The sequence below is a fragment of the Culex quinquefasciatus genome, chromosome 3 (assembly GCF_015732765.1).
Source record: "Culex quinquefasciatus strain JHB chromosome 3, VPISU_Cqui_1.0_pri_paternal, whole genome shotgun sequence".
In the NCBI taxonomy this organism is placed as follows: Eukaryota; Metazoa; Arthropoda; class Insecta; order Diptera; family Culicidae; genus Culex; species Culex quinquefasciatus.
In genome coordinates this window covers 68,577,274-68,811,682 of record NC_051863.1, presented here as the reverse complement: position 1 = coordinate 68,811,682, position 234,409 = coordinate 68,577,274, and the positions used below count along the sequence as shown (strand labels likewise).

Genomic DNA, 234,409 nt, shown 5'->3' with positions numbered 1-234,409 from the left:
GAATATGGGCACTCGCAAGGAACCAGAGCTATACTGTCCTGATCAAGATAATTCGGATAATCTAACAGAACTACGGATGTAGTTAGTTACGCTCCTTCCAGGATGTTCCTTACGTGGACGTCAACCGAAGAGCACGCAACAAGGTCAGTGCCGTTGCATGCTCTTAGGTATCAATCCTTGGCCTGCATGGTAAACGAAAACTGGTTCTAGATAAAATCTTAAAACACAATACTAGATTTCGCCCTGGACGAAAATTGGATCGCATGTTTTTTCATGACCCCAGAAATCGCGCACTTTATTTTATTGAAATAACCTTTGGTAAACGTTTAAAACAGGTAAATCACTAGATTTTCATGAAATTCAGACATACAGTGAACTAATGAATTATTCATTTACATTATTTTTTGCAAAATGAGTTGTTTTCCTTCATAAACATTATTACCCGGTGTAGGCTAAATTGACAAAAAATATGGCGGCTGCAGTAAGGCATTTTTTGAAAAGCTTATAAAAACTAAATAAACAATAGAAATTCATCAGGAAAGTTTCAATAAGTACTAGAAATGAATGAATATGTGAACCTGCATAATAAATTCAACCAAAAAATGGTATAAGTTTGCTAAATACAGATTGAATCCAGTAGGTGGGCGAAAACTGGAGCTGGGCGAAAACTGGGTCCTCTACCCTATAGCGAAAAACTATGTGATGAGTCTGCAACTTCAACTATCGGACTAACATTCCTCCCTTTCGTTGAACTACAGGCTTCTTGGGAGGGCGCCGGTATTGACTAATAAAGTAGAAATCTTCAGAGGTTAAACAGTGAACGGATGGTTGGCTCCCACTGATCATTTTTGATTCATTGTTTAACTTCAGCTGATCTTTCAATAACGGAGTAGCAGCTCATTGGCAGTCAACCATGCTCATGCTCATGCTCATGCTCATGCTCATGCTCAAATATGTTGAGGTCCAAAAAACTAGCTGAATATTTGAAAAGGTCCTATGAAAATTTCATTTGCCGATTTCAAGGTCTCGGGACTAAAGAGCCTATGTCTGAAAATATTTTTCCCTGATTCCTTGTAATATTTTACATAACATATCAAAAAATTGCGAATATCCATTAACACGTTTCGGAGATATGATTTTTTGAACATAAAAACTGGGTTTTTCGACGCGCCGCGCGCAAAAACTGAAAAATGACGAAAACGGGTAAAAAACAACTTTTTTCACTAAAACTGTGATAACTCAAAAAATTCAGCGATGACCTATACAAGTTTAGGTACCAAAATTTTCATAATTGAAAGACGCAACTATTTTCATAAAAATTGTTTTGGTAAGTGACTATTTTCCAGTCTTCCCCGAACATGGTACAGTTCTGCACCCGAGCACAAACGCGCACCCGGTGTAAACTTGATGTACAAAACCTCAGGTTTAAACGGCGTTCAAACGTAGATGATCGGATAGTTTGAATGTAGTAGTGTTAGATGTTTCATACATACAGCAGTCGCTGCTGTCTCGCTGTTGCTAGAGTAATCTTTAGATAGGGTCTACATTCTGATATGGATAAGTGTATTTATATTCACTTAATATTTTAAAAGAATACTTGAAGGAAAATTTTCAGGCACTCCATATTTTTCCAACCATTGTCAAATGTTTTGATAAAAAAAATCAGGGACTGGCACTAAATACCGTAGTATCGTTATGTCCTGCTATTTCCATATATACATGTTTATATATATTTAATGACACACTGTCGATTTTCGGCAGGGGGGAATATGGGCCATCTCAGTTAACATAAAATTGTATGGCCAAATCTCACCCCTCAGGCCCAATTTCTGCAGGGGTGACGGTATTCGTATATAATTTAATATGAAATATTGCCCACACGTAATTTGAATCCGACCCCTATTCTCAGCAGCCCGGGAACAAGTGGACATCTCCAATACAAACAGAGCGTACCTGTTTTCAGGGTGTGCGGGTCTAAGTTGGCGGCCTATAGGCCACCGACACCGACAGACGGCAATGAGGGCCTCGTCGGAGCTCGACCATTCAATACGTAACTCAAAATTCGTATGGAGAACTATTTTATCGTGACGGCTTTCGCGGTACGCTCCCTCAAACTGTTCTGGGATAATATTTGAACATGGCGTATCTCTAAACAAGTTTTTCAAGAAAATGATTCTATAATGCTTATTTTTGTCGTTTTAAGCCGAAACAAGCCAAAAACTATATAAATTTAAACAATTTGCCATTTTCAAATATTTGGCTAGATGATATCGTATACGCGTATATAATATCATCTGGCCAAATATTTGAAAATGGCAAATTGTTCAAATTAATATAGTTTTTGGCTTGTTTCGGCTTAAAACGACAAAATAAGCATTACAGAATCATTTTCTTGAAAAACTTGTTTGGGCATACGCCATGTTCAAATATTATCCCAGAACAGTTTGAGGGAGCGTACCGCGAAAGCCGTCACGAAAAAAAAGTTCCCCATACGAATTTTGAGTTACGTATTGAATGGTCGAGCTCCGACGAGGTCCTCATTGCCGTCTGTCGGTGTATACGTGCAACTTAGAGAAGGGCTGTGTATTGGTAACACAAATATTTGAATTCTCGAAGTTTACACCCGGGGTTTAAACTCGAAGTGCATGCACGGCGTGTAAACCTGAGGTGCTGTTCAGACGTGTTCGTGTACATGGAGGCATGTTCGCGTGCGAGTTCATAGGTTCGAGTTTACACACGACGATGGTGTTCGTTTGTGTACAAAAACCGGGCGCACGCAGACTGAACGCGGTGCAGGGAACACTGCAAAGCATAAGCCTACTACACTGAATTCATAAATTTGTACGTTTTTCTATGGTTTTTGGCGCATTTTACTTAGGCGGGCCATTCTGCAAACTTTTTCTAACACTCCAACTTTTCAGAAAGCTTATTTAAGAACCTCGAAATAAACAACATTTGCGTGGTTTTGTGAATAAATTTACAATTTTGCTCATAATTTTAAAAATACAATGAATTCAAACGTCGTTTTCGGTGTGGTGATATTATTTGACGTCCTTTATAAGACCCTTGCCTTACAGTTGATCTAAATCCATTCTAAAGCCCAAAACCAAGGGTGGCCCATTCCCTGGTCCATTCTGCCCCTCTGCTCCTATTTATAGAGTTTTAACTTCATTTAAGCAAAAATACAAAGTTATTTGCTATAACTATATGGATTTTACAAGAATTAAATACTGTTTAGTATAACTTTTGTTAATTAAAGTTTCATGTGGGCAAAATTGCTATAAAATGTTCAAGTCAAGTCACCTGCAATGGAACAATACAAAAACATGACGTTTTACTAGAAAAGTATTGATTTTCGTAGTATCTCATTGTTCCCAGGCTGTCTCATTGTTCCTGCCAAGTGCGTCTACAATGAGACAGTTGAATAACTCTGGCGGAGCGATCTCATATTTTGGTCAATGTTAGAAGACATTAAATGAAAAAACCTTACTTAATCCACCCTTAGGTGGTTGGCGCCTTCCTCACATTTAAAGGGTGCTATCCAAAATGCAAAAAGTGCGTTAATATCACTTAAGTGCTTATAACTTTTGATAGGGTTGTCAGATATTCAATGTTTTGGACGCGTTGGAAAGCTCTTTTGAATATTTATCCAACGATAGGTCGCATGAGATATCCGGTCAACGTTTTCATCAACATATTTGAGATCCGGCCTAAAAAAGGCGTATAAATAACACATAAGTGCTTATAACTTTTGATAGATTTGTCAGATCTTCAATGTCTTGGACGCGTTGGAATGTTTTTTAAAATACCTTTCTGAAAATGTATAGCATGACGGGTTTTCTTACAAAAACCACCCTTTTTACAATCTTCCGGACTTTTGTTAAAATCGTTTTTTAAGCATAACTTTTGAGGTACTTAACTAAACTGCATAATTTTTAATAGCGACTTATGGGACCCCAAGACGGATCGAATGACGCCAAAACGGGCAAAATCGGTTCAGCCAATGTCGAGATAATCGAGTGACAATTTTTTGATCAACATCCCACCACACACACAGACATTTGCTCAGAATTTGATTCTGAATCGATAGGTATACATGAAGGTGGGTCTAGGAGGTTTAATTGAGAAGTTCATTTTTCGAGTGATTTTATAGCCTGTCCTCAGTAACGTGAGGAAGGCAAAAAATGCAACAAAAAGCTCATTAAAACTATTACAAAGTAACAAAGGAAAGGTTTGATCGAAACCCAGGCTGAAACAGCGGAGGGGGCGTAACGTGCAAGGTGGTTGAACCAAGTGGAGGCAGATCTGGAAGGTGTGGGAGTCGGAATTGAAGAGAAGCAATCCACAGCAGAGTTGGATGGCAACGCATCTGGAGACAGCTTATGACCCGGGGATTGTCTGAACAGTAAAAGCACAGAGTATGGTAAAAGTAAAGAAAGTAAGTAAGGAACAGGAACCGTATAACCTGGAAAGAAGCTTGCATCAGACGACTTAAGGTTGAGTTTTGAGTAGACAACAGACCATCATTAAAGGGATTTCGGATCACACAAACGAAGAAAGGAAACCAGTATCAAATTTGCATAGGCTTTTCATTAATCCTTACTGTTTATAGGTATGCTTACGTGTGTGTGTATGTTGTGTTGCTGTTGTTTTTTTTTTTGTTACCGCGCTAAGTAAATTATTCCTTGCATTTGTCGGTCAGAGTCTTTCGGTGTTTTTTTTTGTAATTTTATTAATTTTTATTTCCTCATTCTTTGTTATCAACTTAAACTTATCATCAGGAAAAGAGGCTTATCCTGACTGAACTGGCGGAAGCGGGAAAAAACAATAGTTTGTGTTCGGGGAGCTGCACTCATTTCGCGTTTGGTTGCATTTTTCTGTAGGATAGTAGCAAGAAAGAGAAAGGGGGAAGGGGGGAAGATGTTACTAATTCAGTTTGGTTTGGTTACACGCGTTTCTTGCCTGGCTGCGGAAACTGCACTATTTACATTTGTCTGTCTGTGTGTGTGTGTCCTTTGTTTGCTTGCTTGCATTTATGAATCTGGTTTTGTTATGGTTTTATAGCAGTTTAGGAAACAGAAGTATCACACAAAAGTTTCAGATTTCAACGTAATTTAAAAAAGCAATTTTTGTTTCTGTTTTCTCTTTTCAAAGATTCAGAACGAAGCACTGATAAGTCCTTACGAGAAATTAGTTTAACTTATAATTAGTATCAATCTCATTTCAGCTTTGCAATGTTCGCGTGTTGTTGGCTTCGTTATCATTCTGTAACAGAGCTGAATTCAAATGAGCAGATTTTTTTATTTTGTTTTCTTAGTTTTGGCAGATGGCTCCGTCTTATCTGTGTGTTATTTTTTTTTCACTCTTTCCATTGTCATTCGTGGGCACTTCTTCATTTCTCACAAATTTGCAGATATTTCCTTGTTTTTATAACGCGATTGTTTGTTGTGTGAGTGTGATTAAGTTCCTGAGTGTGGTGTTGCGTTCATCTTCAAATGTTATCCCCCAGAACAGTTTCATTCCAAGCTTTCTTCATTCCCACAACGGCACAAATTGTTAAAAAAGGAGAGATGATGAACCACCTGTTGAAGCTGGATGCGCGCGCAATGCCAAACATCTGTTTTTGCTGGCTTCTGGAACCGTTCTTAATCAATTTTGCTCAGTCAGCCGTTGTTGATGGAAAACAAACATTCGGATTTGGGACTTAGATTAATCAGTTTGACTTTATTTTCAGCAAACTTTAAACTAAACAGCTACAAGTCTGAATTGTAGGTTAAAAAATCGGGAAAACTGGTTTGACAGTCACTTTGAAGAAATGCGCGCGCATGTTCGTGGTCTGGGATTGTGTTGCAAAAAAAAAGAAGGAGTCTTTTGGATGTCGAATGATTTATAATGTCCGATGAAATATTGCAATTACAACGTCCTCAGGAGAGAGAAAAAAAGACCAATCAAAAGCCTAGCCGTCATCGTGTGTGTCCTCTTTTCTGCTGCTGCTTCTCGCGGGTTTTCATGTCACTTCTGAGGAGGGAGAACCAATCAGAGCTCAATCATCATCGCATCGCGCGCGCGCGCGTTCTGCCTTATCTCATCATTATCATCACCATATCATCATTATTATAGTAATAATTAATTAATTAATAAATATAAGACATTTAAAAAAAATCCTACTAACACTCCTCCTGACTCTTCCGAACACACCGGGCCACTTTCCGCTTGAACTCCGGGTACGCCTCCCGCCACTCCTTGGCCGCGTCCACGTTCGCGGGCGACTCGTCGTTCGGGTCGGCCAGCATCGAGATCACCGAGATCAGGATCGTCTCGACGGTGTGGACCGGCAGCCAGCGCTCGGAAGCCTTCTCGTAGCCCCACTTGTCATCGCCGGGCTCGTGCAGGATGCTGATGCACACGTCTCCGTTGCGGTCAATGTTCGGGTGCCAGATCTCTGTGACGAACTTCATGCGCGGCGGCCGCAGCGGGTACTCCTTCGGGAAGTGCAGATGTGCCTTGAAGAAGCCACCCTCGCTGCAAATGGGGAGGGGAAAGGAAAACATTGTTAGGAAATCTGACGAAAGGTTCAAGTCGCGAAATGCGCCAACTGCAATGGTAACCAGACTGCGAGTAAACGCGGTTGTGTCGAAACCATCAACCAGCACGCCGAACGCCCGAAGAACACCGGAACCGACGACAATGTATGCCATATCAACGCTTCCCAATCACAGACGTGAAAGTCAAGTACCTAACGAACGATTCCGACTGTTAGTTTGTCACAACTTCCCTAGTCACAGGCAGTTCCGTGGTTTTCCTCCATGTTCGGTCTGCTCTGCTAAGTTCGTGCTTGTTTTTCTTGTTTCGTGGTCTCAGCTGGATCCTTGACCACGGAGTTGATATTTATAGCGTTCTTCGTTAGTAAAATTCCGACAGTTATTTTGTCACAACTTCACCGGTCACTGGCAATTTCGTGGCATTCCTTCATGCTCGATCTACACTGGTGAGTTCGTGCTTGTTTTTCTTGTTTCGTGGTCTCAGCTGTATCCTTGACCACGGAGTTGGTAAGTATAGCGTTCTTCGTTTGTGGTTTGTTCGTTTGTAATGACTTGAGTGTACGCAGGCAATTCTATAGGTTTCTCCATGCTCAGATCATGCTTGTATTTCTTGTTTGTAGTCAACTAAAACCATATTTCCTGTTCCGCTGGATCCTTGATCAGTTATTTAGTTTTTTTAGTTTCTTTATAGTCTTCTCTTGCCTGCTGTTTACGAGAAATCGACAACCTACTCTTTAAAATTGAATTATTGGATTTTTTTTGAATATTTGATACGATTTAAACGCAAGCGTTTAATAGCAAGAATTTATTTATGAAAATATTATCTCCTGGATCCTAACCCTTTGGTTTCAACTTGTTCTGACTAACGCTTATTGCTACTGCTATCGAAGTTTGTTACTTCATTAAATCTTCCTAACAAAGTTACATCGTTACGACAGTCCTCATCGAAAGTCAATTCAAAATCACTTAACTCGCCAAAAACACCAAACAAATCACTACTAATCAACAAAGCCACCAATTGGAAAACTAATAGACACATGTTACGAGACAACGCGCGTCGATCGGTCATTACGGCGCGTAACACGGCACAACTCTTCGCCTACAACACAGCATTGCATTACCAACCAGCGCCAAGGTTTCGCGAAACCAGACAGACAAAAAACCGCGACAATCGCTGCTCACTCAGTTGGTGCTGTATTGCCGACCTTGTCGGCGAGCGGATTATCTAACCCCCGAAGAGTTGGCCGCAATACTTACTAGAGGGTGTCTGGTGGTCCGATGATAAGTACTTCCCATCTGAAGATGTCATTGTCGTCAATAAGGCCCGCCGAAAAGCCTTCAACGGGGTTTTTGCTCAATTCTAAAATGGAGAAGAAAATGAGAAAACATTAATTAGAGTGTATCCAAAATTCCAGCACGATCGCACCGCGATCCATCGCGCAGTTCACGACCATGATATCGGACGCACCACTTGACGGTGGTGCGCGTTTCATTGAACCCTTGTTCTCGGTTGCCCTCTCTCTCTCTCGCGCAGAAGTTCCTCTTTTCGATTTCATTTTCTCCGGCCATTATTGCCGTGCTTTTCTCATTCATCGCACTCACCGAACGATCATCATCAACGAGAGATGCAAGAAGAGATGTGCGTTTCGTGTTTTTTTCCGTTCCACCACCAACATCATCATGACGAAGAGGTGAAACACACCAGCGGCAGGGGTGAAAAAAAAAGTTTGATATTTATATGTGTATCTGCTCTTCTTCTTCCTCTTCCAGTGCTCATTATGCCGGACGGTGTCTGGCTCTCTCTGTGCCGGGTCATGATGATTATATGAACAAAAATGTTACCGAATCCATACGCCTTTATCAACTCCAGCCAAAGAAAATAGTAACTTCTTGGAAAAGTTGTTCAACTGTTACGCACTTGTTTAAAATTTCTAGAAACCAGCAGCAAGAAATCAACGCCGCCTTGACGCAGCACAAGTTGAAGGACGCACGTTGTCTGGGGGCGCCAATGACCGCAGCAGTCGCAGAACAGGCAAGCAGCTGCCTGCGCCCGCCGTGGAGAACAGCGAAATTCGCAGACTTGTGGGGGGTGTGACGTCGTCCTTTTTGTTGACATTGCTGCTTATTTTCGGCTTCACCTCGTGATAAACGGGATGCAGTGCAAAAAAGACAGAATGAGCAGAAATCTTGGAATAAAAAGGGTCCATCCGAGTATTGATTTCCATTTTGTAGACTTTCTTGGGGTGTACCCATTTTCCTGCCCCAACATATTTATTTATTTATTTTAACAGAAAATTTCTTCCTAGCTGCCAAAATTGTATGGAGACTTTTGTGGGTGAACCAAAGACACTAAATGCAGGGTGGCCACCAGATTTCGATTTTCAATTTCCCGGTTTTTTCCCGGTTTTCTCCCGGGACCAGAAGGAATTTTCCGGAATGTTTTTAAACCAAATTACAATGTTTTTTAGGCTAACGTTTATATCATCATACTTTTTGAACGCATACATTTGGTTCAAAGTTTGAATTCCTCAAGAAAGCTTTCAAATCTTGAGTAAAAAGTAATTAAGTTTTAAACGAAGCCGTTTTTATCTGTTATCAATCAAACCTCTAATTTTCACATAATTGGGTTTTTTCATCAAGTCTTTTTTTTTTTTTTTAAAATAAGATATATTATTAATAGAATTTATTAATTTTGTAAAATAGATTTACAAAAATACATTGTTATCAACATTGATGTAAATGCGCGTTAATTTTCTTTGAATAAAGGTTTTGTGAAATCAAAAAGAACAATTCTTCCAAGAATTATCAATTTCTGTGATTTTTTTTTTTTTTTTTTTTTTTTTTTTTTTTTTTTTTTTTTTTGCTAAAATTATGTGAGTACTTTCTTGCAGGCCAAGGGTGCATGATACTGATGATACTCGTCGGTTGACACCCAGGCGAGGAACATCCCTTGCAAGTGTCCTATTTTCTTACCTCCACGTTGGCTTGGTTTAGTCATCATGATGACAAGGTGTAACCTAGCTGGTGGCCTGTGGAAACGACTCGTAAACCTTTGACCAGCGAGGGTCAGAGTCGAGACGGCTAGAAGAAAGGGGCGCGTCAATGTGGGAAAGGGAAGTAATTTGTGATTGTAGACGGTATTGTTTTGATTCGCAGTATGTTGACCTATTTCTCAACGCTTTTTTACTCTATTTTACCAATTGATGCTGCTGTAACAAACTGTCTTCTTTCCCTTAATTTGGCAGCGATGTCAATTTTGTGCCTTTCTTTATTTATCTATTTGAATAATTTCTTATCTTCCCTGTAAGTTGCCCTCAATACAATCTAAGCTTGTTTGTTACCTCTATTTATTAACTACTGTTAATTTCTTTATCTACTTCATAAATTACTATCTTTCTTTTACTATTGATTCTTTACATAGTATATTTCCTTCGCTGTCCATTGTTTTGAAACTTCACCCTTTTCTTAAGCAAGTGAGGTTCGAGCCCTTACTCAATTTATGGAATGATTAAAGGATTAACACAAATATTACTATTGTACTTTTGAAAAACTTTTCTAAAATGCTTAGGGTCAAAATATTGTAACAAAACACCGCGACAAAAGAAATAGCAACAAATAAACACAACTCAACAACAGGGAAGATTTCAGGAGAAAACAATACACAGTAAAATAACAACTAGTTTTTGAATTCAAACTAAAAATAAAACAGTTTTTGCTTTAATGAAAGTTGATAGGCACACTTTAAATGGTTAGGCGCTTATACTTACATCAAACCCTACGTAATGTACCACCCCCGGCCGAGTTAAAATGCGTAACCGGAAAAGAAGGTGTGCATGCCTGGCACGAACACTCAAAGCGTGTTCTAGCGTGCTGCTCGTACTGACTCAGAGCAAGGGTGAGATGTAGGTGTAAGGGCAGTGCGTGTTCGTCGGGAACCTAGTGCATAAGATCGGTCAAGGCCCGTTCTTACACTGAAAATTGCGAATTGCGAATTGCGAATTATGTGAGTACTTTCTTTTTAATCAAAAAAGGTCTTTTTGCATCATTAGTCTAAACAAAAATGTAAACACTTTGGCAGCAGCGCAGGAAAAGTGCCATACAAATGTTAAAAAGTCGATACCTTGAAACTTTCTTTTTAGAATAATTTTAATAAAAAATACTTTCTTAAAAAAACCAAAACAAATAATGGTAAAAACAATTAAAAAATTATCGTGCTGTGATTGTTTCAACAACACATAAGGCGGGTACACATTTTATTTAAAGTTTTTGTTGCCCCGAGAAATCAGGGGACAAAAAATTATTATTTATTTTATTCATAAAACATCAAAATTTTAATGGAAATTTAAGTGCAATCAGCTGAAATTTATTTAAAATGTATTCTCTTGCGTCTAGAATCATTTTTTTTAAGCATGTTTCGGTTGATTTAATAATCTCATGAATTTTTGAAAATTTTCGATCTGTATTTTTTTTCGTTCTTTTTTTTTGTTTTCGTCAAATCTTACATTTTTTGAAGACTAATGATTGCAAAACAACTGAACTAGCGTAAAATGCATTTTTAACACTTTTTGCATTCAAATGTTGAGACTATGGCTTGTTCTTTGAATTTTTATATTTTTTTCAGATTTAAACATACTGCACATACTTTTTTGAAGATAGCTACAACTTTTTTAAAAATTAAATTAAAAAATAATTCTATTTTGTCTCTAAAAAATCAAATGGTTGTGAAAATTCTTTACTGCATTCTTTTTTGAACATTTTTGATCCATTCTTTTGTTGTTGAGATACAGGCCACAGATATATTTACTGTACCATGATATCCGTATTTTCCACTTACAAAAAATCCTAATTTTTATTTTATGCAAAACTAATATTTTAGCAAAGATGGGGTAAATATCCGCCATTACGAGGTTTTTCTTCCGGACCCCCTGAAACCGCCCGTGGTACCCCCAGGGGTACATGTACCCCAGGTTGAGAACCGTTGGTAGAGCAAACATTTTGCTTTATTAAAAAAACAAATTCGCCTGGTAAAAGTATCATAGGATACAACAGAAAAAAAATCCCTAGCCAAGAAGCATGAGTCTATCACACAAATTCAAACATAGATTTCGCGAATTCTTCATTTAGAATAACAGGAATAATATTCTTATTGAGAAAAGAACATATTGAATACATTAAAGAGGCTTTTGTCAAATTTTAACGAAACTTAAAATATTTGCCCGGTTTGTCGGTCAAATTCCCGAGTTTTTCCCGGTTTTCTCCCGGTGGATAAAAATCCCGGTTTTTTCCCGGTTTTCCCGGTTTTTTCCCGAGGTGGCCACCCTGCTAAATGGCTTCTTTGGTAATAAAGGCTCTCACAGAACAACAAAACAAACTTGACCGACCCACAGGTCCACAGTGGTTCAAAAGGCTGTTTTGACGAACTTAATTGATTATAGCAAAAAGTAAACATTTTCGTGCTTTGACATGTTCTACAACTTTGTTCAGCGTTGTCATGGCCTACTTTTGATGAAATTTGTTTTTCAAAATACTCATCACAGTAGGCTATGGAATTTCTAACTTTTGACTGTTAAGAGATAGAGCTTCGGTGTCTTCGGTAAAGTTGTAGGGCTAAAAATTTCTACAAACTTTGTCCAAGACGTCAAAGCTCTATCTTTGCGTTGAATACCAGTTTTAGAACCTTTTCCATAAATCCCTGCCAAAAACCAGTTTTTTGACTAAAACTATGTTGAACATTGGTTTTAGACGATTACAATGTTCAGAAGAGTTGTCAGTAATGTCAAAACAAACAACTTTGTCCAAGACGCCAAATTGATAGGAGCTATGTGTGATGAGTTATAGCAAGATTTGGTGATAATTTAGCTAGTTTTCGAGCTCGGTATACAAAGCCTCGGGCAAATTTGGGCAAAAACCCATACAATGGGCTTCAAATATGACTATTCCACTACAAAATGTCGGGTGAATCATTCGTCCGAAGGTTTACGGTCATAGATTTCCGAGCATTTTAATTTATTTTATTTTTGATGACTATTTAAATGCATTTAGGACACTTTTAAGGCACATAAGCCATTTTTGCGATTTATTCGGACACACGAGGCGTGTAGGCCAGACTCTTGTGAAAATTTTGATGTATTGGAAGTCTATTTTTGAGGCTATCCAGTGTATTTTTGTGAATATCTTTGAAAAAAAAAATCCTTCCAAAAGAGTTAATCGGCGAATCTAGACATCTAGACAACGTCATAACGTTGGTGATGCAAAGACAGTAAATTATTCCAAACATTCATATTATTTATTAGCCAATAGGTACCAAAGATAGACTTCCAATACGTCAAAATTTTCACAAGAGTCTGGCCTACACGCCTCATGTGTCCGAATAAAAATGGCTTATGTGCCTTAAAAGTGTCCTAAATGCATTTAAATAGTCATCAAAAATAAAATAAATTAAAATGCTCGGAAATCTATGACCGTAAACCTTCGGACGAATGATTCACCCGACATTGTGTAGTGGAATAGGGACGTGGCGTTACATCGTGCTGCCACCTGGTTTTTTAAAGCGCAAGAGTGTAAAAGTGCTGAGTCATCGTCTAAAAATAGACGGCATCCTATCTCACCCAGCAAAATGAAGTCGATAAAGTAGTCGGTTTCGATGAGAAAAAGTGGAAAATGTGGTCTAAAAATAGCGACGCCATCCCCCTATAGGCTTCAAGCCCATTGTATAGGGACGTGGCGTTACATCGTGCTGCCACCTGGTTTTTTTAAGCGCAAGAGTGGAAAAGTGCTGAGTCATCGTCTAAAAATAGACGGCGTCCTATCTCGCCCAGCAAAATGAAGTCGATAAAGTAGTCGGTTTCGATGAGAAAAAGTGGAAAACGTGGTCTAAAAATAGCGACGCCCTCCCCCTATGGGTTTTTGCCCAAATTTGCCCGAGGCTTTGTATACCGAGCACGAAAACAAGCTAAATTATCACCAAATCTTGCTATAACTCATCACACATAGCTCCTATCAATTTGGCGTCTTCGACAAAGTTATTTGTTTTGATATTACTGACAACTCTTCTGAACATTGTGATCGTCTAAAATCCAATGTTCAACATAGTTTTAGTCAAAAAACTAGTTTTTGTCAGGGATTTATGAAAAAGATTCCAAAACTGGTATTCAACGCAAAGATAGAGCTTTGGCGTCTTCGACAAAGTCAAGCATCTGAAGGAAACTCGATCTATATTTAGACTTCCAATCCCCTCAGGCAAATCAGGGATCAGCGCGTATTTAATATGAGAAGATAACATGTTTCAACACTACGGATCAATTCACTACTAGAGTGTAAACCTTCTGATGGCCGACTGCTTAGCGTCCCAGACCACCAATCCAGAGGTGTGAGCTTGAATCCCACCTGATTCATTTTCGTTTTTGATCATATTCAAAGTTCAAATTCCTGATTCCAAATTTCAAAGGTACCGGCTGGGATTTGATCCCTGAACCTTCTGCTTGTGAGGCAGAAGCCGTAACCATTAAGCCACGGAGCCGGCTAACATCCCACCACACAGACATTTTCTCAAAATTTGATTCTGAGTCGATATATATACATGAACGTAGGTCTAGGAGGTGGTCAAATGAAATATTTCGTTTTTCGAGTGATTTGATAGCCTTTCCTCGGTAAGGTGAGGAGGGCAAAAAGAAGCTTGACTGATGGTACTTCACTGCTCATTTGATAAAAACCATCGTTATACTCAACTCTGCTTTTATGCTTCTTAATTTAGGTTGATTTTCGCAATAAAATTCATAATTTGAATGAAAACTCGGTTTTAGGCCCATTTATTTTTTTAACTATGGAGCACTTCAATTCGAGCAATCTGATTCCGAAATCCATGAATTACCTAACTTTTGACCTATGAAAATATGGGTTTTGGAGGTTGTTGCAAAAAGATATTGGGATTTAAACAACATACATTTTTAACAGTCATTTGCAAAAGCTATGACAAAAGTCAAATCATTTCGGATGTTTATGGAACATTTTGAAGGGCATGAAATACCTTTCGAATGCAAAGAAGAGGATGGGAATTGATCAAGTTTTATGAAAATGCGAGCAATTTTAAGATTTTTATTTTGTTTTTTTTTTGGACTTTAAACTTCAGTGTCCGTTTTGTCCCACTTCTCTTTGTCGTAGAGGGCTCATATTTTATGAGTTTATCTATACACAGACCAACAAACGCTGTGGGAGCGGCTGTGGCTGACTGGTTACGGTGTTCGCTTTGTAACCTAATGGTTCTGGGGTCGATTCCCATCTGCTCCCAACGAGAAAGTTAAGAACAAAGAAAACTGAAATGAACGAAAAATCAAAGTCGCTCGAGGCGGGGTTCCATCCCCCGTCCTTTGGATTGGTAAGCAAAAATGCTAACCACTAGGCCATGACGACTTGGATTTCATAATTCTAAATCGTTTTAAAATAGTTTAGGCTGGTACGAATTTTATTTAAAGTTTTTGTCTCCACCCTTCAAAATTGGCCCGAAAAATCAGGGGGCAAAACATTATTTTCAATAAACTTCAAAATTATAATAAAAATTTAAGTGGAATCAACTGAAATCAATTTTAGATCCATTCACCTGCGTTCAGAATCATTATTAGCATGTTTGGGTTGATTTAAAAATCATTTGAATTTTCGAAAATTTTCGATTTTCATTATTTTTTTCGTTAAAATTTTTGTTTTCGTCAAATTTTACATTATTTGAAAACTAATGATTTCAAAACAACTGAACTAGAGTAAAATGCATTTTAAAACACAATCTCCATGCAAATGTTGAAACTGTGGCTTTTTATTTCAATATTTATATTTTTTTTCCCAGGAAAATCGGGTCTGAACTGTATTCTTATTTTTAACGGCGCACACAAGCTAAGCTTTTTGCACCACGATTTTCGGTACGCAAATTTTAATATCTTCGAAATTATGGGAACTATTGGTTATTTATTCCCTGAAGTTACTGTCTACAAAAAAAAACAAAAAAAGGATTTTGACTCTTTTTACAATCATATTGTTGAAGGGTTAAATCCGTAAGAATGACACTTTTGGAATAAAAAGACAACAACTTCCTTGGCTGCTGTGCACCCTCAAGTTGATATTGAAATACATAATAAAATAAAAATAAATTGTTTATTGTGCTTATGAAATTCAATACTTATTGAAATAAGACTTCAAAAATCATAGCGCCGCGTAAATTTTCTATTGAACCGCGAACTTGATCGGAAAAATTGCAGCTTATCAAACATTTGTTTTTAAACCTGGTCCGGTGGTTGGTAATCGTAGTTGCTTCTCCCCTCTCGTAAAAGAAATATACAATGGAATACTCAATTCAATGAAAGCTAATTAAAAGCGTTTTCAACTGAACTCGAGTGATAAATAGCTCAATAAGATGTGAGCAAGCAAGTTTCTACCAAAAGTTTTGCAAAATTAGTTGTTTAAATAGTGAAAATCAGCAAATTGGATGGAGTTAGGAGCGAGTGCTTAACCTGCCAAACATACGAGAATTTCCCCTAGCTTGAGTCTATTACACAAATTCAAATATATATATATATATATATATTTTTTTTTTTTTTTTTTTTTTTTTTTTGGGAGGGTGATCTAGCCGCACATCGTTGATGTTGAAACCTCTAAACTGGGCCCTCGTCCTGTCACGTCCGTCAGTAGTCTTGTCGTACATTACAACTAGAACCAGATCTGCCAATGAATTAGTACACTTCGAATAAACACTGACGCTGTATGGATCTGACTCTAGAATAAGTCCAAAATGTTCAATTATTCATGTAAGTCCAAATATTCATTTGCGGATAACTACCTAACTTGAATTGAATACAAGATTTAAAGCAACCTATCCGAAAGCTACTCTTATCTCAAATCCCCGACATTTTAATTATTAACCAAAAAAAAACGTTTCTTTTAAAACCTGTCTGGCTTCTTTTAAAAAAAATAAAATAAAATAACAGTTGATATTTTACAAGTCGTGAATTGAAAAAGAGACGACCATTTGTTCGTCAGAATTCCAGTAGATCCTCGATTCGCAACAATGGTCGATACAATCATAATCCGACAACCGTTAGTTCAACAGATCAACGAATTTAGTCCGATATCATTTCACTATTGATTGATCGAGACTCTATGGAAATTTTGACAAATCAGAATGGTTTTTATGCTACTTGAATGAAAATCACCGATTCTGATAGAATTACTAAATTCACTGTTACTAATTTTGTCCCTAAATAACTAAAGGCAAAGTATAAAAAGTTGATATTTATAGTTAAAATCCTAAATTCTACAAACACTATTTTTTTAAACCCGCATCCTAACCTGACACCCACATTAAGATAGGGAAAAATCACATATGTAGCGGTTCATAGGGACGTGGCGTTACATCGTGCTGCCATCTGGTTTTTTTAAGTGCAAGAGTGGAAAAGTGCTGAGTCATCGTCTAAAAATAGACGGCGTCCTATCTCGCCCAGCAAAATGAAGTCGATAAAGTAGTCGGTTTCGATGAGAAAAAGTGGAAAATGTGTGCTAAAAATAGCGACGCCATCCCCCTATTGTACAAATGTGATATTTCCACTATCAGAGAACCTCCTTGTCTCGATGACAGCTTACCGGCCATCGATTAAGCCCTGAGACTACGCCAAAGTGGGTTCTCGCAGCATGAAGTGGTGTCCATGTGTAAAAATGGAAGCTTCAGCAATATACTGAACACTTCGATTTTAATTCCACATCGAATCAAATCATACTCTTTGCCAAACAAGCATCAAACCTATGACACTCATTATGACAAAGCCCAGGGTATTACACAAATTCAAATATTATGTTCCCGAATTCTTCATTTAATAATATTCTAATAGAGAAAAATATACGTTGAAGTCATTTAAGAGGAATTTGTCGAATTTTAACTAAACTTAAAATATTTTCCCGGTTTGTTAGTCGAATTCGGTGTCGGTCGGTCGGTGGAATAAATTCCCGGGGTTTTCCCGGTTTTCCCGGTTTTTTCCCGAGGTGGCCACCCTGGATTAGACACAGACCAACAAACACTTCAGCTTCAGGTTTCATTAAAATTGGAGCACCTCGATACGACCTTTAGAACAATCCGAGCAAAATACACAAAAAAAAAACTGCCTCTTAAGTTGAACTAACAAAACTCTGAAGACCTGATTGGTGGATTGATGCACTCATTACGTTGACCATGTTGACAAGGTAAAGAAAAATCAGATGATCAGCTGAGTGAGAAAAGCAAGTTTCTAAAAAGTCATCGTACCCAATAAATCAACAAATTACAAGGCCAATTACGCTGAACCCGAATAGATGCTGCTGAACCTCCAGGATCAGGCAACCCGGCGTTCGCTTCCGGTTGTTCGAGGAGATGTTTTGCACCTTTCTCTCCTACGGGAACGACATGAAACCACATTCCGTCAACAGAATGTTGACTTCGTGCGGGGGACGACAGAGGCCGGGACGGGGGATGGCTATTTTTAGCCGAACCGACGAACGCGGATCCCGAAGAAAAAGGTCATTATGCGCGCACACATAGACCAGAACAAGAACAACGGCAAGAAGCCGGGCGTAAGAGTGTCCAGAAAGAAGCAGACAAGAAAGCACCTTCTCCAGACGGGCCAAATTCTTGTTGTTCTTTGTCGTGTTTTTTTTTTCTCTACCTGACCCCGAGAGCAAAAAAAAAACCTTAAAAATTTAGGGACTTTCTTACCTGCCAACTGTTTCTTCAGCAGCAACGATGACTGAGGTTCTGACATTAGAGCTGGTCCGGGTTTTCCGGTGACGGTCGGTTTCGGGAAAGTGTGTGTGTGAAATTAAAAGGGAATAAAAACGTAACGCACACTGGAAGCCACTTGGGAAGCAGGAAAATATAAAATGTCGAACTGGGCGACGACTTTTTATTCCTTTTCCCGATGTCCTTCTGGCTTTTTTCCTTTTTCTCTCCGGTTTTCCTCCTCGAAAGTCGAAAATCGATCCGGAATGCTGCAGCAGCAGGCGGCGCCGGCAGATCCACACACAGAAAAAAAAAACCCGAAGGAGGCCGCGGCAGGTAAACGAACTGACGGACGGACGAACGGAAAAACTGGTACAACTTTTTCAAAAAGTCAGTCACAAAAAACGCTGACTCACGGGGGACACAATTTCCGGCGGCTTTTCCTGCGTGAAAAACCCGTCAGTGCGGACTTTTTTCCCCTGGTTTTCTTTTTTCTTCGATGGCGGCCACCGGCGACGGCGACGACGGCGATGCGATTTTGAACGGAAAAGAGCTACGAACTTGTCTTCTCCACGGTTGCTCTGGCTGTGCTGCTGCTGCTGCTGCGGTTGACGGACGGACGAGCAAGAGACTTTCGGGCGAAAAGGTTGGCTACGCCGGTTTCCGGGCAACTGTCAAATCTTTTCGTTGAGTTTGCGAAGGGGTGCACGCTGAAAAGGATCGGGTCCATATTGAACTGCACGCTTACTAAAAATAGCATTTTGTAATGTTAGTTTTCAACACTTTTTGCCTTCCCCCCATAGAGTAATCTACGTGCGCATGTATTGCGTGTACGTACACGAAAAAGATTGAGGTTAAATTTTGTCCGGACAGCAAAATCAAATGGTGCGCTAGTGTGTGTACGCGAAACGTCATAAAGCTCTATAGGTCGTCTTCCCTAAGGTGTCGTCACGGTATTTATATATATGCATATATAAGGCTTTCTAGCCCCAGTGAAAAAATATAGTTTAACCCAAAAATGAGGAACTCCTCGTCACAGTGTCCTGATGCAAACAATGATCGAGCTGGAGCTGTCACAGCCCTGCGAAATATGTTTGCTGACATATCGGGCGGTGAGTAAAAAAAACCCAGCTAGAAGTCGCCTGACAAAAAACTTTTGCTAGAAAGAGATAGGAAATCTGATGCAAACAAACGTCCAGCTGTAATGTAAACATACTTTGAATGTGTTGGTAAATTTCTGACTAGAAAGCCTTATATGCTAAGGGCAAATCACTTCTGATACTGAGGTGTGTATGGAGTGTGTATGTAGTCAGTATCATACTCGATATCGTGCGTATGGTATGGACCTCAGTATTAATCATTATTAAGAAGATTTATTTCAGTGTGGAAAAATTCGGAACACGTTCGTGCGCAATCCGGCGATGTCGCATCTGCTGCTGGTCAACTTCTTCAAGAACGACATCGTGGAGAACCAGCAGTCGAGGCGTGAGGTCGTTAGCCGGGCGTCCCAGTGTCTTCTTCGATGGCTATCGCTCGGAGCGACTGTCCGCGGGACTACCTTGGGGCGCACACGTACGAGCTGCTTGCCAAAGAGGTCAAGTTTGTGCACACCAACTGGACCGGCAAGGGCTTCAACGTTTCCGCTGGTACTGTGTGACGAGCACGATGCCGCTGGTTAATTCCTCTACATTCCATTAAACAGAGGACACCGTCTCCATCAGTCGTTATTTCTTGTAACCCATTCGGCTAGATTTCGAAATTGTTTTCTTCTTTTTTGTAATCAAAGTGAATGTTTAGGATTTTGTCTACATTTTGTCAAGTACCTACTGATTAAATTCCTGAATATTATTTTGGCTGGGGAACGGCAATGCTATCGGCGAGTTGCAAAATGCTGTTGCACAGTTCGTCGAAGCATCCAAATACGCAGAACTGTAGCCAGATTCTTGACCTGAAAGACGGTTCATTTGAGTTGGTTCCCAAGACGGAGTTGTCGTGGCGCGGACTGCGTCGCGAGACAATTCGTCGTAACGGAAGGCCACTTTGAGAAGGTGTCTGAGTTGCTTAAACTTAAAAGAAGATCGTTGAGCTGAATCAAGAACGGGATCAGGCTTTGGAGATCCTCGCCAAACACGATGAAAAGTTTGAAGCGCTCCAGCCCTTGCTCGAACAAAAAGAGCAATTCCAAACCAAACTTTTTGACCTGAAAAAAGTCGTTGACAACTCCTAATCCGCACTCATGTTTGTCGAATGTTTGTCGCTCACAACTTGCCAACTAAGGACAAGCGCAAACTCGACTTCCCCCAACTCCAGTAAGTCCTCACCGCCAGCCACAACAAACTCAATGAAAATATCGCCGAACAAAAGAACCTCCGCAACCATAGAGCAAGATCCTGAACGCCCTGATACGAAGGAAAAACGAAGGTAGAATCCTCCTTTATCATGGTCGAGACGGTGATCGATGCGCAGGAAATTTTCCCGGATCTTTGCGCTTGGATTAGGATTCCTTCCATTTATCCGTTTGAATCAATAAAAATATTATCATTTGGCCGATAGAAGTCAAATAATCACTGCTCGGTTGCGTCCCGAAATGCGGATGAACTGCCAACAGAATTAGCAACAAATCCTTTTTTTTTCCTTTTTCAGAATTAGCAACAAATCCTTTTTTTCTTTCTTTAATTTTTCATATTGCCGAATGAACTTGTCTTGTGTCTAGCCTTGTTTACTATTTTGATCGATTTTGACAACTACACTGATATAAATCGTGTCCAAAAGTTGCGCATAATATGCCAGTATCAGGCCAGTATTATGCGCGTATGGTACGCGCGCCATACGCGGTATGTGGTACACTCAACCCCCGGTGGTTGGTCACTTTTTCGTTTGACACTTTTTTAGTTTGTACCCCGTTAGTTGGTCAAAGTCAAACTAAAAAGTGACGAACTGTCACTTTTTACACGGCGCTCACTCACACTATCAAAACAAACGTTTGTTTTGATAGTGTGTGTGAATTCCGTGTAAAAGGGGTGTCAAACTAAAAAGTGAACCCGTTCGTTTGACAACAGTTGGTGTCAAACCATCGGGGTTTGAGTGTATACTCGAAGTGCTTAACCCTTAGATCGACGGGCTTCTAGATCCTCTCGGACATCTCTTCAGTCTGTCCCTCTCCACCGGCTCCTTCCCAAAACTCTGGAAGCACGCATATATGTTTCCGGTGCACAAGAAAGGGGACAAACGGAACGCAGACAACTATCGCGGGATTTCAGCACTGTGCGCCACTTCGAAACTCTTCGAGCTGGCGGTCATGGATCCGGTGTTTTTCTTCTGCAAAAACCTTATCAGCGACGACCAGCACGGTTTTATGCCTTCGCGGTCAACCACGATGAATCTGCTCACTTTTACGACATTCGTGACCGATAGTTTCACCGCCAAATCGCAGACCGACGCGGTGTATACCGACCTGTCGGCCGCATTTGACAAGCTGAACCATTCTATTGCAATCGCAAAACTGGAAAGAATGGGAATCGGTGGGGTTCTCCTGCGTTGGTTTCAATCCTATCTAACCGGCCGGAAAATTAGCGTCAAGATCGGTGATTGCCTGTCCGCTGTCTTTGAAGCCTTTTCGGGAATTGCACAAGGCAGTCACTTGGGACCACTTGTATTCCTGCTGTACTACAACGACTGTAACCATTCTATCTCGGTTCCACGCCTGTCGTACGCGGACGACATGAAAATCTACTGCCGGATTGACAATGCATCTGATGCTCAAGTTCTCCAACAACAGCTGATCAACTTCGCGGAATGGTGCAAAATTAACCGAATGGTCATTAATCCAACCAAATGCTCCGTTATCTCTTTTTCCAGAAAACGTAACCCGATTAAGTTCGAGTACCAGATTTGCGGCGCTTCAATTCCTCGTGAGAACTGCGTTAAGGACCTGGGTGTGCTCCTAGACACGGAGCTGACATATAAGCAGCACATCTCCTACATCGTCTCCTAAGCATCGCGGCAACTTGGTTTTGTCTTCCGTACAGCCAAAAACTTTACTGACATCTACTGTTTGAAGCTAAGGGTTAATCACTTCGAGTATACCGCATACTGTGTATGGCAGCATATCATACGCGCGTACCATACGCGCATAATACTGGCGTGGTATTGTCGACTTTTTGAAACGATTTATATCAGTGTAGTTGTCAAAATCGGTCAAAATAATAAACAGACTAGATTGTATACACAACACATGTTCATTGGCAACATAAAAACAATTTTTTTGGAAATTTTGAGTTCTGGAAAAGAATCTGTTGGCAATTCATCCACATTTGGGAATCGAGCTAATAGATTCTTTGACTTGCAGCGGCCAAATGGTTATTATTAATTAAAGTGAATAAGCAAAAGAAATCCTGATCCGGACGCAAACAACTGCAATAAAACAATCGTTCATCGTTTTGACCTCGGAGATGTAACAGCCGGACAATAAATATGGGGATTCTGCCTTCGTTTTCCCGAGGCATCAGAGTAACGGTTGTTTCGAGGGCGGTAATGTTTGAATTCCTTTCGGACGAGATTTTATTTTTCGATGTGTTCCTTTTTGAGAACTTCAAAGTCTTTGCCGTGTTTGGCAAGGATCGCCGCAGCCTGATCCAGCAACCTTATTTTTCTGCTCGTTGATTCAGTTGGATTTGTTAGTTCCGAGCGCGTGTCAGGGAATTTTCCAGCTCCAGCAAGTTCTTTCATCACGTGATCTGCCAATTTACACCAGTTCTGCTTTTCTGTTTCTTCGTGGGCGACTCCTTTGTCCACCGGCTTCGGCGAGGTCTGTCCGCCCTATTCCGGAAGGGGTCTCCCAGCATGTGGCCCGTCCTCTATCAAATCCTCCAGGGGTTCGGGAGTGCCGAAACCAGCCCAGGGCTGACGGTGCCCGTGCCCTGGCTTCCCCCAGGATCAACGAAGAAACATCCCCCGCCATCTCGTTCCTCGTTCAGCGCTTTGAGGCATTCTTTGATCTTCACCTACTGTTGCTTGTTTCTCATCGTTCCAACAATATCCTACAGGTACTCCAACGTGAGCGCTTTTGATTTTATTATCAGAATCGACTCAACCTCGCCCTGTAGAATCAGGAACCGATTGTAGTCAAAATCAATACCGTGCTGTTTAAAAAACTAGACACCTCCTCGAAGTTGACCTTCCGGTTGTCGACCGAACAGTACAACGAAACACGCCGTGTTGGGAACCACCTCAAGAATCAAACATCTTACAGTTCGCCAATGAATTCCCGCAGCCAAAAGTGGGAGTAAGCTTTTCTCGTTTCGATGAATTTTAATCAACCGAGAGAAAATTCGTTCCTCTACCTTGTTGAACCGCTACATTAAGCCTTGTTGGAAATCTGGAATAACATAAATAATTCCTTGAGTTACTCGTATTTTCTCCAGTTATATTCATTTATCTCCATTTCCACTTCAAGCCAACTAAATCCAGCCATCAGCAAAAACATCACAAAAGTACGTTGAGAAACGTCAAAAGTTTCTACACTGAAATAAATCTTCATAGATAATGGTCAATACTGGGTCGCGTATCATACGCACGATATCGAGTACGATACTCGCTACATACACACTCCATACACACCTCAGTATCAGAAGTGATCTGCCCTTAGGTTTGAAGGCACTTTATTGTGCGTTGGTCCGTTCCACACTAGAATACTGCTGTTCTGTGTGGAGTCCGTACTACGAGAACAGCGTAGCGCGAATCGAGAGTGTGCAGCAAAGGTTCATCCGATATGCCCTTCGATCTCTACCCTGGCGGGATCCCTTCCAACTGCCCAGCTACGAAAGTCGCTGTGAGCTGATCAACCTGGACACGCTAGCAGTACGACGAAATGTGTGCCGATCACTCCTAATTGCCGACGTTTTGACCTCGAGAGTGCAGTGTCCGGCCATTCTCCGTGGATTGAACATTTTCGCCCCCATTCGGACTTTTCGGAACTCCCCATTCCTACGTGTCCCTATCCGTCAAACAAATTATGCGATGTACAGTGCACTGACAGGGCTACACCGGGCGTTTAATTTTGTCGCTTCTTTGTTCGATTTTAACTTGTCTCGTGATGTTATCAAAAGGAAATTCTTGTTGTTCTTTAGACGTTAATTTATGTATTAGTTGGTAAGGTAAAACACCATTGGGGCCCGAGCCTGAGCCTGCCTAAATAATAAAATAAATAACATAAAATTAATGAGTACTTTCCATGCTATTTTCTTTTATTTTTGGTGAAAACCAGTCAAATCTGACAGATGCCCCATTTACTCAGTTGTAAGAAAGTTCGGGCTTTGACAAAAACTGAGTGATTTTAATCGTGCGTGCAAGTGTGTAACAGTGAACTGAACAGTGTGTAATGCTGATTATCAATGTTGAGTGCAGGCTTGCCACAAATACAGATTTTTCAGCACAGGCCCGAAACACAAACGAATTTTTTTTACAGTTAAAATAAATTTGAGCAGTTTTTGTGAAATTGGCCAAAAAGATAAAAAGATAAACATTGAGTAGTGCGGTGCCTGTGTGGACGCTCAGTCCTGTTTTTTCGTGTTATTTTCCGTCTCTTTTATGTCGCTGTTCGAGTGCATGGGGTGATTGGTCATTATAATTAAATAATGGCATCAGTAGTGCGGTGCCTGTGTGGACGCGCAGTCCTGTTTTTTTCGTGTTATTTTCCATCTCTTTTGTGTCGCTATTTGTGTACATGGGGTGATTGGATTTCTTCTGATTCGTGTTGTTTTCATCTCTTTTGTGTCGCTGTTTGTGTGCATGGGGTGATTGGTCTTCTTCTTCTTCTTTTTTTCTTTATTTTTAGTTCGCGCGTTCGTTGGCCAATGAGTTTATTTTTGTTCTCTTTACATAGTTTTCGATAGAAACGATCCGAATTCTTTTCTTTTCGAGACAAGCAAGTCGTATTGCTGGATTAAGTCCTTTCTATATCATCGATGATCGGAAGGCACGCCGACGAATATGTTTTAAGGCTTATGATATAAAATCATTTTAATGAATAAAGCCCTTCTTACATCACCGTTGATCGGAAGGCACGCCGACGAAGAATTTCTGGAGGATCGCGGTCGAATTAATACTATATTTAAAATTCTAGATAGCTATCTTTCGGATTCGATTGTGAGTAGCGGGACTTCGCGGTTACTATGCAACGTATTTTTGGAGTCTTTTTATATTTTAAATTTATAAGTCCTTCTTTATCATCGTTGATAGGAAGGCACGCCGCCGGTTAAGTTCGTTTAAGTTATTGTTTTAATTTCATTACAATCGGTTACGTGGTGTCCTGTTTTCTTTTCGTTTATATTCGTTGATCGTAATAATTTATTCCAACTGGCAACTTTAGTATTAACTCATCTACTATTTTTGACATTTGCTCGCGTTATCTTCATTGTACCAACAATAAAAATATACTGATAAGTCCAGCCCATAGCACTACCGCTCGGTTGGCACGCGTTCGATTAAAACAAACTTTTTAAATAATCAATTATTTATCTTTCCGCAGCCGGCTGCCTAAGATTTAAAATTTCAACCGATAAACAAAATGCTCATGGTCACATCACTGCCACTCGTGAATCCTGACCTCATACCCATCTACTAACCCCTCAAAACTCATGTGATACTTTGTCGGAGAAGCAGTCGATTGGGCGGTCTCTATCACTCAAGTATCGGACTAACATTCCCATCCACTTCCCCGTGACCCTACCACTGGTCGTGGCCGGCGCCGGTATTGATCAGCATGATAGGGGCCTTTGAGAAGTTGCGAAGCGAGGAAAGATAGCACCCACTTATCTTCCACGGCTCGTGGATGTAACTTCTGGAGGTCCTGGTCAATAACGGAGTAGCAACTGCGGGTGGGCACCTATGCTTATGCTTATGCTTATGCTTAATTGGCCAAAAAGATAAACATTGTTAGCATCTTTTGGCATGTTCAGTTTTTGGTAAGAATATTATTCTTTAAAGTTATACTCGATTGAGTGTTTGGTATGTGCCAAAAAAATCTGTATTTGTGGCAAGCCTGGTTGAGTGCCTTGCGTTTAGCGTGTACTTTCGTTGAAAACTAACTTGACGAAACTTTTTTTTGCTGTCAGCAGCGCAAGGGTTTGTTTTTGTTTACATATTTCAAAAAGCGCCCATCAGTCACATTCTGCGGTTCGGAATTTCGTTACAACCGGTGTAAATTGCAAAATAAAATTCAAACTACAGAAAAATTGTGTTCAAAAGTGCTGATTTGTGCTATAAAATTGTGATCATTGCAGTGTGTAAATGTCTTCCGACTTTTTCGTCTTTTACGACGCCATCGATTCATTGCTCGAGCGCATTCAACATTCGGCGGGAAGTTCAAACTCCGGGACCAGAGAACGTGAGTAGTACCTACCTTTTTCGATTCACGCTTCCAAGTTGAAGTAGTTTAATTAACTTAGTTGGCTTAGTTGCATTATTTTTGTACCTGATTATTTATAAAAAAACATTGAAAATTATTCATCAAATGTTTAATTTTTAACTTTCAGTTATATTTGATTTAGATTAAATAAAAACTATTTGAAAAAGGTTTTTTAGTATTTTACAATAAATACCAACATCCAAAAAAGTGAGAAAAATAAACAGCTACTTAACGGTCACATTTGGTTCTTAGGCCATCATTAAATCAGTACATATTTGAACTTGTTAAATAATATTAAATGAAATCATATTTAAACATTTTTGTTTATGACATAAATATTTTTTTTGTCTGTTCAAAATAAACAATTGGTTTAACTAAAATAAAATTCAAATGACAATCCCAGCAAAGCATAGGACAAAAAGGGATCAAAATGTAAAATGAGGATTAAATAAAAAATGATTTATTTAAATATATTTTATTCCATGATGTAACTTTATTGAATTATTGCAAATAACCAAGGTAATAAATATACAACTCTTAAGTACAAACATAGACAGTACGGTTCCAATATTTACAAGATACTACAACAGCTTACAAAATAGTGCAAAAATAGCCTATAAAACATAAAGAGAAAAAATACTGATTCTTCTGCTCTGCTCTCCGGCCCCGCCTACACGACACCAAAGTGGACCACCTTGATGTTCGGGATCTTCTTGCTCTCCCCGTTGTCGTTGTTCTCTGGCTCGTTGTTACCGATGACATCTGAAATGGTCAGAAAAACCTCGGTCAATCGTTTAATTTCCCCCCGCGAGGTCGCAATGTTACCCTGCATGGGCGTAAAGTCCTTCAGGTAGTCATCGTTGGGATGGCACAGCGGCAGGCTTTCCGCCAGTTCCCGCTTGGGGTCCGCGATCAGCGAGTTGTACTGCGGGGGTGGCTTGCGGGACTTTTCGCCGAGTTTGTCCTTGCGGGGGATTTCCTAGGAAGAATATGGGGTTTGAATGGGGCGTTTTGATGTTTGAAGTTGGTGGTTTCTTACCGGAACTACGGCAACGGTGACGGTGTCGGAGAACTTGACCTTGTTCTTTTCGCCGCTCTCTTTTTTCGTGGAGGACGACGAGGAAGAACTGCCCGGCTGTTGGAAGGACGGTCCGGCCGCCGAAGAGGAGGAATTTGTACTGTTCGATAGGATTGAGGCCGTTACAGGGGGTGGTTCCTTGCGGCGTTGCTGGTAGCGTGCCCGGTCTACGGCGTCGAGCGCGGGTTGGAACTGCTGCTTGGACTGCTGGAACTTGGACGGAATGTTGCCGGATATCAGCGGGTACTGATGGATGACGGTGCGAGGAGCGTTGTTGGCGTTGGCCGTGTTGGGGATGCTGCGGAACTGGGACGGCTGCTGCGTGAACCAGGGCTTCCGGGGTTGGGGCGCTGTAGGTGGACGCCGCACGTAGTCCGGTTCGTCTTGTACTATTGGGATGCCGATCGTCTGATCGAGAATGTTGGTTGGCGGAAACTTGTGAGCGCTCGGGCTCGACTGCGGCTTGGGAACGACGTCGATCACCACGTGCTGACCGTTTGGAGGAGGTCGCCCACCCGCAGGACTGTCCACAAAGTCAACGTAGAAAGGCTGCCTCGAATTCCTGTTCGCTATGTCCAACTGCTCCATGGACAAACTGCTCGCCCCGGACGAGTACAACCTCGCAGCTTTCTCGCGAGGATTCAACCGTGCCCGCACGTTCCCACTCTGTGTTGAACCAAAGTACGGCGAGCTGTTGTCCGCCACCGACAGCAGATTGCTCGAACTCAGCGACTTGCCCTTCAGTTTGATCTGCGCCACACGCGACTGTTGCTGCTTGCTCAGCTTCAGCGCAGTCGCCGTTTGACTCCGCTGCATCGTCGTCGGCGGCGGCTTCTTCACCACGTACGGCAACGGTGGCCTGTCGCTGAACTCCGCCTTTGATCGTATCTTCGCCGTAGCCGCCATCCGACCTGTCGCTGACCCGGCAGCGGTCGTCGTCTTGGGCAGCGGAGGATGCTTGATGCTGCCGTTGCGTCGAATCTGCGAAGACTTGGACGAGCTGGACGAGGTCGAGTACGACTTGAAGCTGGCGGCGTCCGCGTGGACGGTTTTGGCGGTGCGAACCGAGGCTGGAAGCTGTGGGGGAGCGGCCTCGTGTTCCGATTCGTCTTCGTCCTCCTCGCCCGCGTCGATGTCGTCGTCGTCTTCGTCCTCGTCGAAGCTGTCCGCGCACAAGGAACAGGACGAATGCGAGCAGAGAGAGTCTGAAATAGAAAAATGTTGGGGTTCACGAAGTTTCGTCAATTTGTTACATTCCAACTACTCACGCTCACTGTCGCTCCGATCCGTGCATATCCGGTTGATGTCGTCCACCTTCTTCAGCGCCTCCTTGGCCAGCTCCTGGTCGCCGTCGCTCTTGGCCTTGTCGTGCAGCTTGAGGAACAAATCCGCATCGTTGATGTCGATCGCCAGGCTGAACGCCTTGTTGTACGATTTGTTCCGCAGCAGGTAGTGAAAAAATCGCAACGTAATGTCGTTCACCTGATCACCAAACTCCGTTTCCGTCTCGTAACACAGCGGTTTCACAGGTACTAGAAAGCTCCCGAGCGCTTTCTGGAGCTGCAGCTCACGTTCCGTGCCCAGCGGCTGCTTGAACACGTGGTTTGCTATTCGATGCAGCGACAGCAAGCACATGGCTCCGTACGTGTCCCAGTTCAGACTCAACAGGATATTAATCGCCTTCTCGACCTGATTCAGCGAGATGTACTTGTGGATCAACACGTCAGCCGTTAACCCAGACGTGTGAACGTCCCCCTTCAACCCAGTTCCCCCAACCAGTCGCAAACATCCCAGCGGACCGTTCTCGAACGCCAGCAGCAGAAACGAATCCGTGACGGCGAACTTCTCCAAATGCTCCGTCATTTCCGGCTTCTTGCTCCAGCACAGCTTGGCCAGGTTGCAGGGGTGCGCAAAGTAGTTCGACAGGTCCAGCACGCTCGACGGAACGACGTCCTCACTCACGAGTTGCGTCCGCACGCAGGACAGCGCAATGTCGAAGCACTGCAGTTGGCACTTTTCGTTCGCGATCATCACCACCGACGAGTCGCTGTGCCACGACACGAACGTGGGAATCTACAGGAAGGACACACTCCGTCAAAATATAAGTCCAAACATGAAAATCAACAGAAATCTTACGAAGGCAGCCTTCACCAGGTGTGTGATGCCCCGGCCCTCGTCGAACAGGATCATCGAGCCGTCGATGCAGCCCAGCATCAGCTTTTCATGGTCCGGGCTAAACGCGTTGCAGCAGACCTGGGTCTGCAGCGGGATTGAGGTGACCGCGACGCGGCGCATCTTCGTCCGGTTGATCTGGTAGATGCAGCTGTCGATGGTGACGTCGCCCTGAATGGAGGGAACGGTAATTCATTGGTTAGTACAGGGATGAAAAGAATTGCCAGGACTAGCATTTCCCTAACGCCGACTTCACCGGAACCGGAAAATTTCTGTCAAAATAAAAATTCTTAAACTATGCGAAAAATTAACCGAAATAATAAAAAAAAACACGCGTTGAAATAAGGTTTTTTAATTGTGCATAAAGTCTAAGTTCAACAAGTGTTTAAAGAAAACAGCATCAGCAGAATTTATTTTACAAAAAAAAACCCAAACATTCTATACATAATTTTAAACGCAGGGGATTGCATTTTAAATTGATTTAAGCTGATTGCAGTTGAATTTTCATTGAAATTTTGAAGTTTTTTGAAGAAAAAAAATTGTACGAGCCTAACATTATTAGAAAAAAAAAACATCAAAAAAATCAAACCATCCACATTATCGACCTGACCTGACAACAGCTAAGGCCGGGACCGACGTTTTACTTCACCATCAGATGGAAGGTTGGAGCAGATGGGAATCGAACCTATGAAAATTATGCTATTTTTTTCACTAAAATGCCAATAACTCCCTCTAGATTTAACCAAATGGGATGCTTCTCCCTGCATTTTGTTGTATTTTTTAATCCCTTTCAGATGCTTTTTAAATTTTGAAATTAAATTGAATTTTGACTAAGTTTTAGCCTTTTCAAAAATTTTGACGTTTTTGAACCTTCATCATTTGTGTCCTGATTTGTCCCGCTTCCCGTTGACTTAGAGTGCTCATATTTAGGCCAGATGCTAGTTTTATATGTACAAACAACCCCTGAAAATTTCAGGCAGATTGGTGAGGTCCAAACGACGTCCCATCCCATACAAAGAGGTATGCCTTGTTCGTGGATTCGCTCTTAAACTCTTTGTGGTCGTACAAAGGGTCTTTGTACTCTGAAAAATAAGCTTTATAGTTGTAAACAATAATATCAGAAATCCAAGCTTGCTTTTCAGTCCCAATTGCCGGTCACGTGTTTACACAATTATAGGTTTTACGCCGACACAATTTTTAGGTTAGAAATTTGACAGCTTGGCTGCACTGTTTACATTTTTTGCACGTGTGTCTCAGTAAAAATGTGTGTGCGTGTGCGCTCGTGACGTCACGCTGTAAAACCTAATAGAGTAATCGTGCGTATGCATTAGGTTTTACAGCGTGACGTCACGATCGCACACGCACACACATTTTTACTGAGACAAACGTGCAAAAATGTAAACAATGTAGCCAAGCTGTCAAACCTCTAACTTAAAAACCGAGTTGGCGTAAAACTTGATTGCGTGTACATTATGGTGACAATAAAAAAAATCGACATCAGAGATACCCTCTGACTCGATTCCTAATGCAAAAATAAGTATCTGTGCCAATTTTGAGCCAAATCGGTTAAGGCTAAGGGGTCGCTTTTCATCGTTGAAGTTTATATGGGGAAAATCACGAAAATGTATGGGGAAAAACATCGTTTCAGTAATTTCCGGCTAGGTGGCGCAGGTCTCGCCCAAAATTGTCCAAATGTGAGATTCTTGTAAGAAATTTTATTCCCTACAACTTTGTCGAAGGGTGCAAAACGATACGAGTTGATCCTGATTTTTGGTGATTTTTCTGGAAAAAAATATTTTCTCATATACTTCCTATACACCCCTTGTATACTTTCAAGTATATAAGCCGATTTCTTTTCATCGCATTGCTAATAACTCATCAGGATCAACTCGGATCGTCTTGCACCCTTCGACAAAGTTGTAGGGAATTAAATTTCCTACAAGAATCTCACACTTGGACAATTTTGGGTGAGACCTGCGCCACCTAGCAGAAAATTACTGAAACGATGTTTTTCTCCATACATTTTTGCGATTTTCCCCATATAAACTTCAACGATGAAAAGCGACCCCTTAGCCTTAACCGATTTGGCTCAAAATTGGCACAGTTACTTGGTTTTGCCTAAAGAATCGATCCAGGGGGTATCTCTTGCGATTTTCCGAAATTTTCAATTTTTCTTGTCACCCTAGTGTACATACACGAAAATAAAGTGAGGTTAAAATTTGTCACCCAGTAACATCAAATGATGCGCTAGTGTGCGTACGCGAAACGTCATAAAGCTCTATTCCTTATGACATTTTTTTCCCTCTCATTCCCACATTCACAATCATCCCCCTTTAACAGAACGCAGCCACAAATACCGCCACAAAACAAAATTTGCCAGTTCAACAGAGAAAACAAAATAATCTTCGACGAGCGTTCGTGAATAGAGATATCCACGCGCGAGAGTGCGTTAGTGTTTAACAAAATTACACTCAGACATAGAGATATCCAAGCGCGAGAGTGTGTTAGTTTGTAACAAAATTTACACGCAGACATAGGCAAATCGAGTAGAATAATTCGTCTGTCAAAATCAGCTGTGTCCTTTGTTATACCACGAGCACGTGGTAAACAGCTGGTTTTTACAGACGATTGATCTACTCGATTTGCCTATGTCTGCGTAAAAAAAGTGTAAACAAAATCAGCTGCTTGGAATTCAGCCAATCACAATCGTTCAAAACCAAAACAATACTTCAAATACAAATACTAACACAGAATGATGGTGTGCGTGAGAGAAACCGTGGAGATCTCTATAGGCAAATCGAGTAGAATAATTCGTCTGTCAAAATCAGCTGTGTCCTTTGTTATACCACGAGCACGCGGTAAACAGCTGGTTTTTATAGGCCTGTTCGGCTACTCGATTTGCCTATGTCTGCGTAAAAATAGTGTAAACAAAATCAGCTGCTTGGAATTCAGCCAATCACAATCGATCAAAACCAAAACAATACTTTTAATACAAATACAAACACAGAATTATGGTGTGCGTGAGAGAAACCGTGGAGATCTCTATTTGCGGAAATGAGATTGAGTGATAGAAAGAGAATGCCCAAGCACGAGGAGAAAGAAGACTAGCAAAACAATGCCAAAGGGCCGTAGTGGGTTTGTAAACATAGAGTGTATCTTGCTCACGCTAGAGAATGTTTACATTTGACAAGAAAGGGATACACTCTTTGTTTACAAACCCACTACGGCCGTTTTGCATTGTTTTGCTAGAAGAGAACTCACAAGCTATAGTAAGGGGTGCTATCTTGTCACTCCATGAAAATTGATGTAAGTGTGACAACTGGCCAAAGGGATTTCAGGTCAGAACGCGTTTGATACAGATACAAGCTTTACTACCGTAAACATTTGTAGTTATAACTTGGGACTCCAGCAACCAACTTCAACCAAACTTCGGGACAATGCACAGAATGGTCAGCCAAACAAAACGTGTTTGTTATTGTTTACATTGCGTGCTCTCGTTTTTGTTTTTTCAAGGTCAAACATTAAAACGCGTTTTTCTCGGAACGTCAAAATGGCGGGTGCGACAAGATAGCACGACGACGTCGATATGCCGAATGCTGATACAGCTTATTATCTCAGTCCAGGGTATTACGTGTCGACAGCCCTCGCGCTACTGCCAACGACCCATTTCAGAAAGACAGAGCTCCTTGCGGTCCAATTCCGAGATCGGTGGGCATTTTTCGGCCCCGCTAAACATAGAAGGAAGCATCTGAAGGATCCTCGATCTATATTTAGACTTCCAATCCCCTCTGGCAAATCAGGGATCAGCGCGTATATAATATGAGAAGATAACATGTTTCATCAACACTACGGATCAATTCACTACTAGTGTGTTATCCTTTTGAAGGCCGACTGCTTAGCGTCCAAGACCTCCAATCCAAAGGCGTGAGTTCGAATCCCACCTGATTCGTTTTTCGTTTTTGTTCATATTCAAGTTCAAATTCCTGATTCCAAATTTCAGGTATCGACCGAGATTTGATCCCTGAACCTCCTGCTTGTAAGACATAAGCCGTAGCCACGGAGCCGGTAATGGCTTCGTAACAGTCACGATACATTGAAATTTAAGTAAAACTATAAATAAATAGATGTATTCATCAAAAAAATCAAACCATCCACATTGACGACCCCCGGGTCTTTTGTGGTCTCTATTGCAAGTTTCTGCTCGAACCTAGGAGTCCGAAGGCTTGAATGAGGAGAGCACCCAAACCTCTTTCTACTCCAAGGAACCTTCCACCCCAGTGTTTGAACTGACGACCTTTGGATTGCGAGTCCAACCGCCGCCAGCGATTCCACCGGAGTAGGCTTGGTTTGGTGTGTTGTTTGTACTTATGGCATGGAGACGACTCCTACACCTGGAATGACTTAACGGCCTAACAACCAAGGCCGGGACCGACATTTTACTTCCTCATCCGATGGAAGGTTGGAGCAGATGGGAATCGAACCCAGCGGACAGCGTAACCATTCGGCCACGCACTGCTCCACATTAATTCATAAATCCTGTTTAAAAAAAAAAATATCCATATTAAACACTCTGTCATTGCCAGTTTTTCACCTCATTTTTACTATGCAACAAAACAAAAACGTTCACCTGCATAATAAGTCGTACTCCCCACTATCTGCGACCATAAATCGCCAAACGATCGCAGACCGCTCTAAAGATCGCACTAATTTGTAACATTCTAATAAAACGACGCCCGCCCCTCATAACCATAATGCGTCCTTGCGAACTGTCTCCATTCAATGTTCGTGGGAATCGCTACTCACCTTCTTGGACACCTTCTGCTCGACCGAGTGGATCTGGAAGCCGTTGAGCAGGGAAAAGTCCACCGAAATCGGGTCGTACTCGGTCCAGTAGTAGCAGAGCAGCTCGAGCTTCGGTCCGTTCAGTTTGTACACGTGCAGGTTGGCCCGGTCGGCGTCCTTGACGGTGGGTCGCCACGGGTAGACCTCGTTCTGGGACGATTTGGTCCACACTATGACGAGATCCTGGGCGTGGCTGCAGACGAGGTGTTTGGGGATCTTGCGGGTGGTTGGGCCGCCGATGATCACGTTGTAGATACGGGGGTCCATGAGGGCGATCTTCTCCAGGTTGTTCCGCTTGGGCGTTGGTTTCTGCAGGTGCACGAAGGTGATTTGGTTCTCGTTGTACGAGACGAGGACGTGGGTTTGGGTGATGATCACGTCGGTGATCTGCTCGGAGATGAGCTTGCCGATGAAGTACTTGTCGAAGTAGATCCGGTTGATGTCGCCGGTGAACGGGTTGATGGCAACGTGGATGAGCAGCCCGTTGGACAGCATGATCTGCACGATGAGGTTGTTCTTCCACTTGCAGAACACGATTCGCCGCTGGCGAAGTTCTTCTTCCAGCAGCTTGAGCGCATTGCGCAGTTTGTTGGGCTTTTTGTTGTCCACGTTCCACTTGAAGCCGCGCGCCTCAAAGTAGTGCTTCTTGCCCTCCGAGTATATTGATTTTGCATTTTCGGACTTTTTCTCGTAGTACCTACAAAAAAAAAAAGCAGAACACGGCAAGATGTCCAAGATGAGAGTGACATAACTTAAATAAATACAAGCCCCCCGAAAAAAAAATCACTTTTCATCGGTGGTTTATCATTGTTTGCAGAAGAGCAGAAGCCTCGCGGTGAGAAAAGATCGCGCAAAGTGCTAGTTTGGGCTGGCTCTTCTGCAAATAAGGGGCCTGACACAAAGACAATAGCTTGCGCGACGACCTGCCCCCGATGTGGGAAGCACAGCGACTTGGCGTAATCGATTAAGAAATCTGCAAGCCAAGTTGGGTTCTGCCGTAATTATCACGTGCCCCCCCTGAAGAAGCGATACTCACTTGGTCGCTCCCAGATCGGTGTCCTTGACGGTGATGTCCTCCTTGGTGGACCAAAAGTGCAACTCGCTCAGCAGTGTTAACATTTTCCGAGGCGTAAACACAATCCACTTAAGCTTGCTAATGTCCACTTGGAACGCAACATTTGTGACGCGATCGCAACGCCACGATCAAGAGCAACCGAATATCCGCCGTACAAAACCGATTCCAACCGACGGTGCGGTCACTACATTTTTTACAGGTTCGACTTTGAATTCCGCGGAACGAACGAAAACAATCGCGCTGGCACCTCTCGGACGGTTCGCTCGAACTACCTGTTGATCAGGGGGCCATCTTTGCTCTCTGGCGGGGTTGTAGTCGTCGATCGTCTTGTGTTGCGTGCAGCAGCTCAACTAGTTTAAGTTGCGCAGTGTCTCTCGCTTCGTGCGCTGCGCTGTCAAAAGCGCTTCAAGCGTGTACAGACGGAGGGAAAGAGAAGAGGTGATTGGGCGCAGGTGGATTATTCACGGCGTGAAATAAGCTTGTTTTAAGTTTTAAGCTTGAGCTGATGAAGTGATGGTATGATCGCGATAATCACTTGGAGACATTGGGGATGATCAGACTGGTCTAGCCTGGACTTCTCATTGATGACCATAAGTCATCATACTAAGTACTAAGTATTATGATCAGTGAAGATCATCATTTCATTGATCGTCATATCTGAGCCAACATTTATTTATCAAAACAATTGGAAAAAGTCTGTCCTCAACAATTCAATCATTTTCGCAATCATTTTTTATCGATTTAAATTACTTAATGACTTTAATTACTTAAATTACTTTTAATACGACTTAAGATTGTGGATTTAGCTCGTAGCTGGATTTTCTGGCATCTTCTCACGGTCATTGGAAACGGTCGTGGATAGACCTAGGGGTTCCCAGTTGGAGTGAAAAAAATCAATTTATAGAAAAATTATGGATTAAAATTTTGCCTTTTTTGTCACTTCTCCGACATCAGGAACAATTGTTTGAACATACTCGCAATTTTTTTATTCGGTCGGAAAAATATTATTTTTCTTGAAAAAACTTTCATTTTTAATCACATGATCATCCCTAATTCTGGCTCGATGCCGCCATCATGCGACCGAGTGCTCCGTTTGTTTGTCAACAAAGCTGCAGCTGGATGGTGAGACGAAGTGAGGGGGGAAGAGATTTTGACATTTTTATGCCCGCATCTGGCCCGCCGCCTATTTCGTCGGTCGTTGAGACGCCGGTCGTTTCCAGCGACCGAGTCCAGCTAGGAACTTATCGTACAATATCAAAAAATAGGGGGATGGCGTCGCTATTTTTAGACCACGTTTTCCACTTTTTCTCATCGAAACCGACTACTTTATCGACTTCATTTTGCTGGGCGAGATAGGACGCCGTCTATTTTTAGACGATGACTCAGCACTTTTCCACTCTTGCACTTAAAAAAACCAGATGGCAGCACGATGTAACGCCACGTCCCTATTGAAAAAAGTCTGTCCTCATCAATTCAATCATTTTCGCAATCATTTTTTTATCGATTTAAATTACTTATTGACTTTAATTACTCAAATTACTTTTAATACGTCTTAATAATTCTGTCTAAAACAAAAAACACAACGAAAAATACCCGTTTTGCGAAATGTACCTTAAAATTCATTAAAATCATTCCACACCAAAAAATACTGATTATACACAAACTTGCCTTGTACATGCTTGACGTATCGTTGAAGTCTTGTCAAATTCACGGAAATAGTGAAACCGTGCCAAACGACAATGTATGGGCATGATCAGGTAATCGAGCAGAATGGCGGAGAAGATGAAGATGGAAAAAGACTTGAGGTAAAGACAAGGATGGAAGAAGAGTGTCGAAGTCGAGCACCTGAGATCCCGAGGAGAATGAGTTTGTCTGAGCTTTGGTGTGTCAGACAGGTGTGTTTTTGTTTTTGGCACGAGCTGGTAGATGTTCTATTTTGCTTAGACGGTATTCATCAGTGTTAAACCATGTGTCTGTACTGTACTAGTCAAAACAGTTAGTAAAAGTTAGTTAGTTGCACAATTTAAATTTTTCATTATTTTGTCAGTAAATAATTAATTTACAATTCCGTATTTCTTATAACCTAATAGAGTTTTGGAGTTCCTTTCAACTATGGTTTACACTATAATTCATTTTGATGTAATTGGATATTCTAACAATGGATTTGGCAAGAGAAGGAAAAATTAAAAAAAAACCTTCTAGATTTGCTAAGGAAAAGGATAGAAATAGAAAAGCTTAAAACTAAATCACAGTATGTTTTGTCTATTGACGTCGAAAACTTCGCTGCACAAGGCAGCTTATCCGTTGTAGATGTACTTCATCATCAGCTCACTGAGAGCTTGGAATTGTTCTGCCTTGTTTCGGCAGGCACGAAAGCGCGTGAGCATCTCTCCAGCAAGGGCGAAAACTCAGGAAGCGTGAAGAGATCATCACCGGTAACATCAGCTTGTCCCGGGGAGAACCGCCCCCAGAAGCGGCTACTCTAGCGTACGAACCTCCCCAACCGGGAGGGAACGCTGGGTTGGTCGATGGAGCCGCTCCGCCGCCAGCTGCTGCAGCGGCCCAGCTCGAAGTCTTCGGAGGTTGGCGGGACGCTGGCGCTTTCTTCTTCTTGTCCTGCTCCTCGATGTACTTTTTCCGCGCGGCACAGCCACGGAAATTCGCCGTGTGGTTTCCACCACAATTGGCGCACTTGACACGTGATTTGTGCTGCTGGGCGTTTTCCCCCAGTTGGTCTTTCCGCGGAAGACTGCACCTTTCGGTGAAGTGGGTCTCACCGCACTTTACACACCGGGGTGGGAGATTGCAGTTTCTTGAGCCGTGTCCGAATTTCTGACAGCGGTGGAATTGGGCTGCGTCGGCCGGATTCTTCGTGTAGAATCGCCACGTCACAAAGAAGCCGTCCAGTGCTTTGATCCGCCGTAGGTCCTGGATTTTGACGGACCCGCGATCGAAGTACAGGAGGTACAAGGTGTACGTACCTGTCACCGTAGTCGATTTTGAGAGCACCTTTATCTCTCGAGGCTTAACCTTGACGCCCGTCAGGTGTTCTTCCAGGTCGGAGATCGGGCGGTCCGGATATCCCTGAAGGACGATCTTCACTGGGACCTTCTCTGCAGGATCAAATGTGAAGAATTTGAAGTTTCGCAACTTCAACTTCTTCACCACCAAGTCGAAATGCAGCTTTTTGTGGGTAATCACATCAACTCGTCAACATCGTCAGCCAACGTATCCAAAACAAAAATTGGAGGTGGTCGTCGTTCCTTCGGAGAGTTACCATTCAATTTAAATTTTACAAATCAAAAAACTCGGTTTCAAGACATCAGAAAGGTAAAATTCTTGATAATAATAAATTTTAAACTGATTTTTGATCTTCAAAAATAGTTGAAAAGAAGAATTCCTATTTTTTAGAATATGATGCGCTCGGTAATTTGTCTTGTTGCACTTTTCCAATGTTTCGAAAACAGCCATTTTGAAGGGATCAAGTTTGATTTGATTTGGTAAATATACGACTGAGCATTTCAGCCCAAAACAGGAAAATTTCAGGTACTTTTTTAGTCAACCCTCTCCAATTCCAGTGAAACATTGTAGGCATGTAATACAGGATAACTTATCCTAGGTTTATATAAGCCATAATGGAGCCAGCTGCACTCAAGAATGACGTTTGAGAAGCATGCTGTCAATGGCAAACTTTTGCGAAATTTGACGAGCTTTCCGGTAAAAATATTTTCGTTTTCGAGATAGAAAAATCAAGTCTTACATAGAGCAAGCAAGTTTCTATTTAATTAATATTTAACCCTGCCAAACATACGAGAATTTCCTCTATTTTTTTGTCATATAAAAATGGCAAAAACCGCACAAAATTTCAAAACCCCTGTTTTTTTTACCAACATTTTTTAAAACCGCTAATTTTCACAAGGATCTAAATCTAGCGTGACAAAATTGATTTTGGTGTGGTGGACATTAGGGTGATCAAAATTTTAGGGTTGCTCTAAATTTTTTATTTTGGCGGGATGACGAGTTAGCGCTTCGGTGTCTTGAGAATAGTTGTAGGGAGCACCATTTTGAGCAACTTTGCTGAAGAGCACAAAGCTCTATCTTCAAACGGGGGAAACGGGTTTTAAAAGCCATTTTTGTGATGTAGGTTAAGGTGTCACACAGCAGTTGCCACGACCCCTCTTCAATTTGCGTGAAATTTTGTCCTAAGGGTAACTTAAAAAAAGTTTTAATGTACTTTTCGAAAAAAAACTCAGTCTGTAATCTTCGCGTTAATCTTAATTTACCAAATCATTTTCTTCTATTTCTAAACTTAATCAGTTTGAAGATGTCTCTGTAAAGAGCACTCACTTAAAAGCTCTCACTTGTATCAACTTCCTTTGAATTTCTGTTATTTTCTTTTATAAAAAAAAAAATCAAGAATCGCTTCAATATTACAGACAAAAAATTACAACACTTAAAAATATTTATAAATCAATATGTAAATGGTTTACAGGTTAAAATACAAAACCATTTAGATTTCAACAGAAATAGTTTAGGATAGTTGCAATGAAAAAAAATAAATCTTATTAAGTGCACTCTGAAGCCGGCTGAATGAGTTTAAATCTAGGTTTAAAAACAACAGTCTAACAAAAATGCTAATTTTGCAGAAAACCCCTAACAATTAAACAAACTTACGTATCACCCACAATACCTTTCGAGGTATATTCTAGGGTCTTACCTGTCTACTAACATTGAGTCCAAAACCTCCCTACAAACATCTGTACCACTAAGGTGGGATAAGCGTTGTGGAGCCATCCGTGGATAGGGCGTCCTAAAATGCTAATGCTAATTTAATGTACTTTTCGAACCTAATTTCGTGTTTTTTCTAACTTTGCAGGGTTATTTTTGAGAGTGTAACAATGTTTTACAAAAAGCAAAAAGTAACTGTTTCAAAACTTTTTTTTTCATAAAATCACGATAACTCCTGATGTTTATAAGCAAACCCCTTATGTTTATATATATCATTTTTTTGTAATTGTCTGCTCTACAACTTTGTAGAACATTATTACACTCTAAAAAAATAACTCTGCAAAGTAAGAAAAAACACGAAATTTTAAAATAAAAAAAATGTTCTGAATGAAAAAATGTCCTTCTGGGTCAATGTAGATTCAAAGTAGGGGAGAGTGGGGAGACTTGATCCCCGGGGACACTTGATCCCAAGCCTGTATCTCGTCAGCATTTGGGTAAAATAATTAGCTTTGTTCTAGAAAGTTGTGCGAAATTGACTAAAACTCATTGTAGAAAACAAAGAAAAAAATTTAAAAATGTTTAGATTGAGTTACACACATTTTTCTAAAAAGTGCTGCAAAAAACTTCCAAGAGATCTTTTTTCTTTGTTTTGATAAAAATAGAAAACACTCAAAAATTGTTCAAAAAAATATTTTTTATACATCAATTGTTTGATAAACATATCAACTCCAAAAACCTTACGCATTTGACGTTAAATTTATCGTCATACTATTTTTACAATCAATTGTTTAAAAAAGTGCGTTTAGGAAGACTTGATCCCTGCATTTGTAGAGTCACTGGAATCAGCCTCAAGATTAAGTAATTGGGCTGGGTTTTCGTACATTGTTTCTTTTAGTATAGTTGTACATAACTTACTGCAGTTTGAACCATTTTTCAAAAGTTTTGTTAACAAAAAAATACCAGCTTTTGTAAACATGCTCAATTTTGGTCTAAAAAAGAAAATTTTAAGTTTTTTAATATTTTGCATGCTAAACTTGTTATATTTTGAACACAAACGTACAGGTTTAATGTGAAATTCACTAGCGTGCCCAGGTCCTCAAGGAAGGTGGGGCAAAAATATTAGAGTTTTGAAAATTTCGTCGTTTATGGACACCCCCTGCCCAATTTTAGAACAAATTTCCGAGGATGGTGGGGCAACTGCCCCATGTTGCCCCACCCTGGGCACGCTAGTGGTGAAATTGCTGTAACTTATAGAAAATTAAAAGTTTGGATGAATAAAAAACATTTTGCTTAAGATTTCTTCAAAATGTTGAAAGAGGGATCAAATTACCCCCAACATTTTAAAAATGCCGGTTTAATTAAGTAACGGAATTTTCAGAGTTTTAAAAACTTTTTAGTATTTTTTCGATGAAAATTTTTTTTTAGGAATTCTGGAACGCCATCAAATTGGGTGTCTAATTTTACATAAAAGTCCCTTTGGCACCAAGTTTCTATCTCATTACCGTTTCAGGCTGTAAATTATTGAAAAACACCTCTTTTTCGCATGATCAAAAATGAAATGGGTCGTACCACCCCTCTGTCACGATATATCAAAAAACGGACCTCGGATTCGTGTACCCTGGAAAATAGTTTTTTTTAAATTGCATCAAAAATAGTTTTAGGCTGTTTTAGGAACATTTCAAAGCATAAGCTTACTACATTGAATTCATAAATTTGAATTTTGGTTTACCAAAACACTTACAATAGTTGAAATTAAGCCATAAAAGTTACAAAAAATACAATACACGATTGCCAAAACCACTCTGGCTTGTTCCGTGTTACCGTGTGACATATGTTTGAAAGACTTATTTGTTGTATCAGAAGAATGATGAATGAATGATCATAATATTTCAAAACCTAAGTAAAATTTATAGATCATTTCGAGCCAAACATTTCATTAGGGCACAAAACCAAAAACCGCGGTTCGAGAAAATCGCTTACATAAAGTGAACAACTTGTTTCAATTCCTATTTAAAAAAGAAGCTTGACTGTTAGTATTTTTACTTATGATACGATAAAACACATCATTATCCTTAACTCTGCTTGAATGCTTCTTAATTTATGTTGATTTTCGCAATAAAACTCATAATTAAAAAAAAAATCTCGTTATTGGGCCCTTTTAACTTTCCACCTGTTGTTCATAATGGGCCCTTTCTAAATGCAATTTCGAAAAGAACTAAAGCGCTGTCACCCGATTGTTGTTTTGAATTATGTTTATGGGCCCTTTTGTTTAGTTAGAAATAATAAAGAATCCAGCGGAAATTTTGATTATTGGTGAAGTTTTGTGATCGAATGGTGTAGATAAGGTATGTGAAACATAAAAATTCTTCAAAAATGTACTGAACAGCAGCCGCGGGACCGTATTAAATATTGTATTTCGACGAAGTTTTTTTTTTACAGAAAACGTAAATCAAACTTTGTTTTGAAGTGAATTAGTGTTAAGACTGTATGAAAAGTTCACTTTATAACATAGAACAACAACTACTACGAACAACTACGAAAAACTAACGAAAAAGAAAAGGGCACAATTGAACATTTTGTCTAGTTTGGAGTGAACAATGTTATGTGCCTTTTTGTGTTTGTGATTTTTTCTATAGGAAATTGTTTGCTATCAATCTGAATCTTGGCGGGCATGTAGAGAGTGTACTAATGAATGAAATAGTGGAATAATCCCAAACGTTTACGTTTGGGTTTTGTGCCCTAATGAAATGTTTGGCTCGATTTCTTCGTAACAGTTATCATTACCTCCGACACTTAATTGAGTTTTCATTGGTTTAGCATTGAAAGGATGTGCGGATGACCAATTTGAAGTCAGTTCGTAAATTGAACGAGAATTTATTGAAAAATGGTCTTATTACCAAATGGAGCTTAGGACCTTTTGAAAACCAACCTGAGATTTCGAGGTCGCAAAATTGAAATTGGGAGTAAAGAACTGCCTGAGCATTCTAGCAGAAATGTTCCACCGTTCTAGCAGGATTCTGACAGAACCAGCTTTGCTAGAATATTTCGTGACTGGGAACCCTATTCAAATTATTGATACCTTTACATGTTGATCATCTCACAGCACTTTATCTAAAGTTTTGAGTAAATACTTTTTTTTTTATTTATTCATTTCTTGTCAACACTTTTACCATGACATTATGTGCTTGTTTGATTTCCTTTAATCTAAAATTACCTAATCAAACCCGGGTCCACGTGTAACCATTTCTTGTATCTTTCAAAACTTCGTTCCGTTCCACCAGTTTGAAAATGTCGTCTACTGCCAAGGAAGAAACCAATAACAATCCGCAACCTCCCAAAAATAACAACAATGGCAAACAAAACAACAACAGCAATGGAAATGGCAACGCCAAAAAGCAGGCCCGCCTCTGCCCGGGCCGGGACTCGTACGAGCGGATGAACTTCCTGTACCAGGCGTCCGTGCTGATGGCCGAGAGCGCGCCCGCCCTGTCCGGGTGCTACGGCAAGCTGATGAAGGCGGTGGGCAAGAAGGCGGTGCTGCGCGTGTGAGTGTCGTTGACCGATTATGGCTCTTTTCGGGGGTTTAAAGGAAATTAAAACAATTTTCTCTTCGTAGGGAACCGGCCATCAAGCGGACACTTTGCGCCCGATGTGGCGTAGCGTTGAGTTCAAGTTCGACGGCAAGCTACAGTGACTTTCGGCATAAGAAGCTGAGTTACGTAGAGGTTCGGTGCAAGTTGTGCGCGTTTAGTAAACGGTACTATGAAAATAAGAAGCACCGGATTCGGTTGGACGATCCGGCAGCCGTTGTGGAGACGATGGAGTTCAATTGAGGAATAAAGAAAGAAGTTATCTTTTTATAAAAATATAGTCGTTTTTATTTCTCAATCTCAATAATTTACACTACGAATACAGAGTGTCACGTTTTACATTCAAATGTATCCTTTGAAGGGGAAGGATATTCTTCTATGGCACTTTTCTTCTTGCTACTATACATATAACTTGTTTTTTTGTTCACTTTCAACGCAAATATTTTCAACTGTGTGAATATATAACAATCACTGTGCTAAACCTAATCCATAAATAATTAATTATACATAGCAGATAAGGGCACACTCTATCTAGCCATTATCATGTGAGTGTGTGTGTGATTTAGCAATTGCTTATCGTGTGTATTTAGAAGCTTCTAAAACAGCCTTTCAGCCACCATTCGACTCCGCGGGGCCAGGTCACCAATGTTCGGAGAAACGACCGCTCTGTTTGCAAGGAATGTGTGTAGTAAATGAGATTGGTTGGATTCCCTGATTGTGGGGGTCGTTTCTCCGAAGGTGAGCTTAGCTCCACACGAGGGTACAGTTTGTGTAACGTTCAAATCTCGCGCGAGATCTGATTTGGTTGATGTTTCACCTCCTCCTCTTTCCTACAACTCTCTTGTTTTGATTTCGTGTGTGTTTAGTAACTTCAGTCTTTCGCTTCCATAGAACATAAATTCAGTTTAACACAATTCGTTTGTTCATGCTTAGAGTTAGTAAAAACTACTATATCATACTGCCGTAAGTCTAGAGTGATGTGTGTAAGAACAAAACACAGGGTTGACACAGGATACGGTTTAACACTGTAAAATAGACAGGGTAGCTCTTTGAGCAGCCTTCTCTAACTAATAGGAGCAACAAGGTTATACGTTTCATCTTCGAATTACTAAACTAACATCGGGCAAGATCTAACTAGGTTCAGATTAACAATCATAGGTAAGGAATAATATAATAAAAAGTCGTTAAAAATCCATGATAGCAGCGCTATCATTCGTCGATCAACGTAAGAAAAAAAGAAGAGTGAAATCGTTTTCCACTGAAATTGTAAAAGTCGTTTGAATTCATTCATTTTTGTTTTCGTTTGGCTCATCGCGTCGTCGTTGTCGTCACCTCCTCCTCCTCCTCCTCCTACTGGGACAGCCCAAACAGTTTCAGCCCGTTGAAGGCCGTCGCCAGCCCCACGTCCTCGGGCTTTTTATTCATGAACGCCGCAATCATCTCGACGATCGCCGGCAGACTGCACGGTTCGTTCCGCTGGAAGGTGCAGTAGCGATGCAGGTACAGCAGCGAGCGCTCCGTCAGCCCGGTCTTGACGTGCTGCGGCAGCTTGGAGGCGCGCGTGTTCGGGTACATGAAGGGCGAATCGGTCTCCACCAGCAGGCGCTCGAGCGGGAGGCGGCCGTCCTCGAGCAGCTTGCGCACGCCGGTGTCGGATTTGTCCTGCGAAGGTTTGGAATTTAGGTTTGCGCGTTGTAACTTAAACACGTGTTGTGATCTCACCTTGCACAGATATCCCGTGAGGGAGAGGTAGTAGTCTCGCTGCAGGTACTTGAGAGCCTCTTCCGTCGTGCCCATAAATCCTCGGATGATGATCTGCGGGGTAGGTTGAAATCTGGAAGAGAAAATAGTTTGAGTTTTCTTCTTTGAGTAGATTTACTTGAAAACATCTCATTTTAAGAGTTACACTGTTAAATCCTTCATCATTTATATGAGCAGTTCTCTACGGAATCGGTCTTTTCCTTTAATTTTAATTTTTGTATTTTTTAATCCGGCTGAAACTTTTTTGGTGCCTTCGGTATGCCCAAAGAAACCATTTTGCATCATTAGTTTGTTCATATAATTTGCCATACAAATTTGGCAGCTGTGCATACAAAAATGATATGTGAAAATTCAAAAATCTGTATCTCTTGAAGAAATTTTTTGATCGATTTGGTGTCTTCGGCAAAGTTGTAGGTATGGATATGGACTACACTGAAAAAAATGATGCATTGTAAAAAAATGGTGATTTTTAATTTAACTTTTTGTCACTAAAACTTGATTTGCAAAAAAAAAACACTATTTTTATTTATTTATTTTTTTATATGTTTTAGAGGACATAAAATGCCAACTTTTCAGAAATTTCCAGAATGGGCAAAAAATCTTTGACCGAGTTATGATTTTTTGAATCAATACAGATTTTTTCAAAAAAAAAATGGAATATTGGTCGCAAAAATTTTTCAACTTCATTTTTCGATGTAAAATCGAATTTGCAATCAAAAAGTACTTTAGTGAATTTTTGATAAAGTGCACCGTTTTCAAGTTATAACCATTTTTAGGTAACTTTTTTGAAAATAGTCGCAGTTTTTCATTTTTTTTAAATTAGTGCCCATGTTTGCCCACCTTTGGAAAAAATAATTTTGAAAAGCTGAGAAAATTCTCTATATTTTGCTTTATTGAACTTTGTTGATACGACCCATAGTTGCTGAGATATTGCCATGCAAAGGTTAAAAAGCAGGAAAATTAATGTTTTCTAAGTCTCACCCAAACAACCCACCATTTTCGAATGTCGATATCTCAGCAACTAGAGGTCCGATTTACAATGTCAAAACATGAAACATTCGGGAAATTTTCTGATATTTTCGAAAAAAATATTTTCAAAAATTTTAAATCAAGGCTAACATTTCAAACGGGCCAAACATTCAATATTACGCCCATTTTAAATGTTAGTCTTGATTTAATTTTTTTGAAAATATTTTATTCGAAAAGAACGGAAAATTTTACGAATGTTATGATTTTTTACAAACTGGCCATGTCAGATGTAGATGGGTGGTCTCTCATGCTCGTGCTCATGCTCTTCTTTGAGTAGATTTAATTGATTCTTGAAGAAAGTGGCTTGTTAGACTTTCTAGCATCTGGGCCAAATATGAGCACTTTAGGTCAACGGGAAGTGTTGCAAATCGGGACACCAAATTTGAAAGTTTGAAAACGTCAAAAATTTTATAAAGGCTGTAATTTAGGCTAAAAATTAATTAAATTTCAAAACTAGGGAGTAATATGGTTAATGGTAAAAAAATAAAATTGTCCAAATTTGGTGAGCAAAGAAACATTTCCCATTAGGGTCCTAAACAACTTCCCAATGTTTGGAAACGAGTGGTTTAGTCCTCACTTTGCCTAAAGCAATTCAATTTTCTAAGAAAATTTGGAAAACCCAGTTTTTTTGGATTTTGATATTTATAAAACTCGCTTTTCACTTTATTTAAAACCGGATTCTTATTCGGTTGCTCTAGAAGTTACTATACAACTTTCCCGAAGAGTAAAAAAAAAAGATATAGCGTCCTCAAAACTGGTCTAAAACGTGTTTTTTGCTCGAAAATTATGTTTTAGACCATTTTTGAGGACGCTGTATCTTTTTTAAGGGCAAGCTAGCACCATACTCATTTGGGGAAAGTTGCAGAGCACTTTCTAGAGCAAACGAATACGAGTTCTGTTTGAAAATAGCGTGAAACGTAAATTTTATAAATATAAAAATCCATATCCCTGCATTTGAATGTTTTATATGACCTTTTCAAAGGCAACATTATTAGAACCAGATTTTTTTGTTGAAATCCCAACTAATCAACTTTCTTTTTTGGACCACCTCAGCAAGACGCAGGTCAGCCTAATATAAATTTCACTAACGTTTCACTCTTTTACATCATTTTTATTTTTCACTAAATTGTTCAACCCAACACCGAAGCGCCGAAGCGTTAAAATTGAGAAAATTCTTTCTTTTTCAAAATTTGGATGAAAAGCGTTTTTTCAAGAATCGTGTGATTTTATAAGTTATTTCACATTGGGCTTTTATAAATTAGGCCGTACCAAATATTTTTAGAAGTTTATGTCCCTCAACTCTGGCCAAAGTCGCAAAAAAAAATAACAAGCCATGATTCGCAATTCGCAATTTTCAGTGTAAGAGTCGCAAAAAAAAAATAACAAGCCATGATTCGCAATTCGCAATTTTCAGTGTAAGAACGGGCCTTGACCGATCTTATGCACTAGGTTCCCGACGAACACACACTGCCCTTACACCTACATCTCACCCTTGCTCTGAGTCAGTACGAGCAGCACGCTAGAACACGCTTTGAGTGTTCGTGCCAGGCACCTTCTTTTCCGGTTACGCATTTTAACTCGGCCGGGGGTGGTACATTACGTTGGGTTTGATGTAAGTATAAGCGCCTAACCATTTATAGTGTGCCTATCAACTTTCTGTTTATCTGTTGCTATTTCTTTTGTCGCGGTGTTTTGTTACAATTTTTGGTCTTAAGCATGTTATAAAAGTTTACCAAAAATACAATAGTAATATTTGTGTTAATCCTTTAACCATTCCATAAATTGAGTAAGGTCTCAAACCTCACTTGTTTGAAAAAAAGGGTGAAGATTGAAAACAATTGACAGTAAAAGAGAATTTATTTTATAAAAAATCAAGTATCAATAGTAAGAGAATGATGAGCGTATTTTGAAGAATAAAAATGAGAAGCTAGATGTATTAGATGTAAAATTAGACAATAGTTAATAAATAGAGATACAAAACAAGCTTAGATTATAGTAATGATAATTTATAGGACAGATAAAGAATTATTCAAATAAATAAATTCGCAATAAAATCAAAAAAGATTAGGCGAATGATAAATAGACTTGATATTACTAGTACATTAAGGAAAAGTATATTTTTAAGAAAATAAAACAAAACAAAGTTTGTTACAGCAGTATCAATTGATAGAAAAGAGTGGAAAAGCTTTGATAGATAAGAGAATCAAAAGTTAGTAAAATTAAAATCAAATGTTGGATATTAAATAGAAGCATCAGTGAAGAATTGTGAATCAGAAGAGCAAAATAAAAATAGGAGATAGGTAATAGCTGAGAATGAAGAGAAGAGAAACCCCGTTGTGCGATGTTTCAGGTACATCCACAGCAGTTGACTCAACATACTGCGAATCAAAACAATACCGTCTACAATCACAAATTACTTCCCTTTCCCACATTGTCGCACCCCTTTCTTTTAGCCGTCTCGACTCTGACCCGCGGTGGTCAAAGGTTTACGATCCGTTTCCACAGGCCACCAGCTAGGTCATCATTAAAACCAAGCCAACGTGGAGGTAAGAAAATAGGACACTCGCAAGGAACCAGAGCTATACTGTTCTGATCAAGATAATTCGGATGATCTAACAGAACTACGGATGTAGTTAGTTACGCTCCTTCCAGGATGTTCCTTACGTGGACGTCAACCGAAGAGCACGCAACAAGGTCAGTGCCATTGCATGCTCTTAGGTATCAATCCTTGGCCTGCAAATAACAAGCCATGATATAAACATTTTAATGAAAAAAGCGTTTTAAAATGCATTTTACACATCCCCAGTTGTATTGCAATCATTAGTTTTCAAAATACCGAAGTATTGATAAACTTTTTTTCTAAGCCGAAAAAAAAAACTTTTTGCATTAGAGAAAATTCTCGTGTGTTTGGCAGTTTAAGTACTCGCTCCTAATTACGTCCAATTTGCTCATTTTCACTAATTAACCAACTAATTTGGCAAAACTTTTGATAGAAACTTGCTTGCTAACTTCTTATTGAGCTATTTATCACTCGATTTCAGTTGAAAACGCTTTTAATGAGCTGTCTTTGAATGCCAAAGCGCTGATATGGCAACATTAGAGGAACGATGGAATTTGATGCTGTTCCTCTACGGTGCAACGGAAGTCTAGCAAAACAATGCCAAAGGGCCGTTGTGGGTTTGTAAACAAAGAGTGTATCCCTTTCATGCCAGATGTAAACATCCTCTAGCGTGGACAGGACACACTCTTTGTTTACAAACCCACAACGGCCCTTTGGCATTGTTTTGCTTGAAGTTTACAAAAAATCAAAATATTTTTGATCGATCCCAAAATGCTTTTTAATTTGTTTTCAGTTGATAAGACTTCTATTTCCATTAAAATTTGAAAGTTTTTAGAAAAAAAAAAAATGTTTTGTCTTTTGATTTTTCGGACCGATTTTGAAGGGGAGGGGTGCTTTGAAAACTATTTGTAACGGCCATATTTGATAAAATAAAATTGAAAACGAGAAGATGCCCTTGAAAACCATAGGAGCAGTTCTCTCAGATTTCGGTCATTCGATTTTTTTTTGTATTTTTTAATCCGACTGAAACTTTTTTCCGGGATCGTGGTGTAGGGGTAAGCGTGGTTGCCTCTCACCCAGTCGGCCTGGGTTCGATCCCCCCGGTGGCAAATTTTGAGACGAGATTTGTCTGATCACGCCTTCCGTCGGACAGGGAAGTAAATGTTGGCCCAGGTCTAACCTAGAGGTTAGGTCGATAGCTCAGTCCAGGTGTAGGAGTTGTCTCCCTGGATCCTGCCTCGGTGGAGTCGCGGATAAGCAGTTGGACTCACAATCCAAAAGTCGTCAGTTTGAATCTCGGGTTGGATGGAAGCTAAGGTTAAAAAGAGGTTTGCAATAGCCTCAACAATCAAGCCTTCGAACACCTAGTTTCGAGTAGGAATCTCGTAATCGAGAACGCCAAGGCAATACTGTAGAGCGAATAATTTGATTTTTGAAAAGAAGCCATTTTGCATCATTAGTTTGTTCATATAATTTTGGGCATGAGCATGAGCATGAGCATGGTTGACTGCCAATGAGCTGCTACTCCGTTATTGACAGATCAGCTGAAGTTAAACAATGAATCAAAAATGATCAGTGGGAGCCAACCATCCGTTCACTGTTAAACCCCTGAAGACCCAGACTTTATTAGTCAATACCGGCGCCCTCCCAAGAAGCCTGCAGTTCAACAAAAGGGAGGAATGTTAGTCCGATAGTTGAAGTTGCAGACTCATCAAGCACACAGTTTTTCGCTATATACTTGTTGATACCGCTTGAGACCGTTGAATCCACAGCATCTCCTTCAAGCATCACGTGATTATTTTTTTTTGGGTTAGTAGGATAAGGTATTGGCTTTTCGATGCCTCCCGAGCTACGATGCTATGGGGAGGACTTTCATAACAAACCCGTCGGCGAGCCTTCCGAGCAACGATGCTATGGGAAGGTCTTTCTAATTAGCACACCAAAACACTCGCGCACAGGTATTTAAATACTGAATAACTGTAATTTTTCATCACGATTACCCAGACGACATTGATGATATAGGAAGGACTTTTTTACAGTCATTTACAGTAACACTTAAACTTATTTTAATGCAACAATTCACACGACGTCGTGCCTCCCGATCAACGATGATGTAGGAAGGACTTGAGCAAGCCAATCAGGATGAAACACGAAATAAAATTCTTTTCTTTTCACACACAATGCCACATAATTGACCGCGCGTCACCACCCAACAAATTGAACTCATTAGTTTGTTCATATAATTTTCCATACAAATTCGGCAGCTGTCCATACAAAAATGATGCATGCAAATTCAAAAATCTGTATCTTTTGAAGGAATTTTTTGATCGATTTGGTGTCTTCGGCAAAGTTGTAGGTATGGATACGGACTACACTGGAAAAAAAAATGTTACACGGTTAAAATTTTTTTGGTGATTTTTTATTTAACTTTTTGTCACTTAAACTTGATTTGCAAAAAAACACTATTTTTATTTTTTTTTATTTTTTGGTATGTTTTAGAGGAAATCAAATGCCAACTTTTCAGAAATTTCCTGGTTGTGCAAAAACTCTTTGGCCGAGTTATGAATTTTTGAATCAATACTGATTTTTTCAAAAAATCGAAATATTGGTCGCAAAAAATTTTCAACTTCATTTTTCGATGTAAAATCAAATTTGCAATCAAAAAGTACTTTAGTGAAATTTTGATAAAGTGCACCGTTTTCAAGTAAAGGCCATTTTTAGGTGACTTGTTTGAAAATAGCTGCAGTATTTCATTTTTTTAAAAATTACTGCACATGTTACAACTTTGCCGAAGACAATAAATCGATCAAAAAAAATCCTTTGAAAGATACAGATTTTTGAATTTTCATACATCATTTTTGTATGGACAGCTGCTTAATTTGTATGGAAAATTATACGGACAAACTAATGATGCAAAATGGCTTCTTTGGGCATACCGAAGGCACCAAAAAAGTTTCAACCGGATTAAAAAATACAAAAATTAAAATTGATGAAAAAAGAGTAGAGAATAGAGAATTGCTCATAGGTCTTGGTGGTCTCTATGTCATGATTTCTACTCAAAATTAAACATTCGAGTAATTGAATGGCATCCAAACTTAAATCTAGAATGCGGGAAAAATTGCTATTTATTTTACAATTTCGTTTATTTCTGCAAGAATCGAACTAATGAGAAAATATTGTGTGAACTCTTTTCTACATTTTGATAGATTAAGTCTAAAATCTCTCAAATTTTCAGTAGATTTTTGGTAATATTTTTACAAATTATGCTATTTGAAATGGTCAAATTTGTATTCCGGTATTACTTTAACGTACAATCAGTTGTACACTGAAAAGTTTATTTCATTTTGTTCAGAAAATCATTTACTTTTGGAATTAATTTTAACAAGCATTGAAATTTTCAAAATCGCATTTTAAATTCTCAAAAACAAATTTAATACTACTTTTTTTGGAAATTTAATAAATTATATTTATAACAAAAATCATGCCAAATTGAAACGGTTCTATCAAAAGACCGGAGTTTAATAAGAACCGCGGTTCTTTTGGCGTCTAACGGTTAATCAATTAAAAAAACAGAAATACCTTAGGTTCAAGGTCTTCAACATTAGTTCTTCCCCTGGATCACATTCAAAATCCTGCCATCGAGATTCAATTGGGTCCTAAAATGAAGCTTAGATTGCTGATATTATTGTTTCCAGCGATATAGCTTATTTTTCTGAGTACAATGACCCTTTGTACGACCACAAAGAGTTTAAAATGGATTTTTAAATCAATATTGAAAAATTAACCTCGCGATCCTTCTTGACAGGATAGCTCCTACTTGACAGTTCGTTCCAAGGGGACCATAGTTAATCCATCGAAAAAATGTTGTCTTGTCAAAAAAAAAATTTTGCTTTAAAATGAAAAAAAGTGATCAGAAATGGTTTTTAATCGTGTTTTTACCGTTGTACATAAAAATTGACTTAGGGCTTTAGTACCCAATTAGCGTAAAAAGGTTTGCAGAGCAAATCAACCGTACGTTGCAAGCTAAACATTGATGACCTCATTGCATAACCTATTTCAGCAAACCATATCTTAAAAATTTGGCCAAGGTCTATCAGCTTCCATAGCAAGTAAATTACACCAGTCCAGTGGAGGTAATTACAAGTGGTTATCAGCTTATCACGTGTAGCCCATGCTAGGGTAGAAAACCATGTTATCGCTAATGAAGCAAAGAACAAACACACTCCACACAGAGCGAGTGCTTCCTCGTTGTTCGTGATGATTCATACACCTAGAGGAGGTAGTTTCTTTATATAGGCCAACTCTCTCTCTCTCCGCACTCGGCGTTGATAACAGCCCGTATATAGTTAGAACTCACTTCGAAAGTATTTCCAACACGTCCTCCTGGGCAGACCGCTCGTGGATGAGGATGGGCTTCTGCAGTTGGCAGGCCAGCTTGAGTTGCCGCTCGAAGATGTCCTTCTGGGTGCAGGGTTCGCTAAAGTCCCGCTGGTAGTCGAGCCCGCACGGCCCGATGGCCACACACTCGGGTGCACTCGCAATCACCTCGAACTCGTGCCACGTGCTGGGCTCCTCGATGATGGACTTGGAGTCGTGCGGGTGGATGCCGGCCGTCGAGTAGATGATTCCGGGGTAGATTCGCGTCAACCGCAGGGCCTCCTTGCTCGACTTGACCGACGTGCCCGGGACCATGATCTTTTGGACGCCTGTGAGGGGGGTAGAAGAAGAAAAACAGAAGCAGTGAGAACATTGTTTGGCATTGAAAAAGTTTTGGGGGGTTTTATTTTTAGGCAGCGAGCGTCAAAACACCGGCGGCCGTGTTTGTAACCGACCCAGCTGGTACGTTCGTCGTACACCCACACTTTATGTGGGGGGATGATCTGTGAGTTTGCTTGTTGAGTCAATGCGGCTATTACCAGCTGGGTGTTGATAACAGGGCTTTTGGCTTGTTCTGGCATGCCTTGTCATGATTTATGGATTTTCCCGTTCGAACAAGTGGTTGTCGTTTCAGTTTCTTCCTTACTTTGTTTGATGAATAGTTCAAGCGTTCGTCGGTTCAAGTGTGCTCATATTTTGGGTTTAAACGAAAATTTTACATGGAAACCCAAGATATTACCAAAAATCGATTTTGTGACAATTTGGGTCAATTCTGAGGGCAGATTCAGATTCAACGGGCAAAATAACATGGAAAAACATATACCTATTTGGAAAAAAAATCGAATTTCGTTAGGGTGGTCCCATATGGTTTTCCCTTGAAAATTTGACTTTTTCAAATGAAGTAAGTAATTTGGACATGCGTTCGGCGTTCCAGTGTTAAAGAAAAACACCCCTGATATTTTTTCAGCGTTTATAGTGGTGGATCTCCCCTTTCAAATTCAACCTGCTGCTTAAAATTTGGCTTGCGCCTTTTCGAGAAATTGAAGTTTCAAATTTGCATCTTTTTTACCTTAAAATACCTGTAACTTTTGACGCTTAGGTCCAAATTGAGCTGTCAAAAAATATATCACTTTTCTTTAAAACTTAACCCTGAATTACCACGTTCAAATAACTGATTTTGAAGGTTTGCTCAGATGCTTTCTGTAAATTTGGTCGTAGAAGGCGTATATTACGAGATAAAATTTTGGTGTCTTCGACAAAGTTGCTTGGATTGGCAAGCCCAACATCTTTTTAGAAGACAAAAAAATTCCCAAAAATATTCCTAAAAAGTTAGATTTTCAAAATTACCCTAATAGTGAACCACCCTAATTTTCAACGAAACCAAAAGTTGCCCCTTTCTATTTGCAACAACCCTTCTGAAGACACCTAAGCTCCAAAACATCACCATTTTTTGGAAAATCCGTTTTCCACTTAATTTTGCGAGTGTGTATTGCGATATCCGTTTAAAGCATCTTTTAGTGTTTGTTAAGCATTGGCATTCATAAGCTAAACAACATGCGACATCTAGTGTTGAGTAGCAGAACAGAGCGAAGGATGTCGATTGAAATTTTTGCCCTTTGAGGTTATGTATGCGAATTGAGAGATTCGACAGAAACGTGCACGCATCCTGGTGGCGAGTAGAAGCACTACGCAACGATGTTCGGAATGACAGCGTGCTTGGAAATATAATTTTTTTTACAGTTTTTGATTTTTATTTCCTTCAAATATTTTTTAACGTCGATGAAAGTCATTGTAAAGTGTGGCAATCGCATAAACGAATCGAATGATGTAAAAATCATACGGGCTGAGTTAATTTTTCATGTTTTTTCCTCAAATTTACCAAAAAGATCTTTTGAAAAATTGATTTAAATATGATTTATTTGATTGATAATGCTCCTTATGTGTGTATTATTGATAGAACAAACTATTAGAGTCATATTACAGCATAATAACAATAATTTTCTCAAAAAATTGCCAGTTATTCGAATTTTTCCAAAAAATTCAAAAAAATCACCAAAATGCATTTTTGAGGTCAATATTTTGGTCAAACGAGAAAAAAAGTAAAGTTTAAACACTTTTACATAATATTTCATCATTACTTTTAACTTTTGCAACATTTAACTCAAGTTATCCAAAATATCGATCATCTTTTTAGAAAAATCGTTTAAATAAAATACCAGTCACAATTAATCACTACAAATCACCATAATGATCGTTAGCGAAATTGCCACACTTTGCAATATCTCACTTTTCTGAAAATGCTTGATTTTTCATTATAAACGCGATTTTTCTCAAAAAACTGCTCAAACTGTATGGGGGCTGTCATTCCGAACACCGCTGGAACAACAGCGAACCTAGCGGAAAAAACGTCGTCGAATTCTTCAATTCTGTTTTGTTAAATTCCAGCGTTCAAAACAACTTTGTGTGTGTGCGTGTGTGCAACCAACCAAACGGGACCACGCGGTCGCTTCTTACAAATTGAGTTGTTTCCATGTATTTTTAGATCTACATTCTATACATGCAAATAACTCGCATAGGCATTTTTAAGGTGTTAGCTCTGCCGAGCTTCGGTGACCCATTTCTACGCTGGCTAGCCGAGCGCGAGGTACTTCAGCTTTTATCGACAAGCCCCGCCCTGAAGAACGTTTGCACCAATCGGATTCAAACGTTATTTAGAACTTCCGAACACTTGTCAAATGGACAAGAACCCAGCGCGTATATAGTTGATGGTGGTAACAGTATTCTTAATTCCAGTCATAGCTCACCAAGTCGCGATGGCCTAGTGGTTAGCATTTTTGCTTACCAATCCAAAGGACGGGGGATCGAACCCCGACTCGAGCGACTTTGATTTTTCGTTCATGTTCAGAGTTTCAAGATTTATATTTCCTATACTTTCTCGTTGGGAGCAGATGGGAATCGAACCCAGGACCATTCGCTTACAAAGCGAACACCGTAACCATTCAGCCACGGCCGCTCCCTCCAGCGTTCAAAACAACTTTTGAGCAAAAATACGAGCTGATACTTTGTTAACTTTTGGTGCTCTATCATTTTAAACAATATTTTTTTTCAAAATTATTTTTTTTCGAAATCTATTAAATAATATTATTAATAGGTGGGTCTCGTGGCGCAGGGGTAGCGGCTTCGGCTGCCTATCCCGATGATGCTATGAGACGCGGGTTCGATTCCCGCCTTATCCACTGAGCTTCTATCGGATGGTGAAGTAAAACGTCGGTCCCGGTTTCTCCTGTCTCGTCAGAGGCGCTGGAGCAGAAATCCCACGTTAGAGGAAGGCCATGCCCCGGGGGGCGTAGTGCCAATAGTTTCGTTTTTTTTTATTAATTTTATTGCGTTAATTTATAGAGGGCAAAAAGTTTACACTCGTACTGCCTGATTTTTTTCTCAAAGGTTGTTCTAACAGCTGTAAATTCAATTTTAAGTTTGCATTCCTAGGTATATAACCGAACAGCGAAAATTTGAATCGTCATTCTTCGATGCTTTGCGCCACCTGTCGGATTTCTGGAGCTTTTTAATCGCGAATAGCAAAATGTCATCATTAACTCATTTTCGACCAAAATGTTCTATGTCACAAGATAGCACACAGCTGACGATTTGTGCAGGTTTTGATTCTGAGAATTCACAGTGAGATTATCAAACTGATTTGGATCAACCGCGGTAGATAAACAAATGTAAAAATTGAATGTATCCCCGTCACACCATATCGACGCCGTCGTGCTAACTTGACGCACGTCGCTTTTTGACGTTCCGATAAAAACGCGTTTTAATGTTTGACCTTGAATTTACAAAAACGAGAGACCGCAATGTAAACAATAACCAACAAATTGTTTTTGTTTAACCATTTTGTGCATTGTCCTGAAGTTTGGTTGAATTTGGTTGCTGTTACTCGTTCCAGTGTCAAACGCGTTCTGTCCTGAAATCCCTTTGACAAATTGTCGCATTAACATTAATGTTCAGGCTGTGTCAAGATAGCACGACAAGATTGAAACTTCTTTCATATGAAAAGTGGCAAAAATGCACAAAGTTTTTTCGGTTTTTATTGAATATCTCATGATTGAAATCGAATTTTGGGGATCTGTGAAGGTCAAAAGATGAGGCATTGTGAGTCCATTGGAGTAAGCAGGATACACTCAGTTCTGATCAGTCCGTTTCATTTGAAACGGACAGATGAGCTTCCGACTTATCACAACATTGTTTGCGAGTTAATTTATGCAGTAATAAATATTAAACTCAGGATCTGCCTGAACAAAAAAAAACACCTTCTCAACGACTAGAATGTCTAGTTACTGTTACACACGTAGTTCCCCACACAAAAGGTGCATTCCTCCATAAAAATATAAATTAATCGAAAGCACGTCCCAGCAACTGGTTATAGAGTACTGTCAGCCCCCTTCTTCGTTACAGCAGGGCACACTGTTAACGGAGGACTAATAAATAAAATAATCTTCCATAAATCAACTTTCCACCGCAAAACGAGTAATGCTCCTCAATAAAAACAGCTGCCACGATTGTGGTGCAATGTCTTGTACTGCGGGCCTCAATTACGCACTTTGAACAACCTAATGCGATCTGCTCTGCTGCCAGACTAGAACGTGTTCTTACGCTATTGGGGAGTTTCTCGGAAAATCATCCACGCAGCAACTTCTTCCTCCTACGCCCCGTCCCCCTTCCTCTTCCGACACACGTTTAACATTTCATTCAAGTACACGCACCACGCCTCAAGTTTCAAAGGTGTAATCCAATACACCTTGCTTCCCTCGGATACTCTCATTGAGTTGAGTTCGAGCAGGGCTGGTTAGCAGCGCAAGCAGATTTTAATAAACTCATCAACCACTGATCCAAGACCAAGACCATCATCGAGCAGCTTCTCCTTCAGCTGATGCTTCTTGAGGGGAGCTGGATGCGTTACCCACAGCCAGCAGTCTGGTAAGCTGATCAGGCGAAGAAAAGGTGGTGTCTGGCGCATGAAATCTTAAACGGTTTGAGTTTGAGCAGCAACCGATCATACCTGGCACGAGCCACTTTGCGCACTCCCCATTTACCCCATATGGTCTTGCATATGGAGGAAAGAACATCAGACAAGCAAACGCTGATGATGTTTGATGCTCGCGCAATAGTTTTGTGCAGGTGTTGAGTACAGGAAGTGGGATATGTGAACATGGTCTCCGTTTGGTTGGTTGGTTGTGGTTGTGCCCTGAAGGTTGTCTACAACTCGAAGTCCTCTGATAACTTTAACAGAACCCGTGCAGATAAATGTCAGAAGACGACGCCGGACATACAATGTGACTTTGTTCCGTGTCACTTCAATTTCTTCAATTTGATAATCTCGTTGATAATGAATCCTCAAAAAAAAAAAATGGATGGCCCGTGTAAACTATCACGGCCGCTTAAATTGACCAGAGTTGTGAACAATTTCGATTCAAAACTAGCCAATACACGGCTCTCTATTGATTAAATTATGCTCTCTACCCTACAAATACTTTACATAACATGGGAATTTAATACAGTCCAGACTCGATTATCCGAATTTTCAATTATTCGTATAATCGAATAATGACAAAAAAAAAATTTCGTGTTATTTTATTTTTTTATTTTTAACATCAAATTCGAGTTCTGCGATCCCATTTTAGTCAGATTTCCTTTTAAATAACAAGATAGATTTTTGCAATATTTGATCACCGCCATTTTGGCCTGTGCATCATATTGATGGAGGTGTCGACAAATAAATGAATATTTTCAGCTAAATCACTTTGGCATGGTTCAGGGGTCATATTTAATCTCATCAGTCAAAAATAAGACATTAGAATTTTTTTCGAGGCCTTCAGATAATCGAGTCTAGACTGTACCATGGAAATAATGATTGGTCCTACACTCAACCACCAGTGGTTGGTCACTTTTTCGTTTGACACTTTTTTACTTTGTGCCCCGTTGGTTGGTCAAAGTCAAACTAAAAAGTGACGAATTGTCACTTTAACACGGCGCCCACGCACACTATTAAAACAACCGTTTGGTAGTGTGTGTGAACTCCGTGTAAAAGGGACGTCAAACTAAAAAGTGACCCGTTCGTTTGACAACAGTTGGTGTCAAACCATCGGGGTTTGCGTGCATAAAAAATGTAAACATTGAGTTTATCTCCCTCACACCTTATGTAAATGTCCATCGGAGTAAGCAGGATGCACTCAACGTTTACATTTGTTTATCGGATCATACCAAAGAAGGTGCAGAATTCTGCTAAAGTGGATAGGACTTTCGGGCTCGTTCGGTTTTCGAAATGTTTTTGCCTCAGGTGTTTCTGTTTTCACACTTTTTGCATAGTTTTTATTACAGCACTTGGCATTCAAAATCAATAATTTTCATTGATTTGACTTTGTGACGTAAGCGCCATTAAGAAGAAAAGCTCACATCACAACAGTACTGCCCATAATTGAAAATTCGGCTATTATGCCAAATCAAGTATTCCGAGAAAAATGCGTTTTAGTGATTGTCACAAAATCTCCGTTAAGGTAATTTCCCATAAGAGTGGCATGTTAGCCGTTTGGTTTTTCGCATCGGCAGCCAAATCTAAACAATATTTCAGTGAAATTCAAGTTCCAGAAGATGCGTTGGAACCTGGTGCTAATATCTCGTTTTTGCCAAAAGTGGATATTAGCCGTTTTTTCAATGGTGGGCAGAGTAGTAATCCAGCTACGCGAAAAGGCTTGGGCTTAACATAATTTTTGCATAATTTTATGAAATGTTATGTAATATTACACCTTGAAATATGTAGCCTGTCAGTATGGGAAACCTACTTGACCGAAATGTCAAGCTGATGTATGCGTTTATCCTTTGCATTCTTCATCGGTCTGATGGCCGAGCGGGATAAGGCGTCAGTCCTTATTGTTGTAGGTATGAGTCCCGTCGGTTGTAATTTTTGTTTTGTGCACATTCAGTGCGTAATATTTAGTGTCTTTTTTACGAAGGTGATGTACATGCTTTTGCATGCGATTTTACCATCGGATTTTTTTCTGTGCAAAAATCTATCGTAATCAGGTTGTGCTCAAAGGTTTCCACAACATCGCGTTTTTATTGTGACCTCATCAACATAAATATATAACAGAATTAATCCACATATTTGGAACAGTTTAGAGATGTATATTTTGTCTACACAGTAATAAAACTCAAGGTAATATTAATTAAGATCTGTAAATGAGTACATCTTTTATGCCAGAAAAAAATAATTTAACCGCTAAAAATGTGGAAATGAATCGCTATTGGTGTTTTTTTGCAGTTTTCAGACTAAATTGAGGTAACATTTCACATAAGAGCAGTTCTCTACGAAATCGGTCTTTTTTTCTTAAATTTAAATTTTTGTATTTTTTTAATCCGACTGAAACTGTTTTGGTGCCTTCGGTATGCCCAAAGAAGCCATTTTGCATCATTAGTTTGTCCATATAATTTTCCATGCAAATTTGGCAGCTGGCCATCAGTGATGTCAACCATCGCGGCGCTCATTTTTGGTTCGCGGCACATTTTTCGTTTCTGGTGCTTTTCAGTTACGGAATTCGACAAAATGGTGTTCGAAGCATTTGTAGAACTCATCAACAGCAACATTTCTTCAGAACATTGCACAGAAAAAAAAAATCATGGTAATATTACATCTGGGAAGGGGTACATCTTTTATGTCAGAAAAAAGGTGTATTTTTACCTCTGGAAATATGTAATTTTACCACTTTTCTGGAGTAATGTCACTTTTTCAGTCTAAATTGAGGTCTAAATTGACATCATAAAAGAGGTAATATTCAACCTTCAAAAATTACAGCTTCCAAAATTACATTATTTTTTTCTGTGTGTATAGCTGTAAAATTCATACGCAAAAAGTTACAAGAAGATTTCAGACCTCAGGATCAATGGTTCGCGATGGTTTTGTTTGCCTAATTGTTGGTTGTAACTTTTTTTGTATTCATCAAAAATTAACACTATGTTCAGCAAAGTTGTACGATTTGGTATGTTCTACAAGTCCTTCATACACAACTTTGTCAAATTCCGTAACTGAAAAGCACTACAAACAAAAAATGTGCCGCGAACCAAAAATGAGCGTCGCGATGGTTGACATCACTGCTGGCCATACAAAAATGATATGTGAAAATTCAAAAATCTGTATCTTTTGAAGGAATTTTTGATCGATTTGGTGTCTTCGGCAATGTTGTAGGTATGGAATTGGACTACACTGGAAAAAAAATGATACACGGTTATAAAAAAATGGTGATTTTTTATTTAACTTTTTGTCACTAAAACTTAATTTGCAAAAAAAAAACACTATTTTTTATATGTTTTAGAGGACATTAAATGCCAACTTTTCAGAAATTTCCAGGTTGTGCAAAAAATCTTTGAGCGAGTTATGAATTTTTGAATCAATACTGATTTTTTCAAAAAATCGAAAAATTGGTCGCATAAATTTATCAACTTTTTCGATGTAAAATCAAATTTGCAATCAAAAAGTACTTTAGTGAAATTTTGATAAAGTGCACCAAATTTTTAAACCAAGACTAACATTTTAAAAGGGCGTAATATTGAATGTTCGACCCTTTTAAAATGTTAGTCTTGGTTTAAAAAAATTGAAAATATTTTTTTTCGAAAGGATCGGAAAATTTCACGAATGTTTCATATTTTAACATTGAAAATCGGACCATTAGTTGCTGAGATATCGACATTAGAAAATGGTGTGTTATTTGGGTGGGACCCCAGAAAACATCAATTTTCCTGTTTTTAAACCTTTGCATGGCAATATCTCAGCAACTAAGGGTCGTATCAACAAAGTTCAAAAGTGCAAAATATAGAGAATTTTCTCAGCTTTTCAAAAATATTTTTTTCAAAAGTGGGCAAACATGTGCAATAATCTAAAAAAAAAATAAAAAATTCGACTATTTTGAAAAAGTCACCTAAAATGGATTTAACTTGAAGACGGTACACTTTATCAAAATTCCACTAGAGTACTTTTTGATTGCAAATTTGATTTTACATCGAAAAATGAAGTTGAAAATTTTTGCGACCAATTTTTCGATTTTTTGAAAAAAAAATCAGTATTGATTCAAAAATTCATAACTCGCTCAAAGATTTTTTGCACAGCCTGGAAATTTCTGAAAAGTTGGCAGTTGATGTCCTCTAAAACATATCAAAAAATAAAAAAAAGAAATAGTGTTTTTTGCAAATCAAGTTTTAGTGACAAAAAGTTAATTAAAAAATCATCAATTTCTTTTTTTACCTTATATCATTTTTTCCAGTGTAGTCCATATCCAAACCTACAACTTTGCCGAAGACATCAAATCGATCAAAAAAATCCTTCAAAAGATACAGATTTTTGAATTTTCACATATCATTTTTTTATGGCCAGCTACCAAATTTGTATGGAAAATTATATGGACAAACTAATGATGCAAAATGGCTTCTTTGGGCATACCGAAGGCACCAAAACAGTTTCAGTCGGATTAAAAAATACAAAAAAATCGAATGACCTGATTCTGAGAGAACTGCTCATAAAAGAGTTAATTTTACGCCTTCAAAATTGAAACAATTTATTACTGTGTGTTTAACCTTTGTTGTCTTCAATGTTCTTATCAATCATATCTGATTTTGTATTTGGAAACCATTTGCAATATTCAGCATACATATTTTACGAAACAACATAATATTCATGTGAGAACTCAATTCAAAAGCCGGTAATGTTCCGTAAAGGTTTGTTTTCCGATTTTTCCACTGCACGCAAAACTCCATGCAGCTCTGCGGCTGTTTCTCTTCGATATATGTGGCGCAAGGGGGCTACTCTTCAAACACTTTCGATTTTGTTTTTATTTAAAGTCTCAATGTAGGGCGAACCCCGGCAGTTGTATTAATCAATTTGTGCTCGGTCGGCGTATGAAGCACATCTGCCTTTTATGAGGTGTTACTTTATCTCATGTAGATTGGCTTTTATTGGATTTCGATTTCGATATGCAGCATTAAAATATTTTTAATTGCGAGCACGTCGTATCAAAAAACTATTTATAGGAAAGTGGAAAAGAACACTTATCTTGAATTTAAGATGAAAAATAAGCTAAATAGATCTGATTCTTTTGTCAAAAATGTTACGCTTATTCAAACTGAAAAAATGGAGTTGTAAATCTCTTTGAATAATCAACTGTTTACGTTTCAATTGATTTCTATAGCGTGAAACCGTGTTGAGGGGCTCATCATCACCACTGGTGGTGTCCATTTCCCTAGATTGAAATTTTATACAAGGCTGCTAACTGGCTGAATGACTAGCAATCAATGGACTGTGAATGAACTATATTACTGAAAGGCAGTGCAGTCCAAAAGCACACGCGTTCCGATTTCCGTTCCTGCGCGCCGTGGACCATGAAAACCGCACCACCACCACCACCTTATTGCAAATCGGGATATCAATCAACCGATCAAAGTGATTTGGAAAATGCTAATTATGAGAGGGGGCGTTTTACGGCACTGTGCGGCCCCATTAAAGGTGATGCTTTTTACTATTGAAAAGTAATAAACATGTTCAAGGACGTTGAAACATTTCTGGTAAAGAATGGGTGATTAGTTCGTTGGCTTTTGTGTACACCCAAACTAAAATCTTGTGCCATGTAATGTCATTTCCAGAGCGCAACACTTGTTGACAACAATTCTCTCACTCAGTGCGCACTACTCTCATCGTTTTAATGTCACCAATACATCTTCATCTAGCGATGAGATTAAAATGAAATGGAAAGCTCACGTCAACAACAATCTTTGCGATCTAAAAGAGAGACATTAAAAGTGGTAAATTCCCTCTCAAATGGTGACAAATTAGTTTCCATTGTATCTCATTACAAAACTGGATGGTTTTCCTTTCCTCACAATACCACGATCCCCGAAGCGCCCGATGCGCTTCAAATTTAATTGCAATTACTTGGCACTGCGCTGTCCGATGCCATCACGTAACTCTTCTGCCACGGATCAAACTAACGACCTCTCGTACCGGCCTTTTGGAAACACAACCCCTCACTCTCCTTAACAAAACAAAAACTCAACCAAATTGAATCAACCATTTGAAATTTGAACCGAATTGCTGCTGCTGCTGCTGCTGCGCGATCGTAACGCTCAATTATGTTCCATTTTTTTTTTTTTTTTTCATCTGCTACACTTCTTCACTTTTGAGTTAACTCAGGAGTGAAATATAAGCATTATTGCCAAAAAAAAACTTTCGCTGGCCGGCTGTGCGGAGCCAATCACTGGTGAAAGTACCCACGCGGAAGAGTATGAAGTTGTGTGTGTGTGTCATTATCAAAAATCCACCGCAGGCCAGCACAGTGCGGCGGAGGTGGCGGTTTTTCGCGGTCATCTGCATCTGGATCGTGGCCCGGCCACGAACGATATCGGCAAAGCGGTGACTTGCTTCTTTTGGTTAACCTCAAAGTCCGTGGTTGAAATTTTACATTATTACATTGTTATCGAAAAAAAATATGCTAAAAGCAAAGCAATCCACTTTAACGACCCCCGGGTCTTTTCTGGGCTCTGTTGCAAGTTTATGCTCATTTCTAGGCGTCCGAAGGTTATGTGTAGGCTTAGTGATTTTTCACGCTCGAAAATTGAAAATTTCACGGGGACCTCAATTTCAAAACACCAAATTTCACGCAAATTTCGCGGAACGTGAAAAATGTTAAAATAACTCCGAAAATCTTATGTTTAAATCACAGAAACTGCTTTTTATGCTTCATTATATATTATTTGAATAAACTAAAAACAATTTTAATAATTTTGAACCTGACAAAAAAAAACATCTCCTAATTTTCCAAAAAGATTCCACCTGGTTCATGGGTGGGCTCTATATAAAATATATATTTTAAAACAAAGTGTAGGGCGTGCGTATTCTCACTTATTGAACTGTTTTTTTTTTAATATTCGACTAGTATAATACCTTAAAAGTTTTCGCTGAATTGCTTCATTTTATTGAATTTTATATCATAGCAAGATTTTACAATCTTTTCCAGCCGCAATGGATTGAATAATTTGTATTATAAAAAAATCAAAGGTTTTCATCACCCTATTGAAAAATTTAAATTTTAAAAAATTAAGCAAAATTAATATATTTGTAACGAAATCGAAATTTTTATTCAAAATGAAAACAAAAACAAAAAAAGTAGTATTGTTTGACTTTCACTGGAATCATCCACCCAAATAATGAAATATCGTAAAAATAAACAGGATCTGATTTTTTAAAATTGATTTCAAATAAGCATAAGCATAAGCATAAGCATAGGTGCCCACCCGCAGTTGCTACTCCAAATATAAAAAATACCCTTCATTTTAATTTGAATAAAACAAAGCCTGATTCTTTTAATTTCTTATGAAACTATACCTTTAAAATAAAACAGCAGGTAAATTTTTATTACAGCAAACGAAAATATTACTAAACTAAGTTAGTTTCTAAAACAAACTGAAAAATTTGAGCAATTCATCAAATGGTTCATATCAAGCTTTTCAATTGTAAACAAAAAATAATAATTAAATAGTCTGTATGGATGAAATATTTATTATGTCGTTATTTTGAAAAAAAATATATATATTTGCAAAAATTGATAAATGTCACGAATTCACGCAGTCCACGAAATCATCTAAAATCACTAACCCTATGTTTGTAATTAAACAAAGGTAATTCTACAGCTTTTCATAAGATTAATTTTACTTTTATTTGAGTTTGATAAATCATTTTGAGAAAAATCGTTACAGTTTCACCCAAACATAAAATTTCACGGGATTTCACAGAAAAAAAGCCAAACTTCACGAATTTCACGCTGTCCGTGAAATCGTGAAATTTCACTATCCCTAGTTATGTGTGGTGAGTCACCCAAAATCTCTTTTACGCAAATGGACCGACGTTTTACTTCCCCATCCGATAGAAGGCCAGGAGGATAAGGCGGGAATCGAACCCACCGCCCCATAGAAACTTAGGGATCGGCAGCCGAAGCCGCTGACCACCGCGCCACGAAGCCCAAAAAAAAAGTTATATTTTGCAATGTTTTTTTTTTTAATTCGATCTTTTGTCATTTCGACGTTTTGTCCATTCGACCTTTTGTCCACTTTCGACCTTTTGTACATTCGACCTTTTGGCATTCGACGAGGGGAATGTCACTCCGCGATAACACACTAAAACGCACAAAAACGAGCTCGAAAATCCTTAACGCTACTCATCGTGCCGAGTTTTCACATAACGCCACCCTAAAGCAAGTTATCGCAAGTTATCGCGCGTTAAAGCGAGTTAAAGCGGTCAGCGTCTGCTCGATTTTTGAACTGAAAGAATCGAACTTGCAACCTTGCCGTCTCAAATCGAGTAGTTTTTGGCAACTCTTTTTTTTGTTTTGATTCTGTTCCTGCAGTTTTCGTGAAAAAATAAACAGAGCAATCTGTGAAATTTATTTTTGCTTATACGCTCGAAAAAGTGTACGTACTCCTGAGCGAACGGTTCCAGCCCACTCGGTGGCGAAATCGTTGGAATTTTTTGTCGCTCTGCTGTTGGTCCCCACGGTGCAGGTGGCGCGTACGACGTGAGGAACTTGTATCGAGGCCGAAGCGGGTTGATATCGAGGAGATGATGGGAAAAGAAGCTGCGCCGAAATCGCGTGACTAAGGATAAGCCGATCGAGGAGAAGAACGTAAGAATCGGTTGATCATCATGGTCCGTTTCTGCATCCGCTGCACGATGTCGGGAACAAAAGTGGTGCCCCCGACCGGTGCTTCCTGCCGAAGGCTCACATCCACCTGGACCGGCCACACCAAGGACAATTCCGACATCCGGTGGTTCCCCAAATTAGCCCTTCTTCTACTGTCCTGCAGCCCGGATCAATATCTGCTTGTGAAACTCAAGCCACCAGCCGGCCATGCGGAACGTAAGAATTAAAAATTGCGGCGAAAAGTTCGTGTCGGCCGAGTACGATCGCTACCTCAAGCTCTCGGACACCGAAAAGGGCGACGTCGCGTCACGCTTTAGCTCACGGAAGATTCAGTTTTGCGTCGTTTTCTGTTACAACAAGCAGCACGGGAGGAAGCGTGGCGGGAACGTCCGTCTTGAAGATCATTTGCATGAGTAGATTGAACTAACCTCAAATTTTGTTCTCTTACAGTGGGACACCCGCAGTGGTGAAATCGTTCAGAATTACGACCAACATCTGGGTACCGCCATGATCACCTTCGTCGATGAAAACAGACGCTTCGTGACGACCTCCGACGACAAAAGCTTGTGCGTCTAGGAGTGGGACATTCCGGAGGACATGAAGAACATCGCCGATCCAACGATACACCCGCAGTCAACCTATTCTCGAAGAGGCATGCGGTTATGCGTGTAATTGGACTTTTCCCGTGGCATGAGCAACCTCCTGGACCTCCTGTCTAGCGATTGTGCGAAACAGGCAACATCTGTTAAACGGCATGTACGAGCAGCTGAGTGTCTTCGTAAGTCGGTCGGTGGTCGCCCGCCTGAAAGGGAATGTCTTCGAAGGCACCGCCAGCTGCAGGCCATCAAGAAATGGTGGAAGAGGCGCATTAGGCCAAGAACATCAACATTCCGGTTGAGCTGAAGGTTGGCGGTGGACAAGGCTGGACGTGGTACCGGAGGTGTTCAACAAGAGCAGTAACTCCAAGTTTGAGGTTCCCTGGTCACTGGCCACGTAGTCACCCATCAAAGAGACCATTCGGGGCAGCAAAATTACCGATTAAGACCGGCGCAAGCAAGACAAATCATCGACTTCCCGGGACGAGTTCACCTGATTCCTCCGCACCTGAACCACCGCGGCCATTTACTGGCTCGTTGCATTTTTGTTGTAAAGGGAATTGAAATATACAAACGCATTTTTTAAAAGTGTGTTTAGTTTTCTTCAGCGGAGGATTTATTTATTAGAACAAAACGCATCACTTTACAATTTCACAGTCGCTGCTGCAATAGAATAACTTTTCGCAATAGTTTTGCATCTCAATGAAAATTTACCTACGTTGCACTCGCACTAGTCCGGATGGTCGCACACTACCGATGCTACTTCTTCTACTTGCGCTGCGGCGTGTTGTCCGCGGCTTTCTTCTGCGCAAACTGTCGTTTCCGCAACAGCCTATGGAATTACGGGCGCTTCTTTGATGCACCAGATGTTGCCGTTGCGGTTTTCCGAGCTGGCCTGGTTGCCCAAATCCATTGTCGTTCGTTTTTTGTCTACGGCCAGCCGCTCCGTCGTTTTGTTCATCTACATTGCGGGTTCGATCACTTTGCCTCCCTGGACGACATGAAGGAATTGTCGTCATCCGGCTGTAACAGCTGGCGAAACGATTTTGCTCGCTCGCTGTCCATCGTGCAAGGCTCCAAAATCACCGAAGTAAGTTCCGCAAGTTGGAACGTACTTTCCGCCGGTGGCCTCTTCTGTTGGCAAATGACCAGGTTCTGCAGATGAATGGTCGTCAAGAATTCGGTCACACGCAAATGATCTCAGACGGGTGTACGGCAAGAAGGGTTTCTGAGCTGGAACCCGTGGCAAGCGCTGGAAACGGTTCCGGCGGGTGATCTCTGCTTCACACTTTGTTTTTAGAGAAAAACAAACTGCTCGAATGATTTGACAACGAGAATTGTCATTTGCTCTTGACAGTTCTCGCTGTCAAAAAAATCGAGCAGTCTGATGCGTGAACGCAAGAAAAGGTAAACCAAAAAGCGAGTTATCGCGGTTAACGCGAGTTAAAGCAAGTTAAAGCGGAGCAGCAAAAGTTAGCGCTGCAAAGGTTTGAAAGGGGAGCTTTATCGCACGGTGAACGCAGGAGTGACGTCCCCCTCGGCATTCGACCTTTTGGCATTCGACCTTATGTCTTTCGACCTTAAATTAGTCATTCTCCGCCAACTCCGCACAAAAGACGTGCTTTTCTATAATTTGAAGACTGAAATGGTGATGATATTGTTTCAAATTAACTTGATTTGATGACGCATCAAAATATCGAAAAAAAAAATCTTTTATGCAATACAAAAATATTTCCAAAAACTCCACAATTTTTCGTTGTTTAACTGTAAAAATGTACTTTTAGAATCGGCAGTCAAGGGTCCTGATTTTCGGTTCAAAGATCACTGTTCGCCGGACGAATCTTTGTCGACTGCACAGAAAAAAAATGATGGTAATATTCATCAGGAAATGGTGACAGATTTTGTGACAAAATAAATGATAAATTTTACCCCAGAAAATGATGAATTTTCATCAGGTTCACATTTTTACACATTTTTTATGTAATATTACACAAATAAAGAGGTAATATTCAACCTACCAAATTTTCAACATTCCAAAATTCAACTTTTTTTTCTGTGTGGAATGCGCAACCATCCGTGAGCGAACACGACTCGCTAGCTGCCAGCGGCTTAGTCAAGCGCTTCACCCAGCGATACAAATACTTCGTAAATTTCTTTGCCATCGCGACGACGCGTCGACCCGAGTCACAAGCGAATATGCTCAGAGAGGAGAGAATCTAACGAAGTACCAGCGAGGCGCTCATTTGGCCTACACTACCTTAGTCTGCTGTCAATTTGAATTGAGCATGGTGAAAATTGCTGTCAAATGTATGTTTAATGTAGTGTTATCAACAAAAATACATTTTTTTTATGGCATTGATTTAAGCAGTTTAATAAATAATCAATATCAAGCCGATCGCAGACTATTTTGAGTCAGCTTTGAGCGACGAAGCGCAATCAGTCTCTTTGAGCCGTTCGCTGCACGAGTCGCTTTGAGCGAGAACCGAGAAAGAAAGCAAAATAGAGCGTATTCTGTTCGCGAGTAAATGAGTCTATTTTGAGCAAAAGCGTCCTGAGCCCTTTGTAAATTTTTATGTACAACGGTAGAAAACATGATTTAAAACCATTTTTGATCACTTTTTTTTTATTTTAATGCAAAAGGATAAATTGACAAGACAACATTTATTAGATGAATCAACTATGGTGCGCTTGGAACGAGCTGTCAAGTAAGACCTTTTTTGTCAAGCAGGGCCGCGAAGTTATGTTTGTAAAATTGGTTCACACAGAAAAAAATAATGTAAATTTGGAAGCTGTAATTTTTGAATGTTGAATGTTACCTCTTTTATGATGTAATTTTTTCTCAATTTAGAATGAAAAAGTGACATTACACCAGAAAAGTGGTAAAATTACACATTTTCGGAGGTAAAATTACACCTTTTTTCTGACATAAAAGATGTACCCCTTCCCAGATATAATATTACCATGATTTTTTTTTCTGTGCAGCAATCCATTTTTAATCCTTTGCGCAGGGTCATTGTACTCAAAAAAATAAACTTTATCGATGTGAACAATAATATCACAAATCTAAGCTTAATTTTAGGACTCAACCCTTTTCTTCAATTAAAGTAAATCTTTCCCAGTTCCTGAGGGAAACACCCTTGAAGAGTATCGGGGCTGGCATTTACAAAGCGGATTCAGTGGCAGTTTCTTATTCAACTTAATGTTAACATGTTAAGGTTAATGTTAATGTCGAGTTTGTGACGATACACTACCTTCCGTTTACTAAGCAATCGATTCCAGAAGGGAAAAGATCACCAGTTGTGTTGGTCCGAGCCGGGATTTTAACCCCGATCTACCGCTTACGAGGCGGAAGCGTTACCACTGGGCTACGTGGCTCGGTCACAATTAGCTAAGAGGATATAATTTCATTTAGATTTATTTTTTTTTTTCATTTTAAAATTTCGTATTTTTGTAACATTGCTGAATTACAAATTACAATTACAGAAAAATGGATGTTCATACACATAAGGGGTTTGCTTATAACCATCACAAATTATTGTTCGTTTCTCTCAAAGGTACAAAGGTACTCGAAGGTTCGAGGCTGATTTCCCAAGAACAATTTTTAAACCAACTAGCCACCACCTAGTTTTATTGAGGTTTTATGGCGGCACCTTGATTGCTTTATAGCAAGAGCTAATTAATGGGTTCAAACAAGGTTTTATGCGTCGGACATAAAACCTGGTGAAAATAATAGAGGATTTGCAGCAAAGCTAAAAGATAGTAATTTGAACTATTTGGCAAGAAAGTCTGTCAAAAATCAATAAAAATTGTTGAATATACGTTAACACATCTGTTATCAACTATATAACTGTTTATTTCCTTGATATATACGGGGAAACTATTTTTTTCGTGTTCCAAAACATGTTTTTTGAAGAAAAAGGTCACAAATTTTTGCGCGCCCAAAAATTGATGTTCATTATTTTAAAGCAAAAAAATTTTCTCGTCTTTTGCAACCAGTTTCATTTTGATTGATGCAGGGAATCATGAGAAATAAGCGATTTTGTTCTTCAATCCAGCAGAAAGGAATACGATTTTTGGCAAGTAACCTCATTTTGGCGCCACCTACATTTGAAACACAGTCGCGCTGCAAAACCTCAATAGCCGTTTTAATAAAGGATTGCATGCTTCATTAAAACCAAGGGTGTTGTAGCTGTCAAGTGCCATTAGGCATGCAGAAAGCCCACTTAAAACCAAAAGCTCCTAAAAGAGTATTTAACGCAGCCAAATAGCAATGCTTAAATATGGCGCAAAACGCGTAGTCTGATTGAATATGATTGACCGTCATCTTGACATTTGATTAAAATTCTATGAAAACATTTTTTGCGAAAAAAACGCGAATAAAAAAATTTAATTAAAAACTGTTATTCCGGAACAAATATTTTTGATCAAGCGAGTTGATTTTTTGGTTCTAGCTCCCCCACATTTGTAGATAAAATTTCAACCGCAGCTGAATTTGAGCCAACCAATACAAGGAATAAGCTTTGAAATTATTTTAATAACCTCAATATCTATCATATCATCATCGCGATTTTTAACAACCCTCTCCATTATTTCGTTTGATAAGACGAAGACTTTTTTTGCCATAATAAAATCTGATTGTCATAAGACGCATGAAGACGTATGAAATGCCTTTTTCCGCTAACTCTTATCAAGGTTTTAACAAAGGTTTAATCAAGGTTTTAAGTAGGTTGTTAGGATTTAGTTGTAAAGCCTTGAACTCCTATGTGGGTTTTATAAATAGGCCGTAACAATCTTTTGAGGAGGTCCTTTTGGGTTTTAATGTTGGTTTTGGCTGATAGGTTCGAATCCCGCGGCGGGCGCTCTAAAATTCTTTGTGTAAATATGGGTATTCGGCGCCGTCGCTCCGTGCCATACTTTCATACACTTATGAGCCCAGGGCGGCGAAGTCCTTGTAGATAAAAGGAAGACACTAGTGGTTGGTACTAGCAATGGTGGCCGACAGCTATAAAGTCAACTTCGTTTTTTGGCTGATAGGTTTTATAGCGATTGTGACAGCTTTGATAAAGCCTAAAATGTTACTTGGGTTGCCACGTGTACTTTGAGCAGTCCGGCCAATGGGTAATTCTCTACCAACTCACACAAAATCGGGAAAAGTTGCCCTGACCCCTCTTCGATTTGCGTGAAACTTTGTTCCAAGGGGTAACTTTTGTCCCTGGTCACGAATCCGAGGTCCGTTTTTTGATATCTCGTGACGGAAAAGCGGTACGACCCCTACTATTTTTGAATATGCGAAAAAAGAGGGGCTTTTCAATAATTTGCAGCCTGAAACGGTGGTTAGATAGAGATTTGGTGCCAAAGGGACTTTTAAGTAAATTTGGACGCCCGATTTGATGGCGTACTCAGAATTCCAAAAAAACGTATTTTTCGTCGAAAAAAAACACTATGAAAGTTTTTTTTTAAACTCTGCCATTTTCCGTAACTCAACTGTTAAAATTTTTGGAACATGTCATTTTAGGGAAAATTTTATGTTCTTTCGAAACTACATTGACCCAGAAGGGTAATTATTTCATTTAGAACAAAATTTTTCATTTTAAAATTTCGTGTTTTTTCTAACTTTGCAGGGTTATTTTTAAGAGTGTAACAATGTTGTAGAGCAGACAATTACAAAAAAATGAGATATAAACATAAGGAGTTTGCTTATAACCATCATGATTAATCGCGATTTTACAAAAAAAAGTTGCTTTTTGCGTTTCTCTTTATTTCGTCATCCGTGTCTGTCGCGGGTGACCATGAACGGCCATGATCAACGAAGACCTCAGAATCGTGATCAGGGACAAAAGTTACCCCTTAGGACAATGTTTCAAGCAAATCGAAGAGGGGTTAGGGCAACTGCTGTGTGAGTTGGCGGAGAATTACCGTAATATAATTTTAAAAAAAAAGCAAAGATTTTTGTCGTTTTTGTAAATATTTTTTTAATTGAAAAGAATTGTTTTTCTTTGATTACATTTTCAAAATAGTAGTTTATGCAACAAGTTGTAAAAAGAGGATTTTTCAGCATGAGTCGTACATTTATCTAACGAGGTTCACCGAGTTGGATAAATACGACGAGTGCTGAAAAAATCAAGTTTTGCAACAAGTTCCATACAACATTTTTTGCAATTCCGAAAAACATTTATTGAGTGAAATTGTAAGTCAAATTTTCATGTATTTTGTCAATAAATCTTTTAAATCAAAAAAATGTTGAAAAGTGTTACTTTTCGAAACTAGTGCTAAAAAGTTCAACTTTTCAGCACCCATTTCAGTGCTGAAAAGTAGATCTTTTCAGCATTTATTTTGAAAAGTGTTGCTATTCGATTCTGTTATTCTTGGTACAGAAAAGTAGGCTATTTCGTCGTTCAAGAATGACAGGAAAAGTAAGTAGTTTCACGACGGAATTGCAAAAAGATCATTTCAAATCTAAACAGCTCGAAAATCCAAACTAACTTATTTTACTATCACTTCAAATCAGCAAAAGAAACAAAACTTTTCCGTGAAAGTGGCCACTACTCCTGCGCTGCTGACCAGATCGATCGTGGCGAGCACAATTTTCTCCGCCGATAGTCTAGTGCAGATAACAGCACCCGCCAGGCCATTATGGTGTTTTCGTTTTCGCTTTTTGGGATTAATTTGTTTGCCATAAAGTTTGAGAGTTTGTTGTTGTTGTTTTTCGCACCGTTTTTCCAAACCAACTTTTTTTTTCTTTGGCCAACGCGCGCGCAATATGATCGCATTTCTAAAATTAAACTCCCTCCACAAACACACACGTGAAAATCATCGAATCGACGCGTTAAAGTTATATGCGCCTGGCGGAATATGGCCGTTCCGTGGCCACATGTTGCACCACCATCAGCCAAACCAGCCAGCTAGCCAAATGCGGAAGGTTACCGTCCGTCCATCCATCCGGCCATAATTATAGTCTTCATCAATGGTGCTGCTGCTGATTGCGCGGACAATTTTGCACAGCCAGGCCGAAAATTGCATCACAACTGCAGTGCAACGAATCGCAAAACTTTAAAAAAAAAATATTATGATGGTACATTGAGGGTTAATTTGCTAACGCAAAGTTCAGTGGCAAAGTGTGTGCTGTATTGTGTACAAAATGCGCGAATCGAAACATGGCCCCATCCCAAAAAATGTTGGTTCTAATTTTAGAGACCCCGCCGAGCGCGTAGATAAATTCCCATAAATTAGTGTAAAACCTAGTTTGCGAGATGCCTGCAAGAAGACTGCAGCAAGATCGCTTCTTTCTCTGCATACAACAAAAGTAGAACGTTAAAATGGAGCAAAACGAAATGCAAGTAAAAAAGAAGAAAAAAAAGGCGGCTAAATTAAACGCAATCAAGATCGTGACATTCGACCAAAGGAATGCATAACCGAGAGTCCATCTGATCGTGGCAGCCAGCATCAGCGACAACAACGACGACGATGAGGAGAGAGAGAATTAGAGCCAGTGAGATCAACAATACTTAATCATGGAGGGAAATTCAAGACGAAGTACTCTTTGGAGGATTGAAAAAGTTGGAACAGATTTAAAAATGTTTAAAAAATAATCCTAGGACAAATTGGTCCAAACAACAATTAAATACACAATTTTTATTGCTAGATTCTCTTTACATTTTTTAATGTTCAAAAACCACAATTAAAAGAATAAGCTTATTATACATGTTTAAAAAATATTCAAGTGCACATAACTTTTGAAAGGATGGCCAGATTTTTAATCTTATTGGCTTATCGGAAGGTTATGGGTAAAATTATGGGACCCCAAGATGGATGTAATGACCCGAGCATGGGTAAATAACAAGGGAAATGAAAAATAATACCATTCCATGGTATCAAACCCAAGTTTTGGTATTCATGAGCCCTTGGAAAAATGTCTCAAGTGCAAGTTAATACCAATCTGTGGTATCATACCAAATTATGGTATTGTTTTGTTATTGATTTTTGGAATTATTAATTTGAGGAAAATTACAAAATGTTGACCCAAGAGCATGTCATTTAACAATATGAAAGGGAAATCTACTGCAAATTAAGGCCTTCTACTTTATACTAGTCATAAAATGTTATTAAACCCAGAGTTTTTTTTTTTTTTTGCAAAAAGGTCCTATAAACATATTTTATAGGACCCTTAAAAAACTCTAGAAATGTTGTATTCAACTCGCTCCAAAACAAAATTTTTTAGCACGCGTAGTATTTATCCAACTCGGTAAACCTCATTGAAAAAATGCACAACTCACGTTGAAAGATTCTTCTTGCTGCATAATCTACCAGTTTGTAACTCTGTTGGAAAACTTATAACCTTTCCGTCATTCTCGAATGAGGATACGGAATACTTCTCTTAACCAAAAATAACAAAATCAAAGAGTTCTGTCAAACCGAACTTTTCAGCACATGTTTCATTAAGTGATGCTTATTAAGATTGTTTTGATGTTTGACACGGCAAATCGGGGGGATGGCAACCCTATTCCAACCAAAGCAAACTGACAACAGTCGATATTAGTACGGTTGTCAAATGAGAGCCCACAACAAAAGCAATAGCTGTCAAATGGTAGCCCATAACAAATCATTGTTTGGGTTGTTGATTTTCAAATTTCCCGCAATTCAAATGATAAATACCTGAAAAAACACGTGAATTGTGTTGCTGATGGCCAGTATTGGGCTGAAAATTCATATCGAAAAAAGTGATTTTTCTGTTTACCTTTTTTTGCTTTTTTTCTTTTGGTCGATCAAACAGTGCGCCCGTACACTGTGAATCGGCATTACATTTTTTTTAGTTTGGTTTTACACATTTCCATGGGACTTTTGACTTTAACCAAGATAACACACTTCGTGTTACCAAAGTAATATGAATAATACTGATTCACAGTATTTGTAATCTGAACTTCCAAGATGGCGGCTTCTTCGCTACCCCCTGCGGCAAATAGTGGATTGCCGATACACATTTGTTTATAATTCGAAGATGTAAACAAAAAAATGTGAAGGAAAAATAATCAACAAATCAAGCTGCTTATTTATAATCTATTTTAAACATTTTTGTTTCAGTCATTTGGATGAAAAAAAAAAGTTTCACAATAGTTTTTTTTACAGCGGACATGGACAGTTAAGTCAGTTTTTGTTTGAAAAGTATTACTTTTACTGGTGAAATAGCAAGAGAATGTCCAAATAAAGGCCTTAAAAATAGCAGGGTCGGCAGAAAAGTTGCATTTTGCATTCTATTGACAAATTATCACAAAAGTGTTCCGAATTTGTGGGTGTTCCGAATATGTGGGATGACTGTAATTTCATTTTCTATTTTTCAAGAAAGATTTTTTTAAATAACAAATTTAATTTATATCTGGATTTTTTAAAAGGTCAGCAACAATTGTCCACGAGGGGGGGGGGGGGGTTTAAGATTCCCAAAAAAGTGTCCACGTGGTTTGTGGATGGTCCCATACCCCTGACTCAAGGTTTTTAAGAACACCTTAAAAGCAAACATTGAAAAAAAATATGTTTTGAAGTTTTCACGCAAACAAAACCATTATAATATGGGAAAATGTAAAAGTCTCCCTACATTTTCAAAGTTGTACAGTATAGCCCAGGGGTGCTCAAAGTTTATGGAGGCCGGGTCAAATTTGAAGCTCAAATGAGCTTGCGGGGCAATTTTACAAAAAAAAGTTATTAAAAAATAAATAACGTGATTTTAATTTAAAAGATTTCATTTCTGTTATTCAAAAAAACGTCAATTCAAAATAATAGAAACCACAAAATAACGGTTTTTTGTTGGTTTGTTGATTTTATTGTTTCAGGTATTTGAAAAAAAAAAAAGTTTTAAGCTGAATGTACTTGTGCTTAAAAAAATTAAAGTTTTGTTATATTTCGATAATGGTGACATAACATGTTTAACAATTATTATAGGCGTTATTTTATCTATAAGTTAAGTGTGGCTAATGGCAGGCCAAGGGTGCACATGATACTGATGATACTCGTCGGTTGACACACCTAGGCGAGGAACATCCCGGAAAGAGCCCAACTACATCCGTAGTGCTGTTTGGACAAAACAGCATGGCTCTGGTTCCTTGCAAGTGTCCTATTTTCTTACCTCCACGTTGGCTTGGTTTAGTCATCATGATGACAAGGTGTAACCTAGCTGGTGGCCTGTGGAAACGACTCGTAAACCTTTGACCAGCGAGGGTCAGAGTAGAGACGGCTAGAAGAAAGGGGCGCGTCAATGTGGGAAAGGGAAGTAATTTGTGATTGTAGACGGTATTGTTTTGATTCGCAGTATGTTGAGTCAACTGCTGTGGATGTACCTGAGCATCGCAGAACGGGGTTTCTCTTTTTTTCCATTTCAGCTAACAGCTATCTTCTGTTTATTTTGTTTCACTGTTTTTCTAAAACGGCTTCTGTTTACTATCCTCCATTTGATTTCGATTTTACGTATTTGATTCTCTTATTTCCCAACGCTTTTCCACTCTATTTTACCAATTGATGCTGCTGTAACAAACTATCTGCTTTCCCTTAATTTAGCAGCGATGTCAATTTTGTTTATCATGTGCCTTTTCTTTATGTATCTATTTGAATAATTTCTCATCTTCCCTGTAAATGTTCCATCATAACAATAATCTAAGCTTGTTTGTTACCTCTTTTTATTAACTATTGTTAATTTCTATATCTACTTCATAAATTACTATATTCCTTTTACTATTGATTCTTTACAAAGTATGTTTCCTTCACTCCTTCATTGTTTTGAAACTTCACCTTTTTCTTAAGCAAGTGAGGTTCGAGCCCTCACTCAATTTATGGAATGATTAAAGGATTAACACAAATATTACTATTGTACTTATGAAAAACATTTCTAAAATGCTTAGGACCAAAATATTGTAACACAGCACCGCGACAAAAGAAATAGCAACAGATAAACACGACTCAACAATAGGGAAGATTTCAGCAGAAAACAATACACAGTAAATAACAATTAGTTTTTGAATTCATACTGAAAATGAAACAGTTTTTGCTTTAATGAAAGTTGATAGGCACACTATACATGGTTAGGCGCTTATACTTACATCAAACCCTACGTAATGTACCACCCCCGGCCGAGTTAAAATGCGTAACCGGAAAAGAAGGTGTGCATGCCTGGCACGAACACTCAAAGCGTGTTCTAGCGTGCTGCTCGTACTGACTCAGAGCAAGGGTGAGATGTAGGTGTAAGGGCAGTGCGTGTTCGTCGGGAACCTAGTGCATAAGATCGGTCAAGGCCCGTTCTTACACTGAAAATTGCGAATTGCGAATTGCGAAGTTAAGTGTGGCTAATGAAAAATCGTTGAGAGCCAGAATTTCAACATTTATTGCATCGAAAATTCACTAAATTTCAAATTATTTTTGATAAAACTCAAACATGCTCGAATGATTCTAAATGCAAAGGAATGCACATTTAATTAATTTCAGCACTTAAATTTCATTTTTTTAGTTTTGAAGTTTTTTGAAAATATATTTTTGCTCCTGAGTTCAAATCCCGTAGGAATTGCAATGTAAGTTTGAGAGTCAGTTCATAAAATGGTCATTATGACTTGCTAATTAATAAAGAAAACTTATTTTTATGCAACTATTGCAGGATTCTACCTAAGTCAAACTTGAACGTTTTTTAAATATTTCCAAAAATGTTTGATGAAAGTTTTGACGATATTTTCTAGTTTCACTCATATTGAAACGTGTGAAATTGTTTTAATTATAAAATTTTTTGAACTAATTATTTGTATCCTAGGGTGGGGATCAAAATATTGATAAAACATCAAAAATAAAAAAGATTAGCATATAAAAGTTAAAATAAAACCTTAATTTTAAAAAAGGATAAAATCACTTTACAAGTAGTCAACGGGCCATTTATCATGATCATTCAAAATGGGTCCGCGGGCCACAAAATATCACCTCGCGGGCCACGTGTGGCCCGCGGGCCATACTTTGGTCACCCCTAATATAGCCCATGAAAAAATGCGACATGTGCATTTTTTTTACAGAAAAGTGGTTCTATCCGATTTTTTTTTACAGACTGATTTTTTATGTATCTATCATGCATGGTGTTAGTTTAGTATGTTGTGAAGTTATTCTCATAACAGTTTTTTGCAGTTCGCCAAAATTGGCTACAATAATTGATGTATTTTTGATACAAAATTTACCTTAATTTCATCTCTTCAATTTCAAAAACGGAACAGTTAAAAATATCCAAACCTATGCCAAAGGCATCGTTAGAAGTCCCTCTTAAATACGCCCAATCGAAATATATATTAAAATATATATAATTTTGATAGAATTAGTAATTTTAAAGAAAAATGCCATTACCATCTTCAGTGATTCGGTCTAAATAAATTAATTGCTTAAAACCTATATCAATAGCTCTAAAGGGTCTATACTGTTAAAAGTCATATCAGGGCATCTGTTAGAGTCAATTACCATCATTTGTTGCATTATTTTTTTCCCTTGAATCATTCCAGGCTCCTAAAACTCTTAAAAATTAAAGCATTTTCAGAATCGGGATATTTTCAAAAAGTTCACTGTTTTAGTATAACTGGGTAATAAAATGCGAAAAAATTCGGTCCAAATAATTGTTACACGTCTCAAAAACAGTAACCTTGAAGGCTGTTTACTTTTTAATCTGTGGGACCATCCATAAACCACGTGGACACTTTTTTAGGAATCTGTTACTAGTTCAAATATTTATGGATAAACTTAAACATGCTAAAATGATTCTAAAAAAATATTTTTTTGCCTCTTGATTTTTCTGGCCGAAAAAAAACATTTAAAAATATTTGTGCTCACACCAATTTTTTTACTGAAATTCAGTAAAGTTTTACTGAATTTTCATCTAATTTAGATTTTACTTTTTTACTTATTTTCATCTAATTTAGATTTTACTGAATTCTCAGTTAACTGATATTTGTCACTTTGACAGATGATTTACTGAAATTTCAGTAAAATGGTTGTCAAAACAACTGAAATTTCAGCAAAAGAAACGTCAAATTATTTTGCTGAAAATTCAGTAATTTTCTTGTGGCAGTAATCATCTATAAATTTATTAAAATATTCTTGTTTCTATATTCTAACGTCTCTTTCCGATCTTAAAATTTGTTAAAAAGATTAATTGCGTTTCTTAAAACAATTTACATTACTCAACCCTATGTTGTCCGAGGGGTTTAGTCTTGACTATCACTCTATGACTCTCTGCCGCTCAACGGGCCAGCTGATTTTCTTTCTTTGTAAGACGCCTGGGACCAATCAAGTTGGGTGAAAAATACGAAGCAAAAAAACGTGAGCATTCTACAAAAGAAAACGAAAGCAACTTCGAACGATGCTTCGGCTGCATTGGGAGAGTAGCATTTCCTGCTTGATTAATTCGTGGAAATCATCTGTGGTGGCAAATAATTGTCCGTTCACTGAGTTTATACTGATTATCTCTAATCCAAATCTAATCAGTTTTATTTTATTACCAGCGATTGACAATTGTTGAGATAATTGTAGTTTGGAAGCAATCAGTAGTCTTGATTAAGGCCAAATTTGAAGAATTTCGATTCAGATAAAGTAAATGAATGTACTAAAATCAAGCTGATCCAACTGCAAGGACAACTTTCCAATATTCAAAACAAATCGTCGCCGTCGTGCTAACTTATCGTACGTGCATTTTGGGTCAAATTGAGTAAAGAACGCCATTTTGTGCAGCTCACAATGCTTCACCTTTTGACCTTCACAGATCCCCAAAATTCGATTTCAATCCTGAGATATTCAACGAATTCCGAAAAAACTCCGTGCATTTTTGTCACTTTACATATGACAGTAGTTTCAATCTTGTCGTGCTATCTTGTTACTCCCTGAAAATTGATGTACGTGCGACAATTGGCCAAAGGGATTTAAGGTCAGAACGCGTTTGCACGGAGAAAAAAGAGTTCTCAAAATCGTGAACAAGCGTTCGTGAAATTGGGAACCACGAACGAAGTGTTCAAATTTCATGGTACGTTTTTCAAAATCGTACCATGGAATTTGAACACTTTGTTCGTGGTTCTGAATTTCATGAACGCTTGTTCACGATTTTGGGAACTCTTTTTTCTCCGTGTGACGCACGTACAAATAGACTACCGTAAACATTTGTAATTATAACTCAGGACTCCAGCAACCAACTTCGACCAAACTTCGGGATAATGCACATAATGGTCAACCAAACAAAACGTGTTTGTTATTGTTTACATTGCGTGCTTTCGTTTTTGTTTATTCAAGGTCAAACATTAAAACGCGTTTTTCTCGGAACGTCGAAATGCCGGATGCACGACGACGTCGAAATGTAGACCTGTGATTCCTCACAGAGTACAATTTTCTCTCACCTAATTGCGAAAATTATTGGGCGGCATTCTTTGCAACCATCTTCCCCAAATTTGTTATGCAAGGTAAGGCATCACTTTTGCTTTTCAAAGTCATGGGTGGACGGACAGTCTAGACACAGAGCACGTGAGAAATTAAAATAAAAACTTTACCTCATTTGAGTGCAGTCGAAAGTTTCTTTCTTCGCGGTTCTAGACTTCTAGGACCAGCGCGCTCCCTCCTTCATTCGGAACAACAACACGTTGTTGACGCATAGAAGAACATTCGAAAGGGGGTTTCAAGAGGGGGTGGGTGTAATGGAATCTATTTTTTGCAATATACCGAAACGGCAAACAACCGACGACGACGACGACGAAGCTCCACCAGGGCAAAAATCAATGGCCTCGGCTGTTTTTCACTCTTTTTTGCAGAGCAACGTCGTGTATAGCCGTGATCGTGCTATCTTGTCACAAATCTGCTATTGACGCTTCGAGAAAAAAAAAATGCGTTAAGCCTGTACAAAATGTATGGAGTGTGGCAAAATGGCACCTTTTTTTATTTTTGTTTTATATCTTTGGTTTGAAATCAAATTTTGTAAATTTGTAAAAGTCAAAAGTTAAGCCCAAAAAGCACCTGCGGCAACCTAGCACGATCACGACAATATGCAAATCGGAACATATGCCGTTTTGAGTGCCACAGAAAGAAAGAGAACAGTGCAATAAACGCGGCGTACACCTTGTTTCTGTGTATGAAGAAGGGCTTTGCGTGTTTACGAAATTGTTTTCCAAAGGCACGGATTGCCGTTTTTGAAGTCGGCTCGGGGCCTCCCTTGGCCGGAAGTTGAATACAACTTGCCCAGACAGGACCGGCTTCCGTGCGGCTATAAATTTCCCTTTCACTTTCCGGACGGAGGAAAAGGTTCTTTCGATCAGGCTTGTGTTCTTAAATGTGAAAATGCAGTTTGTTATGAGAACCTGTGCAAACTGAGTGACAAAAATGCGCGAATCTGCGTGAAAATCGCATTTTATTATGCCTATAATTTCCAGTGACATGAGGTGTGCCGTGTGGGGCCACACTTTGGTAAGCTCTTAATCACCAGTATTTTATGGCTTAATCCATTATCACTTCCTCTGTTTACCTCCGTTTGCTTTTGTGTAGCTCTCACCTTTTACATCATATTGGAAGCAGCTTTATGTTTCCGGAATATTGATATGAACTCGAGAACTGTATTGGAACATTTTGAATAATTTTTTGATCTCCTTATTTTATATAACATCAGAACTTATGACTTTTTTTTAAACTAGTTATTCATTGTAAAGCGTAAACAATCTTTAGAAAAAAAATCCAAAAATCTGAGATCCGGCATCAAATAAATGTATCCAGGTTTTTAAGCGAAGATGGCTTTCGAATGTTGAACGTCCCAAATGTCAAAATCGCGCAGTAGCACCAACATTAGAAAAAAAATGTGGTTGTCATGTCATTGCACACTTTTACCGTAATGTTGGTACCACTGCGTGATTTTGACATTTCGGGCGTTCACCATTCGATCGCCATTTTCGCTTAAAAAGCTGGATAGCATTTGTCTTTATAACTTTTTATAGGGTGGTCATATCTTCAATCTTTTGGACTCGTTGGAAAGGTTTTTTAAACACCTTAAAAAAATAAAGTGACTTATTGGACCCCAAGACGTATCGAACGAGACCAATACAGGAAGACAAAGAAAATTATGGATTATAATTTTATGTAGATTTGCTTCTAAGTCGTTGAAGATTGGTTCAATGGTTACTAAGGTTTAGCCTCTGATAAAAAAAAAAAAACAGAAAAAATGTGCTCAATGTCAACAAAACAGCAGTCTGTTAAATAAACAATTAAGAAATTTTGTAATCATTCCGATAAACATTTTTCCAAATTAAAAAAAAATCCTTTTTAGAGCGAAACTTTTTTTAAGTGAAATCTTGAGTAGGGGAAATCTACCCTTTCCAATCAAGCACCTATCTTCGTCATATGGAGAGTTTGATGCTCGATTAAAGCTCCAAAAATACTATTTGGGCTATAAACTTACCAGCAACAACACCGCCTCGAGTAAGCACTCAAATGTATGCCACTTACTGGCCAAAAAGATCACATTTAATGCACTTTTGATCATAATTTGTATTTTGCGAGACCACTTCTCATCATTTTGTTGGCACACACAGTGACACACTCAAGAATCCCTCAAACGCTTAATGAATATCGCCAAAATTAACTTTTCACTTTCGCTTACTTTTTCACGGCGCTTAAGATATGAAATTGCTTCCAACTACCGGCAACATGTTCTTTTGATCATTAGTAAGGCACTCACTTGAAGAATAATCCCGAAAAATGTAATAAATTAGCAAGCGCCATCAAAAAAAACAAACGCGCCAAGTCGTTTGACGTTTCAATTTTCACTTTGCATTCCAATCGAAGGCTGAAGAAAACCGAGCGAGAGACGAAGGCAAAAAAGAACAAAGGCGGCCGTCAACACCACCAGCAGCACAGCCAGCGATGCCAGGAAACTTTCCCTAGAAATGCCACTTTTCGTGAGTGTTCGTTTGAACTGTCAGCGCAAATGGCAACACTCGACAGAGTGTTGGAAGAAAAAAGAACTAAGCCGATATTAGGAAAATGAGCGTGGCCCAATGCATTCGCCTCGATTAGAATACCCTTGGGATTTTTTTTTGTTAAATGCTTGGTAAAGAAATAGAATAACTTTTAGTGAAAGTGAAAATAAACAGAAATGTTCACAAAAACTTGCTCTACTCGTTGGTGTACTTGGTTTTAGTAAAATTATTAGGATTAAAATGGGTAGATTTCCCCTAATACCTGCAACTTGGTCCAAGACAACGAAGCGCTCAGAAAATTCGTTCCCAAAATACCTATTTTTAAATATTCACAGATTCACAAAAAAGTGTCCACGTGGTTTATGGATGGTCCCTTTTTTGAATTCTTGAATATGAAGAAAAATCATAAGGCGATTGCCACATCTGACTTTTTGATCCGATTCGAGAATAGAGTAGGGGAGAGTGGGAAGACTTGATCCCCGGGGACACTTGATACCAAGCCTGCATCTCGTCAGCATGTGGGTAAAACAATTAGCTTAGTTCTAGAAAGTGCGTTTAGGGAGACTTGATCCCTACATTTTTACAGTCACTGGAATCAGCCTCAAGATTAAATAATTGGGCTGGGTTTTCGTACATAGTTTCCTTTAGTATAGTTGTACATAACTTACTGCAGTTTGAACCATTTTTCAAAAGTTTTGTAAACAAAAATTACCAGCTTTTGTAAACACGCCCAATTTTTGTCTAAAAAAGAAAATTTTAAGTTTTTAAATATTTTGCTTGCTGAACTTGTTATATTTTGAACACAAACGTACATGTTTAATGTGAAATTGCTGTAACTTACAGAAAATAAAGTTTGGATGAATAAGAAACATTTTGCTTAAGATTTCTTCAAAATGTTGAAAGAGGGATCAAATTACCCCCAACATTTTAAAAATGCCGGATTAAAATATTTGTTTTAAACGCTTGGCATGATTCGAAGAGTTATTCTGATGAAATACCCTTATCAGCCAAACATAGTTGAATGTAGAAGTTTTGTGAGAAATTGACAGAGTTATGTGCGATACAAAAAAAGGGGATCAAGTCTCCCCACTCTCCCCTACAGTAATTCCACTTATGACTTTTATTTAGAAACATGCAAATTTCGATCTTTCGAGCAAGTAGGAGCAAAATTTGCTATACACAGTCTAAAAGTACATTGATTTTCATGACAGAAATTGCGTGCGAGACTTTGGTCACACCCGTTCAAATTAGTTCCTGAAGGATTAAAATTCGAAAAATTCTTGAAAATAGTTAATGCTTACTTTCACTTGTATAGCAAAAAAGGGGGGAAAGGTCAATCAAAATTTCAAGAACAGTAAAATTATCAACTTTTAAGGTGAAGCCGTTGATCATTTTTGAAGAAAATTGATCATCACTCTAAAATTCTCTGTATTGAATTCAATTTAACGAGTTTCTTCACCAAAATGAATCAGCATGTGCCGGTTGTTGCCTTCTTGAAACCACTGAAAGAATTTTTGGTCTAAATCAAATGTGTTTCAAAATTTATATAATTTTGTGGTACAATCATTGACGTCCTAGTTGGCAATCATTGATAAATCAGCATGTGTAGGGCACTATTATAAACAACTTGTTTAAGGAATTTTGTCAAAATATTGAAAGCGACGCAAAAATGATATCTTTGAACGAAAAATCATAACAATGATGGAAGTCTTCACGTTAAATACCTTTCGAATGCAGCCAGAAGAACCGAATTCGGTTTAAAACTGGCTGAGCTATGCAAGTTTTAAGAAAAAATAATATTTGCGAATTTTGAAGTATCAGCTACAAGAAATAACAAAAATGTTTGCACTCTCAAAGCCGCCAAAAATAAGCCGACTCGGTCCTAACCAGGTCCCAGTATGTACCGAAAAGGGCCTAATAAAAATAATTTTAAGAAAAAAAAAACCGCCAAAAATTCAAATTCCATCCAATCTTGCTCAAAATTTGGGAAAGTGTTTTTGAAGGTATGAAAAAAATAGAAAAATACTAACACTTCTGAAATTCAACCTTCATTTTTTTTTATTTCTGTCACACCTGGATCCACTGTGCTACGTAACAGAGTTTTGGAGTTCCTTCCAGCTGTGTATTGCATCATAATCCATTAAGATGTTTTGATGAAAATATAATAAAAAATAACCCAATGAGTAATTGAGTTTAAAAATCTAGCAACCCGATGAAATGTTTATACCTACTTACAAATTTAGCGAATTCTATATTTTTACTTTTTTAAGAGAAAACAAACATCTTCAAAGATTTAGCAACCAATTTTTGCATCTCCAAACACCCTTACTTCCACGCTCAAACTCACCCGAATCTTTGGCGCGTTGAATCACCGAGTCCAGGTCGCGGATGTACTTTTTGTTGGTCAAATTGGCGCCGACGTCGACCACGATCAGGTTCTCGTAGCAGTGCTTCATTTCATCGTTCAAATCCGAAGACATCATCTTGCACTGTTCTTCTCCTCTGTGTGCGCTCCCAAAAAGCTTCAATCTGCTCGATCTACCCTTTCGCTAGTAGCTTGTACTAGTGGCCCCTCGCCGCGTAATGACCGGCGCGCTAAAATATTGGCCAAATTGCGCGTCTCACACACACACACCGATGCAAGCTGTTTACTTCGCGAATATTCAACTCTTCTTCAATGCCCGCGTCCGGAACTTCGTTATTTTTTCGATATTTTTGCTTTCTTTCGGTTCACAGTCGTCAGTGTGTGCTTATACTTATACACGCGTAGTGCGGCTGGAGATTGTAGCGGAGGACGTCGTCGCGAAGTTCTGAACTGCAACGTGCACGTGCGTAATCCGTGGATTCGTAAATTTCGAAGGTGGTGTCTGTTCTTTTCGGCCGTTCAAGGGCACACCTGCAAGTGGATCTGCGCGGAGGCGGGTCGCACGACCACCTGAAGCTCGAAGCCGTAATAGCTGGGTTACGGCGGCCGACTCGCGGGGATTAGCTGCTGGACCACATCGGGTAATTGCTAATTAAACCTTGCGATTTTCTAGCCAATTCAAGACCAAGAAGGTCTGCGATGACGGAGCGATTGTGTGTGAGTGTACCAATACCAGTGCAGGTATCGATGCGCGGTGGTAGAACTTGAGCAGTGGTGAATCCGATCCAAGGAAAGAAGCTGCAGATCTACAGCACAGAAGAACTTCTCGCAGATGTTGCACAAAATTCGAATTTGGATCGGTGCCAAGTGCTGGATTCGATCGTGGCAGGTCCAGCAAGATCGGGAAGCGCTGTAGAGAACCGTCCTGGAAGAAATCGCTTATCTACGGGCTCGATCTAGCACACAGATATCGGAGACGGGACTCCCGAATTCCAGTGTAACACTCGCACTCGCGTCGACCAGAGTGGCCACTCGTAACGTCCGCGAACCGAGACTCGGATGGTGTGTTCTCTAATATGATTTATTAGTACACTCGGCACAGAAAACTAGACGAGGACTACTAACAACACTACACAGCTATAAACCTACTAGTCAACGGGAGGGTCGTCGCGCGGTCGGGTGTCGTCTCGGAGTGTCTGTGAGTCGTGTGTGAGTGTCAGTCTTCAAGCGGGTGGCGTGGTGTGGTCTGGTGTGTCGAAATTCAACTGACGGACTGCCGTCCCAAGTGGAAGTGAGCTTGGCTCTAGGCCCCTCCGACGACGACGATCGGGACAACTACTCACACACAGCAGCGGCTCGTGTAAGCATAACTTAGAGAGAAAAAGAGCTCAGCGTGAGAGAATCCGAGCAGGCCTTGTTGCAAACGTGTGCAATATTTACCTGAATCTCACTCTCAAAAGTGGAAAGAGGAACGTCAAAAAGTGTGTGGTTGTTCTCTGTTTTGGTGTCTACCCCACCGACTAGACCGGGTAGACATCAGCAACATCGACTATGTATGAGTGTAAGCATAAAATATGCTTGACCGCGCGAAGCGCCTACAGTTATGTGACCGCACGTGTGAGAGGTGGTCTCAAAATGGTCGTTGACGTTGGCGCGCTCTGAAATATGTGCTAGATATGATAGTAGCTATAGCGTATCAACTAGAACAACATCTAGCTAGTAGATGATGGTTATGGGGTCACGCGCGTAGTAAAAGTGAACGACTTGGAGCCATACTAGAATGTTCTTTTCTGCGATCGAAGAAAAGGGGTGTGGCGCGATTTGAAGTGACAGGAATGGTATGAATGAAAAATCTTTAATAGGGTGAGGAACAGTCTAATTTTGGATAGTGCACTTCAATCCATACTCGATAAAACATACTATGCCATATTCCTTATCATGGTGTCGATTTCTGGAAAAGTCAGGGAAAACCTGGAATTGTCAGGGAATTTTATTTGACCTGGAAAAGTCAGGGAAAGTCAGGGAATTTTAAGCTGGGTCAGGGAATTTCGATGATCTCAAAAATATTAGTTCAAAATTTCATTTCTTTTTGAAAATTCGCCCTTGATGATGTATTTGAATGTCTTCCAGGCCAAACTTTGTAACATTGATAATATTTATTTTTTTATATTGATCAGTCCGGAAGGAACGCAGAACTCCATATAAAAAATGCTTAAGAAAAGGGTCACGATGAAAAAAGCGTTGCTTGTTTGCAATATGTTTAGGTTTAAAAATCAAATCATTTGGATTTGATTTGAATTTCCGTTCAACTGAATATAACAAATTATACTAGCGCACAGGGTGGGACAATATGAGGCAGTTCTGCCCACCATTGAAAAAACGGCTAATATCCACTTTAGGCAAAAACGAGATATTAGCACCAGGGGGTAGAGGATGTTCCAACGCTTCTTCTGGAACTTGAATTTCACTGAAATAGTGTTTAGACTTGGCTGCCGATGCGAAAAACCAAACGGCTAATATGCCACTCTTATGGGAAATTGCCTTGACAGAGATTTTGTGACAAACACTAAAACGCGTTTTTCTCGGAATACTTGATTTGGCATAATAGCCGAATTTTCAATTATGGGCAGAGTTGCCGCACCATCCTCAGAGATTTGTTCAAAAATTGGTCGTTTGCTTAGCATATAGGCACCATAGAAAAAATCATACATTTTGTCAGAAAAATTGAATGATTTAAAAAAACCAAAGGTGAAAAATTCGAACATTTGAAAATTTAAAAAATCTAAAACTTTAAAGCATCAAGATTTTAAATTTTTAAAATTTTGAAATTCTGATATTTTAGAATTGTTGATTTCTTAATTTTTTAAATTCTTATTCTAAAAAAAATGTAAGGCTAGAAAATTTTCCAAAATTTCACTTTAGTATTCGTTATCTAAATTTTTATTTTTCTCAAAATTAAACTGAACTATGATTTAAAAATGATCAGAAGCAGTCTAATTTTGTGTAATCTAAAATGTAAGCAAAATAGTGATGGTGAAATGAAATTAAAAATTAAAGAATTAAATTCAAGAATTAAAGAAATAAAACAAAAATTTATGGAAAAAACAGGGTTTTTACGGACTACACTCAACTCATTTTTAAACATACTTACTCTGAATATTTAATTTCTTTAAAGTTTTGAGCAATGTTTTTTATCCTTATTTGTTGTTCTTTTATACTGGATACATTCAATTTTAATCTTGTGAATCTTAATCATATTAGAAAACTTTTTATGAAGATACAGACATTTGGATGTAACAAAAAATATTATTGGATATGTTCCAGTGGCTGTACTGTGCTTCTATCCCAAATATGAGCTTGATTGGACGTAACAGAAGCTCCGCCTATGAATTTTAAATTCTTAAATTCCTAAATTCTTAAATTCTTATATTCTTAAATTCTTAAATTCTTAAATTCTTAAATTCTTAAATTCTTAAATTCTTAAATTCTTAAATTCTTAAATTCTTAAATTCTTAAATTCTTAAATTCTTAAATTCTTAAATTCTTAAATTCTTAAATTCTTAAATTCTTAAATTCTTAAATTCTTAAATTCTTAAATTCTTAAATTCTTAAATTCTTAAATTCTTAAATTCTTAAATTCTTAAATTCTTAAATTCTTAAATTCTTAAATTCTTAAATTCTTAAATTCTTAAATTCTTAAATTCTTAAATTCTTAAATTCTTAAATTCTTAAATTCTTAAATTCTTAAATTCTTAAATTCCTAAATTCTTAAATTCTTAAATTCTTAAATTCTTAAATTCTTAAATTCTTAAATTCTTAAATTCTTAAATTCTTAAATTCTTAAATTCTTAAATTCTTAAGTTCTTAAATTCTTAAATTCTTAAATTCTTAAATTCTTAAATTCTTAAATTCTTAAATTCTTAAATTCTTAAATTCTTAAATTCTTAAATTCTTAAATTCTTAAATTCTTAAATTCTTAAATTCTTAAATTCTTAAATTCTTAAATTCTTAAATTCTTAAATTCTTAAATTCTTAAATTCTTAAATTCTTAAATTCTTAAATTCTTAAATTCTTAAATTCTTAAATTCTTAAATTCTTAAATTCTTAAATTCTAAAATTTTTAAATTCTTAAATTCTAAAATTAATAAATTCTTAAATTCTTAAAATTTCAAAATTAAATTAAAATTTAAGATTTTAAAAATTTCATAATTCAATCTTAAATTTTTTAAATCCTCAATTCTTAAATTCTAAAATTCCTAGGTTCTTGAATGCTGCTGCTTTTTGTTACCATCTTATATTGCAGAAAACCTGATAAAATTTGAAGTGTTTTTGGAGTTTTTTTGGCTAGAGAAATTTTGAGAAGAAGTTGTAGGAAAATTTGCTTCGATTTTTCAAAGTGACGCTTTGGTAAGATCATCGAGTATGAACTGTATCTTAAATTTAAAACCTCAAGGTCGAAAATTTATTACATTTTTTAAATTTTATTATTTTTTTTATTAAGATTTCATTGAGTTTTTAGATCTAAATTTCTAAATGTTGAAATTTTTTATTTTTTTTTGCCAGATTGTTTGTTTTGGCTTTTTCCTCTAGTTTACCTAATCGTAGCAAAAATACATTTTCAGCGTTTCAAGATTCTGCGTTCTGAGATTTAAAAATTGTATGTTTGTCGCAAAATTATTTTTCTTAAAATGACGCGGATTTCTCCGTAACAATTCTGAATAAAAAAATTTGAGAGTTCAAGAATTTATAAAATATGGTCTCTTCGAAAAAGTTGTTTCCAGCATCCGAGATTGCATAGGGATTGTGCAACTACATTTCACATATTTTCCCCAAACAACATTCAAGGGGTTACAAGGAGGAGTTCCCGTGGTCAGATCGAGCTTAAATTTGGAATCTATTCCAAAACACCCAAATATCTAAGTTTGATAAACAATGACTTTTTGAAAAGCTCGAGCAGGTTGTATTTTCTTTATAAAATGTATTGATCGTGTTAATGATCGTCTGTAGGCTCTGGTCAAGGTAGAAACCATTTTTTTAAATTTTATAGCAAAAAAATTTTTTTTGTAAAATTATTTAAGAAAACCTTTAAATGCAATCATTGTTGAAAAAGACCTGGATCTTTTTTAAAACCGTTAACATGTACTTGAAAAATTTACATTTAATTGTATATTTTTCTTAGTTTTTCAGTTTTGTTTTAATCTTTCTTAAGGTCTTTGTCTCCAAAACCTTTAGTTTTTTTTTATAAAAACACAATCAAAAATGGCATCGGCCTAATTCGTTTGAAAATTCCGCAAAAGGCAACAATTTTAAAATTAAACATGACTTCTTACTTTAATTCGAATTTTAATTTTTTTTTTTTTTTGAAAACTTTTAACATTAAATATTTTTTAGGAAATGAAGTGAAACTAACTAATCGCAATTTGAAATTTGCAACAATTGTAATTATTAATTATTTCTAGAATTTTTTAAGGTCCTGTAAGCTATTGTGTTTCATATGTTTATAGGATCCATTAAAAAAAAAAACTCTAGATTTTTTGGTAAAGGGCAAAATTTAAAATGGCATAACCAGATATAAAACATAGGACAATTTTATGGTTGCTCATTTTGGATGTTCGATTAGAAAAAAATGATTGACAAAATAAAAAAAAGTGTTTAAGTTTTTGCAGAATGCATCGTTAAATAAATAAAATAAAAAAGTCATTGATTTTTTTTCAATATCTTAAATTTGCAATATTCAAAAAGGAAAATGCATGAAACCATAAAAACGCTTCAATTAATATGTTAGTAAAAAATAGAAAATAAAAAAAAGGTGGTCTGGAGAGGTTAGGGAAAAGTCAGGGAATTTTATTTTAGGATTTGGATCGACACCATGCTTATGTAAGCCGACCAAGCGACCCGACCCGACTAGCGCATTAAAATTTAAATTTTAAATAAAAATTTCGGCCCAAAATCAATAGGTACTTTTTTTAAAAACGAGACATTTGTAGGGGAAATATACCCCTTCTAATCAAACACCTATCTTCGTCATAAGGAGAGTTTGATGATCGATTAAAGCTCCAAAAATACTTTTCAGGCTTTAAACTTACCAGCAACAGCACCGCCTCGAGTAAGCACGCAAATTTATGCCACTTACTGGCCAAAAAGATCAAATTGAATGCACTTTTGATCATAATTTCTATTTTGCGAGACCATTTCTCATCATTTTGGTGGCACACACATCCACACGCAAGATCAGAGGTTAACTGCTTAACGAAAGTCGCCATCAATATCTTTTCACTTGCGCTGACGATTTCAAAGCGCTTAAGATATCAAATTGCTTCCAACTTCCGGCAACATGCTCTTTTGCACAATAGTTAGTCACTCACTTGAAAAATAATCCAGAAACATGTAAATAATTAGCAAGCACCAACATAAAAACAAACGCCCTAAGTCTTTTGACGTTTCAATTTTGAATACCGATTCTAATCGAAGGCTGAAGAAAACCGAGCGAGAAGCGAAGGCAAATAAAGTTCAAACCCTGAACCCTGAACCCTGAGAGTGACATTTCGCCTCTCCATATAGGCTCTCTAGGTGGCCACCAACACCACCAACATGCTGGTGCAGCGCCTGTTGGAGTGAGCAAGTGCTGCCAGGAAACTTTCGCTATAAATGCTACTTTTCGTGAGTGTTCGCTTAAAATTTCATCAATTTTGGCAGCACTAAGCAGACCCAAAAGAGCGCTGGAAGTAAAAAAGAACTAAGCTGAAAATAGAAAAATGGGCGTGGCCCAATGCACTCGACAGATAAGAATGCATTTTTGAAATATATTTTTTTAAATGCTTGTAAAAGGAATAGCATAACTTTTAATAAAAGTGAAAATAAACAGAAATGTTCACAAAAAGTTGCTCTACTCGTTGGTGTACTTGGTTTTAGTGAATTTCATGGAACAATCCAGATTATCCAGCATAATTTAAACACAACCGCTTATTTAGGCTTAAAATGGGCATATTTCCCCTTCTTACTTTTCCTGTCCGGCTTGTGTAATGAAACGGCTTTTTTATCATATATAATAATAGCGCTAAAATATTATTTTTTTTACTTTAGAGGATAATAAATTGGAAATGGTATTTTAGTGAAAAACATTGATTTTTTGCCGATTTTGTCATTTTCGTGTTTTTGCGCGCGGCGCGTCGAAAAACACGGATTTTAATTTCAAAAAATCATATCTCAGAATCCTGTTAATGAACTCCTCCTATTTTTTAGTATGTTATGTAAAAATGTCCGGGGAATCTGATAAAAATATTTCCAGACATGGGCTCTTTGGTCCAGACACCGTTAAAACGGCATTTTAAAGTTTCATTCGACCTTTTCATATGTTAGGCTACATTTTTGAAACTTTTTACTATTTTTCTTTGAAAGGCCAACTTATCACCTTTCATTTGCGTATAAGACAATTGAAATCGGTTAAAATGGCAAGGAGTTATGATTTTTTGAAAAAAGTGGTTTTTGCGAAAATCGACGAAAATGGCCATTTTTCAGACCACCCTAAGACGGCGTAGGTCACCCTAATGGCCAAACAAAAAAATACGTGTCTAATTATTTCGGCCAGGGAACCCCCAGAAAAATTTTGAGCCCGATCCGAGCACTTTTGTTTTTTTTTCGATGCTGTTTTCGTGGGGATAAACATAAAGTAAATAATACCGTAAACTGGGGTCAATCGGGACACATGGGGCGAATTGGGACAGCAGTTTTAACCATGTTGGAGCACAATATTTTGATTTTTCTGGTTGGTTTCGGTTAGAGCAGACTCAGGCCAACAAAATGTGTACATCCATTTCCAAATTTATAAGCTTTAAGTCCTCTAAAAACTGCTGTCCCTATTCAGACTGTAGTCCCGATTCACCCCAGATTACGGTACTAAACAAATTTGGTGGACAACAGTCTAGAGATTCTTCCGGATCGAATATAGCATCCAAAAAGGATAATATTTGACTGAGATACACTGCCGTTTTACGCATAACAGTTTTTTACGAATTCTAAAGTTTTTTCGAACACAGGCCGACTGGGTGAGAGGCAATCACGCTTATCCCGTACAGTACGAGTTCCGGTAAAACTTAGGGGCAGGGGGGGCAGAATGGCCCATGGGGGCAGAATGGGCCACCCTTGGTTTTGGGCTTTAGAATGGATTTAAACCAACTGTAAGGCAAGGGTCTTAAAAAGGACGTCAAATAACATCACCACACTGAAAACCACGTTTGAATTCATAGTATTTTTCGAATTATGAGCAAAAATGTAAATTTATTGACAAAACCACGCAAATGTTGTTTGTTTCGAGTTTCTTAAATAGGCTTTCTCGAAAGTTAGATTGTTTGAAAAAGTTTGTTCAATATTTATAATGTTACCAGGAGCTGTTACGAAGGTAAACAAACAACAACGGAACCTCAAATCAATTTAGAGGCTTGGTGGTGAAAGTGTCAAATTAAAATCTACTTGGGGGCAGAATGGACCACCCTTTTCCTGCCTTATAAAAACAAACAAAAGTTTTGAAATTTTGGTTATATGGATTATGTCGCTCCTAATAGGTTCACAAATCACGTTTAATGCAACATTTGTTGATTTTTTAGTTGTTTTGATGCTTATTTGTAAAAATAGTGTCTTATTTCAACATATTAAACCTATTTTCAAAAATGTTTGTTGTGGTAAGTGACTATTTTCATAAAAGTGGTCTAATTCATGGAAACTATGTTAGAAAGGTCCCTTTAATCATTTACTATCTCACTTTAAAAACTTCATCATCCCGGTACGAGAATCGAACTCACGACCTCTGGATTGGAAACCCAGCACGCCGCTAGGCGAAACCCATCCCCTACCGGTCAGTATTCCCAGCGAGTAGAATTACTCTTTGAAGGGATCTGACTTTGCCGAGCCACACAGGAATCGAACCCATCACCTTCCGCTTACAAGGCGAAACCCGTAACCTCACGGCCACGGAAGCTCGGCCAAAAACTTTAACGTTTTATTAGACAAAATGGCTTGTTTTCTAAGGTGGCCCATTCTGCCCCGCAGGGTGGCCCATTCTGCCCCGCACCCAGGAAAAGCAGCCTAATTTTTTTTTTTTAAGTGGCTCAAAAATAGTTTTCAGCTAAAAATTTTCATCAGCCAAGTATACAACATTGAAGGGAACATCCCAAAGCATAAGCCTACTACGCTGAATTCATAAATGTGTATGTTTTTCTATGGTTTTTGGCGCATTTTACTTAGGCGGGCCATTCTGTCCACTGGTCGTGGCCGGCGCTGTGATTGGCTAGCATGATAGGGACATTTGAAAGTTGCGATGTGGTGATGATTGGTTCCTACTCTTCATCTGTGGTCCACGGAGCAATTCTTGGAGGTCCTGGTCAATAACAGAGTAGCAACTACGGGTAGACACCAATGCTATGCTATGCTAGTACTCCCATTCACCCCGGGATTCGAACTGACGACCTTTGGACTGTGAATCCAATTGCCAACCAGCGACTCTACCGAGGTAGGTTGTTTTCCCAGGCAGACGACTCCTCTACACCAAGGTTAGGCCAGGACAAACATTCACTTCCCCGTCTGAACGAAGGCGTGATCAGTCAAATCTCGTCTCGAAAAATGCTTCCGGGACCGACTGGGATCGAACCCAGTCCAACTGGGGTGAGAGGTAACCACGCTTACCAATATACACCGTTGGACCTGGCTGGAAGTCCTACAAACCCTTTTCTCATATGAAAATACTGGACTCTGCTCTTTTTGTTTTTCTTTTTTTCTTTTTGAATACTTTTATTCAATCTTGTTTGTTTTTATTTCTGGTTTTTCCTTCCAGTCCCCAAAGAGCACCTCCTCGAGCTAGAATCTCTCTTTGGCCGCGCCCTGCTCAACCGCACCCTCGAGCTGGTCTACGGAAAGCGGCCCATCAAGCTATACCGCACACCGGACGGCGTCGGCCAGCTGTACGAAGTGCCGAGCTCCGAATTTGCCGTCGTGTACAAGATCTTCCCCGGTATCAACTACTGCACCTGTAAGTCGTACCGCTTCTGGGTGCTTCAGCAACGTCACCAAGCACTGTGCAAGCACCTTTTGGCGACCCGGCTGGCCCCACTCGTGGACCGCGTCAGCACGGAGGGCATCACCCTGCAGGCGTACCTGGAGGTGAAGGCTGCGCTCATCAGGGAACGATTAAAGCCTAGTGAGAGTCGGGTGGACGCTGGGGAGGGAACTTCGCGCCAGAAGTCGTAAATGCTCAACACGAAGCTGCTGTTTGAAAAGGGAATTGTTCTCAACCGGAAAATGCTGACCCAGTCGCAGTTTTCACAGATTCAGTTCCAGGCCGTGCTGAACCACTACGGAACGTTCTACAGCATCATGAAGGCGATACACTTTGTGGACGTTAGTTTGGTTGTTGAGTTGAGTTCATCAGCTGACTAACCTTGAATTTCTTTTCAGAACGTGACCGTCCAACTCACCAGCGACGGCGTCAAAATCATCGCTGAGGAAGCCAAGAGCGTCCAAGCGACGGCGTACATCATGAAGAATTGCTTCTCTGAGTACAAGCTCATTCTGCCCAGGTCCACCAACGATGACGACGAGGACGACCCGTGCACCTCGTTCGGTCTCAACCTCAAAGTCTTCACCGACTGCCTGAGCATGTTCCTCGGCGGCGATTACGACTCCAGCCTCAAGCTACTTCATAAAGGAGAAGGAGCCCCGCTAATCGTGGTCCTGGAGCAACACGGCGAGGACGACCTCGTCACGGAGTGCTCCGTCAAGACGATGGAACCGCTAGAAGTGCTCGACTTTGACTTTGAAGACGCCCACGTGTTCAGCCGGGTCAACATCAAAGCCCCGGACTTTTTCGCCCTGCTAAGTGACCTGGATCGCTTCTGCGAGGAGATCGAAATCAACCTTTCGCCCAACAACTTCCGACTGATCACGCTCGGAGAGTTGCACAACGAGTCCAACTTTGAAATCACCAACAGCAGCGACATGTTGATTTCGTTCAACTGCACTGCGACCAGCACCAATCGGTACAAGGCTGCCCACTTCCGGCTCGTCATGAAGACGTTGGCGCTTGGGTCGAAGATTGCGCTGCGAACCAACAAGGACGGACTGCTTGGGATGCAGGTGCTCATCGAAACGGGGGACAATGCGCAGATGTTTGTCGAGTACTTTATAATGCCGCTTTGTGAAGGGGATGAAACGATGGCGGAAGAGGATACGGTGATTTGAGGGAGGGGACATTATTTGGTGTTCATTTGAGAATGAACGTAACATTGTGAATTTGAATAAAATAAATTTCTACCTCGTTTAGGAAAGCTGTTTTACTTTACTTCTCAGACAATCCCCGGATCATGAGATGTCTCCAGATGCGTTGCCACCTAACTCGGTTCTGGCCTGCTACTCTCCACTGGGTTCAACCACCTTGCACGTTGCGCCCCCTTCCGCCGCTTTCTGACCGGCTCTGATTTAAACACCAACGTGTTCCGTGTCCAGCCCACCGGATTCGGCCAGCTTTAGCGATCTTCCGAATACTTGGCATTCCGTAGAGTTGCGCCAACGCGTGGTTTTTCCTTCTCCTCCATACATTGTTATCGATTCAATTTTGTATTGGCATTTGTATGGGAAACACTTTTTTTGATTTTGATATTTAAAAAAAAATATCACGTTGTATTTGGTTACTCTTTTTGGTTACTCTGGAAAGTGCTCTAAAACTTTCCCAAAGAGAGTATTCCAGTCACGAAATATTCTAGCAGAGCCTAATGGTGCTAATTTGCTCCTTTGCTCCTAAAAAAAAGATACAGCGTGCTCAAAACTGGTCTAAAACGCGATTGTACAGCAAAAATCACATTTCAAAAAAGTTTTTAGGACGCTGTATTTTTTTTAGGAGCCACACGCTTTATCTTCTTTCAGGGGTAAGCATCATGCTCTCTTCGGGAAAGTTTTAGAGCACCTTCCAGAGCATCCGATGTATCCGGTTTTAGTATTACAGCATGAAATGTGGATTTTATAAATAAAAGTCAAAAAAAAATCCCATGCAAACAAGTGTCCTGATTTTCGGTTCAATAGAGATATCCACGCGCGAGAAAGTGTTAGTTTGAAACAAAATTTACACGCAGACATAGGCAGTGTTGCGATTTTGAGCGCTCATCCGCTCATGAGCGAGCATTTTTCGCTCATTCGTGAGGAGGAGCGCGACGCGAGCTAGCTCACGATTGCTCGTGCTCGTGTTTGCTCATTTATTTTATGAGCGAAAATGCTCATTGCTCACGCTCGCGCTCATTTTTGCTCATTGAGCAAAATGAGCGGTATTTTTTTACCTGTAGATTAAAGATCTGGCAACCCTGTCTCGAGGTATGGCCACTTAAGTGATATTTATGTACTTTTTGAAAGCCGGATCTCACTTAAATGTATGTAAACTATGTCCGGATCCACCATCCGACCTATCGTTGGTTAGGTTATCAAAAGACCTTTCCAACGAGTCCAAAACATTGAAGATCTGGCAACCCTGTCTCGAGATATGACCACTTATGTGACATTTATGAACTTTTTTGAAGCCGGATCTCACTTAAATGTATGTAAACTATGTCCGGATCCACCATCCGACCTATCGTTGGTTAGGTTATCAAAAGACCTTTCCAACGAGTCCAAAACATTGAAGATCTGGCAACCCTGTCTCGAGGTATGGCCACTTAAGTGATATTTATGTACTTTTTGGAAGCCGGATCTCACTTAAATGTATGTAAACCATGTCCGGATCCACCATCCGACCCATTGTTGGTTAGGTTATCAAAAGACTTTTCCAACGAGTCCAAAACATTGAAGATCTGGCAACCCTGTCTCGAGGTATGGCCACTTAAGTGATATTTATTTACTTTTTGGAAGCCGGATCTCACTTAAATGTATGTAAATGAAGTCCGGATCCATCATCCGACCCATCGTTGGTTAGGTTATCAAAAGACCTTTCCAACAAGTTTAAAACATTGATGATCTGGCAACCCTGTCGCGAGGTATGGCCACTTAAGTGATATTTATGTACTTTTTTATTCTGGATCTTAAAAATAGATGAAATTTTTGTACAATTCCATCATATCAGCAAAAACGAAACTATTGGCACTACGCCCCCCGGGGCATGGCCTTCCTCTAACGTGGGATTTCTGCTCCAGCGCCTCTGACGAGACAGGAGAAACCGGGACCGACGTTTTTACTTCACCATCCGATAGAAGCTCAGTGGATAAGGCGGGAATCGAACCCGCGTCTCATAGCATCATCGGGATCGGCATCATATCAGCAATTGTTGGTAATAAGTGAGGAAGGCTCCAACCACATAGGTGGATTAAGTTAGTTTTTTTTGTTTTGAAACTTGTTTTGGAGTCAGAGTTAAGGGGTTAAGGTGTTACATTAAGATCTGTACACATTTAAAAAAAAACCATAGAATTATTACATCTTGGAAGTACGTATTTTATGTTAGAAAAATGCGTAATTTTACTTCTGAAAATGTGTAATTTTGCCTCTTTTCTGGTGTAATGCAACTTTTTCAGTCTAAATCGAGGTAAAATTATGACATTCAAGCGGTAATATTCAACCTTACAAAATTACAACTTCCAAATGTACACTTTTTTACTGTGTAGAAATAATTCGATTAATACAAAAAAAGTTGATAATAGAGTGACACGTGAAAGTGAACTATTTAATAAAGCTGAAAAGTATCTTTTAAGGAATACAAATATGTTTTCTTGATAATACGTTTAGTCATGTTTTAATTCTTGGGCACCTCATCTTGTTTAGTAAATTATTTGTAAATAATTTTGCATAATAAATGGCAAATCTGTGTCTTAGATTATGTTCACATCAATTATCTTATTTATATGTTGGAGTCGATCCAAATAAATAAATGAGAAATGAGCGTGCTCACAAGTAAAAACAAGTTTTCATATAAAAATAATCAATTACCATCCTATTTACAGCTTATTTAAGACCTAAAAGTTCCGTTCCTTGACAGTTTACTCTAAATTTGAAAGTGAAATAAGCTAAAAAGAGTGTCTGGGATTCTTAGCAAATTAAGACACTTTACTCGCGTGTCAGCCATTTTTCATTTATCGGGAAATTAATCAAAACTAGTTTTCTAAATTATCAAACTCTGAAAAATATATAGGCTGACAACATTAAAGTTTCATAAATTTACCATTACCACATTGATCACACAAAAAACTGGGGTAGAAAAGTATCCCCCGCAATCCACCGCGATCAATTTTCGACGCCAACGAATAATTTGATGAATTTACCGCGGTTAACCAAAATTAATTTACCAATGCAACTTTGATGAGTTCATATCCCTTTTTCGCGATGAAATTACCTTCAAAAGTGGCAATCCAATTGGCCTGTGCCAGATTCATAAACCATACTAAAAATCTACCTGATTTGCTGATGAGCGCTCATTGAGCGCGAGCGCATGCGTTGAGCATGAGCGAGCTCGAGCTACCTGTTAAGTCCTCATGCTCATGAATGAGTGAGCACGGATTCTGGCTCGCTCGCTCATTTGCAACCCTGGACATAGGCAAATCGAGTAGAATGATTCGTCTGTCAAAATCAGCTGTGTCTTTTGTTAAACCAAGAGCACGTGGTAAACAGCTGTTTTTTACAGACGATTGATCTACTCGATTTGCCTATGTCTGCGTAAAAAAAGTGTAAACAAAATCAGCTACTTGAAATTCAGCCAATCACAATCGTTCAAAACCAAAACAATAGAGTTATCTACGTGCGCATGTATTGCGTGTACGTACACAAAAAAAAGTGAGGTTAAAATTTGTACCAGCCAGCAAAACAAATGGTGTGCTAGTGTGTGTGAGATCGGGCTTAGATAGCTCTATACTTCAAATACAAATACTAACAAAGAAACATGGTGTGCGTGAGAGAAACCGTGGAGATCTCTATGAACAGAAACCACTCACTCATTGCCTATCCATTCGTCGCCTATTCCAACCCGCTAGCATTCATGAGCGAATGATACTCGCAAGCAGCCAGCGAATGGCCCGAACTGTTCTCTCAGCGAACAAATACATCGTGAATTTTTTTGCCTACTCCCTCGCCCGACGACACCCACACACCATGCTCAGCGAAGAGCCATTCCCACAAAATGCCAGAGCGGCAGTCTTTTTGTCTTCACGCCCTCAGTTTGCCATCAATTTAATTTTTTCTTGCTGGAAGTTTCTTTGAATGGTGTCTATAATGTTATGAAATCAAAATAAATGCAAAATTTAATTGATAACATTGATTTTAAGCAACCCAAATCAATGAGTATAACGCATTGCATCAGAGAAAAAATGTTTTCGGAGACGATCGGCCTGCCGGAGCCGTTCGGAGACTGAGCCGATCAGAGAGAGAAGGAGAGTAGAAGAGAGAGCGTTCGGGAGCGAATGGTGTGAAAGTGACAAACGGTAGGAATTCATCGAGGCAGTATCGCGTCGCCTGTTATTTGTGCTCGCGAATTGAGTGGTTGATTTTGAGCAATCAGGACCCTTGATTCTAGCAATCACCGTCCTCATGCGGAACTTGTTCTGTTTAAATCAAAACAAAAACACAAACAATAACATTCCGCAAAATGTCATGTAAAAGCCAGAGCTGCCAGTTGATGACATTTCGATCTGTCATTTTTTGACAGTGAACCAGCCGTGCCGAGGGGTCATAAAAAGGTAGTGTCATGGTTCAGAGCCCACTGTGTAGTCTTTTATTAGTCTATGTCAGGCCTGCCCAACGTCCGGCCCGCGACGGCTTTTCAAAAATGTTCTATGACCGGCCCTGTTCATGGACTGTTCATGAAATATTCAATAAATAAACTGAGTGTTAAAATTAAAAAATAAGCATGACATTAAATATTCACGCAAGCAAAAATTTAACGAGAAAAATTTTGGTTTTTTATTTGTTTTTTTTTTTCTATAAAATGTTACTAATTCAACGTATTATTTGGATTTTGCCTTTGTATTTCCAAAGATTTTTGTTTCAAAATCTAACATTCTTCATGTTTGAATTTAATTCTTATCATTTCTATATTGATGACTTCAGAATTAATCAATTAACTGAAAAATTGCTTAAAAAATAAAATTATCCATTTCGTGAGAATGTGAAATAAAACTGAAGTTTTTCTTTTTTTAGGAACTTGATTAAAATTGATTTTAAAATTCAAATATCGTTTTTTTCAGAACATCTTTTCAGTGATAAACTCGTGTTTGAAAAAAAAGCTTATTAAAGCAAATTATTAAGACCGAAGAAAAAATAGCTGCAAATATTATTAAAATATTGAAATGTTAAAATGAGTCAATAAATCTGGGAGCATAAAATATATGACACGTTCTTCAGTATATTTTTCATAAACTTCGATAGTTTGAAGAAGTTTAATGAACTAAACATAAAAACTACTCAATATATATTTTTCTACACGTTTTAAAATTTGTTTGTTTAAAATCTTTTAAGATGTTTTATAAAATATATTTCAATAAAGGTGAACAACAACGCAAAAACTGTTTTTTTTAGTTTCATTACGCTTGGATCCAAATTTCGTTTAGATAGTTTTTGTCAAGCCTCATTGATTTCATTTATACATGGTTGTGTTGGCAATCAAGCTTAAAAAAAAACTTGCAACGACCAGTTAAATTTGAATGTTTTTGCCTTTTTTTACTAATTTTTAAATTAATTATATCAAGGTATTGAATAGCAATCTACAAAACCAATAACAATAAATGAAAAAAAAAACTAAATGAAATAAACACATTTTTCAATGTTTTGATTCTTATTTTCAACACTAGTTTATTCATTTGATTACATAAAAAGAACCTATAAGAATAATTTTATGAAAAAAATGTTTACTTTTTCAATTTTTTATCAAACATTGGTTCCGGCCCGTCACTGCTTCAGAAAAATCAGATCTGGCCCGCAGGGCCAAAAGGTTGGGCACCCCTGGTCTATGTGGAAAACTCTATGTCCACATATCAAAACTTTACGTAGTCTACGCCATTCTGGTTATGTCTGTGACATACATAACTACTTTGACTTTTAATATGAATACTAGGCGGTAAAAAACGGGTCAATTTTTCGGGAATTTCAGGGCATGATCCCCTAGGTGTAATGATCCCGAATACCAAATATGAGCTTGATTGGTTGAGACAGGACCTGGCCCTTTGACTTTGAAGTTTATCCCGTAAAATCGGTGCGTTTTGGTTTTTGCCAGTTTTGAGCCCCTTAACGAGTCTTGCATTTTTCAAAAACCTCGCGGGCTAGCAGTTCGTGTTCCAGGGAACATAATTTATAAAACTACCGCTGAAAACTTCAACATTTTCTTCAAGCTCTTCTGGCAACCATCAGCTTGCTTGGTTGCATCTAAGAGGAAGAGATGCCGACTCGCTAACTGTTTTGAAACCAGCTCAGGAACCAGCGAAATTTGACAGATGCTCAGTCGACACCGTAGACAAAAAACTACAACAGGGCATCATCCATCGCGTTTGGCAGTGTTGTCAGAATGGATAGAATTTTATGTTTCAAATAATTAAATGAAAGTTTTATTTCAAGTAATGTTTTATTTCATGTTTAATCAGTAGCAAAAACCGTTTAAAATAAAAAAGTGATAACAACAAAATCAGTCAACTCAAACGAAGATGAAACATACATACTCCTGCTGTCAAACTTCATTTGTCTCGATTTTCGTGGATGATATGTCTTCAATCGTAGGCGGATGAATCTTCCCACTAGGGTTTTTTTGAATTTACCGCAGTGGAAGATGTTCGGAAGTACCTCTGCTTCACGTTCGATTTTATTCTGGATATCAGATTCATTACCGAAAGGCAATTGCAATTTTCATGTTCAGTATCAAAAACCATGAATTTTGATACCAATATTGCCATAACTCGTCCACACAAAGAAAAACTACTGTTGGGCCAAAAGCTTCGTGGGTTGAGATAAAACTACGTATTGGAGAATTTCAGTAGAAAGTATAAAATGTTTGGATCAAAGTACACCTACTTTTAATGCCACAGTACTTTTCGTTGGAAAACTACTGTTACAGTAAAAGTATCGACTTTTGAGTAAAAGTAAACCTTTTTTATGAAGAGTAATGAACATTTGGTACTAAAGTTAAATAAAGAAAAAAGCTTGGGGTTTTTCAGTTTTAAATTATTATTATTTTAAGCAATCAGCTCATGGTCGGATGCACCCGAGTATGCACCAGCTCGTCTAGGATATGCTAGCAGTCTCCTTTTTCGGGATTATCTTCTTGGCCCTCAGCTGCCGGAAGCTGTAATAGTTTAGGGAGCGTTCTTTTATTACGTAACGCGAAAAATCGGACTTTTAGACCCCCTCCCCCCCCTCGTAACAAAATTTCCATACAAATTTTAAAAAATTTGTATGGAGCGTAACACGGCCTCCTACCCCCTCCCCTACTGCGTTACGTAATAAAAGAACGCTCCCTTAACTCCTGATCGACGACCGGTTTGATCACTTCCAACTTGAAGTTCCAAAGCGCATCCTCCTTTGAAATGCCGCGCGTGTTTCCACGCAGTCTTCCTGTGCGACCATCGCTAGAAAAAACAAAATCAAAAAACAAAATCTTCAGCAAAATGTCTTCTGTATTCAGAACCCGGAACGGTTTTCGTCACCCACGCACTTACCATTCTGGAAACTGGCGAAGATCCGATGATTTTTGGCTGGCGCTCTCGCCGGAACTGCTTCCTCAGCTTGTGTCCTCCCACACCCAATAACCGTACACTTCATGTTAAAAATACAAAAAAATTGAAAATCAAAACCACACACTCCAATCAAAACAAACGCGTGCGCTACAAGCAGTAGGATGCAACAGAATGACACTTTCTGGCAACTCGGTATCCCTCTTCGCACTACCCCGTCGAAATGTTTGATAGGGCACAATGTTGTCAAAAAAAAAGAGGTGGAAAAGAAAAACAAGAAGCTCATTGGCACCTCTTCCTCTTAGGGTTGCATGAGCGTCGCGACGCCTACCCAGAATCTTTTTTGCCGTAGCAACAAGTGCTGCCAGAGAAGAATGAGTGTGCCAGAGAAGAGAGAGAATGAGAAGAGAGAGTTCATGTAGCGTAATGCGATCGCAGGCCAGCCAAGAGAGAAGTTGAGAATGTGTGCGTGAGTAAACGAGAAATAAAGTTGAAGTTTTCAGCGGTGGTTTTATAAATTCTGTAACATTGTTAATAGTTGACGAATCTTTTAGCACTCTTCGGCAAAGTTGTTCCCTGGAACACGAACTCTGAGCTCGCGAGTTTTTTGAAAAATGCAAAAAAAAAACTGCAAGAAATTTTCTCATCTTCACAAAGATATGTTGCAAACTGGGCATTTTACCAAAAAATGCAAGGAAAAATGTATTGAGTATTTTCGATTTCTAATTTTGTTTTGCCTTCTAGAAATGTAAATGATTATGTAAATTTTGTTTGGCAACATTTTTGAATTCTGCCAAGAATGCTTCCGTACCAGTCCCTTTACTCTCACGTAAAAGATACTTTTAAAAGTCCCGTAAACATATTTTAAAAATTTAAAAATTATGGAAATAAAAAAATCGGGTATTTTTTCTCCGTGACTCTATTTTTCAGAAAAGTCCTAATTTTAAATTTTCGATTATTTCAAATTCATATCACTGAATTCAGTTAAAATTACTGAAAATTACTCTACTGAAATTTTCAGAAAAATGTTTTAGAAAGTGATTGCTGAAATTCAGGCAAACTTTTACAGCTCGTAAAAAATCTCGTCTGATTGACAGGTAAGAACAGGTATCTGCAACATTAGAAATGCTACAAATGCTACCAATAAAAAATAACGTTATACCGAAAAACTAAGAAAAAAATATTCATTATTTTCAACTCTATTTCTAACATTTGATCAAGTTTAATGAAACTAATTACTTTAAGTTTAACTTGATTCACATTATGACTAATTTTTCTTACAGATAATTTTAAACCTCCTTTTCTCAGCAATCGCACGATATTTTGTTTATTCCAGTCAAATCTAGTTTACTATCAGACCATAAAACGATGATCGAAGTGAATCGACGAAAATGGTAAGTAAATAATTTGGTATAAGAATACTGATTCAAGGACAATTTCTCAGCAAAACAAATCAACTCAATTTTCACTTCATCATCACGCAGTCGTTAAATGCTAGAAAAAGAAAAAGTGTACATCCCAAAAACTAGTCCCTCCGCACTATCTCCTTCCCCGATAGTCATTCCTTCGATTCTGATTGCCGCCGCCACCGCCGCCTCCTCCTCCTCCTCCCCCACCCCCACCTCCATTCCGATTCCGTCCACCCCGGTCCCGCGAGTACATCTGTCCATCGTTACGATCCCTCGAGTACATCTGCTGGCCATCACCTCCGCCTCCACCTCGATTGTTGTCCCCCCGCGAGTACGGTTGCTGCTGGTGGTGGGACCGATTGTTCCGGTGGTTCATCTTGCCCTGGTGGTTCTGCTGCTGCATTGGTTGGTTCATCTGTTGCATGATGAGCTCCTGCATGTTGGCCATCATTTGTCCCACCAGGGCCGGGTTCATCATGTCCGCGCCCAGGTTCATCTGGCTGAGCAGCTCGTCGCGCATACCGCCCGGGGAGTTCTGGAACTGCTGTTGGTTCTGATTCTGGTGGTGCTGCTGCTGCTGGCCGCGCTGGTTGCTGTTGAAGTTGACTTTCGGGGAGGCCGCCGGGTTGGGTCCGTTTTTGCTCTTTTTATGCAGCGTCAGTGGCCGCTGGAAGAGTTTCGTTCCCTCGAAGATTTCGATCGCGTACTCAACGGAGGCAGCGTGGCCGTACGTGATGAACGCGTACGAGCGCTGCCGCTTCTCGTTGTCCCGCGGGATCTTTACCAGCTGCACCGGACCGGCCTGATGAGAGAGTAACATCAATAAGGTAAACTTCTAATAAAATTGAACCGCATCAACCAACCTGCACAAACAGCTCGTACAGCAGCTCCTCGGTGACCTTGTCCGACAGGTTGCCGCACCACAGCGTCCGCTCGTCCTCCTCACTCATGATTGCGGCCAAAGAATCCTCCGGTAAAGCTCGGAATTCGTCACGAAAATGCCGCGTTTCGTTTGTAAACAAATCGCTGCAGAGCTCGGCGCCGATATCGCGCAATTATTTTGACGTGCGATGTTTTTGATTAGCTCGAGCTTGTCAACACTTTCCCGCAGGGCTCTGCGATTTGAACTGATTTTCATTCGCCGTGGCGGCGTGGTTTTTGTGAGGAAATTTTGTTTGATCTTTTTGAGGAAATAAAGCTACCAAACAGGCGGAATGGAGTTTGAAAGTGTTCAGGAGCTTGTTGGATTCATACAGGTAATATAATTTGCTTCCTATTGTGATAATTTATGTCATAAATCTGTCTTGTTTTCTCTCCAATAGGAGCAGGAAAATTCCGATCCGGAGGAATCGCTGCTGGAGAAGTTGGAACGACAGAAGAGGCTGCTTCTCAAGAAGCAGGAGCTGGAGGATTTCCGGAAGCTGGTCGCAGGTAAATTTACCAGGTTGGAAGTCGGAAATTATTCGAGAAATTTGATATTTTTCTATAAAAGCACTGCCTGATAAAACTTGGGAGGGAGGGGGTAAAATGAGGATTTATGTGAAAATTCAAGATCATCTATAAAAGGTGGGAATTTAAATGTCATCTAGTTTGGCAGGCACTCATTAAAATTTACCCAGCTTTTACGCTACACTGTAACTGAAAATCGCACTTTGCTGAGTTCGTTTTCGCACTTTTTCATACGATTTTTTCAGTTCGACTGCGATTACACAAAACAGTGTAATCGCAGTCGAACTGAAAAAATCGTATGAAAAAGTGCGAAGACGAACTCAGCTAAGTGCGATTTTCAGTTACAGTGTAGTTAATAGGTCTATTCCCGTACTGCAGAATTCTGCAATTCTGCACGAAATCGGCAGCAGAGCGTTCCCGTACTTTTCTGCAAGCTCTCTCTTTTCTTTCTTGTTGAAAAGTGACTGCAAGTTGGTGTGATGGATGTTGAGTACACGCTTACATAAAGTTTGCAATTTTGGTGAAATCAAGCATTTTATTATTAGTTGTAATATTTTTTTTGTTTTATTATCACTAAATCGAATTAGTCTTTTGAAGAGACGTTTGTATATTTTGAATTGATGATTTTTTTGGGTAATTAGTTTTTTATGTCTGGTTTTATTGAGAACGATTTTTTGTGTTAACGATTTCATGCTTAGTTCATTAATGTAAATGATATAGCGATATTTTTTAGTGTTAAAATGATAACTTTTTGAATAGACTAAATATGTGTGTTTAACTAATAGGTAAATTTAATTGCCAAATAATAATTTGTACCTTTAACGGTGCTACCAATTTGTATTCTTATTTGAACCAAAAAATGTGATGTAATTTAGTTGAATTCTTAAATTTTAGGAAGTTTAAATTCTAAAATTCGGAAATTCTTAAATGCGCCATCTCGAATCACAAAAAGTACATTTTTTTGGAGTCGTTAGAAAATCAGGTTTAGAGGATTTAGAGATTGAACATTTTGACGAGTTCTTCGGAAAATAGAGTACGAACTGTTTCTATGTTTTTAATATTTGAGTTTTCATTATTTTATGTACAGAATTTTAAAATTTTACTTATTTTAGTTTTTTTAGTTTCTTAATTTTTTATAATTTTTTTAAATTGTAACTTTTGGATTTTTGGTGTTCTGAACTTTGAAAAAATCAAACTTTTGATTCATTTATGTCGAATTTAAAAATATTTGAATTTTTAGGTTTAGGAACTTTTAAGTTAGAAACCTTTATTTTTTATTTCAGATTTTGAAAATTAAGATGTTTTTGAAATTTTCAATGTTTAATTTTTAATTATTTTAATTATCAAGCTTTGAATTTCTGATTTATTGTTTTTTTGTTCAGAAATAAATATTTGCATTTTTAAATTTCTCTAATATCTGATTTATTTTTTTCAAGTTTCTCAATTTGAAATTTTTTTTTTATATTTTTAATCACGAATTTCTTAATTTTCAGATTTATAAATTATGAGTTTCGAAATTGTAGAGTTTGTGATTCATTTTTTTTATTTGTCAATTTCGCTGCGTCACCGTTGTTCTTCGATGTGAAATCCAATCATAATTTATTTATGTTATCTTTCAAACATTTTGCTATTAAAACATGTGTTTATGGTCTATATAAATTTACCTTCTATATTAAACCTTTTTATTTTTTTAATTATGTTTTTTAAACGTACCTGCCATTCTCATTTCTTAAATTGTTTACCTAATGTAAAAGTTTTGAGTTGTTTCTAATATAAAATGTCTACCTAAGCATTATTAATTTCTAGTTTAATAAATGGTACATGCTTGATTTTTTAGATAAAATGTTGATTTGCATAAAAAATAAGTCCCCGTTCTAGAGGTAAACTTCTTTCAATTACAATTTTTGTCAATCCATTTTTTAATTGTTTTGATAATTAAAAAAAACTTCAATACCCAATTTGAGTAAATCCACTCAACTGTGTACAACATTGCAGAAAAAGTACTGGAACGCGCTACCCAGGCAAAAGTTTTGCGGCTTCTCTCCTTGCAGAACTTCTGCAAAAGAGAGAGATGAAGAGAGCGAGTACGTGCTGCAAAAAAGTGACTTATGCTGGCTGCAGAATTCTGCAGAAGCTGCAGAAATTCTGCAATTCTGCAAGTACGGGAATAGACCTAATGTTTACATTAGAAACAGCAGAATAAACTCTTTGTTTACACTTTGAGCTGGGCGAAATGGCGACGCGCGTGATTGGTTGGTGGCCAGTCAACGACATAATGTACCGGTTGAGAATCAAGGGCCGATTCTTCAACCTGAGCATCATCAACGTGCACAGCCCGCAAATGGGAAGCGACGCCGATGACAAGGACGCTTTCTACGAGCTTCTTAACCACGAGTACAGGAAGTGTCCAAAACACGACGTTAAGATTGTCATCGGCGACTTAAACGTTCAGGTCGGCCAGGAGGAGGAGTTTAAACCGGTTATTGGGAGGTTCAGCGCTCACCAGCGAACGAGAACGGCCTACGACTCATCGATTTCGCTACCTCCCGAAAAATGGCCATGCGTAGTATCTTCTTACAGCACAGCCTCCTCTACAAGTACACCAAGAGATCACCGAACAAAACTGAGACACAAATCAACCATGTTCTCATCGATAGTCGGCACTTCTCAGACATAATCGACGTCAAAACCTACCGTGGCGCAAGTATAGACTCGGGCCACTACCTTGTGATGGCAAAGCTTCGCCAAGCTGTCCGAGGTCAACAAGATCCGGTACTGCAAAGACAGCAAACCCATCTCTTCCGAGATAAGAAGCGCCGCTTGGATCGGAGACGCATCATCGCTGGAAGTCGTGCATATTTCGGTCTCCACAAGAGCCTAAGGTCCCGGAAATTCTCCCTACATACGAAGTGTTCCATCTACAAGTCGCTGATAAGACCGGTCGTCCTCTACGGGCACGAGACGTGGACAATGCTCGAGGAGGATCTACGAGCGCTAAGCGTATTCGAACGTCGAGTGCTCAGGACCATCTTCGGCGGCGTATTTGGGAACGACGGATGGCGGCGGAGAATGAACCACGAGCTTGCGCAGCTCTACAACGAACCAAGCATCCGGAAGGTCGCGAAGGCTGGACGGTTGCAGTGGGCGGGTCATGTTGCTAGGATGCCGGAGCGACCCGAGCAATTGAACCAGCGGAACCAGAGGATCAACCCTGCGAAGTTGGTGTTTGTGTCGGAGCCGGTAGGAACAAGACGTAGGGGGTGCAACGCGCGAGGTGGGTGGACCAAGTGGAGAACGATTTGGAGAGAGTGGGTGCCCCGCAAAACTGGAGACAAGCAGCCATGGACCGAGCTTGTTGGCGGAGAATCGTGCAGCAGGCCAAGCTAATGGTGTAGCGCCAACAAAAGTAAAGTAAAGTAAGCTTGGATCTTGACGGACGAGCAAAAGATGATCGAAAGGTGGAAGCAGCACTTCGACGGTCCAGAGGCGGAGTAACCAGGAAAAGTTTACGACCTGTCTGCACCCACTGATAGTCAAGGTCTGCTAAGTGCTATGGAAGATCATATACAAGAACGGCTTTCTCGGGAAGCTGATCTGAAAGGTGAAATCAGTTTTGGATAGCATAAACATGCGGGGATCGTGGATTATCAATCGATCCAGCCAGTTCAGCAGCTTTGCTGACAATATGGACATTGTTGGCAGGACGTTCGAGGAGGTGACTAAGATGGTACACTCAGAGTAACTGTTGAAGCGGGAAGCGGAGAAGGTTGGATTAAGGGTGAATGTCAAGGCGAATGTGTATCCAAAGAGTATTGGAGTATCTGCTGGCAGGAGAAAATGAGTCCCGGGCACGAGACGTGGACGATGCTCGAGGATGACCTGCAGGAGTTTGCGGTTTGTTGTGCGACAACGATGTGAACTGTGAAGTGAAGAGAAAGATTGAAGCGGCGAAAAGGGCTCTCGATTCAGTGATGTCTACAGAAATAACACTGTAGAGGACCTTGATACTCGAAACTCACTGTGACATATAAAGAAGACGACTACAAAAATGCAACAATAGCAGGCCAAGGGTGCATGATACTGATGATACTCGTCGGTTGACACACCTAGGCGAGGAATATCCTGGAAGAGCCCAACTACATCCGTAGTGCTGTTTGGACAAAACAGCATGGCTCTGGTTCCTTGCAAGTGTCCTATTTTCTTACCTCCACGTTGGCTTGGTTTAGTCATCATGATGACAAGGTGTAACCTAGCTGGTGGCCTGTGGAAACGACTCGTAAACCTTTGACCAACGAGGGTCAGAGTAGAGACGGCTAGAAGAAAGGGGCGCGACAATGTGGGAAAGGAAAGTAATTTGTGATTGTAGACGGTATTGTTTTGATTCGCAGTATGTTGAGTCAACTGCTGTGGATGTACCTGAAACATCGCACAACGGGGTTTCTCTTCTCTTCATTCTCAGCTACCACCTATCTTCTGTTAATTTTGTTTCACTGATTTTCTAACGCGGCTTCTGTTTACTATCCTCCATTTGATTTCGATTTTACTCATTTGATTCTCTTATTTCTCAACGCTTTTCCACTCTATTTCACCAATTGATGCTGCTGCAACAAACTGTCTGCTTTCCCTTAATTTGGCAGCGATGTCAATTTTGTTTATCATGTGTCTTTTCTTTATTTATCTATTTGAATAATTTCTCATCTTCCCTGTAAATTGCCCTCAATACAATCTAAGCTTGTTTGTTACCTCTTTTTTATTAACTATTGTTAATTACTATATCTACTTCATAAATTACTATCTTCCTTTTACTATTGATTTTTTATAAAGTATATTTCCTTCACTGTCCATTGTTTTGAAACTTCACCTTTTTCTTAAGCAAGTGAGGTTCGAGCCCTTACTCAATTTATGGAATGATTAAAGGATTAACACAAATATTACTATTGTACTTTTGAAAAACTTTTATAACATGCTTAGGACCAAAAATTGTAACAAAACACCGCGACAAAAGAAATAGCAACAGATAAACACGACTCAACAATAGGGGAGATTTCAGGAGAAAACAATACACAGTAAATAACAATAAGTTTTTGAATTCATACTAAAAATATAACAGTTTTTGCTTTAATGAAAGTTGATAGGCACACTATAAATGGTTAGGCGCTTATACTTACATCAAACCCTACGTAATGTACCACCCCCGGCCGAGTTAAAATGCGTAACCGAAAAAGAAGGTGTGCATGCCTGGCACGAACACTCAAAGCGTGTTCTAGCGTGCTGCTCGTACTGACTCAGAGCAAGGGTGAGATGTAGGTGTAAGGGCAGTGCGTGTTCGTCGGGAACCTAGTGCATAAGATCGGTCAAGGCACGTTCTTACACTGAAAATTGCGAATTGCGAATTGCGACTACAAAAATGCTGCTATTGTTAATGTTGAAAGTTTCTTTTTGAAATTGAGAAATTCACGCACGTAAACCATGTTGACTCAAATACTATTTCATTAGGCATGCTTCTGAGCTTGAGCCGTTAAACACGAATTGATATTAATCATTTTTCAATATCTCTTTCCAGTAACGAAAACCTACAGCGAGCAGCAGAAGCTGACCAATCGGCACCAGCTGGAGCGGGCTAACGCGACCAAAAAGCTGTGCCACAAGATCGACCAGATGAAGATCGAGGTGCAGCGGGTGATTGACCGAAGCATCGAGCAAACGCTAAGCTCGGCCCAAGAGCAAAGCCGGCGCTTCCACCTGAAGGAGGAGCACCGCGACAAGAAGCGGCTGCACATCTGCGAGCTGCGGGGCCAGCTGGACCGGTACGAGGAAATCGCCAGGCACATCCGCGAGTCCAAGGGCCAGGCGATGCTGCGTGCGGCCAAGGCCACTGCAGAGGAGGAGGCGAGGAAGCTGGAGAACGTTAGAGGTGAGCGGGATAAGCTGTGCCAGACGCAGCGTGAGAGGGAAGCTGGTGAGTGGCAGGAAAGCAAGAGGGAGCTGGTGGAGATTGGAAACTTGTGGGCGAAGGTGGGGATGCAGGAGCGTGAGAATTTTGCGATGGAGGAGAAAAACGCCTTGGTGAGGGCCGAGATTGTGAAGTTCACTGAGGAGCTTGAACAGCAGCGGATTTTCGAGGAGGAGGAGGCGAAACGTCTGGAAGAGGAGAGCAGCCAGCGTGCGTTGACGCCCATCATGATCAGTCATGTGGACATGGGACTGTTTAAGGATCCGAACGATTTCCCCTCGATTACGAACAAGATTGAGGCCAGTCGCCGCACATACGAGAACATCTTCAAGCGTCCGGAGTACATGGAGTTGAAGAAGTTCAAGAGCGATAAACGGGTTAAGACACGGAAGCATTCGCAGGCTGGGTTGGAAAAGCTGAGCCGTGAAGCGGTCAACAACCAGTTGGCGATCGTAGTGCCAAGGTTGAAAATTGACGGCGTGTCGAGTCAGTCAAAGGGAGTCGTTTCAGCTACCGTTTCCGATGAGGGGGCGCAGTCTTCTAAGGTTGATCAGCCTCCGAGGAAATCGATTTCGATGGTCGAAGGGCCGGTCCTGCAACCGGAGATTCCCAGCAGTAAAAAGCCGACTAAGCCTTCCAAGCAGGTTGCTACACCGGCTGTTCGTCGCCAGAAGCTTAAGCCGGAAAAGCTTGACTTCAGAGAGTGTCCTACGCCTCCGAAGGAGGCAAAGATCGTTGAGAAAGCTACACCTACAACCAAGAAGCGAACCAGTTCCAACGTTCTCGAACTGACCAGGGAGAACGTCGACTCGATGCTTTCATCCGCCAAACGTGCCAAGAAATCGCCGGTCACCGCTGAACCTCCGAAACCCAAAAAGGTCACCATCGACCCAAAACCCATGCAGATCCCTGTGGAGCCGGAACCACTCTCACCACATGCGCCCGAATCCCCCACTCCCTCGCTGCCCAACGAGGAGGCTCCACCAAGTCCCGTTTCCGAAGTCGACGCCGCCCAGCCTTCGCCGGAACGAGCCGAGGACTCCAACTCTGGTGGAAGTTCACCCCCACGGCGTCCCTCGGAGGCGTTCGACGGAGTCAGCCTTGGCGGAAGCATTTCGTCGCTCGAGCTGAACGACCGCGACAGCGTCAGTGACCTAGGGTTCGATCTGTCCCCGGTGGGATCGACGGACGAAAGCGGTGGCGGAAATAAGCGCAGCAGTTCGCCGGGGATGGATTTTGATTTTCTCAACGAGAACTCGCCGGCCAAGCCGGTGAGAGTGGCTAGTCAAAAGGGGAGTCAGCCGAAGAAGAAGGCGGCGCCGGAAATGTCTTCGGATGGGTTCGACTTTCTGGGGGGAGGTGGCGATGGAGGCGATGACAGCGGTGGGTTTGATTTCTTCTAAGGGGAACAGGAAGTTGCCTTCAGTTGCTATAGCTTGCATAGTGAAATGAAAGGTATTTTATATGGTTGTACTTCTGTAGTATATTTCAAATTTCAACATTTGAATATGTTATCCACGAATGGGGTATTTCTTGAATTATTTAAATACTCTTTTAAATTTCTAATCTGCAACCTTCAAGATAGAATTGAATTAATTACGTTAAGGACTATTATATTTCCAAAAATATGCTGGGAGTTGAAATCAAGTACATATGTCTTTTCTGAATAAAAAAAAAGGCTTAAGACGTAAACATCTATTTTTAAATGTTATGATGACTGCTTCTGTCCACGACGCCCGCAATATATAACTGGTAGTGTTGCAATGTTGCCAGTACAACTTGATAGATCGCAAAGAGCTATGGAAGATCATGCACGAAAACGGCTAGCCTGGGAACCTTCGAAAGCAGTGTGAACATTTCGGGTGCGACACGGATTCTCTTTTTTTCTGTCGATCGTTAAGTTGTGTTGTTTTCGGCAGAATTATCTGAGTTTTTTCACTTTTCAAAAAAAAAAGAACAAAAACAATTAAAATTAAAAAAAAAAAAAAACGAATGAGAATATTAAATAATTCCGTCTTGCTCCAGAGCGTTAGAGTATTCACAAAATGCTTGACAGAAAGTGTTTCCACACCTTGTTCCACACCCGAGATATTGCCATCGTATTGTACACAGAGAGCAATCCTCGAGTGCGGCAGAGGTTTGAGCGAAATTGGGAGCTTTTGATAAGCAAACCAGCAAATTATGTAGAATGTATTTAGGCGTGACTGGGATTTAAGCATACAGCGACTCAGCGCTCTGTGCGTCTTCACTACGACAAACGCAAAGCAACTCACTGTTATTAGACTTTCATCAGAAATTTGTATGCTCAGAAAACGGTTAGAGAATGAGGAAGAAAATAAATAAGTGTGACGCGGCAAAAGATAGACTGGGTTAAGGTTTCCGATCGGATACATCGAACCCCGATGGTTTGATACCAACTGCCCAGTTAACTGAATCCGAATTCTGAAACAAAATTCAATTCGAATCGTTTACGTATTCCGTTTCAAACGCAACAACCGATGCCGTGTACGTATCGGTTGTTGCGTTTGAAACGGCATACGAAAACGATTCGAATTGAATTCCGTTTCAGAATTCCGATTGCGTTGACTGGGTGTTGTCAAATGAACGGGGTCACTATAGAGTTATCTACGTGCGCATGTATTGCGTGTACGTACACGAAGGATTTCTAGGTTAAAATTTGTACCCGCCAGCAAAAACAAATGGTAAGCTAGTGTGCGTGACATCGGGCTTAGATAGCTCTATTTAGTTTGACACCCCTTTTACACGGAGTTTACACACACAGAGCTCAAGCAACAGCACACCCTCAGCGTGATGGAGCTTTCAAAGCGGGTTCAAACGTTGGAGTTGCACCAGTCCAGTCACATCCAGGAGGTGAGTTTCCGTGTCGACGACGTCCACCGGCAGTTGCGGAGGGATGAGGTCGTCATCATGAAGGTGCCGTTCAAAGAAAACGAGGATCTCCGCAAGCATTTCCTGGCCATACTGATGACGCTCCAACTCCCCCCGGAGCATTTTGCCAACGTTTTGCTGAGGCGAATTTCGAGACCGAATTCTCAAGGTGCATCATCAAGGAGTATCTCAACGCCACCGATTGTGGTGGCCTTCGAGAGCAGATTCAAACGAAACGAGTTCATGAAGGCGTACTTCCAGAAGGCAAACCTTTCACTCAAGGATTTAGGGTTTCCTTCAGATGGCAGGATCTACATCAACGAGAATTTGTCAGCGCAGAACTACTCGGCCTTCCAGCAAGCCATGGGCTGGAAACGGGAAAAGAAGATCCATTCAGTGAAGGTGTCTGACGGAATGGTGTTCGTTACCACTTCAAAGGAAGCCAAGCCCATCAGGATCTTTCAACACACGAGTCTTTGGAACAAGGATGAGTTTCCACAGCCTCCTCAGCTGACACCAAAGCCGACGGTTGCAGAGTAACTTGATGCTGAGCGCAGATTCATCGAAGCTTCATCTTGGAGAATCGTTCTATGCTGCTTAGGAATAAGTAGCTTTCTTTTTTCTATTACTATTTTTATAAACCTTTCCACCTTTCTTTACTAACTTCTTTGACACAATCTTGTTATTTTCTTTTGCTATTTATATTCTAACATTCTGTTTACAAACCCAACTGATTTCTAGATCTTAAGTATTTTTATTGATTCTCAGTTTAGAAAACTGGTTTTGAACTCTAAATGGAAAAGATTGTTTGGAATGTATTTGATGTTATATAAGTGCTTTTAGTGCGTAGTAGTAGTAGAAGTAGTGCGTTTTTTTTATTGTTGTTAATATTTGTATTTGTTCTCAGCTGTTGCTTGATTCACTTTTTGTTTATTAATGGCAAACGTTACACATGATGTACATGAACTGCGTTTCGACCCCTGTCACACATTTCTTAAAAACTCAATAACGCAAGTAAGAGGATTCAAATTGGCTCATCTCAATACTTGCTCGTTAGTTTGTCATCTCGATCAAGTCAAACAAATATTTTCACAAACTGGTTTTGATTGCGTCGGATTTTCAGAAACATGGTTAAATGATTCATTGACTAATTCTTTAATAAAATTTGACGATTATAGAATTTTAAGACATGATCGTACTTCCAGGGGTGGTGGAGTTGCTTTGTATGTGCGTCCATATTTTAAACCAAAAATCATAAAAAGTTCAAATCCTGGTTCTACTGAGTATTTGTTCTGTGAACTTACTTTAAAGAATACTACATTGCTCGTTGGAGTTGTTTACAAACCTCCGCAAATAACTGACGTTTCATCATTTGAAGAAGATTTAGCTCAATTACGTTCAATCTATAATAACATTGTGTTGATGGGGATTTCAATGTGAATATTCTTTCACAAAATTCTCTTTCAGACCGATTTTCAAACATACTGAACAATTTTTCACTTTCCATAGTCAATACCGTGAATCCTACCCACTTTTTCAATACCGGTGCCTCTTTACTTGATTATTTTATAATTTCAGATAATATTACCAATGTCTTTTCTCTCAAAAATCAGTTCCATCAATTTCCCACCATGATATCATTTTTACAGTCTTAGATATTCCAGTTCAAGCAGCTTTCGATAAAATGATTTCTTTCAGGGATTTTAAACATTTAAACCCACAAACAGTTATAGACGACTTCCCAACATTCAATTTTGATGAACTCAACAACATTGAGGATTGTGAAATTTTAGTAGCTCATTTTAATTCCAAATTACTGAATTTAATTGATAAACATGCTCCCATTAAAACGAAACGCATCCGTTCAAATGATTGTCCTTGGTATAGTCATGAAGCTTACAACGCATGTGTTGATCGTGATCTTGCATACAGGAATTGGAAACATAACAGGACAGTTGAAAATAAAATTATTTTCAGACGTTTTCGTAACAGAGCCAACCAGTTAATCAGAGATGCCAAAGTTAGTCATTCAGCAAAAATGTTTGACCCTTCCCTGTCAGCAAAAGCACTTTGGAACAATTTTAAAAACTTGGCTACAAAGAGGAAATCAGCCCTTTAGACGATCAGTTCAATTCAGATTTAGTTAATAATATTTTTATTGATAAAGTCAACAGCTACCCATCTGAAATCTACAAGCAGCTCTTGCAAACTCACCCATTTATGATGACGATGATGATAAATTTAAGTTTAGAGCAGTTTCAGCCGATGAAGTTCATAAAGCCATATTAAAAATAAAATCTGATGCAATAGGTTATGATGGCATCCCACTTAAATTTGTTAAAATGTTCATTAATATATTACTGCCTTATGTTACGTTAATCTTCAACAAAATCATTGTTACAAGTTCTTTTCCTTTAGTTTTCAAATTATCTATAGTTAGACCTTTAGCCAAAGTTAAATTTCCAGCAACACCGAATGATCTCAGACCAATTTCCATTTTACCAACATTATCGAAGGCATGTGAGAATCTTTTAAGGATCAAATAGTACAATATTTAACATTCAAAAGCTTATAACCCCTTTTCAATCTGGTTTCCGGGAACATCACAGTACATCTTCAACCGTTATTAAAGTTTGTCAGGACATAAATAAAGCTTTAGACAGTAACATGGCAACAATACTTGTCCTCATAGATTTCACGAAAGCTTTTGATCTGATTGACCATAACATTTTTGTAGCTAAACTGGAAAAGCAATATAATTTCTCAGCAGAAGCTTGTAATTTGTTTAAGAGTTATTTAGGAGGAAGACATCAACTGGTTGAAATCAATGGAAGTCGATCACAATTTAGACAAAACGAACGAGGGGTTCCACAAGGATCCGTTGGAGGTCCCTTAGCCTTTACAATGTCAATTAATGATCTCCCAAGACATGTTCGTTATTGTAGTATACAATCTTTTGCCGATGACACCCAAGTTTATTTATCTTGTCCTATTTCAGAACTTCCTCACTATATTTCTTTGCTAAACGCTGATCTTTTATCCATTTTAAATTTTTGTCGCAATAATGGTCTAGTACTTAACGCATCTAAAACAAAAGCCATAATTTTTACTCGTCCTAATTCTGATCTACCTGTATTACCGCCCATTACAATAGACAACGATATAATTGAAATAGTTGATAAAGTAAACAATCTTGGAATAGTTATGAACAAACACCTAACCTGGAACGATCATGTATCTTTTATTATTAGGAAGGTTTATACAACTTTACGAATTTTAAACCAACATAGAAACACTTTATCAATTGATACTAAAACAAAACTAGTAAAAACTCTTCTTTTACCTCACTTTATTTACGGTAATGTAATTTTCTCTCATTTGTCAGCAGAAACTGAACGTCATTTAAAAGTTTGTTTCAATAGTTGTATTAGATTCATTTACAATTTACGTAGATATGACCATGTTTCTCAATATCAGTCGTCAATTCTTGGCATACCTTTACAAAAATATTTTCATTTGCAGCTTCTTGTTTTTTTGTTTAAACTTATTAAATTCAAAGAGCCAACTTATCTATATGAAGAACTTTCCTTTAGTAGATCACAACGTACACATAACATTCTAATTCCAACTCATCATACTAATTATCTGGGGAATTCATTCGTAGTCCGTGGCGCACGCCTGTGGAACGCTTTGCCTCATCGTCTGAAAAATCTTACTTCTATTAGTGATTTCAAGCAACAGTGTAGGGAATATTTAAGGAACACTTGATAGAAACAGTTTCTTGACCAGTTTATTTTCTCACCTAAATTCTTCTTGTTGAAGTCATTTTCATTTGTTTTTAGGTTAAGTTATTTCTCTTTGTTTATACAATGATCATTTCATGTACTCTAACCTAATTTTTAGTTAGTTTTAAGTTTTTTTTTGTTTGTAGTTTTATCATATTCGAACTAAATGATGTCTCTGTATACGATAAAAGGCTTGCCCTTATGTATATTTTTGAAATAAAAATACAAATACAAATACAAATACACTACCAAACCCCCGGAGGCATCGTTACTCGCGTCTGCATGTGAAGCTCACCTTGACAACTTGTCGGCTAGGCGTCGGAAATCAATCGTCCATGATTTTTAGCAGATTTTTCCTACGCGATTCCAATTCCAATGCAGAGCGGATTCTGCATTCGAATGGGCGAATCCAAATTCGTTAATTAAACCTACAGACAGCTATCAAAAGCTTTGAACCGCGTGTTCGGAAATTGTCGAACAATGGTGTTGAAACGTCAACATCAGTTTGGTAACTGATTTTGACGGTTGATTGCCTGTAAACTCGAATACGTTCAAATTAGCGAGCATTTGAAATAGTAAACAATGAATCCGCTCTGTATTACTAGAAATGCTTGGATTACGAAAGCTGATCTTTAATTAGAAAAAAGAAGAAAATCGTAGGAAGGAAATCAATAATAAGAGTCCATTTAACACCGTTTGTCCCCCCGAATTAAACATGACTCCGCTCCGTAGTTTTTGGATACGCCCCACGCAAAACATGCAAAAAAAACATCGCACAACATTCCTCCGGTCTGACAGCTGTGTGCTGACAACAACGCAAACTGTCAGTCATTCTCGTCGTCATCTTTTCCTCGGTCGGTTCGGTTCGGTTCGACGGATCTCCAGAGCTCGCAGAACTAAACGAGAAAAAATAACGAAACGAAACCTAAATTCCGCAAGGACGTGGAAATTTGCACGGCCCGTGTGATCGATCCCATCCGTACAAGAAGCTAATTCGCGCGAGTGCCATCGGGAAAGGAGAAAATTAAGTTGAAAAAATCGCTCTTCGGTGGGGGGCCACAAAATTGCACCTGTGTCATTGCCTGTGTGTAGAGTGCGTGGAGGAAAAACTGGTCCTTGGGGGTTGTGCTAAAGTTGCAACAGCATCAAGGGGGTAGGAGGTGGTGGCAAGGTGCTCTGTTCGCACTGGTGGGTCAAGGAGACTTGCTAGCTGCTGCTGCTGCTGCTGCTGTTTTGTGTGTGCAATTCCGTAATTATTACAAGCAGGTTTCGTTTCCTTTGGAGGATTCCAGGGGGGAAGGTTATTGGACCTGGTCCAAGTGCGAGCGATTGGCCAACAATTGTGCAATATTGATTCCAAGGTTGGAGAAAAGGAAGAAGCAAGCAGCGCCACGCAGTTTATTGATTTAAGAGGACGGAACATGAAGCCCTGGAAGCGCTGCCCCACAAAGGACACGACATCATACGACGTGTAACGAAGACACACATACACAACACACATCTCCCGCCACCCGTCGTCGCACGCCACCGACCCCACAAGCGCGCTGAAGGCTGCTGGTGTGGTGTGTCTCCGATGGCACAACCGAGCAATAACAAGATTACATAATTTTTTGTTGATGTTTTTTTTCTGCTGGAGCTCGATCGCGCGCGCAGTTCTTCGACTTTCAGTACCTAGCAGAAACAGAACAAGAGTTTCGATTTGTGGCGTTGAGTAGCGGTAGAGGAGGTGTGGATTAATTGCGCTAGGTCGAGGAAGGAGAAGGGAACGCAAGGCAAGGGACAGAATGGCACGCGCGGGAAGCAACAAATGTCCCCACCTTGAGAACGTCGTCCAGCTGTCGCTGCTGGAGCTGTGCAAGTTGAAGAAGGTAAGGTTCGCAAGTACATTTTGAGATAACTAGGTTTTTTACACTGGTTGGGTCAAATTTGCAACAAATATTGGATTTCGATTGGAGAATCATGACACGATTAAATTGGTCTGTTTTACTTTTGCCTTGTTTATTAAGATTTTTGTACTATTAGAAAAAAAATCTAATTATTTAAAATAAATAATTTTCACTGGTAAAAAGAGAGGATGTTCCCTTCAATTTGTAATCGAGCTGTCGTGGTAATCGGTCGCATTTTTAATTAAGTCCGTGTCGTTCCGCGCGCTTTTTGAAGTGTAAGCATAAACCGCGAATTCATTCATTTTTTTTTGTGTCGACTTAACCCTCTCAACTCGCGAAACATGCCTTGCCATATCAATAACTGCCAAATCACCGACGCATCGCACTTGATGCAGTGTTCCGGTTCGTGTGGCAGAAGTTACCATGCTGCGTGCGCTGGGACACAGAGGAACTACGAGAACGAAATAACTAATTATATGATCCCGCTGTGCCGAGACTGCCAGGAGTTATTTCGGTTGAAGTCACAACTCGCGCCGTTCTCCTGCAACAGCAAAAGCTGACTTGCGATATAAAAGCTCTGATTGATGCTAACTTTAAGGCTTGCAATGCCTTCAAGCAAATGGACAACAAAATCGAAGTTGTTCAAGATGAATATGAGGGCATTGCCACCCTCCTTGGCGAAATGCAGCAGCAACTCAACAGACTGGATAAAAAAATCGATGACTCTACATTAAACGTATGCAAAAAAGTTTCGTCAATTTTAGATGACGTAGCACCAGCGGACAACGCCAGTACGTTGGTCAAAATCGACGCACTGACCTCCGTCACTCAGCAAATTGGTGAGAGTCAGAGCATTATCGGTGAAAGACTTAAGAATATCAACACGGAGTTGATTTTTTTGTCTGGGCGTGACCCTGGTCCTGCTGTCAATGAAATCCTCGAGGAGATTAAGGCAATCTCAGCCAATCTCCCGGCTGGTACTGAGCAAACCGAGGCTCATCACGAAACTCTCGCTGATGAGTTAGCATCTAGCTCAGCTTCAGGTAGTCCCAATCTTAAAGACAATTCTGGATGGCGCACACTCGGCAATAAACGGCTATGGAAAGCTGACTGGACTGACTACGATATCCGAACAGCACGCCGAAAGGAGCAATCTAAATTGAGACGTAAAGCCAATCAGCGAAAACGGCGTCGGCAACATAGGCGCTCCAGCTACACCGGGACAGACGACCTCGATGATTACGAGCTCGATTACAGCTTCTTTGACAACAATTTCCACTTAGAACAACGTAACGACCGGCTTCACCGCCTGTGCCACAATCAGCTTGCACAACACTTAGTAAAACAACCAGTCAACTTATTACAAAATCCACAACATTCACAATCCCAGCAACAACAACATAATCAACAACAACAATCCCAGCAGCAACAACACCAACAGCATATCCAGCTCCAACAACAACAATCCCAGCAACGTCAACACCAACCCCAGCAGCATCAACATCAATCCCAACAACAGCAACAACTTCATCAACTCCAGCAACCCTATCAAGACCAACAACAGCAGCAGCAACATCAACAACTTCAGCAACCATCTCTACAGCAACACCAACAACAAACATTTCAACACCTACAGCAGCCGCAACAAGCCCACCCCCTCCAGCAACAACAGCAACAGCAACATCAACAACAACAACCACAACCCCATCAACAACATCATCAAAATCTACAGCAACAACTACAAGCCCAGTCCCACCAACAACAGCAACCTCAATTTCACCAGCAACACCCACCGGCACAACAGCAACCACAACTTCATCAACAGCAACAGCCCACCCAAGCTCAGCTAATACATAGAAGCGCACAGGTATACAGTGAAACACCTAGCTGGATGTTCCGACCAGCGCAACGTAGCTCTTTTTCGGAAACAGGAAATTTTATGAACTAATGACGCCTTCATGTGAAGCTAGCGATAATTTAATTTTGACAAGTCCAACCACTGCGTCTAATAATTTAATTGAAATTTTGACTTACTGTCAAAACTTCAATAGAATGAAAAGTGCCGCAAAAATCGACACTATTAATCAAGCTATCAGCGGATGCCTTTATACTGCTATTCTTGGCACGGAGACCAGTTGGGACGCTAGTATTTTAAGCGAAGAGGTTTTCTCTAGCAACTTTAATGTATTCAGGAATGATAGAAATCTGTTATCATCCGGGAAAAAGTCGGGAGGCGGCGTTTTAGTCGCCATTAAAACCAATTTTGACTCAGAAAAACTTGATTCTGACGTTTTTGCACATTTTGAACACGTATGGGTCAAAGCTCAGATTGCAAAAGAGACTCACATCTTTGCATCTGTGTATTTTCCCCCGTTATCGCCACTCAGCTCATATGAAGATTTCTTCAAGAACGCTGAAAAATTATCTCCAGTCTAGATCCCGAATCCAAAATACATTTGTATGGCGATTTCAATCTCGGTGCTGTCGACTTCATGGTTGACGCAGAAAACGAGTCTATTCTTATTCCCATCTTAGGGGAAAGTGATAGATTACAAGTAATTTTTGACAAAATGTACTCTCTCGGCCTAAATCAAATTAATCATGTTAAAAATCAAAATAATCGCTTTCTTGATCTTCTTTTTACTAATATGACTGAAGACTTCTGTGTGACTGAAGCAAATAATCCACTTTGGAAAAATGAAGCTCATCACACAGCAATTGAATTTTCACTTTTCGTGCATAAGGCTAATAACAGACCAGATGGTTCAGATTACGAAGAAATTCCTGATTACAATAATGCCAATTATCCCTTAATCAAACGTAGACTATTAGAAGTTGATTGGAAAGCATTACTAGAGAAAGAAGCGAACATCGAGCTAGCAGTTAACACTTTCTATAGCATTATATACGACATCCTCGATGAAAGCGTCCCAATACGAAGAAAAAGACGCACAATTGACAAACACCCGCCTTGGTTTACAAGAGAGGTTAAAAACCTTAAAAATAGAAAACAAAAAGCTCACAAAGCTTACAAAAGCAATAGCCAAAAACTTGATGAGTATCTACAAATATGCAGTCAGTTAGAAGTCACCATCCAATTTGAATTTGAAAAGTATCATAGAAAGGTAGAATCGGAAATCAAGAGTGATTCCAAGCAGTTTTTCAATTTTGTCAAATCAAAATTAAAAAGTAGTAATTTTCCGTCAAATATGTCTCTCGACAATAAAATTGGCAAAAACAGTGCAGAAATTTGTGAATTATTCGCAAACTTTTTGAAAGCGTATACACCTCTTTTGATGAAAACGATCGAGACCGAAGCTACTTTTCCTTTATTCCCCAAGCGAATAACGAAATAACAGTCGATAGCTTATCCTTAGATGAAATTCAGGCGGCTCTTAAAGCTCTTGACAGTTCAAAAAGTACCGGACCAGATGGAATATCTCCAAAATTTGCAAAAATGTAGCCTCTGAACTGGCTTCTCCGCTTTATTGGCTATTTAATCTATCATTAAAATCAGGAATATTCCCAAGTGCTTGGAAGAAATCATATTTAGTTCCAATTTTCAAATCCGGTAAAAATCTGACGTGAAAAACTACCGTGGAATTGCTCTTATTTCATGTATTCCCAAGCTCTTTGAGGCAATAGTTAACAACAAAATGTTTGCTCAATTAAAAGACTACATAACACAAAAACAGCATGGATTTTTCAAAGGGCGCTCAACCGCAACTAATCTTCTCTCGTTCGTAAACTACACATTGAATGAAATGGATAACAAAAACTCTGTACAGACACTCTATACTGACTTTAGCAAAGCCTTCGACAGAGTGGACATTCCTATGCTTCTTTTCAAATTGGATAAAATCGGAATTGATTCTAATCTACTTTCATGGCTTAAATCTTACTTAACAAAACGCACGCAATGTGTTAAATTTAATGGCCTCATATCTAGGCTCATCAATGTTACTTCCGGGGTACCTCAAGGCTCTCATTTAGGCCCATTACTTTTTATTCTTTACGTAAATGATGTATCCTTTATATTTAAGCATATCAACGTTTCGATTTACGCAGATGACATGAAATTGTTTATGAAAATTAAAGACGAAACTGACGCTTCAAGATTCCAGAACGAAATCAACATATTCTTTGAATGGTGCTGTCGTAGCCTTTTACAACTTAACATTAAAAAGTGTACATCGATCTTGTTCAGCAGAAAAATAAATAAGCCAAATATAAACGTAAAACTAGACAACCAGATAGTTGAAACCTGTTCAAATGTTAGAGATTTAGGAGTCATACTTGATTCTAAAATGACTTTCATCGAACATTACAACACGATGGTATTCAAAGCAACTAATATGCTCAACTTCATAAAACGATTCAGTTATAACTTTAAGGACCCTATACATTGAAAACATTGTTCATAGCTTATGTCCGCTCTATTCTTGAATATTGTAGCGTCGTGTGGAGTCCACACATCAAAACACACGAAACCCGTATTGAATCAGTGCAAAAACAATTTTTACTATTTGCTCTTCGTAAACTAGGGTGGACAGTGTTTCCCCTTCCTTCGTATATTGCACGCTGTATGTTAATAAGCTTAGAAACACTTGTAAAGCGTCGTGAATTCGCTTCTCTTTCGTTCGTAAATGATCTAATTGCAAACCGAATTAATTCTCCAGAGTTGTTACAAACATTAAATTTCTATGAACCCACACGCGTATTGAGAGCACGTGAGCCATTCGCATTGCATTTTCACAGAACTGACTACGCTAAACACGGGCCCATGAATAGAATGATGGAAACTTATAACAAATATAATAACATAATCGATTTCACAATGACAAAATCCACCATGAAAAAACAGTTCTACAATCAAAGATAGATGTTCCCCCCTTGTAATTAGAAACTAAGCAACGATCATGTAGTCTACGTATGTTTGACGAATAAATAAATAAAAAATAAACAATGTATCAATAGTTGGTTGATGAAAATTTTCAGCTTAAAATTATTTTTTCGACTACTTTTTCAGAGCGCGGGGCAGAATGGGCCACCTTAGAAAACAAGCTATTTCGTCTAATACAACATTGAAGTGTGATAAGAAATGGCTTGAGGGACCTTTCCAACATTGTTTCCAAGCAAATTGAACACTTTTATAAAAATTGTAACTTAACAAAACAAAGATTTTAGAAAATAGTGTAAATATGTCGAAAAAATACACTATTTTTACAAATAAGCATCAAAACAATCAAAAAATCAAAAATATTGAATTAAACGTGATTTGAGAAGCTACCAGAAGTGAAACAATCCATTTAATCAAAATTTCATAACTTTTGCTTGTTTGTATAAGGCATGATAAGGGTGGCCCATTCTGCCTCCAAGTGGATTTTTATTTACCACTACCACCACCAAGCCTCTAAATGATTTGAAGGTTCCGTTGTTGTTTGATCGTAATAGCTCCTGGTAACATTCTAATCATAGAACAAACTTTTTCAAACAATCTAACTCTTGAGAAAGCTTATTTAAGAACCTCGAAATGACAACATTTGCGTGGTTTTACCAACCAATTTCCATTTTTGCGCATAATTCGAAAAATACAATGAATTCAATGGATTAGTGTAAAAATAAAATTATTGGCCAATTTACACTTACACACTACACCAAACTGATTCGGAGCGGTACGGTATGTCCACGCATCTTCCTCCCCTGTTGATTCTGTGAAATGCAGCCCTCTGTCACGGCCATGTTTATGAAACCTAAATGTTCGACGAGAACATGAAGACAACAAAGAAGATGAAGAACGCATTTGCTGTCAAAATTTGAAAATTAACCAAACCACGTGGTAAAAAAGGCATAATTTCATAATGTTGAAATGATTTCCATGAAATAATGACGACACGGGACGGATTTCCAAACACAAGTTCCCGATAGACCCTATCCGCCAGAGACTGTGGATAAATGCCCCGCGAAGTGGCGATAAAGACGGTTTTGCAAGTTCAAAGTTCAGATTTGTTCGGACCACTTCGCGATGAACTTCTTGTGAGTTCACAAAAGGTCGGATTCTACACAAGCGTCGATTCCTTCGATTCCCTGTGCGAGTCGACAGCGGAGGTGGACCAGTCCTCGGAGAAGGTTATCGAAGGATGCTCGGAAAGACCAGCTCCGCCACAATCATCGGAATCACGGATGTTTCTGCACTTGGTCGGTTACTCCCTGCCGGAGATTGCAGCGAGTTGTTTGGAAGGATCAACAGCGGGACTTAGCCAGTCCCCGGTTCAGTACTACCCGGCAAATCTTCCCGGTAACTCGGAAGCAACAGTTCTCATCTTTTTTCGTAACAGATTTGCACACACAAAAAGTGATGTTTCTTGAAGATTTGGTGTAAACAAACAGACAACACTGCTACACTCACAGAGCGCACGCAATCGAGAAATTAAAAGTGAGAGTGTGTGCAACATGGAGTTAAACTTTCTGTGAAGTTGCTGTGAAGATTACCATGGCACTTTAAAAAGTTTAACTCCATGTTGCACGCACACACTCTCACTTTTAATTTCTCGATAGGGCTCTTCACTAATACTACTACGTGGGATCTTCGAGGTTTTCTAGCCATTAACAGTGGTGCCAGAGGGTTGGTGAAATGTGATCCGTTCCCAGAATCTGTCTCTGCGGCTAATGCAACAAATTAGGCCTGGCCGCTTTAATTTTTGCTGTACATTTTTGGGGTTTCTCGGATGAACGGCAATATTAACAGACATTACTGTTAACAGTTATGACAAGAAGGAGGTCGAAAAAATAAGGTAATCCTTAGTAAGGTGGGGAAGCAAAAAGAAAAGTCTTGAATTTACTAAGCATTTTTTGCAATTTCCAATTTTCTTATCATACATTTTTCCTAAATTTTCGGAAGTCGCCTGTTTTGGCGTTCCATACAAATGCCTTTACAAAGTGTGTACAAAGTGATGGGATAAAGAACGAAAAACAAGAATCAACAATCAATTCAAAAAAAGTTTTTAAATATGGGTCATTCCAGGTCAACTGAGTACACTTTTGGACTCGACCTTTACCGATTTGGATCAAACTTGGAGGGAACGTTCATCTATCGATAGTTAACAGAAATCTCAAGTTTGGTGCTGATTGGACCATCCTTCTATTTTTGGCACCGCCCTCTTTTATGGCGATTTTCTAGAAAACTTTTTTTTCTTTTAATCATAACTTTGAAACTATTTGAGCAAAAGACTTTCTACAGGTTGTATTTTACAGAAAATTGTCCAAGGAATTCGATAAAAATGAAATTTTAACCCTTAAATGCCCACTAATATTATATTTTAACGTTTTAAGTATTAAAATTCAGTTTGATCAATTGCTTATTTTTTTATTTGTTTTATTTTAACACCATCGTGTTCCCCGGACAATTTTACATTATAATCAATGTAGACCTCAAACTAAAATGAACTATCGGCGAGATACAGCGATTTGACTGAAAAAAGTTTGATTTTGCGCTGCACTCTGTCTTATGAATTCAAATCCGAAATAAGTTTCTTACATATAAAAACCGAATTATACCGGATTCATCCCTTTTTGTTGAAAAGTACACTATGTACTTCCGAGTGCTGCGCAAAATCAAACCTTTTTCAGTAAAATCGCTGTATCTTGCCAATAGTTCATTTTAGTTTGAGTTCGACATTGATTATTATGTAAAATTGTCCGGGGAACACGATGGTGATAAAATAAAACAAATAAAAATTATAAGCAATTGGTCAAAGCTGAATTTTATATAATATTAGTGGGCGTTTAAGGGTTAAAATTTATTTTCATCGAATTCCTTGGACAATTTTCTATAAAATACAACCTGTAGAAAGTCTTTTGCTCAAATAGTTGCCAAGTTATGATTAAAAGAAAAAAAAGTTTTTTAGAAAACCGTCAAAAAAGAGGGCGGTGCCAAAAATAGAGGGATGGTCCAATCAGCACCAAACTTGAGATTTCTGTTAACTATCGATAGATGAACGTTCCCTCCAAGTTTGGTCCAAATCGGTGAAGGTCGAGTCCAAAAGTGTACTCAGTTGACCTGGAATGACCCATATATAAAAAATAGAGCGTCCAATTTCCCGGGGTTACAAAATTCCCGGGAAACGGGAAATTTTCAACAAATTTCCCGGGAAATCCCGGGAATTCTCGGGAAATTTGAAATTTAACGAAAATTATTCTAATCCTGTTTCTGATTAATCTTTTGCAACGAAATAGTATAGAACAGCAACTATAATGGTCAAAATGAGTGTGAGGATCAATTAATGGCTTGACTGCTTGTTAAAAATCATGCAACTGTGAAAAACTATATAAACTTTCTAATTATTAAATCTTTCAAATCGTCCCAAATGATAGAAAATATTATTAGTATTTTTGTTGAGAAGGATTTATTTAAATCAAAGTGTTTGGATAGTGAAAATCTATGCTCCACAACCATAAAATTGCTTTTAAATTTGTCTCTTGTTAAAAAAAAAACCAACAAATTCAAGTTGTGAATAGATAAATAATCTTTGAATTTACCTTAAAAATCTGATTCCTATCGCTTTTTAACTTGAAACACTATTTCATGAAATCACAACTCAAAGTTTTCAAATATTTGGAGCGAGTTTTTGAAATATAGTTCCATTCTTAGTAAATTTCATATGATACGAAGTTGTTTTTAAAGGTTTTTCATGGTTTTATGATATGATTTTAGTTATATGGTATTCAGTCTAATAAATTAATTAGATTAAAATAATTTTGATTATTTAAAAGTGATTGAAATTCAACGATATTTTTTCATATATAACCTTCTTACGCCCTTGGTAGCTCACGTGCTTTATAAATTTATAACTTCAATCTGCAATTTCTAGAATACTTAGAAACGAATTCTTCTCACACAAACTTTTTTTTAAAATTTTATTATATCAGTTCAATTTCCATTCAACATGTTCAAGGTAAAAAAAGTCAAGCAAATCTCAATGTTGATCTTGGTCAGAAGATGTAAATATCTTATTTTCAAAAGATATTACAAAAAAAAAACATTAAAAAAGGTTGTCAAAAATAAAATAGTTTATATTCATTCCATAACAGCGTAAGTTTTGTGGTCCAACATAAAAGCAAACAATATTCCTAGTGATGAATGCTTCAGAAATAAATATTATCTGAATTAAACCTTGACATGAAATTTACAGACAAGCTGATTAGTTCAATATGAACAGTAGATGGAAATAAATAAAATCAAATCAGGTCTCCAATTATTATTTTTTGTTTAATTTCAAAACATTGGTGCCAAAAAGGTAGGAAAATGTAAACTACTGCTTGTATTTCGGGAATTCCCGGGAAATATTTTTTTCCGGGAAATCCCGGGAATTCCCGGGATTTTTTCCCGGGACGGGAAATTGGACGCTCTAATAAAAAAAGATATTGGAACGACCTTTCTAACGAACCCAAAACTTTCGGATCGGACAACCCTCTCAGAAGTTATTTACAACTACACTACATATTTTGATAAAAATGATGTCCAGATCAATCATGCGACCCATCTTTGGTACGTAATCGAGCGAGTCCAAAAGATTGAAGATCTTAAGAAGATTGAAATGGTTTTTTTCTTCTTTAAAGAAGCAAAATCTCTTCTGACTTGTGTAGCTGTTGACAAAAGTTGAATCTTCCCTTCTTTTGAAGGAGTAAAAACTCGCCTGACAGTTTGGGTCAGCAATCAAGACAGTTTTTGTTTTTCTGAAAATAGAGTTATCTACGTGCGCATGTATTGCGTATACGTACACGAAGAATATTGAGGTTAAATTTTGTACCGGCCAGCAAAACAAATGGCGTGCAAGTGTGCGTGAGCGCGGGCTTAGATAACTCTATGATAAAATTCAATTTGTTCCAGCTGTTATCACTAGTTAAGTGAGTTTTCTCTTCTTTAGGGCCAATAGAGTTATCTAAGCCCGAGCTCACGCACACCAACACCCCATTTGTTTTGCTGGTGGGTACAAAATTTAACCTCAATCTTTTTCGTGTACGTACACGCAATACATGCGCACGTAGATAACTCTATACGCACCTCCCAAGAAAAAATGGTCAAGAAATGGCTTTACGAATAGCAGAACAAAGGAGAGGGAACGATTTCTCGGGGCTTTTCTGCACCCTCTCTGGCTTGACCGGTTTCTTCCGAAGTGCGTATGCCGCTTTAAAGAGGAAATTCAAATTCAAAGAGAAAATTCAATTTGTGTAAACAAAAATCAAAACAACAGTTATTGACTTTTGAACATGGTCCCGATTTGCCCCACTTTTCATTGAACAAGAATACTCATATTTGGCCCAGATGCCAGTTATAGCAGTCCAAACAGCCCTTAAAATGTCAGTTTGGGTCAAAAATCCTTAAAAAATGATACGTCTTTTGTGAATGATGGTAAATGGCTTCATTAGTCTTAGAAAACGCCCCAACTGAGTTCAAGCCAAGAGAGAAAAACTTTAAAATATCATGAAATTTACTGGAATCGTGAAGAATTGCTCGTTTAATTTTAAGAAATATTTGTTGTTTTTTTTCCAATGTCTGAAGTCAATAATTATTATTAGGCTAGCAAAATAAAAAAAAGAGTGACTACGAATTAAAGACGAATCAGCAGCGTTTCTTTGTCCATCCACGTTTCATTCTATAGGGATAACTTTGTGACTTGGCGCTCTCCAGCCAAGCCCAAGCCCTTCTTGTTCTTCTTTGTTCGCACGCGCTTATCCAGTCACCGGCGGGTCATCAAGTACCTAAACCAAGAGTGGCGCAGGAAGAATCCGCAAATTAACAAGCGACAAAAAAAGCAAGTCGATGTGTGTACTCGTTCGGTGCGATCACCTGCAAGAAGTTGCGGTTGATTTGCGTCACAAAAAAAGAGGGGATTGGGCTCTTGAATTGATCTCGCGAGTTGGGATAAAAAACAAACTTGTTCTTTTTGCGTTTCTAATAATGATGATTTGGATTTTTAAGTTTTAAGCGAAATTTAATCGAATCAAGTCACACCTCCAGCTTAGCCACGCGAAGGTCGCGAATCACAAGATAACGCTTATCAAAATTTGCTAATGCTTCTCTTTTTTTTTTGCAGGGCGAACCATGCTCGGAGTGCGAGGCGAACGGGCCCAACCTGTGGATATGTCTGCAGAAGAACTGTCTGCACATTGGCTGCTCGGAGCAGTACAACGACCACAGTACGACCCACTACCAGCAGCAGCGATCGCATTGCATCCACATGAACCTGTCGTCGCAACGGATCTGGTGCTATCTGTGCGAGTTTGAGGTGTTTTTGGTCCAGCAGCAACAGCAGCAGCAGCAGTTGCGGCGAACGTCGGTCGTTAGCAATGATTCGAGCGATGCCAGCCGGTACTCGGCGACGGCCAACGAGAAGCTGTTGATGTACGGAGGGGGAGGCGGAGGTGGAGGTGGGGGAGAGTCCTGTGACAGTAGCTGCGAGGAGGACGAGTTTGAGAAGCATGGCAAGTGGAACGGACTGGTCGGGCTGCAGAACATTGCCAACACCTGCTACATGAACTCGGCGATCCAGGCGTTGAGCAACAGTCCGCCGTTGACGGGGTACTTCTTGGACTGCGGGTCGATCATCGAGACGGACCTGTTGGGGAATCAAACTGTGTCGAAGCCGGGCCTGGCCAAGCACTACCACAAGCTGATCAAGGAGATGTGGTGCAAGAATCGTCGTTACGTCGTCCCAAGTGGCATTCTGTACGGCATCCGGATCGTCCATCCGATGTTCCGCGGCTACCAACAGCACGACACGCAAGAATTCCTGCGCTGCTTCATGGATCAACTGCACGAAGAGTTGAAGGAGGTCACCCAGCAGCAACCGCCCGATCTGCTATCGCTGCAGGACCGTAACGGCGATCCGGACATTTCACCATGTCCTTCACCTTCGCCCTCCCAATCGGAAGCCGAGTACGAAACGTGCGACAGTGGCGTCTCCGAACAATCCAGCCTGTCCGATGACGTCTCAATCAACAGCAAACGCACCAGAATGGTGTCGCGATCGCCCAGCCCAGGCCAAAGACCGGTCCAATCCCCGCACAGTCGACAGCAATCCCCCATCGGCAGCAACCGGAGCAACTCCAGCAGCAGCGGCAGCATGACCTCCCAACAACAACAAAACCAGCAGCCCAACGACTCCCAACAGAAGCAAAAGCAAACCAAGGACAAACTGCCCGAGCGATCCATCATCAGTGACATCTTCGACGGCAAGCTGCTTTCCTCCGTCCAATGTCTGACCTGCGATCGCGTCTCAACGCGCGAAGAGACATTCCAAGACCTGTCCCTCCCAATCCCCGGCAAGGACCACCTAGCCGTTCTCCATCAAAACCACCCCGGAATGCAAGCCTCCCCTCCTCCCCACCCACACCCTCACCCGCACCCACCACCAACCGCCGGAAGCAGCACCGGCATAACCTGCTCGGACGCCGTCTACCCCGTGTCCGGCGACAGCTGGATGTGGTGGTTCTGGAACTGGCCCTTCTGGAGCTGGATCCGGTCCTGGTTCTGGGGGCCCGCCGTCTCCCTGCACGACTGCATGGCGGCCTTCTTCAGCGCGGACGAACTCAAAGGCGACAACATGTACAGCTGCGAAAAGTGCAACAAACTGCGCAACGGCGTCAAGTACTCCCGCGTTCTAGCCCTGCCGGAAATGCTGTGCGTCCACCTGAAACGCTTCCGGCACGACCTCTCGTACAGCTCGAAAATATCCAGCCCCGTGCACTTTCCCCTGAACGGCCTGGACATGCGACCGTACCTGCACAAGGATTGCAAGTCGGAAGTGACCTCGTACGATCTGTGCGCCGTCATCTGTCATCACGGAACCGTGGGCGGAGGCCACTACACGAGCTTTGCCAAGCACGATCCAACCGGGAAGTGGTTCGAGTTTGACGATCAGCTGGTGACGCAGGTCAGTCCGGAGGACGTGCAGAACTGTGAGGCGTACGTGCTGTTCTATCGGAAAAATAACGCCAAGATGACCACGATTCGGGCGCAGGCGAGTGATTTGATCAGCGTGCAGGAGCACGCGTCGGACATTCGGTTCTACGTGTCGCGCAATTGGTTGCATCGGTGAGTATTGGAAAACATCAGCGCATGTGGCTACTGCACAACCTTCATGAAATCGTCTGCTTCGTCGTGCCATCTTGTCGCACCCGCCATTTCGACGTTCCGAGAAGAACGCGTTTTAATGTTGGACCTTGAGTAAACAAAAATGAAAGCACGCAATGTAAACAATAACAAACACGTTTTGTTTGGCTGACCATCATGTGCATTGTCCCGAAGTTTGGTTGAAGTTGGTTGCTAGAGTCCCAAATTATAATTACAAATGTTTACGGTAGTATAACTTGTACGTGCGTCAAACGCATTCTGACCTGAAATCCCTTTGACCAGTTGTCGCACTTACATCTAGTTTCAAGGAGTGACAATATAGTACGAAAAGATTGAAAATTATTTAAAAAATGCACGGAGTTTTTACGGATGTCTTTGAATATCTTAGGATTGAAATCGAATTTTGGGGATCTGTGAAGGTCAAAAGGTGAGGCATTGTGAGCTGCACAAAATGGCGTTCTTAACTCAATTTGGCTCAAAATGCACGTACGACAAGTTAGCACGACGGCAACGATATACGAGTAGGTTGGTCTAGGGGGACTGGGCCGATTGGCAGAAAATCGTTCGGCAGAATGACGTCTGGCAGAACGCTAAACGGCAGAAAAACAAATGGCAGAAATGGCCATCTGGCAGAAAAGGTTAATTGGCAGAATGCTATCCGGCAGAAAATGTCGTTTGGCAGAAAATTATTTGGCAGAAAATTATTCAGCAGAACAGTATAAATGGCAGAATGGCCTTTTGGCAGAATGTCAACTAGCAGAATGTGTCATTTGGCAGAAAAACGTCTGGCAGAATAATTTCTGGCAGAATAACGTCTGGCAGAATAATTTCTGGCAGAATAGGTCATTTGGCAGAATGTCGAAATTAAAGCCGACAATTGCTTTGAAATTTTCTAAACCAGTGAAGCGTGCAGCCGGCTAAGTCCAAGGCACTTCGACTGGATATTTCGGATCAAACACTTTCACTCTTTTTCACTGTCTGATTTACTGTCTCCCTTTATTTGATTTCAGCTTGGCTTTTTATACTAAATCTAGTTATTTACTTAATTATTTAATATCTTATATTTTTACCCCCACTCTAGTTTTTGATGTTGCATAATATATCCGTCCTTTTCGGTTTCACTCCAAAAATTCTTCCTCTAACTTATATAATATATTTTGTCTCATTTACAACCCCCACTCCAACCTGTATTTTTCTTGATATAATGAAAAGTTTCCTTAATTCTCTCTTTTTTCCCAGAATTCAACAATATATAACTCTCTTTTTTTCTTATTTTATTTATTTTTTCCCCCCACTCTAAAAATCCTTCCAAGTTATACATAATATCCTTGCCTATTTTATTTCTCTCACTCTTAAAATCCTAATCCAGGTTTTTAAGCGAAGATGGCGTTCGAATGTTGAACGTCCGATATGTCAAAATCGCGCAGTAGCACCAACATTAGAAAAACAAATGTGGCTGTCATGCCATGGCACACTTATATCGTAATGTTGGTACCACTGCGTGATTTTGACATTTCGGGCGTTCACCATTCAAACGCCATTTTCGCTTAAAAAGCTGGATATAAATGTTCTATTTCTTTCCACCGCGCTCTAATTCTCAGATTTTTCTCAGAAATTAGTCGCGGTCCTTTTATGACTTAACCCATAGATAATGTAATCTTTATTTATTTTCCAGTCGTGCCTGTCCTTTTTCACAGATATTGTTATTTGTTTGTTTCTCGTCGGGCACCTTTCTGCGCATGCCACTTAAGTGGGTCATAAAAGTGTTGTCGGGTTTTCCCGTCCTACGCTCCTAATTGATTTTTATTTGTCTTCCCTTTTTCTTACAACTCTCCTGATTCGCCTTTTCCTAATATTTTCGTTTTTAACAGAGAAAATCTACTGTGAATTTTTCTGGTAAGGCGAGGGTCGCTTCACCAGGGCCCCGGCGATAGAGTTATCTACGTGCGCATGTATTGCGTGTACGTACACGAAAAAAAGTGAGGTTAAATTTTGTACCGACCAGCAAATCAAATGGTGTGCTAGTGTGCGTGAGAGCGGGCTTAGATAACTCTATGGCCTGATATGAGCTACCAAACAACATTGGCAATATGGCGTCGTTTGTTTACAAATATGAGATTGTTTGTGGACGAACCGAAAAATTTACTTTTTTGTATAAAATTCTATAACCATTGTGCAATAACATTAAGTCTTACAAAACAGACAAAGTTTCATTAAATTTTAGACCAAAATTTGTTTTATCATTATTTTTCAATTTTAACCTCTTTTATCGCGATTCTGATCAAGATTGCACATCAAATCATCGTGGCTTTAGTGTATTTTAAGTTTTCACATCGATTCACTGTAGTTTCGTGTTTAAATTTTGAAATTTAGCCTAAATTAAAATAAGTTGCAAAATTCCCAACTTCAGCCATGTGCAACAATTTCCACATCACCTATGCGGGAAACCGATAATGGGGTAATTCATGCGTTCCAAACTGTCAAAATTCGAAAACGTCATTGCCAACCTTCGGTTCGCTGCTTTTGTTCGTGTTTGAAGTTTCGTGCCGAGACTCTGTTCTAAACGAATTCTCTGATTGGGTTTCGTTCTGGGAAAGTGAAACTTATGGTACGTTCGTTTGAAGAGCCGGTGCAGCACTGAGTGCCGCACTCGTCAGTGCCAGTTTTGGTTCAATCGAACGTCATTTGTCAGTTTGTTTCAGTTCCAAGATGGCGGGGAAACTCGTGCGGAACTAGCGCAAGTTTCTTCAAAGAAACACTTTGACCACTGACAGCTCTGAGTATGGCACTCAGTGCGGAAATAGCCCTTTAACGAACGTACCATTAGGTTTTGGCGGTTCTGGAACTTCAAGCTCGGAGCCAGCACCGGTTTGGAACCCCGTGTGTAGCTTTGGTAGTTTTAACGAGTTTTAAGCATTTTTTTTATTTCATTTTTTGTGATCAGTTTGCTTGGTTTACATTTGCAAATTTGAGTGCGGAGTGTACATTCCGAACGCGGCCAGTTCGTTCCGTTTAAATTCCGTTTGAAATTCCGCTTGAGCGAAAAAAATTCGATTCTTGTTTTTACTTATTGATTTTCGTTTTTGTTCTGGTTGATCTGAATTTCAACCAGAAAGAAAGGTATTAGACGATGTTGTACTAATTTAAGCCTTTTATTTGTATTCCGGTCAAAAATCCGGTAAAACTATACATAAATAAAAAAAAGCTACCCAACCCCAAAACCCACACTCAACATTTAATATAATCAAAAAGTTTTACAACGAAGGGATAAGGAAACAGCTAACTATTATGATGTTAAGGTTGTGTGCTGTTGGAGATCTGGAAGGCGTGGCGTGCAAAGTTGGTCGATTCCGTCGTCTTCGTCTTGGCAGCCGTCGTCCGAGTCGGATTATTCCGTCGACTGAAGTGGTCGGTCCAGGTCGGACTCGGTGTCTGGTCGTCAACCCCTTCCAAGAAGACTTCCAAGGTCGTTGCGGTCATCGTCTTGACCGGAGTGTCTACTTGCTCGGCGATCGGGTAAACTGGTTCGATTGACGACGGGCACTCCGATGATGGTTCCGCCGTTTGGTTAAGGGAAGATGTTCACGTGAGGGTTTCGCAAGAGACATTAGCTGGGCGGTGGGATGACCGTGTGCTGCGGGTTGCACATCGTTTAGCCGCCGACTTCGGTGCTGCATCCACAAAGGACCTCCCTCATCCATAAACACGATCGCCATCTCAATCTCGGTCCCCCTCGTTGAACCTGCCACAGCAGACTGTTGCCTTCTTGCGGCCTGATTTGGCCGGAACTGCTACTGATACTGCCGCGGGGAATTTGGCCAGGGAAGCTGCATCTGAAAGGAAAAAAAGAAAAACGTGTTTGATGTTGATTGATGAAGTCAACTCGCTGCATCAACTTCTGCTGCATCGACTTCCGGGACATACACAATAGTTTCTTCCTTCCACACCGATCTGCTCCGGCTCCGATTCGTGGTCTTCGGCACCACCGCGTGTTTGCCGATGGGCTTCTCATGCAGCTCCACGAGAGCTGCATCCGAAGTTGCGCTGGCAGGTTCTTGCGCCAGTTCACGGGGTTTCTCCAGTCGGATGCGGGCAATGATTTCACCTTGGTTCCTTTTCCAATCCGGTCAAACCAAATAATTTTGTAAGACTGGATTGACTGCCGGATGTCGACGAAAAAAAAATCACGAGCAAACAAGTTTGACGTTTAACTTACACTGTCACCAAATACTAATACACTGACAACAAACCGATTTGGCGAACGGCGGCGAAATGTCACCGTAGTTCCACCATACACCAGCAGGTGTCACTAATGTGCAAAACTGGCTCAAACGGAATCTAAATCTGTCAGCTTTATCATGGATTTTGGTCTGGTCTAGGCTAGGGATAGGACACAGCACCTTCCTGAGTCCAACCGGAAATTCCGTTTAGAAAAATTCTAAGCAATTTTCGAAGCGGAATGAAACAGTCAAGCCGTGGATTTTTTGATTGGGAGAAAACATTCAAATTTAATATACACTCAGAATCAGAAGTACCCCGTCAAAAGGGTTCTATGTACCCTTTATCTGTCATCCCAAGGAAAAAAAAACCTTTTAGAGGGTTACTTCTACCCTTTTTTTCAAGTTTACCCGTCGTCACCCGTTTTGCAAAGGGTAAACCGGTAAACTTGAAAAAGGGTGAAAGTAACCCTCTAAAAGGGTTTTTTTCCTTGGGATGACAGATAAAGGGTAGATAGAACCCTTTTGACGGGGTACTTCTGATTTTGAGTGTAACTATCCTAAAAATGCGAAAAATGCGAAAAAAACATTTGGAATCTTGTTTGGAATTGATTTTTACACCGTCGACTAGTTTTTACACTAGTTTTTACACTACACGACTAGTTTTTACACTACACGAACTGGAAAAAGTGTAAAATGCGAACTACAAAAAGTGTAAAAGTTACACCTTTACCAGTTCAGGGACCCGAACGAAAAAGGTGTAACTTTTGGACTTCCCAGTCAATTCAATTCGCGTTCTGTAAGAATCTATTAGAATCGTATACGAATTCCGTTTTTTTTTTCGTTTGAAACGAAATTCGTATACGATTCTAACTAGATTCCGTTTCAGCATTCGAATTGGATTGACTGGGATTTCGAGATTTTTGCCTGCTGTCAATTCGGGACTTAGACTGTCTGCAGCGCGAAGTTTTATAATTGTTTCAAATTGCAAGCAGTTTTATATTTTTAGAACTGGCGTAAATGAAACTAGAACACGATGCTCGCAACGCGCTGATCTAAATGTTGTTTCAAAAAAATGCTTTTAATTGTGTGCGTATGATTATCAACACAGCATCATAGTGTCTGTGTAAGAATACGTGGATATCTTTATATGTCTGATTTTTTTTGAAACTGAGTTCTATTCCAGTTCCAAATCGTCTCACGTTTGAAACAAACTTGTCGAGCAGTTTTATTCCGGTTTCAAAATACTGCTCGAAAAATAAAACTGCAACTCCGCGTTGCGGGTGGTCTGTTTCAGTTCTATTTGAAAAATGAAACAGCTAGAACAAAGTAGAGCCGCGTTGCAACCAGTCTTAGTGTTATTTTGATGCTGGTAGGTAAGTGTTGTGCGAAGTGAGACAGGTGCTGGAAAAGGCAAAATTCCGGTTCCCCCAGAGCGGATAACCAAGAAGAACCGACCAGCGAATGTTTTAATTGCCAGATTCGGTTGATTTCTTAGTTCTTCGGTCTGGGGGAAGCAAAATTCTATCTTTCGGCAGAAACTTATAGAAATCTGTCGGAAACTTTTTTCAGATTCCAAGAACTACGACGTGTGTCGAATATTCCTTACCGGTGCGGTCAACTGTGCTGAGCGGTTCAACAAAATGGTGAATGCTGTAAGAGATTTCCGATCGTTTCGTTTCTTCTATTTAACCAGTTTATTATCAACAAGTTTCATTGCGCTTTTCAGATAAGGCTCCCTTGACTGAAGATCACTTAAGTGCAGTCTGTTCTGCCAACTCCGGTCGCTTCCGACATCCAAGTAGAACGAACCGGTGCCAAGATTGCGGCAGCTTGATCATGTAGACCAGTGATTAAAGGGACACCAAGCACGCGATCCATCTGGACAAAACAAGCCGGAAACGTCCGTGAGGAACTTGGCGACCATGGTGCAATCTCTTGCTTACGTCCATCGGCATCGACGAGAGGCTTTGTAAAGGAGATGGTCATCGTGCACGGCAAGGTCTGCGACGTTTTAAAACCAACCCATCCCGATGTTGCCATCGATTTGCAAACGAAGTTCGTGAAGATTGACGTGTTCCCTTTTTACCAGATGTGCCCGAATCGAACCATCCGCTACAAGCCCAACTTCAGCAGGACTCTGGAGGAGATGCGAGCGTCGTACCAGCCCCAAGGAAGATCACAACGCTCTCAAGGTTAGTTTTTACATGCTTCAGAATTTGCGAATTTCATAACAACCATCCTTTTTCAGTGCTTGTTGGACATAATGATCACAAAGATCCTGATGCGCCCGTTAAAGATCCCAATCGGGAACTACATCCCGGAACACAAACAAGGGATAAAATGGCCACCGGCATGACGCTCTATGATCTGTACGCGTGCAATGCGCTGGCGTGTTTCGCGCCGCAGGAACAGTCCGAGTACGACAAGCTGAAGGCGGACCAGGGCGAGACCCAGGTTCACGTCGTGGTCGATCCGCTGCAGGGGAACAATCTGCGGCCACATCAGCGAGGGCGTGCGGTTTATGTACGAGTGCGTCACTGGCAAGCAGGGCAACTCCATCGAGCACATGGAGTAGGAGGGTACAAAAATTTGCTAAAAATGCACAGATTAAGCTCGAGGATTGTAAATTTCGTCCTTCACGTCCGATGGTGAAGTTTGCTAACCATCAAAGATGCAGCATTTTAAATTATATGGAATGTTGTGAAATATTTGTATAAAAATCTATATATAATATGATGAAAATGATGGATAACGTCTAAATCATTAAAATTTATGAATTGATATTTTTTAGCATTTTTATTGACCACAAAAATCAGAAAATAAGCAAAATAAAAAAACGCCCTAATGTAGACAATTTTCACCCGGTGAAACGTTTGAATATTTTACACAAATTTCAGTTCGACACGAAATGTGTGTAACAGCATCATTACACGAAAGTATGTAATCATACTTGAACTGAATTTCCTGTAATCGAACTCGAACAAGTGTAATGCCGATTCTCCGTGATGACGTCGAACTCTAACCCAACCGGTACGTACACGGAACCGGTTGTTGCGTTTGAAACGGAATTCGTATACGATTCTAACTAGATTCCGTTTCAGAATTCGAATTGAATTGACTGGGATCGAGCTGTCAAATCTAAAACACGCATTATCTTATCTAATCTACAGAATCTATATAATCTATGTAGGGGCAGGGGGGCAGAATGGCCCACCCTTGGTTTTGGGCTTTAAAATGGATTAAGATTAACTGTAAGACAAGGGTCTTATAAAGGACGTCAAATAAAATCACCACACCGAAAACGGCGTATGAATTCATTGTATTTTTCGAATTATGAACAAAAATGTAAAATATGTTGTTTATTTCGAGGTTCTTAAATAAGCTTTCTCGAAAGTTAGATTGTTTGAAAAAGTTTGTTCATCCGGGACCGTGGTGTAGGGGTAAGTGTGGTTGTCTCTCACCCAGTCGGCTGCCTCGGTGGAGTCGCTGGTAGGCAGTTGGACTGACAATCCAAAGGTCGTCAGTTCGAATCCCGGGGTGGATGGAAGCTTAGGTGTAAAAAGAGATTTGCAATTGCCTCAACAAATCAAGCCTTCGGACACCTAGTTTCGAGTAGGAATCTCGCAATCGAGAACGCTAAGGCGCAATGCTGTAAAGCGAATAATTTGATTTGTTTTTTTTTTTTTTTTGATAAAGTTTGTTCAATGTTTATAATGTTGCCAGGAGCTATTCTCAAGGTAATCAAACAACAACGGAACCTTCAAATCATTTAGAGGCTTGGTGGTGGAAGTGTTAAATTAAAATCCACTTGGGGGCAGAATGGACCACCCTTTTCCTGCCTTATCAAAACAATAAAAAGTTATGAAATTTTGGTTAAATAAATTATATCGCTCCTGGTAGGTTCACAAATCACGTTTAAAGAAATATTAGTTGATTCTTTAGTTGTTTTGATGCTTATTTGTTAAAATAGTGTCTTATTTCAACATATTAAAACTATTTTCAAAAATGTTTATTTTGGTAAGTGACTATTTTTATAAAAGTGGTCTAACTTCATGGAAACTATGTTAGAAAGGTCCCTTTAGTCATTTCTTATCTCCCTTCAACGTTGTATTAGACGAAATGGCTTGTTTTCTAAGGTGGACCATTCTGCCCCGCAGGGTGGTTCAACATGCCCCGCACCCTGGAGAAGTAGGCGAAAAAAAAACATTTTTTTATGTTGCATCAAAAATAGTTTTAAGGTAAAAATTTTCATCAACCAATTATACAACATTGAAGGGAACATTCCAAACCATAAGCCTACTACACTGAATTCATAAATTTGTATGTTTTTTTTATGATTTTTGGCGCATTTTCCTTAGGCGGGCCATTCTGCCCCCCCTGCCCACTACCAGCAAACTTTTTTTTTTTTTTGAAGCCATCAAATAAATTAGTGTCAATTTCCAGGACGAGAATTCGGCCAAGCAGCAGTCCCAGGACGCCGTGGATGATTGACGACCGTTATTTAGATCGGGGGATGCAAGAGGTGGTACAACACACTTATGGACTTTACAGGCGTTTGAATAGGCAGAGGTCAAGCTCGGAGTAGATCGCTACGGCGTACGTCAACATAATCCCATGACTCGCGAGGGAAGGGAAAGGTCGAAAACTGGCCACGTGCATGCACAAGCTCGATGAAAAGAACCACAGGTCTTGCCTTGAAGGAATGCTGCAGGCGGAAACGGATCAGTAAAACGACCAGACCCAAAGTGCGATCCTGGTGGTGAAGAACAACAAAAACGCAAGGTTATGATTGATGAGCTGATCAAAAGTAGATAACGATAGGATCCGGTTAAGGAGTGGAAGCGTATGTTCGCCTAGAAAGCCGAAGACGCGGAAAATGAAGGCGCCGAGTTAGATGACACCAAGCCGGGCAAGAAGCCCGTCGACCAGGAGAAGGCTGTCGAGCTGGAGTCGTAGTCACTGAATCTCGTAAAGTCTTTCTAGTACACAAATATTAGTTTCAGTGTTCATTTTTTTATTTAAATACAGTTCAACAGTTCAAAATGTTTACACATAAAGAAATAACAAAATAAATGAAAAAAGACGTTAAAAAACTGAAACAATGTGAGAGAAATCCTCCTCCGACTAAAAGCAAATAAAAGTTAAGCCAAACCATGGCACATAAATCAGTGTAAGCAAAAATGATCAATGAAGGTATGCTGCAATAGCCTCCAAATAGTCGAGCTTATCGTCATAACCTCGATACTTGACAACGACTTTCAGCAGTTGCCCGTCGTGTATAACGCTGGAGGTGCTCCGGTCTCCTTTTCTTGCCGACAATATCTCGTGAACCTTGCCTTCTGACGACTTCTGTTCCTGGCGTAGTTCTCTGATAAGTTCGTAAAATTTCAACTTCTTCGCATCGAGTCTAATCAACCGCGCATGCCAGGATTCGTGACTATTCGTGTTTCTTGGCACAGAGTCAAGGACGTTCTGGTAGATGCTCCATACAGATGGATCAAACAACGGCTGGCTGCGGTGGTTTCCGATAACCCTGCCATGCACGTAAGTATCCGCTACGTACTCCCACCAAGGTATCATGATCTTCGGTAGCGATTCTTCAAGTTTATCGAAAACTAAAAAAAAAATAAAAAAAATATAATATAATGAAGTTTAAAAACAAATTCAAAGCTAACCTGTCGGTATGTCCTTATGAGGAACGAAAGCTAATGCTTTGACCATGCAGAAGAAGTCGTTCAGCCTTGGACTCTTCGAAACTTTTGCAGCAATCTTGAGGGTCTCCATTTTTCGGCGCAGCGCTTGTGTCCAGTGAAAGAAGCAACCAGTTCGTTGAGCTTTCGGGAATACCGAATCGAACGCGTTTTGCATTGACTTTTCGAAATCGGTAAAGATCCGCTTCGGTTGCAGCTGGATACTGTGCTCAGCGGCGATGGTCACAAGCTCCTCGAGTACTCTACGATAGCACTTTTCCGACTTAGCGGTCATCAGCGCAAAGAAGGCTGGTATCGTTGAGTTGTGACACGGTGCTACCGAGCAATGTACGCTAAACAGCTGACGAAACGTTGCGGGCACGTCAAACGTGGCATCAGCCGTCCAGTACCGCGCCGATTTCATTCTTCGTAGCTCCTTCACAGATGTGAACAGATATGCACGGTCGCCACGTTCGGTTTCCACATAACCATGATAAAACTTATCGCCACCGATTGTAGTCCGCAACTCCTCTGGGATGTTGATGTCTTCAAGCTTCTTGGGCTCAGGTGCAAATGTTGTACGAACCCGCTTGATGATCTGCCTCTGGGCATTTTTGCTGAGGCGCGCCTGTGTAGCCGACGAAACTAGTGCTCCTGCATCGGAAATAACCTTGGATGGCTTCGCACCCTTGTTCTTTCTGCCACCTTCCTTCAGAAAACCTATTAAATTTTCCACCTGAACCTTGGAAGGGTCGGCCTCGTGGCTGTGAGTGCCCGTTTTAATAGGCCTATGCACACCGTTGGCGGCAATCTCCGTGATCAATCGTGCTGGGCATTGTGCGCTGCCAACCCGGTCATGACGGCGTCGCTTACACTCCCAATAGTATCTGAGTTTTCTCTGGAATCAAATAAATAATTGCTTTTAAGTTTGAGTTTTATTTAGATTCAAAATGATAAGCATTTAAATCTCCTCCAAACCCATATATTGTATTTAGGTTAATAGTTCACATACTAGGATGTCACAAAAATGACTTATTGTGCGGCATTCAGGGGCTTGTTCCGGTGGCTCAGTAAGAGCATGAATCCTAAATATGACATCCTTTATGACAGGGTTGGCCAACCTTTTGGCCCTGTGGGCCAGATCTGATTTTTCTGAAGCAGTGGCGGGCCGGAACTAATGTTTGATAAAAGTTGAAAATGCATAAAAAATCATAACATTATATTCATCGATCATTTAAAAATGATGAAATAAAAAAACTAGTATTGCAAATGAGATTCATTTATCTGGATTATAAGAAAGAATAACAAAGATACCTTTTGAAATTAAAATTAAATAATAAATAGAATTTATTTAAACGAAATTTGGATCCAAATCTTCTTTACCAAAAAAAAACACTTTTTGCTTTATTGTGCAATTTTTTGCAAATATCTTACAATTTTTTTTAAAATGATTTGAAACACACACAAAATCTAAATAGTTTTTCTTTAAATTTCTTCAAACAATTGAAATTCAGTAAAAAATTATTTGTTTTTGCTGTTTTGAGACATTTTTCAATAATTTAATTTGCTTTTTAAGCTTATTCTTGACAAAATCTATTACTAAAAGGTTTTTTTTCTTACTAATTTTAAATAAAAATCAATTTGAATAAAATAGCTCCGGACAGAAAAAACTTAAATTTAAAGTAAACACATTCAAAATTGTAAGAAATTCAATATTAGAATTATTCTGTACAACAACCAAGTTTGTTATTGTACATTTAACAATTTAACGAAATTGATAATTATACTTTCTTTTCCTAATTTTCAATTTAATTATTGATTTTGAAAACATCAATATAGAAATGATAAAAAATAAATTCAAACATAAAGAATGTTTGAATTTGAAATAAAGACATTGCTAAAGCATAAAATAACATCAAAATCGAATGTTTCATTAACTGCCTTAAGGGCCATTGATAGAAATATTTTGAAATGCAGTCGCGGGCCGGATGAAATGGCTTCACGGGCCGGATCCGGCCCGCGGGCCGTACGTTGGGCAGCCCTGCTTTATGACGTTTCGCGTACCCACACTAGCGGACCATTTGATTTTGCTGGCTGGACAAAATTTAACCTCACTTTAATTTCGTGTACGTACACGCAATGCATGCGCATGTACAGTAGTTTTTCGGTAACTGGGCTGAGAACGTAGCCCAGTCACCGAATGCTGTTCGCTAACTGGGCTGAACGAAAAATAACGAGGGGACTACCGATGCATAACATTTTTTTGATGAAATATAAAAATAAAAGTTACTCAAATTGTGTTACAATGATTACTTTTCATATTTCTCTAAATGTGACTTGAAATCACATAAAAGTTCGAAAAGAAGGTTTTTTATTTGTTGAACATGATTTTTGCATCCATTAACCCCTCGGTAATTTCGGTTTGTTTTGGTTTTTTGACGTTTGTCTGCTTTTTAACTGAGCTTCGGCCCAGTTATCGAGCGCCCAGTTAAAAAGCAGCCCAGTTAAACAACGCCCAGTTACCAAACAACTACTGTAGATAACTCTTGGGCGGAACAGGAGCAGGCGCTTTGCATTTGAATTTTGAACGAGATTAATCTGTAAAAAGAATTTGAATGATGTTAAATTTTGAGACACTACAACAACTGTCGTGTAGATCAGATCTTTACGCATGTTTTGGTATATATAATACAGTACTTGTTCGATAACTAGGCCGAGGACGTATCCTAGTTACTGAATGCTGCTCACTATTTGGGCTAAAAGAAAAAATAAATACGAGGGGACCACCGATGCATATTTTGTTCTTAATGAATTATAAGTTACTCAAATTTGTTAACAATCCTTACTCTGTTTATGAATATTTCTCAGATTGTGACTAGAAATGTAATAAAAGCTTGAAAAAGTTGTTTTTATTTTTTATTGAACTTGACTTTTCATCCCTTAACCCCTCGGTCATTTCGGGTTGTTTTGGTTTTTTGATGTTTGTCTGCTGGGCCCAGTTATCGAGCGCCCAGTTACCAAACAAGTACTGTGCACTCAAACCCCGATGGTTTGACACCAACTGTTGTCAAACGAACGGGGTCACTTTTTAGTTTGACACATTTTTTTTACACGAAGTTCATACACACATTCAACCGTTTGTTTTGATAGTGTGCGTGAGCGCCATGTAAAAAGTGACAGTTCGTCACTCTGACTCTAACCAACGAACGGGGTACAAATTAAAAAAGTATCAAACGATTCCCCATAAATTTTAATTTGTAAGAGAAGTTTGATGAAAAATCTTCTCACGGGGTTCATTTTTACACATATACAAACTCAAACACAAAGCGTCCGCTCATTTACGTCCAATTAAGCTCATATTAGAGATTTAGGCTCAGTACGCTCACAGAAACAAGCCCCTGAATGCCATTTTGTTACATCCTAACACATACAAATGAGATGCCGGATTTTTTCCGGAACAAATCTGAATAAATTTTCAACATCTAGTTCACACTGTCAGGGTGGCCACTCAAGTCGGGAAATCGGCAAAAAGTCTTGAATTGGCCAAATCTTAAAAAATGGAAAAAAAGTTCGGAATTTGTGATTTTTTGTCAAAAACTCGTAAAAAGTCTTGGATCCCATGCATACTCGTTCAAAACTGGTTTTCTATCTTTTGAATATTTTTTGTTCAATTTTCAACTCAATTCGTTTTGACAACAAATTTATTTAATTATAATCTAGTAATTTAGGTTTAGTTGATTTGAATTTTGAATCGTTTGACTTTAAAATTTTTAAACAAAGCAGTTGTTAAATTACAAAAATGTAAAAAATACCTGCGATTAAAAATTAAATAATCAAATGTCAAAGTGTGAACAAAAACTCTATCCTGCTAATTTGAACACAGGCCAACTGGTGTGAGGGGCAACCGCGCTTACCACTGCACCACCTGGCGCAGGTTTTACACTTCAACATTAGCCCATCTACATTGTTTTTCTTAAAATACACAACATTTAAAATGACACCTGACTTTTTTAATGAATTCTTCTTAAAATTTTGATTTAAAGAAATTACTTTTACAATTCTTCAATTGAATCCATGTAACAAAAACTCAATGAATTTTGAGATTTTTTTTATTTTTCATTGTTTGCGATTTCTCCTTTAGTTGAAATTACTAGTGCTTCCATATCTAAAGTACTTTTAATAAATTTGTTGTTAAGCTTAATTTTTTACTACAATTTTCTAAAGTTTTTTTCAATTTAGTTAGAAATTTTGCGCAGTAGTAGATGTTAAATTATTCATAAACACTTTTCGCAATAATTTTTAGGGTGAAAAATTCCTGTTACTCGAGGTTCTGGTAAAATTAAGAAATCGTAAATGGGATTTGAGTAGCCACCCTGGTTGACTCTTGCTGAACGTGCTAACAAGTGAGGTTATGAATTTTCCGGAAGATATCCGAAAACATTTCTTCTTAGTTACGAAAAATGACGACTTACCTCCTTGTCCAGTACGTAAAAGTATCCGTCCAGATACAGCATAAGCTTGCCGCGAGAAGTCTTGAATGTTCTACAATCGGGCGAATCGTCGTCATCTGGATCTGCATCTTCTGCTCCGGGCCTGCCTTCATCTTCCGCTTCGTCCGAATGCTGCGAATCGTCTTCGTTCGAATCAGTTTCTTCCGTGAGCGAAGCATCCACTTTTACTCCGGGCCTGGTTTCATCTTCCGGTTCCTCAGTATCGTCCAGATGCTGCAACATGCCGCTGTCATCGCATGAACGAAAATCACCCGATAGGTTTCCGTCCGCATCCTCCGATGCTAGGGTGTTGCTGCCGGCCAATGTTTCTTCCTCTGGTAGTCCATCCGATCCAAAACTTTCGCGTGCCTCCGACATGTTTCTTTCGATAAACGATCTCACACGACTGCTTGCTGTAGATGCTGACAACTTAATGAAAAAAAAAAAAACGGAACGGAAAAAATCTAACGATTTGCGCGCGAATTTTCACGTCAATCAGCTTGCGTACACGGATATTCGGTATTACACTTTTTGAAGTTCGATTATACATTTGTGACTACACGCAAAACGGAATTTAGGTATAAATACCTAATTTTTAGGTATAATTGAACCTGACTGCAATAAGGTATTTTATTACTAATCGGCTATTAGTAATAAAAATACTAATAGCGTTTTAGTAAGAGAATTCCTATATTTTAGGTATAATTGTAGAACCTAAATACCTTATTTCACCAGTTGTGTTGGTCCGAGCCGGGATTCGAACCCCGATCTACCGCTTACGAGGCGGAAGCGTTACCACTGGGCTACGTGGCTCGGTCAATATATATTTGATTATGCGGGAAGGAATTTCCCAAGATCGATAACCTTGCCTGGAACTTTGATTAAACCATTTTCCATTTTCTCTAAATCTGTTAAGCGTGCATCGCCTGCTAGCTGTCACTCTCAATCAACAAAATCAAAACAAAAGCACTTTTTTTCCGGCCAGGTGCTGCGAGAGTTTTTCGCAATTTTTATTGATTTGTGCGTTTCTTCCGGTGCCGTGACCACCCGCTGGACCTGAACCGTGTTGGGCTGCTGCTGGTGCAGCCGGAGAACACCGGGAACGGGCGAAAGGAGCGGATTTTTGCGGAACGTCAAAGGCGGAGTCGTGTCGCAGGAGGACGATTCCGGAACCGCGTAGGACCAACATCGGCAGAAGCTCGAGGACACGTCGACCACGTACATCCTGCACGCCGTGCATCCGGGGACAAACACGGCGGCCACTACGTGGTGTACATCAACCCGAAGAACGACGGCAAGTGTTGCAAGTTTGACGACGACGTGGTGTCGCGGTGCACTCGCAACGAGGCGATCGAGCAGAATTACGGCGGCCACGACAACGGCCTGAACATCCGGCACAGCAGCAACGCGTGTTGTTGGTGTACGTGCGAGAGTCCACGATTCACGAGGTGTTGGAAGATGTCAAGAGTACCGACATTTCGGACGAGCGGCTGGACGAGCAGAGCCGGATTCAACAGTGCCGTCGTACTGAGTGCACCGAGGCGACCAAATGTATGAACATCAACGTGCTACTGGAGGACTACATGGAGATCTTCCAGAAGTCGGATCTGTTCGATCCGGCCACGGCCACGTACCGGACGTTGAAGGTGCGCAAGAGCATCACCATTTCGAAGCTGGCCGGGATGTTCTCGAAGGCGTTGAGTATACACAAGTTCTAGCTGATCGATGCGAAAACCTACGAAACATGCAGCAAGTACAGCTACCAAGATCCGAAGAACTCGTGGACGATCTTTCTGGAGATGGCCTCGCCGGAGACGAACCAGCTGAAGCTTATCGGGAGGGACAGCGTCGAGTCAATCACCAAGAACTCCTGCATCTTACCGCCTTGTTGATATCCGTCACCTCGTACAGCCGGATCTTCGTGTCCGGCTCGTAGTGGGTTTGCTTGCGACACTCCTCCCGAAAAAAAACGGCCTGGCGCGGTCCCTTGTGGATCTATCGCGGGAAGATTTTTTTCCGCGTCGATGATAGTGACCTCGAGTTTGGTCAGCAAAGAATCGAACATTTGTAACCAGGTTGAGTAATGAGTAACAAAAATACGAAATATTGTAACGGAAAGAAATTTAAAACAAAAAGATTAAGGAGGCAACACATATACACAATAATGAAATGTTAACTCGGGTGTCTGAATAAAACAGGATGGGGTTATTGGGGATTCTTTTATTGCAATTTACTGGGCTATTACGTTGACGGGTTGGGCCGCGCTAGTTGATGTGGCTGACGGAGCCGGTGACGCCTTCCTGGACTTCATCGCGTCATACCTTGCCAGCTTGACCTGTTTCTCCTACTCCGACAGCTTCGGATCGTTCCGTATCCCGTCCCGGATCTTCTTCTCCTGCAAGTAAGCCATCCTCTCTTCGTGCTCTCTCTTCTCCTGCTTAGTCATCAACCGTTCCGGTTCCTTCTTCTTTTTCTCCAACGAACCCAGTGGCGTCTTAAGCTTGACCGGTTCCAACTGTTCGGCCAGCATTAACAGCGCGGCGAAATCCGGCGGAGGAGGTCCCTGCGGTCGTTTGGCCTTCTTCTTCGCAGCTTCCTTCTTTCGCCTTTGCCTCCAATTCCTTCCTTCGTTCCTCCTCCGGATCGTACCGATCCGGACCAACCTCCTTCCGGCCGTTTCCTCCCTCGTACTCTCTTCCCCCCAGTCCCGTCCTTCCTCATCCTCGTCCTCGGAGCATTCTTTTCCTCCTGAACCCGGTTCAACGCGCTTTCGCCTTTGCATTTCCTCCTTTGACATGGTCCGCTTCTCACCATCTTTGAACTTCTTCTCCTCCGCAAAATAGAATAAAAATAAAACGGGACTGGTTGCAACGCGGCTCTACTTTGTTCTAGCTGTTTCATTTTTCAAATAGAACTGAAACAGACCACCCGCAACGCGGAGTTGCAGTTTTATTTTTCGAGCAGTATTTTGAAACCGGAATAAAACTGCTCGACGAGTTTGTTTCAAACGTGAGACGATTTGGAACTGGAATAGAACTCAGTTTCAAAAAAAATCAGATATATGGAGATATCCACGTATTCTTACACACACACTATGATGCTGTGTTGATATTGTGGTTTCGGAAATAAATCGAATTTTCGCGGCGACTTATCTGACACTACGCTCCGCAAACTGATCAACTCTAATTTTGAGTGCAACGAGATGTTGTGCTGAACGCGAGGTTAAACGTCACTGAAAAACATTTTGTCGCTCTGGCACCAAACCGAAACGAGCGATTTCCACTCTCGCCGCACTTTTTCTCTCCGCATTTTTTGTCTAACTAAATAGTATTAGTGCTTGCGTGTTGTTGTCGTAAGTTTTGGATGATGATGTTGGCCATTTATGCAAGTAAAAAAAGTACATATTTCCTTTCGTTTTTAATTAAATCAGCTAAAATCCATCGACATAAGTTTTCGTCAATCAAAACAAGATGGAGGAATCATAATAAACTTGGCTTACACACTGATCGAGTAATACCGAATTAGGCTAGACAGAAAAAGGCGGAGAGAAAAAGCGCGGCGAGAGTGGAAATCGCTCAGTTCGATTTAGTGCCAGAGCGACAATAATCATACGCACACAATTAAAAGCATTTTTTGAAACAACATTTAGATCAGCGCGTTGCGAGCACCGTGTTCTATTGCGCGTATTCCCGAAAAGGACACGCGGCATACCAGCCTCGAAACGACGCGCCGCACTTTCGGCAAATGCGCGCTGTCAAATCCCATACTGTGCGTTTTGTTTTTGTTGATCTTCTTCTTTGAATTGCATGGCATTGTTGCCGGGAATGTTTTTTATTGCACCAAAAGTGGAGAAAATCGATGGCAACAGTGTCTGCGGCACTTTCTGAAATTCCGCGCGGCGTGTACCTTCGAAAGAAACGGACAATAGTTTCATTTCCGCCAGTTCTAAAAATTTAAAACTGCTCGCAATTTGAAACAATTATAAAACTTCGCGTTGCAACCAGTCTTAGGTTTTACGCCGAGTTTTACGCCGTGACGTCATTTGACAGCTCGTGTGCACTGTTTACATGGTCTTCGTCGATTGTCGACGAATTTCCCCGAACAAAATCGACGACCGCATCGAACTGTGCTAAGTCCATGTAAACAGTGCACTCTTTCTAACCTCCAAATCGAGTCGGCGTAAAACCTAATTGGGTAATGTTTTTGATGATGCGTTACTATCGCTAACAGGATTTTTTACGAGTAACAATGTTCGTTCGGACAGTTAATATTATGTGCGCACAATCAAACCGAAGTGCACATCTGTTCTGATGAGCAAGGGAATGATTGTACGAGAAAAATCACAAATCCGTATAAATAATTTCAAGATTGTTCAGGTGTAAACCGAAAACGCGGTCAAAAATTAAAGTGGACAAATAAGGCTCTTAACTGCTTATTTAATTGTCGGTGTACAGGACGCCGCACTTTTTAATAATTTTCTGGCGTACATTTAATTTTGCAGCCCAAATCCCGATATTGAACTGAAAAAATAAAATTCTTTTTCAAATTTTCTTTTTTGATTTGTGTGCACCTTTGTCAAAGACCAAGATTGTTTACTATTTGGTCTGACAGATTTGGACTGACAGCTTTATCACGGATTTTGGTCTGATCTAGGCGAGGGATACTGGACACAGACCCCTCCTGCTGATGAGCCGTACAAAAATGGAGTGGTTTGTCGTAAACGTGTAACCGTGGCGCAACAGGCTTTGACAGGTTGCGCTCGTATTTTGATTTTTGTCTGTCTTCACAATATTTTCTGCCAAACGACATATTCCGCCATATGATTTTCTGCCATTTGGCATTCGGCCAAACGTCATTCTGCCGAATAATTTTCTGCCAATCGACCACATTTTCTGCCAACCGTTTTTCTGCCATTTAACATTCTGCCAAATGACACTGTCTGCCACTTGACCTTTTCTGCCGAAAATTTTTCTGCCGTTTGTACTTTTCTGCCAGATATTTTTCTGCCAAAAAAAATTCTGCCGTTTAACCTTTTCTGCCGTTTAGCGTTCTGCCAGACGTCATTCTGCCGAACGATTTTCTGCCAATCGGCCCAGTCCCGGTCTAGGACAGTGTTTTCCAAAGTCGGAACTGGGCCCCTGGTAAAAAACGACAAGTTCCTGGAGGAAATCCAGTTTGAGACAAACTTGCCTTGTGCTTTTCTAAGCTTGCTGTTTTTGCATATGGGACATTTCATAATATGAGACAAGGTTGCCAGATTTTCAAATTTCATGAGTCATTTAAAAAGTTGAATGACCTATCCAGGGTTGTTACGGACGGCGCGGATCGCGCGGATGGCGCGTATCGCGCGGATCTGGCGCAGATTTGCTGGCTAATTTTGCTCAGGCGCGGATTTCGCGCGGATAGCAATTTCGATAAACAAAATAATTGAGAACGATAGAATTTCTTTCAAATTACAAAGGAAAATATTATTAGGAATTAAATAATTCAATCTTTTTCGTTGAGTGCGAAAACATCAATTTCTAAGAAGTTGTAAATGAAGAAAATTTTCTTCTAAAAAATTATTGATTGTTTTTGTTTCTTAATACGAAACTTTGAAATAATCTTCAAGGAGCGATTTTTTTTAATGTATTGAGATTTGTTATATAAATTTAACATAACATTACAACTCATTATTTTTAAAACATCTGCTTAACAATTCAAATAAATACCAATTTTATTAAAATCAAAATAACAAAATTCGAAAAAATTACAGAATTTTCAAAATTTGAAGCTATGAAACTTTGTTAATTTTCTATGTTTTTTTTCAATATAAAAATTTAAATTTTTAAATTTTTGGTTTATTGAAAAAAAAAAAAATTTGTTGCCACTGTGATTCAGGTAGAATTGATTCTACTCCCAATTATCACAACATGACGAAATCCACTTAGAAATCTGCTGAAATCTCCGTCTGAAAGCGAAATGTAATGTTAAAATAATAAAAAAAGAAATCTGGAATTCAACAATTTGAAATTTCAGAATTTACATATTCAAATAATAAAAAAATAGAATTCATAATTTGAAATTGTCAAAACATACAGACTCAAAAACCTTAAAAAAAAAACCAATTATTAAATTGAAAAATTACGAAAATATTACAATTGATTTTTTTGTTAATTTTAATTTTTTAAAGAAAATTCTTAAGTTATCAAATTATTAAATTATTAAATTATTAAATTATTAAATTATTAAATTATTAAATTATTAAATTATTAAATTATTAAATTATTGAATTATTAAATTATTAAATTATTAAATTATTAAATTATTAAATTATTAAATTATTAAATTATTTAATTATTAAATTATTAAATTATTAAATTATTAAATTCTTATATTATTAAATTATTAAATTATTAAATTATTAAATTATTAAATTATTAAATTATTAAATTATTAAATTATTAAATTATTAAATTATTAAATTATTAAATTATTGAATTATTAAATTATTAAATTATTAAATTATTAAATTATTAAATTATTAAATTATTAAATTATTAAATTATTAAATTATTAAATTATTAAATTATTAAATTATTAAATTATTAAATTATTAAATTATTAAACTATTAAATTATTAAATTATTAAATTATTAAATTATTAAATTATTAAATTATTAAATTATTAAATTATTAAATTATTAAATTATTAAATTATTTAATTATTAAATTATTAAATTATTAAATTTTTAAATTATGAAATTATGAAATTATCAAATTATTAAATTATTAAATTATTAAATTATTAAATTATTAAATTATTAAATTATTAAATTATTAAATTATTAAATTATTAAATTATTAAATTATTAAATTATTAAATTATTAAATTATTGAATTATTAAATTATTAAATTATTAAATTATTAAATTATTAAATTATTAAATTATTAAATTATTAAATTATTAAATTATTAAATTATTAAATTATTAAATTATTAAATTATTAAATTATTAAATTATTAAATTATTAAATTATTAAATTATTAAATTATTAAATTATTAAATTATTAAATTATTAAATTATTAAATTATTAAATTATTAAATTATTAAATTATTAAATTTTGCTAGTGCCTTAGTTAAAGAAATAATTATTCCTAAATGGATTATGATGCAACACACAGCTGTAAGGAACTCCAAAACTCTGTTATGCACTTCAAAATAACTTATTGTATCTTGATTATTCACCAATAAAACCGAATTGAAAAAATTGAATTGAAAATTATTAAATTATTAAATTATTAAATTATTAAATCATTAAATTATTAAATTATTAAATTATTAAATTATTAAATTATTAAATTATTAAATTATTAAATTATTAAATTATTAAATTATTAAATTATTAAATTATTAAATTATTAAATTATTAAATTATTAAATTATTAAATTATTAAATAATTAAATTATTAAATTATTAAATTATTAAATTATTAAATTATTACATTATTACATTATTACATTATTACATTATTACATTATTAAATCGTTAAATTATTAAATTATTAAATTATTAAATTATTAAATTATTAAATTATTAAATTATTAAATTATTAAATGATTAAATTATTAAATTATTAAATTATTAAATTATTAAATTATTAAATTTTTAAATTATTAAATTATTAAATTATTAAATTATTAAATTATTAAATTATTAAATTATTAAATTATTAAATTATTAAATTATTAAATTATTAAATTATTAAATTATTAAATTATTAAATTATTAAATTATTAAATTATTAAATTATTAAATTATTAAATTATTAAATTATAAAATTATAAAATTATTAGATTATCAAATTATTAAATTATTAAATTATTAAATTATTAAATTATGAAATTATTAAATTATTAAATTATTAAATTATTAAATTATTAAATTATTAAATTATTAAATTATTAAATTATTAAATTATTAAATTATTAAATTATTAAATTATTAAATTATTAAATTATTTAATTATTAAATTATTAAATTATTAAATTATTAAATTTTTAAATTATTAAATTATGAAATTATCAAATTATTAAATTATTAAATTATTAAATTATTAAATTATTAAATTATTAAATTATTAAATTATTAAATTTTTAAATTATGATATTATTAAATTATAAAATTATTAAATTATTAAATTATTAAATTATTGAATTATAAAATTATTAAATTATTAAATTATAAAATCATTTAATTATTAAATTATTAAATTATTAAATTATTCAATTATTAAATTATTAAATTATTAAATTATTAAATTATTAAATTATTAAATTATTACATTATTACATTATTACATTATTAAATCGTTAAATTATTAAATTATTAAATTATTAAATTATTAAATTATTAAATTATTAAATTATTAAATTATTAAATTATTAAATTATTAAATTATTAAATTATTAAATTATTAAATTATTAAATTATTAAATTATTAAATTATTAAATTATTAAATTATTAAATTATTAAATTATTAAATTATTTAATGATTAAATTATTAAATTATTAAATTATTAAATTATTAAATTATTAAATTATTAAATTATTAAATTATAAAATTATTAAATTATTAAATTTTTAAATTATGATATTATTAAATTATAAAATTATAAAATTATTAAATTATTAAATTATTGAATTATAAAATTATAAAATTATTAAATTATTAAATTATTAAATTATAAAATTATAAAATTATAAAATTATAAAATTATAAAATTATAAAATTATAAAATTATTAGATTATTAAATTATTAAATTATTAAATTATCAAATTATTAAATTATTAAATTATTAGATTATTAGATTATTAAATTATTAAATTATTAAATTATTAAATTATTAAATTTTTAAATTATTAAATTTTTAAATTATTAAATTTTTAAATTATTAAATTATTAAATTATTAAATTATTAAATTATTGAATTATTAAATTATTAAATTATTAAATTATTAAATTATTAAATTATTAAATTATTTAATTATTAAATTATTAAATTATCAAAGTATCAAATTATTAAATTATTGAATTATTAAATTATTTAATAATTAAATCATTAAATTTTTAAATTAATATATTATTTTTTTGCCATTTTCTTAGTTTGGATCATTTTCGGAGTCATATTTTAGATTAGAGAAATTTAGAGAAGAAAAAAATAGAAATTTCGTGTTTCGATTTTCCAGAGTAAAGTTTTGGTGAGAATTATCAATTACTAAATCCCTAGATTTTATAATTTGGTGATTTATTTTATGGTTTTATATTTTTTTTTAAATCTTCGAATTTAATTTTTTTTCTGAATTTGTTTTTAAAGCAACGATATTTAAAATGTGGCAAAAAAATGCTCATATTGTTTCAGAAAAGGCAAAAAAGGTTCCATTTGGTACAGGTGGGATATGAATCCACAACTGATCAACGGTACTGATCCAAATGCCTTCTGTATTATTCTTTTTTCCTTCAAAATTTCATTCATTAGGTTACTCTCTTATATGTTTGTCGCGGTTTTTTTATATGGCGCGGATTTCGCGCGGATTGGGTTTTGGGGTCGGTGCGACTTTTTCGTACCAACCCTGCCTATCCTACGATAGGTCACATGAAGGGTTCGGACAGCATTTTCATCATATATTTCTTTAAGTGCACATAACACAAGACAGGGTTGCCAGATCTCCATTTTTCTTTCTCCATTTAAAAGGGCAGTGTTTTGTGCAGATTTTTTCAAACAACCATGCTTCCCATTCCAGCTTCAACACCTTTGCCGAGCCCGGCCCCATCGACAACTGGACGCTGCTCTGCCCGCACGGAGCGTTTCCCCCGAACAAGGCGCCGTACTTTGCCAAACTGGTCGTGCCCATTCCGCAACCGTTGTGGGACTTTTTGTACAAAAAGTTCGGCGGCGGCCCCGTCTGCAACCACATCTTCCCGTGCCACATCTGCAAGAAGGCCGCCGAGTCGCTTTCACGGCGCCAGCGGGCCGAACTGGAAGCGTTTACCGCGTGCAACGACGAGTATCAGGTAAGGGTTAGGTTGTTGGTTCTTGGCCGGTTAATGGAGTCATCTCTCTCTCTTGTCACAGTACAACGATACGCCAACCACGATCTACGCGATCTCGATGGCGTGGTTCCGCCAGTGGCAGCTGTTCGCGCGGGGCGTCACGACGGACGAGCCGGGACCGATCGACAACAAGACGGTCGCCGTGCCGGGCGATACGGCGGTCCCGCTGCGGAGCGTCCGCCAGGGATCCGATTACGCCCAGATCAACTCGACGCTGTGGCATTTCTTCCACGGCATTTACGGCGGCGGGCCGGAGATTGTACTGCGCGGGAATCCCGTTCCGCCGCCGGAACCGAAGGTGCAGAAGGTCGTCAAGGTGGGACGTGGCTTGAACAACGAATCTTCAGAACATTAGAACTAAAATTATTTATTTAACAGGAACGCGACGTCGAACCGATGGACGTGAGCGAACCGGCACCACCGCCTTCAAAAACCCCGTCGATGGCCAGTGGCCGCACGCAGGATTCGGCCATCGACGTGACGATTTCCGAGATACCACCGCCAACTTCCGCTGCGACAACCTCAACCCAAAAGCCCCAGAAGAGTGTCTCGTTCGAGGACAACGAAGGTTACGCCGAGACGGACGGCGATCAGCAGCACGAAGCGGCGGCCTCCTCGCGGTCGTCGTCGGTGCAGCTCAAGCGGAAGCAAATGAAGCTGCAAAAGGAGCAGCAACAGCAGCAGCAGCAGTCCAAAGAGTCCAAAAAGAATGGAAGCGAGCAGGATGGTTCTGGGGATGGCGGTGGCTTGGTTAATACGTACCTGAGGAGGAAGCAGCTGAAGCAGCAGCAACAGGTTACGGCGGGTACTGCAGGAGCTGGGGATGTTGGAGGGGCCAGTGGCGTGGTGGATACGCTCGAGATTGGAGGCAAGAAGGATCGGCGGCATCGGGCAGGGATGAAGACGAACGGGTTCTTCGGGCCGGAAGGTGAGTTAGTTATTTGATTAGTGGCAATACAATGTCCTATTCCCGAGGGTTCCAGAAGCGCAAAAACTGCCTAGCACCCGTGCTCAAACTCAACCCAGTTCAACGAATCAGTTCTGCGGTAAACTTCACGCAGTGGGCCTGACCGCTTTTGTGTGTGTGATGTTTCTATGTCATTTTACTGTCGTTCTACGCATAATTATCCTATGTTCAAGCATGTTGGTAGTTCATTTTGGTCAAAAGTTACAGCGTTTTTCATATTTGGTTACTACTTTCGCGGATTTCACGATTTTCGCGTATTCGCGCCGCTTTTGGTCGACGAAAAACTGAAAATTATTATTTTTGTTCAAATAATTATTTTGTCCAATAAAATTAATACTAAATATTATTAAATTCTTGAATCCATATTGAGTACTTCTGACAATTTTAAATGCTGTTGCTGAAAATTTTACAACTGTTTCTTTAATTTAAAATTCACATGTCTCAGTTTTTTTCCAAACATTTTTATAATTATGCTCATCTAAAATAATGTTACTATATCGTCGTCTGTGTGCTATCTTGTGACACGTCCTATCTTTTTACAGCTTATTGACATATTAACAAAAAGCGCGTTTGATTATTGGATTATGTGTTGTGTACTATGTGTACTTAGACCACGTTTTCCACTTTTTCTCCATCGAAACCGACTACTTTACAGACATCATTTTGCTGGGCGAGTTAGGACGCCGTCTATTTTTAGACGATGACTCAGCACTTTTCCACTCAATTAAAAAAAAAACCGTCCAACTCCAAGCGAAACTTATATGGGGATACCGTGTAGATTTTCCCTTATCACCATAAAATAGTGGAACATCTTACAAGTCCCTTTCCGTGTCCCTGGTGCGTGCTGGAGATGGGAGCGGTCGGCAATCATCACATCACATGGCGAAATCCAGTCTGTAATCCGCTAAAATAATCGTCATCATCGCCATCAAATGCCAACTTTTGAGAAATTTCCAGAACGGAAAAAAATCTTTGACCGAGTTATGATTTTTTGAATCAATACTGATTTTTTTTTTTTCAAAAAATAGAATTATAAAAATTTTGAAAATATTGTTTTAGGCACCAAAAATGATTCAGCCGAATTAAAAAAATACAAACATTAAAAAAAAGACTAATTTCGTAGAGAACTGCTCCCAAACTTTTGACCTATTGGAGTATGGATGTTAGAGGCTGTTGCAAAAAGCTATTGAGGTTTTAAAATAGTAGTTTATGCAACAAGTTGCAAAAAGAGGATTTTTTCAGCACGAGTCGTACATTTATCCAACGAGGTTCACCGAGATGGATAAATACGAAGAGTGCTGAAAAAATCAAGTTTTGGGACGAGTTCCATACAACATTTTTTGCAATTCCAAAAAACACACACTGAGTGAAATTTTATGTCAAATTTTCATTTTTTTTGTCAGTAAATCGTTTAAATAAAAAAAAAATGTTGAAAAGTGTTACTTTTCGAAACAAGTGCTGAAAAGTTCAATTTTTCAGCACCCATTTGAGTGCTGAAAAGTAGCACTTTTCAGCATTTATTTTGAAAAGTGTTGCTATTCGATTCTGTTATTTTTGGTACAGAAAAGTAGGCTATTTCGTCGTTCAAGAATGACAGGAAAAGTAAGTAGTTTCTTGACGGAATTGCAAAAAAGTTAGTAAACTTTCGAAAACATTGCCGAATAAAACTGTTCTAGTTGTCCCAAAGTGTCGTGATTATTTTCACTTTAATTCGTTAGAATCTGGAAACGGACTGCATTTCAGAATTCTTGGAGCAATTTCTTCTTAGAGCCGAAATCGTTTTTAAATGCTATTGAAACAGATTTTTTACAAATCTTGTGATTACAGCATTTTTTACAGCATACAGCATTTTCAAAAGAAAAAAAAAGAAGTCAGAGTTGAGCAATTCGCTGAGATTTTGGTCATTCGATTTTTTTGTATTTTTTTAATCCGGCTGAAACTTTTTTGGTGCCTTCGGTAATGCTCAAAGCCATTTTGCACCATTAGTTAGTCCATTAGGGTGTAATATCAAAATCGATTTTCCAGCCCAGCACGTTTTCAGTTCCTTTTGGGGTTCTAAACAACTCCCCAAAGTTTGGGAACGATTGGTTTAGTCCTCACTTTGCGCAAAGCGATTCAAAGTTCTATGAGATTTATTTGGGAAAAACCATTTTTTTTATTATGATATTTATAAAATCCGCGTTTCATGCTGTACTAAAACCGGATTCATATTCGGATGCTCTTGAAGGTGCTCTACAAGTTTTTTTTGGACCCCCTTCTCCCGCCTCGAAAAAATTCCATACATTTTTTTTAAAATTGGTATGGATCGTTACACGGCATCCTACCGCCCTCCCCAATGGATTGAAATCCTTTAAATGTTTCCCCTGTTTTAAGGTATTGATTTATTCTTTGTTTGAACATTCGTGCTCAAACTCAATCCGTTTCAACGAATCATCTTTGCGGTTAACTTTAAGCAGTTGGTCTGGCCGTTTTGAAAAAGAAGAATGCTGAAAGTAATCGCTCTAATATTGCTAGAGTTAGATTATTATATATAAGATTGATTAATTTAAATCGATCGATTTTTTTTCATATGCATTTTTAATGAGTTTTCAAATTTTTACAGAAATCCAGAATTTTAGAGTTTTGTTTATTTTCCCAAAATGTTAATTTACGCAAAAATAAGTTCGAGATATCTATTTTTCCAAGAGAAACTGGTCAAGGTGAAACGGGCGCCCGGGATCTCGAGTAGAGCGTCAAATTTCCCGGGGTTTTCACAAATTTCCCGGGAAATTTTAAATTGATTCTGATTAATATTCTAACAAAATTGTATAAAATATCAACTTAAATGATCAAAATTAGTGCGAGGGTCAATTAATGCCTTAACCGCTTGAAGAAAAAAATCAAGAAAATATATAAATATTCTAAATTTATAGGCTGTCTTGTAATTCGTACAACACACTATGAACAAATAATCATGTTTTTTGTGCAGTACTATTTTTCTAATCACAGTGTTTGGACAGCGAGTTAAATGAATCCATCTTCAAAACCATAAAATTGCTATTACATATGGCTCTGTGAACAGTCTGAGAAAACATGATAAAGAATAATATAGAGACGACGTTGAAATTAAAAAAAAATATGAAGAAAATATGGATTTGTTGGCAAATCTTTTTTCCATTACAAATCTTACTTGTTTGAGCTCAACCTTAAAAACTGCATTTTCACTAGAAATATATTTTTATGAAATCACAACTCAAAGTTTTTAAATATTTGGAGCAAGATTTTGAAATATGTTTGCATATTAGCGTGGCTCACGGATATATGAAAAAGACAAAAGTGTTCAATTTCGAACGCCTCGACCGAAATTTTGTAGCATTATAACCGCAGAAGCTAGCCTGAAATTTTGAGCGCATTTTGTTAATGTTTAGTTGTTCCACTCTTAATCTGAAGTTATAAAGAAATTTCAATAAACAAGTTATACAGTATGTAAAAAAAGTATTTACACCCCTTGGGCACTATACACATTTTGTGATAAAACATGTAAAAAACTTAAAGTTTGACAGGAACCTAGTACTACGTTTTGTTCAGAAACTCATGCCAAACATTTTGCTACAAAAAGCTCATGAAAAGATGATTTCTATAAAAAGTTATATAACAAATACTATTACGAAAATAAAAAAGGTGCAAAAAAAGTTTGTACACCTTTCGAAAAATTAACATAAATAATGTTATTTGTTGACAAATCACCATAAATCCAGTCTCCCAACTCCAAACAGGCATCCATGACTGATTAAAAATTTAATTTGTATTGAATATAAAGTTTACTAACTACTTAGTATAAATATTTATATAACTCTGAAAATTCTATATAAAACTTATCTAAACTTAATTTTGCAAACTTTTAATTCAACTAAATGTCAATATATTACCATAGAATTGCTAAATAAACATTTTGGAGTGGGTATAACACCGTTTTGGGGGTCTTTGTATCGATAGAATAGATTTTTCGTTGGAATTTTGTACCAACCCGGAATTACGTCGTCGGAAAATTCGCCGGCATCCGAACCGGTCCACGATTCACAAGTCAACCTATGTGGCATCGGAAAGGGCATAAAATTTCCGATCTTTTGATACCCATACATCCAGGTTTTCTATAAAACCCACGTTTTCAAGTACCTAAGCAAAAACGTTGCTTTGGTTTCGTTTAAGCAACCTGCCAAAAATGTATGGAATTTCGTAATTTTTGTTCTCGTGGATCAAACTTACTTTTTGCCCAGGTATTCAAAAACGTAGGTTTTAAAGAAAACCTAGATGTATGGGTATCAAAAGATCGGAAATAACTTTTTATAGAAATCATCTTTTCATGAGCTTTTTGTAGCAAAATGTTTGACATAACGTAGCACTAGGTTCCTGTCAACTTTAAATTTTTTACATGTTTCATCACAAAATGTGCATAGTGCCCAAGGGGTGTAAATACTTTTTTTACATACTGTATAACTTGTTTTTGGAAATTGGAATACCAAAAAACAATTCAATATATTTAAAACGCATGTATGACTGTGTGATCTTAGCTAATCTAGGGTGGTTTATAAACTTTAAAAACATTTTTTTTATTTACTAGGCAAAAAATATACTTTTACTTTTCGAAATGACTTGAACTTAAATTTTGGATGTTAGTCGTAATTTTCAAATTTTGAAAAAAAAAACTTATGATGAAAAAGTAAAAGTCTGTATTAAGGCCAAAATCGTTAATTTTTCGTGCAAATTCTCTGCTTTTTAACATTAAAAAAACTGAATTGTTGCGAAAGTTAAACTACAGTAGTTGTTCGGTAACTGGGCGTTGTTTAACTGGGCGCTCGATAACTGGGCCGTAGCCCAGTTAAAAAGCAGACAAACGTCAAAAAACTAAAACAAACCGAAATGACCGAGGGGTTAATGAAAGTTAAAAATCATATTCAATAGATAAAAAAAACTTTTTTCAAACTTTTATTTAATTTCAAGACACAATTAAAGAAATATAAAAAGTAAGCATTGTGAATAAATTTGAGTAACTTTTATCTTCATATTTCATTAGGTAAATATTTTGCATCGGTGGTCCCTTCGTTTTTTTTTACGATCAGCCCAGTTAGCGAGCAGCATTCGGTGACTGGGCTACGTTCTCAGCCCAGTTACCGAACAAGAACAAGTACATCGCCAAGTATATTGCCAATGTTTTTGGACATGAGAAATCAATGGATTTCATCATCAAATAAATTTGCGGAAACGTAGAAATCTGCTCATATGACTTTGAAGTTTGAAAAGGTGAATGACTAGTTATGATTTTATCGTTCTTTTCAGGCAAATACCAACCATCCTCGAGCGACGGCATCCCGCGCACCGGTTCGTTCTCCCAGCCATCGACAGCAGCCACCAAATCCAGCACCTTCGCGACCCTCACCAGCTCGGCATCGGCCACGGTGTTCTCCAAGTCCGCGGACGACTCCCACATTGCCGTCACCACCACCAACGGTTCCACCGAGTCGTCCTCCTCCGTCGGCGGCGGCGACGCGTCCAAATCCGTCGACGAAATTATGCCCCTGCTGCACCAAACCTCCATCACCGGAGCTGGCCCGGACGGCGTCGGCGATGGTGGTGTTGAGGCCGGCGATGAAAGCGACGCCGCGGATGGACCGATGCCGATGGTCAAACACGGTCGCAAGGGACACGGTCACCACGGTCAGGATCGCGGCATGATGGCGTTCAGCAGGAAGAAGCTCAAGACCAAATACATGAAGAGTAAGGCGGCCTCGAAGGGCGGCGGAGTGGTGGTGCTCGACGGGGTCGCCGGAACGATGACCAACGGTGGAGTTGCTAGTGATGGAGAGAAATGAGTAAAGCAATCGCTTCGTCGTTTTCACTTTCTGCCGTTCTCGTGATAGTGGAAAGGAGAGATTTGATTTATATTTTTTGCTCTGTTATTTTGTAAATAATAGTTTTAATCGCACGTTCACAGCAGGCATTTCGGATTGTGTTTATTATTTGTTTTTACGATGGTGTCGATTTTTCTTCCTTGTGGGCCAAACTGTTACTTTCCTTATTATTATTTTTATTAGTTATATTTGAAGCCATAGCAGTAAGCAGCAACATTGTGTTATTTTTTAAATGTTATACTATTGATTGTTTAAATTGTTAATTGGTAATTTTCTCGCATGATGGAAAGTGAACGAAGCATTCAACCAATTGTGAAGCAATGCACTGCCGTTCTACGCATAATTGTCCCATGTTCAAAAAAGTGCAACTGAGAAAAACGTGATTGAAATTTTTCGACCGATTTCTGTGTTTCTACGCATAGTTGTCCCGTGGTATCCTATTCGCCCTATGTGTCCCTAATCACCCCAGTTAGCAGTTCATCATCCTTATTTGTGATTCTCTTGCTATACACCAGGTAAACAAGACATAATGCTTAGTAAAACTTATGATTCCGTGTAAGAAAATACTTGGTGGGACAATTATGCGTAGAACTTTAACGATGGGACAAACAGACTTGGTGTTGTTTTTAATGAGTTTGCGAACAAAGTACCAGATTTTATGTGTTTTTCTTAAAGTACACATCAAACTAAACTCAAAAATGTCATAAAGTCAAAATCGTCCAAAACTGACATGGGACAATTATGCGTAGAACGGCAGTGCAGTCATTGAAAATCTTTGGAATTTTTCTCCGTTTGTTGAAATTTAATAGAATAAATAAAAAAGAGAGCAACGCGTCGTAAGATATTCATTATTTCGTCAACACCATTTATTCGCGTAGTTTAATAGAGAAACGTTCAAATTCAATCACCAAAAAAGTAATGATAATAATTAAAATATTCGATTTCCATTTGAAAACACACCACACACACACACATTCTAGCGAGAGCAGCAAAACACATTTCGTCACACACATTCGAAACGGTAATAAGGCACCAACAATTTTCGCTTTAACGATACCAGCAACAGCATGCAAGTCTAGGAATGGGTTTCTATTTCTTTCTTAAATCCAGATAAAGTGGAAAGTGGTTTAAGGATAGGTTATCAAATGAGAGGGAAACGAAACTAAATAAATAGCTTAGTCGGATACAATTTCAGAATGAATTTCGATTTGAATAAATTAATTGCAAGTGAAACCATGTTTCGTGTTGTTTATTTATTTCCGAAAAAAATAAAAATACTCTGAGACCGTCAGTGTACGCACACGAAGTTGAAACAAACGAATGCCGAGCACGACACTCATGCAGCCGCTCGACGGAAAGCATGTGCTCTTTCTTTCTTTCATTTTTGCTTGATGAAGTGAAATGAAGTCTTACAATAAATTTAAAAAAATACTACAAAAATATAAGCTCTCATAATTTCGATCAAATAGAAAACCTAAACAATTACTCCTTAAAAATAATTAAAAGTTTTAAAATGCATATAATTTCAAGAGTTATTTTGAAAATTGCCAAACATCGGTTTTATAACTGTAGAAGTGATGAGCATGGCAAATTTTTTAAACAAACTACATTTTTAATTTCATTCCTGGTTTCCTTTTCTAACAAAAAAAAAAAAAAAAAACAAAAAACGCTTCAAAATTATGGCTACAATCATCTTGATACTTCCAGCGCCGAATATGGCCGACCTCGTTCTACACATTACTTCTCTTTTTCGCTCTCATTGTCACATTCACAATCACCGGTGTTCAACCACAAAAGCCGCCACAAAACCAATTTCGCCAAATGTGTAGAGTGTTCCGGTCCAAATCTCCCTCTCCCTCTCTCGCGTTATGTCACAGAGGTTTTCTGAGAGAACAAAACACTCACCGGCGAGAGCGGGTGGTCGAGGATAAGAGGAGAACTGATCGAAAGAGAATGCCCAAATGAAGATTTGTTTTTATCATTAATCTTTTGCAACACCAATAATTACAGTTTGAAATATTTATGAATTCTTGTCAAACTTTATTTGTATCAAGTTTTCTTTTAGATTACGTTGATTTGAAATTAAAGGTGAAGCCTTCAATAGTTTCCAACGAAAATTAATCGTCACCCTTAAAATGCTCTGTATTTAGATCATTTTTACGAATATTTGCACACAACTGTCTTAAAAGCTCTGGTAATAAGAAACTAACTTTTATTTTCAGAAAAATGGATTACAGTTAAAAACAAACAAATAATATTTTATCAAAGTTTAAAAATATTCATACAGCTTTGTGCAAAAATAAATTCTAGAATATGGAATTTAATTTTAATAATAATGAAAAAATAATAATGAAAAATATTCCCAAGCAAGAAAAAGAATAAGAATCAATAAAAATTTATAAAAAAAATCATGTCTTCATATTGTTTACCAAATATAATGCTATTATTATTATACTTACAATTAATTTCACCATGAATTGCGTTGAACTTTGAATGATCTTTAATTGATTTTGACGAAATTTTGTTCTGTCGCTGCACGTTTATGAAAAATTATACTTATTTTTTTATTTTGAGGAAGAGTTGTTTTTCTTTTTCCTTATTACACCGAAATGAAATCCATTCCCAAATTTGCTAAATAAATGCGAAACCGCCCTAAGTCAGGGATATTATAAAAACGTTACTTAATCCACCCTTAGGTGGTTGGTGCCTTCCTCTCATTCAAAGGGTAATGCTATCCAAAATAGACACGCTCGTGGGCAGGTCTTTAAATTACCTATCCAGAGATAGGTCGCATGATATATTTGGAATACGTTTTCATCTAAATATCTGAGAACTAGCCTCCAAAAAGTGTATAAATAACTCTTAAGTGCTAATAACTTTTGATAGGGTTGTCAGATCTTCAATGTATTGGTCGCGTTGGAAAGGTCTTTTAAATAACTTTCTAAAAATGTATAACATGCTGGGGTTTCTTACAAAAACCAGCCTTTTTACAATCTTCCGGACTTTAGTTAAAATCGTTTTTTTAGCATAACTTTTGAAGTACTTTACTAAACTTCATAATTTTCAATAGAGACTTATGGGACCCCAAGACGAATCGAATGAGACCAAAACGGTCCAAATCGGTTAAGCCAGTGCTGAGATAATCGAGTGCATATTTTTTGGTGCACAGACCCACATCCCTACACACACACACAGACATTTGCTCAGAATTCGATTCTGAGTCGATAGGTACATGAAGGTGGGTCTAGGAGGTCTAATTGAGAAGTTCAGTTTTCGAGTGATTTTATAGCCTTTCCTCAGTAAGGTGAGGAAGGCAAAAACACCCAAAAAGCAAACACTGAAAATTTGGTTTATTGGACCTTTTAAAAAAACTCCAGATTTTACGAATCCGGGAAAGTTCTTTGCTTATATAATACAATTAAAACTAGATCAGATAAATAAAATTTTGCATTCTTAGAAAATATCAAAATTGCTAAATGCAAATTTTTTCGTGACTGAGCATTCCATTATTTGCATTAATCTGAAAAACAAATAAAAAAACAAAACCATCCTATCATTATCGTTTTTATGAAATCTGAGAAAATATTTAGCCAACTCAATTACTAAAATAAATATTCAACTCAACCAATCTCAAATTAATATTAAATATAGAACAATACAACATTTAAAACTGTGTTTCTGTTATTTATACCATCATATTTAGATCTCCAACTGCAATTACAAAAACTCATTGAGGCAATCATTGAAAATAACATAAATTTATTAAAATGCTTGTAAATTTGGGAGGGGGCCAAATCGATGCTTCGCCACGGGCGCCGTGGACCCAAGGTACGACTAGCATAAACAAACACAATTGAAATGCTCCCAAATTTTAGGGAGTGGTTTACGTGCCTAAAAGCAAACGAAAAAAACAAGTTATGAAAAATCGACCATCTCGAGCCATCCTAATGCACAATGCTCTTGGATTCGCCCTAAGCAAGAGATATGACCATAGAGATCTCCACGGTTTCTCTCACGAATACCATGATCCTGCATAAGTATTTGTATTTAAAGTATTGTTTTGGTTTTGATCGACTAACACTATTTTTACGCAGACATAGGCAAATCGAGTAGCCGAACTGGCCTTTAAAAACCATCTGTTTACCACGTGCTCGTGGTATAAAAAATGACACAGCTGATTTTGACAGACGAATTAATCTACTCGATTTGCCTATGTCTGTATGTAATTTTGTTACAAACTAACACACTCTCGCGCGTGGATATCTCTATTGGCATAAGCACGAAACCTTTGAAATCGTAAGGTTTCAAACTGTTTCATCAAAATATGTATCATTTCATGAAAATATCCTAAAAATCTTTTTCTTCCCATGCGTAACACACTCGTTTTGATATAAAACCACAATAAAACGCATCTTTGTCATCATCACCGCCAAACAAGAGAGAAATCGCGCGCGCGTGCTCTCACGAGAGAGAGAAAGGGAGCAGTAAACTATTCACGCGCGAGAGTAACCAAGGAGAAGAAGCATTAGAGTTGCCAGGTTGCCACACGTCTCTATGCCAACTTCATTCATCGATTCGTAGTGGCCAGATTCGGCAGCGGCAGCAGCAGAGCTCTCCGGCAAGACACAAGGCCCGTCGTCCCCGCCGTGTGCACTCTCCGTCCTGATCGTTCAGCCAGTACGTGTGTGGAGATCGTAGATTCCGGAGGATTTCCGCGTTCCGGTGGCCAATTGCTGTGTTTTGTGTCTGCGTGCGTGTGTGTAGTAACTCCTCTCCGACTTCCGTTTCCCGCGCGCGTCCCGGATTCTCCGTCGGAACCATCTTTTTTTTGCCAACAAAGAGCGGAGAGCGCTCTCGCAAGAGAAGGCTCTGGCCAACTTGGATCGATTAATCGCGACATGTCCGTCGTTTGCCGTGGTCGTCGTCGGTTGTAGAAAGAAGCAGCGCAAATTTGGTGTGTGATTTTTTTGTTTGTGTGGTGTGTGAAAGCCCCCAGAGCATCGGTTCCGGTTTTTGTCCACCGTGTCCCACCGCAACAACAGTGAAAGTATGAATCTTTGAGGAACGGTGATCCCGCGGACCACAAGCAGTTGTGTCTGAGCAAAGTTTTGCAGCCCTTTTTTGGTTTTGTCGTCGTCTTCGGTCGTCGTTTTTTGTTCCAGATTACTGCGATCCCCGAGGAATTTCTTCCGCAAGGGTGAGTACCTTAATCTTTCAAGAACCAAGTTATGACGCGTTGGCAGCAACTTTCGTGATAACAAAGACTTGCTTCAAGTGCCCCCCCTCCGATAGTGAGGGCAATTATTAATCATATATATATTAACAATTCAATGTACACGCGGAGGTAATCAATCTACTCTTTATACGAGACGAGATACATTGCATGTCGTATAGTGAGTAAAGAGTTTCAATATGTCCGCGTGCGGGACTCTTGCCTGCCTCTGTCCGGTTCTCTCTTGAGCAGATTGGTGCGAGGTCATAGATCGGTTTTCTAGAAAGTTCACTGGGTTTGATAACGCGTGGTGCGAACGGGCCATGAATACTCTGCCCATAAACGCATAGTTGTCCTACCAGGATTGTGGTCACTTTAGAGATGTTGTTGACAAGTTGTTTCTTTCGACCTTCAGCCTTGCAAAAACTAGACAAAAAGCGTATTTAGTACAGAATCTTCACATATTTAAAAATATTTGCCGGAATATACCATTCTCAAAATGATTCACAAAACACATCAAATACGATTTTCTTATTAAGGTGTTTTCATGTAAAATTTTGATCACGTCATCCTCCATGTTATCATAGAACCCCATAGAAAAACAAATATATGACCATAAATCGATAGTTAGGCTCAATTTTGATGTCGCGTGTTTTGACGTTTCTTACAAGTGTTCCTACAAAGTGTATACAAAGTACACGTAAGCGACAGCCAGTGGGGTATGTAACCTCCTCGAGCCAGATCGACTGGAGGCTCGAGCCTAAATTCTCAGTGGGCTGGCGTTTAAAAAACATGTGCTTTTTCAAATATTTTAGTTTTAAAATTGTATCTATTTTAGTTTTAAAACTGTATCTATTAGTTTTAAAATTGTATCTATTTTAGTTTTAAAATTGTATCTATTTTAGTTTTAAAATTGTATCTATTTTAGGTTATAAAAGCTATATCTTTCGAACCTTGATTCTGAAATTAATGTTTGTTTTTTTTTTGAGCTCTGAAATTAATGTTTGTTTTTTTTTAGCTCTGAAATTCCTCGCAACAACAACTTAAAGAGAAAAATCCCAACAAAATTTTTGCTGGAAAGTTAGATTTTTAAAATCACCCCAATAGTAAACCACCCTTATTTTCAATCAAGCTAAAATCCCTGAAACAACTCTTCCGAAGGCACCAACACTTCAAAACATTATCATTTTTTTGAAAAATCAATATTTCACTTAACTTTGCGATCCAAAACTCATAAAGCCTGAAATTTGGTTGTCTCAAATGATTAGACTCGTTTTATTATTTGGTCATAAGCTTGGGTCTAGCTCAGTTAGGGTGGTTCCAAAAATTGAAATATTCGAATAAAAACGGGTAAAACTGTTTTTTTTAAGTCGTATCTCCTCGTCATTTAAATTGGTTTAGCTCTATTGGACGCAAATAAAAGGTTATTTGTAGAGCTTTTAAGGAAAAATAGATTTAGGACTGGAAAATCTAGCCTTGCATCTGAGAAGAATTTGAGGCCTTTATCTGAAGTAAGTACAGTAAGAAGTTCATCAACATAATTCTGAGATGTTGTACTTCGACCGCGGCACCGTCAAAATCCAAGACCTGCGACGGACTAAGGCGTTGGACGGTTTTTGGGTAAACTGGCGGTTTTACTCCAAAAACCCAATGGACGTAGCGCAATGCCACCGTTGCCAGAAGTTCGGCCACGGCTCGCGGAACTGCAACCTCCCGCCCCGCTGCGTGAAGTGTGGTGAAACACACCTCTCAGAGAAGTGTGCACTGCCGTGCAAGGCGGACTTGGGGGACAAGGCAGAGCACACCAAGGCGCGGATTAAGTGCGCCAACTGTGACGGCAACCATACCGGTAATTACCGCGGATGCGTCGCGCGCAAGGCCTACCTCGAGGAGCAGGAAAAGAGGAAGAAGAAAGCAGCAGCATCCCACCCTTCTCAGCGCAATACGAGCGCAACCGTTCCTGCAGCTGGACAGCGTACGGTTCCCGTAAACAACTCAGCGTTCCCTCCTGGATGGGGCGATCGTTCGCCAGCGTGGTCGCTGCCGGTAGCGGTGATGCGGCCCAGCAAGAAGTAACCGGGGAAGATCTATTCACCTTGCCAGAGTTTTTTGCTCTAGCGGGTGAGATGATGACGAGGTTCCGGACCTGCCGTAACAAGGCGGAGCAATTTCTGGCCCTCGGGGAGCTAATGATTAAGCACATCTACAATAGATAAAAAAAAACTGTGATCTAGTTTAAGCTTTTTCTATTTCTATCCCCTTTCCTTTGCAATTTCAGTAAGTTTTTCTAAATTTTTCTTACTTTTGGTAATCTCTTAGTCATAAGCAATAATCGTTCCAAAATGGATTTGAGATTTAACACACAGTTGAAAGGAACTCCAAAACTCTGTTATGTACTGCGAATGAACTAATTGTAACATGATTATTCACTAATAAAACCGAATTGAATTGAAAATAATTCTGAGATAGGTACAGTGTTTTAAAAATAAACGAGCATCCGTCAAAACCGCCATAAGAATAGGGGAAATATACCCATTATCGTCACACTGAGCTTTTCAACCTATTCTTTTCATATTTGCAATTTGTCACTATTCAAACAACATTTTCAGATACAGAAATTCTCTATTGCTTGCTCACTTTTATAATTATTTTATTTATTGCTTTGAAATAATCAAAACAATTTACAAAAGCTGTGATTTATGATCAAAGTTCTGATAAGCCGCTGGATTCCAGGTTTTTAAGCGAAGATGGCGTTCGAATGGTGAACGTCCGAAATGTCAAAATCGCGCAGTAGCACCAACATTAGAAAAAAAAAATTGGCGATGGCGATGGCCATGGCACACTTTTTTTGCAATGTTGGTACCACTGCGTGATTTTGACATTTCGGGCGTTAACCATTCGAACGCCATTTTCGCTCAAAAATCTGGATAGAAATGGAACGAGAAAGGGTATATTTCCCCTAGTTTTCTAGGTTTTCGCAAATTATTTCGAGGGTTTTTATTTGTATTTTTATTTGGATGAAACTTTGTTGATACAATCCTTATGTCAAAAAAAAGCAATTTTGGATCATTAGTTTATCCAAACAAGTCTCGGAACAATTTTGCAGGCTGTTCATACAAAATGGGTTCGTAAATATCCATATCTGTATCTTTAGATAGGATTTTCTGATCGATGACTTTCTATTCAGAAAAAAATATTCACGCTATAAAAAAATATCAATTTCATCATTAAGGTCTTTCCACTATAAGTTGGATTTTTTATCTCAAAAAGACTTTTTTAAAGTCATAGGCATGGTGGTGCGAAACCTGATTCCAGAGATAATATTTTTTGGAAAAAAAAGATTTTAGAAATTTTCGATACTGTGCATAGTTTTGGGGTTGTAGTATTTAGAGTTTATAACTTTTATAACTTTTAGGTTATATTTTTTGGTTATTTTATCTTTTTTTTTATTTTTCTAAATACTTCCTGAAGGAAAGCCACAAAAATATTTTTGAAAAGTTCAAAATTTCCTGCATTTTTTCAGTTAGACTTAAAAAACGGACTGTTAGTTAATTAGTTTCTTAGAAACAAAGAATTCAAATCGATAAAAATGAGTTTTTTAGTGTCACCTAACTAACCTGTAATTTTCAACTGACCATATCTCGAAAACTATTGGTTCGATTTCATTGTTAAAAAATTAAACTATGGTGTAATTTTCAGATTTTTTTTCAATAAAAGACATTTAAAAATAAAACCCAAAATTTTAAATGAGAATGCTTGATTTTATAATTTGAAAATTATTTCAATAAGTTCATATTCAAATACGCACCGAGTCGTGAATACTGTTCTATGCTCCTCTCGTTGTTGTGTTGATAACAAGTCAACAATTTAACCGTACTTAACGCGTTCAACGTGTGTGTGCTGGTCAGTCCAAAAGGCCGTGGATAATGATAACATTTGCAATTATCTCCTGGACTGGTGTGGTGGTGGCCAAACAACACGAATGTTCCAAACACACACTCACCACTACCACTACCAGGAGCATATTAGCACATGGCTGCGAAATGAAATTACGCGGAACTCACACAATCGACCGACGGCGAAAGGAGAGGTTCAACACACTTTCGCGATGTGCGAAGGTTGGCCAACCAACCGACTACGAAGACGGTTCCTGGTTCAAGAAGAACCACCACCAATTAGGAACGAAAACGCGCCGGTTTTTGGAAAAAGTGGAAAGTTCTGGTTGAAACTGGAAAACGTTTGCGAAGATAATAGAACAATATTTTTGATGCGCAAATCATTTTCATCTCATTTGAAATATATGGTCTGTGTGAGTAGTCTATGCACTTTCTATTGAACCTGTTATGCAAATAAACCCAGCCCTGCATTTGACAGGTTGTGATGCCTTGCACACCTTTAGGATTGCCTACCTTGAGTGTGTCAAGGAAGACAATGCCAAAGGTGCAGTCGACTAGTCTGTGCACAACCTGTCAAACGCAGGCAGGGAAATTATTTGCATAAAATTGGTTGAAGGTAAGGTTCACAAAAACACTCGAAGTACGTTCAGCGTTCACATTTTCATAAAGGGGAAGGTCACGTTGCTAGCCTGACCTGTTTCTGAAAAAAATAATTCAAAATGATTACGGCTGGCCAAACTAGGTCAACTTCACATCGAGTCAAATCAACCTTAGCCGGAACTAACCTCTTGCAAAGCAATCTTTAAATTTGCTGTAAATTGAACAGATTACCCACTCGGCTGTGGGAGCACCTTTTGGCAGCCCTGACACAATTTTGCACAACCCTGAACACACACAAACGCTCATTGGTTTCTTCTTATTCGCATGGCGATATTTCTTTTTTCGCTTGTTCTCCTTGCCACCTCTTTCAAGGCTGTTTCAATCATTCTAACATGGCAAGGCTATCTGCTCCGACTGCCGGTTCAATAGCCGGACCTCTGCCCGCTCCATCTTTTTTATGGACTCCATGATGGACTGAGCGTTGGTTGCAGAGCAGATGAGCTTGTTCGACGACTTTCGAGCAGTTTTGATGACAGCTGAGACGAGATGATGACACGTTTGCTAATCTATAAATTATTGGAATAATAAATTCTAGCTTTGCGCCAGATTTTTCAAGATTTTTTTTAAGCGCTGGCCTGAAAGTGAGATCTGCCAAAATACAGTCGAGCACTTGTGACAGCTCGCACACCTTGCCATAGTTCGAGCACCTTGGGTCGTGTTTCGCAGGTTAAGCTGCCGGCAACATCCTGCTTTTCCAAGGTGTATCTGGTTTCTGCAGGATAAAATTTATAAAATTACGTATCAAATTTTGGCGAGCAATTAACAGCCTGTACGGGCTAAGTGTACCAGCAAGAGTTTGTTTAGAAACGGTCTGTTTACTTTTACTTATAGTTGGACAGCGACAGATTAGTTCTGTCCTTGCCCGGAAAACGTGGCAATTCAAGTGTAATGGCACACAAATGGTATTGACTTGACTGCACGGGGGCATTTTGAAGTGAGTTTGTTACTTTTATTGTACTTTTCAAGCAGCGGATTCCAGCCCCGCGTGTGACAGATGCTTACCTTTAATGAAATTTACCTTGATAATTATTCACGCGTCAAAATAATGCATAAGGACGGTAGCTTACCTTTCACACCATTATGTATGCATCAATGTAAATAATGCGGAAGGTACACAACTGTCAAACTTCAGCAAACATTCGATCCCTAATTCTTCAACTGACAATCAACCTAATGACTTGAGTAATTTCTGTCTCCACACTCTGTCAAACCAAACCATCAATTTTTAGCTAAATTTAGTTCCTTTCCATTCTCTCAGCATATCAGTTCTCTGAACCTCTTAAAAAATCGAGATAAAATTAACTTTCGCACACACTGCATGTCAAAGTGAGTCAAAAACGTGCCCCTTTTCCTGGACACGTCGCCGAGTCGCCGTGTCATGCCACCAAAGGCCGGGCTAAAACTGTCTCGTCAAAAATTGACATCTCTACGCTCTAGGAGTGCCACTATTTTTTCCCGTTGGCGAAAATGACAACACTCTAGGTCAGCCGCGGGGCCGTCGCTCCGAATTTTGACGAAGTTGCTCGACAAAATTTTACATTTAGCAAATTTTAAGAAAGCTACGAAGTTAAGATTTTTTCCCCGATTTCTTAAAAGTTTTTTTTTTGTAATTTTCTAGAAGATTACAAAAACATATAATTTAAGAAAAGTCTAACTAACACTTCTAGTTGAATTTGACGACTTTTTCACGAAGAAAGAAAAAAAAAACAATTTTTGGAACGTGCCAGAACGTAAAAATTTCACCGAGCCTTGGCCAGCTCTGAATCATCTCGAAGCGGTCACGGGAGGACAGGGAAAACCCTGTCCATTATGAGAACGTGAACGCATCGTCATCATCACCGAGCTAGTGAAAGTGAATAATTGTTTGCATTCGTTGGCACTTGAAAACAAATGGGTAGTGCACATGGTTCTGGACTGCACACTTGGGCGGCTGGTGGTGCAGGCGCATGTGCAGCACCACGACCGACGGCTGTGATTAAAATAGTGCGACTAGCAATTAAAAAAGCACATGCACTTTGTGTTTGCTTCTTGTTTTCTTGTGCGGAAGGGAGCAAAGTCGCCACTCGCCAAATATGCAAATCTAGGTCGAACGCAACAGGTGGGTAATTGTAGGCTGCATGTAATTTGCAGACTTCGACTTGATTCAAATTAGTGACAAATCGTTATGGACAAGTTTGGATAACCCCTTTTAAATGTTGTTGCATTTGACGTCCTTTTGAAAAAAATAAAAAAAAACCTTAGAGTTGTCTATCTAGAGTCAGTTGAAAATGAAGGCAAAATAGAATGAACTAAGCAAATTTCATTATTTTCAAATTTAATTCTTAGTTATTGTCCATATTTTCAAAGTCTAAAAATTAAAAACTGTGTTGTTGTTCGAACACTCAGTGCTCAAACTCAACCCAATTACGAATCATCTCTGCGATACGACTTTACGCAGTAGGCCTGGCCGCTTTAACGCTTGTGATGTTTCAATGCATTCCAATGCAATGGCGCACTACAAATGTTAATAAATGACAAGAAAAGTGCTAGGCGTCATCTAACCTAAGGCACTCTCCAGGATCCCTTCGAAAGGTTGGCTGCGCAAGGGTCTGATTAGATTAGATTAGGTTAGCAAATATTTTTTAACTTAATTATTCGATGTAAAATCGAATTCGCAATCAAAAAGTACTTAAGTGAAATTTTGATAAAGTGCACCGTTTTCAAGTTGTAGCCATTTTTAAGACAACTTTTTTGAAAAAAATGTCGCAGTTATTCAGTTTTAAAAATTAGAGCCCACCCATGTTTGCCCACCTATGATTTTTTTTAAAGCTCAGAAAATTCTCTATATTTTGCTTTTTTGAACTTTGTTGATACTCAGCAACTAGTGGTCCGATTTTCAATGTTAAAAAATGAAACATCCGTGAAATTTTCCAATCCATTCGTTTGACTTACGGATGCCAATTGCCGTTCAAGAGCCAAACGACATGCGACACCTAGTGTTGAGTAGCAGAACAGAGCAAAGAATGTCGATTGAAATTTCCGCCCTTTGAGGTTATGTATGCGAATTCTGTTTTGTTAAATTCCAGCGATCATAACAACTTTTGAGCAAAAATTCGAGCTGATACTTTGTTAACATTTGATGCTCTATCATTTTGAACAATATTATTTTTTCAAAATATTGCGCAATTCTCACTAACTTGGACTTCGCACTAAATTATTGCTATCGATCGCACTATTGCGACTTGTCAAACTGGCTTGAGAAATTTTAATTTTCTCAAAAAATGATCAAAGCGAGCCGATGTTGCTCACCTGTCAATCGCAGTTTTAAAGCGCGAATGTCCAGTTTGGTGGAAACTGCGACTGAAAATGTAAATAAACAACTGCTAGTTGCCTAGTTTTTTGGAAATTTTATTGTCAAAAGTGCGAGAGAAAAGTGCGGGCCAAATCCAAGTTACAGTGCAAGGATCAACTTTTTTTTCAATTTTTTTCATTGAGTTAATTTATAGAGGGATCACAGTGGTATTATGGCTCAACAAAAACAAAAATAATCCTGCAAGGACGTCGTGAACCAGCTCTGCTAGAATGTTTCGTGACTGGATTTCAGTGGCTCAGAAGTTGAGTGGTGAGAGCTGTCAGTTTTGTTCTGGTTTCTATCAAGGTGTTAAAAAAACTGGTATGCTAGATTCTTTATAAATTACTAAACATTTTTTTCATTTTTTTTTTCTTGAAAGTGGAAAAATCAATATAATGATCAAAAGATCGAAAACCTTTTTCCGTCACCTAAAATTGTAGAAAAAAGTTACATTTTTTCCGAAAAATCAGCATACCATAAGGTTTTAAGGCCTTGAAAGTAAAAAAAACGTTACTTAATCCACCCTTAGGCGGTTGGCGCCTTCCTCACATTTAAAGGGTGTTATCCATGCAAAAAGTGCGTAAATAACACTAAAGTGCTTATAACTCTTGATAGGGTTGTCAGATCTTCAATGTTTTGGACGCATTGGAAAGCTCTTTTGAATACCTATCCAACGATAGGTCGCATGAGAGATCCGGACAACGTTTTCATCAACATATCTGAGATCCGGCCTCCAAAAAGCGTATAAATAACACTTAAGTGCTTATAACTTTTGATAGATTTGTCAGATCTTCAATGTCTTGGACGCGTTGGAAAGGTCTTTTAAATACCTTTCTGAAAATGTATAGCATGACGGGTTTTCTTACAAAAACCACCCTTTTTACAATCTTCCGGACTATTGTAAAAATCGTTTTTTTAGCATAACTTTTGAAGTACTTAACTAAACTGCATAATTTTTAATAGCGACTTATGGGACCCCAAGACGGATCGAATGACGCCAAAACGGACAAAATCGGTTCAGCGAATGTCGAGATAATCGAGTGACAATTTTTTGATCAACATCCCACCACACACACAGACATTTGCTCAGAATTTGATTCTGAGTCGATAGGTATACATGAAGGTGGGTCTAGGAGGTCTAATTGAGAAGTTCATTTTTCCAGTGAATTTAAAGCCTTTCCTCAGTAAAGTGAGGAAGGCAAAAAGGCTGTAACAACTTTGTTCGAGTTTGTGTGAAAATTACGACAGACCTCGCACAACTCAGCTCAAAAGTTACCTTTTAGGCTCAACAAGCAAACAAAAACAAAATAAAAAGCATGATTTTTTGGAAAATATTCTAAACAAAACATCTTTTTAGGAACCATTCAACAGTACCTATTAACTATTAAAACGTGTTTGACATTTTGATTTTACAGTCAAAATGTTAATGAGAAATTTTCTGATATTTTCAAAAAAAAAATCTGATTTGGTCGAGCTTGACATAACTTTTATACAACCATTCAATTTGAAAAGATGCAAAGCGGCACAGCAACCAAGGAAGTTGTTTTCTTCTTATTCCAAAATTCTGGAGCAACATTTGAAAGGGGCGGAACGACATTGCTCTTACGACCTTTCATTGCACGCGTTTAAATGGGACGAAAGGCCGTAAGAGCAATGTCGTACCGCCCCTTTCAAATGTTGCTCCAGAATTGTCATAATGACGGACCCAATCCTGCAACAACCTGATTGTAAGAATAGTCAAACTTTGTTGTAAATTATTATGTAGACAGTACTTTAGGGGATGAATGGAAAACCATATAAATAGTTTTCGTAGTTTTCATAGTACACTCAACCCCCGGTGGTTGGTCACTTTTTCGGTTGACACTTTTCTAGTTTGTACCCCGTTGATTGGTCAAAGTCAAACTGAAAAGTGAGGAACTGTCACTTTTTACACGTCGCTCATGCACACTATCAAAACAAACGTTTGGTAGTGTGTATGAACTCAGTGTAAAAAGGGTGTCAAACTAAAAAGTGACCCCGTTCGTTTGACAACAGTTGGTGTCAAACCAACGGGGTTTGAGCGTAAAAGCTCTGGTTGATGTGCTCCGTTATGTGATATAGAGTTTTCAATGGTTTTAAATTTGATTTTTTATCTGAAAATTAAGTTTATTCAAAAATCACATCTCGGAATCCTGTTAATGAACTTTTCCCATTATTTTTATACAGCAATTCCCCACGAAAACAGCATGATGTGAAAAAAAGTTCTCCGATTGGGGTGTGGTTTTTTTTTACCACCATAGCACGGCGTAGGTCACCCTAATGGCCAGACAAAAAAATACGGGTCTAAATATTTTGGTCAAGGAACCCCAGAAAAATTTTGAGCCCGATCGGAGAACTTTTTTTTTGAATCATGCTGTTTTCGTGGAGAATTGCTGTATAAGAAATTATCCCGAGGAATCAGATAATAATATTTTCTGGCATAGGTTCTTTGGTCTAGACACCGTCAAAACGGCATTTTAAAGTTTCATATGACTTTTTCAAATGTTTCATTTGCGCCCAGACAGATTTAAAACCCGTTTGAAATGGCCTGGAGTTATTACTTTTAGAAAACAAATGTTTTTTAGCAACAAACATTGATTTTACCCCTTGTTTTTAAGTGAAAATTTTGAAGTCAGGGGAGAAAAAAAACCCAAATAAAATTTGAATTGGTACAATCATAAAAAAAACTGACATGACATCTAACATACTGCGTGCGTATCATCGCAGTTAAATCACCGTTCCCCCCATATGATGACTCAAAAGCACGCGTGCTCTAACGAAAAAACACGTTTTTTTTTCATTTCATCACCATTCCAACCAGTTGCACTTTGCACCACAATCTGGCAGCCCCTCGTATGTCATCGTGACACACAGTACGAGCACGAGATCGTCGTGCAAAACCGACAAGACACGACAAAGACGAAGATGCTGTCGTGCGGATGCTGATCGTTCTCGACGTTTCGTGGTGGAACTTTTGCTCAGTGCTCACGCTCAGTACTCGTCAATCGTGCCGAACGTTCACACGCGGTCTGGTCTTGATTGGTGAAAGTTACACTTTAGTGAAAAAAACGTGCAATTGAAAACTAAAGTCGCTGAATTCGAGTTCTATAGTCACACGAGGGCAGTCGAAGAAAACGTGACATTAGACGAGTTAAGCTCGCTCCATTTAAAGTGGTAATTTAGAAGTGGTACTTCAAACTACTATAGTACACTTAGAAGGGAAAGTCAAGTGGCGTGTTAGTGAGCTTTTCTTCAAATTACACTCGTACTTCAGTGGTGCAAGATTGTTTCCAGCATCCCTTTGTGCGAGAAAAAGCTTTCATACTGCTTGCTTTCAAAGTCTAGACTTTTCATCTGCTGGTGTGTTTGGTAAATTTTGCTGCAAGAAGAGAATAAAAAAGGAAAATCGACCATTTTTCGCACGGTAGTAAAAAAAGAAACACAACTTATAAGGTGCTGAAAAGGTGCAGTGCAGGGAAATTGTGACACGATTTTCTGGAAAAACTGGGACACGACCGACTGCAGCTTTGAACGGACTATAGCTAGTAGTGTGGAGCGGTGAAGGTGACTTGATTTTCGGTGAAACAGTTCATGGCATCGTTTGTGGAAAATGTGAGTCTTTTTAGGGCATGCAAGGAGGGAATTGTGAATAATTTACAAAGTGGAGGATAACAGTATGTTTTTCGATGGTTATTTTTTCGCGATTTCTATTATTGTATTATTTTTATCAGGATACAAATCTTCGGGCAATTGAACTTCGGATAATTGAAACTTCGGATAATCGAGGATTCGAATAAACGAGTCTAAAGTGTATTTAAAAAGACTTGCCTAACATCTTTCTATTAAGGCCACTGCAAATATGTAATGAATGTAATGATGTGATGAAAAATTATGTTACGTGACGCAAAACTTTCATATAAGCATTCATAAAAAAATGCAAAAAGACCTTGTGTTACGCGTTACACACAGAAAAAAATATGTAAATTTACACAGCATGTAATTACTGTTTCTTATGTAAACTCACTCAATGTAATGTTGAAATATGATGTAAAGAGTAAAAAGTCATGGAAATTGCTCCAATGTAAATCTAAATCTAATGTAAATCATGAATATAATGGAAACGTTGAGCATGGAAACTCAAATCTGGTGAATTTCTACCCGTGTTCGGCTTCCTGTAAATTCCTTTTTAATGTAAATCATATATCCAATGAATTTCTGCCAAACGTTGACTTCAAAACTACCCGAACTAAAAATAGTTATATCTGGTTCTCTTTCTATCGCTCTCATACTTCGCTGGCCCACTGCCTGAGCCTCGACTTGAACAAGTTGTTGCTTTAGCCGCTCGTTTATAAAATGCGAAGATGGCTCAGTCGGCAGCGGGTAGCAGCAGTAACACCGTACATCCTACCCGTCGTCCGTTCGATTCCAGTCCAGCGTTATTCCACTTGGCCGTCGACGAGAAAGCGTCCCCTACCTGCGAAACAACTTTTTAAAATCAGAATTTCCTTTTGCTGCCCGCTTCAATCATTTTAAAATAGAACATAGGCCACACCCTTTTCCTAATGCAATCCAAGTCGAGCTTCTCATTCCCATTGGCTAATTAGAATTAGTTGATTTGAACTAATGTAAATTCCAAAAGTAATGTAAATTTTCAAAACTAATGTAAATTTCCAATGAATCAAATGTAAATTTTCGATGAACCTAATGTAAATATACATCATTTATCATGATACCTTTTGGTACATGATAAATAATGTAAATTTACAGGAATATTTTTTTCTGTGTAGGCGTCATCTAACCTAAGGCACTCTCCAGGATCCCTTCGAAAAATTGGCTGCGCTAGGGTCTGATTAGATTAGATTAGACTAGCAAAAGTTTTCGGGCTTACCGCCCGACGACAGCTAACATATTCACAGGGACACCCAGTCACGAAATATTCTAGCAGAGCTGGTTCTGCCAGAATCCTGCTAGAACGGTGGAACATTTCTGCTAGAATGCTGTAAGAATATCCAGCTCTGTGAGAACTCTGCTAGAATCCTGCTAGAACGTCGTGACTGGGCAGTGACAGCTCGAGTTTGAACTTTGTTTGCATCAGGACACTATGACGAAGAGTTCGTCTTTTATGAGTAAAATCATATTTTTTCACTGAGCCTAGAAAGCCTTAAAGTTTTAAATTAAAAATTTTGTTCGATAATCAACTGGGTGATGAAAAGAGAGAATGCGTAACGTGATTTTCGAATGAACCCACTTTGTTTACATTTACAAAATAAGATGCTGTTCAAGCTCGAGCATGGCTTTTTTTCTTACAGGTTAATGAGATATTTTATAAACAGTCGTATGTGTTTTATTTTGTCTTGTTTTCTCAAAAGTTCACACGACACTGACTTTTTGCATTCTTGAAAAAAAAATCGCCGAAAATAGAATATTTTTAACCCTTTGAATGATCTGCCGAATAGAAAAATGGTTTCGCTTTGACATTTGAAAACGGTGCCACTTTTCGGCCCCACTTCTCACCACCCAGTTTTTGATTTGCATTTTTGCAATCAATCTTTGAGTTTCTGGAAAACTCGAGAAAAATTTGGGAATCCGTAAATAAGATTTGAGTGGCCACTCTGGAAGCTGTATCAGCATCAACGCTTTCTATTCACATTTTACTTTCCCATAATTTCGTTGGCGGATTACAGGAATGCTTCTACACATAAGCAAACACAAATACACACACCCAATCTTAATTTGTATCTGAAACTCGATCTGAAACCTATTAGGGTTACTCGATCTTTGTTGGTGAAATAACAAGTTTTTCTAAGGATATTTTAAAGTATCTCTGTCGGGAAGATTGTTAAAAGTCTTCTGAAATATTACGATTACTGATATTTGTTTTTCCATTTTTATCTCCTTTTCAGATCCCATCTGCCGATATTTTCGTTTGCAACCGTTCCATTTGATCCCATCAAGATTCTACCAACCAGGAAAATGCGTCCCCGTATCGAGAGTTCAATTGGCGGTAAGTGCTTTCTCGTCGAAGAGCTCCTCCTTGAAGAGATGTTTTTATTTTGACTTTATGGAAACAGGAAATCTGGACCAGAATAGACTCGGGTTTGTTTTATTTTGGCAAATGTTTTTTCTACTTCGTCGCGCAATGGCATCCTATTTACGCTATCGTATCGAAGGAGGGACGGGGATGTTATTTTTACTCCCTCGCAAGCTTCTTTTCTTACCCAAAGTTACTACTACGGAGGGGGGGCCAAAGTAAGTCGCATTCCGAGAACGAGAATTGAAACTACTTGACGCGCGCTAAAATTAAGCCGAAAGGAAATGGCAGTCACTATAGCCGGTACAAATTTGTCCATTGTGCAATACGCGGTTGATTTGGTCGTTTTCAGCAGTCGAAGGAACGGAATTTTGTGTACTGCGTAGATAAACGAACGACCCTAGATGTGCGCCGAACTGTCAGTCAACTGCAGCCAAGTGTCTCGGTTGTTTTGCTTACCTGGCGAAATTGTCATTTTGGTTAAAAAATAGACGCAAAGTGTCTCTGATATTTAACACAGCAACACTAGATTTGATTGTTTTCACTTTGTTTACAAACATCAAGTGTAAAAAATGATAACACTTTGAGCGGCGCATGACGTTAACCCAGCAAATTAGTGTTTGTTTAATCGAAAATCTTTAAATTATTTGAAAGAACTTTAATTTCAACGATATTATGCGCGAGAGAGTTGAGAAAACGGCTATGTTTTATTTTAAATCGATCAAACAGTCATGTCATTTTCACAGTCATATTCACCACAAATGGTTCACATTTGCTTGAAAGTGTATATGTCTGTAGCATGAATCTGTTTGTCTGTAGAAACTCTTTTTTCGAAACTTTATAAAATATTTAAGTCAACAGAGCATGCCATCGTCAAAAGTTGTGATTGTATGGATGCCACGTGTTTCACCAAGCGAAACGCGATAAACTGCTGACAGAGGAGTGCGAAAATTAGGAAGAGGATACAAATTTAGACATTAGTGGTGGATCAATGGACGATCAAAAACGATAAATGATGAGCAAGAATTATGAATGTAGTTGGAAGCAATTAATTCAACACTTTACTATTAAAAACAAAAGTGTAATCAAATTCACTACACATTTACAAATCACATTAAAAATTACTTCTCTCATTTCACTCCTTGCTGAAGCTAGTGAAGCACAGACAAATAGACGCAAATAATTGAGCATTTTTAAAGAAAATCCATCAATAATTTCTCGATTCCTCAATTTGAGAATAAACTGACAACCTGACGTATAACTCATTTTAAATAATGCATCAATCAACAATTAAACCAGGGCCGTAGCCAGGATTTTTGTTCGGGGGGGGCTTGGGTGCAAAAATTCAAGGAGTATAAAAATCAGCAAATCATTTATACCATCACTTGGTTTGTGGTATAATTATTGAGATGAATTGTAAAATTTTAATGTAATGTATGCATAAAAGTTTTCGAAGATTTTCATATTAAGTTATCAATGTATTTATTGAAGAAACTCGTTCGTCATTTTTTTCTTTATTTTAACAGCTAGTTTGTATTAAAGGAGTAGAGAAAGTGTTTTTTAACATTTTCTTGAATTGTTTAATTGTAATCCAATTTCGTGATAAACGTCGCTAAATTTAAAATATACTTAACTTGAATCAAATTTTTGAAAGCATAAATTTTTTTAAAAGAAATATCGATTTATCTAACCATAAGTATTATGTTTTCTGTATTTTATACTGAGAGAAATTTTAAACCGTCTGGATTTACATTTTCAGCTGTGTGATAATTGTGATGGTTTATCTAACATTTTTCATTTTTCTAGCACAACATAAAACTCATAACTGGGATATTTGTTTTTCTTAAAATTTTATAAACAAACTTAAACAATGTTTTATTTTAATTGTTCTAAGCTATTGAAGCCATTTCATATTTTGCGAAGCTCCTGGTGCTCTCAAAAATAATTTTTTTTAATGAAATACAAAAAATATAACCGTTGAAATTTCAGCTTCTGAAGTGTCTCCATGGCAACAAAAAAAAATTACGTCGAATCTCAAGTTTACATCAACTGAGTTTACATGTGATTCATTTTTTCCGTGTCGAGTAAATTCACTTTTTTTCTGTGTAGGCCTATAATAAATATATATTTGAAGAAAAAAAATCAGTGCCTGTGTTTAATTTTAATGTGTTAAAATATTTAGATAAAATGTATTAAATTAATTTTTAACGCCAAAATATTCACTGGAAGAGTTGTTAATAATGCATATGTAACCATTTTTAAATGCATATGTAACCGTTAAAATTTTCCTCGATTGCATCAAACATTAAAACGAATCATGTTTAACTTTAATATTCCGACTAAACGCCATTTTCAAATTCTTTACTCATTGTATTCTGAAAATTGGTCCAGAATTTGAGCAAAAATAAAATTTTAAAACATGACAAAAAAATTAATCAGATCTCAATTCTAATGATAATTTTTTAATAAAATTTTAATCTATATACATGTTTAATAATTTAGGATTGTAACCATTTATTAAAATCGATGTTTGTTCAAGCAATATCTTGACTCTAGGAACAAAATCCTGCACATTTTATGGTTTAGAAATTTTATATTTACGAAACGTTTCTAAATTAAAAATAAAGAAAAACTTTATGTAAGAATTCATAAATTGATAAGTTTTATCCTGTAAATCTAATCTTAGTCTGCACTTGAATTCAAACATACCAATATTCGAAGCATCAAAAAAATAAGATTATTAAAACATAATTTATTGAAATGATTGAAAATTATTTTTTGAAAATCTTTATTTAAAAATGAAAAAAAAAATGTTTTTTTTTATAATTTAATGATTTTTTTAGTTGTAATTATTTTATATTTTTTTATGTATTTGATTTTTTTCATTTTTGGAATTTCAGATTTTTTTGAAATTATCATGTGTAATTATTATCTTAATTTTTTGTTTTAAAAGTAAAGAATACTTCATGTAAGAATTCTTAAATCAATTACATTTTTCCTGTAAATCAAATCTTAGTCTGAATTTTGCTACAAGAACTATATTTTACTTTCAAACGAAAATTTTAAAAAATGTCCTGTAGTACGGAGACTCTTAAAACTCCATACAAAAAAATCTCAAGAAACGGTCAAGAAAAGGTTTACGAAAAGACTTCTCTTAAGCGGTACGCAGCTGAAAAGGAACAGAAACAAAAGCGTCGTTTGATATTTCTTCGGGAGCAATATGTGTTGATGAGATTTTGATTTGTTTATTTGGATGCGACTGAAAATAACGTTTGAAAATAATGTATTCGCTTAAATAATATTGAAGAATTGCCTCATGAAGCTGACTATCAAAACGCTGAATCTTAAAATGCTGAAATAAGGGAAAAGCCATTACAAAAATCACTTAATTTTCTGGTAAATATAAATTAATTTAGGAATACTAGAATTCAAACATAAAAATGTTTAAAGCATCCAAAAATTAAGATTTAATGGATTTTGAATAACTTAATTTTAAAATGATATTTTTTTTTTAGTTTAGGATTTCTTAAGTATCAATTATTTTATTAATTTTTCAGTTTAAGATTTTTTAATTTTTGGAATTTCAGATTTTTTGATATTATTCTGTTGAATTGTTATCTTAAATTTTTTATGTTTTTATTATTTTTATTTTTGATTTCTGGCATTTCTTTGTCTTATACCAAAAATTTAAATCAAAAATTATGAAAATTTAGAAATTTGAAAGTGTAAAATTTTAAATCTTCAATTAGCCGTTGCGAATATTATTCTGAAGTTTATGTCACTAAACTCTGACCAAAGTTGAGAGGGTTATAAATCAAAACTACAAGCTATGGTTTTATTATTTTAAAAGTGTTCAAAACACACTTTAAATCAGTACAGTTGTTTTGCATCATTAGTTTTCAAAATATCTAGCTGATAGCGAAATCCTTTTTGCCTTCCTCACTGAGGTAAGGCTATAATCCTGCTCTGAAAATGAACTTTTTATTAAAAGCTCCTAGACCCACCTTCATGCATACATATCGACTCAGAATCAAAAACTGAACAAATGTCTGTGTGTGTGTATGTGTGTGTGTATGTGTGTGTGTATGTGTGTGTGTATGTATGTATGTGACCAAAATTCTCACTTAGTTTTCTCAGCACTGGCTGAACCGATTTTGATCGAACCAGTTGCATTCGACTTGGTTTAGGGTCCCATACATCGCTATTGAATTGTTTGAAGTTTCGAAAAGTAGTTCAAAAGTTATGTATAAAAATGTGTTTTCACAAATATCCGGATATGCATGTAAACGATGTCCGGATCCATCATCCGACCCATCGTTGGTTAGGTAATTGAAAGGCCTTTTCAATGAGTCCAAAACATTGAAGATCTGGCAACCCTGTCTCGAGTTATGACCACTTAAGTGATATTTATGTACTTTTTAGAAGCCGGATCTCACTTAAATGTCTGTAAACTATGTCCGAATCCATCATCCGACCCATCGTTGGTTAGGTAATTGAAAGGCCTTTCCAATGAGTCCAAAACATTGAAGATCTGGCAACCCTGTCTCGAGTTATGACCACTTAAGTGATATTTATGTACTTTTTTGAAGCCGGATCTCACTTAAATGCACGTAAACTATGACCGGATCCATCATCCGACCCATCGTTGGTTAGGATTTTGAAATGCCTTTCCAAAGAGTCCACAACATTGAAGATCTGGCAACCCTGTCTCGAGTTATGACCACTTAAGTGATATTTATGTACTTTTTTGAAGCCGGATCTCTCTTAAATGTATGTAAACTATGTCCGGATCCATCATCCGACCCAACGTTGGTTAGGTAATTGAAAGAACTTTCCAATGAGTCCAAAACATTGAAGATCTGGCAACCCTGTCTCGAGTTATGACCACTTATGTGATATTTATGTACTTTATTGAAGCCGGATCTCACTTAAATGTATGTAAACTAAATCCGGATCCATCATCCGACCCATCGTGAGTAAGATAATTGAAAGGCCTTTCCAATGAGTCCAAAACATTGAAGATCTGGCAACCCTGTCTCGAGTTATTACCATAATGTATATCTGTGTTTTTTTTCTGGAACTAAAAAAAGCTGAAATGTGTGTCCAAACCACTCATATTACCCATTTTTGGTAAAAAGTGAGGAAGGCATCAACCACATAGGTGGATTAGGTTAGTTTTTCGTGAGAAAAAACTTTCCGCGGTTCCGCGACATGTTACAAAAATTCTAAATATTTTTAAACGAGCCCAAACATGTCGTATATGATTATCAAAGCAGGAAAAACATTTCAAATTTGGTTTCCGGACCGACCTGGTCGCTGGTCCTAAAAAGACTTAATCGAAATAAGTTATTTCCATTCAAATTGTGAAGCTGTTTTTTTTTTAAATATTGTATTTGCTCTCTGTTTTTTGGTCCATTTTGAAAAGGTGGCAACATAAACTTTGGAAAATATTTACAATTGATATTCAGAAATAAGAAATTATAAAAAAAAATAATAAAGAAATTTTAAAATTTTCAAAATGCAAATTCTAATCTGTAAAATCCAAAAAAAAAGAAATTAAATAGTTTAAAAATGAATTATTGATGAGAAATTATATAATTTGAAAGTGATGTTTAATTAATTTAATTTCAGAGTTTTTGAATCCAAGCTTAAATTTTTTTAACGTTTTGAATATTTTTATCATTTTATTTCTTCCTTTAAAAATCGCAAGCTCATGCACAAAGTGAAAATTAGTTGATAATAAGTATTCACTTAGTTGATCTTCCGATTTTGATATATTAAATAAAAATTGAGATTGGCCACGGTGGAAACTAAAAATGTGACCAAAAGAAAGCATTTTGGACGAGTGGTTTCGGAAAAAAGGTTTACGAAAAAGTAATAAAAAAATACACACAGATATTTCTCGAGCATTTTTCTCTAAGGTCTTAGATATGTAACTAACCATATTCTTAAAACCAAAACGATAAAATTAGAATTGTATTTCTGATAATAGTCAAAATTCACTCAAATGTAATAAAAAAATACACACAGATATTTCTCGAGCATTTTTCTCTAAGGTCTTAGATATGTAACTAACCATATTCTTAAAACCAAAACGATAAAATTAGAATTGTATTTCTGATAATAGTCAAAATTCACTCAAATGTTTTTCATATTAAATGCTTTCGTTTTTGAAAACAAAATCTAAATATTTTTGAGAAATTATGATAAATTTTGAAAATGTAGAGAAAAAACATGTATTAACAGTTTAAAGGTTTTAATGCAAATAAAGGAGGGCTATTAATTTTACAATCCAAATTCGACTAGCCGAAGCCTCAATTATCCAAAGTTTCGATTATCCGAAGTTCGAAGGACTTCGGATAACCGAATCAGGAACAAATGAAATCGGCATGTTTTATTTGCTTGTTTTTAACATCAAATTCGGCATCTGTTTTTTAAATGGTCCAATACACCAAGTTTTTGCTTTTTGGGTGTTTTTTAATACCCCTGACGGTTTCAAAAGCACCCAAAAAGCAAAAACTGGAAATTTGGTTTATTAAACCTTTAAAAAAAACACCAGAAATATTTCTTGACCTCCATTTTGACCGCCACATTGAATCCAAAAATTCTAAATTATTTTATGGTTCTTCAGGGGTCATACTTAAGTTCTACAATCAAAAATAAGACAACAAGATCTAAGGATTTTTGCTGTCCCTATTCAGACTGTAGTCCCGATTCGCCCCAGATGACGGTAATTATTTCTATGTAGCCCCTTAGAGCAGTCCGCTCGGAAATTTCTATTTTCGAAGGATAATAACTTTTTAGCAAAAACCCCAAAAAAATAAGGTGTCTTCGGGAAAGTTTTTCCAAATTTAAAGAAGATATTAGTTCTGAAAATTGATAAGAACTGGATAGTTATTGCGCCTTCCATTGGTCAAAAACTGAAACAGTTGCTTTTCTCCATACAATTTGACAATTTTGCCCAAATTTGGTGGTCAGTGGTCAGAAAAAGCTCAAATTTTGGAACTTAGGCTAGTGATGCGTAAATCTTTGATTTCAGGGGATAGCCCCAAGTAAGCCCAGATTTGGACCATCCTAACCAATGTAATGCTAAAACTACAAGATAAATGAGATGTTACTGAATGGAACAATGTTCAAATCTGCAGCTCAATTTTTAAATATCCAAATTTTGGGTCCATAATAGTTTGATCAATCAATTCTTGATTCTCTATCTTACAAATTATTTCTGGGAAGAGAACACGCAATCCTTGATTTAAGATTTTTTTTTAAGGTAGTTCAATTTTAAAAAAATTGGAAAAAATTTCGGGGGGGGCTGCAGCCCGGAAGCCCCCCCCCTGGCTACGGGCCTGAATTAAACTGTCCATTTGAAATGCTCACCACGACGAATGTGAATTCACCACAACTCATTTTGAAAGACAATTTTTTAGTGATTTGTCTCTGCTAAATTTTCACAACACGTCATCAGTAAATTCAAAAATTGCCTGCATCAACGCCAACAGTCTCGTATTTCGCGGATGCACTCGAAGGCAGAAATTACAACCAAATTCTCGCCTGTGTCCACATCTCCCACACTCAGCACTTTCTCGCCGAACACTTTGCTTCCCGTTCAGCTCAACCATGTGACAGAGGGTGGCGCGCTAATTTATGACAAAATTTGTACAATTTCGCGAACCAACCACGTTCGGCGGCCACGTCTAGACATAACCTCTCACTTATTGGCGCAATCCCACCAGTGAGTCTAGTGAGGGAAGACGATGATTCGGTAATTTTTTGGCTTAAGTAGCTCTCGACGAAAAAGCCGGCTCGCATAAATCGCCGACAATGTCGACCTGTTGTTGCTGGGGGCGGCCTAACCGTATTCGATCCTGTTTGACCACTTTGTCAAGTGGTTGACGGTGTGACGTAGATGTTCAATTATAAAATTCATAGAAATTCGTCAAACGAAGCCGGAGGAAACCCTTTGCGAAGGACATCGATTGAAAGGCGACCTTCGAGCAGCTGTTTTCACACAACTTGTGCGCATATAGGACATGTAAGCTTGTTATTGACTTGCAAATACGTCATACGAGAGCTTCCACAAACTGGTATCATAGGAGGCCGTAGGCAAAAGTTGGTCGTTATTGATCTTGTACTTTGTCAGCGCTGCACTAGATGTAGTCGTCGTCATGATGCTTAATTGATTCAACCTCCTCGGTAAACTTCCACTTCAAAACAACAAAGCAAAGTTTGGAAACCGGAGGAGCATCGCGGTACTTTATCAACAAACAGTCAGGTGTGAATGTTTTTCATAACACTGTATTTACACAAACATTACCGCGCAAGTTTGTTTATTTTGCTGCATGTCCGCCGTTACTTTCATCGCACTTTCATGAGCACACCTTTTTCAACCTTAGGAGTTGTGTTTACAGCTAGTTTTGCCAATTCGGCCAAAGTTCGATCACCGAGAGATCGCTTGCCCCTTTTGGCAAGCGAATCTTTTGCTGTTTGCGGTTTAACTCAAAGATCGGTGGAAAGATTTCAAGGGTGGTCAGTAACTTTTTTATTATTATACTGACCGAAGAAGTAATTTTGCTGTTTGCATCATTGCTTTCTTTGTGCAGGTATTTATACAATTTTGACAATTCGATGCCTCTGTGCTCTCTTGCGCTAACTAGATAGGAATCCCAGCAAGCTTAGTACAAGAGAGCACAGAGGCATCGAATTGTCAACTTTTCCTATCCTTCAGGCGAGACAGATCGACCTATTCTGCCGCTCTAATCTAGGTAAAAACAGCAAGATCAAGAAAAACGCCAGTCAAAATTGGCCCGCCCATAAGACTCGTGTTAGAATTTCACGAAAAACAAGATTTTCTCCGGTTTCCTGGAATAAAGTACAAAATTTTATTGGTTTTTCTGATAGTTCATATGATTTCGAACCAAACTGTATCGTTACTTCAAAATTGACGAAATTACATATGGGACGGACTTGCTTTGAGCGGCAGAACTTTCTCCTACCAAAAAAAAAAAACAATGCTGAAAAGTAGTGTTTTTAAGCACTGGGTCTGCGCAGTCATTTTTGTCATTTTTTGTAGGTCAGTGTAATCCAGTAAAACCACAACGAATGTATTTTGCAGCCTGCCGAGTATTACAGAACCGAATCCACCAAATGAACTGAAAATTCAGATGTTTGCTATACTAAATCACAGATTTTTTTTGCGGAGTTTTGTTAATTTCTTCAACCGAGCTAATCTGTTGTGTTGAAATCAGTCGTTCAAGGTCACCCGCGACTGACACGAACAACAAAACAAAGAGAAACAAAAAAAGTAAGTTTTTCAATACTTTTTGCCTTCCTCACTGAGGTAAGGCTATAATCCTGCTCTAAAAATGAACTTTCTATTAAAAGCCAAGTTGAGTCCAAAGCATTGAAGAACTGACAACCCTGTATCGAGTTATTACCACATAAGTTATACATTGTGTTCTTTTTTTCTGGATCTAAAAAAATGATGAAATCACTCATATACCCATTTTTGGTAAAAAGTGAGGAAGGCATTAACCACATAGGTGGATTAAGTTAGTTTTTTTTCGTAAAATCACGATAACTGGTGTTCTTTACAAGCAAACCTCTTAATATTTATTTATCTTTTTTTTTGTAATTATCAGTTCTACAACATTGTAAAACACTGTTACACTCTAAAAAATAACCCTGCAATGATTAAAAAAAAACACGAAATATTAAAATATTTGTTTTGTTCTAAATAAAAAATTATGATTCGAAAAGTGCATTAAATTTCCCATAAAATCACATATATAAAAAAAAACAACAGTCGGGCAACGAATTTTCATTTTTATTCATTTTATTTTTAAACTGACGAAAGCTCGGCAAATATTGATCGGATTTGTAGGTCCTCTTAAACATACAAAAATACAATTTTTGGGATTTTGTTGTTTTTTCTTCATTTGTCTAAGGGAAGTTTTAAACAAAACAAAAGATATAATGTTAAAATTTCTTGAAATCGGCCAATTTCGTAGAGGATTGCACTAGGCGATAATTTGTGTACATGTACTTAGTTTTAAGCACACCATTTGGGCATGTGGTGCCTGTTTGGTGTTAAACAAATAAACAAATACTGTTATTGTCGACTTATTATTCATCGCCAAAAATAACCGTTCTTAAAATTACTTTTTACAATTCCGTCGTGAAACTACGCCTACTTTTCTGTACCAAAAATAACAGAATCCAATAGCAACACTTTTCAAAATAAATGCTGAAAAGTTCTACTTTTCAGCACTCAAATGGGTGCTGAAAAGTTGAACTTTTCAGCACTTGTTTCGAAAAGTAATACTTTTCAACATTTTTTTTGATTTAAACGATTTATTGACAAAATACATGAAAATTTGACATAAAATTTCACTCAGTGTGTGTTATTTGGAATTGCAAAAAATGTTGTATGGAACTCGTTGCAAAACTTGATTTTTTCAGCACTCTTCGTATTTATCCAACTCGGTGAACCTAGTTGGATAAATGTACGACTCGTGCTGAAAAAATCCTCTTTTTGTAACTTGTTGCATAAACTACTATTTCAGTGTCTAACTGATTGATATTCAACTTTTCAGTACCTGTATCGAAAAATTAATCTAACGATAATGTTCTGGAGTTTGATACTAGAGCTCTTCTTTTTCGCATATCTACTTTTCATATTATTTTCCGATTCGGATGCAACTTTGTCCATCGATTCCTTAGGTCCATAACGGAATGAAAATCTGTGGGCCTACGGCTGTTACAAGGACTACATTCGATGGTTCGGAACAAGGTTGTTAACGATAAAATTATAATTCGATAATTCTATCGGCGGTAATCTTATAGCCGATAATGGACGATAGCTAAATTTTTAATCTTTCTGAAATTTTTAATGCATTCACTAAGAATATATTTTTTCACTAAGGATTTATTTTATGAAAATTTAGTAAGTTTGAAGGTATAAATAAGTATTAAGTATTTTTCCAAAGTACTCAAATTATCAAAATCAGCAAACGAAGCGATATTTAATATGCTTTTTCACTTTATTTGTTTCTTTTTGTTAAAAACTGACATTTTCACAAAATACCGTATTATTTTTGAAAATACAAAATTTTTTAAAATTTATAAGAGTTTTCTTTTGCTGAAACACTAAAATTTTGATAAAATATTGTATGTTTCAAAAGAACTCAAATTTTTGAAAATTCGCAAGGAAGCAACATTTTGAATGTATTTTTAATTTCTAATTTTTTTCTTAATCACTTTTTTTACGAAATATCGCAATTTATCGAAAATACTTAAATTTTTATGATTTTCAATATGCATGGGTATCAAAAAATGCAACATTTTATGTGAAGCATGTGGGGCGTCCAATTTTGCTGGGTTTTGAATTTCCCGGGAAAAAGGAAAAATATTTTTGAAATCCCGGGAAATTTTTGAAACAGTCATAAAATCTATGTTTTCATTATATTGGTTATGTTTTCAAGCTAAAAATCATAGAATTAGCACAAAAATATTAAATGATGATAATCTACACTTCAAGCGAAACTAGGAAAGCTGTTTTTAGATAGCTTAAAAGAATATAAAAGAATATTTTTTAACCTGTGTTGTGCTTTGGATTTTAAATTAACCACAATTCATTGTGATTCAAATTTAATAAGTCTTTTATAAATATATTTCTAATATTTATTTTTGTTTTAGACGTGAATAGAAAAGCAAGAATTTTGTTTTGAAAATGTAATAAAAAACAAGAAGCGAAAACAAATAAAATAATACCGATCAATGTAAAATTTTAGATAGGTTTTGAATTTCATGATTTATATAAAACATATTAAAAAAAATATTTTTGAGTTACTACTTCTAGTTGTAGAAAATCGACACTGCAGTCTTAATAGATACAGGAGATTTTAAAGCAATAAATTTGGAAATGAGTGTACTTATTGTTTGGTTCTGTTCCTGTTTTGATAAAGTCAATCAAAACATAATGCAAAGAATGCGTCAACAGCTGTCTTAATTCGATGAAAAATAATTTTAAAGTGATATTTTTTTCAAATTCAAAAACATAAATATACGTAAATATAATACCCAGTCTTTTAAAAATATGTAAAACTAAAAACAAAATAGTTAAAGTGCTAGACATATTTTCCCTGCTAACAATGCTAACAATTTTCCCTGATATGCCAAATGAATGCTGATGCATGCCGAATATTAATTTTAATACTTCAAAATTCTTATCGATTACTAAGTATTTAACTTGTTATCTGTTTCTACAACCATATCTGAATTTTCAGAATAAATTTTGATTATTTTTAATAAACTTTGGGAATTCCCGCACCCAAAACTGGGCAGTGCTAGTCCGAGAGAATAATGGCCTCGAGACGAGACAATAGTGGTACCATTTACGGACACAGAGAACACAGCTCGAGATGGGCGAAAGAATAATTCTCTCGAGGTTCATTTGCAAAAAAGTTCATCCGTCAAAACAAAAAACCAAAAGTGACAACTACGGGAATCGAACCATTGACCTTTGGCATACTAACCCAATGACTTAACTGCCTCGGCCGCCCCAGCTTAGTGTCTAAGGAGTGTTCAGATGTCGATGTATGACACTTGTAGAAGATTTATTGTATCAATCCACGAATGAACTCATTTTCCTGGTGTTGTGAGTTGGTAGAACTATTCTCTCGATGAGCCCTCAATAAATTTTGAGGGAACGATTCTCTCGACTCGGAATTTTGGGTGCGGGACAAATTATAAATAATCCCGGGATTCGGAAATTCTCGGTTTTCGAAAAATCCCGGGATTTTTGTCCGAGGAAATCCCGGGATGGAGACACTAGAAGCATGCAAGATTTTGCTTCGTTTGAAACCCGTATTGCAAATTTTAAAATTTGGTATTTTCGAAAAATTCGATATTTTGCGAAAATTTTAGTTTAAAAAAACTCAAATAAAGTGAAAAAGCATACAAAATTTCGCTCCGCCATTTTCTTTTAAATCAAGATAATTCCTGGAAGGTTGTCTAATTGAATAAAAAATAAGATAAATATTTCTCAGTTCAATGATAAAAATGCTGAATCACAATGCACATGTGTGTCCGCATGCAAGTCCCCATCATTACCTGCTCAAATTTTAATTACCGTTTGCCGTAAGTAATGACGGCCGTGTACGTTGTTTCAAACGTGATCTCAGCTGTCTGTACTGTGCTGGTGTGGTATGGTTCTCCAAAAGGTAATGACGAAACCAACTTCCAGTCGGACACTTTTACGTATTTCTCGCATGTGCTCATAAGGTATTAGTTATATTTTGTTTAATCTAATTTGTGTGTGAGCGCGCGATATTTTTACCCGGTCTATAGTCACATGTGTTTGCATATTATTGTGTTGCCTTTTGGATGTCTGGATAGTGCTTTGTTTCAATTGAATACTCTTTTATATACTAAAAGATAACTTATAAAGTCAAACAAAATTGAGTCAGCTACCATTCCATTGAATGGTTTTGATCTATTAGCATGCATAATTAACGAGCAACCTTGCCATTGAAAATCACAACACCCTAATATTATCGTTCTATTGCTTACCTCTATACACACAGTCCAAACCTACAGCAAAATGACTACAGAAGCAAAATCAATAACTTATGAACCTGCCTGTTTACATTGTTGGTTCCATCCGCGTATAATCGAAGAAGTTGGGGGTTCGATTTTCCCTCCCCAAACACAATACCAACGAAAGCCACCCACACAACGACACACGCTTGATGTATACACAGGGAAACCCTACTTTTGAATGTTTACAGGAAGAAAAGGAAAAAAAGAGCTGCAAATCTTCCTCCCTCTCCCTGCCTTCTTGTGTTGGTAGCTGCTCTTGACCTCTCTCTCTCACTTTTTCCCTCCACCCAACAGAGGGGCACGTTTTGGGGGCCGGGTTGGAAAATCGGTAAACAGGGTTGTTACGGACGGCGCGGATCGCGCGGATGGCGCGGATGGCGCGAATCGCGCGGATCTGGCGCGGATTGGCTGGCTAATTTTGCTCAGGCGCGGATTTCGCGCGGATAGCAATTTTGATAAACAAAATAATTGCGAACGATAGAATTTCTTTCAATTTACAGGGGAAAATATTATTAAGAATTAAATAAATTCAATATTTTTCGTTGAGTGCAAAAACATCAAATTCCTAAAAAGTTGTTAATGCAGAAAATTTTCTTCTAAAAATTATTGATTTTTTTTCTTAATACGAAACATTGAAATAATCTTCAAGGAGCGTTTTTTTTTTTATTGTATTGAGATTTGTTATATAAATTTAACATAACATTACAACTCATTATTTTTAAAACATCTGCTTAACAATTCATATTAATAACAATTTTATTAAAATCAAAATAACAAAATTCGAAAAATTACAGAATTTAAAAAATTTTAAGCTATTGAACTTTTTAGATTTTCTAAGTTTTTTCAATATAAAAATTGAAATTTTTAAATTTTTGGTTCATTGAAAAAATGAAAAATTCTGCTGCCACTCTGATTCAGGTAGAATTTATTCTCCTCCCAATTATCACAACATGATGAAATTCACTTAGCAATCTGAAAAAAATCTCCGTCTAAAAGCGAGTGTAATGTCAAAACTAAAAAAAATAAGAAATCTGGAATTCAACAATTTGAAATTTCAGAATTTACATATTCAAATAATAAAAAAATTAGAATTCATAATTTTAAAAAACGTAAAAAGTACGAATCATTAAATTGAAAAATTACGAAAATATTACAATTGATGTTTTTAATTTTTTATTTTTTTAAGAAAGTTCTTAAGTTAATAAATTATGAAATTATTAAATCCTTATATTACTAAATTATTAAACTATTTAATTATTAAATTATTAAATAATTAAATTAATAAATTATTGAATTATTAAAATATCAAATATTATATTATTTAATTATTAAATCATTAAATTATTTGATTATTAAATCATTAAATTATTTGATTATTAAATTATTAAATTATTAAATTATTAAATTATTAAATTATTAAATTATTAAATTATTAAATTATTAAATTATTAAATTATTAAATTATTAAGTTATTAAATTATTAAATTATTAAATTATTAAATTATTAAATTATTAAATTATTAAATTGTTAAATTATTAAATTATTAAATTATTAAATTATTAAATTATTAACTTATTAAATTATTAAATTATTAAATTATTAAATTATTAAATTATTAAATTGTTAAATTATTAAATTATTAAATTATTAAATTATTAAATTATTAAATTATTAAATTATTAAATTATTAAATTATTAAATTATTAAATTATTAAATTATTAAATTATTAAATTATTAAATTATTAAATTATTAAATTATTAAATTATTAAATTATTAAATTATTAAATTATTAAATTATTAAATTATTAAATTATTAAATTATTAAATTATTAAATTATTAAATTATTAAATTATTAAATTATTAAATTATTAAATTCGAATTATTAAATTATTAAATTATTGAATTATTAAATTATTAAATTATTAATTTTTTTTGCCATTTTCTTAGTTCGGATTATTTTTGGAGTCATATTTTAGATTACAGAAATTTAGAGAAGAAAATAATAGAAATTTCTTATTTCGATTTTCCAGAGTAAAATTTTGGCGAGAATTATCAAGTACAAAATCGCTAGATTTTATAATTTGGTGATTAATTTTATGGTTTTAAATTTTTAAATTTTTGAGATTAGTGCGCTGACCTCGGGGACGCGCTGTCTTGTTTTTGCATGCTTATTTTCATTTCTTTTGTGTCGCTGTTTGTGTGCTTGGGTGAGTGGTTATTATAATTAAATAATGGCATCATTAGTGCGCTGACCACGGGGACGCGCTGTCTTGTTTTTGCATGCTCATTTTCATTTCTATTGTTTCGCTGTTTGTGTGCTTGGGTGCGTGGTTATTATAATTAAATAATGGCATCATTAGTGCGCTGACCACGGGGACGCGCTGTCTTGTTTTTGCATGCTCATTTTCATTTCTTTTGTGTCGCTGTTTGTGTGCTTGGGTGCTTGGTTATTATATATAGGTGAAGGGATTTTATTAAATGATCATTATATTGCATTATTATATTTATTTGATTATATAACCACACTATATTTTACACTTAACACATCATACAAAACACATATGAAACTGTAAACAGGAGCGTTTGGTACGGTATGTCCACGCTTCCTTCCTCCCCTGTAGATTCTGTGAAATGTGATCCGTTCTCAGAATCCTCTCTGCGGTAAACACAACGTAGTAGGGCTGGCCGCTTTAATTTTTGCAATACATTTTCGGGTGTTCTCGGATGTACTGCAATTATTAATAATGACAAGAAAAGTGCTTGGGGCGTAATCTAATCACAAGACTTTCCAGCATGCTTTCATCGGACTGGCTGCGTTTGTGTTAGATTAGATTAGATTAGATTAGATTTAAATTTTTAAATTTTTGAATTTAATTTTTTTTCCTTAATTTGTTTTCAAAGCAACGATATTTAAAGTGCTACAAAAAATGCTAATATTGTTTCAGAGATGACAAAAAAGGTTCCACTTAGTGCAGGTGGTATATGAATCCACATCTGATCAACGGTACTGATCCAAATGCTTTCTGTATTATTCTTTTTTCGTTTGAAATTTCATTCATTATTTTACGCTCTTCTATGTTTGTTGCGATTTTTTTATATGGCGCGGATTTCGCGCGGATTGGATTTTGGGGTCGGCGCGGATCTGGCGCGGATTTTTTTCGACTTTTCCGTAACAACCCTGGGTAAATTAAGGGGGTTGTGGGGTTAAGTTAGATCATTTGCAATGGTCGTTTGTCTCTGTATGTGAAGTTTTAGTGATCTGAAATGTTTGTTTATGTTATGCAAACAGCATACTTTGCTGATTTCATTCTTCAAGGCTCTGAAAGGATTCATTCCTGATCGGCCTATTGGCGAGTATTTCTAACATATAACAGTGTTGCCAGATATCTCCCGTTTTCCAAAAACAATTTGAAAAACTTTCTCAAAATGTTAACAAGATATTCTTGTTTGATTGCCCAGATGTCAATCCAGAGTCGTTATGCATACGTGATGAAGAGTCTACTAGGCTTGATAAAGCAATTTTACCCCACTGACCCCCCGATTTGCCCAGAATCGTATCACATGGCGCCGACATCCGCCACACACCACCTTTTCAAAACCCCGGGGGAGGATTGGTTTGTAACGGTTGCGCGCAGGTTGTCGATACTCACCACCACCAACTTGCCCATCATCGGCAGAACCACCAACCGGTCTCGTAATCAGCTCAGTCCAGTGGCAACCGTATCGCGGAAATAACACGATGCCCTGAAGTTCTGTGCCGCCGACTTGGCAGAGGTCCCCAATTCTAGTCTAGTTGTTTCCGCCGATGCACAGTCGATATCGAGCCGCGAGCTATGGCACAAGTGCACCCAAGACGACTCTGTGATAAACTGCTGACCGCCGCCGGCTTGGGCCAACGCGTCGTCACGGGTGTGATCCGGATCAACCAAGGGGCGAGTCCTGATGTTTAGAGGGAAGAGTGTTGTGTAACTCTTCGAGGTCTCGGATGTGCTTTTGGAACGAATTGTGATTTTAAAATCGTAACTTCCGATATACCAGAGTGGCCTGTTGTTATTTGTTAGTTTATAGGGTCGTCGTTTGTAGTTTAAATTAGTAAAAGTTTTGCTGTGCAACTCCTAGTGAATATCTGTGATACATATTTGTGTGATTCTCGAGCAAAGAAAAAACACCGGAAATCAAAATGACTCGCAAGCACGGTTACAACATCACGTACGACAGTGGTAAGACATTTAGGTTATTTCATCATTTTTTGGGACAAGATTAATCACAAGTTCTAGTGATTGTTCAAATATCGAATAGGAAGCTGATAATTATTCCAATAATAATAAAGTTTTTGTTCTTTTGACACATTTTAAATGTTTTTTAGACATTTCATACGAAATTTCCTGAAACAAAAAAGAACATTCCTGGAAATGGACACTTATAAGCAACTCAAAATTTCTTTAAAGTACTTTTCTGCCGTTCTACGCAATATTGTCCCATGTCAGTTTTTGACGATTTTGACTTTATGCCATTTTTAAGTTTAGTCTGATGTGTACTTTAAGAAAAACACATAAAATCTGGTACTTTGTTCGGAAACTCATCAAAAACAACACCAAGTCTGTTAGTCCCATCGTTGAACTTCTACGCATAATTGTCCTACCAAGTATTTTCTTACACGGAATCATTAGTTTTACTAAGCATTATGCCTTGTTTACCTATTGTATAGTAAGAGAATCACAAATAAGGGTGATAAACTGCTAACTGGGGCGATTAGGGACACATAGGGCGAATAGGAACCCACGGGACAATTATGCGTAGAAACACAGAAATCGGTCAAAAAATTTCAAACGCATTTTTCTCAGTTGCACTTTTTTGAACATGGGACAATTATGCGTAGAACGGCAGTTTTCGATTGGCAAATTTGAATATTTAATATTTGGCAGAAATTCATTGTTTGAGACTATCAAAAATCATTTCTTGGCAGCTAATGTTTATGTTTATTTTTACTGAGACTCAAAAGTTGTCTCTCAATACAAAAAAAATCAAAAATTTAAATATACAGATTTCGGGAACTGAGTAATGCTCTATGATTTCGCAAAATTTTCAATTTCAAATATTTTATTATTTGATCTAAACTAGGAAAATTATTAATTAGTAGATCTTTTCAAAGGTAGAGCTTGATTTTATTTCATTTAATTTCATTTTATTAGGTTGCTTTAACAATTACATTGGTGCAGTTGTTATCTTGAGCTGAGATATGGACTACCTTTCAACAGCTGATTTGTTCAAAATGGGAAGAGATTTTACTGGTACTAAGGATAACGAATTGGACAGAGAAGGAAAAAAAAATGTAAAAATAACCTTCGTGAGCTTGATTTTATACTTTTGAAAATATTTTTATTGAAAAAATCAGAAAAATTTGCAAAAATAAAAACATTAAAAAAACAATACCAGTAATATCCGAGATATCTCCAGTTAAAAATTACAAATTAATAAGGCGACAAACAGAAAACATAAATTGCATCGATTCGAGTTCTTTGAGCGGTTGTATCTAAGAAACTAATTTCCTGATTTTCGAAGTTGCAGAGAGAAAATCGTAGGAGATTTTCTCAGCTTTTCATTTTTGAAATACAAAAAAAAGCAAATGTGCAAAAATAACGAACTGAAATTGAAAATATTTTTGGTTTGCAACTTTAAGTGACATTTAAAAAATCTGAATTTTTATTTTCAATGAAACATTTTTTTTCGAAAAAGTCCGGAAAAGTAACCTTTTCGACACTTTTTTTCGAGCTTTTCCAGTAAAAATCTTTTGAAATAAATCGGCAACACTGCCAATTACATTTCGACTGTCTTGATTCTTAGCTCAAAGCTGGAAGTTTTTTATGAGCAAAAACTTTTCAAAAATGAGTTATTTCAAAAGCCATTTATTTTCTTAAATTTTAAATATTTTTCTTTACAGACCTAACAAATCTCGGGTTAGTTTTCAAAAAGGCGTAAGAGCCATTGGTAAACAAACCCTTTTTACATCGATATTCGACCTATTAACGAATAACCAATTTTAAAAATGCTTGAGATTGTTCATCTTTTATTTAAAACAAATGAAACGGAATCGACGTAACACCTTATAATGTGGCCCTCTTAAACCTTGCGGTTTCGTCAACGGATCCACAGGCGTGTATCGTTCTTTTCGCGACAAGACTCCGCCTCCCGGGTCTGCTAAGTGTGAAGGTATGGGCACGGGGAGAGGGCACCGAATACCTATATTTACACTTAGCATTTTTGCGTCCGCCTCGGGATTCGAACCGGCGACCTCTGGATTGTGAGTCCAGTGCGCGGTCCGATTGATCCACACAGGCAGACAAACAAAACAACAAACAAATGAAATATTATTTCAATTCAGAGAAAAACGAAAATAAGTGCTGGAGGTCACAGTGGCTCTTACGGCTTTTTGAAAACTCACCCGACAAATGTTTATAACTTCGCCTTGTGCACCAAATCGATCAAAAGTCCGTTTAAAAATTAAGCTTGTGAAAAAATATAAATTAACATAAAAAAGGATAAATCCTTGTCAGTTTGTTGCCACAGAGTTTTCTGTGTGCAAACGTTTTCCTAATGTTTTTTTCTTGACCTGATCGAAAGTGTAAACTAACAAGTTATCGTGTCCAATACCGTAATCTGGGGTGAAACGGGACACATGGGGTGAATTTTGACAGTTGTTTTAGCCCTGTAACTGCACAATAATTTGATATTTTTGTTAAGTTTCTGCACCCAAAGTTAAAGGCCAAGGGGATAGTCCTCACGAAAAGAAACGTGAGGAAAGTACAATTCGTTTGTTCATTTAAACAGTTTATCCTATTGAGTGGCTTATATTAACAAATGACCGCCACTTAGTCACCGAACCATGGTGACCCATACGGCAAAGGCACGGGTAATTATGCCGAAGGTTTTGGGTACGAGTCTCGATACTGGTACTTTTTTTTGTTGATAGATGAACTTTTTTTGGAAAATGAACACATGAGTAAAGTACTCTCGGTAATTTCGGGATTTATCCTCGGATTAGAACGCTATTCAGAACTTAGAACCCTTATCAAATGGACACAGACCCTGCGCGTATTTAGCTGGTATTAACAGTATTCCTGATTCCAGCCATAGCACACCAAGCTGTGACGGCGTAGTGGTTAGCATTTTTGCTTATCAATCCAAAGGACGGGCGATCGAACCCCGACTCGAGTAACTTTATTTTTTGGTTCATGTTCAGAGTTTCAAGATTTATATTTTCCTATACTTTCTCGTTGGGAGCAGATGGGAATCGAACGCAGGACCATTCGCTTACAAAGCGAACACCGTAACCAGTCAGCCACGGCCGCCCAACTTCTGATAGAACATACACAGTTCTGTGTCTAAATTAGTGCGTCGTTTTCAAATTTCAGGCCTTAATATCTGGAGTTTTTTTTGAAAAGGTCCAACAAACCAAATTTCCAGTTTTTGCTTTTTGGGTGTTTTTGAAACCGCCTTGAGTCAGGGGTATGAAAAAACACCCAAAAAGCAAAAACTTAAAATTTGGTTTATTGGACCTTTTCAAAAAAACTCCAGATATGCTCCTAAAAACGGTTGTCCCTTTTTAGACTGAGTCTCCCCAGTTAGCGGTACATCAACAAATCACAAATGAAAACAAAGAACTGTCAGAGTATCTGTAGAATAGCAGCTATAAGTCACATGATGGTAAACAACTTTCGCAAGAAAGGGAAAGCAGAATTCTAATGCAAAAAAAATCTAGATCTAGATTTTCAAACATTTTAAAAACACTTTTGGTTTTGCATAAAAAAGCCAATGTCGAAGCCAATGTTGCTTAATTGCATCTTTGGTAATTGATAAAGAACCGCTACATTCTCGTTTGTATTTGGTTATATCTAGCATTCAATTTGCAAATGCTCATGCTTTAAATTGAAATTCAACATCTAAGAGGGGATGGAAATACATACATACAAAATATAATTGATGCATTTTTGCCGGCCTTATTTTTGCTTTGGCACACTTTCTTTTTGTTGCCCAAGAACATCCTAAAAACCTTAACTTCGTGTTTTTTTTTTCTTTTTCTCAAAATTGCGTATTGAAAAAACGCTCGGTTGTTTTAACAACTTTTAACGACTCTAGCACGCGGCCAATGTTTGTGTTAAAATGAATGTTAGCCGACAGTTAACGAGTTGTGTCGTTCGTGAGTTAATAAAAAGTCAAAAAGATGTCCAACTCGCGTGTCATCTCTCCTCACACCGCGGAATCGTTCATCAACGATCGATGTCGATTCGTAGAAAATGCAAATTAGACCGGCGGGGGGAGAGTCACTTTCATTGTCGAGTGAAATAATCAAGAAGGGTTTATAAACAAACCTTTCACGTTTGTGAATGGTTCAATGCGCTGCGGCCCTTTTACATTGTTTTGCTCGAATTTAATAATGCTCCCAATAAATCAACAGTCGATAGGTTAATGGGACATTTGCATGGGAATCCGGAGGCAATTGAATGTTACGTGTCCTTTGACGCAGTAGGGTAGGGTAGTCATCAATGAGACACTTTTGGTTTTTAACTTTCAACTATTTTTGTATTTTTTTCATCAGCATGTTTTAATGAGCTTTTTGTTGCATTTTCTTTCTTTTAATGTGTTCTAACATTGACCAAAATATGAGATCGATCCGACCTCTACAGCCAGAGCTATTCAACTGTCTCATTGTAGACGCACTTGGCAGGAACAATGAGACAGCTGGGGAACAATGAGACACTCTACGAAAATCAATACTTTTCTAGTAAAACATCATATTTTTCTATTGTTCCATTGCAGGTGACTTGCCTTGAACATTTTAAAGCAATTTTGCCAACTTGAAACTTTAATTAACAAAAGTTATACTAAAAAGTATTTGAATTTAGTAAAATCCATTTATTTATACCAAATAACTTTATATTTTTGGTTAAATGAAGTCAAAACTCAATAAATAGGCCAAAAATCACATTTAGTTCATGTTTTGAAGGATTTCCCTAGATTTTGAAAAGTTTAATGAAGAAAAATCAAAGTGTCTCATTGTTACCCATGGGCTGAAAAGAGTGGGGAACAATGAGACAGCCCTGGATTCTGTGTATATTCTTAATGCTGGTCAAATCTAATTAAAGGCAATTGTTGCCCAACTCATGCCCTATGAAATGACGAAAGAAATTTGGAGAAATATTAGTTTTTGTATTAATGGCAGCCTATGAGCGAAAATGTAATTTTCAGGCATAATTTACTTTTACACCCCAAAATCAAACATTTATGAATAAATTTGCAAGGGAGTGTCCATAACCAAAGCCACTATAATGGCAGACGTGTATCCAGTAGACACACCTTTCCTCAAAATATGAGCCTGATTGGTTGAAACTACGACTTGTAAGAGCCATTTTATCATTGTTCCCCGTGTCTCATTGATGACTACTCTACCCTATAATTTAATGAATTGTAATGGTATAGTGGATGGAGGATGACCCTCGTCACCTCGTTATCTGACCCGCTCGGGATGCCCTTATTCTGTCCAGTGAAAATTGTGATGAGTGGTTCTTTTGGCATAATAAAACTCTATCTAGGAAAGTCTGATTGGACCTATTGCCAAATGATAATGGAGAGTGCGTCACGTCTGGCGAGAGAGGTAGTCCACAATAAAAAGTCCAATTTGAGTGGGACGAAAATGTACCACATGGTCACAGCCGCAGTCTGCGAACAGATGGATGATTTATTACACCTTTGCCAAACTGAGCTGTCTTCTTGTTGATACGTTTCCATCGCGTCATTTCGACCTAGATTAACAGACAGTGGATTTCTGGGGAGGTTTCAAAGTTTGAGTTTAGACAGCTGCTGTCGCTAAACTCGTGGGATCTCCTCAATCTCCTGGTTGCGTAATGCCAGGTCGGAAAGCCAGATAAAATCCCCCGGAAACACCCACAGATCTTGATGCACCGCCAGAAACATGACGCAAGCGTAAATATCTGCTAAGCCTGCTATCACGTGCTAATCCACAGGGACACACGCTCCGTCCAGATGCCTCCAAGAATCTCAACCAAGACTTGCCATAAGCTTTGAAATTTGCAAGCAGAGATAACTTGTGATAACGGCCAGATAGCGTCACACTTGCGGAACACGACGTTGTTTATAAACAGTGTCGTGAAGTCGCAGCACTGAAGAATCAGCAAAATAAAATTATGGAGTGAAATTTGAAAAGGTCCGATAGCTCTGGCAGCTTCGGATTTTTGTACAGTAAATAAACCAAAACCGGTTACTCCGCAACAATAAGTTTATAAAATTCAATGGCTTATCTTATCGAACTGATAAGCAAACCAGAAAGGTGTTTTCTTTTGGCCACATGATTCATTTTTAGACCAGAAATGCTAAGAAAGCACAAGTCGGTAAGATTTATCAGTGTTATGATACCGCAGCAAACAGGCCATGTCCCCGGATGTCGCAGTGCATCCGAAATTGATGAGTTGACGTTTCGATTGTTTATAAAATCGCTGATTAAAAGGTTTTTCAACTGTACGATTTTGCATCACTTTTCTGCTGCTCCGGCCAAAGTAAATAGCAAACAAAATGCTTACATAATTTTCGAAAAAAAAGTTTCTACAAAAGGTTTACAGGCATTTGAGTTTGCTTTTACCTTCATGTGAAAGCTTTTCTTGCGACCTTTCGATTGATGTATAGACCGGCTGTACATTTTTACGTTTTTATCAAGTTTTTAAAGAAAAACATTGACCCTTGAAATCCACAAATTCGGAACACTTTTTTCTTACGATGTAAACAAACTTTATTTTCTCTCCAGGAGTACTTATTTTTTTGAGAAAAATTACTTCACACTCTGAAACCAATAAAATTCATGCTTTGACTGATAACTTTTTGTGTGAAAATTTCAGTAAAATTCAGGTGTTCCACAATTGTGGGAGGAACAATAACATTCCACAATCATGAAACAGGCAATTTGGAAACATAACCAAACTTTTCGACACCCCAAGCAAACGACCCATCAGTACAAATTGCTGCCGGATCTCTTCCAGAAAAAAAATTTGTACTGATTTGACGTTTGTGGGGAGAGTATAGAGGTTTCTACATGCGCATGTATTGCGTGTACGTACACAAAAAAGATTGAGGTTAAATTTTGTCCGGCCAGCAAAATCAGATGGTGCGCTAGTGTGCGTACGCGAAACGTCATAAAGCTCTATAGAGTATAGGGAGTAGAGAGAACTAACTCAGTACTGAGTTTTGATACCAAACGTCAAATTTGAATGAATTTCACTCATAATTCGATTAAACATTAATTCGACACTTTTTTATTTGCACCCTGATGGTTTGACAAAGTGAAACTGCAGAGTGATGAACTGTCACTTTTTACACGGTACTCACGCACACTACCACAATAAACGTATAGTAGTGTGTAAAAAGATTTTCAGTCGGTGTCAATCCCAGGCATGTCAAATTTTGAAGATTTTTTGGCACATTACAAAAACGCAAATCAAGCAAAACATTGTAAATAGGCCAAAGCCGAAGTGTAAACAAAGAGTCTGTCCTGCCCGTTCCTAACGTAAACATCCACTGACGTAAGCAGGACAGACTGTTTGTTTACACTTCGGCTCTGGCCCATTTACATTGTTTTGCTTGAACTCAACGGCAAAATAATATTTTTAAAATCTGTTTTTGGCATAAGAAGCAAAACATTGTTATCTGCAAAAGTTGCATCCCTGGTCAAACCAATCGCGTTATTAGTGTAATACGCACTAACCACCCGTTCAAAACGATGAATAATTGCCATGGAAGTGCCTACTGCGATCTATTGGAGCACTCACATTTTGATGTATGGAGATTTCTCTGCTGTTGATTACATTAGCCATTTTCCGCGTGTTATCGCGTGCTGTCAATACGGGGATGGCGTCGCTATTTTTAGACCACGTTTTCCACTTTTTCTCATCGAAACCGACTACTTTATCGACTTCATTTTGCTGGGCGAGATAGGACGCCGTCTATTTTTAGACGATGACTCAGCACTTTTCCACTCTTGCGCTTAAAAAAACCAGGTGGCAGCACGATGTAACGCCACGTCCCTATTGGCCCATCTGACAAGCGTTCGTGCTACGTTTCTCCGCATGACGCAAATTCTACGGAACCCGTTCCCTTCGGACGTGATCAAACCGTCCACAAGTTTGTTAGATGATCAGCTGCAACGTGACGTATCACATCTATGGATTTTTTGAAAATAACTTTTTATGCAGAAAAAGTTTTCAGCTCATTTCGTAGCATTAAAGCTTGAAAGGCACGTCAACGGAGTTTTTAAGTTCAAATTTAAATGCGTGAATTTTTTTGCTTTTTTCTCTATCTCAAACTTTCGCTGACTCACATCACCGGTTTGAAACGTGACGAAACACGTGTTTCTGTAGCGTCTAATGATCTGAAATGATGGCAATCATGGGTGCAATTTTGCCCCACCGCAGAACGTGCAGTTCGCGTACACTTTCCCAAAGTGACGGGTACGTCGCGTGAACCGGCAATAAAGGCGCTCCGACAATTGATGAACACGCCCACCCCCTCGCGTTCTGGGAATGATTTTTAGTGCATGTTGTGGTCTTGTGACTTGTGATCATCATTCAATTTATGATGTGTACTGTTGTTGTTGTGGAAAGGTAGTATTTCCGGATTTTCATTGAGATTGACAATTTTCAATTTAATTTTAATATTTTTACATTTCAAAGAATCTTGCTTGTTTAGGTTGAATCATCCTCGACAAACAACAATTTATTCTCTTATCGAATTTCATAGGTGACTAATACCTCAAAAAAAAACAAGCAGCAGCGTGGAAAAATTTAAGCAAACGCGCAATAGCCGCCGACCGGCCGGCCTCAAGTTTCCAAATGTTTAATCGATATCGTTATTATCGAATTGGTTGGGTGGATGCCGCCGACCTCCAAACAATCCGGATGGTTCCTGTTGCTGTCAGAAAACGGTTTGATTTTAATCGCTTGGTTTGTTCTTTTTTTGCTTGTTTTTGGCAAACCGGTCACGTAAACGAGATTTGCGCGAGGTTGTTGTCGCGAAATGGGTTGACGTAACTTTAAAGTCCATCAAAATGACGGAATTACTGAATACTTGATGATAAGCTGCATGCCGAAGACAAAACAACTTCTTTCAATTTGAAATTGATGGCTGGGTTTTCTGAAAAGTAATTCGAACTAACATAATTTGTGGAAAGACACTGCAATATGAACTAATTATATCCAGATTTTTAAGCGAAGATGACGTTGCAAATGATGTACTCCCGAAATGTCAAAATCACGCAGTGGTACCAACATTAAAAAAATAAATGCTATGGCGTCGACAGCCACAATTGTTTTTCTTATGTTGGTACCACTGCGCAATTTTGACATTTCGGGCGTGCACCATTTGGAAGGTTTAGAGAGCGTAACTACGAATATTTGTGCTTATTTGAGTGATTAGGGTGATCCCGTCCTCCAAATTATTTACAATCTCATGAGTCGCCTTTGGCGTCATAAATTTCCAATTCCACGAAAAAGAAAATCCAAATCAAAATTCCGTGAGCTCATTTTGGTACACTTGAACTGGAGTCAATCGTATACTTGCTTGACCAACCTTCACCGGCCTCTCGATCCCGTTGGCCACCACTACTCATCGCCTGGCCATATTTTTCGGCTAGAATTTATGACGCCAAAACGACGCCCCGCTCCTCCTCTTACGTTTTCCTCGAAACAGGTGGCTCATTAAAAATTTACTACCCAGAATGCACTTAAAAACACGAGTTTGGAAAGCCAAAATAAATACATATATTCCACTAGCCAGTAATTGACGAGGAACGGCAAATTGCGGCCAACGATCAGATTCGTCTGGAAAGTTATACATGATACTCTTTCTGATTCCGAGTTTCACCACGACAAAAAAAATGACAAAATTCGGAAGTTAATTAGTATGACGTGATCACAGTCTCGGAGCGGTCGGCAAATGTTGAATAATTAATTTGGCACGACTTGTCAAACATTTGCAAGTCATTAACCCACTGATTTGGCGCTGTACGGTGCCATTTTTCATTCTGATTTTCGTTTCGATTTTCAGATAAAATTATTGCCTATGATTCCTATAAAGTTACAAAGTTGAGTGCTGCCACCTGTTAGCAATTTTACGAACCTGGTAAGAACTACTGGAGCAGTTTTTTTTTCAAGCAGAACTTTTTAAGGACTCTACCAATCTTTAAGATTTTCATTTGGGACTTATGGGACATCAAAACCTACCAAATGGAACAAACCCGGACAAAATACGTTCAGTCGGTGCCCAGAAAATCGAGCGAAAAAAATCACAAAGAAATTCATATTTCGAGTGAATGCATAGCCTTTCTTCAGTGGAGAGAGCAAAACGATTCTTTTCTTGATTATTGAGTCCATCAAACCGGTGTTCTTCATGCGGTAGAGAAATCTATTTTTACATTTTGGGAAAAGTTGTATTTATTCACGAAAATGTGAATGAAGGAAGAAAGCATTCATTCATACTTTTTGACGTTGCATTTTCACCGTTTTATTTTTGTGGCAGAAAAATGCAAAAATAGAAACTCAGTACACCTCTACTCGTCGATACCTAGAGTTGTCGTTTTCATTTGGTTGTGTCATTTGAATTGATTTGTTTTTTTAAGGATGTCTTGTCCTTACTACAGTTTAAAAGTGAAATTATTTAATAAGATGCTGCGCAAATTTTGTTCCCAAGATGCAAAAATGTAGCCATTTAATCCTCAAACAAAACGTCACACTATTTATGTGTGGTCTTGGCCTGCCTACCAATGGAGCACCCGATTCGAGTGGTAGAAATGACAGATCTCCCATGATGAATACATTGTAGAAAAAAGCAAATACTGCTCGAATGGAAATGTATTATTAAACAAAAAAAAAACGTTTAACAGGGTTCCTACATCATTAAAATCTTTAGGTTAACAGAATGGATTTTTAAACAAATTTCTAAAAATGATCAGAAAAGTGTTTTTGGGAGACATTTCATCAAAATATCTGAGATCCGGCCTCCAAAAAGTGCTTAGATATCACTTAAGTGCATATAACTTTTGATAGGGTTGTCAGATTCTCAATGTTTTGGACGCGTTGGAAAGGTCTTTTGATTACCTCCCCAACGATAGGTGGCATGATAGATCCGGACAACGTTTTCATCATAATATCTGAGATCCGGCTTCCGAAAGTGCATGAATTACACTTAAGTGCTAATAACTTTTGATAGGGTTGTCAGGTCTTCGATGTTTTGGTCGCGTTGGAAAGGTTTTTGAAATACCTTTCTGAAACTGTATAACATGACCACCCTTTTCACAATCTTCCGAATTTTAGTCATAATCGTTTTTTCAGCATAACTTTTGAAGTACATAACTAAACTGCATAATATTTAATTGCGACTTAAGGGACCTCAAGACGGGTCGAATGATGCCAAAACGGACAAAATCAGCCAAAGTCGAGCTACTCGAGTGACATTTTTTTGATTTACATGAAGCTGGGTCTAGGAGGTCTAATTGGGAAGTTCATTTTAGAAAATCAACGAGACAAGATAAATTTATTGAAACAAAATTTGGTTTTAAAGACACGTCAATAATTCTTCGTATTTGTTAAAATTATTGAAGTTTATGAAAATATTTGTTTTGGCTCTTTGATGTTTTGACTCATTTTGAGATATTTTTTATATCTTAAAAATATTTATTTGCTTAAATAAAATATTTATTTAAAAATATTTTTATTTTCAATATGATTAATTTGCTTCCAAAAAAATAAATTATTTTTGCTTATCCATTTATGAAAAATCAATTTTAATCAAATTTATAAGATGTCTTTTTAGTCTCCTAAATCATTTAAATAATATTATAATTAAAAAATATATATTAATTTGGAAATTTTACATTTAATGATGAAAAGCTAGATAAAAAAATCTGATTTATTTTTCCATCCAAATCAAATTAAATCATGTATTCGCTCTACAGCATTGTTTTGGCGTTCTCAATTGCGAGATTCCTACTCGAAACTAGATGTCCGAAGGCTTGATTGTTGGGGCAATTGCAAAACACATCTAAGCATCCATCCACCGCGGGATTCGAACTGACGACCTTTGGATTGTTAGTCCAACTGCCTACCAGCGACTCCACCGAAGCAGGACCCAGGGAGACGACTCCTACACCTGGATTGAACTAACGACCTAACCCTTTAGGGGCCAACATTTACTTCCCCGTCCGACGGAAGGCGTGGTCAGACAAATCTCGTCTTGAAAAATGCCACCGGGACCGTCTAGGATCGAACCCAAGTCGACTGGGTGAGAGGCAAACACGCTTACCCCTACACCACGGTTCCCGGTTTTTTTTCTTCGGTTTCCGAAAAGTCCTAATCATAACCTATAACTTGTATGGAAAACTAATGATGCAAAATGACTTTTTTCGGCACAGCGAATGCACGGACAAAGTTCATCCAAATAAAAAAAAAAACAAAGAAAAGATGATTTGAGAAATCTAAGAGAAGCACTCATCTTTCATACAAACCTCAAAAGGACGTTTGTTCCAACTAAATAGGAATGAATTTATTTTAAATTAAAATATTATCAACCAAGCTCCTCTTGAGGCAAGTCTTCACCAAGTCTGGGCTGCATTCTAAAAGTAGCTTGCTGCGCGTGCCACTAATCCCTAATTAAACACCGTTTATTTTTAGCAGATGTGTGTGCATCGGCAGATTAGAAGTCTTCAACTAGTTGCCACGATCGTAGTGCAACCCGGTCCAAATATCTTCTTTCTTTAGTTTCTCACAAGATGAGTTGACCCATTATCCTAATCTGTGCCACCTTTTCTCCACTTTCCACAGACGATGCCATGGAGAGCCTCGGCTATCTCAAGTTCACCGACGAAAGCATGAAGTCCAACTTCTTGCAGAGCTTAAGCACCATGCGCCGGCACCGGCTTTTTTGCGATGTGATTCTTTTGGTAAGTTGTTAGCGTTTGTTGAACGACCTCGCGGAGTCTCGAAAGAGCAGTGGAAAATTCCCCGGCCCAAAACTTTCCATTGCTGTTTAGAGGTTGGTGTTGTGAGTTTATTGAGAGGGGGCTCGTTTGAGGTGTGTCTTTTTTATAGGTTTTTTGTGGTTTTGATTAACCCTTGGGTAGACATCAGTTGAATTTCAGTTGAAATCAGTTCTAATATTCTGAATGATGATAGAACTGACAAATCTACTTGAATTTGACAGTTTTTGATCTAACAATCCTTGGAACAAGGTAGGTCAATATTGAGGTGTACTTTATTTGACAGTTTGCTGAGTCCTGAGTTACCTTAGTGTTGATTGACGTTGAACTGTCTTGAATCGATCATTTTTTTTTCTCAAATCAATCTCAAACGCATCCGAGGGTTAACGAAAAGTGGTCGTCGACCGGTTGTGGCCTATAATCATATGCAGAGTAGAGGGCCCACTAGGAAGAGCATATTTTTTGTCTCGTCTGCAGTCGGTCGTCGCATCGCCGCTCGCTGAGCTGATGTATGGCCAGAGAGAAAGACCACTTAAGCACACGGTGTCGTTCACCCCTTGAGAGTCCGAGTTGCACGGGCCGAGGGATCAGTTGAACGTGGGGAACCGAAAACAAGTTTTTTGGCGCGGCGACAAACAAGCGTGATGTGTGTCGCGCGTGTGCCGGTCACATGTTGGTATATCGTTTGAGACTCAGCGTGAACGAAGGGAACTTGTTGCTTTGAATGCATGGGATACGATAAAGAATGAGGAACACCTCTCGAGTGGGATGACCTGATTCGGTTCATAGATGAGTTAATGAGCGGAATTTCTTGATTTCGATTGCAGGTCGGCAACACGGAAATCCACGCCCACCGCAATGTCCTGGCGTGCGTGTCCCCTCACCTGATGGAGCTGTTCAGTTCGGACGTGGTAAGTGTCGAGCTTCGGCTCCCCCTGCATTAACCATGTGCTTTCTGTTCTTTTGGGATTCCAGATGTCCTGGTGGCTTCCGAGCTTCGACCGGAAAACAGTGCGCTGTTTGCCTTTTTTTGTTGGAATGATCTAGAATCGTCTCGTTGCACTTTTCCCTCTTGTTACAGGACACCGTCAACGGCGCCACCGCCGACGGGAAGGCTCCCTGCTACCGACTGAACGGCCACATCACGCTAACCGGGCTCAGGTTTCTGGTCGAGTACGCCTACACCGGCTCGCTGGAAGTGCCCGGAGACATGGTGAGTTGATACGGACTGAGCACGGGGATCTGATTCCGCAAGAGACCCCCGGGAAGGGCCGTGTCTTTGTGTGTGTATGTGCATATGTTCCGAACAGGAACAGTTACCGATAACAATTTTCTAGATACGCGATGTGTATCTGGCTGCCTGGCAGCTCAAGATTGACACCGTGGTCAAGGAATGCGCCCGGCACATGGTGAGCGACCTCGAGCCGGAGACTTGCATCGAAACGCGCTCCCTGCCCGGTATCAACCGGAACAAGCACTTTGTCCAGGACGTCGACGCTTACATAGCGAAGAACTTTGCGGAGGCCTCGCAGCAGCCGGCTTTCCTCCAACTGCCGTGCGTCCTCATCGAGGTGCTGTACCAAACTAAGCAGGAAATGACGCTGGTGACCGAGGCTTCCCTTTGCCGCCTGGTTCTGGACTGGATCCGTCGTCAAATGATGGAACAGGGCAGCTCGGTAACATACTCACTCCCTCCTCCATAACCCCAAACACTTCTTAGTCGTTCCCTCTCCACAGGTATCAAATCTCTTGGAGCGCTCCCATCTGCTGTATCTTGCCCTGGACAACTCGCTGCAGGATTGCTCAGACCTGCCTCCGGGCCAGGAAGCCGACAGCGATCTGGTGCAGGACTACAAACGGTTGGTGCTCAAATGTCCCGGCAACAAGAAGCACCGCAAGGGCCTGAAAACCCCAAACCGACCTCGTGTAATTCTGTACAACCGAGACATCGGCGAACGCGACGAAGACACCAGCCAGGACTGCGACTGGACCCTGATCGGCAGCTCGAAGATTTCCGACCACACGTTCATCTCGCTGGTCACGCTGAACGGCAACCTGTCGCGGTTGTCGATCCAGCTGCGTCTGAACGTGCCGACGACGCCGTCGCCGATCACCACTCCGGACGTGCTCAGCGCCAGCGTCAGCCGGGACGAAGATCTGAGCGAGGCGCAACAACCGGAGCTGTTCTGCGAGGTGGCCACCATGTCCGGACCCAAGTGCGGACTCGGAGTGGCCGAGCTGGAGGGCAAGCTGCTCGTTTGCGGTGGTTACGACCGGGCCGAGTGCTTGAAATCGGTCGAATCGTACTGTCCCGTGTCCAACAGTTGGACCCAGCAGTGCAACATGGGCGAGGCCCGCGGCCGGGTGCAGATCGCCGTGATCAACGGGACGGTGTACGCCGTCGGCGGCTGTAACGGTAAGGACATTTGTGTGCCACAAAACTTGTTTCTTTGCTGAGCCTCTTGATCTGTCGTGACCACGATTTTCTGAAACTGATTCAATTGCCACTTCCAGTTTAAAAACGGACATTTTCCTAAATCTGGCAAAAAACGTACCAAATTTCATGTTGATTGCATTTTGGAGTGAATCCGAATTTCATTTGAAAATTTCTTCAAAACTGTCGACTTAGAACATTTTGCAAATAAATTGCATTTTTGAAACTTACTACTTGATTTTTTTTTACAAAAAACATTCTCTAAACACGTGGTTTTCAAATCAAATTGATCAAAACAGTAACAAACAATCACTGACAGCCGAGAAGTACACTCTAAAGCAAGTTCAGTGAGATCAGTGCAAAGTTTAGGCACATTACCCAAATTAGAGTGCATTTGCTAACACGGCTTACCGGTTGCAGGAACCACCGAACTGGACTCTGTCGAGTGTCTCTCGAAGCTGGACAAAAAGTGGCGCAAGATGTGCCGGTTGCCGCTGGCCCGCAGTAACGCGGGTGTGTGCGCGCTGAACGACAAGATCTACTGCATTGGCGGGTGGAACGGGCAGAGTGGAATCCGGCAGTGCGACGTGCTCAAGCCGGAGGACAACAAGTGGATGTCGATCGCGCCTTTGAACACGGGGCGCTATCAGGCCGGGGTAGCGGCGTACCAGGGCAAGCTGTGGGTTGCCGGAGGCAGTGATGCTTGGAACTGCTTGGGCTCGGTGGAGGTGTACGATCCGGAGACGGAGCAGTGGACGTTTATGCCGTCGCTGTTGACGCCGAGGTATGGGATTGAGGTTTGTTGTGTTGAGTTGGACTGGTCTGAAATTCGGATTTCTATTGTAGACGCGGTTGCGGTTTGGCCGAGTTCAACGGTAAGTTGTACGCCGTGGGCGGAAGTGACGGGACGCACTCGTTGAGTACGACCGAATGCTACGATGAGGCTTCCAAGTGTTGGGTTGCGGGACCGAATCTGACGACGCCGCGGTCCATCGTGTCGGTGGCTGCCGTCCAGAACCGGTTGTACGCGATCGGAGGCTTTTCGGGCAAGACGTTCCTGAACACTATCGAGTATCTGGACGCCTCGTCCAACGAGTGGACCACGTTTGTGCCGCAAACGAACGAGAACATTGACAGTCTGCTGCAGAATGCCATCTTTAGCGGGCGGGCGGGATCTTCGTCGACGTCCTCGTCGCCGGACAATTTGAGCGGCCAGAACGGGGACAGCGAGCACACCTTCAAGCCGATCAAGACCGTCGAGGTGAACGCGTACAACCTGGAGCGCGGCAAAGCCTCGTCGACGGACAAGGAAGTGTCGCAGATCATGGCACCCGAAGCGTCCGCCAAAAAGCTTGCCATCGAGGACGTTGAAGAATCGAATAGTGGAGAAATTAATGGTACAAACAACACACACGATAGCAGTATTAAACTACAGAAAATTCTGGCAAACACGTGCGCGGAGATCGCCGCCAACGGACACAACGGCAGTTAACTACCGGCCGCCGTCCCGGAACAGCCGTCTTCGTTGCTCTCAGTGTCCGGTGCTGAGTCTGAGCTAGACTAGCTGCAGGCTCGTGTGTTTAAAAGATTTCGCGGTTTTTCGGTGGTTTTCTGGATTATATATATTATACACAACATTGAACTCAATATATTTGATAAGTGATCTTTTTTACTACTATTAAGATTAAAAGCAAAAGAAAACACGTAGTTTACTATCAGCAGTAATTGTAACACAAGATCAGAAAATTTATACTATTGTGGTGAATGTATTTTAGCGAAATAAAACAGAAAAGTTGTTACATCAGGAATCACATGGAGCCACAACCACTGTTGAAAATAGTTGAAATCCAAGGGAGAAATCAAGAAGGATAACACACTGCTACCGAGACTATAAGAAGAAAGCTGATCAGGTTGTTACTCGATCAGTGTGTAGCGATCACCACTTTCCCTCCGTTTTCGATGGGCAACATTTCATCACCGCTCGTACGCTTCCGAGGCATAGCAAGCAGCCAATGCAATAAGAAAGTCCAATTCCGTTGATGTTTCCAACATTTGCATCCGAAAAATCTCCTCCAGCTGGCTTGAAATTCGATGTGAACACATGTTTCACGGTGAAGCCCACTGCAAAAAGTATGACGGGGAGGGATATTAGCTCGAAATGATTAGCTCGAAATTGTATCGTCACGGTGTATCAAGGCGCTGTCATGTTTCAAAGGCGATTTTTACACGCTAACAATAATATCTTATTTCTTGGTTAATTTTCGACTAACCGAACTTCCTCAAAAATATTAGTTTTTTTTTTAATTTCTTTTCACTCATTTCTGAAAAGGTAATTTTATAAAATCCTAACAAATAAAGTAAATAATCTTGTTCCAGAAAATAGACCCAAAATTGAATAAAAAGAAAATTTCCAAAACTTATATCAAACAAACAGGTTAGATTCTGACGAAGTATGAGTGAAAATAACTCAAAATTAAATTATTTTGAGTGAGTGTGTAGGGAGCATCTTTAACGAGCCTTGATACACTGTAACGAGATAATACTCATTTTAAGATAAAATCTCTCCCCGTCATACTTTTTTCAGTGGGCTGCACTGCAGAATAGGAGCTCAATTCCAATTTCACGGCAGTCGGAATAGATTTTTTCTTTTCGACAACATCCAATTGTGGTCCATTCGTTTTGAACCTAGCGCGTAAGTACATTTTACACTCACACATCTACACTAATTTGCATTCGTTGACGAAACAAAAAAAAAATAAAACCACTTATCCTAGCGTGTAAGTCAGAGCAGGTGGATTAAATACGCAAAGAAGAAAAAAAAGAAAGACAAAACAATTGTGCGAAACGCATCCACGTAATGTTTAGGGAAAATTCTTAGTGCTAAGTGAGAGAAACATAAACAAAACAACATTTCTACACATAAACCAATATAAGTAGTAGGTGGTAAGCAACTAATCTACAACTTACAAAAACTTCTCGATGGTTTACTTGCTCTGAACCCCGCCCTAAAAATACACATTTAGAACAATGGATATTTTAGACTGGTTTACATTGTGCAAACATTTACACGGGAAATAAAAAGAAGCCACCCAAAACCGCTGTTCACACCTAGCGTCTCTGTTTTAGTGACTTGTGTGCGGTGTTTTGCAGAACGAAAACATAAAAGAGTACGAAACATGCATTTTCTACTGAGAAAACATATTACTAGACAAATAACTCACCAGGAACTAAAAGCAAACGTAACGAGTAAAAGCCATACAATTTTCTTCATAAGAAAAATAATGAAACAAAAATATCAAAAACTGAACAGAAACGGCGTGGTATAAAAACAAGAACGGTCACCGAAGCGCACGTGTTTGAACGACAACCAGCGCGTTAAATTCCTAATTAAAGTGCTATAATTACACCAACCGTTAGTTTTTCCCCTTCCCAGAACATGATTCTAATTCTAAACCTTAAAGGTCCCCCCCTTAATGATAGCGATACAACATTGTGATTCTTGTTTTGACTCGATTTGTCCTCCCTCCAAAATCCACAAAAGATCAACCAAGGGGCGCAGCGAGTGGCATTCATTTTTTTCTTTGAAAGAAGTAAAATTTTGCCATTTTTACGTTCGTTTCGCTGCGCTGCCCAAAAAAGGGAACCATCGCGAACCCATAAGTTAGTATAAAAGAAAATGTGTTAACATTTAAGCGTAACATTCTGAGGTCTTGACAGAACAAAAAATATTGTCCGGAAAAGCGAGGAGAGAAGGACACCCGCCCCAGAAAAGGGTGTCTACCTAGAAAAGAGGAGCAGAAATTGTTGAAAGTTGGTAATAAAGTTTAAGAAGGCTAAAAGTGGGTGTTTCGATTCGAAGTGGAACTGAAAGAAAGTTGAAGTAAAGACCGTTTCAAATAAATCATTTCTGAGTTATTTTCACTCAGATTTCGTCAAAACCGAACCTTCTCAGAAATTAATAATGAAGAGTTTGTTTCTAAGAACTGAAATGAGTGAAAAAAAACACCAAAACTAATTGGGTACTAAAGCCCTATGTCAATTTTTATGTACAACTAAAAAAACATGATTAAACCATTTCTGATCACTATTTTCATTTTAATGCAAATTTTTTTTTGACAAGACAACATTTTTTCGATGGATCAACTATGATCCTCTTGGAACGAGCTGTCAAGTAGGAGCTTTTTTGTCAAGAAGGACCGCGGGGTTAATTTTTCAAAATTGATTTAAAAATCCATTTTAAACTCTTTGTGGTCGTACAAAGGGTCATTGTACTCAGAAAAATAAGCTTGATCGCTGTAAACAATAATATTAGCAATCTAAGCTTCATTTTAGGACCCAATTCCTAAGAAGGTTCGGTTTTGACGAAATCTGAGTAAAAATAACTCAAAAACTAGTTATTTAAATAAGCGTGTGCCAAAAGAATTAAAAATTACTTTCTTCTAAAAATCTACAAAAGTTTCATTCAACCAAATCAACTCAAAGTAACGAGGACTTAGGTCAATACATGATTTAATTTAACACACTACGTGTAATTTTTGGATTGATATGATCAAAAAGAAATTTGTCAAGGCGATAAAAATATGATCTCAATTTTGAGTTGAACTAGTTTTTGCTTGATGACCGCTATGTACACACACATTCAAAATCGCTCAGATTTCTTGTTTACTTCTTCAAAAGGTTTTATGTACAAAGGAAACATATAGGAACGAATTGATTTCGTCAAAATCGAACGCACTCAGAAATGAGTAAATTTTTCTAATGAAATTGAGTGAAATTCGCCCAGAAAAAAATTAGGTAGAACTGAGTGGAATTCTGTCAAATCTGATATTTGCCCCATTTACTCATTTCTGATTTGGATCAGTTTTGACGAATGGCTCAATGTAAATCTCGCTCACGTCAGTGAATGTTTATGTTATTCTTAACAGGCTGCACGTTTTGTTACAAACTCACACTGACCCATTTTCACTATTTAGTTTGATTTGAAACAAAGTTGGGTTGGACTAATTCTGTGTGTAATTAAGAACCCACACGCTAATCCAAAATAACATGTTTTAGGATTTGTTTAAATCTGTTTAAATCAGCGTTAATTTTCTCAGACTTATTTTTCAGCTTATTAAATTTCTAATTCAGTTCAGTTTAACTAAAAGTTCATAAAAGTCCAAATCACCCACATTAAATCAATAAAATTGAGCGTGTACTGACGTCAGATAAAAACAACCCTGTTTGAAAAATGTCGCACGTCGTACGAGCTGTCGCGCGGTTTTGATTTTACCGTTTCGATATCGATTGGTCGAAAGGACGACAATCGTACGACAAACACTTGACATGACCGACATTGTTTTTCCATCGATTTTCCTTCAATTTGAAGTCAAGATTTTCGACGCAGGACGGGACGGCTGGATAGAGTCTTCTTTTTGAGTGTTTACGTTTGTATTCTTCTTCTGTTTTTTGCAAGAAAATTCGTGTTCGAAAACAAATATCAAGCAATCTGTGATTCAGATAGCTTGACAATTCAAATTTTCTTGATGATGTTTTTCAACTCAGTGCTCAAGCATGCGGATGACTATTTCTTTGGTTGAAATGTTGTTTAGTTTTTCCTCGCAGAATTTGGCAGTTAAAATTTGCGGTTGGACGTGGGTGGAGAATCCTGAGTTTATGTTCCATCGTTTTACGGTGGATCCGTTCATAAGGAGCTGCCGGATACAAATTACTTGAAATGGTTAGCAAATCAAAGATGAGTCAAAAAATGTTCACTTCTTCATTTTTTATGTGTTTTTTATATGAAACATTTTTAATTTTCATTTGGATGTGAAAAATGCAATACGATTCAAATGCGTTTTCTTACTTCAATCTAAAAAAATCCTAAAAAGCACACAAGCGAGCCTGCAAGTCATTAAATGGGAGGGGAGATTTTTTCTTAGATCTGCTCCTGTCGTTGTCCCGTTACGCAAAGAAAGTAAATAAATCTTTTCCAGTTCCCCAAAGAGGAGCACGTCGAATTTAACGGCAATTTTTACTCAACTTTAAAGAAAGTTAACATTCCATAGGTCGCACGCCCTAAGGTGTCAGAATCGAAAGAAATGGCTGGCAAAAATTCAAATTTGTACCAATTAATTCACTTCAAAGAGCAAATAAGTTTGTTTTTCAATTTGTGGCAAAGAGTTGAAATAAAAAGGTGCGAAAAAAATCAAAAAGGCTAAACTGTGGCCTTTTTCTTTGTTTACTCTTTAAATCCAGTACGATGTTGTTTCTTCACGCCACATTTTAATTTCATGGGAAGCACAGGTTTAATATTGTTCAATCTAGATGACATTTCTATGTAACGCGAAAAAAAATAACAATAGTTTTAAATGGGCAAAAGAATAGTCAGTTCATGAAATGTATTGTTTTTTTAAAATGAAAATGCTGATAAGTCAACATTCGGTGTACGATAGAAATAAATGCCTTTCAATTGAAAATATTTTAAACAATCTATTAATGCAATTTACAATAATTAATTTTTTTTAATTTTTTTTCAACTCAAATTACAATACTTCTCATTTTCTCCTAATAAGAAAGGACTGGTTTAGATTGACAGAAGCGGCCATGTTGAAAGTGGTTTAGTTTGACAATAGGTTTTTTTCTCTCTGTTTATCCCATCCCACAACTAATAGAGTTATCTAAGCCCGAGCTCACGCACACTAGCACACCATTTGTTTTGCTGGACGGTACAAAATTTAACCTCAATCTTTTTCGTGTACGTACACGCAATACATGCGCACGTAGATAACTCTATGCGTGAAGTTAGCTCATTGCTTCTCTACTTAAAAAAGTGTTGCCAATTGTATACATCGTAGGATTATCTGTATGCTAGAGTATCTGTGTTGCCAGCAAAGGCATTTTAAAGGACTGAAGTGGGTTTTGAAACAAATCCGTATTAGCTTTACAATACGGCGAATCCTTGATTGTAAACAAACAATTTCCCTTTTTCTCAAGTGACAGTTCACGTTGAGTACGGGTAATGGCTTTTCTACAATCACTTAGCTTAGAATAGTTCAAGCAAAACAATGTAAATGGGCCAAAACTGAATTGGACACAAAGAGTCTGTCCTGCTCGTTCCTAACGTGAACATCCACTGACGTAAGCAGGACAGACTGTTTGTTCACACTTTGACTTTGGCCCAATCACACTGTTTTGCTTGAGTTAAGCAAAATAGATAAGTTACTTAGAAAAGTACGCAATTTACGGCCGTCTCACATATTCAACTTAGAAAACTTGCTGGGCTGATATATTTTGCTATGCAGTTGTTTGTTTACCTAATACCTAATACCTAATGAAATGTCAATTTACCGTAGATTTTGAAATTTTCCAATCCACACGTTATGTTTCTTATTTGATTACTTTGCCATTGTAGAAGATCAGAATCATTTCCATTGATTCAAATTGCTAAGCAGAGTGCAATCTAAGTAAAGTGATTGTAGATAGGCCATAAGGCTGCTAGTTTACAATGAAGGAATCGCCCTTTTAAAAAGTTAATACGGAAATTTGAATGAGGAATTTGAATTACAGCAGGGTTTCAATTTGTGGAATCCAAAGTTCGAACTAGCGAGTTGTCACCGTACTCAACCAACTCGTCCAAAACTTCTCTACACTGAAAACCCAACCATGGTAGTTGCTACCATATTGTAGGGTTAAATTGAGAATACGCACCGACGTATTTTTGCTAAAAACATTCCGTGCTTGAATTAACTGATTAACGCAGTCAGTTTTACTATGTCGAGAGCGGTATGGTAATTTCAACCCTCCAATATAGAAAGAATGATAATGAATTCGTAATTGCTATCATGCAATTTTGTGGAAGCATGGTACATTCTACCATTTTTGGGTTTACTTTCACCAAAAAGCCACAGTTATTTTAATAAGCAGCATTTTTAGCAAATGTTCTTAAAATTACCATGGTCGGGCTTTCAGTGTACCAACTTTGCAGACTTTTCTTGATCCTAAATACAGCTTTCAGCCGAAACCATCTGTTCTGGCATCCCTGTAACAACAGCAACACAGGGATGCCAGATGAAATTTTGAGTTATCTGCAATTTTTTTTTCAAATATCTGCAAAAATCTGCAAACTCAAATACACGAAAAACTAGGTTTATGAATTCGTATCATACAATTCTGTATAAGGCTTTCTAGGCCCAGTGAAAAAAATATAATTTAACTCAAAAATGACGAACTCCTCGTCACAGTGTCCTGATGCAAACAATGATCGAGCTGTAGCTGTCACAGCCCTGCGAAGTATGTTGTCTGACATATCGGGCAGCCAGTCAAAAAAAAACAGCTAGAAGTCGCCTGACAAAAAAACTTTTGCTAGAAAGAGATAGGAAACCTGATGCAAACAAACGTCCAGCTGTCATGTAAACATACTTTGAATGTGTTGGTAAATTTCTGACTAGAAAGCCTTATAACAAAATTATGGTGTTTAACACAAAAAACGTTCACATGTATGTTTTATGTACTTAAATCAGTGTGAAATCAAACTATTTTGCTAAAACTATTTACAATATTTTCAAGTAATTTGAAAGAGTCTTAATAAAATGTACTATAGCTTTAATTAAATCTTATTTACCTACATGATCAAAAGTCTGGATCGAATTGCATTATGTTTTCCTTTTCGATAAACGGCAGGATACCCTTAGTAAAAATTTAAAATTATACAATCAGTATTCCAAAAATTAACATATTTTTCAAGATACCTTTTGGATTGTTTATTCCACAAATTTGTGTTTTCCTATTTCAAGGTTAGGCTAATATAAATATACTTTTTAAGTTTTTTTTTCAATCTTTTTCAAGAACAAAAAAAAAATAACTTATCTAAAATAATTTTAATTAAATAATTTCGGCACGGTTTTAGTTCTGCCTATTTTGTGATACTTTTGAATAACTTAACAAAAAGTTAAAATAAAATTTGCGTTAGTATTATTTCTTGCAATATTGTATCTATGGAAATGATTGTTTCAACGGCTACTAACGGTTTAAGCTGATTTCACGTAATTATAAATTTTGAATTTCTAAAGTCCATGTAGCATATTTTCAGATAAGTCCAATTTTTTGATAACTATTTTAATGGCATATTCTTCTTGCACCACTTTATTTGAAATGTTTACTATTTGTATAGTCATGTCAGTTATTTACATAAACTTCAAAATTATCATACTTTTTATTAGTGGGAAAGAGTTATTGTTGCATCTTGCTGTAAAAATCTGGCCCTGGAGAATCCGGATTATCTCCGGCCAGGAACCCAGAATCTAGGTTTTTCCGATGTATCGTGTTCGGTATTAAATAGCTGAGCCGTCGAACCCAGAAAAACTAAAATTGGTTTAGTTTGAGCCAAGATATGGGAATTATTCAATATTAAAAACCCAAGTGATGATTAAATGGTTAACAAATCTGTAATCTAAACTTTAAAAATTGTAAAAAACAGTCCACACCAAAATCTCCTAAGCCTTCGCAAAAAATGTACTATGGAAAATCAAATCACGTTAAAAATAATTTTGTCTTTGCCTTATTGTGGGTCTTTGAGCTCGAGTACGTCCCCAAAATCAACCGAAGTGATCTGGAAAAAATACAGTTTGTAAAAAAGTTTATACTTATGTACCCTTTATGCATTTCACACAATATGTTCTGAAACATAAAAAAAAACTTGAAACTTAGCTCTACATTTTGTAAAGTAACTCATGCTGAAATTTTGTGGAACAATGAGTTAGTAAAAAGATTTATACTTAAAAAACTTCCAAAGCAACAACTTAAGGAAAAGAAAATAAAGATTTTTTTTTAAATATTGTGTTTATTTGTTTGTTTATAAAAAGTAAATCTGTAGAACTTCATAAAAGCAAATCTTTGATCAGTCGAGTCTGGGTTGTATGTAGAGCGTCCAACTTTCCGGGGTTACAAAATTTCCGGGAAACGGGAATTCCCAGAAAATTTTGAATTTGACAAAAAAATATCTGATCCTAGATCTGATCCTGGTTTGGATTAATATTTTGCAACAAAATTGCATAGAATGTCAATAGCAATGGTTAAAATAAGCTTGAGAATCAATTAATGCCTTGATTGCCTGTAAAAAACATACGACTTCAAGAAAATATATATTTTATGTCAAAAAAAATAATAAGTTTTTTTTCTAGGGTTTTTTTCTCAAAATTTATTTTCCTAAAAGAGCACTCAGCTAGAAAAATCTTATGTTAGAAATATGTACAGAATTTAATAAAAAATAATATTGATAATTCAGTTGCAATGAAAATATTTATTCCAGATCAAATTTTACTGGTTTGAGTTCAGAAATAAATAGATAGGCATTTAATTTGCCTTAAAAATAATCTTCTTCGCTTTAAATACAATTTTTATGCAATCACAACTCAAAGTTTTCAAATATTTTGAGCGAGTTTTTTGAAAGAATGTTTGCATTTTTCGGGCGCTTTTGTGTAATACGAAGAAGTTGTTCAATGATTTTTAAATGATTCAACCTTCGGTTAAAATCATTTTTCATAGCAAAAAAGTAGTTTCATATTTAAACCTCTTACGCCCTTGTAGTTTCAAGTTTATACTGAAATTTCTCGAACAATTTCAAACAAATTAACCTAATTCTTCTAGCACAACCCTCTTTGAGACATTTAATGATATTAATTCAATTTTCATCTAATTTTGTCATGGAAAACAAAAACGTAAAAGAAACTTAATTTTGACCTTTTCGGGAAATCACGGAAAATAAACAAATTTCCCGGGAAAAGGGAAATATTCTTTTTTCGGGAAATCACTCGATTTTTTACCCGGGATGGGAAATTGGACACTTTAGTTGTATGTGTTCTCTTAAAATAATGTAAAAGTCAACACTTTATTGTCGATATTCCTCTTCGATAAACTTGGCCCTTGAACAAAACAAAAAATAAAAAATAAATAAATATTTAACGTCGTTTTGATCTGTTTTTGCTTTTGATCCGAAAACATAATTATCAATTTCGTACAAAATTCAAATACCTATATCAAAAATAAAATAAAAACTCGGATTATTGTTCAGAATGACTTTAATATTAATTTTCTAACAGTTTTGAATGTGTTTATTTAAAACATAAATTTTGAATTGAAATTTCTTTCTTGAGGAATTTGATAAAAATTGATTTACTTACAAATAAGTAAGCAAAAAATGATGTAGTTTTCAAGAAAACTTTTTATCAGTAAATTTTGTTAGGAGCCAATATTTTTAAAACATTGAAAAATGTTTGAAAATGTGTCAAGAAATCACCTAAAAATATATTGTTTAATTGAAATTCAACTGTTTGAACAAATTAGAAGAATAGCTTTTAAAATGTTGTGTGAGTTCAAATTCAAATTATGAATCATAATTATTTCAATCAATCCAATTAAATAAAAAATTAGGCATTAAAAACGAAGGATGCAACTGACGTTTTTGTGCAATTTAAGAAATATTTTGAAATGATTCGAACCACAAACCCAAAATTAAAAACAGGACAACAATATATGTTGAAATGCTTTAGAATGTTTGAACATGTGACTTGAAAATACTAAACTAATCATTCTTTATATGTGAACGCCTTAGGTGTATAGAGAACCAGACAAATTATACAAGACTTTTTTTCTTTTATATCTAGAGTTTTTTTAAGTCCTATAAGCTATTGTCTTTCATATGTTTATAGGACCTTTTTGAAAAAAACAATATCTACAGTGTGATACAAACAGTAATGCAGAAAGTGCTAACAAAATCATTAGAAAAAGTGACCGGCTTTCTTTAGTACCATATTCATGTATGATTCGTTTGTAATTAGTCGTTTAACATTACATATGCATCTTTATAAGTTATTTTTGACAAATTGAAATTAGCTGTTTGTCATAAGTTTTTTTAGCTAACAAAATTGAATAGGTTATCAAAAACAAACATCATCGACAAAATTTGGCTGTACCGGCTCAATGAAAAGAGAAACTCCGGAATATTTTCTCACACATAAGTGTCATGTAGATTGAACAATATTGTACCTGTGCTTCCCGCTAAAAGAAAACTGAACTTTTAAAAAGAATGTATACATAATCGCTACAGTTTAGCATCGTTATTTTTTTGGTCAATATTTTTGGCGACTTAGGTTAAAACGAATGTAAATCATATGTGAATAATTGAATGTTTTATTTAAAAATTGCCATTGAACATTTTTCTGTTAATCTTATAATAACAATATACCAGGAGGACGACTCTTACGGAATGACTTAACAGCCAACTGAGACCGGGACCAACGTTTTACTTCTCCATACGATGGAAGGCAATCTTATAAAATATTTTGAAAACCGCATTGAAAATTTTATGTAACTTCGCATTTTATTTTTTTTTGTTTTTTGAAAATTAACAGAGGTAGAAAATCTAATTCACCGTTAATTCTTAATTATTACAAAACATGAAGAAATTTATTTAAAAAATGCTAAAACTCAAAACTGTGCTTTGTCATAAAGAGTATCATAGGTTTGATGCTTATTTGGCAAGGAGTTTGATTTGATCCAATGTGGAATTAAAATCGAAGTTTTCAGTATATTGCTGAAGCTTCCATTTTTACACATGGACACCACTTCATGCTACGAGAACCCACTTTGACGCAGTCTCAGGGCTTAATCGATGACCGGTAAGCTGTCATCGAGACAAGGAGGTTCTCCGATAGTGGAAATATCACATTTGTACAATGAACCGCTACATATGTGATTTTTCCCTATCTTAATGTGGGTGTCAGGTAAGGATGCAGGTTTTTAAAAATTCAGTTTTTGTAGAATTTAGGATTTTAACTATAAATATCAACTTTTTTTACTTTGCATTTAGTTATTTAGGGACAAAATTAGTAATAGTGAATTTAGTAATCCTATCAGAATCGGTGATTTTCATTCAAGTAGCATAAAAACAATTCTTATTTGTCAAAATTTCCATAGAGTCTCGATCAATCAATAGTGAAATGATATCGGACTAAATTCGTTGATCTGTTGAACTAACGACTGTCGGATTATGATTTTATCGACCATTGTTGCGAATCGAGGATCTACTGGAATTCTGACGATCAAATGGTCGTCTCTTTTTCAATTCACGACTTGTAAAATATGAAATGTTAATCTATTTTTTTTGTGTTTTTTTTAAGAAGCCAGACAGGTTTTAAAAGAAACGTTCTAGATTTTTTGGCTAGTAATTAAAATGTCGGGGATTTGAGATAAGAGTAGCTTTCGGATATGTTACTTTAAATCTTGTATTCAATTCAAGTTAGGTAGTTATCCGCAAATGAATATTTGGACTTATAAATAACACACAACTGTGCATTTATTCTAGAGTCAGATCCATACAGAGTCAGTGTTTATTTAGTCGAAGTGTACTAATTCATTGGCAGATCTGGTTCTAGTTGTAATATACGACAAGACTACTGACGGACGTGACAGGACGAGGGCCCAGTTTAGAGGTTTCGACATCAACGATGTGCGGCTGGATCACCCTCTCAAATAAAAACTCAAATTGAACTTATTTAAGTCAACTTATTCAAAGAAATTGTCACATAAGGATTTTTTTTTGCAAACCTCATCGGTAAAATATCTGCAAAAATCTGCACCAAAAAAGTTGTCTGCAACAAATTTCGGAAATCTTCAAATTTGCAGAGAAATCTGCAAATCTGGCATCCCTGACAATGTTAACATCGAATCTGTCACATTTGACAGTTCTCGCGTCGCGCAAGAAAAGAGCATCAAATCAGTTTGTGCCCTAAGAGGAAGAGGTGCCAATGAGCTTCTTGTTTTTCTTTTCCACCTCTTTTTTTTTGACAACATTGTGCCCTATCAAACATTTCGACGGGGTAGTGCGAAGAGGGATACCGAGTTGCCAGAAAGTGTCATTCTGTTGCATCCTACTGCTTGTAGCGCACGCGTTTGTTTTGATTGGAGTGTGGTTTTGATTTTCAATTTTTTGTATTTTTAACATGAAGTGTACGGTTATTGGGTGTGGGAGGACACAAGCTGAGGAAGCAGTTCCGGCGAGAGCGCCAGCCAAAATCATCGGATCTTCGCCAGTTTCCAGAATGGTAAGTGCGTGGGTGACGAAAACCGTTCCGGGTTCTGAATACAGAAGACATTTT

At 38.1% G+C, this 234,409-nt stretch overlaps 11 protein-coding genes across 17 annotated transcripts; 6 read left to right on the top strand and 5 right to left on the bottom strand.

The window, feature by feature from the left end:
- Window positions 1-4,570: 4,570 nt before the first annotated feature.
- LOC6046395 (ubiquitin-conjugating enzyme E2 G1) lies at window positions 4,571-18,892 on the bottom strand. Its single transcript, XM_038262242.1, has 3 exons — window positions 18,268-18,892; window positions 7,800-7,902; window positions 4,571-6,522 (listed from the first exon to the last, which is right to left on the bottom strand). The coding sequence occupies exons 1-3, from the start codon at window positions 18,311-18,313 to the stop codon at window positions 6,168-6,170; spliced, it is 504 nt and encodes a 167-aa protein (XP_038118170.1). The 5' UTR covers window positions 18,314-18,892; the 3' UTR covers window positions 4,571-6,167.
- A 7,512-nt stretch (window positions 18,893-26,404) lies between these two features.
- LOC6050414 (ribonuclease P protein subunit rpr2) lies at window positions 26,405-97,800 on the top strand. Of its 3 annotated transcripts, none has more exons than XM_038258875.1 (3): window positions 26,517-26,656; window positions 43,854-44,117; window positions 44,189-44,438. In XM_038258875.1, the coding sequence occupies exons 2-3, from the start codon at window positions 43,861-43,863 to the stop codon at window positions 44,403-44,405; spliced, it is 474 nt and encodes a 157-aa protein (XP_038114803.1). In that variant the 5' UTR covers window positions 26,517-26,656; window positions 43,854-43,860; the 3' UTR covers window positions 44,406-44,438. The 3 variants fall into 3 exon arrangements, with proteins under 3 accessions (XP_038114802.1, XP_038114803.1, XP_038114804.1); XM_038258876.1 differs by lacking the exon at window positions 26,517-26,656 and adding an exon at window positions 37,783-37,849; XM_038258874.1 differs by lacking the exons at window positions 43,854-44,117; window positions 44,189-44,438 and adding an exon at window positions 97,356-97,800 and having other exon boundaries at window positions 26,405-26,656.
- Window positions 27,141-36,186, bottom strand: LOC6046398 (WD repeat-containing and planar cell polarity effector protein fritz). The gene is made up of 7 exons (XM_038258871.1): window positions 35,806-36,186; window positions 34,731-35,466; window positions 29,892-30,098; window positions 29,024-29,828; window positions 27,717-28,960; window positions 27,503-27,656; window positions 27,141-27,439 (listed from the first exon to the last, which is right to left on the bottom strand). The coding sequence occupies exons 1-7, from the start codon at window positions 35,886-35,888 to the stop codon at window positions 27,348-27,350; spliced, it is 3,321 nt and encodes a 1,106-aa protein (XP_038114799.1). The 5' UTR covers window positions 35,889-36,186; the 3' UTR covers window positions 27,141-27,347.
- LOC6050401 (3'-5' ssDNA/RNA exonuclease TatD) lies at window positions 44,578-88,807 on the bottom strand. Its single transcript, XM_038258873.1, has 4 exons — window positions 87,512-88,807; window positions 53,870-54,218; window positions 45,885-45,996; window positions 44,578-45,824 (listed from the first exon to the last, which is right to left on the bottom strand). The coding sequence occupies exons 1-4, from the start codon at window positions 87,645-87,647 to the stop codon at window positions 45,513-45,515; spliced, it is 909 nt and encodes a 302-aa protein (XP_038114801.1). The 5' UTR covers window positions 87,648-88,807; the 3' UTR covers window positions 44,578-45,512.
- On the top strand, window positions 97,744-98,839 carry LOC6050406 (cell cycle checkpoint protein RAD1). Its single transcript, XM_001866986.2, has 2 exons — window positions 97,744-97,918; window positions 97,976-98,839. Exons 1-2 carry the CDS (start codon window positions 97,769-97,771, stop codon window positions 98,756-98,758), a joined length of 933 nt encoding a protein of 310 aa, XP_001867021.2. The 5' UTR covers window positions 97,744-97,768; the 3' UTR covers window positions 98,759-98,839.
- An 8,662-nt stretch (window positions 98,840-107,501) lies between these two features.
- On the bottom strand, window positions 107,502-108,655 carry LOC6050407 (RNA-binding protein 7). Its single transcript, XM_001866987.2, has 2 exons — window positions 108,470-108,655; window positions 107,502-108,408 (listed from the first exon to the last, which is right to left on the bottom strand). The coding sequence occupies exons 1-2, from the start codon at window positions 108,554-108,556 to the stop codon at window positions 107,737-107,739; spliced, it is 759 nt and encodes a 252-aa protein (XP_001867022.2). The 5' UTR covers window positions 108,557-108,655; the 3' UTR covers window positions 107,502-107,736.
- A 72-nt stretch (window positions 108,656-108,727) lies between these two features.
- Window positions 108,728-116,677, top strand: LOC119770126 (actin cytoskeleton-regulatory complex protein pan1-like). Its single transcript, XM_038264470.1, has 3 exons — window positions 108,728-108,862; window positions 108,929-109,037; window positions 114,619-116,677. The coding sequence occupies exons 1-3, from the start codon at window positions 108,821-108,823 to the stop codon at window positions 116,409-116,411; spliced, it is 1,944 nt and encodes a 647-aa protein (XP_038120398.1). The 5' UTR covers window positions 108,728-108,820; the 3' UTR covers window positions 116,412-116,677.
- Window positions 116,678-122,501: 5,824 nt separating this feature from the next.
- Window positions 122,502-168,135, top strand: LOC6050403 (ubiquitin carboxyl-terminal hydrolase 20). Its single transcript, XM_038261966.1, has 6 exons — window positions 122,502-123,550; window positions 134,665-136,664; window positions 160,893-161,163; window positions 161,225-161,518; window positions 161,581-162,130; window positions 167,486-168,135. The coding sequence occupies exons 1-6, from the start codon at window positions 123,467-123,469 to the stop codon at window positions 168,016-168,018; spliced, it is 3,732 nt and encodes a 1,243-aa protein (XP_038117894.1). The 5' UTR covers window positions 122,502-123,466; the 3' UTR covers window positions 168,019-168,135.
- Window positions 142,280-143,664, top strand: LOC119769461. 3 transcript variants are annotated; one of them, XM_038261972.1, is made up of 4 exons: window positions 142,280-142,296; window positions 142,493-142,575; window positions 142,650-143,115; window positions 143,172-143,664. In XM_038261972.1, exons 3-4 carry the CDS (start codon window positions 142,902-142,904, stop codon window positions 143,573-143,575), a joined length of 618 nt encoding a protein of 205 aa, XP_038117900.1. In that variant the 5' UTR covers window positions 142,280-142,296; window positions 142,493-142,575; window positions 142,650-142,901; the 3' UTR covers window positions 143,576-143,664. The 3 variants fall into 3 exon arrangements, with proteins under 3 accessions (XP_038117900.1, XP_038117902.1, XP_038117901.1); XM_038261974.1 differs by lacking the exon at window positions 142,280-142,296 and having other exon boundaries at window positions 142,328-142,575; window positions 142,650-142,922; window positions 143,013-143,115; XM_038261973.1 differs by lacking the exon at window positions 142,280-142,296 and having other exon boundaries at window positions 142,328-142,575; window positions 142,632-143,115.
- LOC6037671 lies at window positions 145,791-151,361 on the bottom strand. Its single transcript, XM_038261971.1, has 3 exons — window positions 151,086-151,361; window positions 146,599-147,511; window positions 145,791-146,538 (listed from the first exon to the last, which is right to left on the bottom strand). Exons 1-3 carry the CDS (start codon window positions 151,344-151,346, stop codon window positions 146,108-146,110), a joined length of 1,605 nt encoding a protein of 534 aa, XP_038117899.1. The 5' UTR covers window positions 151,347-151,361; the 3' UTR covers window positions 145,791-146,107.
- A 4,456-nt stretch (window positions 168,136-172,591) lies between the features above and the next one.
- Window positions 172,592-224,113, top strand: LOC6050412 (influenza virus NS1A-binding protein homolog A). 3 transcript variants are annotated; one of them, XM_038261969.1, is made up of 9 exons: window positions 172,592-173,254; window positions 187,078-187,178; window positions 217,686-217,804; window positions 218,668-218,751; window positions 218,922-219,053; window positions 219,178-219,516; window positions 219,578-220,256; window positions 220,695-221,058; window positions 221,121-224,113. In XM_038261969.1, exons 2-9 carry the CDS (start codon window positions 187,148-187,150, stop codon window positions 221,764-221,766), a joined length of 2,394 nt encoding a protein of 797 aa, XP_038117897.1. In that variant the 5' UTR covers window positions 172,592-173,254; window positions 187,078-187,147; the 3' UTR covers window positions 221,767-224,113. The 3 variants fall into 3 exon arrangements, with proteins under 3 accessions (XP_038117897.1, XP_038117898.1, XP_038117896.1); XM_038261970.1 differs by lacking the exon at window positions 172,592-173,254 and adding an exon at window positions 184,181-184,786; XM_038261968.1 differs by lacking the exons at window positions 172,592-173,254; window positions 187,078-187,178 and adding an exon at window positions 204,518-205,028.
- The last annotated feature ends 10,296 nt before the right edge of the window (window positions 224,114-234,409 follow it).

Coding starts and splice junctions, on each gene's coding strand:
- LOC6046395 (XM_038262242.1), bottom strand. CDS start 18,313: ATGTCAGAACCTCAGTCATCGTTGCTGCTGAAGAAACAGTTGGCAG. Junction 7,903..18,267: donor GCTGAAGAAACAGTTGGCAG/GTAAGAAAGTCC, acceptor TCTCCATTTTAG/AATTGAGCAAAAACCCCGTT. Junction 6,523..7,799: donor GGACCACCAGACACCCTCTA/GTAAGTATTGCG, acceptor CCCCATTTGCAG/CGAGGGTGGCTTCTTCAAGG.
- LOC6050414 (XM_038258874.1), top strand. CDS start 26,560: ATGTCTTCCGACTTTTTCGTCTTTTACGACGCCATCGATTCATTGCTC. Junction 26,657..97,355: donor AAACTCCGGGACCAGAGAAC/GTGAGTAGTACC, acceptor TTTTCCTTCCAG/TCCCCAAAGAGCACCTCCTC.
- LOC6046398 (XM_038258871.1), bottom strand. CDS start 35,888: ATGTTAACACTGCTGAGCGAGTTGCACTTTTGGTCCACCAAGGAGGAC. Junction 35,467..35,805: donor ACCGATCTGGGAGCGACCAA/GTGAGTATCGCT, acceptor TTTTTTTTGTAG/GTACTACGAGAAAAAGTCCG. Junction 29,829..29,891: donor ACCTGGTGAAGGCTGCCTTC/GTAAGATTTCTG, acceptor TCCTTCCTGTAG/ATTCCCACGTTCGTGTCGTG.
- LOC6050401 (XM_038258873.1), bottom strand. CDS start 87,647: ATGATGTCTTCGGATTTGAACGATGAAATGAAGCACTGCTACGAGAAC. Junction 54,219..87,511: donor TCAACGCGCCAAAGATTCGG/GTGAGTTTGAGC, acceptor CCCCCCTCACAG/GCGTCCAAAAGATCATGGTC. Junction 45,825..45,884: donor TCACGGGATATCTGTGCAAG/GTGAGATCACAA, acceptor AAACCTTCGCAG/GACAAATCCGACACCGGCGT.
- LOC6050406 (XM_001866986.2), top strand. CDS start 97,769: ATGCTCAACACGAAGCTGCTGTTTGAAAAGGGAATTGTTCTCAACCGG. Junction 97,919..97,975: donor AGGCGATACACTTTGTGGAC/GTTAGTTTGGTT, acceptor ATTTCTTTTCAG/AACGTGACCGTCCAACTCAC.
- LOC6050407 (XM_001866987.2), bottom strand. CDS start 108,556: ATGAGTGAGGAGGACGAGCGGACGCTGTGGTGCGGCAACCTGTCGGAC. Junction 108,409..108,469: donor TGTACGAGCTGTTTGTGCAG/GTTGGTTGATGC, acceptor CTCTCTCATCAG/GCCGGTCCGGTGCAGCTGGT.
- LOC119770126 (XM_038264470.1), top strand. CDS start 108,821: ATGGAGTTTGAAAGTGTTCAGGAGCTTGTTGGATTCATACAG. Junction 108,863..108,928: donor AGCTTGTTGGATTCATACAG/GTAATATAATTT, acceptor TCTCTCCAATAG/GAGCAGGAAAATTCCGATCC. Junction 109,038..114,618: donor TTTCCGGAAGCTGGTCGCAG/GTAAATTTACCA, acceptor ATCTCTTTCCAG/TAACGAAAACCTACAGCGAG.
- LOC6050403 (XM_038261966.1), top strand. CDS start 123,467: ATGGCACGCGCGGGAAGCAACAAATGTCCCCACCTTGAGAACGTCGTC. Junction 123,551..134,664: donor AGCTGTGCAAGTTGAAGAAG/GTAAGGTTCGCA, acceptor TTTTTTTTGCAG/GGCGAACCATGCTCGGAGTG. Junction 161,519..161,580: donor AGGTGCAGAAGGTCGTCAAG/GTGGGACGTGGC, acceptor TTTATTTAACAG/GAACGCGACGTCGAACCGAT.
- LOC119769461 (XM_038261972.1), top strand. CDS start 142,902: ATGGTCATCGTGCACGGCAAGGTCTGCGACGTTTTAAAACCAACCCAT. Junction 143,116..143,171: donor AAGATCACAACGCTCTCAAG/GTTAGTTTTTAC, acceptor ATCCTTTTTCAG/TGCTTGTTGGACATAATGAT.
- LOC6037671 (XM_038261971.1), bottom strand. CDS start 151,346: ATGTTGCAGCATCTGGACGATACTGAGGAACCGGAAGATGAAACCAGG. Junction 147,512..151,085: donor TTTACGTACTGGACAAGGAG/GTAAGTCGTCAT, acceptor ATTTGATTCCAG/AGAAAACTCAGATACTATTG. Junction 146,539..146,598: donor TCATAAGGACATACCGACAG/GTTAGCTTTGAA, acceptor TTTTTTTTTTAG/TTTTCGATAAACTTGAAGAA.
- LOC6050412 (XM_038261968.1), top strand. CDS start 204,989: ATGACTCGCAAGCACGGTTACAACATCACGTACGACAGTG. Junction 220,257..220,694: donor CGCCGTCGGCGGCTGTAACG/GTAAGGACATTT, acceptor TACCGGTTGCAG/GAACCACCGAACTGGACTCT. Junction 221,059..221,120: donor CCGTCGCTGTTGACGCCGAG/GTATGGGATTGA, acceptor TTTCTATTGTAG/ACGCGGTTGCGGTTTGGCCG.